At 44.0% G+C, this 288,358-nt stretch overlaps 4 protein-coding genes and 1 long non-coding RNA gene across 7 annotated transcripts in view; 3 read left to right on the top strand and 2 right to left on the bottom strand.

The window, feature by feature from the left end:
* The window catches only part of JMJD1C (jumonji domain containing 1C), a 198,287-nt gene extending 162,619 nt beyond the window's left edge, over positions 1–35,668 (bottom strand). Inside the window, exon 1 of one of the 2 annotated variants that reach the window (XM_072129490.1) lies at positions 35,196–35,668. In XM_072129490.1, the coding sequence (XP_071985591.1) occupies positions 35,196–35,369 (174 nt within the window). In that variant the 5' untranslated portion in view covers positions 35,370–35,668. The remainder of the gene's footprint in view (positions 1–35,195) is intronic. The other variant, XM_072129489.1, reaches the window with a different exon arrangement.
* Positions 35,669–81,350: 45,682 nt separating this feature from the next.
* REEP3 (receptor accessory protein 3) lies at positions 81,351–199,403 on the top strand. The gene is made up of 8 exons (XM_072130850.1): positions 81,351–81,597; positions 126,000–126,072; positions 161,534–161,610; positions 166,159–166,279; positions 168,711–168,824; positions 178,586–178,733; positions 191,894–192,042; positions 193,744–199,403. The coding sequence occupies exons 1-8, from the start codon at positions 81,566–81,568 to the stop codon at positions 193,798–193,800; spliced, it is 771 nt and encodes a 256-aa protein (XP_071986951.1). The 5' UTR covers positions 81,351–81,565; the 3' UTR covers positions 193,801–199,403.
* LOC140106409 (uncharacterized) lies at positions 165,888–263,570 on the bottom strand. The gene is made up of 3 exons (XR_011850781.1): positions 263,307–263,570; positions 218,130–218,252; positions 165,888–166,265 (listed from the first exon to the last, which is right to left on the bottom strand). It is a non-coding gene; the product is annotated as an uncharacterized lncRNA (long non-coding RNA).
* On the top strand, positions 221,608–231,366 carry LOC140106416 (uncharacterized). Its single transcript, XM_072130855.1, has 5 exons — positions 221,608–221,668; positions 221,851–222,075; positions 224,040–224,258; positions 228,805–229,032; positions 230,219–231,366. Exons 1-5 carry the CDS (start codon positions 221,608–221,610, stop codon positions 231,364–231,366), a joined length of 1,881 nt encoding a protein of 626 aa, XP_071986956.1.
* Positions 263,571–274,536: 10,966 nt separating the features above from the next.
* LOC140105780 (C-type lectin domain family 2 member B-like) overlaps positions 274,537–288,358 on the top strand; it is a 15,677-nt gene continuing 1,855 nt past the window's right edge. For both annotated transcript variants that reach the window (XM_072129869.1, XM_072129868.1), the window contains exons 1-5: positions 274,537–274,663; positions 280,123–280,206; positions 282,151–282,261; positions 282,347–282,498; positions 284,799–284,908. In XM_072129869.1, the coding sequence (XP_071985970.1) occupies positions 274,639–274,663; positions 280,123–280,206; positions 282,151–282,261; positions 282,347–282,498; positions 284,799–284,908 (482 nt within the window). In that variant the 5' untranslated portion in view covers positions 274,537–274,638. The remainder of the gene's footprint in view (positions 274,664–280,122; positions 280,207–282,150; positions 282,262–282,346; positions 282,499–284,798; positions 284,909–288,358) is intronic.

Here is a 288,358-nt window from a genome sequence, read left to right as displayed (position 1 = left end):
GCAGAGGACACTAAACTATGACAAGTTTTTCTCCAACTTTTACTACCCCCTTTTGATCTAAAGCCTCCACAACCCAGGAGACTTATGGCATCATTATGACCAGTGATTCAATGTGGTCAGGAAACCGGGGGCGGCCGGCGTAGCCTGAGAAACTCACCGCAGCCGATTTATCACAGCTACACATTGCCTGGTACAACCTCCTCTATGGATTTGCCTTGGAGCCAAAATATGCAGGGATACACTTATTCTCAGGCGTTTCCCAGATGCCTCCACTGTTCTCCCTTCTGATGTGAGTTAGCCACAAGCATTTCTCAGACGGTACACAGCCCCCAGCTACAACAACATGTTCCAGCCACAGAGATTCCAGCGAGACTCGCAGCATGTGCGTGCCCTCAAGGCAGGCCGTCCAAAAATAACCACTTCACCTCTTCTCAGCTCAGCACGCCAGAAAGTTATTAATAGGGTTCAGGAATTCCATACCAAACAAAGAGTCAATAATATTATTTACATGGCTACTGCTCCGGAGCCCCTGAAATACTCATTAAAGAGGAACCAAAGTGATATCCATCATCCCTAGTCATTGGGGCAGATTCACCAGACAGGGGTATCCCCCAGCTTCTCCACGCTATCCCTTCCAATCACTGACTTCATTGTCTGCCACTATCAGTAAAACATTCCTCAGCAATGTTAATCGCCCCATATAACAAACCACAAATTAGGAAGAGCTCCAGAAAACTGCAAACACTGACTCTGAAACGCCTGAGGCCCTCACCAAAATCACATCGCTCAACTACACGCAACCCAAGGAGGGGAGAATGGGAGGAATTGTGAGTCATGGGTTACAGGGCGATAGAAAGCAACAAATAACATCATCTACCTCAAAACTATAACAATTATAATGAGGTACTAAAGGTCTGCCACAGAACAGAAAACAGTAAACATTTTGTTTGGGGGGAAAAAAAGATTCCCACTAACCCAGGCCTCATGTAGGATAGGGGGACATCCAACCTACCTGCTCTCCATTCTGCTGGCTACCAGGATTTGGAGATCAGCTTTATACATGTTGCAGGGAATCCCTTTGAATCTTCTTGTCATTCCAACACTTCCACACCTATGCTTCCTACCAGCCTCTGTTTACTTGGTAATGATGAACCATTCATCGCATCTGCAGTTAAAAGCCGCTGCAGAGACCGGAGAGCCCCTCCCCCCCTCTCTCTCTCTCCGGTACAGAGACCGGAGAGCCCCTCCCCCCCCTCTCTCTCTCTCCGGTACAGAGACCGGAGAGCCCCTCCCCCCCCTCTCTCTCTCTCCGGTACAGAGACCGGAGAGCCCCTCCCCCCCCTCTCTCTCTCTCCGGTACAGAGACCGGAGAGCCCCTCCCCCCCCTCTCTCTCTCCGGTACAGAGACCGGAGAGCCCCTCCCCCCCCTCTCTCTACGCTGCAGAGACCGGAGAGCCCCTCCCCCCCCTCGCTCCGGTACAGAGACCGGAGAGCCCCCCCCCCCCCTCTCTCTCTCTCCGGTACAGAGACCGGAGAGCCCCTCCCCCCCCCCTCTCTCTACGCTGCAGAGACCGGAGAGCCCCTCCCCCCCTCTCTCTCTCCGGTACAGAGACCGGAGAGCCCCCCCCCCCCCTCTCTCTCTCCGGTACAGAGACCGGAGAGCCCCTCCCCCCCCTCTCTCTCTCCGGTACAGAGACCGGAGAGCCCCTCCCCCCCTCTCTCTCTCTCCGGTACAGAGACCGGAGAGCCCCTCCCCCCCTCTCTCTCTCTCCGGTACAGAGACCGGAGAGCCCCTCCCCCCCTCTCTCTTTCTCCGGTACAGAGACCGGAGAGCCCCTCCCCCCCTCTCTCTTTCTCCGGTACAGAGACCGGAGAGCCCCTCCCCCCCTCTCTCTCTCTCCGGTACAGAGACCGGAGAGCCCCTCCCCCCCTCTCTCTCTCCGGTACAGAGACCGGAGAGCCCCTCCCCCCCTCTCTCTCTCCGGTACAGAGACCGGAGAGCCCCTCCCCCCCTCCCTCTCTCCGGTACAGAGACCGGAGAGCCCCTCCCCCCCTCTCTCCGGTACAGAGACCGGAGAGCCCCTCCCCCTCTCTCTCCGGTACAGAGACCGGAGAGCCCCTCTCTCTCCGGTACAGAGATCGGAGAGCCCCTCCCCCCCTCTCTCCGGTACAGAGATCGGAGAGCACCTCCCCCTCTCTTTCCGGTACAGAGACCGGAGAGCCCCTCCCCCTCTCTCTCTCTCCGGTACAGAGACCGGAGAGCCCCTCCCCCCCTCTCTCCGGTACAGAGACCGGAGAGCCCCTCCCCCTCTCTCTCTCTCCGGTACAGAGACCGGAGAGCCCCTCCCCCTCTCTCTCTCTCCGGTACAGAGACCGGAGAGCCCCTCCCCCCTCTACAGCACAAAGATGGGAAAGCCCCTTCACCCTCTCCGGCACAGAGACAGAACAGCCCCTTCTCTCCGGTACAGAGATGGGCGACTTCCTTTCCTCTCTCCTGTACAGAGGCGAAAGATCTCCTTTGCTCTTTGGTATGCAGACATCTCCAGTACAAAGTGGAGATCTCCTTTAGTCTCTGGTATAGAGCAGAGTTCTCATTTTTCCTCCACTATAGAGCGTTGTCCTCTTTTGTCTATGTATGGCCACGAGAAAGACATTGTTTAGAGTGTAAGACAAGAACAAGTATCACCGGGCAATGAAGAAAATGAAATCCAGGACTGTAAATATTGATATAGCCCAGAGGGACACCGAGTGCTAACTCCGTAGCGTGACAGCCACTGCTTCCATCTACAGCCGCCAATGAAACTGCGGGTATTTTAAGGTCATAATCAGTCTAAAAGAAGCGTGACGTATGCAGAGACTGTTCTCATGCCATGCATCCGCAACACAGGCCTCGGGAGACATGTCACATCCTGGGCTTCCTCTAAACCAATCCATGGGATATCATCATCATACATGTTAAAGGGGTATTCCAGTTTTATATGAACAAAGACTTATGTTTTGTTTTTAGCAGGACAAAATACACTTAAGCAGATGTATTGAGCTCACAGAGCATTGCCTAGACTGAAAACAGGAACAACTTCTGCGCGGTAACACCGCCATGTGCTAGGATATACAACTGGAAACTGTTTTAAGGACATGAAAGAGCACAGTACACCCAGGCTTTAGGGAGTTCTCCTCCTGTATGTACAGAGGAATGTAAACATATTAATCTTGTGTCAGCTGTACCATTGTTCTGTCCGCCACCTTAGAAACAGAATGTACTTGTGAGGATCAGCAAGTTTACCAGCAGCTGTAAGACTCCTGCACCGAGCTAACTGGAAAGTGCACTTCGGGGCACGAGAATAACTTTCCCTTACTGTAACCTCGCAGCAAGGTAAGGGGTTTGCTTTGTGCCACAGAATTGCTCTGCACAAACCGATTTATGGGAAGTCACTGCAGTTTAAATACTCATTTTAGTGGCGAACATATAGCATGACAAGCAAAAGTATTAAAGGGAACCTGTCACCCGGGACCTCATTTTCCCTAAAGACAGGTTGCAGAAGCTTATTACACCTGCAGTGCAAATATACCCTTCTGGCTTCTCTAAGCATTTGCATTACAATATAACTGTGAGTTATAACTTACCTTGCACCCTGATAAAATCCTGGGGTAGTCACAGGGGCTGGACTTTGATTTGGACGCATTTCAAAAAACAACATGTGACTTGTCTATGTTACTCCCTCCTCAGAGCTTGGCCCCCACCTTTGTGCTCCTGTACAGCTCCACCTCCTGCTCCTTCTTAAAGGTCTCAGCCTGACATCAGTGGGGGAGGGACAAGCTGTACAGGAGCACAAAGATGGAGGCAGTCAAGTCACATGTTTTTTTAAATGCATCCAAGCCAAAACCCAGCCCCTGTGACTACCCCAGGATTTTGTCAGGATGCAAGAGTAAGTTATAACACACAATTTTATTGTAATACAAATACTTAGAAAAGGCAGAGAGGCAGATGTGCACTGCAGGTGTCATGGGCTTTTACAATCTGTCTTTAGTGGAAAATGAGGTCCCTGGTGACAGGTTCCCTTTAAGAAAATAGGTTTCCTAAAGAAAGAAAAAATAAAACTATAAGTCAAGGGTGTCACTGTATACACGTTCAGTGACCATCACCTACCCAGTCATATTTGCAATTTTTGTAGATTAATAATTTTCGCTCACGACAAGGTAAACCAGCTACAGACGCCTCAAAGTACAGGTGACAAAGATGACATTGTGCACAACCAGATATTCGAGATTTCCAAGCTAAGGATTGTATCAGAGGGTTACCGGGGGTTCATTTGGGAACATGTGTGATTGGACTCGGCATTCTGTTAGGAATCCAAAAAATGTGCCTCATCACGACATCGTCTAATAAATCTGCACTCTCCTTCCTCCGCTGATCTCCCTAATTAACACGCGCTCTGTCATTTCCACTGGCAAGTATAGCCCGGCGTATTATCATTAAATGTATTCAGAAGTGAGGGAGATTGAAAATTGCAGAATCCTACTGGGATCAGAAGAGTAATTATGTGTGTCCCAGGATATGGACAGCCATTTGCATTGTAATATTCATTCAGTATTTATGATGAGCTTCCTGAGTAGGATTCAATTAGTGCAGGGAGTTAAAAGAGAAAATATCACATTTAACCCATGCCATGCCGGTGACTTGGAAGGGCACCGGCTCTGCAAGGCAAACAAATGTCAAAATCCCCCAAAAAATCTGGCGCCTCTGCGAGTGGAAGCACGGGATGTTCCCAATATGGAACATAAAGTGACGAGCGACAAAAACATAATATGTTTTTGGTTATCAAACTGGCAGTAAAGATTTGTGAAAAAAACCTGGATTTGCTTGTAAATTGCCTAAATCGAAGAGAAAGCAGAAGAGAAGAAATTAATACTGTCCAATTATAACAGTGGTCATGAACGTTGCCTGACAGGTCTTCATATACCGGACTTCGATTTCTTATACTTTGTTTACATAAGAAAAGGCAAAACCCTGTTCCAACCCAAAAATATATACAGTTTATTAGCAAATAATTGACACACTACAGCCGGAGGGAACCTTTGGGACCACCACCAGCCGTGGAGTATAAAGGGTCACTATAGCACTACATATTTTACCATAATAATAATAATAATAATAATAATAATTCTTTATTTATATAGCGCACACAGATTACGCAGCGCTGTATAAAGCATGTCAGATTGGTCCCTGTCCCCATGGGGCTCACAATCTAAACAACCTACCAGTATGTTTTGGAGTGTGGGAGGAAACCGGAGGACCCGGAGGAAACCCACGCAAACACGTAGAGAACATATAAACTCTTTGCAGATGTTGACCTGGGTGGGATTCGAACCCAGGACCCCAGTGCTGCAAGGCAGAAGTGCTACTCACTCAGCCACCGTGCCGCATAAATTAAATGCATCGCCCCTAAGGCTGTGTACTGTACACTGTATAGCACTAACAGGTACCCTATAAAATCATCAATTGATGATATATATACCCTAACAATATACCTTCAGTTTACAAAAAAAAAGCCAATATCCCTTTAAGAAAACAATCATTATACCACGATTAAAAAAAAAATAAAAAGCTGCCTAGTTTCCCATAATGTATCTGCATTAACCACGTGTTCTCGGGTGACCCACAGGTGTTGGGAGAGAAGAAGGTGTCATACAGAGGTAGGAGTAAAACCCAGAACCCTTTAGTAGGATTTAAGGTGCTTTCTAAATTGTATTGTACAGTTAAAAAAAAAAATGCAATGCAAACTTGCGTTGTAGTTTATGATGGTAAAATCCAATGGGACCTCGAACCAAAAATCAACATTTTTTTTTTTTTTTGGGTGGGGGTGTGAAATCGGTCATGCCATGGGAGGTTGTCAAGTCAAAGGGATGGACAATTTGTCCTTGTATATTTTAAGAGACAACATGGCGGATGAGGTGGCGTGCTGGAGGGCCACAGGCACTGGAGTGCAATACAGCGACCAGACGAGACAGGCCCGGCACTTATGGAGGATTATAGCACACTCTAATGGCTGTTAGAATCCGCTTACGGCCACAATACTCGCTTCTAGTCTTGCAGCAATCTGATAATTGTCTGCTGCTTCAGAGTCTATAAATAGCTGGGGAGATATATGTATGTCACACTGCCGCAGCAGACGGCGATATAGAAGATGTGCAATGTACTGACTGCTTCAGAGACCGTGCACAAAACGGTAATAGGTTGAAAAATTATTTTTTAGTGGCCGGGTAACAATGGCACTAATATCAATAACCTGGTGCTACAGAGCAGCCCAATGTGGGAGAAACACCAGACACCAGCACCACCAACACCATCCAGTCTACACTTCCTTGTACCGTATTTTTCGGACTATAAGGCGCACTTAAAATCCTTTGATTTTCTCAGAAATCAAAGGTGCGCCTTATAGTCAAGTGCGCCTTATATATGAACCGTACTTACAGACACCAGCTGCCTTGAACTGTGCACAGGTCTGCCACCTGCTGGTCATTCATCCTTGTAATCAGGTGCGCCTTATAGTCCGGTGCGCCAAATATATGAACCTAGACGTTTTAGCAAGCATTTTTTGATGGTGCGCCTTATAATCCGCCTTATAGTCCGAAAAATACGGTAGGTTTATACAGACAGGAAACGATCGCTCAGCCAAATCACTGACTTGCGCAGATCATCCTGGAGATCAGTGATTTTATTTCCTGTTTATCATGAGGGACCTGGTAAGGATGGGGATAGATTCAGAATGGGAGCAATGAGGGATCAGGGAATTTAAAATTTATTTATTTAACACTTTTTGACCCTTTTGGGGAAAAAAAAACCCTGTTTGATGATTTAGCCTTCCGAGCCTTTGGGTACCATATGTTGCTTTCAAAAAAGGATGGCATAAAATCTTAGAAAGATCCAAAATCCCTCACTGATCATACTGGGCCCTTTAATAGAAGAAAAAACATAACATTGGGGCCACAAACCAATAAAGTCATGCAGAAATCTTTATATCAATATGCAGATCAGCAACTGAGGTGACCTCTTAAGATACGGATTCACCTCTTTAACCAATCTGACACTTTCAAAGCACAGCAGCTCAAGTCAAGACATCAGAGTTTTGGGTTGTCTCAACTACCATCAAAATCCAGCATGACACTCATAGATCCAGGCACCGTGACTGTGGTAATCTTCTAACAGGTGTTATCTATGGCCCCCCTTCTTTTAAAATTAACTTTTTTAATTATTCTCTATTGGCATGCTTGAGGTCGATATAGTGGAATATGAACAAATCATTAATAAGTGGATTACATAACACAAAAAATGAAAGAATAAGTTGGACACAGTATCAGTATTTCTCAGCAATGTACAGCCACACTACCACTACACGAGGGAGATATATATATATATATATATATATACGCTAAAGAACATGTTTCCAATTAAGTACCATGGGAATATATACACGTTCTTAAGGAAACCCATTAACAGTCAGACAAAATTTTCCTGGGTTTCCCCTTTATACGACGCAGCTTAATTTATAAGCCGAGCTACGTTTTCCTTTTTCCCACATTGGTGACATGCTGAAAAGCAATTAGAAATCCCTAAAGAAAATCAGCACCTGCAGGGAAATTTATTTATTTTTTTTAAATTAAAAAGTTTGTCTGGTAACTGTGAGTATTGTCAGCGTCTTCCTCACAATCCTCCAAAACATGCGCCTTCCCCCCCTTCCTGTAGCCTGCCTGGTGCGCTGCGAAAACAGAGATCTCTGTGTTCCCATTAAACCCCCACAATTCGGCAGCTGAATCTTCTACATTCTTCCCCTGCCGTCATTATACCAGAGAGGCTGAAATGAAATCACACGACATCCAGATGCGCCGGTGTCTTCAGGATAATATCATTCCTCGCTGTTCCAGTCCAGATGATCAACACCGGCCTGCGCCTCCACTGCACCGGGGAAGACGTCATTACAGGCCTCGCACCTCGTTATACAACTTGTAACAGGAAAATGAAATTGAAATGTTATGGTTTTCGTTACTTTTTGTGTAATCTGTATTAAAAATTTGCAAAAAAAAGCGAGGAGGGGGAGCTCCATGGCGGTTTTGTCATCCGAGTGTAAACAATAGAGGACACGAACAGCACATAGGCTTCTAGTTTCCACAAGAAGGCAAGTCACTACTTTAATTCAACCAATGACATGTGAAAGCTATATGCAAATTAGCTCTCCTCTAAAAGGAAGAAAATTGTCTTCTATTTGCACATACTGCACAAGAACAGGGTACTTGGGTGGCTGAATTAAAGGGGTTGTTCACTTTAAGCACATTCCAGCAAATGAATATTGTTTGTGTAATGAAAAGTTATAACATTTTCCAATATACTTCCCGTTTCCATTCTTCAAGGTTTACTAGATCTCTGCTTGCTGCCATGCAACGGGAAGCTTACTTCCTGTAGATAAACACCGGTCCATGGTCATGAGATGTCATACAGGAGCACGGATCATTAGCTCTGATTACACTGTGTGACATCACATGACCATGGACCGATGTTTATCTACAGGATGTAAACAATGAAGCTCCCTGTTGCATGACAGCAAGCAGAGATCTAGACAACAGTGAGGTATTGATACAGCAAATATATTGGAAAATTGTTTAAGTTTTCATTAGACAAACAATATCAATTATTTGTTAGAATGGACTAAAGTGGAGCACCCCTTTAAGTACTTCGGATATAGCTCAGGGTGGCTGGGGGAATGGTGTATTTCAAGTTTTCACTGTGCTCAGTGTATCAATTATATATTTTCAAAACAGGCCACTCATCAACATCGCACTCCCACAATAGCTGCAAACTATAGCGGCTGTGTGTGTAATGTATATAAAGCCAAAGACCAGCGATGGCAGGAGCTGCCATGCTAAATGAGGGTGTCCTTTTTATACCCCCAACCACATATCCAAATAAAACCAAAAATTTCAAGGACAACCCCTTTAAACCTGTCACCATATTTTTCACAAATAAAGCTAGTGACAGGTTATTGATACCCTTATTTTAGCTATAAAATTGTTTCCCTTACACCCCCATAAGACCAACTTTATGTTATATTACCTGGTATCAGAGGGGGCGTGTCCACCTCGACTGGCCTTTCCCATCCACTCCTCCCCATCCAATATGCCTCCTCACCTTTCAATACTTCATGTCATGTGATCAGATACATACATGAGGTAGATTCTGAAAATGTTACTGGGCAAAAAAGATGACATTACCCTGGTCGCATAACATGAAGTGTGCTCTATGATGTGCAAGGCACGGTCTAAAACATTTGACACACATTTTACTACCCCTAATAAACCGAGCTGTATATGTCAGTAGCTAAATATTGTCAGACAGTCCTTACGTACTAGTTACACACAGCAGCATGTCCTAGCAGTGAGACCTGCCAATCAGAAACCAGGCTGCAGAGCACTGCAAGTACAATTTAATATGAAACACCCCATTCATATCATTGGACTCATACAAGTTCACAAACAACGTTATTAACAGTGCAGCCATGAATAGGAACCATTTAGGGAGGAGGTCTATGTTGTAGTTTTTTTGGTGGGTAAATTTAAATGGCAAGTTCCCTTTAATGCGAAAAAAATAAAACTACTATCCAAATAACTCAATACCGTCTACAGAAAATCAATAGACGCCACCCCATTGATGAGACGCATAGGTGCAGCGCGGGACCATGGATGGTGTCTCCACACGACCAAGTATTTTACCCTAGTATTTTTCCCCAGATATATACAGGCAGTCCCCGGGTTACATACAAGATAGGGTCCAGAGGTTTGTTCTTAAGTTGAATTTGTATGTAAGTCGAAACTGTATATTTTATAATTGCAGATCCAGACAAAAAAAAATTTGGCCCCAGTGACAATTGGAGTTTAAACATTTTTTGCTGTAATGGGACCAATGATTATCAATAAAGCTTCATTACAGACACCTTACAGCTGGGTATTACAGCCTGGGACTATAGTAGCATCCAGAGAGCTTCACCAGAGGTCAGAGGGGTCTGTCTGTAACTATGGGTTGTCTGTAAGTCGGGTGTCCTTAAGTAGGGGACCGCCTGTATGCAGTTATATACCTGCATACAGCTCAGACTTCAAATCTGACCATGAACATCTGGACGAGGCCTTGTATGTTGCATGGATTTCCTCCACCAACCATATCCATGGTAAGTGGTTTTATAATTATGGGGTTAATAAAGCGCATGCATTACATTACATAACAATAGTTAAGTCCTGATAACCACAAGCAGCCTCCGCTCTGTATTTTCAGAATATATTATATAAAAACTCCCAATATCTAGAGAAGTCGGTTCCCTGTGAACACAAGAATCTGTCTGCTCCGCTGATCTCCCCGCACGCTGGCAGCCTCTCAAACATCTGTTAAAGGTCAGATTTCCCCTGCATGGAACCAATCAATAGCGCTATACAACTCGACAAGAACCAAGACAAGCCTCAAACAAAGACCACTGTTTCACATCGAAGAAGGAATTTTAACAAAAAAGTTCAACACGACATCCTTTTTCCACTAACCCTGCCCCCCCACAAAGAGATTTTAAGGAGAGTTAAACACACAACACATACATACATACACAAAAACTGCACCTTCCTCCCCCAGCCGCTGCCACATACCGCCAGGGTCACTAGTATTTCTGGGTGCCTTCCTCCAACTTCTGGATCATACACCGACCCCCTGTGTACCATCCACTGAAAAAGCCACTTGCTTCTACATGTAAGAGACAAGTCCTGCCATACAGAAGTAGCAATGTCTATAAACAGGGCCCCCAAAATACACTGCACCCACTAGCTATTGGATAGATCATTATTGGAGTCAAACACCCAGCACCCAATAATGGTACTGATGTACAATAACAATTACAGCCCTGTACTTTGAGCAGTGGCTATCCATGGTATTGCAAATCTTCCATTCATATTATAGGCCATCATAAGGACAATCATATTATGGAGCGGTGCCCATCCAGGACCTCTGTTGGGACATGCATTACAGATATTGTCCCATCAGAGGCACCTCGGCTCATTTTGAGGGTCATGTTCTTCGAGCAACCCATAACATAATTGGGCTGAGGTGCAATAATAATAATAATAATAATAATCTTTATTTATACTGCGCCATCATATTCTGTAGCACTTTACAAATCACGGTGGAAATTTACAAATACAATAAGACATTACAGAGTAATGTAGTGAGGGCCTTGCTCGCAAGAGCTTACAGTCAATTTATAGACCAGGGTAGCACACTTTCCAAAAGAAGAACAGCCACGATTTTCCAATCCGGGACAATCCCTCCAAATCCCTTGCTTTTCTATATTAACGTACCAAAGCTTCATTATTTAGCCCTAAACAAGTGCTTTACATTGTACCCAAACCTCAAAAGCAGGATTTGATATTGACCTGCTCATCCCAGTGAAAGCCTGAACGATCCGTTCATATCCACTAAAACTATCTGGGCTATCGGACAACGCTGCGTAATTTCTATGTCAAGGATAATTACGAAATGCGATTGAAGCGTACATCAATACCGGCGCCGCAGGGGAAAAGTTACCGCACAAAACTATGGATACTTTATTCTTCACAAATAGAGAAAATAGAAAACCACAAAGAGTTAAAAAGTTCAGCAAGAAACTGGACCACAAAAAGTCATATCCTCCTGTAAAATTCCTCGGGTTTTCAAGATCTGTGCTTGCAGGCAGCGAATAGAAGCCTTGAGTGAACAAACACGTTCTCTGCTTCTTATGTCGCATGGTCTGCGTGATCTATGTGATTATCGGGTGAATAGGACAATGGTAGTAAGCAAGCAGAGGTTTTACAAAACGGATTTCTATTAACCCATTCAGTACTAATGGGCAATGCAAAAGATTAGGGAACACGCTGTAAATGCTCCCGGCAGAATATATGTAAAATGAACAGTCCCTGTAGAGTAAGTATACAGATATACCATCCCAGTGCGTTTTACAGCCTATCCACAGCAATGAATGATTTACTCGTCCCGTCTTGACATTGATCCTGTGACCTTCCAGTATTTTTCCCACTGAATTCATTGCGGCTGCACACGGCTTTCTTCGTTTCAATAGCCACAAAAGTGAAGTCTTCAATTTATATTCTCTCCGCTTTCATATATAATAAATAATATATTTTAGTCTTGGCCTATACTGCTCCCCACGGGTCACTGCAATGCATCATGGGCCCAGAGCTCAATCCACTTTTATGAAATTAAATGGGAGAGACATGAATGGGAGCAGCTTTCCACTAATATCCTTTCAGGGATGGAAAAGTTGGAATGAGTTCATTCCCTTATGTCCTTGAAGCAGTCACATGCTCTCAGTCACATAGTACAAGCCATATATTAAAGATGACATCAGTCCAAACGCCGGCGGAGGAAAATGGTGGCTGATGGATTAAAATGCAACACACTAATACAGCTACAGCCAAACCCTCATGAGAAAGTACAACTCTACCTTATCGCCAATAATCAAGAAAAAGTGGGGGAAAAAACTATTCCTAGTAATGTTACTAGTAGGCTCCCTGTCCAAGTGAAATTTGCTACCTTGGTACAGCCCCTTTAAGCTATATTTTGCAAAAACTGGACGCCACAAAATGACGTTCAAAAAGTTAAAAGGAACAAATCATAGGGCGTTACTTTTCATTGTAATCCTACTTGATGACAGGACTCCTGAAAGGTAATCTCTACAGAACAGGAAGTATCCGTCTATTGTGAGGCTTAGTCGCTAGAGTGAAAGCTACAAGTCTCCAATATAGAAATTTAGATCGCAACAAAAACACCATTATATATTATAATTTAAAAAAAAGGACATTGTCTGTTATTTACCGATTGGTCGACAAAAGGAAAATTAACAAATACATTACACTAAACACATTTGCTTTCTTGACTCTACAAGGAATTCCAGACGTGTGCATAGAACACAAGGGATCTTCCTATCTGCCTTATTATCTTTATTGCCCCAGGACATCTCAGCGTTATCTTAGTCACGTCCCTCAATTACGTCAACCCTTTAGGAAAACTACAAAATTTGACATATCATAGGAATATATTGGGTTGTTGGGGCCTGTTCTAATCTCTGACGTTTTTTTTTCCCCAAAGGTTGAAAAAAAAAAACAAAAAAAAACACAGGATTCTGAGTTGTTTATGTCAAATGTCATTTAAGGGAAGACCGTCCCATAAAGGAAGGCTCTGTTTAGTCTCGGCTCTGCCCTTATCAGCTATCTAAGGAATCCAGGCTCTTACAACAAGCTACAACTGAAAAGCTTCACCTATAGTAACCACAGGAAGAAAACACCACAGATACCTGCCCCACGCAGCTGCTGTCACACCGGTAACAGATTCAGCACCAGGACACTATAGTTCAGTGATGGCGAACCTTTTAGAGACCAAGTGCCCAAACTACAACCAAGACCCACTAATTTATCGCAAAGTGCCAACACAGAAATGTAATAAGTGACTTATACTCCCTGCTCTGTCACATCTTTCATTCATACCAGCACCCTGAGGACACCAATAAAGCAGAAAATACAAGAAATTTGGATGATCATTGTAGCTTCCCTCCAGGGTCCCATAAACAGGACGAATTGTCAGGGCCGGAGCAGGAGCTACAATGATAATCCAGATCTGTCCACACCTTCCCACTCCTCCAGTAGTCCCAGGTAGCACTGTCACTTTAACATAGCTCTGTGCACAGCAAGTCCCGGGCTGTCTGGGACTGCAGGAAGATACCTGGAGTCCTCTCTGGTGATGGCCTGAGTGCCCATAGAAAGGGTTCTGAGTGCCGCCTCTGGCACCCGTGCCATAGGTTCGCCACCACTGCTATAGTTAGTGCTTTGTATCATCCCTCTCCAACACTCTGCACTTACAACACTAAACTTATCCTCACCACATACAATGAAATGAAACAAATATTATAGTAAAAATATGTTCATCAGTGTCCAACCATAGCAGACTGCTGCCCCCAGATTTTAAAAAAATATAAAAGAGAAAAAGTCCATCTCCATCACTCCATTCCAGCACAGCGATAACCGGGCCTCTGTTTGTATACAGAGCTTCAGCGGTGACATCCCACTGATTGTCGCTATAGCCAGAACCGCAAAGAGCTGTTAATGTATCATCATGTATCACAACATTCCAACTAGTCTCCAACCATTTTCATTAGGTAGACTTCCCCTTTTAATCTCTCTGGATAGATAATTAGATAGATCTACATGGCGGCCTTAATTATCAGTCTCCGTAAAGGAGAACTCTTACTTCCCGACCCTAGTCACAAGCCGCTCACTCCAGCCAAACCAGTTCCCTACACTGTGCTGAAGAGACACAACCAAGTCAAAACAGCGCTGTCTACAGTTGGGAATCGGTGCCTTCTGGAATAGATAGACTGGTTTGGTTTTAATCCTGCATCATGTTATAAGGCTTCCTGAAGGTCATGCTTAATGTCAAGGGAGCTGCCTTACAAGGTAGATAAAAGAGGCGTGGTTTTCCTTATCCCATCCTGGAAAACTGGCGGCACGGTGGCTGAGTGGGTAGCACTTCTGCCTTGCAGCACTCGAGTCCTGGCTTCGAATCCCACCCAGGTCAACATCTGCAAAGAGTTTGTATGTTCTCTCTGTGTTTGCGTGGGTTTCCTCCGGGTACTCAGGTTTCCTCCCACACTTCAAAACATACATAAATACTGTTAGGTTGTTTAGATTGTGAGCCCCATTGGGGACAGGGATCAATTTGACATGCTTTGTGCAGCGCTGCGTAATCTGTGTGCGCTATATAAATAATTATTATTATTATTAAACTTTGCATAATTTCCATGTACAAGGTTGACACAGAATTGATACTAGAAAGCTCTTGCTTTGTTGGCAGTATGGCAGGACTGTAAGTGTCACCTCTCATGTGACCTCTGAAGTCTTCTCAGTGGAGGGCTACCCATGGGAGAGGGCAAACTGAGCAAAGCAAAAACCCTCTTTTTTTCCTTAAGCCCAGTTGCTGAAGAGTTTTCTATTAGGAGATGCATATACACACACAGTCTCTCTCTCTCTCCAGCTTACATGGAATGTTATGAGGTCTTGGGATCAGACATCGGATCTCCCATCACATGGATACAATTGCTGGGCTTGCATGATCTCAGCGTACTACACGTCATCATAAAACAAGGTCACCCATTCATTATCTATTACAATCAGGCTGTATGCTGGGCTACAGGAATCAGCATAGAGAAACAAGACACATGTCAGGCTAAGAGGCCTGATGTTCATTCCCAGTCTCTGACCATTACTGCACACATGATTAAAGCCACAAACCCACAAAAAAAAAAAAAAAAAAAAAAAAACCTTCTGGAAAAGCAAGAGCGTGTTGTGCAACCCTCCCCAAACGTGAGAGCAAACGCTCAGGTCTTCATTTTTTCCATGAAAGATTATGGCCTGGGTTGAATTGCCGTGTTACAGGGCTCTGTTCCTCGTTTTCATCTCTGCTGGAGCCGGTCCAGGAAGTTTCCAGTGAACTATATAAAGCAAACCATATGTGAGAAATCACTGAGCTCAGCAGCGGCGGGGTCATCCTTGCATTTGCCTGTGACAATAGCTGCAGATCACTTTTTACCATGTAAGCAGGTTTCATATTAGGGGGAAGAGAAACACACAGCGGGCAGAGCAAGGAACCTGCTCCCTACACAACAGTATAGGGAGCCGTTTCAGCTCTTCAAATTTTTTTTTATGATTGCTTCATTCCTAAACAAAATAAAAAAATCCCCAATCATTTCCTCTGTATTAGATCATTGCTGTAAATGTGTTGGAGGGCTCAGCTTAAAAAAAAAAATTAAAACATTTAAAAAAATAAAAAAAAATAAATAAATAAAAAAAAAAACACACACAAGGATTTTCAACCTGTGAAACCATAGCTCACATATCGTAGTATTACAGTCTTCACATCATTTATATTCATTAGGAAGCGGCTGTATGATACCCCTGGCATCTGGCAGTGATGGCATGAGTTGGCTCTCCTGTAATAGCATGGATGGCATAGTCTTAGATTGGGATATCAATGACAGAACAGAAGAGGTACAAAGCTGACCCGCTGTGGTTGGACCCCTACCCTATAGTACCGATATAGTATTCTTTAAATAGAAATCCTTTGTCAAACCCAACTTGGAATTCCTGCAAGCTCCATGTTTCACAAGCTGCACTTCATTTATACATTCAGGCACCTTAAAGGGTTGTTCAAATGATGCAAGTTTTCCCTAAATAAGCTGTTAAGTGAAGGTTTGACCCCTTCCAATCACAAGAACTGGACCCGGAGATCCCATCTGACTCATTGGTGCAGTGGTGCAGTGTCATGTCATGTGAGCATGTAGTATAGGAGTGTCAAAAAATTGCCGACCACATCGCTCAGCCATCTCCAGCACTCCTGCTATGAGAGTGCTGGAGATAGCCGAGTGATGTCCTTTGAAATTCCCGACGCTCCCATACTACTGAATGGAACGGCAGGACACATGCTCAACTTGCCACTCCACCCATTAGTGAGAAAAGGACCCCCGCCACCAGGAAGGTTGAACAGGGGGCATCCCAGCACACAGATTGTTCTCTACCATGTGGATGGGGGATAACTTGCAATGTTGGTACAACTCCTTTAATAGTTTACATGTCCCCTTTGGCCATCTCTGATTTGCCAACATCCTATAATGCTTAGGCACAGCATCCCATGACCAACCAGAGACAGAACAGCATCTTATCTGAGGGTGTACCACGATTTCCCACTCCATCTTTATTCTCCTACATAACCAGGGACACCATAAATCCACAGTCAGGGAGGCTGAGCCATTAGCTCCCTAGCTATAACTGTGTGACTGGAACCTGTCTGATTATTATTAGTGACTGTTACTAGTTTACACCCCGTGTGAACAGTCTGTAAGGATCTCTATAGACTCCAGCATCGAAAACGTGAAATTCCAACGGGAAATACGGACAAAGTATCAGCAAGAACATGGAATACCATAACGTAGCACGTGGAACCTTTCACTTTAGCTCGTAGTCTCCCCAAGACATCTCACGATAAATGACTTTACAATTACAAATCGCAACTTGACTGTAACCTTCTTGCCCTTCCTATATTTTCGCACTGGAATGGGTAAGAATCTCAATGTTAACTCAAAGCATTACGTGCATCAGCCCAGCCTTCCATTCCCTATGGACAATCCAGCCATGGCGAGCTTACGGGATTATCACAGAGAAGAATAGCACCGCACGCTGTGCCCTTGAGCTTCTGGCATTCCAGCTATTCTTCTGTCTGACAGACAATGCGCCAACGTGTGCCAATCACTAGATTGTTAGTACAGTATTTTGCAGAACATGTTGCACATTACGAGGGAGAATGGGGTCGTCAGGAGTTAGATTTTAGATATTTTAGCTTTGTTTTTAAAGGAAATTCACCATCAAAATCAAGTATAATAAACCAGCGACACTCATAGATCCAGGCACTGTAACTGTGGTAATCTTCATATATTTGTTATCCATGGCCTACTTACTTCCAAAAATCTACATTTAAATTTATTCTAATGAGCCAGAAGGTCTCTGGGTGTGTAACCAGAGACACTATGTGCTGTAGATTCACAGGCTGTTACACAGTCCAGGAGCACATCCCCCTCCCACGTGGGATAAAAAACTCATCTTCTGCAATGACATTACATCAGGCAGAGAGAGAGAGGGAAGTGCCGAGAGAGCAGGCGGAGTGGGGAGTATACCAGGCGCTAAAGCTACAGCAAAGAGGGTCTCTGGTAACGCCCTTGCTTCTCATTAGCAGAATTGTAATAGTTCATTTTAGAAGGAGAGAGGCCATGGAAAACAAATATAAAAAGATTACCACAGTAAAACTGCCTGGATCTATGAGTAAGTTTATCCATGCTTGACTGCGATGGTAGATTTCCTTTGAAATCGCCTTCCTATTTTGCTGTACAGCACTATGTATACCACACCAGTGCCCCCCCCCCCATCCCCTCCAATACAATGTCACCCATTCACTTCACCCATCAGACAGTGCGTGGCGTGCACATGCTCTCCTTTATCTGCCTGTCGTAGCTTGTCTACATAGAGTCTCATGTTCCAGTGAAAGGCATAAGACATTTTACATGTCTGAGAAAACAAATAAGCCCTTCAGAAAATTGGATTATGTTCACACACACGCCAAGAAAAAGTTCTCATTTTACATCTCCCTGCATTCACAACAGTGTAAAAAGAGCACCTGTCATGTAGAGTACAAGGGGAGGCCAGTACACCCCCCCAAACCTCCCCCCACCCCTCCCCGATGTCACCAGGAGGCAGGTTCAGCATATCCATAGTATTACTAGTTTCTAAGAAAAGTCTTCAATAGCTTCTCTAGTGGCTAATACAGGGCGGCCCATTAATATGAATTCTAAATAAGTCACAGTAGAAAAACTACTAAGCAGTGCACCCAATTTAGCCATCAGAGACCGTGTGGCCACTAAGGTCCTCCACAAGTCTTCTTCTATGGCCAATTGTTTAAAAGGCGATCCACTTCAATCCAAACCTCCAAATCTCTCCTAAAACACCATCTTTATAGATAAATACATGCATGTCAAATATTGACAACTAATTATCCAATATATTTTTTAAAGGAAGTTGTACATGAGCCCTATCTGTAGGAATCCGAGTATAGAGCGGCAGGAACTGAACAGATTAATGTACAGGTATTTGGGGAAAAAATCTTCGCACTATTTAATATACGGTAAGTTGAATTGGTCCTATTGACATTGATGTCTGAATGTAAATGTATATATAGATGGGTGTCATACAACAAATAAGACCACCCACTAAACGAAAGTAGAGAGCAATGATTTCCAAGAATAAAAGTTATACATGCCACCTGCAGATAGGACACTATATACAATCTGCTCAGCTCCTCCTGCTCTATAACATGCTTCCTGCAGATAGGACACTATGTACAATCTTCTCAGCTCCTCCTGCTCTATTACAGAGCAATGCACCATCTGCCTAGCAAATCCTGCTCTATAGCATGCTGCTTGCAGATAGGACGCCATGTACAATCTGTTCAGCTCCTCCTGCTCTATAGCATGCTGCTTGCAGATAGGACGCCATGTACAATCTGCTCAGCTCCTCCTGCTCTATAGCATGCTGCTTGCAGATAGGACGCCATGTACAATCTGCTCAGCTCCTCCTGCTCTATAGCATGCTGCTTGCAGATAGGACTCTATGTACAATCTGTTCAGCTCCTCCTGCTCTATAACGTGCTGCCTACAGATAATAGAGCACATACATAACCACTTTCTATACCATGAATAACCATGTCAGCAGCCTTTACATGACGGCTTGACGGAATAACACTGTCCCTCTTCCTGTCGAAACAGGTGGGCAAGAGACCCGCTCTCATGGTGGTTCTGTCTGGAGGTGAAATGGAAAATGAACAGTTGTTTTCATGATTGTAAGTGTCCTCTGCTGGCGGAGTCACGATTATGACTTGGAACGTATCACTCCAGAGTGTAGACTGTACATTACAACCCAGGGGTTTGGCAGAAATCGTAGTCTTGGTGCATTTTCCATCCACGTTTCCAATAATTGCTCCACCCTAATGTTAGGAAGGAGCGCAGTCCAACACATTTAACACTTTGCTCCGTTCTTCAGATATTTGCACGGGTACCACAAGCAATATATTTAGGCGATCATCTCCTCATGACAAAATCCTGTCCTAAATGTCATATGTATAAGTCACAAAGAGGAGTTTCTGACTCAGGAACTCTCCCCTCTATCATGCAGTCTACCATCACTCCATGTAGTAATATATGTTAATATGCTGCATGTAATTCCACATATGCCCTGTAGTGGCCACTGCAGAGAATATTCTCAGCTGAAGGTAGATCTGATATTGATGATCTATCCTACCGATCAATAGAATTAAACACGAAAATCCCTTGAAGGGTTTGTCTAATGACCACAAGCCACAGCCATATTGAACCATTAAATCACACTGACAATAAGAGTAGCTTTCCTGCAGAATGGAGAGATTTGCCACCTATATGATGTCAATATCTGACCCACTACAGAAATAAACTTGCACCTTGAGATATTAGCCCAGCTAATACAGACGTGTCATACGAGGCATGTGGATCCAACATGTGTATTATCACATGTGGGAGATGCACTCTTCTGCGTTTTTCTGTTATTTTGCACCGAATGTGTGAAATGTGAATATAACAATACAGTCCAGTTCTCAAACAATAAACATTAAAGGGAACCTATCAGAAACGGAACAAATAAACCAGTGGTGTAACTAGGAGAGTCAGGGCCCCATACCAGGCTTTCTTTCCCACTTAAAAAAATATACTGATTTCTATACTCACTCTTGCGAGTTACAATCACACATTTATGCACTCACATATCCAGCATATACACACACACACATACATACATACATACAGTGCCATATACAAAGGTATAGCATATACACATATATACATACAGTGCCATATACAAAGGTACAACATATACACACACATACATACAGTGCCATATACAAAGGTATAGCATATACACACATACATACAGTGCCATATACAAAGGTATAGCATATACACATATACATACAGTGCCATATACAAAGGTACAGCATATACACACACATACATACAGTGCCATATAAAAAGGTACAGCATATACACACATACATACAGTGCCATATACATAAGGTACAGCATATACACACATACATACATACATACAGTGCCATATACAAAAGGTACAGCATATACACACATACATACATACAGTGCCATATACAAAAGGTACAGCATATACACACATACATACAGTGCCATATACAAAAGGTACAGCATATACACACATACATACAATGCCATATACAAAAGGTACAGCATATACACACATACATACAGTGCCATATACAAAAGGTACAGCATATACACACATACATACAGTGCCATATACAAAGGTACAGCATATACACACATACATACAGTGCCATATACAAAGGTACAGCATATACACACACATACATACAGTGCCATATACAACAGGTACAGCATGTAGACATAAATACAGTCCCATATACAAACGCTACAACATATATATCTACACCATGCCATATACAAAAGGTACAGCATATACACACATACATACAGTGTCATATACAACAGGTACAGCATACACACACCATACAGCATATACACATCACAAATACAGCAAATATACATCACTTATAAGTTATATATAAGACAAGTTCTCTTTAAAATAAAAGCAGGAAAACATTACATTAAAACAATATATTTCAGCAATAACAAGTTCTACTACAAGATCACAAGGGGTTTGACAGATGTGACCTCACAACATACTAGATGAACCATGTAGAAATTTAACATAACCTTACAAGGGCAACACAACAGACTACAACAGGTTGAGGCTAGATATACTGTATAGTTACAAGCTATGACTAAGGTAAATCCAGTATGATTCTAGTAAAAGAAGGAGGGATGAGAAGAGAGGGGGGGGGGGTTGGAGACTGGTTAACATAACAAGAATGGATTTACTTAAAGGAAATGTAGCCGAAGGAGCACAGGTCTCCCGTATACAATATTTACACACTGACGTTATATACATACATTGAATTGGTAAAATCCCAATACTACCATTATATCCTAATATTACAGAAGACCGTGGTACTTGGAATTATTGGAAATTTCCTGACACACCATTCTTGTGACTCCAAAAAGTTTTGGGAAAAAGTAGGAGCAGACATGTTTGCTGTAACTCCCCCATCACTCGGCTCAGTTTTACCCTTTGTATGCATTGGTGGTGACAGCTGCTCTGGATTTCATGTCTCACTCCGCACACATGTTACCACATGTTCCTACACACAATCCTACAAACTGTAAGGGCCTCTCTGTTGCCATCATCACAAATAACACGCTCAAATGAAGCGTTATATGTCCCTTTCAGCTCACTGGTAAACCTCCTTGTAAAGGCATTTGCAGTCCATGTGTCGCCTGAAATTAACTAAAGGACATTGTGTGTTCGGATAAGCAAATACGGCCGACATAGGACAGTCTCAGTAGACCACGGTTGGTCCAAGAATCAGAAACGGTGCAGCGTCCGGATTCAAGGACAGACAACACTACAGTGATATATGGATCCAGTCCGGCGAAGAAATAGGGGCTCCTTCCATCACGTCTGATGCTTGGAGTCCCGTTCTCAACACTGTGACTGGTCCCAGAGACAGAACCCTTCATGGTCCGTTACGTGAAACTTCTCGTACAGAGCAAACACAACGCCTGGCAGCACAAATAGTGTCAAATTGGCCCAAATCACAGAATTTACATTAAATTTCTTAGATTTTGTTGTAGCATAGACGCAAGGCAGCCTATTGCATCACAGCCCTGTACAAGACAAACCTAGAAAACCCATGTGTACATAACACATTGTATCCATAAGAGGGAAATAATCCTTCTAGTCCAAGTCTAAAACGCCAGCATAAGTAAATCAAAACCTCCGAGGAGACACACCGAGGGGCAACGTGGCTCATTTTCAAATATAAAACCTACTAAAAACTAAAATCTTTAACATAAGCACCAAGACATCTCCCCCACCTCCTTATCCAGCGGCCCCTTGGTTACTACAACTTTCTAATAGGATCAGCGCTATTAATCATCTCCTGCCCCTCTCAAGAGATGAACGAAGAATTGAGCCATTGCCCCGAAGGAACCAAAACTAACCCAAACACACCAGAAAAACCTGCAAAAGATTAGGACCACATGTTCGGCCATCCTTTGTTTCTACAAATTCCGGTTGGAACTGCTAGAAGTATTATAAAAGCTGCATTGTCATGGAAACTGGGACTTGTCAGTCTTGGTATCCAATCGCTTTCCAAATGTTAGGAGTGGGGCAACATCCACAAGTTCTCAATGCGACTCTATAGAGTGACAAACTGAAAATGTACAGCTACACAGTGCAGCTAAAAGAAAGACCCCACATTGTACCGTTTGCCACACCATCTAGTAATCCTTTGTAGGAGAGAAGTCACATTGATGCCTGTAAAAACGTCATAGTACAGTTTTACTCAAAAAAGACCCATGCGGATAAATGGCATGAGACTTTTCTCCCATCTCCATGGTTGTGAGCTGAAGCAGGTTATCGGGAGGTACTCACTGTAGGCCGCTGAAGCTCCAGTCAAATGACTACTTGGGGTCGCAAGCTCCAGCAGAGGAACCCCGACTGTCTAAAGTGTCCACACGACACTGTGAGCACGTGCAGACACGTCGGCAGAATCAGGCCCCCAGAAATAGCCCTCATAAACCATGCTGATCATTTCATTTCCTGTAGAAGTGATATCCTTGCATAAATAGTCATCTATTAACAATATATATCGGCTAAAAATACCCCTCAAAGTGGAAAGAGGAGTATTTTTACTTTTGAAAAAAATTTAAACTTCATCTAGCAACCTTTAATATTAGTATGATCTGTTTTGATATATATTTGCTCCTTGTCTTCTTGTGATCTAACTAGTCTGCTAGAGCGCGCCAGGATCCTAAACAATTTTGCAGGGGGCAGACAGCTTAGCAGAAATTTTATTTCCCAGAATGCAAAGCACAAGTAGGTGGAACTTCAAGTCCTTCCTCATCGAGGACCGACATCGATTACCGTGTCTGGTACGTTCCAACATAGATTGGGGTGCTAGAGATTGTACGGAAACGCTGTAACCACTGTATCAAGTTACATTCTAGAACACACTCACTTTAACTAGTAGCAGGCACACTACATTCTTGGTTTTGGAAACATCCCTTTAATGAGAATCTATACGTGGAGTGAAATTAAGGAAAGGGAGTGTAATAAATCTGACGCCCTCCACCCAGACACTTCATCGAAAGCGTAACCTGCAGGGAATAGCCGCGCACAATAATGAAGCGTTGCCTGTGCGCTGCTCAGAGCCATTTCCCAATGACTGATGTCACATCGCCGGCCGTTCTGCTGACTCACATGTTTGTCCAGGATCCTGCACATCTGTATTTCACATCACACGCTCTTATTCCAAAACGTGACAAAGCCTCGTTCTGCAGAATGGCTCGCTAGCATTCGCAACGCCTGCAGCTCACCTCGTACTGATTTATTACGCCCCGAAAGAGATTTCTCCGTTAACCCCTTCTTGACCACCCCTCTACATCCCTCTAATAGTGATTGTATCGGCCCTATATTGCATTATTTCTATAAATGATTTATATAATTTGTCGTTCTGTTGGTGCGATTTATATGCAATTTATACTAATGGATTTTTGAACCGAAAATTCTACCCAGTTTCAACAAGAATGTACTATATGCGAGGTGGCTAGACACACAGGCTGTATGTATCCACAGAGTATACTGGCACGTGAGGGTAATCCTTTTTGCCTCTATCTGCAGTATACATCACATTGAGCAGAAAACTAGGACTTTCGATCCTGCTCCCTACTGCTGAGCAATGTACATTCTAGGTGGAGGTCATTGGAGGCTAAGGGGGACGGATGCAACTGTACTGCATCCATCCCTAGCCTCCGCTAAGGGTATGCTCTGGGAGGTCCCCAATCACTGGCTCCTTCTCTCACTTTCAGAGGTCAGGGGGAGGAACAGGACTAAGTTTCTCACTGTACGAGCACACAGCGGGGTACGTCCTAGCCCTACCTTGAAAGGATACATCTGGAGTCCAGCCAACGTATGCTTACAACTAAGGTCTAAAGCATACGCATAACATAGCATAAGTAGGTGTTCTTTTCATTCCTCATCTCTACTCCATACTCATGCAAAACCCCTTTAATGCAGCAATAATAAAGAGATATCACCACAGACACGGCACATAAAGATAGTTTGCGGCTTGGTCTTGAGAAAATTAGAAATGCAGTTACATAATTACAGCGGCACTTACATCCCTAATATAAATGAAAAGTGTATGTGAAATCTATTACCTCTTTTGGCCCTCTGTGTAGGAGGGTCTCACATGTAGTGGATTCATTACTCTAACAAACGTTATAGACATTCCTGTATTCACCTCCACCGTATGCAGTGGGGTCACATTTAATATCACACTGGGGGTCATTGCTGCACTTCCTGACAAGCCAAGAATGTTTCATCCTTTTCCCCGCAGCCTATTTGTACATATTCGTGTCCCTTCTACTAAGCGGTTAAAACAAAAGATTACATCTATGCCAAGACTTTTTCCTTTCTCTTTTTTTTCTTATTTTGATGAGCTGGCGGCTGCCAACAAGAAATGCAGGAAGCCACCGCGGGGGGAGCTGCATCCTGCTCCAAGACACAGGGGTCCTCAGTGATAGGGAACAAAATAAACAAGCCCGAGGAATTACAAAATGCGAGCCAGATGTCAGATCCCGAGCAATGCCGCCCAGTTACATCCTTCTAAGTCTTAATGAGGGAGAGCACAAAGTGGAGATGTTCTGAAGAGGGCAACTAAAGTGCACGTCCGGTCATCCGTGTCAGTATCCTTTACAGATGCGGCTTTGATACGATCCTCATCATAATCAAATCATAGGGTTTAAGGAAAAATTCAGTAGAATCATGTATTATACTAAATAAAATAGCACCTCTGTGTTTGGGAGTCCAGCGGGTGGGCTTATTCAGTGTCGGGAAATCTCTGCTATTGATTAATAGCCCTAATGAGCCTCTACATCTGCATCACTGATATTTTCTATGGGGAGGGGGGGGGGGGACACTGCCGTTTTAATCAGGGAATAGTACCGCCCATTGGACTCCTAAGCATAAGAAAACAGATGACAAATCAAAGTGGCGAATAGATGCCCGAATACAGAGCTCCATTAGTCTCACAGAAGTAGAAAGAGTGCAGGTGGTGCATTTACTTACAAGTGGAGAAAGATTCACATGTCGGCTTGGGGGAAGGGGAAGTGTTTGGACCCCAGAATTCAAAGTATTTTTTTATTGTAGTAATTTCAAACTATTATTTGTACTTATTTCCTTTAGCTTGGCTTAAAAAATTGTCTTAAAAGTAGCAGTCAGTTGATAATTCAGTAATTTACTTCCCTCTGTGTATACAAGGAGACCTTCTCCTCTGGTGCAGATTTACACCTTGGTGCAATTTGGAAAACCAATAGCATTAATCACACAGGACTGTCAGTAAGGCCTCATACACAGGCAACCCCCAGGTTACATACAAGAAACATTCTATAGGTTTGTTCTTAAGTTAAATTTGTATGCAAGTAGGAACGGGTACAGTCAGTGCAACTGTGGTCCCTGTGACAATTTGATTTAGAAAATTTTGGGTTGATAAATGAACAAGGATTAACAATAAAGCTTCATTTCAGACACTTTACAGTATATCACTGCACCCTGGGGTTAAAGTTTAGTAAATTACTGGCATCCAGAGAGGTCACAGTGGTTCGTTTGTAACTAGGGGTCATCTCTAAGTTGGGGGTTTTTAAGTCGGGGACCGGCTGTACATGGTTTTCACGGCCTTATGTATGAGCTGCCCTGAGGTCTGATGACACACAGGCCTCAAAAAATGGGCCGCAGGCCTCCATGTTTGTGGTCCAATACTGAACTTTATCCAGAGTGGTTTCTGGCAGGGAAACAGAAGAGAACAGAACCTCCCGGGCCGCACTATTCTTATTCCAGATCACTGCTGCTGATAACGGGAACAATATCAGGGAACTGCTGCATTTATTTAAAATGACGCCACCTCTTGGCCGGTATAAAGCGAAAAGGACAAAGAACTTCCACATCACAGGTTGTTGGGTTACCTTACACATAGCACACCAGCCACATCATAATGCACTGTACAATAGGCACCACGGCCTTATTCTACAGCCCTATATTAGGTGTCTCGGCAATGTAGACCTCGTCTCATCACAGATTATCCACTACACTAACAACTGTGATCAAGGATAAAATCAAGAATTTGGAATCCCCTGTGCGGTCACCCCTTAGGGGCTTCAGGGCCCTAGGGCTGTCCATACACCCTCCCTGACACACTTAGGGATAGGCTATATCAAAATCCAATATGTCTGACCTTTCTCTACCTCCTACAGCGGCCAGAGCTCGCACAGCGTCAGACATATTAGATGGTGAGGAATGTCCCTTGAGAACCAGTGTCATTTATCTTATGCGTATGGACAGCTTTAGAGCTGCCAATACGACAATGACGCAAGACGCAATGTAATAGCGTGCGGTGGTACATATTGCGCATTGATGCACCAACTAGCCACACAAAAATAGCTTACAAAATATACAATTTCTGACGCATAAAGGAAGGCCCAGAACAGTCACATCTATGAAAAATAAAAAGTCATTGCTGCGGAAACAAAGGGAAAAAAAACTAAAACTTGATGTGTATAAATCCAAGCATGAATATGAACAAAGCGAGAGTCTCTTTACAGCTCGGCAATGATGTGAATTTATGGCCATACGGGGACTACTGACTACACATTGTGTGCGCCACTACAGGTCATGCATCACATAACACAAGCGAGATACAAGCAACCTGGCAAAATAAATAGCTGCCCTTGATGCAATCACCCTAGACAAGTGTGAGTGTTTCCTCATCCCTAGAGGTAATCCGGTCTACCATGAAAGCAGGGAAGTGCAGCCCTGACAGCCGCCCGCACGCATCCCCCATCCCCATAATGCTCTCTGCAGCTGCATCTGTCAGTGACAACCTCTCCCGGGAGGAAAGGCACAAGGAACAGGAGCCGGGAAGACCTGCAATGGCTCCATTGTGCACAATGAAAAGGCTCAAACTTATGCAAAATTACCAAGTATAAGGAGAAAGCACAGAAGCCTCGCTGTTCATCATATCAGGGCAAAGAGTCCATTGCTTCATCCATATCCCTTGTCCTAGTATATGCACACCTTTCCTAACACACCGAAGGTAAATAAGACCCCAGACACTATTATTGCAGATTGTGCATTTGGACTAAAAGTGAACGGGTCCACTAAATCACCTGAACACTTGGGCCAATTCATGCCACAGAGAAAAATCAGCCACGTTTCAGCATCTTTAGCCTACAATACTACAGTATGGACTTGCCATAGTGCATAATTATTGGATTCACCGCTTCTACAGCGAGTCGGACAATGAACCAGAACATTTTACACTGAAAACAATGCCACCTCTGCTCCGTCACAATACAATAGGCACGCAACCGCAGCACCGAGTTACCTTCATATTGCAGCTAATTCGCTGTCTGAGCACGTAAGTCTAAGGCGTAAGGGCCAAAACTACAGCCGCTACCATCGCCATGGCAACTGCCAATGTCGGATCTTCGAGAAGGCTGCCACGTTCAAAGCCACAAATTATTTTAATGTACAATTATGAGTCGCTGCGATTAAAAATGTGCTTTGTGTATGCGGATGACGCAGGTGGGTTACCAACACTCCTGCACCAGATATATCCCACTTTACAAACTCATTGCTGCTTTACTAGTGTATTATAATGCATTCGGATTAGGAATTTTTGCAATATGATAATAATTGCAAGTCAATGACAGAGGATTGTAAGGAGGACGCAGCGAGGATCAAAATAACATATGAAACCGGCCAAGGAATGAAGCAAAAATCCCTCAATTAGTTTTCCCCGGAACGAATCAGGGCTGTTTATGGAGGCACAAAGACAGGAGAGGTCATCCAGTAATTTACTACTACACACAATCTCAAGTTGAGACATTAAATTTGGCAATAGCCCGGAGCTCAGAGGAGAATGGGTGCGCGCAGCTAAGAGATGCCAGCTGTACAGAATTTCCTTCCAGCTGTTTGGCCTCTCTCCATACCAAGACGGAGAGAGAGCTGCTGGCAGAGGCTGAATGACGACAGAGAATATACAGAACAGCTTCAGAGACAACAAAAGCCTAGCAGACCCCTGCACCTAAACCGTCATCATAATCCCATCTTACATCCAGTATAATAAGGAAGAATCAATGTACGTTTCATTTAAAGGGCACTTCCACACTATATATCCAGTAGCTAGGTATATATTAGACAACATACAGTGTGTTTACCCAGATATTGCAGGGGTCCAGGAGCAGTAAAAGATGGATAAACAGGTTATTGTGTGTGATATGTAGTCAAGCCCCAATACACATCGACAAGCATGGCCCTGGGTCTGGAAGAGAAAGGTCGTGCAACCCCCTACATGCGCAGGAATGTTGCTTACCGTAATTAATAATAATAATTCCTTTTATTTATATAGCGCAGACAGATTACACCGCGCAGCAAATCAGTCCCTGCCCCCAATGGGGCTCACAATCTAATCAACCTACCAGTATGTTTTGGAGTGTGGGAGGAAAGAGGAGGACCTGGAGGAAGCCCATGCAAACACATACAAACTCTTTGCAGATGTTGACCCTGGGAGTTTTACCCAATTCCTCAGCGCTGCATGTCCATTTCCTTTAGCTGATGGCTATGGGAAAGTGAAAAATACGGACGCCACATGCGTTTCATCCGAGTCGTTAAGGAAAAAAATCATGTGACCCATTAAAGGGTTGGGACAAGCTATGGACATAATTTGCAGCTGTGATGGATGACATACAGCCCGTTAACAGATGACAAACTGGCTAAACGTGGACCACAAAAACATACCAGGGATCCGCAGCCTGTGGCCACGTTCATGAGCCTTATTACGTGGTATATGTTAGTATGCAACAATGTATCCCGCTGAATAGGTAGAATTCACTTTAAAAGAAGATTAAGTAATCGAAAAAGAAAACTTTGTAAACAACGATCCTATAGCACAAACTAGAGTATACAAACAAAGTAACCTAAAACAAAAAAAAACAAACACACACATAAGGAGTCCCCATCAGTAACAAAGACAGAAGATTGATCTATGCATACAATAGGCGTAAATGAAGGCACTTCCTAACCATGACGGTAACATAGTCTTACCACAGCTCCTAACTTCTTACACTAACTTTATTCACTTCATTTAAAGGGGGCAAAAAAAAAACATATCACAGCTTTCCTTCACAGACAGTGCCACTCTTACCTGTGGCCTTGACTGGTATCGCAGTTCACTAAGGAGATGTAATAGCAGGCGTAGACCACATTTGCAAGAAATCTGTCACGTTTTTCTTGTCTTAAACGTTCCCCTTGATATGTGATGCAGAAGAACATTCCAGCACGAAAAGAGTTAAACCCATCATCCCCCCCCCCCCACCCCCCCACCTTCCATATAGCTAGGGATTCCTGGTAAAGCTCTGTATCCCAGAGAGCACAGTGCTACATGTGAAGGAAGTCTGCTGACCTCAATGAACCTGAGCGAGTGCTGGGGGATGGGAGAGATGTCTTGGGTGCATACTGTAGCCTATACTACAAGTGAAAGGGGGCCATCTGCCATATACACGGAGCTGTAGTGGTCCCCCCCACTCTCCGTCGGCCGCTGCACATTCCTACACCCCTTATAATAACATCCCAAGCAGCCCCAGCTCCAGGGGAACATACACGGCCGCTGTCTGCAGCTTTTTCCATTCTCTCCCCTTCCAGTGCTGTAAGACCCCCCTAGAGAGATGGAGATGTAAAGCAATGGACAAGCAGAAACTACAGTAAATCACATGGAAATGGATGGGGGGAGGGAGGGCAGCACATCTGTAGCTATGCATGGCACTCCTCAGATTGTTTCTATTAGGCTGGAGGGGGTGGGGGTAATATATCACAACTGGGGCTACTTCTGGGGCCTTCTGGAATTGAAAAGGAGGCCGTTTTATGATCAAACATGCTGACATTTAACCCCATCCCTTCTCTCTCTATCCCAGAAGCCGATGCAATGCAGGAAATTTCCTATACTGTTACACAAAAGGAAAGCGGAGGGGGGGGGGGGGGGCGGGCAGGGCGACAGGAAACGAAAATCTCTGTTGTGTCTAGTACACAACAAACATGGATTTGGAAAATGATCTGATCCATCACTTTATTCTATTAAGTATCTGCTTTTAGGGAAAAGACAACCCCCAAAGTGAACCCCAACTAAGTGTTTAGGTGCATTAGATGTGAACCAAAATTGCACTGACTGACCCCAAAGTAAGAGCTTAGATCTTGTGCACTTTAACAACACCCCAAATACAGAGCCTCATGCAAACATTATCCAGGACCCCCAAATCAGATGGTACATGGATCCAGTTTCTAATCTCCTCTCCTCGCACTCCATGGCGCTTCCCTCAGAGGATGAGCAGTTCGGACACAGAGCCGGGGACACGCGCTTTTACTAGACGAGGAGGAAAAACTGGATTCAGGACGTAAACAAAACTTGGTGACTGCAATGTAAGGAATCGCCAGGCGTAGAGTGAATCTCCAAAATGTAATCCGAGAATATGAGGGATAAACAAGACCCTTGAGAAGCGAGACAACAGCAGGGGAACCTTACAGATGGATCCCTCCACAACAGAGGGACCCCAAAAGTCATCAACTGGGGAATCGTAAAGGAACACACAGCAGGAGTAATAATAATAGTAATCAGTGCACAGAGGGGGCAACACTGGCATCAGAGCTGGTGCTGGAGCTCAGTTCTCATATGTAGGATCATCTATAGGGTCGATTCCCCCCCCCCCCATCACCTACATACCCCATCAATGTATTAAAGGTACAGTACCGGGCAGTGCTCCATTCAGCTGTACAAGCGCGATGCCAGAAATGTGCCATGTGCCATGTGACCTAGTAAGCGGCCAACGGTGGTGCCCCCCCACACAGTAATAAGTAGGCATGGTGCCCCCCCACACAGTAATAAGTAGGCATGGTGCCCCCCCACACAGTAATAAGTAGGCATGGTGCCCCCCCACACAGTAATAAGTAGGCATGGTGCCCCCCCACACAGTAATAAGTAGGCATGGTGCCCCCCCACACAGTAATAAGTAGGCATGGTGCCCCCCCACACAGTAATAAGTAGGCATGGTGCCCCCCCACACAGTAATAAGTAGGCATGGTGCCCCCCCACACAGTAATAAGTAGGCATGGTGCCCCCCCACACAGTAATAAGTAGGCATGGTGCCCCCCCACACAGTAATAAGTAGGCATGGTGCCCCCCCACACAGTAATAAGTAGGCATGGTGCCCCCCCACACAGTAATAAGTAGGCATGGTGCCCCCCCACACAGTAATAAGTAGGCATGGTGCCCCCCCACACAGTAATAAGTAGGCATGGTGCCCCCCCACACAGTAATAAGTAGGCATGGTGCCCCCCCACACAGTAATAAGTAGGCATGGTGCCCCCCCACACAGTAATAAGTAGGCATGGTGCCCCCCCACACAGTAATAAGTAGGCATGGTGCCCCCCCACACAGTAATAAGTAGGCATGGTGCCCCCCCACACAGTAATAAGTAGGCATGGTGCCCCCCCACACAGTAATAAGTAGGCATGGTGCCCCCCCACACAGTAATAAGTAGGCATGGTGCCCCCCCACACAGTAATAAGTAGGCATGGTGCCCCCCCACACAGTAATAAGTAGGCATGGTGCCCCCCCACACAGTAATAAGTAGGCATGGTGCCCCCCCACACAGTAATAAGTAGGCATGGTGCCCCCCCACACAGTAATAAGTAGGCATGGTGCCCCCCCACACAGTAATAAGTAGGCATGGTGCCCCCCCACACAGTAATAAGTAGGCATGGTGCCCCCCCACACAGTAATAAGTAGGCATGGTGCCCCCCCACACAGTAATAAGTAGGCATGGTGCCCCCCCACACAGTAATAAGTAGGCATGGTGCCCCCCCACACAGTAATAAGTAGGCATGGTGCCCCCCCACACAGTAATAAGTAGGCATGGTGCCCCCCCACACAGTAATAAGTAGGCATGGTGCCCCCCCACACAGTAATAAGTAGGCATGGTGCCCCCCCACACAGTAATAAGTAGGCATGGTGCCCCCCCACACAGTAATAAGTAGGCATGGTGCCCCCCCACACAGTAATAAGTAGGCATGGTGCCCCCCCACACAGTAATAAGTAGGCATGGTGCCCCCCCACACAGTAATAAGTAGGCATGGTGCCCCCCCACACAGTAATAAGTAGGCATGGTGCCCCCCCCACACAGTAATAAGTAGGCATGGTGCCCCCCCACACAGTAATAAGTAGGCAGGGTGCCCCCCCACACAGTAATAAGTAGGCAGGGTGCCCCCCACAGTAAGTAGGCAGGGTGCCCCCCACAGTAAGTAGGCAGGGTGCCCCCCACAGTAAGTAGGCAGGGTGCCCCCCACAGTAAGTAGGCAGGGTGCCCCCCACAGTAAGTAGGCAGGGTGCCCCCCACAGTAAGTAGGCAGGGTGCCCCCCACAGTAAGTAGGCAGGGTGCCCCCCACAGTAAGTAGGCAGGGTGCCCCCCACAGTAAGTAGGCAGGGTGCCCCCCACAGTAAGTAGGCAGGGTGCCCCCCACAGTAAGTAGGCAGGGTGCCCCCCACAGTAAGTAGGCAGGGTGCCCCCCACAGTAAGTAGGCAGGGTGCCCCCCACAGTAAGTAGGCAGGGTGCCCCCCACAGTAAGTAGGCAGGGTGCCCCCCACAGTAAGTAGGCAGGGTGCCCCCCACAGTAAGTAGGCATGGTGCCCCCCATAGTAAGTAGGCAGGGTGCCCCCCACAGTAAGTAGGCATGGTGCCCCCCACAGTAAGTAGGCAGGGTGCCCCCCACAGTAAGTAGGCAGGGTGCCCCCCACACAGTAATAAGTAGGCAGGGTGCCCCCCACAGTAAGTAGGCATGGTGCCCCCCATAGTAAGTAGGCATGGTGCCCCCTATAGTAAGTAGGCATGGTGCCCCCACAAAGTAATAAGTAGGCATGGTGCCCCCCATAGTAAGTAGGCATGGTGCCCCCCATAGTAAGTAGGCATGGTGCCCCCCATAGTAAGTAGGCATGGTGCCCCCCATAGTAAGTAGGCATGGTGCCCCCCATAGTAAGTAGGCATGGTGCCCCCCATAGTAAGTAGGCATGGTGCCCCCCACAGTAAGTAGGCATGGTGCCCCCCACAGTAAGTAGGCATGGTGCCCCCCACAGTAAGTAGGCATGGTGCCCCCCACAGTAAGTAGGCAGGGTGCCCCCCACAGTAAGTAGGCAGGGTGCCCCCCCACAGTAAGTAGGCAGGGTGCCCCCCACAGTAAGTAGGCAGGGTGCCCCCTATAGTAAGTAGGCAGGGTGCCCCCCACAGTAAGTAGGCAGGGTGCCCCCTATAGTAAGTAGGCATGGTGCCCCCCACACAGTAATAAGTAGGCATGGTGCCCCCCATAGTAAGTAGGCATGGTGCCCCCCACAGTAAGTAGGCATGGTGCCCCCCACAGTAAGTAGGCATGGTGCCCCCCACACAGTAATAAGTAGGCATGGTGCCCCCCACACAGTAATAAGTAGGCATGGTGCCCCCCACACAGTAATAAGTAGGCATGGTGAACCCATAGTAAGTAGGCATGGTGCCCCCCATAGTAAGTAGGCATGGTGCCCCCCATAGTAAGTAGGCATGGTGCCCCCACACAGTAATAAGTAGGCATGGTGCCCCCCATAGTAAGTAGGCATGGTGCCCCCCATAGTAAGTAGGCATGGTGCCCCCACACAGTAATAAGTAGGCATGGTGCCCCCCATAGTAAGTAGGCATGGTGCCCCCACACAGTAATAAGTAGGCATGGTGCCCCCCATAGTAAGTAGGCATGGTGCCCCCCATAGTAAGTAGGCATGGTGCCCCCCATAGTAAGTAGGCATGGTGCCCCCCATAGTAAGTAGGCATGGTGCCCCCACACAGTAATAAGTAGGCATGGTGCCCCCCATAGTAAGTAGGCATGGTGCCCCCACACAGTAATAAGTAGGCATGGTGCCCCCCATAGTAAGTAGGCATGGTGCCCCCCATAGTAAGTAGGCATGGTGCCCCCACACAGTAATAAGTAGGCATGGTGCCCCCCATAGTAAGTAGGCATGGTGCCCCCACACAGTAATAAGTAGGCATGGTGCCCCCCATAGTAAGTAGGCATGGTGCCCCCCATAGTAAGTAGGCATGGTGCCCCCCATAGTAAGTAGGCATGGTGCCCCCCATAGTAAGTAGGCATGGTGCCCCCCATAGTAAGTAGGCATGGTGCCCCCCATAGTAAGTAGGCATGGTGCCCCCCATAGTAAGTAGGCATGGTGCCCCAGTGGTGCCCTCACTCTGCTCCTCTTACCGCTAGTTCTGGGTTGTTGTTGTCCCGGTGAGACACGGCTCGTATGACCCCGGCTCTCCAACCCCATCGGCCGATCAGCCCAATCTCCCCGAGCTCCGGCGGTTCCTCTCCTCCTGCTCGGACCACACACACGAATCGCTTCCCAACCAGCTCCGGCCGCGCTCCCAGCGCCATGGCCTCCAGTCCCGGGATCCAGTGACAGCTCTATCCTATAAGCAGCGGTGGCGGCGCATAGTGACCCCGCGCCCCGGCTCTCCGGAGACAGGAGCGGAGCTGCTCAAGTGAACTCTGTGCCGGCTCCAGCCGCCGCCGCGTCCCCCTCACAGCCCGAGGCAGCCTGACACTGAGCGCCGGCTGCTCCACACACACACGCGTACCGCTCCGCCCGTGTCAGATGCTACGAGACTCACGGCGCAGACTGTGTCCTTCCGCCAGACTCCACTATGGCTTTCAAAAGAGTACCCCGAAATTCTCCCCGGTCACCTGACAGAGAAGCCCCGCACTACCGCGTCTGTGTCACGTCAGCCCCTACCCAATCATCAGCTGTATTACCACAGCGGCCAATGGCGGGAGAGCGGTGTGGGAAATATTCATTACTTTCCCTTGAAAGACCTCAGTTACCCCGAGTGAGGTGAAGGCAGCTCCAGTCTGTGGCTGCTGCGGGCGATCAGATTGTCACTACATCGGAGATAACATCACATCGGGCAGATTTGTGACAGAAAAACAACATCTAATACAATGAGCAGATATTTGCTCATTTCTGCCATAAAATCGCCAGTGTATGGACAGAAACACGGGAATGCAATTATATTTATGGGGAATTATTGCTTTTTTTTCCATTTTCTCCACGAATTTAGTATCAAAAGTGCCAAATTTAAGCAATTCACATTAACAGAGTGATTATTTGAGTTTATTGACACCCAGGGGTGAACCTAAACTCTCTGCAATCTCTGCATTATTTTTAAGTGCTTTGTAGCAGGTGGTGCTGCCTGAGGCAAGCGGCTCAACTCACCTCCTGGCTGGCGCACCCCTCCTGAGACCCCCACATATGTGGATATGTTCGGACATGCACCCATTGTAATGCAGCAGTCACGTCATACAGGTGCTTCGTGCCCCTATGTACCCCACTATCTCCAGCAGTCCCAGTATATAGGAGGGGGCTTTCATAGACGAGACCCCCTTCCATTGGGACCCATTATATTCTGGATAGGGGATAAGGTGTCACATTGGTACAATCTAAGGACAAAGCTTGACCATTTCTAACTTTTACTCATTCTCTGTTTAGGAGTCCAGAGGGCGGATCTACTCAAGATGACATATTACATGATGAAAAGTTACCCGGATTGCTCATTAAGCTCACATTTTAGTTCCTAGTGACTTTCAAGCTCTCTGTTTGCTGCAGGTGTATAAACACATTTTTATTCTCATAAATTAGTATCATAGTATCATAGTTTACACAATTGAAAAAAGACACTTGTCCATCAAGTTCAACCAAGGAAGGGAAGGGATTGGATGAGGAAAGGATTTAGGGGAAAAAATTCTATATAACAGAACCATCAATGCTATTTAGGTGTAAAAAGGCATCTAGACCCTTCTTGAAGCTCTCTGCTGTCCCTGCTGTGACCAGCGCCTGAGCTCAGCTATTCCACAGATTGACAGTTCTCATAGTAAAAAAGCCCTGTCGCCTCCGGTGATTAAACCTTGTTTTCTCCAGACGGAGACAGTGCCCCCTCGTCTTTTGATATGATTTAATCTGAAACAAGTTACCACCATATTTTTTGTATGGACCATTCATATACAGGCAGTCCCCGGGTTACGTACAAGATAGGGTCCGGAGGTTTGTTCTTAAGTTGAATTTGTATGTAAGCCGAAACTGTATATTTTATAATTGTAGATCCAGACAAGAAAAAAATTTGGCCCCAGTGACAATTGGAGTTTAAACATATTTTGCTGTAATGGGACCAAGGATTATCAATAAAGCTTCATTACAAACACTTTACAGCTGATCAGTGCAGCCTGGGACTATAGTAACATCCAGAGAGGTCACCAGAGGTCAGAGGGGTCTGTCTGTAACTATGGGTTGTCTGTAAGTCGGGTGTCCTTAAGTAGGGGACCGCCTGTATTTACATAAATTAATCATGTCCCCTCGTAGTCGTCTCTTTTCCAGCATTGTAAGTAGATATGAACAGACCTGAACTTCCCATTTGGGTTCAGGGTTCTGGTGCCCCTCGCACAACCTCGACATATTGCCAGATGAAAACCCCTAGCTACAAGCCATGGCTTTGATTGGCCAAGGGGACACCGCTGGCCAATCAAAGCCATGGCTAGGGGCGTTAATATGCCGTTTTGGCTGTGTGCACCGGGTCAGCTCATCTCTACTTGTACATTCTTCTAGAGAACATCTGAACATGTTATTGCCTTATTTTATTTGTATATGTACCCCATGACATGTACCTTATGTGTAAAGCGCTGCAGAAATAAAGATGTATTATTATTATTCACATTTAATTCACTAATACTAATACACTCTTATAGGTGTTTACACCTTATTGATGACTTATCCATAGTTCAGAACCAGTGGTGTAACTAGAAGCTGATGGGCCCCAGTGCAAAGTCTGTGCCAGGCCTGGACTATAATGTATGGTGTATAGTACTAGTCTTCTCATATGGGAAAGTGACACCATAAGGGCCCCCTAAACCACTTGGGCCCTGGTGCGACCTCAACCTCTGCACCCCCTCAAGTTATACCCCTGTTCAGGACATTAATATTAAAGCAGTGGGTATTCGACCCATCATCTATCAGCTGGTTTCGAATACCCACTGGAGTCAGAAAACAGCTCCACTCTCTGTTTACAGGCCAAGTCGATGAAGATCAGTCACCATACAGGTGAATGGGTAGCTGTTGTGACAGCTACATTAGTATATGGAGCTCTGAACTCCTGGTTAGCCCAGCAACTACAGAGCTTATCATGGCGTGCCTGATTCCAATTAATTGGATAATGATGAGCAATTCTAAGCATAGATTATTAATATTAAAATTTAGAAACCTTCCCCCTCCTTATTAAAAATTAAATGGGTCTTCATTGAAAAAATAGCTCCTCAACATAAGACAGGTAGGGGTAACATTTCCAGCACCCCCACAGATAAGCTGCTCAAGACAAAAAATAGAACAGGAAGAACTCAGCGCCGTACTCAATGTAGTGGCCAGAGCAGGGAATCAGCCCCCATTCATTTGAAAGTGTAATTAAACCTTTAAATCATTTTTTTTTGTTTTATTTAATTATTGAATTTGTTTGATTGAAATGAATAGAGCAAGTGATAATAATAAACTTTGTAATATACTTTATTAATGAAAACAACTTATCTGTTCCTTCTTTTTTCTCCTGTAGTGAGCAGTGTATCCAAAAGCCTTCTGAAATCATTACACAGATAGATAAAGAGATTAAGTTAATGATTAACTATATACATACCTAGAACATATTTTTCTTGTTTATTTCACTCTATAAGGAGATAGGCCATTAGACACTTTATCAGCTTCTCCTCATCTCTGAGCTGTCCATGAAGGACATGCTGAGGTTTGAACCCCCAGCAATCTGATATTGAGGACCTTTTATATGACTACTTTATCAATTTAGCATTAACATTAGCCTGGGTAATTCTATATATAGTTTACTGAACGTGCTGAATAATATTTAGAAATTCAAAGCAATTATCTTAATTAACTTCATATCCTGCCATTGGTGAGTCCTCAGATGACGCGTCTACATCATTCAGCAGCAACACAACACAGCTGCATCTTTGTAAAGAGGGCTCCAGCGGGGTACATCAGGTGCAGATAGCTTGAGAGATTTTGTGATTACAGAAGAACTTTTCTCATAAAATCTATGTCAGAGATAGAACGTGGTTTAGCGGTAAGCGACCTGGAAACAGACACAGATGTTCCAGATCAAATGTTTCTTCATTTTCAGTGACAAACCAAACATTTCTAAACAACATAAGAGGATTCACGACTGATGCCAGGCCCACACAGACACTCAATGAATCTCAGTCCACCCTTGTTCCATGAAGGATTCCAGTTTTCTCTGGGACAATCACAAAAGATAGAAAATACTAATGATACTTATATATAAGTTGTATATATAAGATGTGTATCTAGTGCAGGAAGGTTATAAAGTGCTCTTAGGCCAAATTCACTCGACCGCAATGGGGGCCGTGATCTGGCTGCACAAATTGCGTCTAGATCATGACCCCCATTGAGGTCTAGGGCATCTGGTCGCAATGCAATAAGCATACAGTGTTTCAGCACACCGGAATTGAACCTGGTTCTATATTTGGGCACATTTGTGGCGGAGAAGCTCGTCTTTTAATGAAAGCACACGGTCCCATGAATGTAGCCGTTGTTGTTTTTCCCCAGATATATTAGTTACATTTTGAACAAATTGCATAACTTCCTCACTTTGTTTCAGAGAGACCCCATGCTAAAGGGTGCAGCATCACATGGCATTAGCTGTCATTGCAAAACCATGCCAGACGAGACCTAAAAAAGGTACAGTCATGGGGCCCCTAGACTCCAGGACTGTCTCTAATACGAGTTAAAATTGGAAACTCTTATATAGCGCCATCATATTCCGTAGCGCTTTACAAATCATACGGGACATATACAAATAGAATACTACATTACAGAGTACAAACAGTCATATGGAAAAATAGGACTGAGGGCCCTGATCACAAGAGCTTACAGACTATGAGCATTGACAGGATACAGAAAATAACATGATGGAGCAGATAGCTATAGATAATAATTCTTTATTTATATAGCGCACACAGATTACACAGCATGACAAATTGGTCCCTGTCCCCATGGGGCTCACAATATAAACAATCTAACAGTATGTTATGGAGTGTGGGAGGGAACTGGAGGACCCAGAGGAAACCCACGCAAACACGGAGAGAATATACAAACTCTGTTGACCTGGGTGGGGTTCAAACCCAGGACCTTAGCGCTGCAAGGCAGAAGAGCTACTCACTCAGCCACCGTGCCGCCCTAGGTCTTCTGACTTATCTGACCTTTAATCTGCAGGCTGTTTTAGACCTACAGTCTACAATGATGTCACTGTAAGGAGCCTTGGGAAAACACATAAGGCTACATTCACACGAACGTATGGGGGACATATATACGGCCGACGTATATACGTCCCCCATACACTGCAATGTCCCTATGTTACTCTATGGAAAGGGGGAATGAGCGGCGCTCTCCTCCTCCTCCTCACCCCGGCGCCGATGTATGCCCACCATACTACGGTACAGCGGTCATACATCGAGTGAATGTAGCCTATGTGTGTAAAAAAGATGTTTGTGTTATAAACTTTAAGACAGAAACTTGCCACGGCTGGAAGAAGTCATCATGGTGGTCTGGGCTGGATGGAAGAGATAGAAAATGCATTCTGACACAGAAACATTGATTAGAAAAAACTGGATGTGCAACTACCCGAGCTATTGAAGGGATCATTGAAGTAAAAAAAAAAACTCCTGATGAGGTTATTCTTCTTGTAAAAGATGATGGAAGCCTGATCATTTCTAAATCTATGGGGACATATTTAACCCTACCCCTTCTCACTCCTCTCGCCTACTCTATCTCCTTCCTGCCCTTGCACATAATAATTTGCCATCATATAACTCTCACATCTGTGGCATCCCTCGCAATACAAAGGATGAAAACTGATCCTGCATCTCAAATACTGATGTTCTTCTAAGTATATAACACTATACCACTATGGTTACAAATCATCATAATACCGGCACATCAACAATACAGACAATGGGCTGCCACTGCATTGTGTCTGAACTATTCCCTGTGAAAGAGATTATATTGAGACATAGACAGAATGTTCTAAGACTGGAGACGTACAACAGAAAAAAAAATGTACTTATTAAGAAAGTAGTGGGTGATCCGATTCAGGACAAGGTTAAATCTTTGTGTCTTTAAGAACAGAGGATAAGATCAATGACCTATCACTTGTCCTATGGTAGTTGATTAGTGGTTAGTTGATGGATAGTTGGTTATATTCTGGGTACATTTATCAATGTGCAGAGTGTGCCAGATTATTGGAGACCCACACGTGGCTCGCAATAACCTGTCTCACCCTACACACCAAATGCTATTAAACTGAGTGCACCAGTTTTTTAATGGAAGTGCGCCACAATTATGTTCCAACATAAATGTGGCGACTAGACCCTTAAGGTGCACCGTTTTGTGTCATGGGGGTCACAGTGTAGCCGCAACACAAAACTGGTACAAACACTACATAAATACAAGTGCAAGCAGTTTGTGCATTTATGTGCAAAGTGCCCCAGAAAAGTGGCGCAGCCGGTTTAATAAATCTGGGCCTATGTTGTTTCACAGACATGTCTCATCCGTATTTTCTACAGAAGTCTCACGTTTCTATGTTATTCAATGCAGTTATGCTCACTGCTGTTTTTTTTCGTCTAAATGCAGCCTAACGTCCATATAGGACGTTAAAACCAGGACGCAAGCAACCGTTCCTTTGTTTTCAGCCCATATTAATCTACGTTCAGTGTCCATGTAAGCTAAGGGTCCCCTAAAATCCACCCATGACTTCAATCTTTAGAACCCGAGCCAAAACTTTGTCTTTTCCCTCTCTTAATATTCAACATAATAATGGCATATTAATACTTTTAGTCTAATAAGCGGGGGCTACATGAACGGAGCATTGTACGATCTTGCGGCAAAACTTTCTGTAGCGTGCCCACAAGCCAAATAAGCATCAATATTCAGAATACGAGAATAAATGAAAAATGAGGCCGCCTGGCAGAACACAATAAATGTCACCATAATTCTTCCACCTGCCACATGGAGCTACACTCATTTCTTTTGCATGTTAAAAGACCATGGACTGGATTCTGGAAAGAAAAGTCAAGTCTTCACTGTTTAGTTCAATTCGGCTTGCCGTGTCTTGGTCATAATGTGCCAGATCCCTAAAGGATTGTGGGTACTGGCAAGTATTTTAGTTTCCAGGGCAAATGTCCAGAATCTTTCCTGTTACAGTAATAGTAAAAAGCTGTGTTCTCATACAAACCTTATATAACTCATCTGTTACTCACAGTTCTGCATGTGCTGCTCTCCTAAAGCTAACAGAAAGATGTTATCATTGTGATGTGTGTGTCCTGGACATACACATTTCCAGATAGCAACAAATCTAATATGCCATGTGGATGCCAAGAGTGGCATCTGGATCCTTTGCATATTTCTGTGGCAGCTGTTGGCAGCTCTGGAACTGGATACAATGCTGTCATGGGGCAAAGCCGCAGATGGTCTGTCTTTTTGCTTTGGAGCTTTTGATTGAAATTCTTTGCAAATTAAATTTGGGTGATCCTATGTACTGCCCCCCACCCCACTGACTTTTATTACATTTTCTATGACATTGCACATTTCTATGATTTTGCACATATCTTGATATTGCACATATAAATAATAATGCTTTATTCATCCCTTTCGGGGAATTTTGTGTTACCTACATCAAGTTAATATGACAACAATAAATAATAATAATTATTATTTATATAGCACACACACAGGGGCGTAGCTACAGTGGTAGCAGCCATAGCAGCCGCTATGGGGCCCACAGTGTCAGGGGCCCCGTCATCCGACCTGACACTAAAGAATGAAGAATGTGCACCATTATATACATATTACGCGGCACATTGTGGTATATATATTTTTTATGTGTGTGTATCTGTGATGTGTATATGCTGTATGGTGTGTATAAATACAGTACGTTATGTGTGTATGTAAACTGTATGCCTGTATATGGCACGGTATGTGTGTATTTGTGATGTGTATATGCTCTATATGCGTGTAACAGTGTATAAATGTGTATGTATGAGTGATGAACTGTATGTTTATGTATATAGGAATGTAATATATGTATATTTTTAAGCCGGCAGGGGGTCCCCCTCAGAAGTCTGCTAAGGGGCCCTGCCTCTCCTAGTTACGCCACTGCACACACAGAAGCGCGGTTACTGGTCCTGATTTTTTACCCTACGCCTGCTTCTGCTTAGACTGACTGACTCTGCAGGACCAGGTGTTCCTGCCCACGAGGAGGATTGGTTATAGAGAATAAATATGTTAACTCTTTCCCTCCCAGGCAGTGGATCCAGCTGCAGTTACAAAGTTCCCCACTTTTGGAGACCACGGAGAGAGATAATCAGTCACCCTATACAGCTCCTAACATGGAGAGGGCGCTATTCTCAACAACTACCTACCCTATGCATTGGCAGGGTTGTTGCACATGCATCTGGATAACAGTGGCTGATCCTGACATTTTATTGAGGACGCATCATGAAACCTGCTATCAACATGGATTGTAGTAAGGGCTGTTTCACATTGGTGTTGTTTTTTACGTCCGTGGTTCAGTGATTTCCATGGACTTCTCAAAAAGCCATTGATTTCTATGGGTGTTTCGTTATCCATGGAAAAAATGATAAAACACGTCCTATTTCTTTCACAGATGCGGATCACGGAAGGCAACAGAAGTCTATGGGTCCTCAAAAAAACTGAAGAATAATTTGAAGGCACCCCAAACACCCAACAACCCCCCGGTTTGTGTTGCATGAAAGCCGGCGCCGATGCGACACAATCCGATCGCGTGCGCCAAAAACCCAGGGCAATTCAGGGCAAAACGGAAAAGAATCGCAAAACCCAACGAAAATGCAGCGTTCGGACCCGTAGTAAATGTGCCCCAATGGAAGCACAACTGAAGCTGAGCCCTAAGGACAACACATCATCATCATGTCATCACTTATCCCATAGAGACATCCTTAGGTTATCATTTATCTCACATAGGCCTTCCTTTAACACACACCTCCCCCACAAAAACTTTTTAAAGAAATGATCTAGTACAAAACCTGAACTTTCTGCAGTCAGTATGCCTTTAATGCGCTATGCAAATTTTGTGAATTTACTTGGTCAGAATAATAAAGTTGATGCTTCTCGCTAGTAACATGCAGGTGATATAAATAAGATATAAATAAGTCATATAGTCTAAACATAGTGTAACAAACACCTACTCTAAATAATGGTGCCAGGTAGGGGAGCAGTTCTGGAGAGGCACAGCAGCCCCACCTACTGGACAGAACAACACTGAAGCATTTAGGACTCTCCAAATTATTTATACTCTGCTATTGCCATTGTTTCCTAACAGTCACATAATGTTCTACTTTTGGAGCCCCTGTAAGCATTATAATAAAATTTTTGTTATCATATATTAAATGAGTTGCACAGGATTAAAAACAGCACTACACTGTCCATGCATTGCATCTGGTACTGCAGCTTAGCTCCACTGCAGTGAATTGGACTGAACTCCTTTAATTATCTGAAACTGCAACATATTAATGGAACGTTTGATCATAAAAAATGTTTATTTTTTTAAATTATATCACTAGAAAGTGAAAGTGAAAGTCACTCAGCACCTCTTGTGTCATCCTTTTCTTCCTCATGGATTGTAAGGGGGCGAATTCACACAAACGTGTGCCCGCCATACCATAGCACGGTGGGCACACTTCGGAGCATTGGGGAGTAGCAGCGCCCCTCTCTACAGAGATATATGGCGCATGGCGCCGTAATATAGGAAAAGATAGGACCTGTCCTATCTTTTCCCCGGAACGGTACGGTGCCGCACATGTGTGGCACCGTACTGCTCCGTACCGTGCCGTGCAGCCATTGCCGGCCTATGGGGGACGTATATACAGCAGCCGTATACACATCCCCCAACGGTCGTGTGAATTCAGCCTAAGTTTGTTTGTAAGATCTTGTGATTATCTTGTGATCTGGTGATTATTTTTCCCCGTAATATCTTATTATATGTATATGTACCCTGTGATGTATAACAAGCTGCAGAACATGTTGGCGCTATCTATAAATAATGAATTAGTAACCATAGAAGGGTGAGTATTCCTTTTTTATATTTTTATTTTTTCTATTCTGGCTTAGAAAAAAAAATAAGTACGAGAAAGCGGAGGTCTGCCCTTTGTATTTTTTATCAGTATTTTCCTCTGTATCCTCCTGTCATTTGCAGTTGTCTCAGAGCTGGTAGATGTAGACCTAGCTGCTGTGACTCAGCACAATTTTAAAAGTTGATTTTAGCTGGAAGGATATCATGGATAACACCCGTGGCGTAACTAGAAGCTGATGGGCCCCAGTGCAAAGGTTGTGCCGACTATAATGTATGATTTATAGTACTAGTCTTCTCATATGGGAAAGTGACACGATTAGGGCTCCCTAAACCTCTTGGGCCCTGGAGAGACCGCAACCTCTGCACCCCCTCAAGTTACTTCCCTTGATAACACATAGTAGAAGATTACCACAGGTTTTCCCACGGAACAAGTTAGGCCCTATCTCAGTGATGAGACCTCCACAGATCACGAGGGGTCCAATGGGGTTCCAGTTACCTCCGCTGTACCCCTCATAACCCCCCGAGATTAATTAAACAGAATGGTCATGGGGTCCGACGGAGGTATCTGGGACCCCATTGGACCTCGCCTTCTCATGATCTCACTGAGACCCCCAGTGATGAGCAAGTTAGGCCCTATCCTGTGGGAAAACCCCTTTAATAAGATTATTACAATGTCCTACTCTGTAGGCAATGTTTTTCCAAGACAGAGCTTTACTGTAAGCTTTGTACACAGAGAATTCTAAGTGTTAATCCATCTGGGGTTTGTAAAAGGTTGTAAGCAGATATGTCTACGTAAATAAATCATGCTAATGTATCTACTTCATGTTAAGGAAGTAAATACTCAGCACATAAAAATAAAGCAGTACTGTACCTTCTGTAAAATGCATTTCAATGATGGTTGTTGTGTGTCTTCAAATTACATAACCCTAAATAAAAAGAAATCAAAGAAGCCAGATAACCCCCATTATAACTGGAAGGAGGTGAGGAATTATCTGATTGCTAAAGGTTCCTCTTATACCTATAAACAGATGCTTCCTATATGAAACAACTCTTATTACCAAGTGGAAATTAAATAAATTTTTTAATGTCATTATCACAAATTTTTAAGACAATTTCTACATTTGATTGTTTTTACACTATGAATTATTTTTATTACTATTAGTATTACCATATTATTATATTTGAAAAGAGACACATAGGGGCTTATTTACTAAGGTCCCGCAGCCGCATTTCCATCGGGGATCGAGCCGGGAATCGCAATTGGATTTTGGCACATCGGCGCTGGCTTTCACGTGACGGGGGTCGGGCTGACGGACGATCCGACGGATTCGGACAACGCGGGGGATTTAACATGTCAAATTGTGTCGCAAGACATGCACTCACATACACCGGGAAGAAGAAGGTGAACTCCGGCTGACCTCAGCGGGGAAGCGACGTATGCAAGATATCGGGCGCACGATCTTGGTGAATTGCGCCAGACTTCATCCTCGTCGGACAGTCCGGATCATTGATCGCGACTGGACTGGGTAAGTGTCAGGCTTGCGGGATGTGGATCCGCTGGACCACTGCAGACGATGACTCAAGCCACTACCTGGGACCGGGGTCTAAGTGGTACCCGGTTTTCACCAGAGCCCGCCGCAAAGCGGGTTAGACAAGCTGCGGCGTGGTACCACCAGGTCGTTCCTCAGGCGTGACTTGTCTGCAGTGGCGGCCAAGGTTGAGGTACAGAAACAGCAGTCAAGCTCGGGGTCACAGTCCAGGCACAGGGTCAGGGCAGGCGGCAGAGATGCAACGTCAGAATCCAAACCGGGGTCAGCAACAGGAGGTCCAAGCAGAAGGGTACGGGAACACAGAACTACGACAGCAATACGGAGGGACACTGGAACACGGGAACACGGAGGTAGTCAGGAAACGCAGGAACACAGAGGGAGTCAGGCACGCAGGAGACACTAGAACGCAGGAGACACTGGAACGCAGGCAAATCGCAACAGAGCTTTCTCTAAGGCTGTGGGGCACAAAGATCCGGCAGGGCTTGCAGGAAGAGGCAGGCTTAAATAGATTTGGGCAATGTGGCCAGCGCCAATTAATGGCGCGCTGGCCCTTTAAATTTCCTAGAAGTGTCGCGCGCGCGCCCTGAGGCGCGGGACCGCGCGCACACGGAGCGAGGCCGGGACTCGGGAGCGGGGAGAGGTGAGATGCGCTGGCGCGGCGCCTGCGGGGAGCGAGAGGCACGGGTGAGCCCGCGACCCGCGATGTGGGTCGCGGGTCCACCCGTGACAGTAGCCCCCCCCCTTCGGCCTCCCTCTCTTCTTGGGTAGAAGAAATCTCTGCAGAAGATCACGGTCCAGAATATTGTCCTCCGGCTCCCAAGACCTCTCTTCTGGACCGAACCCCTTCCAATCGACTAAGAAGAACCGCTTCCCCCTTACTGTCTTCATATCGAGGATGTCTTTTACCTCATAGGTGTCGGTGGAGTCAGCCACAGGGGTAGGAGGAGGTACTTGCCGGGAGAAGCGGTTCAGGATGACAGGCTTGAGCAGGGAGACATGGAAGGAGTTCGGGATGCGCATGGTGGGAGGGAGGCGCAACTTGTAGGATACAGGATTGATACGGGTCAGGACCTCGAAAGGACCCAAGAAACAAGGACCGAGCTTGTAACCAGGTATCTTCAGCCGGATGTACCTGGAAGATAACCAGACCTTGTCCCCAGGAGAGAAGACGGGAGGAGATCTGCGTTTCTTGTCGGCCTGGATTTTAGTGCGAGCAGACGCCCGAAGTAGAGACAGACGAGTCTGTCTCCATACGGAGCTGAGGTCCTGCACCAATTCTTCCACCGCAGGAACATCCGAGGGAACTGAGAGAGGGAGTGGAGGGCGTGGAATTCTTCCATAGACAACAAAGAATGGAGCAGCCCCAGCAGACTCAGAATCCAGAGAGTTGTAGGAGAACTCTGCCCAGGGCAACAAAGTGGACCAGTCGTCCTGACGGGCAGAGACAAAATGACGCAGATAGCAGCCCAGACTCTGGTTGACTCTCTCCACTTGACCATTGGACTGAGGGTGGTAGGCTGAAGAAAAGTCCAACTTCACCTGCAGTTGGCCGCAGAGTGAGCGGCAGAAGCGGGAGACAAATTGAACTCCACGATCAGAGACAATGTGCAGAGGAAGCCCATGTAGCCGGAATATATGTTGAAAGAAGAGACTGGCAAGACGTGGGGCAGACGGTAGACCTGGAAGAGGAACGAAATGAGACATCTTCGAAAACCGGTCTGTTACCACCCAGATGACAGTATTGCCCGAAGAAGATGGAAGGTCCGTGACAAAGTCCATAGCCACGTGAGACCACGGGCGACTGGGTATCGGCAACGGAAGCAAGAGACCAGCCGGTTTTAGACGAGAAGGCTTATTTCGAGCACAGGAGGTGCAGGATCCCACAAAGTCCTGAACATCTTTGACCAAGTCAGGCCACCAGTAGTAGCGGGAGATGAGGGCCACGGAGCGTTGCACCCCAGGGTGCCCAGCCAAGCGGGAAGAATGTCCCCAAAACAAAATCCTCTTCCGCAGAGCAGGTCGGACATACGTCTTGCCAGGGGGAAGCTGCCGAAGATCCACAGGAGCGGCTGCAACCAACTGTTCCGGAGAGATGATATACTGAGGAACCGGCTCCTCTCCAACAACATCTGAGGCACGGGACAGGGCATCTGCCTTGATATTCTTCTCTGCTGGCCGGAAGTGGATCATCACATTGAAGCGGGAGAAGAATAGTGACCAACGGGCTTGTCTGGGATTAAGACGTTGGGCAGTCTGGAGGTACGAAAGGTTCTTATGATCCGTATAAACGCAGACTGGATAGCGAGCACCCTCCAAAAGATAACGCCATTCTTCCAGGGCAAGTTTGATTGCCAAAAGTTCCTTGTCACCAATAGAGTAGTTCTTCTCTGCAGGAGAAAAAGTTTTAGAAAAGAAACCGCACGTAAGAGTTCGGCCCCTGGGTCCTTTCTGGGTAAGCACAGCCCCTGCACCGACAGAAGAGGCGTCCACTTCCAAGATAAAAGGCTTCTCAGTATCAGGTCTAGAAAGGATCGGAGCTTTAGCAAAGGTGGACTTTAACTTTGGAAAGGCCTCTTCAGCCGCTGGAGGCCAAAGGCGTGGATTAGCGCCCTTCCTGGTGAGTGCCACGATGGGGGCAACAAGAGTAGAGAAATGAGGAATGAACTGACGGTAGTAGTTTGCGAAGCCCAGGAATCTCTGAATGGCGCGAAGACCCTCTGGACGAGGCCACTGAAGAACGGCAGACAGCTTGGTAGGATCCATCTGGAGACCCCTGTCGGAGATGATGTAACCAAGAAAAGGTAGACTCCGTTGATGGAAGAGACATTTCTCGAGCTTAGCGTAGAGACAATTGGCTCGAAGGCGGCCTAGGACTTGCTGTACGTGAGATTGATGAGTCTTGAGATCTGGAGAGAACACCAAGATGTCATCCAGGTAGACCACTACACACGTATACAGAAGGTCCCTGAAGATGTCATTGACAAACTCTTGGAAGACAGCTGGAGCATTGCATAATCCAAAAGGCATCACAAGGTATTCGAAGTGACCATCTCGGGTGTTAAATGCTGTCTTCCATTCGTCGCCCTTGCGGATACGAATAAGGTTGTAGGCCCCGCGAAGATCCAACTTAGAGAAAATCTTGGAACCGCGCAGGCGATCAAACAGTTCAGTGATGAGTGGCAGAGGGTAGCGGTTTTTAACCGTGATCTTATTAAGTCCACGATAATCAATACAAGGACGCAAGGAGCCGTCTTTCTTAGTAACAAAGAAGAATCCTGCACCCGCAGGAGAGGAGGACTTCCGTATGAAACCTCTTTGCAAGTTCTCCTGGATATACTCTGACATAGCTGTGGTTTCAGGAACGGAAAGTGGATACACTCGACCTCTGGGAGGAGAAGTGCCCGGCAATAACTCAATAGGGCAATCGTAGGATCGATGCGGTGGCAAAGTCTCAGCCTGCTTTTTAGAGAAGACGTCAGAGAAGTCCTGGTAGCACGTGGGTAAACCCTCCAAAGGCTTCTTAGACAGAGAGGAGGCCAATACAGGTACAGGCAGGGAAGCTCCCATACAGCGGGACCGGCACTCAGGACCCCAATGAAGTATCTCCCCTGTCATCCAATTGAGAACTGGAGCATGGAGCTGCAGCCACGGAAGACCCAACAGGATAGAGGACGTGGAGCGAGGTAGCACGTAAAAGGACAGTCTCTCCTTGTGTAACACTCCGACTTGCAAGGACAGAGGCTCGGTGCGGTACAAGACCGGGTCAAAGAGGATCTGGCCACTTACGGATGAGATGACCAACGGCTTCTCAAGGCGAACCACTGGGATGTGATGCCGGGAGACCAGAGCGGCATCCACGAAATTCCCTGCAGAGCCGGAGTCCAGGAATGCAGAGACTTGGATCTGGGGACTGGCGCCAACGCTGAGAAGCACCGGAATCAACAGACGTGGAGAAGCTTGGCAGACACCTAGGGACGCTTCTCCCAAGAACCCTAGGTGCTGGCGTTTCCCGGACGGTGAGGACGGATAGGACAGGACCCGATGAAGTGCTCCGGACTAGCACAATAAAGACAAAGGTTACCCTGGCGCCTTCTGATGCGTTCCTGGGAGGAGAGTCTAGCTCTGTCCACCTCCATAGGCTCCTCTGCGGATGGTAAGACCTGAGGCTGGAGTGGTCTTTGGAAGACCGGGGCCAGGCGGGGAAGGCGTCGTGGACGGACTTGAGGTTGCTCGAAGCGTGATTCCTCCGCACGCTCTCTAAATCGCACGTCTATCCGAGTGGCCAAGGTGATGAGACCACTCAGAGAAGACGGAAGATCACGAGCGGCCAGAGCGTCCTTCACATGAGAGGCGAGACCCTTCTTGAAAGCGGCAGACAAGGCGGCGTCATTCCAGGCAAGTTCAGACGCCAAAGTACGGAACTGGACCACATACTCTCCCACGGAGGAATTCCCCTGGCGCAAGTTCAATAAGGCAGACTCGGCGGAGGAGGCCCGAGCTGGTTCCTCAAACACGGCCCTAAATTCGGACACAAAGGCTGAGAGAGAGGCCGTAATCGGGTCGCTTCTGTCCCACAGGGGTGTAGCCCAGGCCAGGGCTTTCCCAGAGAGTAGGCTGATTAAAAACGCCACCTTAGATCGTTCCGAAAAAAACTGGGTCGGCATAAGTTCAGTATGCAGGGAGCACTGAGTTAAAAAACTTCTGCACATCTTAGGATCACCATCATATTTGCTGGGCATGGACAAGCGCATCCTGGGTTCAACAGCAGGGAGAGGTGTCGGAGCTGTAGAAGTCGCTTGAGCAGCTTCCTGAACCTGTTGCGGTTGTTGGTTGGCCAATAGTTGCTGCAACATGGCAGTGACCTGCTCCAGCTGATCACGCTGCGCAGCAATCTGCCGGGATTGGTGGATCACAATAGTAGCGAGGTCAGGCTTGCTAGGAGACGGAACCTCGGCGGGATCCATGGCCGGATCTTACTGTCAGGCTTGCGGTATGTGGATCCGCTGGACCACTGCAGACGATGACTCAAGCCACTACCTGGGACCGGGGTCTAAGTGGTACCCGGTTTTCACCAGAGCCCGCCGCAAAGCGGGTTAGACAAGCTGCGGCGTGGTACCACCAGGTCGTTCCTCAGGCGTGACTTGTCTGCAGTGGCGGCCAAGGTTGAGGTACAGAAACAGCAGTCAAGCTCGGGGTCACAGTCCAGGCACAGGGTCAGGGCAGGCGGCAGAGATGCAACGTCAGAATCCAAACCGGGGTCAGCAACAGGAGGTCCAAGCAGAAGGGTACGGGAACACAGAACTACGACAGCAATACGGAGGGACACTGGAACACGGGAACACGGAGGTAGTCAGGAAACGCAGGAACACAGAGGGAGTCAGGCACGCAGGAGACACTAGAACGCAGGAGACACTGGAACGCAGGCAAATCGCAACAGAGCTTTCTCTAAGGCTGTGGGGCACAAAGATCCGGCAGGGCTTGCAGGAAGAGGCAGGCTTAAATAGATTTGGGCAATGTGGCCAGCGCCAATTAATGGCGCGCTGGCTCTTTAAATTTCCTAGAAGTGTCGCGCGCGCCCTGAGGCGCGGGACCGCGCGCACACGGAGCGAGGCCGGGACTCGGGAGCGGGGAGAGGTGAGATGCGCTGGCGCGGCGCCTGCGGGGAGCGAGAGGCACGGGTGAGCCCGCGATGTGGGTCGCGGGTCCACCCGTGACAGTACCCCCCCCCCCTTCGGCCTCCCTCTCTTCTTGGGTAGAAGAAATCTATGCAGAAGATCACGGTCCAGAATATTGTCCTCCGGCACATCGCGGGTCGCGGGTCCACCCGTGACAGTAAGTAAATGTGCCCCATAGAGATCTTGCAAAAAAAAAATATATACCATACAAGGGCAAATTATCCTAAATTGTGTATGTAAATGGTTATTTATGTAAAATAGAAGTTTCAGCTTCTTTAACTCCTTCCTTAAAGGAGTTGTACCCAGTTTGCAAGTTATTCCAAATTCACAGTAGTGTGGATATCAAGCTGATTTGTAGGGGTCCGACTGCTGGGACCCGCACTGCTCAGGAGTATGTGACCCCTAGCAATACGGAGAACCAGGGCCTCATTCTCACTAATGGGTGGAGTGACAGGACGAGCATGCATCCTGTGACTCCTATGTAACCTAGTCTGTGGATAAGGGACAACTTGTATACTTGGTAAACCCCTTTAAGTCTTTCATTTCTTTTATCTGGCAGTAATGGGTTAATGACTGCATTTAGTTTGACCATTCTTTGATAAATCAATGATCTACAGTATGTCCCTGAGATTTTTTCTAAATTTATATTATATTATAGATATAGATTATTCTTATTGGAACAAATAGAGATTTGTTTTATATACATCATAATACATTAAAACTAGTGCAATCAGTGGCGTAACTTGAAGCTGAAAAATAAGTATGAGAAAGCGGAGGTCTGTTCTTCGTATTTTTTAGCAGTATTTTCCCTGTCATTTGCAGTTGTCTCAGATCTGGTAGATGTAGACCTAGCTGCTGTGACGCAGCACAATTTTAAAAGTAGATTTTTGCCAGAAGGATATCATGGATAACACCAGTGGCGTAACTTGAAGCTGATGGGCCCCAGTGCAAAGTCTGTGCCGGGCCCCCGACTATAATGTATGGTTCATATTAATAGTCTTCTCATATGGGAAAGTGACACCATAAGGGCCCCAAAAGCCTCTTGGGCCCGGTTGCGACCGCACCCTCTGCACCCCCTGTAGTTACGCCCCTGAGTGCAATAAGTAGTAAAACTTATGTTATGATATAGCATGTGATCAGTTTTAGTAGCTGCATTCCTTTTGCATCCACACAAGAAAGGAACCTAAATCCATCCTCCCTTGCACGTAAGTCATATTAGGGAGTTCTCCCTCTTGAGATTTGGTTCTTGATCTTGACAGAAACTTTCTGGGGGTTCAAGCAAAAGTGAGTATATGGACTGAGGAAATAATCTGGACTTTTAATTTTAGTCCTAGGGTAATAAGTAGGAAACAATAACGACATCAAAAATACAATAATGAGGAAGAATGTTACAAAGAACAAGGAAGGTTCCAAGAGCCACGTGAGTTCTGACTGTAGCAAGATGATAACATTGGGGCTCATTTACTAAGGGTCCGCGGAAGGCATTTCCGTCGGGTTTCCCAACGATTTCCAATGTGCGCTGCATTTAACAGGGGTTTTTGGCGCACGCAATCCGATTTTGGCGCATCGGTGCCGGCTTTAATTCAAGTCAGGGGGGGGCATGCCATCGGACGATCCGACGGATTTGGACTATGCGCTGCATTTAACATCGCAAATTGTTTCGCAAGACATGCACTTACATACACCGGGAGGAAGAAGGTGAACTCCAACGGACCTGAGCGGGGAAGCGACACATGCAGGATCTAGGGCGCACGATGTTGGTGAATCGCACCGGACTTCATCTTCAACGGACCGTCCGTATCGGGGATCGCGACAGGACCGGGTAAGTAAATGTGCCCCATTGTGCACTGAGCAATGCAGGTCCCCAGTGTTATCCATGTTCCTATTGGACAAGCAAGTCCAATAATGCATCAATTCCGTACCATAAACTGGATATAAGGGTGTATTTTCCAGCTCATATCTTCATTTAAATGTAAATGCCTTTCTTCACTAGGGACAGTCAGACTGTTTCCCTGACAACAGAGAAAGGGAGTAAATCAATGTCTTCTACGGCGCTGAATTCCTTTGTTTTCTGAAGTCATATTCTCTTGCCTTCAAGAACCACACTATAGGACAACCTGCATTGTCCATGTAAGATAGGTCTAGTCTTAGTCTGACACTACGGCGTTTTTGTTTGTATTTTTTTAAGACTCTTTAATAAATTACAAATTTCCGCTAAATTTGTAAATATAAAATAGTAAATTAGTGATGTATCTGTGCTCAACTTACAGATATAATTAATGATGGTTATTACATTTTTTCATCTAATGATGGTCTCTAAATTCAATGTCAACTTTTTGGTTTTGTTGGGAGTCAATTAAATTAGTACATTATAGTATAAGAGAATCTTATGCAATTTTTATGCTATAATATTTTAAGAGAGTATTGTTTTATATGGGATGGGATCATGTCAGGATTCAGGATTAGTGGATCCTCTGGACCACCGCGGGAGGTGGCACTAGCCGACACCTGAGACCAGAATCTAAGTGGCACCTGGTCTTCACCAGAGCCCACCGCAAATCGGGATGGACTTGCTGCTGCGGGGAACGACCAGGTCGTTCCACAGGTGCGCCATTTTCAAGTCTCTCTACAGATGGTCAATTGGGTTTTGGTCCGGGATCTGGCTGGGCCAGTCAGGAATGGTCACAGAGTTGTTCTGAAGCCTCTCCTTTGTTATTTTAGCTGTGTGCTTGGAGTCATTGTCTTGTTGAAAGGTGAACCTTTGGCCCAGTCGGAGGTCTAAAGCACTCTGGGAGAGGTTTTCATCCAGGATATTTGGCTACATTCATCTTTCCTTCAATTGAAACCAGTCGTCCGGTCCCTGCAGCTGAAAAACACCCTCATAGGATGATGCTGCCACCACCATGCGTCACTGTTGGGATTGTATTTGGGATGAGCAGTGCCTGGTCTTCTCCACACGTACCGCTGAGAATTAATTAAAAAAGTTACATTTTATAGGCTGGGAGTGCTTTATGTGTTTTTTTTTTGCAAACTGTATAAGGGCTTTCATATGTCTTGACTTGAGAAGAGGCTTCTGTCGGCACACATAATGCCCCGACTGGTGGAGGGTTGCAGTGATGTTGACTTTGAGGAACTTTCCTCCATCTCCTTACTGCATCTCTGGGACTCAATTACAGTGATCTGGGGCTTCCCCTTTATCTTTTTTTCCATGGTTCTTCTCCCGCCATTGCTTAGCTTGGCTGGACGGCCAAGGACTGTTCCAGGAAGAGTTGTGGTCTTCCGGAACTTCTTCTGTTTAAGGATTATTGAGGTCACTATTCTCTTAGGAACTTTGAGTGCTGCAGAAATTCTTTTGCAACCCTGGCCAGATCTGTACCTTTTGACAATTCTGTATCTGAGCTCCTTGGGCAGTTGCTTAGACCTCATGATTCTCATGTGCTCTGACATGCACTTTGAGCAATTGGTTGCAAAGAAAAAAAGAGTGAAACATTTAAAAGGGTCTGAATACTTTCCGTGCCCACTGTAACGTATTGTTTATACTATTTGTTTTCTAATATAGGAAAGATACACAATATGGGCTCCCTAAGCCTCTTAGGTTCAGTTGCTACTGTATCCTCTGCACCAACTCAAGTTACACCACTGTGCACAGCTCTCTCTATTCACAAAATACCCCAAAAGAGTAAATGACCTAAGTCAAGAGAGCAACTACTGTCCTATATCTTTTTATATCTTTTTTCCTGCTCCTTGTGCAGACTGTACTGTAAATTTGGAATATACTTTGGCTACAAAGGTAATATATGTGTATAAATAAAACTCTTCCAAAAGTTCCTTTTTTTATTCCCAAGGGACTTCATTTAATTCTACCACTATTGTCAGGAAATCACACATCCCATTTCCAGTCATGTAGTCTAGTTTGCATAGAGAATCTTAGTCTTGTGCTTTGAAAACCCCATGGCGAGGACTGAAAGATGCTGAATAACTTCTTCTCCTTCTTTGTGTCATAGCTTCTGCCATTAAAAAGGTTATTTTTTAATTGTTGGCAATAGATGGACATTAAGAACCTGTAATGGCCTAGAGAGCTAAATTGGTGATCTTTTTAATTGGTTACTTTTACATTCTAGACCATTCTCACTGACAAGGTTGTATTTAGAGATGAGCGAACATGCTCGTCCGAGCTTGATGCTCGGTCGAGCATTAGGGTACTCGAAACTGCTCGTTACTCGGACGAATACTTCGCCCGCTCGAGAAAATGGCAGCTCCCGCCGTTTTGCTTTTTGGCGGCCAGAAACAGAGCCAATCACAAGCCAGGAGACTCTGCACTCCACCCAGCATGACGTGGTACCCTTACACGTCGATAGCAGTGGTTGGCTGGCCAGATCAGGTGACCCTGGGATAGACTAGCCGCTGGCCGCGCTGCTCGGATCATTCTGTCTCTGGATGCCGCTAGGGAGAGAGCTGCTGCTGGTCAGGGACAGCGTTAGGGTGCTAGTAGATTACTGTTAGGCAGGAGTGATTCAACAAGAACCCAACAGCCCTTCTTAGGGCTACAATAACGTTCTACTTTTTTTATTTTAATTTGCATCTATTACCATTTTGTGAGGAATTAGCAGGGGGACTTGCTACCGTTGTGTTTAGCTCTTAGTGGCACACATATCCATAGCAAAGGCCGAAGTGGGAAAATTCAGTAGGGGTTGGATTTCTATTAGGCACTAACTCAGTGTCATCTCATCTGGCATAGTAGTGTGCTTCCTTTGATACTTGGCTAGAAAATAGCCATAGGAGAATACAAATAGCTTCTTGAAGCCTACAGTAGCGTTCTATATATTTGATTTCTGGTTGATCTGCTGGTGGCTTTAGTTTCTGCAGTGCATGTACTTGCCAATTCTGAGCAATTTGTAGTGAGACTTGCGACCGCTGTGTTCTGCGCTTAGTGGCGCACATATCCATAGCAAAGGCTGAAGTGGCAAAATTCAGTAGGGGTTGGATTTCTATTAGGCAATAACTCAGTGTCATCTCATCTGGCATAGTAGTGTGCTTCCTTTGATACTTGGCTAGAAAATAGCCATAGGAGAATACAAATAGCTTCTTGAAGCCTACAGTAGCGTTCTATATATTTGATTTCTGGTTGATCTGCTGGTGGCTGTAGTTTCTGCAGTGCATGTACTTGCCAATTCTGAGCAATTTGTAGTGAGACTTGCGACCGCTGTGTTCTGCGCTTAGTGGCGCACATATCCATAGCAAAGGCTGAAGTGGGAAAATTCAGTAGGGGTTGGATTTCTATTAGGCACTAACTCAGTGTCATCTCATCTGGCATAGTAGTGTGCTTCCTTTGATACTTGGCTAGAAAATAGCCATAGGAGAATACAAATAGCTTCTTGAAGCCTACAGTAGCGTTCTATATATTTGATTTCTGGTTGATCTGCTGGTGGCTGTAGTTTCTGCAGTGCATGTACTTGCCAATTCTGAGCAATTTGTAGTGAGACTTGCGACCGCTGTGTTCTGCGCTTAGTGGCGCACATATCCATAGCAAAGGCCGAAGTGGGAAAATTCAGTAGGGGTTGGATTTCTATTAGGCACTAACTCAGTGTCATCTCATCTGGCATAGTAGTGTGCTTCCTTTGATACTTGGCTAGAAAATAGCCATAGGAGAATACAAATAGCTTCTTGAAGCCTACAGTAGCGTTCTATATATTTGATTTCTGGTTGATCTGCTGGTGGCTGTAGTTTCTGCAGTGCATGTACTTGCCAATTCTGAGCAATTTGTAGTGAGACTTGCGACCGCTGTGTTCTGCGCTTAGTGGCGCACATATCCATAGCAAAGGCCGAAGTGGGAAAATTCAGTAGGGGTTGGATTTCTATTAGGCACTAACTCAGTGTCATCTCATCTGGCATAGTAGTGTGCTTCCTTTGATACTTGGCTAGAAAATAGCCATAGGAGAATACAAATAGCTTCTTGAAGCCTACAGTAGCGTTCTATATATTTGATTTCTGGTTGATCTGCTGGTGGCTGTAGTTTCTGCAGTGCATGTACTTGCCAATTCTGAGCAATTTGTAGTGAGACTTGCGACCGCTGTGTTCTGCGCTTAGTGGCGCACATATCCATAGCAAAGGCTGAAGTGGGAAAATTCAGTAGGGGTTGGATTTCTATTAGGCACTAACTCAGTGTCATCTCATCTGGCATAGTAGTGTGCTTCCTTTGATACTTGGCTAGAAAATAGCCATAGCAATAGGATAGGATTGTTTGGTTCTAAAAACTCAAAAAAAAACAAAAAACACAAAAAAAAACAAAAAACACAAAAAAACACAAAAAAAAACAAAAAAAAGTAAAAAAAAAAAAAAAGTTATAACTCTCATTTTAAAAATGTTTAACCCCAGGGCTAGGGGTAGAGGACGAGGGCGGGGACGTGGGCGTCCAACTACTGCAGGGGTCAGAGGCCGTGGTCCTGGGCGGGATGAGACACCACCTGCTGATGAGGGAGCAGGGGAACGCCGCAGAGCTACACTCCCTAGGTTCATGTCTGAAGTTACTGGGACTCGTGGTAGAGCACTGTTGAGGCCAGAACAGTGCGAACAGGTGATGTCGTGGATTGCTGACAATGCTTCGAGCAATTTGTCCACCACCAGTCAGTCTTCCACGCAGTCCACCCATGTCACCGAAATCCCCACTCCTCCAGCTCCTGCACCTCAGCCTCCTCCCCCCCAGTCTGCCCCCTCCCAGGAAAATTTGCCATTTGAACCGGCATACTCTGAGGAACTGTTTTCTGGACCCTTCCCACAGTCACAAACCACTTGTCCGGTTGCTGCTGAGCAATTTTCCGATGCCCAGGTTTTCCACCAGTCACAGTCTGTGGGTGATGATGACCTTCTTGACGTAGTGGAAGTGTGTAAAGAGGTGTCCGACGATGAGGAGACACGGTTGTCAGACAGTGGGGAAGTTGTTGTCAGGGCAGGAAGTCCGAGGGGGGAGCAGACTGAGGGATCGGAGGATGATGAGGTGACAGACCCAAGCTGGGTTGAGAGGCCGGGTGAACACAGTGCTTCTGAGACGGAGGAGAGTCCTCGACCTGAACAGGTTGGAAGAGGCAGTGGTGGGGCCAGACGGAGAGGCAGGGCCAGAGCTGGTGCATCAGCGCCACTGTCAACTAGTGAAGCTCCCGTGGTGAGGGCTCTTGCGGCGAGGGCTAGATCTTCAGAAGTGTGGAGTTTCTTTAAGGAAACACCGGATGACCGACGGACTGTGGTGTGCAACATTTGCCAAACCAGGCTCAGCAGGGGTTCCACCACTACTAGCTTAACTACCACCAGTATGCGCAGGCATATGAATGCTAAGCACCCCACTCAGTGGCAACAAGCCCGTTCACCTCCGGCCGTGCACACCACTGCTCCTTCCCCTGTGTCAGCTGCTAGTCAGCCCCCTGCCCAGGACCCTGGCACAAAAACCCCATCGTCGCCTCCACGATCCTCCACAGCATCCACCAGCGTTCAGCTCTCCATACCCCAGACGCTGGAGCGGAAACGCAAATATAGTGCAACCCACCCGCACGCCCAAGCCCTTAATGTGCACATCTCCAGATTGCTTAGCCTGGAGATGCTGCCCTATAGGCTAGTAGAGACCGAGGCCTTTCGCCACCTCATGGCGGCGGCCGCCCCTCGGTATTCGGTCCCCAGCCGCCACTACTTTTCCCGATGTGCCGTCCCAGCCCTGCACCAGCACGTGTCAGACAACATCATCCGTGCCCTGACCAACGCCGTTTCTGACAAGGTCCACCTGACCACGGACACGTGGACGAGTGCTGCCGGGCAGGGCCACTATGTATCGCTGACGGCACATTGGGTTAACTTGGTGGAGGCTGGGACCGAGTCTGACCCTGGGGCTGCTCATATACTGCCGACGCCGAGGATTGCGGGGCCTACCTCGGTCCAGGTGTTTCAGGCCTACTATGCCTCCTCCTCCTCCCACCCCTCCTCCACCTCCTCCTCCGAACTACCATCCGTGGGCACGGCGCCATCAGTCGGTAGCTCTAGGCACAGCAGCAGTGCCGTCGCTAAGCGACAGCAGGCGGTGCTCAAACTGCTGAGCCTAGGCGACAAAAGGCACACCGCCCAAGAGCTATTACAGGGCATCACGGCGCAGACTGATCTGTGGCTGGCACCGCTGAACCTCAAGCCGGGAATGGTTGTGTGTGACAACGGCCGTAACCTGGTGGCGGCTCTGCAACTCGGCAGACTGACACATGTGCCATGCCTGGCCCATGTGTTAAATCTGATAGTGCAGCGTTTCCTCAAGACATACCCCAATCTGTCTGATTTGCTCACGAAGGTGCGCCGCATCTGTGCGCATTTCAGGAAGTCCAGCCCAGATGCTGCCACTCTCAGGGCAGCGCAGCGCCGCCTCCAACTGCCCGCTCACCGACTGTTGTGCGACGTGCCCACGAGGTGGAATTCAACACTGACCATGTTATCCAGAGTTTACCAGCAGCGCAGAGCGATTGTAGACTGCCAGATGTCAACTTCCACCAGAACTGGTAGTCAGGTCAGTCAGCTTCCTCAAGTCTACAATGAGGAGTGGACGTGGATGTCTGATATCTGTCAGGTGCTGAGTAACTTTGAGGAGTCAACACAGATGGTCAGTGGCGATGCCGCCATCATCAGCCTCACCATCCCGCTGCTTGGCCTGTTCAAAAACTCTCTGGTCAGCATGAAGTCGGAAGCTTTGCACTCGTCACAAGAGACGGGGGAAGAATATTCCCTTGTTGATAGCCAAAGCACCCTGAGGTCTGTTTCTCAGCGCATATCGGAGGAGGTGGAGGTGGAGGAGGATGAGGAGGAAGAGGAGGAGAATGTTGGCGAGACACAAGAGGGGACCATTGTTGAGTCCTTCACTGTTCAGCGTGTATGGGCAGAAGAAGAGGAGTTGGAGGAGTTGGAGGAGGAGGAAATGGACAGTCAGGCCAGTGAGGGGAGTGAATTCTTACGCGTTGGTACTCTGGCGCATATGGCAGATTTCATGCTAGGCTGCCTATCCCGTGACCCTCGCGTTCAAAGAATTTATTCCAGCACCGATTACTGGGTGTTCACTCTCCTGGACCCACGGTACAAGCAAAATCTTTCCACTCTCATCCCTGCAGAGGAAAGGAGTGTGAGAATGCATGAATACCAGCAGGCCCTGGTGCACAAGCTGAAACAGTATTTCCCTTCTGACAGCGCTAGCGGCAGAGTGCGTAGTTCTGCGGGACAAGTAGCGAGGGAGAGTAGGCGAGCAGGCAGCTTGTCCAGCACTGGCAAGGGTACGCTTTACAAGGCTTTTGCCAGCTTTATGTCACCCCAGCAAGACACTGTCACCTGTCCCCAGTCTCGGCAGAGTAGGGCTGATCTTTACAGAAAGATGGTGAGGGAGTACGTAGCTGACCATACCATCGTCCTAAATGATCACACAGCTCCCTACAACTACTGGGTTTCAAAGCTGGACATGTGGCACGAACTGGCGCTGTACGCCTTGGAGGTTCTTGCCTGCCCTGCCGCTAGCGTCTTGTCCGAGCGGGTTTTCAGTGCAGCTGGTGGCATCATCACCGATAAGCGTACACGCCTGTCGACTGACAGCGCTGACAGGCTGACGCTTATTAAAATGAATAAAGGCTGGATTTCTCAGAATTTCCAATCTCCACCAGGTGAAGGAAGCTCAACCTGAATAATTGATCCACTCCTCCTCCTCCTCCTCATTTTCCTCCTTCTCCTCCTCTTTGTACAGTAAAGCAGAGGAAAATGGCTATTTTTTGACAGGGCCCACTGGCTCTTGCTATAGTACTTCATGCATTTAATTTTTCTGGAGGGCCACCTACCCGGTCCTCTGTTTGAAACAATTTTTGTGAGTGCCACATACAGGCACTCAATCTATTCCATTTTTCTGGAGGGCCACCTACCCGGTCCTCTGTTTTAAAAAATTTTTGGGACTGCCACATACAGGCACTCAATCTATTCCATTTTACTGGAGGGCCACCTACCTGCTCCTCTGGTTTGAAGAATTTTTGGGACTGCCACATACAGGCACTCAATCTATTCCATTTTACTGGAGGGCCACCTACCTGCTCCTCTGGTTTGAAACATTTTTGGGACTGCCACATACAGGCACTCAATCTATTCCATTTTACTGGAGGGCCACCTACCTGCTCCTCTGGTTTGAAACATTTTTGGGACTGCCACATACAGGCACTCAATCTATTCCATTTTACTGCAGGGCCACCTACCTGCTCCTCTGGTTTGAACAATTTTTGGGACTGCCACATACAGGCACTCAATCTATTCCATTTTACTGGAGGGCCACCTACCTGCTCCTCTGGTTTGAAACATTTTTGGGACTGCCACATACAGGCACTCAATCTATTCCATTTTACTGCAGGGCCACCTACCTGCTCCTCTGGTTTGAAGAATTTTTGGGACTGCCACATACAGGCACTCAATCTATTCCATTTTACTGGAGGGCCACCTACCTGCTCCTCTGGTTTGAAGAATTTTTGGGACTGCCACATACAGGCACTCAATCTATTCCATTTTACTGGAGGGCCACCTACCTGCTCCTCTGGTTTGAAACATTTTTGGGACTGCCACATACAGGCACTCAATCTATTCCATTTTACTGGAGGGCCACCTACCTGCTCCTCTGGTTTGAAACATTTTTGGGACTGCCTCATACAGGCACTCAATCTATTCCATTTTACTGCAGGGCCACCTACCTGCTCCTCTGGTTTGAACAATTTTTGGGACTGCCACATACAGGCACTCAATCTATTCCATTTTACTGGAGGGCCACCTACCTGCTCCTCTGGTTTGAAACATTTTTGGGACTGCCACATACAGGCACTCAATCTATTCCATTTTACTGCAGGGCCACCTACCTGCTCCTCTGGTTTGAACAATTTTTGGGACTGCCACATACAGGCACTCAATCTATTCCATTTTACTGGAGGGCCACCTACCTGCTCCTCTGGTTTGAAACATTTTTGGGACTGCCACATACAGGCACTCAATCTATTCCATTTTACTGCAGGGCCACCTACCTGCTCCTCTGGTTTGAAGAATTTTTGGGACTGCCACATACAGGCACTCAATCTATTCCATTTTACTGGAGGGCCACCTACATGCTCCTCTGGTTTGAAACATTTTTGGGACTGCCACATACAGGCACTCAATCTATTCCATTTTACTGGAGGGCCACCTACCTGCTCCTCTGGTTTGAAAAATGTTTGGGACTGCCACATACAGGCACTATCCAAATTAAATTGTCTCCATAGCAGCCTCCACACGTTGTCTCCATTGCTACCTCCAAAAGTCGTCCATATAGCTGCCTCCATACATCGTCCCTTTATCAAACGAGGTGTGTCAGGCAGAAATTTGGGTTGTTTTCATGGATTCCACATCAAAGTTGTTAACTTTGTCGCCACCCTGCTGTGTTATCCACAAAATATACTGGCAAACTTTTATCATGTACCGATATTATTTGAGCGCTTCTTGCTCACCTCCTTTGGTTCCTCTCTGCCACCCATTGGTTTGAAGCCTGAGTCCATTTAGGGTATGTCGCCATGCCACTCTCTAGCCTGCCGCTGCTGCCGCTGCCTCTGCATGCCGTCCCCTATAGTGTCAGGGTCAATTATTAGATGTTTTAGATGCTATCTAGCTTCATTCTGTCACTCTGTCATGGCCATGCTGTTGCCCATAATTTTGGCATAATGGTGCGATTAAGCAGCCTCAGAGGCATCCATGCATGCTGCCCCTGCTGTTTCCTGTCCATTTCCGTGGTGTTTCCATCCTTTTCTGAGGTTCCCAGGTGTTTGGCCAAGCTTCCCTGTGCAGAGCCTTGGTCCCCTTGAAAAATGCTCGAGTCTCCCATTGACTTCAATGGGGTTCGTTATTCGAGACGAGCACTCGAGCATCGGGAAAAGTTCGTCTCGAATAACGAGTACCCGAGCATTTTAGTGTTCGCTCATCTCTAGTTGTATTCAATCAATTCCAAAAAGGGAGGAAATGTACACATTCTGTAGAATGAATAATTGAAATACATAAACATGACTTGTTAGAGAGATCTAAGAAGGGGAAGATCCGAAGTGTGTAATCTGAAGGATGTAGTATTCCTTCGTTGGATAATTGATACACAAATGGAATCTAAATTGAATTTTCAACATTCCTTGTAAATTCTCATGCCATAAAGTGTAGCAGACCCCTGTCACCTAGAAAACAGGTAATATATTTTTTTCCTGAGCAGAAATAATTCATTTTTCACCCAACCAATGAAATCAAAGCCTATTTTTCAAAGGTCAGCCGGCTAGAGAAAATCTGCCTTGGTATTGCTTGGCAACAGAAGGAGTAGTGAATTACAAAATACTGGATGTGCTGAAAATGCTATTATTACTTTTCAATGACTGGAAACTGAAATCACTAGCAAATAGAAATGCAGTGTTTATATTGTGTAGCTGCAGTATTAACTATATGCATATGTAAAATTGGTAAAGAAGTTACAGTATATACATACTAGACTATGCTCCTACACTTTGCTTTTTTGCGTCATATAACATGTCATATCAAAATCTAGAAATAAGCCATTAGAAAAATTTTACTATAGGTGGTGTGAGGTCAGGGGAACACCTGTAGCTGCACCTGGCTCTGAGCCCAATGTCCAGTAAATGCCTATTAATGGTTTGGGTTTGATGCCCCAGGCTTGGATATTAACTTGCATGTCCTTTAGCATCCAATAGAAGGGTGCGTTTTATTCCCCAGTTTGGAACGCTGAAAAATGGCACTAGCTCCCTTGTGTTAGCGTGATGAAAAAACTTTTTATTTTTATAAAACAATCATATTCAATAAAACAATTAGAATAACGCGCTTCGCGCTTGTACCAAGCGCTTTATCAGATGGTACAATGGTACAAGCGCGAAACGCGTTATTCTATTTTTTTTAAAGACCGTTTTATTGAATATGATTGTTTTATATAAAAATAAAAAAGTTTTTTATCACTCTAACACGAGGAAGCCAGCGCCATCTTTCAGCGTTCTAAACTGGGGAATAAAACGCACCCTTCTATTGGATGCTAAAGGACACGCCTTTGGGAACTGCATCTCCATCAGGATGGAGGAAGCAGGGGAACGCAGCAGCGGCACCAAACCTTCAGACAAGCTATACGGGGAGTTCTGCCCCTAATGCGCAACCCCATCAGGTGAGTGTATCACTACACCATCATAATTAATATTTATACCAAGGGTATTACACCATAGGAGAGCTTTCTCTTCTTTTTGTCTCCCCATCTATTCTTCATATCTGGATATTAACTTGCAGTGCAGTATGGATCACTGTGCACCAGTTTCCTAATCTGATTATACATCTGTGTACATATTGCTGTCATTCAATTTCATCACTGTTCTACCAAACAGCTGGGACTATAAGTGTCTGAATGTAATAATATATATAAATTTTTCTCAGTTGAAGGATTGTGGGGGTCTTTCCGCTTAATTTGGCTTCTTGAGGCATTGTAATATGGCGCAAAACTTTGCAACTATTGATGAGCAGACCCACACCACAATTTAATCGCTAGTGGCGATTGCACGGTGCCACTTTGGCATTGAATTTGTCGCTCCACGTGCCAGCAGCGATTTGTACCAACACTGATCGCGGGTGTTAACGGTGGGTGAATAGTCCTGGACAGATGTAGGTGATATAAAGGCATGGGTACCTTAAGACTTTTATGCTACTTAAAAAAATAAAGTCACAAAAAATCTAACTCAAATGCAAACTATATCACCCTCTAAGCTAAATTAAGCAAGCCCGACACCCAAAACTTCTTCTGCCTGTGCTGACAAGCCCTGGAGTCCATCTGATAAACAAATCTACCGTCTCACTAGAGGGGAGGGGCTGCTGTTCCCTGCTCACGGAGGAGGTCATGTGACAGAGCACCCTGTGTATGTAGAAGAGCTGAGTGTGTACAGGATTGTGGATACAGAAGTCTCCTACAAAGAATAGTGAGGTACAAGATCTCCCCTGTTCCCTATCAGTTACTCCATCCCAGCCTGTGATTCTACAGAAGTTTCTCTGTCTTTCTCTACACCATATGCGGCTGCCCTTCCCCCACCTTGTACTCGGCACTTTGTGCTCTGTGCAGAGAAGCTATCAGCCTTTATTGGTCACACAGCACATGCTATACACCTTATGTAACTGTTATACTTATGATTTCTTCCACTTATTACATGTTTCCTGCTCCATGTGATGGAAGCTGCCAGGCTAGTCACCATATACACTCACCGGCCACTTTATTAGGTACACCATGCTAGTAACGGGTTGGACCCCCTTTTGCCTTCAGAACTGCCTCAATTCTTCGTGGCATAGATACAACAAGGTGCTGGAAGCTCCTCGGAGATTTTGGTCCATATTCACATGATGGCATCACACAGTTGCTGCAGATTTGTCGGCTGCACATCCATGATGCGAATGTCCCGTTCCACCACATCCCAAAGATGCTCTATTGGATTGAGATCTGGTGACTGTGGAGGCCATTTGAGTCCAGTGACCTCATTGTCATGTTCAAGAAACCAGTCTGAGATGATTCCAGCTTTATGACATGACGCATTATCCTGCTGAAAGTAGCCATCAGATGTTACAGGGTACATTGTGCTCATAAAGGGATGGACATGGTCAGCAACAATACTCAGGTAGGCTGTTGGTGTTGCAACGATGCTCAATTGGTACCAAGGGGCCCAAAGAGTGCCAAGAAAATATTCCCCACACCATGACGCCAAATTCTGACCCTACCATCCGAATGACGCAGCAGAAATTGAGACTCATCAGACCAGGCAACGTTTTTCCAATCTTCTACTGTCCAATTTCGATGAGCTTGTGCAAATTGTAGCCTCAGTTTCCTGTTCTTAGCTGAAAGGAGTGCTACCTGGTGTGGTCTTCTGCTGCTGTAGCCCATCTGCCTCAAAGTTCGACGTACTGTGCGTTCAGAGATGCTCTTCTGCCTACCTTGGTTGTAACGGGTGCCCATTCTCAAACCAGTCTGCCCATTCTCCTCTGACCTCTGGCATCAACAAGGCATTTCCGCCCACAGAACTGCCGCTCACTGGATGTTTTTTCTTTTTCAGACCATTCTCTGTAAACCCTAGAGATGGTTGTGCGTGAAAATCCCAGTAGATCAGCAGTTTCTGAAATACTCAGACCAGCCCTTCTGGCACCAACAACCATGCCACGTTCAAAGGCACTCAAATCACCTTTCTTCCCCATACTGATGCTCGGTTTGAACTGCAGGAGATTGTGTTGACCATGTCTACATGCCTAAATGCACTGAGTTGCCGCCATGTGATTGGCTGATTAGAAATTAAGTGTTAACGAGCAGTTGGACAGCTGTACCTAATAAAGTGGCCGGTGAGTGTACATCCTATATGTGCACTGTGCGGTGTACAGTGGATTTACTTGTGGGAAACGAAATTCATTTAATGCTTAATTACTTTGAGAGAGCACACAAGGCATCATGAGATCTGTGGGCAGATTAAATTGGGCTCAACTTCAGGGCAAGTACAGGAAGACGTTAATCTTTGCCCACTTCACCACTAGTGATTTTTGTCAAACATTTTCAGAACAGAAAATGCCATTACTATGGAAAGGAAAGGGCGAGCAGCACAATATTGGCATCATTCTGGGAATATAAGAATATATAAGAAATATAAAAGAATTTGGTAAAATCATTATAACTTTAACTAAACTACCATTCCATGTCCAAATATTACCACCATACAATTCATACTATTACCAAAAGAAAGACCTTCCTGTATAGTGTGCATATGACAAAGTGAAATCGGGATAAAGAAAGGACTTTAGTTAAGCTTGGAATTTGTTATTTTATCTATATTTGTGTATTGATAAAGATCATCTCTAAATGTAGACAAGTTCTGAAAAGATCAGACAAAATGTCAGCACTTGGGTGATAGATAAGAGGATGACTTAACCAGTTCTCATTGGTGCAGATTATATTATCAAACTTTATACCAGCACTTGTTACACTATTATAAGAGGAACACTGTCTGTTTATAGTAGAATGTAATATTCTCCATGTATCCTTTAATGGAATGGAATAGACAGAATGGCAGATTATAACCCAGAATGATGCGCCAATTGAAACCACTGTTGCTGTTTTAGTGTTGCATTCAGCTGATAACAAAAGGGTAGGTTACCCCTAAATGTTTCCCTCTCGAGAGAGGGCAGAATTGCATTTGACATGAATCAGAACTTTGCTCAGGCAATCAGCTTTGAACAATGAGGACCTATTGAATGACCATCAAAGTGCAAGAACCTTTGTGTGTGGATTTCAGAGATCATGCTCCTGTGATTCCTGGCACATTAAACACATTCCACTCAGGTTTCAAAGTCTGCCTCACTGAGCATATACTCCAAATTCATTCCAATCCAGTGCATCGGACACATGGTCCATGTTCACATGCTTACCAGGAATGATGAAAATCCATAGGCAGTGTAAAAGTGACTAATCAGACTCTTCCATCTTGCTGGTTGTTTATTGCATTTTATTGCTTATAGCTGTAGTGCCAACATATTGGGGCTTATTTTCGGGATTTGCACGGCTTTGACAGGTATATAGCACGGGTTTGCGCTGGTATTGTGTTGCGAGCATTTTGAATGTGGAACAGCTGCGCTGCTTTCATGCAACAGAAATCGGGGGGCGTGCCGTCGGACGATCCGACTGATTTAGACTGAGCTCGCGATTTAACATTTAAATTATGTCGCAAGACCAAGCTCTTACATGCACGAGGAAGAAGAAGGTGAACTCCGGTGGACCTGAGCGGGGGAAGTGACACATACAGAATATCGGGCGCACGATCTTAGTGAATCTCGGCACAGTGCATTATCGCCGGACAATGCACTTCCTGTGAACTCCGCAGGACCAGGTAAGTAAATGTGCCCCATTATGCAGCATTGTATAATGCTTCTCAACATATTCATCATACTACCAGTGGGTCTCACATTATAGTTTCTGTTTCTTAAAAGGAACCTGACAGCAGAAAATGCCATAATAAACCACTACCAGTATATTATCAAGCAGATGAATACCTTCTAGTTCATGGGGCATACTGGATGCGTCATCCAGGAAACCTACTATCAAGTGAGATGTAAATTAGAAGTATAAAGTAGTAGAAAATCAACTTTGAAGTGAGTTGTAAATTAGTTGTATAAAGTCACAGAGACGGAGAGTTTCATACTGAAGTCAAGCTTCCCCCGCCTCAGAACAATTCCTCCATTACTTCACCAGACTCCTGGATAGCCAGTAAGTGATGTTCCTTGGCATAGTACCATCAATTACACTGAAGGAAGCTTTTGGAGAAGGGAGAGCTTGACTTCAGTGTTAAAGGGAGAGCTTGACTTCAGTGTTAAACACTCCACCACCTAGTGGATTTTACACAACCAATTTACATCTCACTTCAACGTTGGTTTTCTCAGTGTTGCTACTACACAGGGTCATGAAAGAAACGTGATCTAGATGGTATTTAGCCATTTGACAGCATACTTGTAGTGATTTATGAGGTCAGTTTTCATGACAGGATCCCTTTCAAGAGGTTGGCCACATCTAAGAAAGTTTATACAATACCATAATATGGTACTTCACCTGGCTAGGTTTCCTCTTCTATCCGGAGGAGCGACTGCCTGTGATGTTTTGTGTCCTGTGGACTTACAGAGGGTTCCAGGGGCAGTGTGTTCACTACTGAATGGATGTCCTTGGTATAAAATGAGTAAAAAGAACACAATCCGGACCTAATGGAAGTTACCCAGGACACCACACAAAGTCCCGAAAGCAGCTGCTGGCTCTTTGCAGAAAGGGAAAATTTACCAGGGTTAGTACAATATGGATGATCCTATTAGGGTATTATACTTACCCTGGTAAATTTTTTCATAAGTGGCCAACCCCTTTAAATAAAATACATATACAAACAGGTGAATTTAATAGAAAGCTGATTAACCTGTTAAAATATTTCAAAGTACAGGCGGAGCCCTACTTAAGAACACCCGACTTACAGACGACCCCTAGTTACAAATGGACCTCTGGATTTTGGTCATTTACTGTACTTTAGTCCTAGGCTAAAATAAACAGATATAACAGTTATCACAGGTGTCTGCAATGAAGTTTTATTGTTAATCTTGATTCTTATGACAACCCAAACATTTTTAAAACCTAATAGTCAGAGACCAAAAAAATTTTTGCCTGTGGTTACAATCATAAAGTATACAGTTCCGACTTACATACAAATTCAAATTAAGAACAAACCTGCAGAACCTACCCTGTACGCAACCCGGGGACTGCCTGTAAATATAAAAGCAGACGGCGCAATGGAGATGTTTTAAATAATTTTACATAATCAACTTTAAAGTTGATACTATAGTTAGTAATTTTCTAAGGTTATATTATTTCTGGTCTTATAGAAGATGTTTAATCACTTCCACCAAAACCCAAATCACCAAATAGCAATGTTGCTGCACAATATCTATTTGTGGACCGCGCATGAAATAAGCCTCTCTAAGGTCAGGTGGATGGTCCTGGGATGAAGTCAACGGCTGGTCGTCACTCTTAATTGAAACGTTGCAATATTTTTATTATTAAGGAACTATATTTGTGATGTTAAAGGGAACCTGTCACCAGGAGACCCATTTTTAGCACAGTCCCCACAGAGCATAGTACATACACTGCCAAAGTGTTTTTGTATAAAAAATTGGTTTTACAGAAAAAAAGATATGTTATATTGTACCTTTCATTAGCATCTGCTGTGTGACTAGGCACTCGTCCCCTGGGAGGGGCTGGAAAGGAGCAGTCCCCCCCCACCCTTGGGAAACATGTGACCTTTTCAAATATATGAATAACTCCCCTCACTCGGGATTGGCTGTAGAGGAGCAGGGGGCGTCGTAAGCCAAGTGATGGGTGTTTTCATATATTTGAAAAGGTCACATGGAGGAGCAGTTTCCCAAGAGTGGGGGGGAACTGCTCCTTTCCAGCCCCTCCCATTTGGCAACTGCCTAGTCACACAGCACATGCTAATGAAAGGTACAATATAACATATCTTTTTTTCTGTAAAACCAATTTTTAATACACAAACACTTTGGCAGTGTATGTACTATGCTCTGTGGGGACTGGGGGAGTGCTAAAAATGGGTCTCCTGGTGACAGGTTCCCTTTAAAGCCATGGTCACTTTATTGTCTACAAGTCTTAAGTGTTGGAAAAAAATAATTTCAACTGCATTGAGTTCATCCTCATTCTGTGCAATGCACACTTTCATCAAAATATCAGTGCATGAAAAACAGTAACGTAACTTTTCTTATGTAAAGCCATGTCTATAGAAAAATGAATACTGGAGAAAAGAAAATCCCATTGCCTTGCAGTAATGGTGCGCATACGGTTCAGATGACTTTATGGGCACCATTCCTGTAGTCATAACCCGTCGGTAATTACTTAGACCAGTATTCAGGATGTGGCTAGAATCCTTTATTTCCTTAAGTGAAAGGTGTCCTTTTTATATTATTTTCTGAAGAATGCTATCTGTAATATTCCATGTTATCTTTCAGGAGATAAGAGATTAGCTGTAAAATGAGCTCTAACTTGCAATTTCCATTGATAGCTTATCTCCTTTAGATAATGTGCATTGGCAGTTCTCCCGTTGTATGGATGTGTCTTGAGAATTATGGTTAAAACTCAAGGGATTCAGGTATCTGAATCTAAATTTATAATGTAACAAAATGCAAGGTTATTTTTTTCTTTTTATTAAAGAGCTCACAGCTGAAATGGCTTGGGCAGCTGTACAAATACTGGGGTATCCGAAACCAATGATGCTAGATGGAGAACAGTTACTGCGGCAAACAATATCTGAAAAACAATGGTTATGTAGGTGGCACTATGATCTGATCTAAGTAAATGTTTATGAACGATGAATGATAGCAGCCATCATAGAAAACAGCTGATCACTATAGGTCTGGCTCATTGCACTCCTGTCAGGATTCGGGATCAGTGGATCCTCTGGACCTTCGCGGGAGGTGGTACTAGCTGACACCTGGGACCGGAATCTAAGTGGCACCTGGTCTTCACCAGAGCCCGCCGCAAAGCGGGATGGTCTTGCTGCGGCAGGGTAGCACCAGGTCGTTCCACAGGTGAGACTAGCCTGCGGTGGCAGGAGACAGTCTCGTGGTCAAGTTCAGGCTGCAGAGATGCAAGGTCAAGTCCAATCCGGGATCATGCTCTATTCTCCCACACACATGGATAGCAGTTGTATCTCTCACAATCACACAGGCTCCAGGGGGCGTTGCAGCCAGAACCAGGAGTGTCTCACCATTAACAGGGGGCGTTGCTAAGAAAGTTATGGGTGTTTTCATATATTTGAAAAGGACACATGGAGGAGCTGTTTCCCAAGGGTGGGGTGGGGGGGAAACTGCTCCTTTCCAGCCCCACCCATTGGGCAACTGCCTAGTCACACAGCAGATGCTAATGAAAGGTACAATATAACATATCTCGTTTTTCTGTAAAACCAATTTTTTATGCAAAAATACTTTGCCAGTGTATGTACTATGCTCTGTGGGGACTGGGGGAGTGCTAAAAATGGGTCTCCTGGTGACAGGTTCCCTTTAACTACAGTGGTGAAGAAAGGAGCCGTAGCTCCCCGCATCTTCACTGAAATTCTCCACTTGTTGCATGTAGGAGATGTGATGTGATTATGTCATGACACATAACTATAGGAAAGCTACCAAAGGGGGCATAAGGCAGGGGAGCCTACAGAAAGGGGAACAATTTAAGAAGCATTATTTGTCGGGGGCTACTGGGAGAGAGCATTATATGAGAGTGATTAAGGAAGTGGGAAATTGGATTATTTGGGGTCCTCTAAAATGAATTTTAAATGAGGGGTTATTGTATATTGCAGGGTCCAATCATTTCTAGTTACGCTCCCTGGGCAAACTAACTGTCCACTAAGAGTCCACTGTGGCAGAGACTTTTTACTTAACTTCCTAGGAGTGAATGTGCTTTCTATAACCTTGTGAGGTTAGGGATTTATAAAATAGAACTGTAGGGCATGTAATATGTAGGTAATACTTTGGGGCTCCATGGCCACCTGTATAAGAGAGTCAATTTAAGACAATCCAAAATTTGGAACTGTAGGCAACTTTTCCCTTTAGCCCTGGGTTTTGTGTTTTGCTGCCTTTAACAGGGGTAGTATATTGAAAGATAAACTTCATGGTCTCATAAAATGTTCTTACTTTTAGTAACTTCTGTTACTAAATGAGGGGAAATGCATAAAAAACCAAATACTATACCACCTCTATACTCCACACATGGACTCAATGGGCCATTTATTAGGTAAATTGCAGAAGGTTTGCTTTTGTTTCCACTGCATCATTATATATTCCAGGAATTACCTTTACTGGAGTCTGTAAGGAAATACAATATGTACTGATTTCAAAGTATATTTCTGTAAAATATCCATTTAGCTTCTGTGCTTGCCAAGAAATCAAAGCAAGCCCAAAACTTATCCGACTGGTAATTTACTCTACACTGTGGGAATTCAAGGACCTAAGTAGAATTGACTAAAGTTTATAATGCCCCCTCTGAACCCTTATTGAGAGCGTAACTGCTCTTTAATAATGTATGGAATCAAATTAAAGCATTTTATTAAAACCCAGATCACCAAATAAGTGCACACACTCGAAACGAGGAGGACATGAATACATCGTCTTCACATCTTCAAAGTTAAATGGAACAAAACAAGTTCTTCAGATGTACAAGATGCTAATTTGTGAATCCTTGGAGCTGCATGGAGTTTCTGAGAGGTGCACAATTTCATTGTAGTACAACGCACTATAGAAACAATATGCCCTGAGAGGCTATAAAACGGAGAGACTGAGGAGATATGACGCTTTTGTGCCGTGCAATGTTTTGTGTTTAATATTCATACAAAAAACTTTTAAACTATAGTTAACTGAGGAGGAGCTTAGTAGGTTGTACATAGTGGGGCACATTTACTAAGGGTCCGTCGGACGCATTTCCGTCGGGTTTCTTGAATATTTCAGATTTGCCCTGAATTGCACAGGGGTTTTTGGTGCACGCGAAAGGATTGTGTCGTGCCGCCTTGCATGCGACACAAATCGGGGGGGGGGGGGGGCAGGGGGTGTGTGTGGCTGTCGCACAACACAAAAAATTCAAATTGTGTCGCAAGATCAGCACTCACATACACCTGGAAGAAGAAGGTGAACTCTGTCAGACCTGAGCGGGGAAGCGACACATGCAGGAAATCAGGCACACGCTGTAAGTGAATCACGGCAGCTCCGAATCCTCGGCGGACATTCTGGATCGGCGGACGCAACGGGAAGGGTAAGTAAATGTGCCCCAGTGTCCTATCTACAGGCAGCAGGTTATAGAGCAGGAGGAGCTGAGCAGATTGTACGCAGTGTCCTATCTGCAGGCAGCAGGTTATAGGGCAGGAGGAGCTGAGCAGATTGTACATAGTGTCCTATCTGCAGGCAGCATGTTATAGAGCAGGAGGAGCTGAACAGATTGTACATAGTGTCCTATCTGCAGGCAGCATGTTATAGAGCAGGAGGAGCTGAGCAGATTGTACATAGTGTCCTATCTGCAGGCAGCAGGTTATAGAGCAAGTGTAGCTGAGCAGATTGTACATAGTGTCCTATCTGCAGGCAGCATGTTATAGAGCAGGAGGAGCTGAGCAGATTGTACATAGTGTCCTATCTGCAGGCAGCATGTTATAGAGCAGGAGGAGCTGAGCAGATTGTACATAGTGTCCTATCTGCAGGCAGCAGGTTATAGAGCAGGAGGAGCTGAGCAGATTGTACATAGTGTCCTATCTGCAGGCAGCAGGTTATAGAGCAGGAGAAGCTAAACAGATATAAATACAATTTTGTAACAATTTACAGGGAGACAAAAAGCGGCATTCCATCAATTAGGCTGGCACAATAAATCTGCAACACAACTAATTTAAATAATCATCAAAATGCTGCAAAATCACTTAAAACACTACTTGTCAATGCAAACCTATCTTGCCGAGTTTTTTCTTATTCGTTATCTAATGATGTTTATACATACAGGAATCTTCCCTGGTAACACAATCTAATGTGACTATACAGACACAATGTACAGTATGTCTTTTGCGGTTGTCTCTCCTGCCAAGGGATATACAGAAATTGTCAGACATGTAAAGAACTTGTCCTTATGCTGAACCTATTTGCTTGTACATGAGTGCTCTAGACAACCTAGTGCTCAGGACTTTCCTCTAAACTACTTAAATACAAAGACATATGGTGATCATAAAATGTGTGTGGTCTTACAAGAAAAAGCAAATGTCAGAGAGCGCTGACTGGTTACTATGTCTGCTAAAACCTCTACTGAGGGATAACAGTGACCAAAATAAGTCTGGTCATAGAGATAATTGTTTGTCTTAAAGTAACCTTACGCTTTAAAGGAAACCTACCATTAAAAATCTACCTATTAAGATAGACTTGATTTTAGGTGGCTAGTAACTAATCTAAGGCCTAATCTATCGTCAACTAATCCTATAATACGTTGTAAATTAAGCTACCCTATATCTACCTTATAGCAGAGCAGAGGCTACTGGGGCATGGAGTAGCCTCTCCTCCAGTAGCCTCTGTACCATATACATACATACCGCATATATACATATATACAATACCATAGCATATACAGACATACAGCTTATACACACATTTATATACCTATATATATACAGCATAAAACCACAGTGTACATACATACACCATACATATAGTATATAAACACCATATATACATACATACAGCATATAAACACATGAATATAGTACCATATACACCCATGCCGAGTATACACAGATATACAGCATATACACATCACATATACACACATACAGCAAATACACACATATATACCATACCATATACACATATACAGCATATACACACCCAATGCATAGCCAATGCACAAGGTGCCGGGCCCCCTGACACAGCGGGCCCCATAGCAGCTGTTATGGCTGCTACCCCTGTAGTTACGCCTCTGGAGGGGTGGACGCCAGCAACTGTACACAGCAGAATGTGAATACCTATATACTGGGGGTGGCAGTTTGCTGGATACCTATATACTGGGGGCGGTGTGCTGGGCTACCTATATTCTGAGGGGGCAATGTTCTGAATACCTATATACTTTGGGGGCAGTGCGTCGGATATCTATGATTTTGGGGGCAGTGTCCTGGATACCTTTATACTGGGGGCAGTGTCCTGGATACCTATATACTGGGAGCAGTGTGCTAGATTAGGGTGAGCAGCGTACTTGTCAATCTCCCTCCATTCCTGACTGTCTGGTCCAGTCATCACGGGATACGTTCTTGTGGTCTGTGGGGGTCCCATCACTGAGAACCCCCACCAATCACCAAGTTAGGCCCTATCCTGTGGAAAAGACGTAACTCGCTTTGTGGGACAACCCCTTAAGTACGTAGATTTCTGATGGTAGGTTTCCTTTAAGTGAGTGCTGTCCAAAATACTTCTTCAGTTGACAGCTATTCCTCCCATCTCCCTCATACACATGCTTGATGGGTTTGGCCAAGCATGAATGTGTTTTCATAAGGTAGAATGGAGTGAGCCACAAATGGATTATGTATATTATTTTAATGTGAATAGATTCATTCAGTAATTATATGCGCAGGTTAATAATAGACAAGGTGCGATCATACATGGTGTTTATGGGTGCCATTTCACATGTCAATTAGCATCAGGGAAAACAAATAGGTATTGGATTTTAGCCGTCTGAAATGCTGTTTGCTGAAATACCGATTTATAAGTAATTAGATGTAATGGATGGACAGTGACATCTATCAACAGGGCCGCATCTGCCATGAGGCGGGATGAAAATCCCGCCTCAGGCGGCAGATGAAGGAAGCGGCATAATTGCCATTCATAATGTGGGTGATTCGGGCAGCTGCCCGAATCGCTCACCTGAGTAATAGAGCTGCCGCTGGAACGTCTATGGCATCTGTGTATACAGAGTGGCGCAGAGAGACAGATTGATGCTGCGCCGCTCTGCATACACAGATGCCATAGACGTTCCAGCGGCAGCTCTATAACTCAGGTGAGCTCTATTCCCGTGGAGGATCCAGGCGGCGTGTGATGACGTCATCACATGCAGCCTGTGTTCCTGCACGGAGCCGGGACCTGTCAGAAAACAACAGTGTCGGCGTGGGAAACACAGGTGAGTATTAGTTTCTTTTTTTCCTTCTGCTGGCCATGTTCAACATGTTTAGGGTTGTGCATAATGAAACTAGGGAGGGAGAAAGCTGCATTTGGAGTCCGGGTTTTAATTAAACTGGGGGAGTAGAAGGGATGTTTATAGGGTACAGTGTGTGACTAAACTGGGTAAGGGGCTGTATATGTGGCCATATCTGAATTAAACTGGTGGTTATGGGGTACTGTATGTAATTACACTGGGGGGCGGAATCTGTCTATAGGGACAGAACTTAAACTAGGGTTATCTGAATATAGGGGGCTCTATACAATTATACTGAGTGGAACAGGTGCCAAAATATAATTTAACTGGGGAGTGAGTGGATATGGGGTGCTATATATTAATGTTTAAGGTGGCACTCTTTAATTATAGCATAGTATATGTTTGTAAATTAGAGAGGGCTATATATATATATAGATTAATTATGCTGGCGCTTTATATAAATTCATTAGGGAGCTTTATGTAAATAAATAACAATGGATGTATATTAATAAAATGACAATATATTATTGAGGTTGCGTTCACATATATTAGTACTGTTTTTGACACTTATGCATCTTATAAGTAAAAGCATGTGTTTTGCTTTGTTAATGTTTAATACTAATGTAAAAAGGGGACACAAATGCTATTGCTTATAAACAACATATTTTTTTAGATTTCAAAACACAATGCAAATGTATTATGGGAATGAAACCTTAGGGGGCTATATATTAATTAAGGGTTCTGTAAATGATGTATATGTAATAATTTATCAGGAGGTGCTATATCTAATCAGTTTAGGGGAACCCTGTATATATAATAGCAGGGGGTGCTGTAAATACAGGGCTTTATGTTGGAAAATTAATTTATTACAATATTTATTTAATTTATTTAGGGGGAATCTAGTATACAAACGGTCCCCTACTTAAGAACACTCGACTTACATACGACCCCTAGTTACAGACGGACCTCTGGATGTTGGTAATTACTGTACTTTAGCCTTAGGCTACAATAATCAGCTATAACAGTTATCACAGGTGTCTGTAATAGAGATTTATTGTTACTCCTGGTACTTATGACAGTCCAACATTATTAAAATCCAATTGTCACAGAGACCAAAAAAAATGTGTCTGGGATTACAATGATAAAATATACAATTTAGACTAACATAAAAAAATCAACTTAAGAACAAACCTACAGACCCCATCTTGTACGTAACCCTGGGGACTGACTGTATGCAATAATACTTTAGGAGGGCCACACACAGTGTATGTTCTATATATGGGGGGCAGTGTGGTCAGTTGTGATGTGAGGGGTATACATATTTTAGAAGCACTGTTATCCAGGTGACAAACTGTAAGTGACTGTGGTATTTTATAGGCACAGTGTGGAGATGTGCTGCACAGAGCTGAATACATCTGGTTGTGATTTCAACAGTGATAAACCATGGTTGGGAGAAGTTGTATGGAAGTCCTTCAACATAATCACTTATAAGGTACTAAATGCCACTAATTGTTATCAATTGTTAGTAATGTTGACAGCGTTTTTCTGATCAGATAGTAGTAGCCAAAAGTAATAGGAGACCAGGGGTTAGGCTTTTTTTTTTTTGGGGGGGGGGGGGGGGGGCGTAATTTCATTTTCCGCCTCAGGCAGCAAATAGGCCAGAATCGGCCCTGTCTATCAATACCACATAGCCAGGTTAATTGTAAGTCAGGGGCGTAACTTGAGGGGGTGCAGAGGTTGCGGTTGCACCCGGGCCCAAGAGGTTTAGGGGGCCCTTATGGTGTCACTTTCCCATATGAGAAGACTATTACTATAAACCATCCATTATAGTCGGGGGCCCGGCACAGACTTTGCACTGGGGTCCATCAGCTTCTAGTTACGCCACTGATATAAGGATATCTACAAACACGGAAGCGGGTATAGCGGTCTATTTCCTTCTGTCCTTTTCAATCACCAGGAGAAGGTGACTGCAGAAATATACTGAGATGCATTTTTCCAATACCATGAACATCTCCAACCTTCTCCTAGACAGCTGCCAGCTTTCCTACCCTTAGGCTCTCTGCACATGTCGCAGATTGTCGTGTGGAAAATCTGCATCCAATACACACGTTTTTTAGTTGCATTTTTTTTTAGCTTTATGACGCAGATTTTCTGCATGCTTTTTTCCACTTTTTTCTCATCCCTCAAGGCAGAGGTTATTCTGCATGAAAACAGGACGTTGACGCAGATTTTCACCCTCCCATGCACCTTAATACATGCAAGCAAAAAAATCTGGTAGTCAGTAATTGGGATTATTTCCCCATTGCGCCATCTCCACACCAAGGGGGCGTGGCTGGTGTCGGAGAGGACCGGCATGGGGTGTCAATGACAGGAGCCTGCTCACTAGTGTAATTAGGTAAATCACCTCTCCTAAGCTGTTGTAATACATTTAAACGCAATGAAAACGGAGGCCATTACGCAACGTGTGAACGCGCCCTCAAAGTTTGCAGGCTGCAGCACTATTCTACATGAGGCAGTGTCTGGCATAGAACTGACTGCCAGTGCAGCTGACCACGAGGTGTATCAAGAAGCTGGAGCCTCCTTATGTACCCACCGGTGCTCTCACTCCGGGTCTCTCCGGCACGCCCCTTAGGCCGGCGCCACACAGGGCGCTTTGTCTGCGCTTGCGCTTTCTGAAAAACGGGCAAAAACGGATGCGTTTTCAAAAAACGCATGCGTTTTTAAAAAACGGATGCGTTTTTTAACGCATGCGTTTTTAACGATCTGAAAACGCACTTAGTAAAAACGGCCCAAAAACGCCATGTGTGTCTTCACCCTTAGTCACGTGTCCCACTGAGCGGCCCGGCGCGGGCTGTGTTCGGGCTAGTGACATTTCCCTCTTCTGCAGCGCGCGCCGGGCCGCTCAGCCTGCGCGCTACACGGAATAATTGCCATGCGTAACTTTACGCATGGCGATTATTTTGGGGGGTAATGGCGCCTCATCACGCGTCTATGACGCGTGGTGAGGCGTTAATGCAACCTCTGGCCCCAAGGAACTGCATCATTTGACAGAAAAGAGTGGAGATTATATATAAAAATGATGTTTAGATACGACTAATGTGAAATGGGGCACACTGGGAGAAAGAGGCCCCCTCAGCTAAAATCAAATTAATTCATTGCCACAAGAAAGAGTATTGAGTGACTGAAGTAGAAGTGATTATAGGATATTATTATGATTAGCTATGACTGATCTAGTCTGAGGCATGCTGGGAGTTGTAGTCCCCTCTGCTAAACTACAATAAATTGCCACAAGAAATAGTATAGAGTAATAGTATAGAAATAGTATAGAATGACTGGAGTAGAAGTGATTACAGGATATTATTATGATTAGATATGACTAATCTAGTCTGAGGCATGCTGGGAATTGTAGTCCCCTCTGCTAAACTACAATAAAAGCATTGCCACAAGAAAGAGTATAGAGTGACTAAAGTAGAGGTGATGATATGATATTATCATGATTAGATATGACTGTTCTAGCCTGAGGCATGCTGGGAGTTGTAGTCCCCTCAGCGGTGGCGCTCCAGGTAGCAGGGCGGGAACACGCGCCCGCACGCCCCGCCCCCTCCCTCCATACTCTGCGCTACTGGGCAGCCGGCCAGGAATTCGTTCAGCAGCCAATCAGCGCGCAGAGAAGGGCGCAGAGGGGCGGGGCTTATCTGCTTCCCGTTTTTTTTTTTTTTTACCCTTCTTCTTTCAAGCCCGAGAATTCGGGAGCGGGGCGGTGACGTAGTGGAGTTTCACGGGATCGGGACCTGCAGCAGCAACAACACCAACACACCGGGATAGTGGCCCGATCCGCCCGCTGCTGTGTGGAGCATCCGTGCCAGGTTAGATCCCGGGCGGTGCCAGCAAGATGGTGTCGTGGATCATCTCTAAGGCCGTGGTGTAAGTCATCCCAGTGATTACATCTCTCTGTATGTTCCATGTCATGTATACAACATCCAAGGATTCCAAATTCCTGACGATTCCACATTGTGTCGTTTATTACTTGTCTTCATCCTGGTCAGGATCATTCACACTGCACCAGGAATGGGCCTCCATGATGTAGCAGGAGATTTTGGTTCTGCACCTACTACATTGTAGCCATCCGGGGATGCTGGGGGTTGTAGTTGTGGTTACTGACCTCCTGGGCACAAACACTGATAACTTCTATGGGGGCGATGTCACCTGAATGAATTAACCACCAAATCTCAGCATCTTCTTCAGGGCCAGGAATAAAATATGACTTCCAGTGAAGGACAACGTGACATCACATGGCTCAGGCTCACTGTTTTGGCTTTGGACTTATATGTTCGGCTTCTTTTTGGGGGTCCCATAGTAATGAATGGAGCAGTGTTATAGGGGGGGCATTCAAATGGGTTCAAAAGCCTCCCCCCCCCCCCCCCCCCATCCCCATGATCACCAACAGCTATCTGATGCTTAGAACTTGTCATACCCATATAATAATAATAATTCTTTATTTATATAGCGCACACAGATTACACAGCCCTGCACAAAGCATGTCCAATCGGTCCCTGTTCCCATTGGGCTGACAATCTAAACAACCTATATGTTTTGGAGTGTGGGAGGAAACCGGAGGACCCGGAGGAAACCCACGCAAAACACTTAAACAAACACTACAACTCCCAGCACGGGCCTATAGTTAGACAAGTTGTATCATATGACGTTGCGGTTCTGATGTGAGGATGTGACATCCTACATGATGGTTATTTCTGTCTCTATAAGTTTATCTGGGACGTTTACCTTAAGTTTTGGGGGGGGGGGGTTTTCGTAAAGGTTTTGTGCTTGCCTGATTTATTTTGGTGGACGATAAATGAGAAGTGTAAGTCTGTTGTTTTTTTGAGACTCCTGTCAAAAAAGTTGCACAAAAGTTTAAGCAACCCCCTTTTATGATAAAGCAGACGCAGTGTTAAACTCTGGTGTGGCAAACTTTCCAAAAGGGGCATAAAAGTTGCAAATTTATGCATAATTACACACCAAAGTCACAAAAAAGATAGGAATAATAATAATAAAAAAATGATTAAAGACCCTTATTTCTTTAGTAACGCTTTGACTGTCGGTATACTACAACTCCCATTATGGACCTGTAGTTACACAAGTTGGAGCCAATGGCGGTACGGTTCTGATGGGAAGCTGTCACGTCCTCTATGATGGTTATATAATAATTATTATTTATATAGCGCACACAGATTACGCAGCGCTGCACAGAACTTGTCAAATCAGTCCCTGTCCCCATGGGGCTCACAATCTAAACAACCTAACAGTATGTTTTGGAGTGTGGGAGGAAACCCACTCAAACACGGAGAGAACATACAAAATCTTTGCAGATGTTGACCTGGGTGGGATTAGAACCCAGGACCCCAGCGCTGCAAGGGAGAAGTGCTACCCATTCAGCCACCGTGCCGCCCTACTATTTCCACTAACTACAACTCCCAGCATGGGCCCGTATTTATACATGTTGGAGCCCATGGAGGCCCAGTTCTTATCCGAAGGTGTCACTTCCCATGTGCTGGTTATTTCTGTTTCTATTTATTGGCTTTAGATGACGTCCCTGCTGTTGTGAAAACTACAACTCTCAGCATGGGCCTATACATCAGAGCTGGAGTTTTGAGCCTACAGAAATGCAGCTCTGATATGAAGGTGTCGCGTCCTATATGATGTTTATTTCTGTCTCTGTATTATTTTATTGGCTTTAGTGACGTGTCTACTGTTATGTAACTACAACTCCCAATATGGATCTTGTAGATGAGATGCTGGGCTGGGTCTGCTGCTTCCCTGTAAGGGCAGCTATTTGTGCAAGTTGTTTCTTGCTTGGCTTCTGATTTTTCTTTAGATCTTTTGTTTCTTTTTTTAATTGTCTTGTCTTATTTATTTATTTTTTTGAAGTTTGACACAATGTAACATAATCTGCTGGAAACTTTCATGTGTCTCCTACAACTCTGTGTGTGATCAATGGTCTGCTCTAAAACTGGCCCTTTTGCACCTGTGAATAGGTCAAAAGACTACATCTGCTGGAGTGTGGGAAAATAAACTTTTGATGGAAAAATTAGTAAAGTTGTTAGTTTATGACTCAGCCCAACGTCACTGTTGCCACGTTCACACGTTGCGTTTGAATAGAGCATTGAAGCGCAAACTAAGCACATCCAAAAATGCAGAACGAGCGACATATGACCCCCCTGTTAAAAGGGTTTTCCCTTGAAGCAAAGTTAGGCCCTATCCATGGCCAAACTTTCTGCTCAGTGTGCGTCTCCATGCTGAGAACCCCCACGATCGCAAGAACGGGGAGTCCATCGGACTAATGGAGCAGACTCCACGTGTGAACGCACCCTCGGGGCGCGTTCACACGTTCCGCTAGCGCCGCGTTCGTAACGCGACGCTAGCGCACAGGGGGCGGAGTTTGGGGCGATCGCATATGCGTTTCCAGAGAAACGCATGCGATCGGGGTTATTAATCACATGTGTTTCCCGGGAAACGCATATGCGATCGGCCCGAGCCCCGCCCACTGTGCGCTAGCGTCGCGTTCATAACGGATAGCGGAACGTGTGAACGCGCCCTCAATGTCATGTGTTTGTCATTCGGGAAAGTAACTTTGTGCTGTAAATAGTTTGTGACTGATTTCATGGTCATGTCCGTTCTATGACATTTGATGGATGGCTGCTTCATGTTTACCATAATTGTTGAGAGGTAAGATCACATTCCTATTGAGACAAGAAAGATTGTTGGCTCTGTGACTTCTTACAATTAAACTGTAGTTGGGAACCAGGTTTATGTTATTAGATTACCATAAAATGGAATTTCTCAATTCCTTGTGTTTTATACACACTATATATGTGTAACATCGGTTGGGGATAATATGGTACCACCCCTTTAAAGGAAATCGGGCATGAAATTGAAGCATTATAAAAAAGGGTCCTTTACTTATACAGGCAGTGTGACTGTGGTCATCTTCTTATATTTGTTATCCATGGCCTCCTTCCTTCTAAAATCAACTTGAACATTATGCTAATGAGCCAGAGTTACTCCGGGGGGGCATTACATGAGCCCTTCCATGCTAAAGTTTGTAACACGGTGTAGAAGAACTCCCTGCCCCCTCCCCATCTGCTGTAATCTCACAAAGTGGAAAGGGGGAAATGCTCCTTCACAGTATAACAACCTGTGAAGCTACGGCAAGGAAGAGCTCTGGTCACGCCCCCAGAGCACTTCTGGCTTGGTGGCATTATTAAAGTTGATTTTAGAAGGAAGGAGGGCGTGGATAACAAATATAAGAAGATTATCACAGTCCCGGTGCCTGGATCTATGAGTAATGTCCCTGGTTTATCAGGATGGATTTTGATCGTAGGTTTCCTTTTAAAGGGCATCTGCCACCAGGATGAAGGGCTGTATGCAAATGAACCTAAGGGGCTCTAGGCTTCATAGGTGTTAATGGAGCCCGGAGCCCTTCAGGCTCATTTGCATACAGTCTTTCATCCTGGTGGTAGATGTCCTTTAAAGTATTTTAGTTCAAACATTTTTTCCCTTGCAACCTTATATGTGGCCAGTTACATTTCATTTATTGGCCGTGTACCAATTTTGAGTATAATCCTGAGGCCACCAACTTAAACAAAATATTTTTTCAGGAGATAATACCTTATGTAAGCTCCAGGGTGTTACCATGTTTATGTAACTGCACGCAGTCGCTGTTTGCCTTCCACATACTGTCCTTATCTTCCCGTGTTTCCTCCCTAATGTCCTGCATGGACAATGTGATTGTAAACGCTGCACAGTTCATAGACCAGAATGAAGTGGGAAATGATTGTATAATATTATGTACCTACGTGGCGGACATGAGCAGGTGCAGCTGTAACGTAGAGCCGTTTGTCGTGGGGGTGACAGAGGGCAGTGAAATAGTTTGGATGGTGTTAGAAGTTACCAGCTTAAGAATAGATCATTGATGTATTTGGGAAGGGTTCATCACTGTAAACAAAGTGGAAGTGTCAGCAGTGTCGTTCTGTTCTTAAAAGGGTTTGTTCTATCATATAGTGATGGCTGCATAACTGTAGCCGCAAACGCCACTCCTAATGTAGGCCTTATCCACACCCATCGGGGTCAGCAGGGTGAAGCTAGAAGAAAAATAATAAATAATGATATAATAATTCCTTTATGTATATACCGCCTACAGATTACACAGCGCTACACAGAACTTGCCAAATCAGTCCCTGTCCCCAATGGGGCTCACAATCTAATCAACCTACCAGTATGTTTTGGAGTGTGGGAGGAAACCGGAGGAAACCCATGCAAACACAGAGAGAATATACAAACTCTTTGCAGGTGTTTACCTGGATGAGACTTGAACCCAGGACCCCAGCGAAGGGGAGGACCTGTGGTAATAAGGTTCTCCCAGGGGCCAAAGGTCACACTAAGGCCAGAGCCTATATTTATAGACTCATTTATCAAAACGAGTGCAAACAGCACTACCGGTATATGTAATTTTAACTCTGGAGTGTGCAAGTGTGCCAGATTACTCAAAACTGATGTGCAGTATTCATTGATCTGGTGCAGCCTGCACTGTTCTGGAAGTGTGCATCATTTTTGTTCGTGCTGTAGAATTGTGCCGCAAGTCGGTAATAAAACTGTAATAAAAAACGCCCCCTTTAGATGCACATTTTTTTCTGTTTTGTCGGGCACCGTGCAGTCGGGATACAAAACTGGCGCGGACACTCTATAAATACATGTACAAGCAGTTTGCACGTTCTTTTCAGTGCAAAGCCAGATGGGAAAACTGGCGCAAACACTTTAAATAATGTGGGAATAGGTCTCTGCCCCTGGAAGGTTCCATGGAGCTAGCCACTAAACAGCCTGACATGATGATACATGAGATTAAAATAAATGAAACGTGTTATCTGTTTATGAAAAGAACATACATACATATAGACCTACTCCTAGCCTTAAGTATGGCTCTTACATAATTCTATGCATTGCAACCTACTAAGGCTACATTCACACACATGAATGGGGGGCGTATATACGGCCGATATACGTCCCCCATACACTTCTATGGGCTCGCGGCATCGTACGGGAGCGGTATGGTGCGGCACACCGTACAGTTCCATAGCCCGTAGAAAGATAGGACATGTCCTATCTTTCTACGTGATATGGCACCGTGCTCTGTATATGCCTATGGATAGGGGCGGGGGTGAGCTGCGCTCATCCCCTGTTCCTCTCCGCAGCGCCAATGTATGCCCGCCGTACTATGGTAAGGCGGGCATACATCGTCTGAATGTAGCCTAAGAGGAATTTCTAGGGGAAAGGAACTTCAAAAAGCTGGATTACGCTCTCTAGACGTCTGGATCTCCGAGTAAGAGCCCAGTAGGGAGATCAATCCTACTTGGTCCACTCCAGCATGACTTCCAAATTTTATAGTTTCATAATTGCCCAACTCCGGGACATTACAGTACAGGCAGTCCCCGGGTTACATACAAGATAGGGTCCGGAGGTTTGTTCTTAAGTTGAATTTGTATGTAAGTCGAAACTGTATATTTTATAATTGAAGTTCTAGACAAATTTTTTTTCTTTTGTCCCAGTGACAATTGGAGGTTCAAAATTTTTGCTGTAATGAGACCAAGAATTATCCATAAAGCTTCATTACAGACACCTTACAGCTGATCATTGCAGCCGGGGACTATAGTAAAGTATCCAGAGAGGTCACCAGAGGTCAGAGTGGTCTGTCTGTAACTATGGGTTGTCTGTAAGTTGGGTGTCCTTAAGTAGGGGACTGCCTGTACCTAGCATTTTTAAGGCTGGATTTGTATGCACCAATTATTGCAAAATTTTTGAAATGGGGAAAAATAATGACATACATTTGCAGTGTATCTGTCTGTGTGGATTCCTGCTAACCCTATTGTGCAAACATTTTCAGAAGACGACTGTATAAATATACACTATAAGTTTTGTTCTGATTTTATATTCCAGGCTATCTGTCTCATGAGTGGCAGATCTTTTTTTATAAAATTTTTATACTCAAACCCCCATTTAATTCCTACTAATTAAATAAATCTGTCTGGTGGTCCATTCAGACGAATGCGGCTGGTTTTGCAGGTACAGAAATTATGTTGCGTGTGAAGGCTGCCTAAATGATGTATGGCAAGAGATCGCTGTATACATATTTTATAGGATTTAGCTCTTAGCAGAAGACAAACCCAAATCCACACCCAGCTCGTCTTCTTTTTTTCATTGACTTCTCTCCCTCACCACTTGACTCATCCTAGAAGCGTTTCCAAGCATCTGATGTCGAAAGTTCAAGTTTCCTAAGCCTTGTTGACTGGGGAATACATCTTGGTGAAGGTCACTCGCTTGTTAAATTCACAGCAAAGGGAAAATATAGTGACTGTATCTTAAGTGACAGGAGGCTTCACAAATGTATATGTACATTATTTTGTACTTTAAAAGGGGAGGGATGAGCAAGGCATTGCTTTGGATGAAACGGGAGCACTAAGCGGGGTCATATGGCTGGGGAAACAAAAGCGTGCTGTGACTACTGTGGGTATGACACTTCTGTTGGGAACACACTGAAGGAAGGAGAAGAACAAGGCACTACTAATGTGACCAAAGTGAAGAAAGGTGGGGCCACTGTTGTGACCCCAGTGAAGGTAGGAGTTGAATGAGGCACTACTGTTGTGACCCCAGTGAATGAAGCAGGTGAACAAGGTGCTACTGTTGTGACCCCAGTAAATCAAGGGGTTGAATGAGGTGTTTCTGTTGTGACCCCATTGAATGAAGGAGTTGAATGAGGTGCTACTGCTGTGACACTGTTGAATGAAGGATTTGAATGAGGTGCTACTGTTGTGACCCTGTTGAATGAAGGAGTTACATGAGGCGCTACTGTTGTGACCCCAATAAATGAAGAGGTTGAACGAGGTGCTACTGTTGTGACCCAGTTGAACGAGGTGCTACTGTTGTGACCCAGTTGAACGAGGTGCTACTGTTGTGACCCAGTTGAACGAGGTGCTACTGTTGTGACCCAGTTGAACGAGGTGCTACTGTTGTGACCCAGTTGAACGAGCTGCTACTGTTGTGACCACAGTGACTGGAACCATAATACGCTGTAGTGAAACTGGAATCGGATGTAGTGACTTGTATTGTAGCTAAGCCACATTTTATTCAGCTAAACTCTATAAGACCGGCCACAGCCCAATGAAAGGAGCGGCGTTCTCTCTGGAGAGAAACTTTCATGTTTTTCCAGTCCTTAATAACCCCATTAAAAGGCACCTGTCGCCTCTCCTGACATGTCTGTTGTAGTCACTATTGCTTTCCCATGGTATAAGGCTTCTGACCCATCTTGGGGCCGTGCATTGTGCCTGTCATCTGTTATTTCTTCTTAGATCTAGATGTAAACTACTCATTCAAATCAACGTGAATTAAAGGTGTTTTCCCATTTTCAGCAAATTAATGTTATTGTTTGTATAAAAGTTATACAACTTTCCAATATACTTTCTGTATCAATTCCTCACGGCTTTCTAGACCTCTGCTTGCTGTCATTCTATAGGAAGCTTATATGTTACTTCCAGTGGACAGAAATCTGACCATGGTCACACAGGTGCCCGGCTCGTTATATCACACAGCTCTGATTACTCTCTATGGTACTAACGAGCAGTGCACCTGTGTGACCATAGTCAGATTTCTATCCACTGGAAGTAAATATAGAAGCTTTCTATAGAAGGACAGCAAGCAGAGATCTGGAAAACCGTGAGGTATTGATACAGGAAGTATATCGGAAAGTTGTAGAACTTTTTATAATACAAACAATGACATTAATTTGTTGGAATGGGAAAACCCCTTTAAGTATTGTTCAATAATCGATGTATTGCCCAAGAGCGAGTGTGTTCCGACATTCTTACTAGTTTACTGGCCAATTCTAGAATCGATGAACTGAATTTGGAATGTTCTGTTCAGTTCCGAATTTCTAGTTTGTTTGGTAAATCCCCCAAATCCTGCTCCCACATGGGGGGAGGAGGGGGTAGTTTGTCAGAACGAACCTGATAGTGGGCAGAAGGTTTCACTTGTACTACCGGCCATAGCGCCCATCTACAGTCAGTTTTTCTGTGGCGATTGCCCTTGAGCAGGGTTACAGGGTGACTGGGTGAGTGTAGCTTTTACATTTTGTTTTGTTGGTAACTTTCTCTGCTTCCTCTGGGTTATGTAATGTTTATTCAGGAATAGTCTGTGGTATTTTTGCAAGCGCAAACCTGTGGACTGTGCACATACTGACAATAATAATCCTCCGTTCAGGCTTGTTGTCACATATCTGATAATTTCTACCAAGAGCAAGCCAGGAAGCCACATATATAGGGTCCATGGGGGAGATTTATCAGAAGTGTCTGAGGCAAAACTGTTCTAGTTGCCCATAATAACCAATAAGAGCACAGCTTTCATTTTAGAAACCGCTGTGGGAAAATGAAAGCTGAGCTTTGATAGGATCTGTTCTAGTTGCCCATAATAACCAATAAGAGCACAGCTTTCATTTTAGAAACCGCTGTAGGAAAATGAAAGCTGATCTCTGATAGGATCTGTTCTAATTGCCCATCAGAGATCAGCTTTCATTTTCCCACAGCCGTTTCTAAAATGAAAGCCAAGTTCTTATTGGTTATTATGCGCAGCTAGAGCAGTTTTACCCTAGACACTTCTGATAATCCTCCTCTATGGAGAGCTCAACATTGGCTCCCCTGTACAACAACCTGGACACTGCCTATATTTTTGGACAGACCTGCATCTATAAGTGCTAGCCTTGATTGATCATTTTTGTACAGTCCTGTTCGTGTAGTATCAATCGCTCATAGGGTGCTAGGTGTAGGACTACCTACCTAATAATTATGAAATCAATGTCCACAAAGCACCATAACTTGGATAAGTTTCCCTCTATCTTGACTTTTGTGATGCATAAGGACATCTACCACCAGGATGAAGGATTGTAAACCAAGCACAGTGACGTACTGGTGTGTGCCCCCTCTGGCAGGATCTGCTATTTTTTAAGCTTCCTATGCTTATGTTTTTAAGGAAAAAGGATTTAAAAATCATGCAAATGAGCCTGAGAGGCTCCAGGCTCCATTAATGTCTCAGGTTCATTTGCAGAATTTTAAAAGCCTTTGTAATTAAACAAGTTTTTTTTCCGTTTTGCTCCACATTTAACTGGGGTTCTTTGGCGCACGCGATCGGATTTTGGAGCAATCGCACCGACTTTCATGCGACACAAATCAGGGGGCGTGTAAGTAAATGCGTCCATTTAGCAGTTTTCTAGATCTCTGCTTGCTGTCATTTAACAGGAAGCTTCATGGTTTGCTTCCTGTAGATGGACATCTGTCCCTGGTCACACAGGTGCACGGCTCGTTATATCACACAGCTCTGATCACTCTCTGTGATTTCACGAGCCGTGCACCTGTGTGACATCACATGACTATGAACAGAGGAAGTAAACAATGAAGATTCTTGTTGAATGACGGCAAGCAGAGATCCAGAAAACCAGGAGGAATAATTTCAGAAATTATTTGGGAGAATTATATAACTTTTCATTACACAAACAATAACATTTTTATTAGCTGGAACTGGACAATCCCTTTAAGTGTTACATCACAAAGTATGGGAAAAAAAAAAAAAAAATTGATGTTTCTCTGAATTCAGAAGAGTTACTCCTATCAATTTTACATGACTTCAAGCACACATTGGGGCACATATACTTACCCGGTCCTGTCGCGATGCCCGAGGTGCGATGTCCAACGAGGATGAACTCGGGCGCGATCCACTAAGATCGTGAGCCCATTATCCTGAATGTGTCGCTTCCCCAATGAGGTCCGCCGGAGCTCACCTTCTTCTTCCTGGTGCATGTAAGTGCATTGTCTTGCGACACAATTTGAATTTTAAATCCCGCGCTTAGTCTGAATCAGTCGGGTTGTCCAATGGCCACGCCAAAAACCCCTGTTAAATGTGGCGCAAATTGGAAATAGTCGGGAAACCCGACGGAAATGCGGTCCGCGGACCCTTAGTAAATGAGCCCCAATGTCTTCCTATTCTATCCGAGTGAATGGAGTCTTCACATGTGAGCTTTAGTCTTGGCTGTGTGCTTATACTCCCTCATTTAGAAGAAGACTGTAGTCAGTGTTTGGACTCATATCCGGGGCATGTAGCAACGTATAAACTAATTCTGTAACCCCGTGTGATGAGATTTAATAACATCTTGTAAGAGAAACTCCCTTCCCTGGAATGTGTCCTTAATGCTCTGTGTTCTGCGAGCTTTTACATTATAACTCCCTCCTAAGAGAAGACTAAAGACAGCGCCGATGTGTCACTATGCTGTAATAGTCATCCTCCTGGACCAGCGCGTTATGTGCTTCCCTTGGGTTTCCTCCTCCAGAAAATCTGCATTCTGTATCACAAAGTGCTTCTAGACCCAGGGTAATCTTTCTATAAGTGATAAGTAGCAGGTGTTTTTCACCAATTCCCATATGGAAATGGAATCTGACACCGGTAATTAATGGGCCTATAAACTTCTACAAGACCGATATGTAATAAGACCAGTGGAGGTGCCAAATTATAAATAAGGCTCCGTGCACATGGTGCTGTTACAATGAATAGGATCCCAGAGCTGTTGTCAAGCACCTATAGATGTCTATGGGGCTCTTCTGTACCCTACATGGTTTCATAGAGGTTATTTTATGTAGCATTCTCACTTGCATACAAACTTACTCCATCTCAAAACATAATGTAGGTAGTATCACCAAATTATAGATCAGTGTTATCTATATAGAGGTCATTGTACAGGGAGCATAAAATAGGGTTAGAAAAACCAAGAAAAAGGCTGGCACGGCGCTATTATGGAGAGAGTCTTCTGGCAAGTTTAAATTGTTTATTCCAAAAAGTGTAAACGCGTTTCGGGTCGGAACACCCTTCTTCAAATACAAATGGAAATAGCTAATCGTTGTGCGCTGGATCCATTCAGTACTGGAGCGCCTAGGTACATGACACGTGGGGTGAGTGAACACCGCGTGTATAAAAGCTCAACTGGCGGAAGTGTCGGAGGATGAGCCGGAAGTTTGAATCTCTCGCTACAGCATCCCGTTTAACTTTTCCAGTTATCTTGGGTTTCCTAGGCAACCTGTTGCTGTAGCGAGAGATTCAAACTTCCAGCTCATCCTTCGACACTTCCGCCAGTTGAGCTTTTATACACGCGGTGTTCACTCACCCCACGTGTCATGTACCTAGGTGCTCCAGTACTGAATGGATCCAGTGCACAACGATTAGCTATTTCCATTTGTACTTGAAGAAGGGTGTTCCGACCCGAAACGCGTTTACACTTTTTGGAATAAACAATTTAAACTTGCCAGAAGACTCTCTCCATGATAGCGCCGTGCCAGCCTTTTTCTTGTTTTTCTAACCCTATTTTATGCTTGTGATACCGGTTCAGCCTCTGCATAAAGCGAATACCGGCAAGCTGTTGGGCAGCTTTTGGAGTATCTCTACGCTCGATTTAAGCTATTTAAGGTGAGCGCGATTCTCAGGGGGGGTACTGTCCATACCCTCCCTCTCTCTATACATATCCCTTGGATATTTTAATTTCAATTTAATTTACTTTTTCCCATTTATCCTACGATAATACACGAGGCACCTTCCTCTTGTTTTGCCTCTCTTTTTTCTGTTTTTGTTATAGTAATTGTACAGGGAGGGGGAGGAGATAAGCTGTGACATCATCTATTGTCAGTAGTGATGTAATGATGGGTCAGTGTTATCTATATAGAGGTCATTGTACAGGGAGGGGAAGGGGATAAGCTGTGACATCATCTATTGTCAGTAGTGATGTAATGACGGGTCAGTGTTATCTATATAGAGGTCATTGTACAGGGAGGGGGAGGGGATAAGCTGTGACATCATCTATTGTCAGTAGTAATGTAATGATGGGTCAGTGTTATCTATATAGAGGTCATTGTACAGGGAGGGGGAGGAGACAAGCAGTGACATCATCTATTGTCAGTAGTGATGTAATGATGGGTCAGTGTTATCTATATAGAGGTCATTGTACAGAGAGGGGGAGGAGATAAGCTGTGACATCATCTATTGTCAGTAGTGATGTAATGATGGGTCAGTGTTATCTATATAGAGGTCATTGTACAGGGAGGGGGAGGGGATAAGCTGTGACATCATCTATTGTCAGTAGTGATGTAATGATGGGTCAGTGTTATCTATATAGAGGTCATTGTACAGGGAGGGGGGAGGAGATAAGCTGTGACATCATCTATTGTCAGTAGTGATGTAATGATGGGTCAGTGTTATCTATATAGAGGTCATTGTACAGGGAGGGGGAGGAGATAAGCTGTGACATCATCTATTGTCAGTAGTGATGTAATGATGGGTCAGTGTTATCTATATAGAGGTCATTGTACAGGGAGGGGGAGGAGATAAGCTGTGACATCATCTATTGTCAGTAGTGATGTAATGATGGGTCAGTGTTATCTATATAGAGGTCATTGTACAGGGAGGGGGGAGGAGATAAGCTGTGACATCATCTATTGTCAGTAGTGATGTATTGCTGTATGATAAAACGGCATAGAGTATTTCTTGTGTTACTTTCCCTTCTTGATTTACATTTACAGACTTTTCTCTTATACAGACACCCATGGATGTCTGTATTTGCGCCAGTAAGCTCTGTTCGCCGTCTACATAGAAGTCTGGCCGCTCTCCCATCCATGAGCGGATGATGGATAATGTAGCTTGTACCCAGTGTCACTTTGCAGCGTGAATGGCTTTGTGTTGTGACTGCTTTTTTCCAGGCAGTTCTTCTGTCACCTTACGTTTCTCCATGAGGGATATCACATTGTGTGACCAAACTGCTGCGTATGTTTTTAGCTTGACTCATCCCTTGGCAAAGAGATTTGTTTATTTTGTCAGGGGATCACAAAAATCTCTCCAGATGTACGTGGGTGTGAACATGTGGAAACAGGAGAGGGATGTAAGCGTTTTTTCAACTCTCCTTCTAAAATACGCCATTCCTCTTTACTGCCGGGTTGTTTGAGGTGGGAGATTAGGGGCATATAAACAAGATATAAGGATGTGTCCAATTTCACCAAATAATTGATGTTGTTTGTGTATTGAAAAGTTTTACACTTTTCCAATCTACTTGCTGGAATAATTCCCTGCAGTTTTCTAGATCTCCATTTTTCTGTCATTTAACAGGAAGTTCCATTGTTTACTTCCTGTGGATACAAACGCATCCCTGGTCATGTGATGTCACACAGGTGCACGGCTCGTAATAACACAAAGCTGTAATCACTATCTGCTATTCTGCCCAAGCCATGCACCTGTGTGACATCACATGACTATGTACCAGTTAGTATCCAGAATGACGTATTGTTTCGCTTATAATCTTTTAGGTATGGCGGACTCACTTTATTAAAATTATTTCCTAAAATAGTAATGGTAGGGTTAGGGTACATTCAGACGGCCGTCTATGGGATGGTATATGTGGCCACAAAGTTGCGTCCGCATATACGTCCCCGTAGACGGGAATGGTGGCCCGGCGGCAGTACACGGGGAAAAGATAGAGCATTCTCTATACTTCCCCGTGTATGTGGCCGTGCACCGTTGTTCTCAATGGAGGCGTCGCCTTCTCCTCTCCAGCGCACAGCGGTACCCGCAGCCGGGGGGGGGGGGGGGGCATACGGCTATAAGAATGTAACCTCATAGAGGGGGTATGAAAAAATCAAGTTAAACTGCAGGATGCCCAATTCTTTGTTCTTCATAGAGATGCTGCAAGATTTTAATCTTTAACACTAAGGCTACATTCACACGACCGTATGATTTCTCCAGTCCCGTATTTACGGGCCGTATATACGTGACGTTTTTCATCCGTATGCAGCACGTATGTAACCCGTATGTAACCCGTATTTTATACGTCCCCATAGACTTCTAGGGCATACGGAACTGAAATACGGGAGAAAATAGGACATGCTCTATATTTTTATACGGCCAGTATACGGTACGGTACGGAACGGAGTTAACAACGGCAATATAAATGGTCAGACGTATTGTCCATTGAAATGAATGTGGCCGTATGTAATCCGTAAAAAAACGGTACGGTACGGTACGGATACGGCCGTTTTCATACGTCCGTGTGAATGTAGCCTAAGTGTTGGCTAAATGATTCACGGTACCATCTGTGTTGGCGTCGCCCTCTGTCCATGGAATGGTTTAAGCTTGCTGGTTGATTGACTAGCACCACACCCATCTACTCCTATATGTCCCTTACTCCTCAGCTGGACTCTGATATCACATTGGAGTCCACCCTTGTAAGACCTTCCTCTTGATTTGGGTTTCTATCTCCTGGTATCCTGACTTTTTCTTGTGCTTTGACTATTCTCTGCTATTGTGATTTTGTATTGTGTTCCGATCCTTCTCTAAAAATAAATAAGAGGATTCAGTAATGTCTTGCCCTGTCTTTTTGTTTTGCACTTTTGCACAGGGAATGTCGCCTAGTTGTCCCATATTGCTAGAGGTTGCAAGGCAATCTGGTAGAGATTAAGGCCCAGCGTCTTTGCGAACAGATGGAAACCGTAGACAGAGTGTGCATTAAGATCACCAATGCCCAGGCGTCCAGGCCTAGTTTCACAACTTATGTGACCTCTACCCAATTCTTTGGTTTTCTGAATTTGTTGGAGAGACCTGGCAAGTTTTGTTCGTTTTTTTTTCTTCCCATCTTTTCATTATAGCGAACAAGATGCTTGGATTCCTATATCCAGAACAGTGTTCGTTCCATAAAATCCTGCCCCCAAACGGTCCTAGAAGGTCAAGTCCGGTACAGTATGTTAAGTCAACCCAAAGGTTCCCCCAAATTGATACCAGAAAGGTTCTGAAAAATATAAAGTACACATGGATCATTAACAATTTATCCACAAATGATACAGTGATGAAGCAGAGCCTTGGACCACAGGGACAAAATCTACAGGAGCTCTAGTTGCCCACAAGCGTTCTGCGGCTTCTTTGATCACATTTATCTATATTTTACAATTGTTGGCAAGGAACAATACCTCAGGAGGTCCCATGCGTTTTTTTTTTTTTATCTGATCGAATAGAATAAGAAATGATGACTACTGTTCTTTATTGAAGAAATAAACATGTCCAAGGCTTCATGAGGCTCCTCTTTCCAATGAGTGTAGATCAACCACACAGCCAGGAGCACAACTTGCAGGTTGAAGTCTCAAGTGCATTGATTTTTTTTTATTCCAAAGGGCTTTCACTCCTTTCATTTATAATGTGCCCACCAGGTGTTTTAAAAAAAAAAAAAAAAAATTCTGGATTTTTTTTTTTCCCCCTGAAGGAACTATGGCCTTAGGATTTTAGAGGTTTAGTACTGACTACATCCGTTATCATTACACTTATCATTCACTTGTGGGGTAACCTGCCATATTACTGTTGTTATGGTGCCCATTTTGTTAGGTCTTCTGATTTATTTATTTATTTTATTTTTTTTAAGGTATTTTCCAGTTTTATTAATTTTGTGTCCTATCTGTAGGATGACTAATAATTGGTGGAGGCCACGATTCAGGGCATTGGAGATGCTGGAAGATGGATTTTGTAGTGGCAGAAATGTCTTACTGTAGTGTAACGCGAGTTCAGTTGAGCTGCATTTACCAGGGCCAACCACTAACTCAGAAAGCGGAGCTGTTCTTTCGCCTCCGTTCACCATGTTGATCCCAGCTTCAGAGGCTGTTGGAGTCAGCAGATTGTAGGGGATCACTAGTGCGAGACCATCGCCAATATAATATTGAAGACCTATCTTATGGATAGAAAATTGAAAAAGTGTGTGAACTTCGCTATCCTTTTAGTTCTCCTTTCTTGGATTTAATGTTTATTACCATTTTGGCTCAATGGGGCTCATTTACTAAGGGTCCGCGGAGCCCATTTTCGTCGGGCTTCCCACGATTTCCGTTGCATTTAACAGGGGATTTTGGTGCACGCGATCAGAAATGGGGGGGGGGGGGGAACAACCCGACGGATTCGGACAGTGCACAAGAGTTAACATTTAGAATTGTGTTGCAAGAAACGCACTTACAAGCACCGGGAAGAAGAAGGTGAACTCTGGCGGACCTCGGCGCAGAAGCGACGGATGCAGGAACTCGGGCGCACGATCTTCATGAATCGTCAGACTGTCCGAATCGGGGATTGCGCCAGGACCAGCTAAGTAAATTTGCCCCATTGTGTAGAGGCATACATACGCCGGCGACAACCATGTGGAGTGAGCTGTGGACTCTCTCTCCTTATGAATAGGTCATCAGTATCTTGAAGTTGGGGGAACAACTTTAATTAGGTTTTTTTCTCTACAAAGCTGAACCCATGTGGTTTTCTGGCTTCACCAATCAATTTTTTTTTACTTCTTCCCCACGTGTATTGACCTTTTCAGTTGAACAAATCCATTTTATGGTAATGTGCATCATTTCAAAGGAAATCCGAAAAATCGGTGTGAAATCCAACAAAGTGGAAAATAAAGTAAATGTCTTTACCCAAGTACAGAGAACAGTGTTACATTGTGCTGTTATGTGTTGATCCGCCATGTGACATGTCTAGACTCGGTGGACTTTGGGTGACAAATTCCATCTGTCCAGTGAAGTTACAGCCCAAGCCTGGGAAACCGAATCGGACACAGTCTTTCTCTTATTTGGTCAAAGGCAAATTTCATAATAGTTTTGTTTTCTAGCGTCCTTTAACTTCTGACTGCAGTGTGAATGCATAAGGCATTGTTCACACTTTCATGGGAGCCTTCGCATGTGATGGATCCATCGTACGGCGTAGGACCAAATCTGTCGGGGTAATTCCACTGCAGATTTTGTAACTTTAACAAAGATGGTGTCTTGTGATGGTGTCTACATGAATCTCTGGTTATAAAGTGGGGGTTTATATATGTTGTGTATTTTATTGGAGGGTTTATCCAGTTAAAAAAAAACATTCTATTCCCACGGACTCTACAGGGAGGCCAAAACATTACTTGACGCTCCTGGTCTTCTCTGCTGTTCGGGACTCTCTTAGTGGTTTCTAGGGTGTGGAGTGTAGGGAGGACTGGGAGGGATATGTAACTTTTAATTACTATACTTGGATTTTTTGTTTTTCTTTACTAGACAAATCCTTAAATACCGTATTTTTCGGGTTTTAAGGTGCACCATCAATAAATGCCAGCTTAAATGCCTAGGTTCATACATAAGGCGCACCGGATTATAAGGATGAATGACCAGCAGGTGGCAGACCTGTGCACAGTTCAAGGCAGCTGTTGTCTGTAAGTACGGTTCATATTTAAGTCGCACTGGACTATAAGGCGCATCTTTTGATTTCTGAGAAAATCCAAGGATTTTTTTATGCGCCTTATAGTCAATAAATACGGTAGTTGGTCTTCTAGATGTTGAGAATAGGTAAAGTACTGGGCATTTAGTTTTCTTAGCCATTGTTTGCACCTACTTTGGTGATGCTATCAACTACTGAAGTCACCCAGTTTCTATCCTTCAAGTAAAACCAAATAAGCCTTCATTCACCATATATGTGTGTGTGTGTATGTGTATATATATATATGTATATATATATGTATATATATATATACACTCATATACTCGTGTGGGAGCAGACTTGCCGAGCCTCAGATCAGTTGTATTCCTTCCTAAGAAGTCTTCTCTACTGTCTTTGCCACATGAGCAAACCTCCTGAGCCATAGCACGTTGTGAGCTCTTCTGTGAGCCCGGTAGTTAGTATTGACTAGAATTCTCCTTTTAGATTAGTAGATTAATTGCCCATAACGAGTTTAGATTGACAAGTGTTGTACACTGGTCAGTTGTCGGGGATGAAGAACCACACAAATAAAGGTCCATATCCTGATTGATTCTGTGGTCACACACCGTGATTGTCTTCTTGTATCTCCGGGTATCCGGACTTTTTCTTGTGTTTTTGACTATTCTTTGCTCCTGTGATTTTGTATTGTGTTTTGTCCTCATGGTTCTGATCCTTCTCTAAAAATAAATAAGAGGATTCAGTTATGTCGTGCCCTGTCTTTTTGTTTTGTACTTTGTACAAGGCTATAATCAGGGAAAAACTTTCCTAAATTCATTCATTGGGCTCATTTTTCACTCTTAAAAGACTTTATACTATCCTTTGGCTGGTCCCTTCCCCTGGAAAGAGTCGGGATGTCCCCATGCACAAGTGTTGGATAGTCGTAGTTGGTGGTTTCCGACGATGCACATGTTTACGTTCAGCTTTGGGTGGTCTCGTCAGTGTTGAACTAAAGAATTAATTTGGTAACCATCTCATTAAAAGGGGTTGTACCGAGGGAGACTTAAGTTTGCTGTTCCTTTCAAAGCCAGTGCACTTTGCTGTATAGATTCAGTATGCTGCCACTTTTTGGCCAAAAGCCATCATGATCATCATGGGATGACTAAAGTAAGGCTTCCCACTGCACCCCCCGCAATCAAACATTAATGACCCATTCAAAGGATTTGTCATCCAACCAATAGGCTGTAAACAAAGTTGTTAACTGTTTGTTGGATCATTTTGGTTACGACCCAGAGGCAGGGCTCAATGAGCTTCTCTTGTTTAAAGGGGTTGTACAAAGTTTTATTATTCTCTCCTATCCACAGGGATATGCATCCCGTTACAATAGGAACCCGACTACTGGGAACCCCAATCTGGGTCCCTTTCTCACTTACTACTTAATGGAGAGGTACTGTGGGAGTGTTGAAAATTGCAGAGCACGGTCCTGGGGAATTGAGTGTTACTCGTGATCAGTGGGTGTCCCTGTGTTGAATATTATCTTGTTTTATCTTGTGGATAACACTTGTTGCAGCCTTTTTAAGGCAGAACTGAGGTTAACTAATCGCCTAATGGCAATGGCATTGCCCAGCTCCCAAAGGCAATGTCGCCTGCCCAGCGCCCCTTAAAAATAAAACAAGTGGGGGGCAGCACGGTGGCGCAGTGGTTAGCACTAGAGCCTTGCAGTGCTGGGGTTCTGGGTTCAAGTCCCACACAGGTCAACATCTGCAAAGATTTTGTATGTTCTCTACGTGTTTACGTGGATTTCCTTCCGGGTCCTCCACTTTCTTCCCACACTCTAAAATATACTTGTAGATTGCTTGTGAGCCCCATGGGGACAGGGACTGATTTGGCAAGCTCTGTGCAGCGCTGTGTAATCAGTGTGCGCTATATAAATAATAATTATTGCACTACTGTAGTGAATGAATGGCCGTTTACTATAAACTCTAATACTATATTTCATTTCCTTGTGCTCTTTAAATATTCAGTGAAATATCTCTAATAACCTGCATAGGGAGTAACAGGTTTTTTATAAAGTGTTTTGTTGAAATGTGAAACTTTTGTTATTGTTCCTTTTTATTGGTTTGTAGATTTTTTACTTGCCTAAAACTACTGGGTTTATGATGATAATGTGCAATATCTGGAAAAGACGTGTGGCTTCTTCCGTGTGATTGTATAACGGCATTGCCACGTAGCATGTTATTTTTTTGTCTGGAATTGCAGAATTTTCTTTTGTAGTCTGTGTACAAGAGTTACATCTGATCCAATTGCTAGGAGGTTCTGTGTTGACTGCAAAAAAATATTCCCAATATGCTGGAGCCCAAAGATCTCATATTAAAGTTTTTCTAATAAACCAATTTTCTTTTTAACCTTTATCAAGCAGGAGGGACACTTTTTTGATATGACTCAATTTCATGACTTATTTCATGACTAAATAACACAAATTTTTGGACATCCTATCCGTAAAGGGGGTTTCCCTACACTATAACATCGATTTCCCATTGCAGGTCCCTTCCCACCTGCAATACCAAGCACAGCCACTGCTAAAAGTTAAGGTAATGCTTTCTGGGGCTCTGTGGCTTGATATGCAGCGGAGTCGGACCCCTGCGGATGTGATGGGTTTTGTAGAGGTGGGTAACCTCTTTAAAGGAGTTAACATATGAGGACCTATGCCTTTCCACTAAAATGTGTATGTCGTAGAAGTTGGACTTGAAAAGAATTAGCCAAATATTGGAAACCATATCTATCTAACGTGTATGGGATGAATTAAAGAATTAATACATCTATCTATAGGACAGATCATCACTATCCAAATAAGTGGATGTCAGACCCTCGGGTTCGCTACCGATCAGCTGTCATTATGAAATGCAGCTGGTATTGTTCGTTCGTTCATTCATTCAGATAGGTCATTTATTTAAAGAGATTGTGCAGAGCTTGTCTGATCGATCCAGTATGGCAGTATATGGGGATTTTCCTCCTCATATACCTCCTATCAGCACATTGTAATGAATGGGTTAAAATGGAAGACCCGAGGCTGTGATGGATCGTTGCTCCTTGATGACTTCACGGGGAGCGACGATCCGTGGCCCATGCACCGCCATCTTTTTGAAGCCGCCAGCTGAACTGCCGGCGGCGATCGTCGGGAAAACAGCCGCGCTAGCACCGATCGCGGGTGTTACCGGTAAGCCTTTGCTGCAATATGCAGCAAAGACTTACCGACTATGGAGAGGGCTCAGCCCGTGAGCCCTCTCCATGCATCGGGACCGGCGCAAGTCGAGAAGGGGTTAATGACAGGCTAATACTGGCCCAGTCACTGTGGACCTTTCCAAGCCTGTTGTCCATGATAGAGTTTGATCCCAGAAACTCGCCTCGTGTGCTTGATTTTCTGGAACTTTGAATCGCTGAACTGAACTCGGCACATCCATTCAGTTCACTGATCCAAATATATGTCTAGGAAATTCCGCAAGAATATGCAGCGGGTTTCTTGGACCTGATATACTCATGGGCAACAATATTCACCCCAGTTTTTATGTCCCTGTCGAGGACAGTCAATGACTTGCCGCAAAGAATCCCCCTCCCGTAACTGCAGCACTCGTCACTGTGGGACTGAATACAGGCAGTCCTCTACTTAAGAACACCCGACTAACAGACGACCCCTAGTTACGGAACTCTGGATGTTGTTAATTTACTGTACTTTGTCCTTAGGCTACAATAATCAGCTGTAACAGTTATTAAATTTGTCTGTAATGAAGCTTTATTGTTACTCCTGGTTCTTATGACAACCAAACATTTTTTAAAATTCAGTTGTTGCAGAGACCAAAAAAAATTAGGCTGGGATTACAATGATAAAGTATACAGTTCCGACTTGCATACAAATTCAACTTAAGAACTAACTTATCTTGTACGAAACCCAGGGTAATGATAAATTAACTCATAAAAGTAAGTAATACAGTATGAGTTCCGTTTTTACATTTAAGCAGCAATGGGGGGGATTTATCAATGTGTCCCAGCTTCCGTCAGTTTAGTGGTAGATAACCCTAGTCATTTTCTGCGCCAGATTTATCACTGTGTTAAGGAATCTGGTGCAGGATAAGACTGTCAGTTTCCAGCTTAGACCTACTTTAAAGCGGTCTAAACTCTGCGCCACAATTTTTGGCGCACGGAACATTCAAATAGACCACACCCCTTTTCTGAAGGCCACGCCCCCTCAGTCGGACAAGTCGGAAAATGGCTAAAAACAGGTCTAAAAAGCCTTGATAAATGTGGTGTAAGGCTTTTCACACTGGGGCAGATTTACTTACCCGGTGCATTCCAGATCCAGCGGCGCGTTCTCTGCGGTGGATTCGGGTCTTCCGGCGATTCACTAAGGCAGTTCCTCTGATGTCCACCAGGTGTTGCTGCTGCGCTGAGGTCCGCAGGAGTTCACGATCCGTTGCTGGGTGCGGGTAAGTGCGTGTCCAGCAACACTTTTTTTTTTTTTTCCCTAAATGCGGCGGTTTTTCCGAATCCGTCGGGTTTTCGTTCGACCGCTCCCCCCCCCGATTTCCGTCGCGTGCATGCTGTCGCAGATGCGCCACAATCTGATCGCGTGCGCCAAAAACCGGGACAATTCAGGGAAAATCGGCGCAAATCGGAAATATTCGGGTAACCCCCTGTAAAAACGCTATTCGGGCCCTTAGTAAATGACCCCCACTGTGTTTTAGGCGCAAAACCACCAAAAATGTGGCGCAAGTGCGTTAATACACCCCCCCCCCCCAATGTGTTTGTGTTCAATAACCCCTTTAATTGTACAAAATGCTGCACAAAATAACTGTAAACTTAATTTCTTTTCTACTCGATCCATTTTATGGTCAGAAGGTACCAAATATCATCTCTTCTTTTAAATATTTTATTTTCAACCCAGCGCTTTTTAATATTGGTTTTTGCGCAAAGACCAGGCTCCGTGCCTAGCCTGACAAATGAGATGAGGTCGCTGTAAAAGGGCTGCAGCTCCTCTCCGTTTCTACCTGTTGTAGTAAAAGAAGGACAACCACTTCATAACAAGTCACCCAAAATGGAATTGAATCTCTGAAGGGTTGAGATTTGCCATCTAGCAAATTCCATTTCGAGTACATAATAGCACGCAGCTTCTCTGTTTCAAGGGCTATGAATTTGTCCCCTCGTAATAACATAGGGCATAGTAGTAATCTTGCAAAAAGTAATGGTCCTGTACTTCAATAAAAGGGGAAAGTTAAAATAAATTGATTTGCTGGATCAGCACACTAAAATTTAACATTTTTGTTATTTTATTGCTTTTTACATTTGTATCCCCTCCTTGTCAGTATTACAAGCACGAAGGACTCTGGATATTTGAGCCGCATACCCCTTCCAGCTGAGTAAGACCATATCGGGGGGCTGCAGATAAGGAGACTATTACATAAAACTTTAAAATCTATGAAAAATGAAGTAATAATTAGGGTATGCTATTTATAATGATGTTCCAGAGCTCGTTGCTAAATGACCCCCAGCTCCTGGGCTGCTTATAGATGAAACACATGACCTTGTATGTAACATGCCCGGAATTATAACCCGGTCTTAATTGAGAAATTCTGTATCCTCCATGTAAATAGGTTTCCATATTTACATGTAAATTAGCATTTTGGTGCATCATGAGGTCTGTTGCACAATTTGTAGCCCAGTCGACCAAGGCCGGGTGAGAAGTATCAGTCGGTGCTAATTTGCATATAAGTATAATGAGCTTGGTGCCACAAAATGTTCCCGTTGCATTACAAAAAGATGAACAGGGTGCCCTGTATGTGCAGCCTAATTGGAAGGTGCCCATTTCTAATTTCTTTTACTACTTCCATACATGTAGGGGCTACATACCATATGACTGTCTCTCTCCTCCTTGGGTTCGGTCTAGATCACTACCTCCAGTCCCTTCCTATCCATGTCTAGGCAGATTATGGCCGGACGATGGGTTGAGGATGGCACAGAAAGCCAAGAGCAAGACCTTTGCTATCAGACGCCAAGTAAAGCCCATCCTTCTGGAATATCTTATCTCCTCTTCCCATCTGGATTTGACATCACAGGTCCCAAGACTGCAGGTGGATGGCAAATACAAAGTTACCGTTCCCTTACACCCCATGCACAATGCCGCTATATACGTATATACCCATAGATGGCACTAGACGCCGAGTGCCACAAAAATATGGTATCTGCTCCATCTTTGGCTGTAAGAACAGCCATGCGGCACTATTTTCTTTGGCAATCCCAGCCGAATACCCATACGCGTCTGTATGGAGCCTTATGGTGAGGTGACTGATTATCTGACCTCCATCCTCTGGTTACATGATGTGGGATCATTAAAGGAAACCTACCACTTCCGATGGAGGTTATAAGCTGCAAATGCCGTGCACCAGCTGAGGGTGAGCTGGTGTCGGCGCTTATTGTCGTTATGTTTTTAAACAGATGTAAAGCGTTTAAACGCTTTAGTAATCTTTATACACAAGTACCTTCACCGCACCGCGGTACACGCTCGGCGCACCGTGCGCGCGTCCACTTCCTATTCAGGCGCACAAAGTGGTCCCGTGAACGGTGCGCCGAGCGTGTACCGCTGTGCGGTGAAGCTACTTGTATATAAAGATTATTAAAGCGTTTAAACGCTTTACATCTGTTTAAAAACATAACGAAGATAAGCGCCGGCACCAGCTCACCCTCAGCTGGTGCACGGCATTTGCAGCTTATAACCTCCATCGGAAGTGGTAGGTTTCCTATAAGTTATAGCAAGTGAACATGTGATGCTCCATCCTCCATCACCAAACCGTAGACTATACGGAAGAAACCTCCAAGCAGGGAAAATGAATGTGTACAATTTACTTGTAATGGAGGAGGGGGGGGGGGGTCGTTATTGAATTTTGTGCATTAATGTTTCCCTTGATAACCCTTTGGGTAGTCTAAACTCCACCTCCTTCAATGCCTTAAGCATTACTTTCATCCTGCGTCGGTCTAGGGTTACTTTTGCATGCATTGTCATTAGAAGACAAGGTTACACTCAAGTATTCAACTAGATCGATATTGTTACGTCTGATGCTTCCCCCGATGCTATCAATTCTGAAACCTCATAACCCAATTTTGGAGAGTCCTATAGAGTTGCCGTCGTAAGCCGGTATAAATGTAAAGGCGCATCATTACATTTGCTCAGGATGAAGACTGATTGAGCCGACTGTATAATGATGGGCACAACAGCGACGACAGCAGCAGCTTCTCTCGGTATTTGCTATGGACTCTTTCCCGGGATTGATTTCTAGTCTGTTTCCATGGCACTGTTCTCAAGTAGAACACGGTGCGCAGCCAATGAGAGGCGCGGGCGCAGTTCCCAGCGGTGCCCGTGAACCTAATCTCCTTTCTACAAAGCGTCTGTTTCTATGATGCCTGTGTCACTAGTGTGTGACCTTCAGAGCCCATCCGAGACTGCACCGCACCCATCACCGCAAATGTTGTTTTCCTACTATATACGTGACAGATGCCCAGAAGTCTGTATAGCAACAGTGACCCTGGAATAAATTGTGACATCACTAATCTCTGCCTATAAGAACATGTTCGGGGTCTATTCATCTGCGTATCTCGCTCCGAGTATCGCTCTTCCGGTCTATGGACCACAAAAATCAGCTATAGATTTGCATGATCATTTTCCGTACCTCTATTGTTGCAACCCGGGTAGTGATTTGCCAGTTGTTAGTTGAACTTGCTAAACTTTGTATGGGAGTCCAATCTTTTGCCTCGTTGCTCACTGTGGAGGGCGAGACGAGTTGGGCATGATGGATTCCTACATGGCCATTTTTGTGTTATGCTGTAATCAGAGGTTGGTTTTCTTCTCCTTTTTGGCAATCTTGCACATGGGGTTTGGAAGGATTAGTTCCGCCAACTGATAGAGGTGTATTTCCATCTTAAGTTTTCAGTTTCCTTGCAGCACCTTCGCAGGTAAATGTCTGTGTTGGGCACTTAGTCATATGACCAGGATGACTTCATCTAAGGTCCTGATACATCTGCAACATCTACCTCATGTATGTATATGATCACATGAAATCACAGCATCCTCCATGGGGGATGGGGAGGTGTGGAAGTTCATGGAGGCATGCTGTGATTTCATTTGAACAGATGTATGCATGGTGTACAGTTTAGGAGGCTAAAGAACTTGTGATGTCATACTGGTCACATGACATGCCGAGAAGAGGCATGGGACATTGGGAGGAGTAGATGGGAGGGGCCGGCTGAGTAGGACAAGCCTTCTCTGATGCCAGAGAATAAAATGTGTTGTTGATTTATGGGGGAGCCAATTTTTAGATAAAAACAAGAGTGTCATTTAGTACATAGGGCTCTATAGGCAGCTGAAAATGTGGTGACGGGTTCTTTTTAAAGGTTATGCAAGAAGTCTAAGCCCTCCTTGAACGCAACTGCTGTAAACTAAACTTATAACCATAGTGTCCTGCATCATATTGCACCTCCTAAGCCGTGATTGACAGTATCCTGTATCATCTATGACACTGACCAAGAGAGGGTGCACTGGAGCTCGTGACCCCGGGCCACCACCATGGGGCACCATGAGTGCACATTTGCATATAGACAACAATTTCTCTGCATTCAGGCCATAGACTCCTAAGGCGCACGCTTATAATGAAGGATCCTTCCCCCTACAAGGTCATATGTTTAGTTTATACGTGACCCGGAGCTGACGGATTGCCTTACAATGTAGTAATATATTTGAGTGCTGCTAGAGGAGCTGTATCCTTACCCTTGTCCTCCTTTTACTCTAGTGTGCAAAGGAAATAATAACGGAAAATTCAATGTCTTGCAAGTAATTGTTTGAGCAATCCATTCCAGGGAGCTTTCAGCACAGAAATAGGCCAAACATTTCCAGCTTCATGTAAATCCTCAGCAGAAAGGAACATGTTGTGTGCAGGCTGTGAGAGCAGACTGTTTACTTAATGGTGGAAATGTATATACTGCGCCTTCTATGTCTTATCCATATTAATCCATATGTCTTCATCATTACCCTTTGTCAAAGCTCTGCTGCGGAAGAGCTGCACTGTAACAGGATTGATGTTTACATCGCCTCGCGAGTTCACCTAGTGCCACCGAAATAAAATATGTCTCCGTGTAACGTGACCTGAACACGAAGGAGACGGCGGGAAGATGTTTTCTTGAAGACATGAACATGATGTACTCGCAGATGATTCTTTTGTTATAAGAAGAAAACCATTACGGCTTTAGTGAGGTAGAACATGATGAACCGGAATTGGTGCAGGAGATATTAACCATCGGGTGATCAGTGCAAGGTCAGAAATGTTCGAAATGTTCTTCCATCTTTCGCTGTAAAATGGGTGGCTCACCTGCAATAGAAAATGCACTTTTGTTAGAAGTGTCCCCCATTACTACGTGCATCCCACTGTAAAGAGGTTTTAGGACAAAGATGGGAAAATGAAGAACTACAATGTACCAATTGGAATTGGTGAGACCTTAATGGGTCCTGCCGTACCTACAGTAGGTACAGAAAGTATTCAGACCCCTTTAAATTTTTTACTGTTTCATTGCAGCCAATTGGTAAGATCAAAAAAGTCCTTTTATTTGCTCATTAATGTGCACTCTGCACTTCATCTAGACCTAAAAATAACAAATGTTGAAAATCAACTTTGAAGTGAGATGTAAATTGGTTGTATAAAGTCAAGGAGGAGGAGAGTTTAACACTGAAGTCAAGGTAGGGAGCGCTAAACGCCTCCTCTGTCATGGACATTGTGCATCGGACTTCAGGAGATCTGGTTAGTGATGTCTCTGGATGCAGGACCATCAATCACAGTGAACGGGACTTTCTGAGGAAGAGAGAGCTTGACTTCAGTGTTAAAATCTCCCCCTCCTTGACTTTATAAAGCCAGTTTACATCTCGCTTCAAAGTAGATTTTTTGAACTATGTCACCAGTCTGGGTCATGAGAGAAACGTATAGAACAAAAAACTTTTTTTGGGGGGGAACTTTGTTCCACGGGGCTCAGCAAAGCCGAGTAGTCCAGTAGAAAATTAAAATCACGGCATTCGTAAATTTTGTCAGCTTACTTTAATTGCACCTGTGCCCCTCGTGGCATGCCAGTAACACTCGCCTGTTCCTGCTCCCGCGGGTCGCCGACTTGCGAAGATTTAAAGGGCCAGCGCACCGCTAATTGGTGCTGGTCATTCCAGGAAATGGGAAAAAGCCGCCCTCCCCCAGCATTCCCTGACGGATCTTTGTTCCATATTCCTCTGAGAAAGCTCCTATTGTTGCCCTGTGCCTGCTCTGACCCCAGACCTGTTCCCGTTTACGCTCCTCGGCTGCCAGCCCTTGCCTTCTGCTCTGCCTCTGATGTTGATTCTGTGCCGTCTGCCCTGACCTCCTGCCTGTCCCTGGCCACGAACCTGCCTTTTTGTACCTCGCCTTGGTTGCCACCGCTGACAAAGTTGCACCTGTGGAACGACCTGGTGACCAACTCACTTTGCGGCGGGCTCTGGTGAAGACCGGGTTCGACTTAGACTCCGGTCCCAGGTGTCGGCTTACGTCATCGTCCGCTGTGGTCCAGTGGGTCCACTACCCCTGGAGCCTGACATGCATAAAGACCTTATATGGCAAATCCAGCAAATAGGATGCGTTTCGGCTTGTCCTCAAGCCTTTCTGAACAATAGTTGAGAGGCTTGAGAACCAGCCGAAACGTTCCCTATTTGCTGTATAATGTCTTTGCACAATTAAAGTAAGCTGACGGAACTTACGAGGGCCAAGATTTTCAATTTCTATGAGAGAAACCTGATCAGGAAGGTGTTCAGCTTCTTGGCAGCCTAATGGAAGTGGTTTATTAGGTCAATTTCTGCTGACAGGTTCCTGCTATTGGTCCCTGCCTGGTCCCTGCTATTGGTGCTAAAACTTTGGTACCCACCTTAGCCAATCACTGTCCTTATCAGAGATCACCATTGAGTCCAGTGTTTTACTTCAGTAGTAACTTGAGTATAAACAAAGCTGCATTATCCAGAAATATTTAAAGTGTACAAGGCTGAATAGAAATTAACACCTCGTGTACACCCCAGATCCATACCGGTATCTTGAAGAAGTGAGGAGGGAGTAACACGTAGCAGATTCGCGGCATAAATTGACAATGCTGCGGATTGGAAAATGCTGCGGGCCGTGTCTCTGTTTCTGTGCTGAATAACTCCAAATAATTTAGATACTATAGATAGCCCCCCCCCTTAACTTAACACTGAAATGCGCAAATTCAAATCCGTAAAGCTATTACTTATAGAACATAAGGATTGTTCCATTTCCAGTATGTAATCCTAATCTTTCGTTGTTTTTTTTTTATGCAAATGTTCAGTTTTTCTCACGGGGAGAAATGTTCCATTCTGTTTTTTGTGTGATGTGTAACAAATAACTTTCCATTACGGCAAAATACTGACTGCTCATCTGACGGGAGGGTAAATGTTTGTGTCTGTCTGAGGCATTGCTGCTGTTGTCTTTGTTTTCATCCTTTAATTGGGCTTGTTGCCATGGTGTGATTCCGCTCTCTCATCAGCATGCCAGCAGGTTTACTCTGGCAGGGTACCACCGTGCAGGACCCACGAGGGTCTTTTCATGTCTGCAGTATGCCAGTATTGACTCAATGAAACAGAATTTCATTTAGGACTTGTTTTTAATTTGTGTTGATTAACGGCAACACAATTTAGCAAATACATCACTTATATATTAGGTTACTGATGTATCTTCACACGTAGTCCTTACCAAATATCAAACTTGGATCCTGGAAAATCTCTCCAGCCTTGGCCGAAATGATGACGGATCGCTTTACAGGGATCGCAGTGTGCCGAGAAGGTTCTGATTGCTTGGACTTGATGCTATCAAACGTAATGCAGCTTTTTCTGCTGAATCCACACAATTGCTTTACCTTATGTGCCGGGAACTCTGTAGATAACGGAGCAGACAGATTACAGGTTACATAGCAGCCTAATAATAATAATTCTTTATTTATATAGCGCACACAGATTACGCAGCGCTGCACAAAGCATGTCAAATCAGTCCCTGTCCCCAAAGGGGCTCACAATCTAATCAACCTACCAGTATGTTTTGGAGTGTGGGAGGAAACCGGAGGACCCGGAGGAAACCCACGCAAACGCGGAGAGAACATACAAACTCTTTGCAGATGTTGTCCTGGGTGCGATTCGAACCCAGGACCCCAGCGCTGCAAGGTAGAAGTGCTACTCAGTCATTTCCTATTTATATTCTCTTTTATTTCAATATTTTCTTTCCTTTCTAGAATTATTTTAATGTTTTTCTTACATAACTGGATATTATAAATCTTGTTGTTTGTTCTTCTTCTCCCAAATCTTGGTATGAGTTCTTGTCACCATATCGAGGAGCTGTCTGTAATGAGCCATTTTACATAATTATTGCCATAATAAAATGCCATAATAGCAGAATGTATGAGCCATTGTATGATGAGATCTTATGGGGGATGTGACTGCATAGAAGAGATATTACTCCATATAAACATGCCTGGATGATGCCTCTGGCATGTAGACCGCCAGTTGGACACTTCTTCTGTATAATGGGACTCCCTAGGCCTGTCCTTGGGGCTAGACGCCTGCCAGGTTTAGGATTTGGGTAATTAAGAAGTAATTAGTTGATGAACGGTTGTCCAGATCACTAAATGGTTTGTTACTATAATTCACTAGCGGTTACCAGCCATAAGGAGAGAACAAGAGAAATCCTTAGAGGATTGGAAAATCCAGGCACATCGGTATCCGCACTTTTTATACTGGGATGATTCTACATATTTATATAAAAGATCAAAGATCAGTTTTTCATCCAGTTGTTTGATAATTTTCCCATCTTTTTCACTAGTTAAAATATACCAAATGTCAGGTGACATCAGCCCCTGTGAGAAGTGGGGAGAGCACCCTATAAAACATATGAGTTCTCCCCATTTTTCCACGAGTGTCAACTATTTGGAGTTCTCATAACGAATAACCTTTGTCCTCATGGGCCATAATTCCATATATTAGGACTTTAAGATGAATTGTATCACTCTTGCAACCTAATGTCTCACACCTTTTGATGGGCGGAGCTAAATAGTTATGGGCGGGGACAAGATGGACAACATTGGTGGGAGGAGTCAGATTTATACTGCGACGTCTGCACTGCACTTTTCAACAAAGGCACAGTGGAGGAATAAGTAAGGTTTATTGTGCCCATTCTTGATGACTGGTTCCCTTTTTTTAAAGAAATTCTACCATCAAAATCTATCATGATAAACCAGGGACACTTCATCATAGATCAAGGCCCCGTGACTGTGGTCATCTTCTTATGTTTGTTATCCCTTTTGTCTTTTTATTCTAAAAATCAACTTTTATAATTATTATAATTAATAAACCAGAAGGGCTCTAGGAGGTGTTACCAGAGCCCCTCCATACTCTGGCTTCACATGCTGCTAACAACCTGTGCTGGAGCCCCCCCTCCCTCTTCTGTGTAAGATTACAGCAGGTAGAGGAAGGCGGAACTGCTTTTGCATTGTGTAAAAGCCTGTGAAGCTGCAGCAAGTAGGGGCTCTGGGAACCCCCCTCCACCCGTAAAGCCCTTCTGACTCCTTAGCATAATTTCAAAAGTTGATTTTAGAAGGAATGAGTTGGGGATAACACATATAAGAAGATTACCACAGTCATGGTGCCTGGATAAGTAATTGCCCCTGGTTTATCATGATGGATTTTGGTGGTAGATTTCCTTTCCGTGTTAAATTTCACTGGATCAATATACGTTTTGTAGAAATAATTAATTTTCATTAGCTTTACAGTCACCTTAGAGTGAGCTGGGTATTGTAATGCCTGTGGGCCACATCCGGCCCTCTAATTATTTCTGACCGGCCCGCTGGAGCTCTTTGAAACATTTGTGCTCCTCGCCCCGTTATCATCATTAAATAATATAATTGGGTCCTCCATATTTTCTGTGAATCATTGTAATGTGTCATTTACAGTTTATCTAGGGATAGGTTATATGCTGAATACTGTTAGTCAGGCCCCCTAAAAATATTCTAAATTCTCATGTGACCCCATGAGAAAATTAATTGCCCACCCCTGCCTTGGAGCGATGTTTTCTTACCTCTTTATGAAGTGAAGCAGTTGAGAAGGAAAGAAATAGGTTCTACTTTCTAAATCCTGTATGGCTCCTTGTCTGCTGCTCCGCTCCAGGATATTCTTGGAATATGGAACGTTTCTTCCTGATGAAGAACGCTGCGTTCTCTCTCTTTTTTTTGATTAAACACTAATGTTCCAGGTCTGTGTTAGTCTGCCAGGGATTTTTTTTTTTTTTTAAAGGCTCTATGTAGAAGTTGTGTAAATGGAGAGATATAAGCCTGTCTGTAAGTTGAGAGCACAAATAAATAACATTGGCTTGGACACTTGTCGGCACCATATTTACCATTCGCTTTCTGCTGACATCCAGCTCTGTGCAAGGTTTGGCAGGAGCGCGCTGATGGTTTCCAGCTGTCCAGATTCTGCTATCCTGCAGAATACGGCAAAATCCTGCATTAAATACGGCAAAATGGAAGTGCAAACGTTTCAAATGAAAAAAAGATTGAAAAGAGAAGACAAGTTGACTAATAATGTATCGATCGCGCCGTGATATGGATTAGGGTCTTGGAAAGAAATTGCTCGGCGAGAATTTATCACGTTTTAATACAACTGCTCAATCTTCAGGGATAGGCTTCTAGTTGGGATCATGATATAATTACTGGGAATATCAATCTCCCTTTCCTTACTTATAATTGTGTTATTTCTACTGTGGGATTGAAAAATATGCATCTATTGCCGGCTCGTGTCTTATCGGCCAATTATTCTCCATCTTGGCAACACCTTCTATTAATATTGCACTGCGGGATCTCCAGCCTTCCTTGGCTGACCCACATCTTGTATGACTTAATTATTGTGGCTCACCAGTATATACTGTATCTTGTTTTGGTGTCTTTTTGGCTGCCATCCCTAGCACTCCGTAATAAAAGCAAAGCTATTATGGGTTCGCCATCACTACACACACCAATGTTTGTTCAGGAAGACTATTAAATGGTTCCGTTATTTAATTTCAAAGACTTTAGCTATTCCTAAAGGTGTGTTAGAATATTAATGTTGGTAATATTGCAATTTACGTTATTTATGTTACGTTACATGTTGTTTTTGGGATACCAGGAAAGCTCCCAGCATATATGTCTAGCGTAGACATATACTTGCATCCATTTGCACAGTGTACTATGTCATTCCGTCTGGGTAACTGTGTCTTTCCATCTTGCTCCCTTCTGTTGAGCAGAGGTCTTTGGAGGCAGTGAGGCACAGATACAAACTATTGCATCCCTCTCTGGCCTCTGCTGATTGTACACTGTGTAATTGTCCATATAAGGACAGTGAATTTACTGGGGGAACACCCTGAACATCCTCATCAATCGTGTACGGTCTACTGCTACTGTTCAATCCTTCTGGGGGGTAAGTGCACACAGCTGGATATGTCCCAACCCCCCCTTCTGTAAGGCTACGCACAGCCTCATTTCATTTTCTATTACTCTCGTGACCAGCCTGATATTTGATGGGAATAGAAAAATGGAGCTTAGTAGTCAACAATAACCCCCCCTGTTCCCGGGTCTATTTAAAGTTTTATTTTTTTAGATGGTTTCATCCAGAGGCCGGGCTCAAAAGGCGTATTTTTACTCTGCCCAAAAATATTGAGTATTTTTAAGGAGTATTTTAGCAGGGGAACAATATGAAATTGTAGAGTTGGGCAGATAAAGATTGCCAATTAAGGCCACCTTAAAGGCAAGTGGAGACTTGGAGCCATAGATGCTCCACTAGGGAATTCTGGGAAGAATGCAAATATGTTTTCCAAAGTGTTAAATGGAAAACAATGCATCTGTTTGCTACCTTGAAAGGCAGTCCCCTTAACACCAAGTATGACCTACAAGAAGTCTAATAACATGGTGTAGGATTAAGCCAAAACCAGTCTATCTATTCCAGAAGGAACCGACTCCCAACTGTACACAGAGCTGTTTTGATGTGGTTGCATATCTTCAGTACAGCGTAGGGAACTGGTTTGGCTATATGAGAGGCTACTGACTAGGGTCAGACAGTAGGTGTTCTCCTTGAAGAGTGGAGCATCTATGGCTTTAAGTCTCCACATGCCTTTAAGGTGGCCTTAATTGGCAATCTCTCTTAAAGGAGATCACCTACTGTCTGACCCTAGTCAATAGCCTCTCACACAGCCAAACCTGTTCCCTACACTGTACTGAGGAGACCCAATCAGGTTGAAACCGTGCTGTCTACAGTTGGGAGTCTGTTCCTTCTGGAATAGATAGACTGGTTTGGCTTAATCCCTCATTATGTTATTAGACTTCTTGTAGGTCATACTTGATGTTAAGGGGGCTGCCTATCAAGGTAGCCAAAGGAGGCATTATTTTCCATTTAACGCCTTGGAAAACATATTTGCATTCTCCTCCATACTCCTCCAGCTCCCTCCCTCCTCCTCACTTCCTGTCCTGTGCATTGAGCAGGCAGTGGAGGGAGGGGATGGTGTGTAGTAGATGAAAAATACACGAGGAGACTGAGACACAGACACACAGGCTGCAGCTGTGGCCCATGCAACAATAAAAGAAGACTGCCTGAGCCCCTGGACCTGCTCTATAACATGCCGCTCGGGCAGAGGGCTCCTACATTGGACCATGGAACACATCCTTGTCTATGAGGCCATTAAAATGTGTGAGGCTGCTAGCAGATGAAACAATGGCTAGCCCACGGCTAAAATCAATGTTTGTGTTCATGTTGCAATTCTATGGATCTCAGCCGGCTGAAGAAGACCTAATTATAATATTCCTTCTGTATGAGGTTCGCCCGGAGGGGGTTTATACGATTGCCATGGAAACTGTACAAACCAATGGGCTCTCAGCATTTCATAATATAGGGGCTTATAGCAAACCAAAAGATTCTGTATATTCCTGCAAGGTTTATTTGCCCGGCTTTGGTGTCCAAAAAAACCTTGTAATTTCTTTTGTTTTTAATTCTTTTTTTTTTTCTAAGACTATGATTGAGATCGTGTAAGGCGAATCGCGTCGGTCTATGACACGTGTGTAGATTTTAATAGGCTCCAATAAAAAATTTAACTAAAAGACCAAAAAGACTTGCCTTTCGAAACATGCCGAATTTAACTAAGAGTCAGTAATGTGGCAAAATTTGGCTGGATGGCTATTCTGCCTCGGCAAAAATAGGTTCTGGGAGGTCCACTATATATTTTTTGTATATGTATAGAAATAGTTTTCCGTAATTTATATCCCTATTTTTCTTAAATCCATGCCTCCGCAATGTCTGGTGGTAATATGCCCCTTCTCTGTGAGGCGTCTGAGATATTGAGCAGATCCGGTATTCTGAGCTGCGGAGATAAATGACAAGTCGTGTAATGACGAGCGGCGAGAAATCTGCGCCTGTGATGCTGCTCGCATATATAATGGATCCTAATATGTGGCGCTTAGCAGATTGCGCTTTACCGTATTAAATAATTCTACTTGTAAATGTAGGTTTATTTATTAGTTAATTATTCATTAATACCAGTTTTTTTTTTTTTTTTTTTTTTTTGGTGGATCTTGGATAGCAGAGCTCTGTGGGATTTGGAGAAATTTGTTAATTTCTGTAGTCTGTGGATAATTACTTTACCTGTCACCCGAGCTGTAAAATCTTAAAGGGGTATTCTCATCTGGGCATTCACATTTTAGTTTTTAGTTAATCTGCCATATAGAAACATTTCTTCAATTAGATGTTATTAATTTTTTTTTTTTTACCTGTGTGAAGATAGTTTCTCGTAAATGTAGTGATATGGTCCCTTAGAAAACAAGACTTTGTTTCTTGGATACGACCACCTCTGCTGGGGTGATTGCACAAAGACACAAAAGGTTCTTGTATATGAAATGTCTGGGAGTTAATGCAGGTCCCGCAGCCGTCCTGTGGTAATGATCGCTGGAGCCAGGAGGTCAGGCAGGACTCAATAGCACATGTCTGGCCACAGCTGCCGAAATGTAAGGTGGTCGTATCCAAAGAAGCTATCTCGTTTCTAAGGGACAACATGGCCACATTTATGAGAAACAGTAACATTTTTTTTTAATAACATCCAATTGAAGAAATGTTTACATGTGGCAAATGAATTAAATTAAGTGTGCATGCTCAGATGGGAAAACCCCTTTAATGAAGCATCCCATAGTGTGGACTCTTGCATGTCTTTTTGGTTTCTTATGTCGAAACCTGCAGTCTGCTCATCAGGTTGTTCTTCTACAACAGTTAGGCTGCCATCATAGGTCCATCAAGAATTTCAGACTTTCTGACGGACCAGGTTGTAGTCAACAAGGTCCATGTTGATCTATTTATTCCAGCTGTGATAGATATATCCAGGCAAGTGCCAGGCCCCAGGACTGCTGGGGGGGCCCACATTAGGCTGTACATAAGGAATCCATGGAGGTGAGGTGGCTATATCTAATGAATCCATAGGGCAGTCATGGCGAACCCTTTGGAGACAGTGTATATATATATATATTCCACGTATATATGTTGCAATGTGCCAACATGACACAGAGCTGTCAGTCACAATAAAGGGGTGGGGTTCACAGAGAGAAGAGTCCAACTAGACATAAGTGGTGGCAATGGTCATTCTAATTTTCACCATTCATGTTTAAACAAACCCTTCATTGCTAGAACTAGATTTTTGGGGGGTATTTCTGTTTTAATGTTCTGTCTGAATGTGGCTTTCATCACCTATCCTACTAAATATGGATCTATCTCGCTCTCTAAACGCTTCCTTGCCAAAATGATACTTTTGGAGCACCTAGAACGGAAGGTTTTTTTTTTGTGTGCAATATATTTTCCACTAAACTTTTTTTTTTTTTTCTTTATACTGTTGCTTTTTAGCTTGTTTGAGTCTTTTTTTGTTTTGTTTTTGCTTTTATTTTTTCTCTTTTCACCTTTTTATTTCCCCATCCCCCCCACGTAGATGAAAACAGAAAGGCTGGCGTCTGGCCAACTGCAATCTCTGCGCCGCTTCCTATGGCCGTGAATTACAATCTGTTGTTGCTGTGCTATTTCTCGAGTTGCCAAAGCAACAGCAGACGAGTGAATTGAAGGCTCGGGTGGACCTTCCTCGTCTGAACCGCTGGAGAGGAAAAGAAAATAAGATTGCAAGGGCAAGAAAAAGCAAACGTGATATCGGCGCGGCGAGCCGGAATTAGGAAGTTGTGTTGTGTTTACAAACTGCGCATACGTTTTGATGGGGATAATTATGTGTTTTTGAATTTTTGTTTTGAAATTGAATTTGCTTTGGAGCGCTTCCCGATCGGAAACAATGGCTTTCGTTTTGGCACGTAGCGTTCAGTGCTGTGGCCTACCGTTGTCTCTTTCTGTAGGCTGTTATTTTCACGCGCTCCTGGAAATGAAGGCTACAAGACTAGACTGGCAATCGGGAAAGTTCATACATGGCTGGGATTAAAGGAAATCTACCATCGGGATCATGGATTATAAACCAACTACACTTACATGCTGGTGTGTGCCCCCTTTGTCAGGTTATGCTATTCTTTTAACTTCTTATGCCCTCAATTTCTAAGAAAATCTGCTTTAAAAGCTATGCAAATGAGCCTGAGGGGCTCCTGGCTCCATTAACTTCTATGGAGGCTCATTTTGAAGCCTTTTTTCATAAAAACAAAGGAATAAAAAGCTAAAAGAAGAGCGGATCCTGACAAAGGGGGCACACACCAGCATGTAAGTGTACTTGGTTTATAATCGATAATCCTGATTGTAGATGTCCTTTAAAGACCAAAAATTGCAAATTTTCTTTCATCTGACCACAATCCTCATTGTAGCTTTGCAATATGTGTACGAAATTTTCCCATAATCCGTGCTGCAGCGCCGACCTCTGTCCGAGGATCTTTTTGGCAACAGGCGCATTAACTGTATACATCTGTAATCCATTAAGCTTTATTGTGAAACTAAGTAAATACTGTAGCACGCTCAATGGAATAGCTTGTCCTAAGCTGACGGCCTGCCGTAACCTGCTAATTATGAGGGAAAGGGGACTAATGGTAATAAAGGAAATATACAAGCTCTTCTTTACTTCATCTCCTCCTTCCCTTGGTCCAGTTTCATACACAAATATACTGTATTTTTCAGACTATAAGGCGCACAAAAAATCCTTTGATTTTCTGCAGAAATCAAAGGTGCGCCTTATAGTCCAGTGTCGCCTTATATATGAACCGTACTTAGAGACAACAGCTGCCTTGTACTGTGCACAGGTCTGCCACCTGCTGGTCATTCATCCTTATAATCAGGTGCGCCTTATATATGAACCTAGATGTTTTAGCAGGCATTTATTGATGGTGCGCCTTACAGTCCAAAAAATACTGTAAAAAAATCAATAAAGACCTCTACTTCTCCTCACTGCGTTGTTTTTGGCTGCAAGACAACAGACAACCCTCTCTGTCTAGTTTGCATTAGGATAATGTTGTTAAAGGGAACCTGTCATCAGCGATTGACCTAATAAACCACTACCAGAATATTGTCAAACAGCATAACACCTTCTAGTTATTGTTTTTTTTTTTCTTTCTTGGTTCAGTGACCTCATCCATAAAATCCACTTTGAAGTGAGATGTAAATTGGTTGTATAAAGTCAAGGAGGAGGAGAGAACACTGAAGTCAAGGTGGGGAGCTTTCAGTGGCTCCTCCTTTGTGATTGACATTGTGCATCGGACTTCCGGAGATCTGGTTAGTGAGGTCTCTGAATGTAATTGACAATCATTCACAGTAAAGGGGACATTCTGTTGAAGAGAGAGCTTGACTTCAGTGTTAAAATCGCCGCCTCCTTGACTTAATACAAGCAACTTGCATCTCACGTCAAAGTAGATTTTGTCAATGATTCCACCACACAAGAAAAACACGACCTGGAAGGTGTTCCGCTGCTTGACCACATACTAGTAGTAGACAGGTTTCCTCTAAGCCCTATTCCTTCTACTGAAATCACTAGGTATAGATTTTTTTTTCACTTTTCTTGTTTTTTTTTTTTTGTTTTTTTTTTCTTATGGGTCGTATGTAAGTTGGGTGTTCTTAAGTAGGGGACTGCCTGTACATGGAACGTAGCTTGTACTAGCCACGTGGGTGGGGTGTATCTATGTAGTATGTGAAAATATAAGGATATCGCTCCCTTGGTTGACATGAGATTTTCCTAGTCACATAGACAATTCCGGGGACCATTACTTATGAATGGGTGGATGGATTTAAAAAATGATTCTTTCCTCATCCCTATGATGAGTTTACCATTTATTGGAATTCTGCCTGTACTTTTAAAATCCTTTTATATGCAACTTGGCAGCGCAGGCTACCCGGGGTGTGGAGTAGTCTCTGTGAGATCCCAAGGTTAAGGCTACTCCACAACCCAAAAAGCCTCTGCAGAGCTGCCATCAGCGCATCCATGCCACTTGTGCTCCTGGTCCCCTGTGAGGGGTTAAAAGTATTTTGGAGCACGGTGACTGGCTGACTGCAGCTCCCTATTATATATTTAATGGGGAGCTGTTCAGGGGCCAGAAGTCTAATGATCCCGGACTTCCCATCAATTTCTGCCCATGTGCAGAGTTCCTTTCTACCCAGCAGCGTAATGGGAGCCACTGTGCCTGTACAGAACTCTTAGCGTTCAGGACCAGCACCGAGGCACAAGAAGGCGGATATGCAGGGCTACTCGGGCCATGGAGGATCCTAAGCCCAGGAGCTCACAGCGGCTACTGGGGTCATGGAGGATCCTGGGCCCAGGAGCTCACAGCGGCTACTCGGGCCACGGAGGATCCTAAGCCCAGGAGCTCACAGAGGCGACTCGGGCCACGGAGGATCCTAAGCCCAGGAGCTCACAGAGGCGACTCGGGCCATGGAGGATCCTAAGCCCAGGAGCTCACAGAGGCGACTCGGACCATGGAGGATCCTAAGCCCAGGAGCTCACAGCGGCTACTTTGCTCATGGAGGATCCTAAGCCCCGGAGCTTACAGAGGCTACTCGGGTCATGGAGGATCCTAAGCCCCGGAGCTCACAGAGGCTTCTCAGGTCATGGAGGATCCAAAGCCCCGGAGCTCACAGCGGCTACTCGGGTCATGGAGGATCCTAAGCTCAGGAGCTCACAGCGGCTACTCGGGTCATGGGGAATCGTAAGCTCAGGACCTCACAGCGGCCACTCCATGACCCGAATGGTCTCTGCAGCTAATTTACATATAAATGAAATAAACCAGTAAAACATATTGGTACAAATCCAATAAATAGTAAAACCGGAGTAGGGATGAGGAAAGCACCAGGAATCTACCTCTGGAACTACTAAGAAAATTAGATTTGAGACAGTAGATTGTCGTTTGTTTGCTATCCACGATATAGTTATTGGAATTTTGGTCTTGATACATGAATCCTCAGATCTTTTTGTTCTGTAGAATTCTCTCCGTGTGAAATCCTTGTGTGCGAAATGACAAATTGTTGCCTTTGCAGCAAGGAGCACCCGGACCTGCTATGTGTCTTCTACCTGGATAATTGAGCGCATGGATTTTCTACGTTTGCCACTTGTTTTCTGGAATTTCTCTGGGTGGATCCCGGTTTCCTCTTGCATTCCGAAAAAGATTTTTGTTAATTGTTTTGCAGGGGAATTTACCTTTGTACATGTCTATAGCATAGAAGATTAGATTGGAGCCTGGTTGGGGGCAGGAATTGATGTAAGAGTTTGCTGCGCAGAATATATTATGGCGGTACTTGGATAGACCACCGGCAGTAGTTGGCGGTACCGCGGTAGTTGTCCTCTGGTCATGCTGGGACCTCCGGAACGCTTGGGTAATTGTGACACTGGTTTTGTGATGCTTGTGGTTTTGTTTTGCTGGTGTCAGCAGTTTTGCAGGAAGAGGGAACATAAAATGAAAGCCTTGTGATAAAGAAGTTGTGGTTTAATTGCGTTGTAATGTCGATGTTTATAGGGAGTTTTAAAATGATGCTTTAAATACAAGCGGAGCTGCCGGCTGATGGATTTTGTTGCTTGCAGCATTAATATTCTATGGATGTGATTTGCAATAAAAAGGGTAGACAAAATGTACGGTATATAAAATACAGGATCAGTCTGGCCTCTATTAATGGAGATGTGACTGGGGAGTTAATGGGAGACTATTGACAATGAAAATATCCACGGCTGGATTTCCATAAAGTTCACTTTGGAGCTCGTGCATTGGCAAAGATCCTATATGACATTGTATAGGACGTAGCAAATCCCTCTGTATAAATGGCCACCTGATGGCAGATCTTGATTTTGGGTTCAATGAATTTCCACTAAAAGGGAATGCACATACTACCGTATTTTTCGGACTACAAGGCGCACAAAAGATCCTTTGATTTTCTCATAAATCAAAGGTGCACCTTATAGTCCAGTGCGCCTTATATATGAACCGTACATACAGACAACAGCTGCCTTGTACTGTGCACAGGTCTGCCACCTGCTGGTCATTCATCCTTATAATCAGGTGCGCCTTATAATCAGGTGCACATTATATATGAACCAAGACGTTTTAGCCTTATAGTCCGAAAAATACGGTATATGTATAGGTGGGGGGAAGTGCTGTCAGTGGACAACCAGAAAATAAACCATACTTGTCAGTGCATTGGTGGATGTAGAGGCAGCAGAGAAAGAAAAGTCTATATCTGGGGATCACAGGAGGCTCTGCATAACTTTATTTTACGTTTTTAAAAAAATAGAAACCAAAACTTTGGATTTGTCTGTTCAGAGGCCATTGGGCATATGGTGGCATCCCTTCCGGTTAGGTGTTGCAGTAAGCGCTGCTTTTGTTTCTCCCGGTCTTCGGATATGTAAATTATTAGGTGCGTTTGCTTACGTTCTTCAAGATACTGCAGTTTCATCAAGTAGCTGATCGGCAGTGTGTCCTCCGTTCTAGGGAGGTGATAAATAACTGAAAGGGGTTAGGCTAGAATTATTTCTTCTTATTTAAATTGGGGTAAAACCAATCTGCATCAGGGAATTCTCTTGCACTTTAACGTTTCAGGAGAGCGTAATGGTAACGAAAAACGGAAGTTCCCCATTGACTTCTGTATCACTTCTGTTATTAAAAAGGGAAACGGCCGCTATTTGATAATAGATTGTGTAATTGACCCTGCAGTAGTGAGCTGAACCGTACTCTTAGGGCACATTCACATGGCCGTCTGCGGGGACGTACATGCGGCCGCATGTACGTCCCCATAGACGGCAATAGTGGCGCGGCGCAGATGCGTTGCCACACGTGTGGCACCGATCTGGCCCGCACACCGCAAAAAGATAGAGCATGCTCTATCTTTTGGCGTGTGTGCGGCCGTGCGCCGCTATTCTCTATGGAGGGAGGAGGGGCTGCCTCCTCCTCCTCTCCAGCACACGGGCATACCGCTGTGTGAATGTACCCTTAAAGGAAATCTACCATCACAATCCATCCGGATAAACCAGGGACATTACTCATAGATCCAGGCACCGTGACTGTGGAACTAATAGTCTTATATTTGTTATCCACAGCCTCCTTCCTTCTAAATCAATTTTTAAAATTATGCTAATGAACCTGAGGGAAGGACTCTGTGAGCCATTACCAGCACCCCTCCATACTTTGACTTCACTGTCTCCCCCTTTGCTCACCCAACACTTCCCCCTACTTCTGCCTGCTATAATCTCACACCCCAAATTAGCATCATTTTAAAAGTTGATTTTTAGAAGGAAGGCGGCCATGAATGACAAATCTGAGACAATTATCAAAGTCACAGTGCCTGGATCTAACTTTGCAGCGCGGGGGTCCTGGGTTTAAATCCCACCTAGGTCCACATCTGCAAAGAGTTTGTATGTTCTCTCTGTGTTCGCGTGGGTTTCCTCTGGGTCCTCCGGTTTCCTCCCACACTCCAAAACATACTGTTAGGTTGTTAAGATTGTGAGCCCCATGGGGACAGGGACCAATTTGACATGCTTTGTGCAGCGCTGCGTAATCTGTGTGCGCTATATAAAGAATTACTATTATTATTAAAATACATGCTGATTAGATGGTAAGTTTTTAGGGTATGTGCAGTTTTTCAGATGCAGTTTTTTATGTCCAAAAGAGGAGCAGTAGTACACATCTCCATGATAAGTTCTGATCCATACCTGCCTTTGGCTTCAAAAACTGCATCATAAATACTGAATGTGTGAACGCACCCCTAAAGCCTTTTTATTAAATGTTATTTACCTTTGATGAAGAAGGCGAGTAAACCTTCGTATAGCCCCCCCCCCCCCTCCTTTCCTTCTCCCGCTTCCCCCGCTTCCCCACCGAGGAGCCATCAGTACTTTTATTATTAAAAAGACAGTAAACCTGTCATTAGCATATAAGTAGTTTATGTTTACGTTGCGGGTTATTTGCATATAGAAGTGTCATAATTATATGGAAGCCCCCGGTAATTTATAAAAGTGACACTTCAGGAGCGAAATTCCCTGTACGTTTCTTTAAGAACACACTGTCAAGGTTTTTTAAGGTTAGGCTGCAGTGGAAGAACGCGACATTAATTGCTGTGCGCAGCCGGGAAACTGAAAGCAGGGCATTTTACTGGCAGACATGGCCAAGCAAGACTCGCCATAAATCTCACAGTGCGGAACAGAACGTAATAAATTAGATTCAGCTGAAACCCGCTTCCAGATTGTATTTAAAAAAAAAAATAAAAAATTCTTTTGTTCCTGTTGGTTTATAAGATCCTTGACTTATTGTCTGCAAGCAATATATATACATATTTCTCTTCTAGAACATTGGCTTGTTTCATGTGCCGGGTGTCACGGGGGGCGATGTGGTGGAGGGAAGGAATGAAAAGGGAAAAGTTTATGATTTGAGATTACAACCGTTTCCTTCCTTCCTGGTCTGGCGGCTCTGGATGAGTGTGGGTTCTGTTCCTGTTCTCTCCTGGTTCTCAGACGGCAGTAGATGGAGCTTGAAAGACAATGGGGTGAAAAAGAAAATGTATTTTACCATATTTTTCGGACTATAAGGCACACAAAAAATCCTTTGATTTTCTCAGAAATCAATGGTGCGCCTTATAGTCCAGTGCGCCTTATACATGAACCGTACTTACAGACAAGAGCTGCCTGGAACTGTGCACAGGTCTGCCACCTGCTGGTCATTCATCCTTATGATCCGGTGCACCTTATATATGAACCTAGACATTTTAGCAGGCATTTATTGGTGGTGCGCCTTATAGTCTGAAAAATACGGTATATTTTTTTAAGGTTCTCTAGGATTTTGGGGGTTTATCCTAAAGTAATGAAATTAACATGCACCAATTTGTTGGCAAGAATGGAAACTTAGGGGCCCACATTCCTGGAGGATAAAATTTGAGAATTTGAGAAATTTTGAGAGAATTTCGGTGTATTTTTATGTGACCTTATTACGCACAGCAAGGGTAGTTGGACAGGGAACTTGTCACCAGATGTAACCACGTTAAGGCTACGTTCACACTGCCGTATGGGGGACATTTATACGGCTGACGATATATGTCCCTCATAGACGGCAATGGGCGCCCTACGGGAGCGGTACGGTGCAGCACATGTGCATATTTATATAGCGCACACAGATTACGCAGCGCTGCACAAAGCTTTCCAAATTGGTCCCTGTCCCCATGGGGCTCACAATCTAACAGTATGTTTTGGAGTGTGGGAGGAAACCGGAGGACCCGGAGGAAACCCACACAAACACGGAGAGAACATACAAACTCTTTGCAGATGTTGACCTGGGTGGGAATCGATCCCAGGACCCCAGCGCTGCAAGGCTGAAGTGCTACTCACTCAACCACTGTATATATATATATATATATATATATATATATATATAAAATTTAATATTCTCTTGACTCTGCTCTAACCATACCCCCTGTGCCCCTTCCTCTGCAGGCTGGTGTTTGGTATGCTGTACCCGGCTTACAACTCCTACAAGGCTGTGAAGACGAAGAATGTGAAAGAATATGTAAGTAGCACATTATGAAATTCTGAATTGTTCCGCTCCAGGTACAATCCATATCTGTGCAGTGCAGCTTTATATACAGTGCCTGCTGTTAATGCTTCTGTGCAGATGTTTTCACTTTTAGCAGAGGTGATAGTCTGCAGGTGTATTACTTTACAGAACCTGTTCTTTTCTTGCTGGCTTAGCCATTGTGTCTGGGTTTTTCAGACACAATAGCCTGGATCTATAAGAGAAATTGTATCAGTATTGTAGCAACGGGAATAGGAGACCAGTGATGTTTTATTGTTCTAAAGCCCAGTCTCAAGTACGGAAATGTACAAATTCCACTCCAAATTTCTCGATGGTGTTTTTTTTTTTTTGTTTTTTTTTTTGTATTTTAGAGAAGGTGTTAACCATAAACTGTAGGACTGGAGCAGCTGTTCCGAAAGTCTTGTATAAACTATTTCCCGTATAGAAACTTTAAAGTTGCATCTTTTTATATATGATTTGCACACATTTTAAAGGGTGTACCGAATCCCCGAAATTCATTCAGTATTATTTCTCTCCATTGTGATGTTTCTGAGAAATTCCCGTTTTTGTGAATATGCAAATTGAGCAGTTTGTGCACTTGGACGTGTACTCAGCACACAGATCACTAATATTACTGCCTGGACTGCTACCATTTCTATTAGATAAGATGGAGGGTTGTGTTGTGAGCAGCCTGGGTGCAAGGGACACCCCCCACCCCCGTGGTGCAAAGGACACCCCCCACCCCCGTGGTGCAAGGGACACCCCCCACCCCCGTGGTGCAGGGGACACCCCCCACCCCCGTGGTGCAGGGGACACCCCCCACCCCCGTGGTGCAAGGGACACCCCCCACCCCCGTGGTGCAAGGGACACCCCCCACCCCCGTGGTGCAAGGGACACCCCCCACCCCCGTGGTGCAAGGGACACCCCCCACCCCCGTGGTGCAAGGGACACCCCCCACCCCCGTGGTGCAAGGGACACCCCCCACCCCCGTGGTGCAAGGGACACCCCCCACCCCCGTGGTGCAAGGGACACCCCCCACCCCCGTGGTGCAAGGGACACCCCCCACCCCCGTGGTGCAAGGGACACCCCCCACCCCCGTGGTGCAAGGGACACCCCCCACCCCCGTGGTGCAAGGGACACCCCCCACCCCCGTGGTGCAAGGGACACCCCCCACCCCCGTGGTGCACCAACTTTCTCATTAGCATACAGATTAAACTGGTAATATCGTGGAAATTGCATAATGGACAGAAATTATTAAGGTATGTGGTGCATTTGTTTACAACATGCTGTCAGCTGATTATAATGTTTTGGGGAGGTGGTAGATACCCTTCAATGGGGCAATCCAGGATCTTAAAAAAATAAAGTATATCAATGGTTTGAAGGAACCTAAGCGTTTTGACAACTTCTGCAGCTTCTTCAAAGTCGACAAAGTTTATTGCCTAGTGGCTGTGCTCGGAGTTGCAGATGAAGCCCAAAATGATCATGTGATATCACAGACTTGCGAATCAGAAACTGCACTTACAGGAGCGCTGACCGGTGGGGACGGCGGGGGTCAGACTGCTGCCTTTCTGATATCTATTACTTAATTGATAAAAAAAATACCCGTCTGATTATTTTTTGTCCATCTTGAGCCCAATTTTAACTTTCGACGCTTGAACTTCTCAGATCCAGCAGTCTCTGATCTGCATAACATGTGCAGGAGAACTTAAGTATCTGATTGGATGGTTATCCGTTAATTTGTTACATGGACAAGAAGCTATCCTAGTCACCCTATCTCTCAGAATTTCTTACGTCTTGGGCCTCTCTTTAAATTACTTTGATATAAAGTTGTAGATATCTAAATGCCCTCTAGCGACCAACCATGGTGGTCTTTCCTGGACCATGAGGCTGTGTACCCAAGGTCGGGGTTTGTAGAAGGAATTTGCGTTGCGGTATTTCCATATTTTGTTTGGACAGGGATTATCTTCATTAAAATCTGACGGACCAGATGCTTTTCAGTCTTTTTCTGCAATGTATAGATGAGGTGTAACACAAACTTTCATTGCATAAGTTACTGCAGATTTAGTCCTCATTTAGACATATACAATAACGTGTGAACATTGCCTTAAAAGTGTAAAGTTTAACAAAATTGCATATAGAATAGTGCAGGAGATAGGGGTAAACTTTTGTAATACAGGCAGTCCCCGGGTTACATACAAGATAGGTTCTTTAACTTTGTACTTAAGTTGAATTTGTATGTAAGTCGGAACTGTATACTTCATAATTGTAGCTCCAGGCAAAATGTTTTGGGTCTGCATGACAATTGGATTTAAAAAATGTTGGGTTGTCATAAGCACCAGGATAAACAATAAATCTGGATTACAGACGCCTGTGATAACTGTTACAGCTGATTTCTGTAGCCTAAGGCTAAAGTATAGTAAATTACCAATATCCAGAGGTCCGTTTGTAAATAGGGGTCGTCTGTAAGTCGGGTGTTCTTAAGAAGGGGACCGACTGTACTCTATACTTTAGAGCTGTGAAGATGTGAAGTGTTAACGCCGACTCGGTTGAACATGAAGACTTCCTGACTTCTGGTTCTTCTAAACAAATGAGCATACGGAATTCCCAAGGATAGGGAAGCCAGATGGTCCTGCTCTCACATGTGAATCTTGTGGCAGCAATAACATGCATACAAGAAGAAAAGATCTTGCCAATAATAATTGAGCAAAACTCCCTTTCGGGCCTCAGAGTCATAATTTTAGATCGGAATTGCTTCCCGTATCCCGTGTCTCAGTTTTTTTGGCAGAACATTTGTTGGGTCTGAAGAAAACCTGCTGTAGGATTCACAAGACTTGACAAACATGAAGTTGGCGCGTTGTGGTGTTTATCGCTGTTGTAGAAGGAAATGTTTGTGGCTTTTGTATTGTTTATTATGTTGTCCCGGTGCACTCTGTGTGATGTCGTGTATCTGTGCTTTTTTCTTTTGTATTGATGTTTTAATATTTTTAATTTATTTATTTTTGTTTCAATTTTCTTGTTGTAATGGTGTTAAATAAATTAATCTAGAGATACTCAAGTTAGGCTTCCCATTCCAAAATGGAGCTGGTCAGTCTTAGGTTTGTCCATATCGATTAACCCTGACAACTTAAGGGACTTCACGGATCAATACTTCTTAAGTAGTTTTCTGTGGCTTGATAATTTGGCTGATCATGCACTACTCCTACTATCTAAATAATAATATTAATAATTATTTATTTATATAGCGCGCACAGATTACGCAGCGCTGCACAAAGCATGACAAATCTGTCCCTGTCCCCAAGGGGCTCACAATCTAAACAACCTACCAGTATGTTTTGGAGGATGGGAGGAAACAGGAGGACCCGGAGGAAACCCACACAAACACGGAGAGAACATACAAACTCTTTGCTGATGTTGACCTGGGTGGGACTAAAACCCAGGACACCAGCGCTGCAAGGCAGAAGTGCTACCCACTCAGCCACCGTGCTGCCCTTACTATCTGATGATCATGTCATAAATGGTGGCCATTGCAAGCGATTAATTGCTTAAAATCCTTATACAATAGTTGGACAAATTGGTAATCCCTGGAATCGGCCCAGTTTACACCTCCATTTAGACCTCCTTTATTATCTTTCATCACTAAAACTTTCATAACGGAAGACTAATCTATTAATGAAAATGTCCAGTGATTTAAATGGACTTTAAATGGCCCATGTTATTTGTAAAGGGGGGGGGGGGCACAATGCTGAACTTTTCATCCAATATTCCACACAAATCTCAGATACAGAAGTATCTAATGGAAGCCATTAGTAATTTGTAAGACTTCTAATATCTTTGAACATTGGACGGAATATAATAACATAAAAATAAGGGGTATGGAGAAAGTTAAGAGAAAAGATATTTATTTAGTCTGGAAAAGAGACGACTACGAGGGAAATAATTAATTTATATAAATTTATGAATGGTCCATACAAAAATATGGTGGTAAGTTGTTCCAGGTTAAATCAAATCAAAAGACGAGGGGGCACTGTCTCCGTCTGGAGAAAACAAGGTTTAATCACCGGAGGCGACAGGGCTTATTTACTATGAGAACTGTCAATCTGTGGAATAGCCTGCCTCAGGCGCTGGTCACAGCAGGGACAGCAGAGAGCTTCAAGACGGGTCTAGATGCCTTTTTACACCTAAATAACATTGATGGTTATGTTATATAGAATTGTTTCCCTTAAATCCCTTCCTCATCCAAGCCCTTCCCTTCCTTAGGGGAACTTGATGGACAAGTGTCTTTTATTTTCAACCGTATAGACTTTGTGACTATGTAAATAACATACTAATAACTGGTGCGACCTTGGCCTTTCATCCTAACAAGACAACAGATCTATAAGATTAGCAATACATTGTAGATCAGTGGTGATCCCTTGTCCTCCCACCGTTCTAATGATCAATGGGGGTCCCAAGAGTATGATCTCCACTGCTCTACATCTTATCCCATGGATAGGGGGATATGATATATGGGTAAGTGAATGCCTTCATATAAAGAAGATCTTCAAAAGATATGGGAGGTCATAGCGGGTTACCAGCCGCGCCACATAAGAATAACAAGGTCAATGCCTAATTTTATGATTGGTGTTAGGGTCTGATGAAGGATTTTGTCCAGATATTAATAATAAAGGAATTATTATTAATATTATTATATGCTTTATTTAAAACTGGACTCTAATTAAACCAATACAGATTATTCCCCGCAGTCACTCTTACATTTAGGCCCATTGAACACAGCCGTGTGCTCACCCGGGCAATGCATGGGTGTAGGACGCTGCTGGGTCGAGAATTAGTAGTGGGGTAGTGAACGCTCCTTGCCCCTCTCCACAGGAAGCCCAATGGCCACGCCATAAATCTGTCCAAAGTATCGTGTATATTCGAGTATAAGCCCCTAATTTTATCACAAAAACCTTGGAAAACCTTTTGACTCGAGTATAAGCCGAGGGTTGGAAATGCATTGGTCACAGCCTCCCCATTATATAGCCTGCTGGACCCTGCCCCATAGTATATAACCAGCCCCGGCCCCCAAGTGTATAGCCTGCCAGCCCATATCCCGTAGTATATAGCCAGCCCCCTGCCCCAGTATATAGCCAGCAGTGGGGGAAGCCGGAAAGGTGAGTTTTGATGGTTTTTTTTTTACTCCAGTATAAGCCGAGTTTGGGTTTTCAGCACATTTTTTATTTGTGCTGAAAAACTAGGCTTATACTCGAGTATATATGGACTTATATGTTACTTTATGATGTTGTGGCCGCCCGTCTCGCCAACACCATAGTGCCCATAGAAGTGAATGTGTATTAACACGAGTAGCAAACAGCTGCTTAAAAACGTTTGTGTGCAAGGGGCCTTAGTTGTGTATTTGGTACCAGTGGACTTTTTAACTTTACTTCATCATCATTTCTTGGGCTTAACTAAATGTGAATGAGTCATGAATATTTTACTGAAGACCAAATCCCACAGTACACAGCAGCCAGAACATAAAAAAAAAAAAAAAAAGTGAATTTCCCACATCTGTCAATCAGAGAACAGGAATAGGTTAATCAGTGCGGAGATTTGTTTTTTCTAATTTCCAGCCTTGGTCTGTTTCCCATGCGTTCTGCCTTTCCATGTGTCCAATGAGAGATGCAATTTCTTGCCGTCTAGCTACGCAGATAGATCCGGGAACGCGTTGGCGCGCTGCCAGATGCAAAATCTCAAACCCTAATTTGCTTAATTAGTATAGTGGTAAAAAAACGGAGAACGGGCTTTGACTTCTTTTTTTTTTATATCCCTGTCTGCAATAATGATCAAGTCTAATATTCTAGATTCCAATAACCATTAGCCCTGAAATACAAGCCCTGTTATATACACTCTCTGTTAGAGAAGAATTAATAAGATATATTGTATGTAATTACAAAGACTAGAGCTTGGCATTCTATATAATTCGAGGCAATTTAAGGGGGTAACTACTTTAGTTTAAGTAGGGTTTAGAGATGCCTTATAGCAGTGGTGGCGAACCTATGGCACGGGTACCAGAGGCGGCACTCAGAGCCCTTTCTGTGGGCACCTGGGCCATCACCCACCACACCAGACAGGACTCAAAGAATCTTCCTGCAGTTCCGAGCAACTTAAAAGATGCTGCTTTCAGTCATATTTTGATACTTACTTTGCTACTTGGGATTTTAGGAAGAGGGAGAATGTGTAGACAGGGTCGAATTATCAGTGGAGGACCTTCTGCTGGCCCCTACAGGTCTACAGAGGGACACTGGAAGGAAGCTAAAATGATGCAAATTTTCCATCTTTCTACTGTGTTGCTGTCCTCAGGAGGCCAGTATGATTGTTGAAGAACAGTAAGTTACTGCCTTAATTTTTGGTTGGCACCTCGCGATAAATAAGGGGGGTTTCGGGTGTCTTTTTGGCACCCGGCCGCTAAAAGGTTCGCCATCACTGCCTTATAGGGATCAAATCTTTTACACTTATTTATTACATGAATGCACCAAAAAGAAGGTTTTTGGAACATGGGACATTTTTTGTGTAGCCTTTCAGTAAGGAGGTGTGACTTCAGTGTTGAATTGGGACCAAATTTTAGGCTCAAACTATGCCGCCCTGAACTTGCTATAAATTAAAGGTTTTTTTTTTTTAGGGAATGGGGCGTTGTTATTTCTACACCACCTGTGACTTCAGTCCTTTCTTCCGGTGCAGCACAGCACCCCCATCATTCATGGTCACTTACAGAGGCTCGGCGGTGACATTGCCCCCTGTGCAGCCTTCATCGTGCTGTATCGGGTTCACACTGTCGACCTGAAGTATTCCAACAGGTAGGGGCAGATTTAAATACAGACAGTATAGAATAGGTTCTGTAGGTTTGTTCTTAAGTTGAATTTGTATGTAAGTTGGAACTGTATATTTTATTATTGTAACCCCAGCCAAATTTTTTTTGGTCTCTGCAAATTGGATTTTAGAACTTTTGAGTTGCCATAAGAACCAGGATTAACAATAAATCTTCATTACAGACACCTGTGATAACTGTTACAGCTGATTATTGTAGCCTAAGGCTAAAGTACAGTAATTACCAACTTCCAGAGGTCCGTTTGTAACAAGGGGTCGTCTGTAAGTCGGGTGTTCTTAAGTAGGGGATTGCCTGTATAGGTTCTTTGTTCTTTTAACGTCGCCTAGGGACCGTAAAAGCAAGAAAATTTCTATTCGGGACAACTCCCCTCATCTACCAACAAAATCCATCATGACAAACCAGGGAAATTATAGATCCAGGCACGGCGACTGTGGTAATCTAAATATATTTGTTTTCCATGGCCTCCTGCCTTCTAAAATCTGCTTTTGATCAGCATAATTTTAAGAGTAGATTTTAGAAGGAAGGAGGCCATGGAAAACAAATATAAGAAGATTACCACGCTCGGTAATCTCTGCCTGCTCCGTTAACCTTGAGGAATGAGGAGGGGTCCGATGGAGGAGCCTGGGACCCCATCGGATCCTCATCCCTGTGATCTGTGGGGGTCTCATCAAGTTGGGCCCAATCCTGTGGATAGGGCCTAACTTGTTTTGTGGAAAAACCCCTTTAACTGCAGTCTGAGGCCGGCAGCACATGTGGCGTTTTGAACCCGTTTTTGGGCCGTTTTTAAGCAGTCCGTTAAATAATGCATGCAGTTTTTTGAAAACGCGTCCATTTTTTACCGGTTTTACCAATTATCTTGATTAAAACGGCTCAAAAACTGATGCGTTTTCAAAAAACGCATGCGTTTTTTAACTGACTGCTTAAAAACGGCCCAAAAATGGGTTCAAAACACCACATGTGCCGCCGGCCTAAACATTTGTAACGCCCATCTATCAATTGAAAGTATCAGCATTAAAAAAGCCATTGGGGGACATTTACTATGGCGTTTCCGCCAGTTTTGTGGTGCTCTCACCGCATCTTCTGCTCTCCGACCTATTTATTAGCTGGCGGCTCCAGAAAAAATGACTTTTTCCGCCAGCTCTGACTCTTCTCCGAAAAGGGGCGTGGCTTTGCCAGAGTGGAAACTTGGACACAATTAATATGTGTCGCAGCCATTTTTGGCCGCTGTAAACTGGCGGAAAGTAGACCAAAAGAAATTTGGTCTAGCAGGGACACAAAACAGTTCTATTGCCTGTTCTCCGACAGTTGGACACATTTCTGGTGCTCGGGACAGATTTTGGTCCCAGGGACAGAAAATGGTCTCTGTGCCACAAATGTATGTGCACAACTCTACAATATTACATGTGCATCTTCTTTCCAAGAGATGGTCGGTAACGAAGCCAATGCAGACACCGACACTTTTTGTAAATGCCCCGCATTGACTTTGGGGCACATTTACTTACCCAGTCCAGTCGCGATCCTGCCGCGAGTTGTCCGACGAGGATTCGGGTTCGGATTCACGAAGGTCGTGCGCCCGATATCCAGCAGGTGTCTCTGCTACGCCGAGGTCCGCCAGAGTTCACCTTCTTCTTCCCGGTGCATGTAATTGCGTGATCTTGCGACACAAATCGTTTTTTAAATTCCGTGGTTTTTCCGAATCCCTCGTTTTTTTTTTCCCGACGCCCCCCGATTTCTTTCGCGTGAAAGCCGGCGCCGATGCGCCACAATCCGAACGCGTGCGCCAAAATCCCGGGGCAATTCGGTGCAAAGCAGAAATATTCGGGAAACCCAATGAATAGGCGGCGTTCGGACCCTTAGTTAATGTGCCCCTATGTGTCTTAATTTAAAAATCTACTCTTCCTACTTCGTGTATAGAGCTCCCATGCAAACGTGTGTGTCTCTATGGTTACAGACTACAAAGAAATGGTGCATCTCTATTCTGTAGTCATAAATTGGAAGAGGCAAGCAACAGGGGCAATTACATACGACTTGTATTTGTGGAAAGGCATAACACTGCGTCACCTTATTTATCAACAAACGCAACAAAGCCTTTTATTTGTAATTCCATTGTAGCAATAAATAAAAGCTTCATGTATCCTTTAAGAAAAAAAAGCCGGTCTGTGCCTCCTCTTCCTGCGGTCATGTCGGGTAGAGCTGAAACCTATGCAGCTGGTTTTATTTTATTCCTCCTTGCTCTGACACTCACAGTTTGTTCCTTTTTGGTGGAAAACGGAGAAGTGTACATGTTGAGCCGAATGGATGTTTGGTTAAATAATTTATAGAAGCCGCATCTTGAAAAGCTTCCAGAGGACATAGGAAGCCACAAGGGCTCACATTCCTGGAGACAAATAACTTGAGAGCACACAACGGGGACATTTTTTTTTAAGTACATTCAGAAAGACTTCATTTACATATAAATAGTCTCCGAATCCAGGTCAGGAATCTGTGACAGTGGCTCTGATTGATGAGGTCTCCAGCTGTCCATATGATAAGTTTATATGTGCAGCTGGGACTCGATTACGACAATGCAATCATTGCGCTAATCTCCGTAATGCGAGGGTCCCGTTTAAATACGTTCTATAGAATCTTTCTCTCTTGTATCCAAGTTGAACAAAAAAAATAAAAATATGGATTTTTGGATGATGTCACTTTAGGCCAGACTTTGTTATTATGGATTGGTTGTTTTTGTAAAAATACAGTCCCTTTTTTTTCCTTCCTTTTTGGATGTGATTTTTCTATCCATATGTCGCTAGATTTCACATAAGGAGGTCCGTTATGGCCCAACCTGCTGGTTCGGGGTCCTCTCTACAGAAGACATGGAGAGAAATGACTGGGGTGATGTTGGAGGTCTCCCCTCTCCATAGGACTATACAGCACACCGCGCCATATCACTTAGAAAGATAGGACAATGTACGTGAGCCCATAGAAGTGTATGGGGGGATGTATATCGGCCGTATATATACGTCGGCCTTATAGTCCAGTGCGCCTTATATATGAACCGTACTTACAGACAACAGCTGCCTTGTACTGTGCACAGGTCTGACACCTGCTGGTCACTTATCCTTATAATCAGGTGCGCCTTATAATCCGGTGCGCCTTATATATGAACCTAGACATTTTAGCAGGCATTTATTGATGGTGCGCCTTATAATCCGGTGCGCCTTATAGTCCGAAAAATACAAGTCGTTAATATTTTATTGAATGGAATTCCTTCGTAAAAATATCCTTCGCAGTAGCTTAACGCGTCCTCTGTTTTCAGTGCTCCTATTACATCCGCGGTGGGTGATATAGAAAGCATACCATTCATTCAAGACATCGCCTCTAATTACGCTAAATAGATTATTATTTTTTTTTTTTTTAGACTATAGGAGGAAATGGGCAAATGAAAATTCTTTCAGAACATCTCTCCATGGAGACTGGGTATATTTTTCTCTTGTTTTGAATGATAAAATTACATTTTGCTAGGATACGGAAACTAGGCTGATGCGTCGGTTTCGGCGTTACCTTGGAAACTAGCGTAAATGAAGCTTGATGGGAAGGTGAAAATTGGCCTTCGAGCCTTGAAATAATCAATCATCAAGTAACATACATAAAGGAGAGGAGTTCTACATTGTATTTCCATCCTTTTATTTCAGAGTTTTTTATTTTTATATTTTTATTTTCTATTGTGATTTTTCTGTTTGAATTTTTTTTTCTATTTTGCACTTTATTGCATAGACTTTTATATTCAGAATTATCATTATTGAAAGTTATTTTTTCCTCTTTATAAATTAGATTTTGATGCACTTAATAGATCTTTCAAAAATTATTATTTTTTTTGCACATTGTATGTAACGTTAAGGAGTTAAAAATTTTTATTTCTTTATTTTTTTTCAAAATCATGAATCCATTACTGGTATAAGCGATTAGATCTCGGAGTCTCTCTGTGTGAGGTGACCTCTCTCCGCTAGTTGCTATGTGGGGCAGACTTTGGATACTGTTGCTAGGGATTTGGAGCCTTGGGGAGAATGAATGCAGCAGAATCTATATGTAGCTTGAGAACAAGAACTAAAAGGGCAAAATCTAGAAGTATGGGAAAAGGCAGCGCACATACATCAACACAGAACTAACATAGCATCCAATGGGGAGGCGACCACAAAGGTCAAGGTCTTAGAAGACTAGAGGGGGGGGGTGGATGCTAATGGGATTTGTAGACAATATAGAAAATTGCTGATGAAGTCAGACACAAAGGGGCACATGTGTCGGAAGCATTTCCATCGTGTTTCCCGAATTTTTCCGTTTTGCGCTGAATTGCCCCGGGTTTTTGGCGCACGCAATCGGATTGTGGCGCATTGGGGGGCGTGGCCGTCGGACAACCCGACTGATTCGGGACAAACCGCGGAATTTAAAAACCAAATTGTGTCGCAAGATCAGCACTCACATGCACCGGGAAGAAGAAGGTGAACTCCGGCGGACCTCAGCGGGGAAGCAACACATGCAGGAAATTGGATGCACGATCTTAGTGAATCGCGGCAGCTCCGAATCCTCGTCGGACAACAGATGGTCAGTTTGGAGGAATTCATCCCTAAGGGAGACACTTGGGGAAACCTGTCCATATTTGATGCCATCTCACATCTTTTCAGTGCCAGACAGGACATGGTTAGAAATGAGTGAATCATCCAAGATTTGATACCCCAAATTTTTCTAAAGGTTTAGTTCGAGTCTGAATCTATTTACTCCAAAACAACGTTGCTCAAGTTGTCCTGGAAATTTGCATAACACCTATAGTCCTCTAAAACGCAGGATTTTCATGAAAAGTTGCCATCTAATTTTTTACGATTTGTAGAAGGAAAAAAAAAATGTAATTTTTTTTATGCCCATCCCCCTCTCCCTGATTTAAGGGATGGATGAGTGAAGCAGGTAAGATTCAGTTGCACTTAAAAATTGCAGGTGCTTTTTGAATTTAAATGGAACCTGTCATCAGAAATTTGCCTAATAGACCACTAGCAGTATGTTGTCGAGCAGCTTGTAGGTGATGTTTCTTTGTGGTGGCATCATCCAGAAAATCGCATTAGAAGGGTGACATAAGTTACATGTATAAGGTCAGGTAGGCAGAGATTTTGACACTGAAGTCAAGCTCTCCCTGCCTTAGAATGCTCACTAGTAGTTGGTAGTCCTGCATCCAGGGAAATCATTGATCAGGTATCCTGAAGTCCCGTGCATGAGGAGGTGTTCAGAGGCACGGAGAGCTTGACTTCAGTGTTAAAATCTCCGCCTACCTGACTTTATACATCTACTTCAAAGTTGATTTTTTTTTTTTTACTTCAAAGTTGATTTTCTGGATGATGCCACCAAGCTGGGTCATAAAAGAGACATGATCTAGAAGCTGTTCAACTACTTGACAACATACTGGTAGTTGTTTGTTTCTCATGACAGGTTCCCTTTAAGAACAAATGTATAGATTCGCTCATCCGTAGTCTAAGCAACATCGGCCAAGGACCAGGGCATATAGGCACGGTGGAGGAGTGGGGTCACCGAGGACACGTGTAGGTTTCTTGATGGTCCATAGTTAGGTGTTGGTAGCAATTGTTTGAATTTTAGAGTCATTTCAAAAATGTTGCGTAATTCCTTTATACATCTTTTAATTATGAAAGGGGCTAGATTTCACTAATTGTAATTGTGTCAAAAAACACAGACCAATGATGTAGAGTATTTCTTTCTGTACAGTGGACTTTAAGCGGTTGATAAAAGCAATGGCATTATACTACATACCAAAACAAGCACTGACACATGCTTAGTGGAAAATCTCAAAATTCAACTTAAACTCAAAACTTTATTGTTAACCTCAAACTAGAACACTCCGCTGAAATCCAGCTTACCAGGTCTTGCTACAGGCGGTCCTCTACTTAAGAGCACTTGACTTGCAGGCAACCCCTAGTTACAGACGGACCTCTGGTAATTGGTAATTACTGTGCTTTAGCCCTGGGCTACAATGATCAGCTATAACAGTTATCACAGGTGTCTGCAGTGAAGCTTTATTGTTATTTCTGGTTCTTTTGACAACCCAACTTTTTTAAAATCGAATTGTCACAGAGACCAAAAAAACTTTGACTGGGGTTACAATAATAAAGTATACAGTTCTGACTTGCATACAAACTCAACTTAAAAACACACCTGCAGAACCTATCTTGTACGTAACCTGGGGTCTACCTGTATATTGTTCACTCATGAAGAGCGACTAACCCCGCCCTCAACAAAGCCCGAGACCGATACAATTACGACATCCTGTAAGATTATTCAGAATTCTAAACAAAACTGTAAAGAGGGGGGAAGCTTCTCGGATAACTCGGACAAGATGACTGAACAATCCTTTCAGAGCGAGTATTTATTACATAAACTACCCCCTCCCCCCCTTCCTCGCCCACAGGAGGAACCAATCCCGAGGTGTCACCAGGGGAAAGATGGAGAAGCCACCCTGGCGACAGCTCCCCACTGGCCCTTACATCTGACCAATCACAGAGCTGCAGATTATAAAATCACTTCAGCTCCCAGAGCGGCATAATTCACCTCATGAAAGTTGATAAGGTCGATAATGCCATGGTCCCCCTCCTAAGGGTGATGCCACACGTGGTGTTTTGAAGCCGTTTTTGGGCCGTTTTTAAGCTGTCTGTCCAAAAACGCATCCGTTTTTGAACAGTTTTAATTAAGATAATTGGTCAAACCTGTCAAAAACTGATGTGTTTTCAAAAATGCATGCATTTTTTAACGGACTGCTTAAAAACAGACCAAAAACGGGTTCAAAACGCCATGTGTGGCATCACCCTAAAGGTCCGTTTGACCCCATGACAATGAAATCTGCATTTCTACTTAATTCCTCTCGGCTTATACGTGTAGCTTAAGCTTTAGGTCTAAAGACATCACTGGCAAATTGGTGATACTGTCCCTAATGTAGGACCTATGTGGGAGAAATAGAATTTGTTCAGCTTCATCCCTGCCGGTTGCGGCTTGCTGCTCCATTTTCACACCTGTTCCCATGACCTGCAGAAGGACATTTTATTGTCCTGCTGGTCCACTTATAAAATTCCTCTATGTTGAGGTTTCTTTTGTACCTTGGCCATTATCATTGTGTATCTGTTCCGATCTGGTGTTCTTGTACGTTAATACAGACAGTCCCCGGGTTACGTACAAGATAGGGTCCGGAGGTTTGTTCTTAAGTTGAATTTGTATGTAAGTGGAAACTGTATATTTTATAATTGTAGATCCAGACAAAAAAAAATGTTGGCCCCAGGGACAATTGGAGTTTAAACATTTTTTGCTGTAATGGGTCCAAGGATCATCAATAAAGCTTCATTAAAGACACCTTACAGCTGATCATTACAATCTGGGACTATAGTAAAGCATTCAGAGAGCTTCACCAGAGGTCAGAGGGGGCAGAGGGGTCAGTCTGTAACTAGGGGTTGTCTGTAAGTCGAGTGTCCTTAAGTAGGGGAATGCCTGTACCGTATTTCCCGATGACACTTGATGTAGCGGTCAGGTGTACGACGACAAGGATCCGTTTTTTTTTCCTAATGTAGAACCTTCATCTTTATCTTTTAAGCTAGAAGTGAATCTTTGATCATCTTCCCAGGGTTTTTAATTAACAAAACTCTCTTGAATGATTTCTTGTAAGGACTGAGAGGCCCCCGGTACAAGATGATGGATGATCCAGTGGAGAAAGAAATAATTAAATGTAGTGTTTTTTTGATAATACCGTTTTGGTATTCAGGTTTTCCTCTATTCAAGGCGACATCATTGTGTCTGCTTTTCAATTTGCTTCCATCTGCAGGAGCCTGTGTATAATGAATTCCTGAGGACGTAACGCATGTCTGGGGGGTTTCATTGGGACTGCAAATCCGTTTCCCACTGAGCGGTTTATGTAACTTGCTTCCACATCTAGTTATTGTACACCCTCTTCCAGGAAGAATGGCGTCTGCTACGTTTTCAGGTTATGAAGAATTAATTTCAGATGGAGCGTGTAACAAGACTTGTAGTATATAGTTGGGAACAAAGAAAATGGTCAGTGAGGTTATTTGCTGTAAAGTGCAAATTTGCAATGAATGTTTTGGTGATCTACCCTGGTAAGGTACAGCCGTGGTCTCCGGTTGCATTTTTGTCATTGATTTGGAGAATAAATTGCCGTGATGGGACACATTTACTTACATGTCCCTTTGATGCCGTCGATCTGGAATGTCCGATGAGGATTCGGAGCTGCCACAATCCACTAAGACCGTGCATCCAGTTTCCTGCATGTGTCGCTTCCCCCGCAGAGTTCCGCCGGAGTTCACCTTCTTCTTCCCGGTGCATGTGAGTGCTGATCTTGCGACACACTTTGGTTTTTAAATTCCGCGGTTTGTCCGAATCAGTCGGGTTGTCCAACGGCCACGGCCCCGAATTTGTGTCACATGCAAGCCGTCGCCGATTTACCACAATCTGATCGCGTGCACCAAAAAACCCAGGGGGAATTCAGGGCAAAACGGTAAAAAGTCAGGAGACATGGCGGACCCTTAGTAAATGTGCCCCGATGTCTATTTCTTTCTTCCACAATTTGAAAAGATTGGCACATAAAAGTGTCGACTTGGTACTGGCAGGGAAAAGGTCAAGTTATTGCTTTTGTTATTTTAGTATCCGTTTTCGGGTTGGCAAAAAAAATTATAAAAAATTGTGGAAAACCTCATCAACACGATCAGTATTAAGTGCCTTATCAGTTGTGATCGACCCCCGCACAAGAATAGGGTCTTGTGTCCCCCGTATAAATGGAACATGTGCCTAAAACCTTATGTGGTGGTCTACTTAAGGAAGTCTTGTGGACCACTGGTAATTTGAGTTTACCATAAATTGGGCAGAGGAGTTAGTGCTCCACCGATCAGTCACATATTATCTGAAGAACCTCATGAAACAAGATAGTAGAATGTATGAAGATATTTTATGGAATTACTTGGCATCAAATGTTGGACCCTAACAGTTTTTCCCCAAGGTTAGCACTCTGTTTGGTGGCACGTCTTTCATTGACGGTTGCCTGATCAGATCAGTATTCCTGGCAAGTATCACTAATCGATATGATTAAAGGCCAACAATGGACAAAAATCTTCTGGGCAGGTGAGGTCCCCCACCTTCATCAGTGGTCAGGTGTAGGCAGAAGGTGTTGCGGAGTATAAGCTTGTCTCCCCGCAGCACCTTCCAGGGGATGACCATGAATAATAAAGTCCTTGTTATACATTTGTTCAATTTTTCGGTTTCTAAGTCACATTCTCCACCTGATGTGTAACAGAGACTTGTTGAGCATTTGGCTTGTTATAATTCAGCGATGTGTTAAAATTCTCAGCTATAAATTGCCTGCCTCCCCCTCCCCCATGCATGTAGTTGGTATCCCTTTGATAGAGAGTAGGATTAGTAGGGATTGCATGAAGCCGCCTGCTTGCTGTTGTCTGCCACCTACTGACTCAATATATTTTGTTCCTGTGTTATTATACTATGGGTTTAGGCTTTCAGATCAGCGGATGTTTTTGATGGCAAGCGTTCGCGGGAACCGGCGCGTTAAATTCTTGAATTAAGGGGAATTGTGTATATTTTTTAAGTATTTTTTGTGTAAGTTTTATATATAGTAAGTTCCAGGAAACACCTTTATAATTTGCTATAATGGATAATAATGGTAAAATCAGTTTTTAGCTTTGTCCATCTTACCGTTTTTCCTATAATGAAATCCCACAGCTCCCCATCAAACCCTATAATTGGTTATGTCAGGTTCTGGTTCTGGAGGTATTCATTATATATTCATTGGATTCAGTTGTATTAATATAAGAGACTCCTATAAGATTGCACTGGGCCAGTAAATGTATTTGTTGGCTGATTAAGGGCAGAGTTGCATAGAGCCATCGGGGAACATCTATCCGTTTTTTTTTTTTTAGCTGAAATAATTGCAATTACTTGTGAACCGCCGCACTTGCGCACTCACTATGGCCTGAGTACATTCACCATTGCCAGAATGTGAAGCTACCCCCTGATGTATCTGGCATGGTGGAGAAGGGGCGGGGGCGGGTCACTGATGCATCATAAATCCCCCTCCTTGATCCATAAATATTAGGCTACATTCACACTACCGCAAGGGGGACGTATATACAGCCGATATACGTCCCCCATAGACGGCAATGGGCGCGCTGCCCACCAGGAGACCCATTTTTAACACTCCCCCAGTCCCCACAGAGCATAGCACATACACTGCCAAAGTTTTTTTGTATAAAAAATTGGTTTTACAGAAAAAAAGATATGTTATATTGTACCTTTCATTAGCATCTGCTGTGTGACTAGGCAGTTGTCCACCCGGGAGTGGACCTTTTCAAATAAATGAATAACTCCCCTCACTCGGGATTGGCTGTAGAGGAGCAGGGGGCGTTGCTAAGAAAGTGATGGGTGTTTTCATATATTTGAAAAGGACACATGGAGGAGTGGTTTCCCAAGGGTGGGGGGAACTGCTCCTTTCCAGCCACTCCCAGTGGACAACTGCCTATTCATACAGCAGGTGCTAATGAAAGGTTCTATATAACATATCTTTTTTTCTGTAAAACCTATTTTTTATACAAAAACACTTTGGCAGTGTATGTACTATGCTCTGTGGGGACTGGGGGAGTGCTAAAAATGGGTCTCCTGGTGACAGGTTCCCTTTAAGGTAAGAGGAAAAGCGCCGGGGCAGCTACAGGAGCGACACAGCCTCATTATTATATGTTTTTGCATCAGTGTCGCTACAGCATTCTCAAGGTATGTTTGGTTTATAATGCATTAAAACAAGTGGTAGATTTCCTTTAATAATTGAGAATAAAGTCACTGGATTAGTGAAGAGCACAGGATAGTTATACAATTTGAAACTTTTCTGTGCGATGTGTTTAGCTGTCTGAGATGTACATTGATAAACTTGATAGTTATGTTTTAGATTACAGTATTTTTCTTACTATAAAGCACACAAAAAATCCTTGGATTTTCTCAGAAATCAAAAGGTGCGCCTTATAGTCCAGTGCGCCTTATATATGAACCGTACTTACAGACAACAGCTGCCTTGTACTGTGCACAGGTCTGCCACCTGCTGGTCATTCATCCTTATAATCAGGTGCGCCTTACATATGAACCTAGACGTTTTAGCAGGCATTTATTGATGGCACAATAATGACATTTTCATGCATTAGTTATATTCTTTAAAGCCGCCCATCATAGAGCCGCCTGGATGATTTTGTGGTGATTTTTCACTGTCCAGTTTGCTGATCCCAGAACACATGGAAAACCACTTACACGGCATAATCCATAAATGTGCATTCATGTAGCCACATGGGAACTGAGACGCTGATGTATTATTTTGTTTTAAACAAAAAGTTCAAGTTTATGACCCACTATGCATAATTCATATAATATATGGATTTTTTTGGTTGAATATTTAAAGGGCCTTTTTTTTAGACTGTATAAATGCGAGTCAGCCAAAGTACCCCGAGCATATAAAAATAACTATGAAGCCTTAAAGGGGTTCACCAGTGACATTACCTGTGGATAGGGTCTAGCTGATCTGTGGGGGTCTCGGCGATCGCGATCAGATCAAGAGCGTGGGCGACCAGTTGCTTTTGTCTAGTACAGTGCTCGCTATCTTCATCAGCGCCATAGAGATGAGTGCAGCAGCCGGAGCATGCATGACTGGTTGCTCTCTTCATCTTGGTGGGTTTGGCAGATTCGTGTTATTGTGATCCATTGGGGTTCCATCACTGAGACCCCCGCTGATCAGCAATTTGGCCCCTATTCTGCGGATAGGGGCTAACTTGTATGTCAGTGCAGAACCCCTTTTAAAGGGCATCTACCACCAGGATGAAGGACTGAGGGGGTTAATGGAGCCTGGAGCCCCTGAGGCTCATTTGCATACAGTCCTTCATCCTAGATGTCCTTTAAGTGCAAAACTCTAGCCAAGCAAATTTACATCCATTCATTTAAAAAAAGAGGCTCCTCACTCATTAAGATGACCATACTTGTGTAAGAGGTGTCTAGCAGCAGTTTACGTCCCCCCCCCCCATTGAAAACTCCAACATACTTTCCCAAAAATGTCATTAATTGGCATTCAGGTAACCGTTGTTTAAGGGCTTGCAAGTTGATTATTGAGGGTCCTCCTGCTTGGACCCCGTGGTGATGTTCTTGGGATTCTCCAGTGCCCCCGTACTTATAACTAGGGCGACCCGATGGAGGCTTAACTTGCCGGTCCACCCATCAGTAAGAATAGGACCCTTATTCTCCCGATCCAAGCACTGCTTCTCTTGTGTGGATAGGGGATAACATGTAAACTTGCTACACCCCGTTAAGGGTTTTAAAGACTTCTAGCTTTTTGGGGTGCTGCATTCCGGACATGGCTTCCTAAATGTTGCCTAAATGCTTAGGAGTCTTCACTTTGAGCACCATGGTCGTGTAGTCTGGTAACCCTTTCTCGCTCAGCTTAAGCATTCGGTATCTCTCTAAGCTTTTATTGACCACGCCCTTTACTCTCGGCAAGGGGGCGTGCACCAATATGCTGATTTGCATATACATAAAAAGTATGATTTTTGTGCATTCAGGTCACAGATTTTTCCTTCGAGATGCTTATGATGTAGGAGACCCACAAGAACATATGTGTAGTGTATGTATGCGACCCGGAAGGACACATCCCCTTTAAGAGTTTATAAGTAGATCCTGTATTACACATCGCTTACATTGTTGCCTGTGCTTTTTATATTAATGCAGACAATAGACAGCGGTGGGAGATGGTGGAGCAGACAGAACCGGCTCGGACTGGGTTTTTTTTTTTGTAATTTTATTGTAATGCAGTTTTGTATCTGGGCCAAAGAAAAGGAGATCAGACGGCAAAACAACGCGCACAAGTTTAGCTTGGCTCAAAGAAAAGCTGCTTTCACTAATCACGGAGGCCGCTTAGGTTTATCAAAATCTAAACATCGAGTTTGTATTCCCATAATTTCTGCAATCCGGGAGAATATATAATATGTGTTTAAACAGATTGGCTGCAAAAATAATGTGCTGCCTTCTAGAATGTCCAGCATATGCTTTCTGGACGGTTCTGAAGATGATGTGATGTGAATTTTGTGAGTGTTACTTGGGGCTCATTCACTTTAGCCTAATATACAGGCTGTGATGTCTTGGGGTGTACAGCAATCTCCGTCAGCTCTATAGAGATCAATGGGGCAGCGAGGACATGCACGGCCAATGAGAGGTCAGACGGAGCGACCTCTGACCCCATTGGAACCCCCGTTCTTGTAATCAGTGGGGGTCTTATCACCGATCAGCAAGTTAGGCCCTATCCTATGGATAGGGCCTACCTTGTTTCGTGGGAAAACCCCTTTAATTTTTATATAAGGTGTCCAGTTGTGTTGTTGATGTTGCTCCAGTTTCGGTAGTCCACCGCCAATATAAGATACTATACAAAAGACATGAAAGACGTGGCGCTCAGACCTAGTGTAGCATTGAATCGCACTGATTGGACGAGTAAATACGGACTGATTGGACGACTCCTTCGGGAAGGTAAAAGATAAACAATAATGCTAATGTCTATAGGTCTCCGATCTTCACTGACAAAATGAAGTATTTTGGCAGAGCCGGAGAAGATCGGAGACCTATCGACCTCAGCATTATTGGCATCTGGACCTGACAAAGGAAATGGTACGTTCCCTAAGCGCATCATCCAATCTGTCCGATTATTTTTTTTTTTTCCTATTTAAATTTTATTAAGTTTTTAATAGCAAAACACAACATCACGAATGGGAAGGGTGAGGGGAGAAGGTCGGGAAGAAAAGCCCAAAGTCCTAATTGGGCGCCGGCATGCACCCATTGTGGGGGGATATGGGGAGGGGCAGAGGGCGGGTTATTTGTAGACCAGTTTCAAATACATAGTGTAAAATATACAACAACAGGAATACAATATACTGTTATAAACCTACATAAGATCAGGCAGAGGGAAGGGGAAGTGCTGAGGGAGCACAGGAGAAGGGTGAGACAGTATAACAGCCTGTAAAGCCAGATTACAGAGGGACTAGGGTAGCCCCTCAGGCTCATTTGCATAAGTTGATGGTAGAAGGAAAGTGGTAACAAATATAAGACCGTCGCGGTGCTTGGCTCTATCAGTCAGTGTCCCTGGTTTATCCTGATGGATTTTCTTAATGCTAGATTTCCTTTTATGTAAGACCACCCCTCCTGGATAAACCCACCCACTGGACCAGAATGTGCAGGGATTTACTATAGACAAAAGAATAACAAATTCTACAAAGTCTTTTCCCATAAAACTATATATAATATACTCTGTATAATCTAATGTTGGCAGATCACATTGGATCCCCACATTTTATTTAATCATAACCCATAAGTTAGTTGCACATTTGATCTTCCTTTCCAATATTTTCTTTTCTGAAGTTTGCAAGTAAATTCTACGAAGCATTGGTTGTGTCGTAACTGTCCTGTCCTGTCCTGATTTGGAAATTTGGAGTTATGTCAGTGTGTACTGAACCTTCTCCAAATCTTAGATACTTGTACCTGTCTATGCCACAACCCTTCTAGCGGTAAGGGGTAACATAGCATTCTGGAAATAGAGTGGTATAATAATAATATAATAATTCATTTATTTATATAGCACCTACAGATTACGCAGCGCTGCACAGAGTTTGCCAAATTGGTTCCTGTCCCCATGGGGCTCACAATGTAATCAACTTAACAGTATGTTTTGGAGTGTGGGAGGAAACCAGAGGACCTGGAGGAAACCCACGCAAACACGGAGAGAACATACAAACTCTTTGCAGATGTTGACCTGGGTGGGACCTGAACCCAGGTCCACAGCGCTGAAAGGCTGTAGTACTAACCACTGAGCTGCCCCTATCCTGATGAAGCCCGTTAGAATAGGCTCACATTTTGCGGAGAGCCCGTAGACGCCAGGTGCACTATAACCCATTATTCAGAATGATGTTGGTTTTCAGTGATGCCAGTAATTCTGTTTAATACTAAATAAGTAAATGTGCAGGTTTTTGGTATCAAGGCAGTTTTAAAAATGTCAACTTTTCCCCGAAATGTTAAAAAAGGCTGACTATATAGTAATGCATGCTTACTCCCCGCAGCACAAATAACCGGCCCCGGACTGCCTACTAGGAGCCGCCGCGTCTGCTACGCAATGACTGTAATTTTATCGCAGCAGCTGTGCCGTTCCAATCTCCAGAGCCTCGTTCTATGACCCGTCTCTGACCCGGGCTCGGAGTACGGCTTTTCTGCAGAGATGGGCTGGAGGATCTGCTGCTGCTTTGTTTGCACACAGATGTAAATACACGGATTCACTGCAATCCTTTAATTATCCAAGGACAAAGGAAAAAATGTCAGATGAGAAAATAGCAGCTTTAGCAAAGGCCTATCCTAGAAAAAAAAAAGAAAAAAAGGCACCGCTGCTGTAAAACCTGGGTTTCCTCTGTCCATCGTATTTGTTATTGGGGTCGTCACGGATAGACCTTTTGCAGCAGCTTCTTGGCATTGAGCGGACTGATGGACAGCACTGTGTGTGGTCCCAAAATTATTACATCAATATGGTGGAAAGACAAAACTGGAAGTGCAGATGGATGTGTGAAGACATTTTTTAAAAATTTTTTTTTTAAATTTATATCCTTGCCGTCTATGTTGTGGCCTAAGAAGGTTTAAATAGAACCTACCCAAACCATAGCCTTGAATGTCCTCTTATGTGCATCAGAAGATATTTTTTATTTTTTTGGAGTTTTATATATTTACATTTTTGTATTCATATTCTAAATTCTACCAGTGATAAGGTGACAAGACCATATGATGTATAGATGTGGGGTATAAGGGTAGCGTTCACATTGATTGGTTGCACGGTTTTTGCATATTTTGTTTTCTTTTTATGGGCGGGGCTTCCATCGTATGCTGGCGCACAAACAATCTTCCCCTTGGTCTGAAAATTGTGTAACTTTTCCTTATACAACCAATAATATTTATTTGCTGAAATGGGAATACCTGGAATAAACAGGCAGTCCCCTACTTAAGGACACCCGACTTACAGACAACCCATAGTTACAGACGGACCCCTCTGCCCCCTGTGACCTCTGGGGAAGCTCTCTGGATGTTACTATAGCCCCAGATTGCAATGACCAGCTGTAAGGTGTCTGTAATGAAGCTTTATTGATAATCCTTGGTCCCATTACAGCAAAAATTTTGAAACTCCAATTGTCACTGGGGCCAAAAATTTTTTTTTTGGTCTGGATCTACAATTATAAAATATACAGTTTCGACTTGCATACAAATTCAACTTAAGAACAAGCCTCCGGACCCTATCTTGTACGTAACCCTGCCTGTAAATGCATTTTTCACAGTCCTGCTGCTACTGACAACAAACACAAATCTATGGTTACACATCTCTCCAGGGCCTCAATCTCAAGCTGATCCAGGATCTAACACGGTCTGCAGCTTTGTATGGTCAAAACTGCTGACAAATTCCCCTTTTTAAAAGAGAATTTATATTTATGTTTATATTCGGTTGTCACCTTCAATTAATCGTGAATTTTGTGCCTGGGACAGAACATCGTTTTAATAAAACATTTTAAAATAATATTCTACCATTTTTCTTTGATTTCACATCCGTAAAAGTTGGCGATTTTATAATTCAAAGAAAAACTCCAAAATGTGGTGGGTTTGCATATTTTTTTGGTGGAGTTGCCCTACAATAATTATGGTAGAAAGCCGGAGCGTTTTCATTGTACAGAAGCGTTCAGCTGCCTATACTTTCTATAGATTATATGGTAATTCAATCCTCTAACCACAGCCTTGCGCTTTCATTAAACTGCATCAAAAAGTGAAACTGGGCTAAAAATATTTTAAAACGGGCGCATGGAGGGTGTAATTTTCTTCTGCTGAATTTGGTACTTTTAGAAGTTATATATATATTTTCCCTGTCCCTTTATCTGTAATTGTAGTTTTAATGTTAATGGGATAAGATTTCTTAAAAGCAATTAAATTACTACAGGCGGTGCCTTACTTAAGAACACCTGACTTACAGACGACCCCTAGTTATAAACGGACCTCTGGATGTTGGTCATTTGCTGTACTTTAGCCTTAGACTACAATAATCAGCTGTAACAGTTATCACAGGTGTCTGTAATGAAGCTTTATTGTTAATCCTGGTTCTTATGGCGCAGCTCCTCTTCTTTTTTCTGTCTTCTTTTTTAAGTCCTGGGGGGGCTGGCTGTATACTACTAGGTGCAGGCTGGCTGTATACTACATGTGAGTTGGCTGGCTGTATACTACTAGTGGGTTGGCTGGCTGTATACTACTAGTGGGTTGGCTGGCTGTATACTACTAGTGGGCTGGCTGGCTGTATACTACTAGTGGGCTGGCTGTATACTACTAGTGGGCTGGCTGTATACTACTAGTGGGCTGGCTGGCTGTATACTACTAGTGGGCTGGCTGGCTGTATACTACTAGGTGCAGGCTGGCTGTATACTACTAGGTGCAGGCTGGCTGTATACTACTAGGTGCAGGCTGGCTGTATACTACTAGGTGCAGGCTGGCTGTATACTACTAGTGGGCTGGCTGGCTGTATACTACTAGTGGGCTGGCTGGCTGTATACTACTAGTGGGCTGGCTGGCTGTATACTACTAGTGGGCTGGCTGGCTGTATACTACTAGTGGGCTGGCTGGCTGTATACTACTAGTGGGCTGGCTGGCTGTATACTACTAGTGGGCTGGCTGGCTGTATACTACTAGTGGGCTGGCTGTATACTACTGGGGGGGGGGGGCTGTGACCAATGCATTTCTCACCCTCAGCTTATACTCAAATCGTTTTCCCAGTTTTTTTTTGGTGGTAAAATCAGTTGTCTCGGCTTATACTCGAGTATATACGGTATGTAAAATTATTTGGCTATGAAATGGGGACTGCCACTGTCCATAACCCATGGACCAGGCAATAGCTTCATGATTTCTTGGGTCCAAGTGGTGGAATCCCTACTGATTTGGGAGAATCGGAGCCTGTTGTACCCCAAATAAATGGAGAGGTTGGTAGGAATGCACATTGCCACTCCATTTGCTGTTCGAGGCAATGACTGGAGTAACCGTGCCCAGCTACCTCACTCCGTGCCAGCGAGATACTTGTAAATAGGGCAGCACGCGTCACCAGCTGCCATATTCATTTTGGGTACAACCGTCCCCTGTTCTCATGAATCTTGGAAAAGAAATCCATCAACGCGTTCTGGATGGTACCCGGTTTGCAAGGACTTTATTTTACTACTCATGACGCAGAAAAATAACTTTGAATGCTATATCCGAGTTCCTGTATGGAGTCATAGGGGCGGAGCTAATCCCCAGAGAAGTCCTGCTGCCTGGTTCCCTCTCCTGGCTTGATTTACATTAACGCTACAGGTTCCCTTTAATTGCTGTGTTCTGTATGGATTACAGAGTGGAACTGGAATATCGTCAATCAATAGTCATAATTGACAGTGGGATGTCTGAGCTGTCAATTTCCCCCCCGTACTTTAAGCTTACCTTGAAATGCACTTGAACGTCTACATCTTAGCAACCTGGGACGCCATTATGAGATCGAAGAAGCTCTTAGCGTTGTAAATGAGGCCACAAACATAGACTTGTAGAAGGTAGGCCATATAGACCAATAAAGTGGCATCCATCTCTAGAATCTGCTGACGTGGCACATAGACTAGTGATGCAGTCTGCTGGATTATAACTCCGAATATCAGAATCCGATGTTCCCTTCGGCTATCCTTGTATGACCTTTACACGAGTTGTAGGGCAGGCAGCAGGCGTTCAGATGGAGGCTTTATCATTGTGATCAGCATCCTTGGCTTTCTTTATCCCGCTGTGAGGATTTGTCAGATTTCTTGTAGCTTATTTTCTAAATCTGACCACTGTTGTGACCGAAAATGGAACTAGATACCCTATAATTACTGTATTGTTGGCATCCCATAAGCCTCAATGCCAAATCCACAACACCCCCTATAATTTTACTACTTATCTAATCACAGAGTGTGAGAGGGTCAGCCCTAAATTTTCAGGGTTCTGGTTTTATCCTTGTACTTGAAAAGGACAATGGTCTACCCAAACAGTAGGGGATAAGCTTAGACCCTTGGGATCACGTCACCTTTTTAGCTGTCCGATATATCGTATCCTTACCAAGAATGGCCATATACCATTTTGTGCTGTATACAGTGGGATAGGTTATCCTGTTTCTCCCCCTGAAAGCGGTAGAAACCGTGATCAGCAGCCAGTGATTGGGTTCTATCGATGATAGGAGTGACGTACCGTATATACTCGAGTGTAAGCCGACCCGAGTATAAGCCAAGACCCCTAATTTTACCACCAAAACTGGGAAAACCTATTGACTCGAGTATAAGCCGAGGATGGGAAATGCATTGGTCACAGACCCAGCCAAGTATACAGCCAGCCTGCCCCCATGTAGTATACAGCCAGCCTGCCCCCATGTAGTATACAGCCAGCCTGCCCCCATGTAGTATACAGCCAGCCTGCCCCCATGTAGTATACAGCCAGCCTGCCCCCATGTAGTATACAGCCAGCCTGCCCCCATGTAGTATACAGTCGCGTCCATGCGATCTGCCCGCGGGCGCACACTATGATGTGGCGGTGTCGCCACTGATGACATCATTAGCAGCGACACAGCCGCATCATAGTTTGCGCCCGCCGTTGGATCGCATGGACGCGACTCTGCCGGCTACAGAAGAGAGAAGAGGAGCCGTCGGGAACCGCGGAAAGACGTTGCTTAGTGCCTCTTTCCATTCCATGTGTCTCATAGTATATAATGTATTCTAGTCATACCGAGGCAAAAATGAATACCTCCCTCTGACAGTAAGTATATGGATACACTTGGCGTATACCCCGGGAGCTTCACTGGCTTATATGCTGATTGTATTAAGAAAAATTGTTGGGAATGTAGTTTTACCCACTGGATATTGAGTGACCATTCTGTGTTTCAGTACCCTCAATTTTTGACGTTCTGTTATGCGCTTCTTTAAATGATGATATCTTTCGATAAGCTTTACACATTACATTTTTTTACTATTCTTTTCATGACCTGTGATACTTTAACGTGATAGAATAGTTTTATTAATTATGGTTTTGTTTTTTTTTTTTTGTTTTTTTAAATAATCAGTAACTTTTTACCAAACTATGGTATGTTACAAATATGTACAGTATTATTCCATCACCCTTTCCCAGGTTGAGCTACAGATGCAGAGGGTGCATGTGCAAAGTGAAAGTCTTGCAGCTCCTTCTATATTCTTACTTCAAACGCCTATATCACCTGAACCCTCGCACCGAGAAACACAATTCTGGTGTCATGATAATCAAGAGAGTCTGATTAATGTGATATAAAGATTGTGTAGGGATGCTCCACTCTCAAATTTACACATTTTATTTGCTATATTACCTACTCTTCAAATTTATGTTCAGGGCTATTTTTTCTATTTCTAACAAAAACATTTACATTACCATAGCAACCTTCTCGAATATTGTAGACCAAGGGATAACGCTACATTGCCAATTGACTACCGCGTATACTCGAGTACAAGCAGAGTTTTTGACCACAAAATGTGCCGAAAAACCCTAAATCAGTTTATGCTTGAGTCTATGGAAAAAAAAAAAAAAACGCCAGACCCAGTACTCACCTTTCCGACGCCCCTCGCAGGTCTTCAGCTCCGTCTTCGGGTCCCTGTGTGCTGCGTCGCGTACCCCATGACGTCAGCCGCTTGGCAACATCATAGCGTGTGTGCCGCCATCGGCACATACTATGAGGTAAGCAAGTGGCTGACATCGGGGTGTTTACGACGGGACCACCCGGGGAGCCGAAGACCGAGCCAGAGCTTCAGAAGAGGACCTGCGGGGGGCGTCGGAAAGGTGAGTACAGAAATTTTGTTGTTTTTTTTAAACTATGCATAGGAGGCAGGCTATATACTAGGGGGCTGCTGGCGATCTACTTGGGAGGCTGTGACCAAAGCATTTCCCACTCTAGGCTTATACTCGAGTCAATAGGTTTTCACAGTTTTTTGTGTTAAATTAGCGACCTCTGCTTATACACGAGTATATACGGTATGTGGAAAATATGAAAGTAGGATTGGATTGATATGCTTTTCACAGAAACACAATTCCCATTATTTTGATACCAGGTCCCGCTGTGCCGTCAGTGCCCACATGCAGAGAGTGCTTTCAGAAGGACCTGACATTTATTACATACACATTTGTCTGTATGTGTCATTCCCCCCCCCCCCCCCGTTTTCAGATTATTTCTTTTTCCGTCTGGTTGTAGTGGTCAATATTTTACGGACAGTCCGTTCCATCTAGCATGCACCGGCTTATGAGCGCTCCTCCAATTACCCACGGACTTGTACGGCGCTAATGAGTCTGCGGGTCACGATGACTTTGTTCAAGGTTTACGGCAACTGAAAGACAAGAGCGCAGTCAGATCTGGTTTTATAAAATCTCAAGCTGAACGTAATGTGCGGAGTATACATTAGATTGAATATTTAGCTTTTGATTATTTGTCTACGTTAATGTATGTTTTATGCTAAATTAAGTATGATCTGTAGCTCCTGTTTCAAGCTTAAAGGACACCACACACCAGGATGAAGGATTGTAAACCAAGCACACTGATATGCTGGTGTGTGCCCCCTCTGGCAGGATTTGCTCTTCTTTTAGAAAATGCATTTAAAATTGTGCAAATGTGCCTGCAGGGCTCCAGGCTCCATAGATGTTAATGGAGTTTGTAGCCCCTCAGGCTCATTTTCATAATTTTTTTAAAACACTTTTTCTTACGGATAAGGGCATAGGAAGCTTAAAGACAAGCAAATTCTGCCAGAGTGAGCACACACCAGTATGTCAGGGTGCTTGGTTTACAATCCTTCATCCTGGTGGTAGATTTCCTTTTAAGGTGGTTTTGCTAAAATGTTAAAAAAAAAACTATTATAAAATTCAGGCTGGATTACATGCTGCTTGCAGTACATAAACACATTACACGGAGCGGTCTACAATTTCCAGACAGGACTAATCAACCTGAGCTGGATGACTCATACACAGCAGCTGGGGGATGGTGCAGCAATTGATTACTCCTGCCTCTCAGGGAAAACACTTATTACATCACCCTCTGGTGCAGTGCATAACTAACGTGAGAGGAAAAGAGCCGGAGCCAGGCAAAGGAGCAACAGAGCTTCATTATCATAATCTTATAATTGTTTTTTTTTTTTCAGAAAAACCACTTAGCACAGGGAATAAACAAGATATGCTTCTGCATCAGTTGTAGCTACAGCATTCTCAAGGATGGAATGTCTGAAGTGATACATTTGCATCTGCTTAGCTACTTTGTGGTATAACCTGATGGCTAATAAGTGATTAAAGACATTTCTGTATAATCCCTTGACATATCCACTGACTGTAAAATATATGGCAAAGCAACTTTTGGTGGTGAAAGGGTTAAGCGTCGGCGCGTACTAATATCACGTCACATCAGATTTGCTCTGACATTGCAGTTAATTCATTTTATACCTGACCCGTCGGCAATCAGTCTGAAGATGTCTACCACGCGATACAAGGTTGGAGGGCGACTGCTTTAGCAAGAAACCCATGACATGAGTGACAGGGCATTTAAATATAAATGGGATTCCTAAGATCGAGGAAGTGTTATCGACCAACATGTCGTGCTTCTGTCTGAATTATTATGGCAGTGAAATTGCTGGTTGTAAGCCCCGTGCCAGGGTAATGTCTTTTCATCATCTTGGGTGCAAGATGAACTCGTACGTTCTCCCCTGTCGTTTAATTTTTCAGTGACCGAGAGGATTGGATTGATTGCTTAAATCTGGAACTTATATGGTTAATCCTTTGGTATCCTGATCTGTGGTGTTGTATTATTTAGTCAACCGGATCTTGGTGAAGTAGGGTCTTCCTTGTCCCTGGTGAAATTTGGGGATATCTCATGTATTTTATGCCAAAAATCCTCCAAAAAAATTGACAAATTTATTTGACACCAATTCAAAATTCTTTTAGTGACACACAAGCACAACACGCCCACTCGGCTCTGCTACCACCATTCTCTCGTGCACAGCTCTGCTACCACCACTCTCTCGCACACTGCCCTGCTACCACCATTCACTCGTGCGCTGCTCTGCTGCCACCACTCTCTTGCGCACTGCCCTGCTACCACCATTCACTCGCGCGCTGCTCTGCTGCCACCACTCTCTCTCGCGCGCTGCTCTGCTGCCACCACTCTCTCGCGCGCTGCTCTGCTGCCACCACTCTCTCGCGCGCTGCTCTGCTGCCACCACTCTCTCGCGCGCTGCTCTGCTGCCACCACTCTCTCGCGCGCTGCTCTGCTGCCACCATTCACTCGCGCGCTGCTCTGCTGCCACCATTCACTCGCACACTGCTCTGCTACCACCATTCACTCGCGCACTGCTCTGCTTCCACCATTCACACAGCTCTGCTTCCACTATTCACACTGCTCTGCTGCCACCACTTGCAAGGACCTTGCAGGTGATCAGTCACATGCTTCTGATCTCACTCTAGGTCCTGCAGTAATAGTCGTGCCAGGGGCAGGCAAGGGAGGGAGCTGTGCAGGGGCTCTGCTCTCACGGAGATCGTATGATGCGCTTTTTCAGCACTTCACCCGATCTCGAGGACAGTTGATGGGGGAGGGGGGGGGGTCTGGTAGTGCTGGATCCGCCTAATATTCAGACTGTAAGATGCAGATACTATGTAGCTAGATTTTTCCTCTGAAATAAATAATCCTCTCCTCCACGTATTGAATTGGAGTGTAGAGACTGTGGTCTGCAACTTTAGGTCAAACTGTACTCCAGGAGAATAATTTTGTTGGTTCTTTACACGATAAGGTAGTGCTGGCTGTCAGTTTTTAATTTTAATTTTTTACCCATTTAATTCACTATTTATGAATACGACGTATGCAAACGAGAAAATTCATCCATTAATATTTTATGGCTGGCTACAAAATGTGGGAAACTTGTTCTTTTTAACAGTGCGAGGTAATAGATGTCTAAATAATTCAAGAAGCAATCAAAGCACGAAACTGGCACCGCCTGGTGTCCCCTTGTCTTTTCTCATTTGAGATGAGCATTTCAATATTTTAATTGTTCCCCTTGTATTTTTTTTTTTGTTTTTTCTTAAGACTTTAAAGGAAATCTGCCATCAAAATCCATCATGATAAACCAGAGACACTCATAGATCCAGGCACCGGGACTGTTGTAACCTTCTTATATTTGTTATCCATCTTCCATAATATGCTAATTAGCCAGAGGGGCTCTAGGTGGGTGTTGCCAGAGCCCCTACATGCTGTAACTTCAAAAGCTGTTCCACTGTATTAGATTACACCGAGGGGCTCTGGTGAAAGTTCATTTTGGAAGGAAGGAGGCCATGAACGACATGTATAATTAGATTGCCACAGTCACGGTGTCTGGATCTATGAGTAAGTGTCTCATGCTGGATTCTAATGGTAGATTTCCTCCCACTTACTGACATGTGACATAGTATTACGTCACATGCCGGCTGCAGGGTATGGAGAGGGCTCATGGGTTTGTGTTTGCTGCCTGTTGCAGCGAATACCCACTGGTAACACCTGCAGTCGGTGTTGGGACCGATTGGGGGTGTTAACCCTGTAAAGCGCCGCCATCTTTGCTACGATCAACACCCCCAAGGCTGTCTGGTTTTAACCCATTCATTACAATTTGCACATTGTAATGAATGATGAGGTAAATCCCTATATACTGACATACTGTAGTATGGCAGTATATGGTAGGATCAATCAGACAACCTAGGGTTAAAATACCCTAGGGTTCTGAAAAATAGTAAAAAAATTAAATACTTTCAACTTTTTTTTATTAAAAAAAACTAAAAATGAAAATCACCCCCCTTTCCCTAGAACTGATATAAAGAAACAGTAAAAATCATGAACATGTTATGTATCACCGCGTCCCAAAATGTCCAATCTATCAAAATATAATAACGATTATTCTCAACGTTTAACCCTGTAACTGAAAATAGTGCTAAAAAGACTTTTGCCATTTTTGAAAAATCTATTAAAACTATTAAAAGGCCATACAGTGCTAAAAATGGTAGCGTTGAAAACATCATCAAAAGATGCAAACAACGACAACACCCTCAGCTCTGTACACTGAAGTATAAAAAAAGTTATTAGCACCAGAAGATGTCAAAATGAAGACTTTTTTTTTTTTTTTTTTTTTGTACTTGAGGTTGTAATTTTTGTAAATGTATGAAAACATTATAAAACCTATACAAATTTGGTATCCCCGTGATTGTACCGACCCAAAGAATGAAGTAGACATGTTATTTGGTGGTGCACAGTTAAAGACTTAAAATCCAAGCCGACAAGAAACCGGCGCAAATGCGTTTTTTTTTCACCATTTTCACTGCATTTGGAAATTTTTTTCCTGCTTCCTAGTACAGGGCATGGAAAATGACATATGTCACTAAAAAGTGCAATTTGTTAAGCAGGAAACAAGACGTCACACAGCTGTTTACGTTGAAAAATTAAAAAAGTTAGATTCATGAAGGTGGGGAGTAGAACGTGGAAACGCAAAAACGGAAAAGGGCCTGGGTGGGAAGGGGTTAAATAAGATATTTTTTAGGAGAGCAGAATAGTTTGTTGCATGTGTTCTCTGGAATCTGCTGAGATCTGCAGAGTGTAATGGATTTAGAAACGACACATTTTGAAGACCCGTAAGTTTTACTTGTAAAATATGAGATTATAAAATCGAGAATCCAATTGTATCCGGGGAGGGGGAGGGGGAGGGGGGGGACACACACGTTTTCTGGGCCTCAATCACAGTTCTGACTCTACAGAATGTTTGAGCTTGAAGCAATTAAATTGCAGGGATTTTATTCAGCGATGTGTAAAATCTTATTCACGACTGGGAGGCGATGACAATGTTACACTCAAATATTATGATGTATATCAGACTATCGCGGGAGCAATAGCTGCGTGGAATTTTTTTTTTTTTTTTTTTACTATAATTTAAATATTTAAAACCTACTATGTTATAGTAGGTAGCTGCATGAATGGGAACCTGTCAGGTCTAACATGTGGTTTAGTTAGTGATTATTATTATAAATTTTTTAATTTTTTATGGGTAAAAATATATAAAAAAAAACAAACCTGCTTACATCCAGTTGCACAAGGAGAGGCAGGACCCCATAGCAGACGCTAGCATAGTGGGGCCCCCTATCCCTTCAGCAAATAAGCACATCCTCCATTCTTTAGTGTGTCAGGTCGGATGAAGGGGCCCCATGACACTGCAGGCCCCATAGCAGCTGCTATCACTATAGTTACATCCTGTGTCTTCGTATCCCTTGTCAAACAAGCAACTTGCAGAATGATAGATCGACACTCACTATCCGGTTCAAAATCTGGTAAAGCTTTATTCATCCAATGAAGGACAGCACAGGCTCAATACAGTCATAAAGAATTGGACGCCATGTGACGCGTGGAGACTCCTCATTCATTGGATGCATAAAACTTAACCAGATTTTTAACCGGATAAAGTCAGAGCCAATCTTTCTTTCCATAAGTTACCAGGAAAGGATTCGTATCCCTGATCTATAACAGATTAATATATATGCCTGCCCGTTCTCTGCTTAGGAGTCATGTGGGCAGGTCTTAACCAGTGACTGAATATAAAGATCATTGTCAATCATATGGAGGTCACTAAATAGGACTGCCTACTAGACTCCTTATCCCAGAATGGGCGAAAATGTATAAAATGGATTAGGATGATTTGTTTTTACTTAGTTACATATTGATCTACTCCTGGACACTGGAAGAAGGGGAAATTTATAGCGTACGGGCATGAAACTGTTGCGATCCATGGCAAACTATGCTCCAGCTCTTGATAAATTGCTAACACTATGTACACTCTCCTCAGCTCCTCCTGCTCTATAACATTCTGCCTGCAGATAGGACACTATGCATAATCTGCTCATTTCCTCCTGCTCTATAACATGCCCCCTGCAGATAGGACACTATGTATAATCTGCTCAGCTCCTCTTGCTCTATAACATGCTGCCTGCAGATAGGACACTATGTACAATCTGCTCAGCTCCTCCTGCTCTATAACATGCTGCCTGCCGATAGGACACTATGTACAATCTGCTCAGCTCCTCCTGCTCTATAACATTCTGCCTGCAGATAGGACACTATGTACACTCTGCTCAGCTCCTCTTGCTCTATAACATGCCCCCTGCAGATAGAGCAGGAGGAGCTGAGCAGATTGTACATAGTGTCCTATCTGCAGGGGGCATGTTATAGAGCAAGAGGAGCTGAGCAGAGTGTACATAGTGTCCTATCTGCAGGCAGAATGTTATAGAGCAGGAGGAGCTGAGCAGATTGTACATAGTGTCCTATAACATTCTGCCTGTAGATAGGACACTATGTATAATCTCCTCGGCTCCTCCTGCTTTATAACATGCTGCCTGCAGATAGGACACTTTGTACAATCTGCTCAGCTCCTCTTGCTCTATACCATGCTGCCTGCAGATAGGACACTATGTACAACCTACTAAGCTCCTCCTGCTCTATAACATGCTACCTGCAGATAGGACACTATGTATAATCTGCTCAGCTCCTCCTGCTGTATAAAGGCAGAACAAATAGTGCTTACAGCTCTAATGTACTATATATACACACTTTGTGACACTTCCTATAAAATTGGAGGAAATAAATGACCCAAATAGTCCATATGGCGACCGAGGTACTTATGAGTTTATACTACTGTGCCCATAGATGACTATGACTATGAGTCCCATAGAAACCCCATAATGCAGTACTGTATTTGGGTCCATAATCTATACCTATGGGTCTGTGTTTATTACATAGGACCTTACATCTGTTGCTACAAATTGGTTTGAGATATAGAATTTTGTCTTTTTTTTTTTACTTCTGTTCATTTGCAGATTATAGGCTGCTATAAGAACAAGCAGCATCCAGTTTGCTTCAAGTGCCATAAAATTTCATTTTCGGCCCTGTACAGACTGTCCCCTGTTTAAGAACACATGACTTGCAGACGACCCCTAGTTTACAAACTGACCTCCTGGTAATTGTAATAAGGTAACTGTACTTTAGCCTTAGGCTACAATAATCAGCTGTAACAGTTATCACAGGCGTCTGTAATGAAGCTTTAGTGTTCATCCTGGTTCTTATGACAATCCAACATTTTTAAAATCCAATTGTCCTAAAAAAATTTGTCTGGAGCTACAATTATAAAATAAATGGTTCCGACTTGCATACAAATTCAACTTAAGAACAAACCTACAGAACCTTGTACGTAACCCGGAGACTGGCTGTATTCTGATTTGTTAATCTGTGTCCTTCCCACTATTCTGTGCATTCCTCTAGTCGGGCAGCGGTGACCTTACATAATGTTACGTGTTATATGAGAACATTTTGGCTCCATTGCTTAGGATTCAGTGCGGCGGAGAGACGTGACATTTGTCTGTTTCCTTGTTTTCTAGGTCCGCTGGATGATGTATTGGATTGTTTTTGCCCTTTACACTGTGACAGAAACATTAGCAGATTTAACGATATCCTGGTAAGTTCCCATAATTACTTTACCAACGGGATTTTGGACACCGGCGCATGGCATTAGTGCCGAGGGGACATATTCTGCATACTAAGGAGTCCTTATAAGTCATGTAAGGCTATACAACACCTAGATTGGGAGAGATGCCCTAGGCACATCAGATCAGGGGCGGGTATTACCCATAGGGCTACATGAGAACTTGGAATGGTTTTAGAAGGCCGGACTAATATACTTAAAGGGGTTGTCCAATTTCTGAAAGTTATTAAAATTGTTTTGTAATGAGAAATTGTACAACTTTCCATAATACTTTCTGTATCAATTCATCACGGTTTTCTCAATCTCGGCTTGCTGTCCTTCTATGGGAAGCTTCATTGTTTACTTGACTATAAGGCGCACAAAAAATCCTTTGATTTTCTCAGAAATCAAAGGTGCGCCTTATAGTCCAGTGCGCCTTATATATGAACTGTACTTACAGGCAACAGCTGCCTTAAACTGTGCACAGCTCTGCCACCTGCTGGTCATTCATCCTTATAATCAGGTGCGCCTTATAGACCGGTGCACCTTATATATGAACCTAGACGTTTTAGCAGGCATTTATTGATGGTGCGCCTTATAATCTGGTGCACCTTATAGTCCAAAAAATACGGTACTGTTGATAAAACCAGAACACGGCTGGTTATAAGCCGGATCATGTGATGAGCTATGACCACGGACAAGTGTCCTGTTGAATGACTGCAAGCAGAGTTTTAGAAAAATGTGAGGAATTGATACAAAGAGTATATTGGAAAATTGTAGAACTTTTCTTTAAGGAAACAATAAATTATCTACGAATCCTTTATCTCCTACAGAATTTAAAGCAAAGACCTAAGGTAGAATAGGACCTGTGTTTAACAGGGCATTTGGCCTATTTCTTTTCATATGTTAAAGGAACCTGTCAGGCATATCTTGGCTCCTCCTTTTGGTAATTTATGCATGGCTCCCGGACTGGCTGGCTCCACTCACACAGTGGTCAGAAAGCCGGTGTGACGTTACCAGCTCCCCCTCTGCAGTACTTGCGCTATGCACGATCATAGAGTGTATATATGTAACGCTATGATCGTGCTGCGTAGGGGGAGCCGGTGACGTCACACTGGCTTTCTGACCACTGTGTGAGTGGAGCCAGCCAGGCGGGAAGCCATGCATAATTACTAAAAGGAGGAGCCTAGAGGCTCAGGCTAATTTGCACATTTTCAAAACCCTTATTTGTCGGAAACACTACACCCGTTATACATACTAAAAGATGGTTACTGCACATGACGGGATGGCGAGTCTTCTGGTATTCTGATGGTAGATGTCCTTTAAAGGGAACCAGTCACCAGGCACCTCATTTTCACTAAAGACAGGTTTCAGAAGCCCATCATACCTGCATTGATATGTCTTTCTGTTTCTTGCCTCTGACAGAGTCCTCTGTGTAGTCTCAGGGGTTGGGCTTTGGTTTGTATGCATTTCAAAAAACAATATGTGACTCCTCAGATCTCAGCCTGTACAGGAGCACAAAGGTGGGGACTGAGAGCTGAGGAGTCTGCAGACAAGTCACATGTTTTTTTTTAAATGCATCCAAACCAAAGCCCAACCCTTGAGACTACACAGAGGACTCTGTCAGGGTGCAAGGTAAGTTATAACACACAATTATATTATATTACAAATGCTCAGAGAAAGCAGAAAGACATATTTGCACTGCAGCTGTGATGGGCTTCTGAAGCTTGTCTTTCATGAAAATGAGGTCCCTGGTGACAGGTTCTCTTTAAGACTATGGTGTTTGAACCTACATTTACCAGATTTTGTTATTTTTCTTATTTTGTGGGGAAAATAATAGTCCATGCAATGTAAATTATTGGGGGCTCATAAGTTGCCAGTGTAACGAAAAAAATAAAAAATATAAAGATGATTTTTAAAAATTTGCGGTTTACCTGAAAATCTATCCTTTGGCATGCCACTGAATATGAGAAATTCTGAGTTCCTTACACATACGGTACTAGGACTTGCTATGAAGCCCTGTTTACCCATGGGGGGGCACTATATTTTATAGAACAGGATGGAACTTTTTGCACTTTTTTTTTCTCTAACCGTTAAAAGAAAATATTTTTCCGAAGGTGGGTCTGGCTGCTCCTCGTCTTGCTTCCCGATCCTCTTTCCCATACAGAGAGGGATTGTACTCCCTTCTAGAACACGTAGAAATTCTATCCAGCGTTTGTTTCTATAAGTACAGGACATATAACACACCCTGCCGGCTCTTCCGGGGGGCGGCATCATACATGGAAAACAGACTTGGCCGTGGCCCCCGATACATAATTGATTTCATGTGTTCTGGCTCCGGCCCGAGCCGTGTTTCACAATGTTGTGTAAGGAGCCAGGATACACTGAGAGCTCCCAATGTTTTATTATATCTATATAGGAGCTTACATTTCCATTTATGCAGCGATCCTTGACCCGGGATGTTTCGCACTGGTTTTGCTGCAGATGAAGTTCTCCGTGTGGTTATATTTTGGCTTGTTTGCAGTATACATTATATATTAATGGCAAAACGCAGACACTGAATAAACTGCCTAAGCCTGCAATACACTGCGGATAACCATATGAATCCTGTCCAGCATCCATACACATCCACAAAGTCACAGCACTAGATGCCAATGTGTTCTAAACAATGGATTGGGAATGTTAAAATATTATATATATATATATTTATATACAATATATACTGTATTTTTCGGACTAAGGTGCACAAAAAATCCTTTGATTTTCTCAGAAAGAAGGTTTGCCTTATAATTTGGTGCGCCTTATATATGAACTGTACTTACAGACAACAGCTGCCTTGAACTGTGCACAGCTCTGCCACCTGCTGGTCATTCATCCTAATAATCAGGTGCGCCTTATAATCTGGTGCACCTTATATATGAACCGTACTTAGACAACAGCTGCCTTGAACTCTGCACAGGTCTGCCACCTGCTGGTCATTCAGTCATATTCTTGTGCGCCGTATAATCCAGTGCGCCTTATATATGAACCGTACTTACAGACAACAGCTGCCTTGTACTGTGCACAGGTCTGCCACCTGCTGGTCATTCATCCTTATAATCAGTTGCGCCTTATATATGAACCTAGACGTTTTAGCAGGCATTTATTGATGGTGCGCTTATAGTCTGAAAAATATGGTACTTGATGGCCGAGGTCATGGAGAGAAGGACCAATCAGTTGATATTTATAATATAGATATATATAGATCGGTCCTTCACTCCATGACCTCGGCCGTCGAGTACAGTTGGAAGTCCCCCATACACATTCAATGGTTGGCCCGTCTACTTATCAATTTGATGGGAATGGCCTTTTTTTTGTAGTGGGAGACATGATATCTACCCAGGTGTTATTTCATTTAGTCTGACGTTGGCACAAGTATTTTGAGGCCCATAGTAAAGGTAGAGGTTAAAGTCCTAACAAGCCAACGACAATACAATATTAGTGCTAAAATAATAGTCCTAGTCTCATATGGGGAAGTGATACTTTATGGGCCGCCCCTTAAATTACACCCCTGAGGTCTCGTGTTTTGTAGAAACTAGAATGCCAGATTTAGTGACTGATTACCTATGACTGATTGGCTGTATTAAGTGTGCTTCTCTGCTAGTAATGCTGGCACCACCCCGTTACAAATGTATCCCTATTATTTTATTTTTGTATCCTTATCTTGATACCTTCAAGGGGTTCTCCCAAGGCTAAAAAACATGGCTGCTTTCTTCTAAAAACAGCGCCACCCTTGACCATGGTTTGTGCAGGTATTGCAGCTCATCTGTATAGAAATGAATGCAGCTTAGTTGCAATACCTGCACAAACCATAGTCAGGTGTGGCGCTGTTTTTGGAAGAAAGCAGCCATGTTTTTTTAACCCCTTTAATGACTGCCAATAGTTCACTTTTGCAGATATTCACTCGGTCGCAATCATTTTTTTGTTTCTCTACCTTATTATGTGTATTCGCCTCCATCAAATGTGATGGAGTTTTTATTTTATGGTCTGTTCCGCTATAACAAAGCTGCACAGAACGTCCCCGCATTCACATGAGACCAGAAACAAGAGATGAAGGGAAGAATTTGAAAGTATGACAAGTTCGGAGAACGGGCACATCTCTCCAGGCTGCCTGGGAGACAAGGTCGTGGAGTGTGCCATATATAATTGGATGGCGTTCTCTGTGTCTCAAACTCATCAAAATGCGTCCATACGCGACATAGTGCACATTTCCTGCATGCGCCCCCCCCCCCCCCCCCCAACGTATCCTGAAATGACCTCACATTACTGGATACTTTCAGAACCAGACACTGAACAGCGATGCAGATCGGCACAGATTTCATCTATTTTTGCTCCTTGTGTAAACCATTCGGTATTTTCATTCCTCTTTGTTTGTTTATATGGCACGTTTTCTTTTTGGCTTACGTGATTGTGCGTTATAGGATCTAGATAGCATTGTCCAATCCTGTAATAATCTCCCGCTATCTTAGATTATTCCACATTCCGTTCTCTTATTGCTTGTAGGTTTCCTTTGTATTACGAGGTGAAGATTGGTTTTGTAATCTGGTTATTATCTCCTTATACACGAGGCGCCAGCTTGTTGTACCGCAAGTTCCTGCATCCTCTTCTTTCTAAAAAAGAAAAGGTAAGTTGTGATTGGTTAGATATAGAAAGTGCGGGGCAGATACATTGTAGCCCATAGAACATTAACCCTATTTGTTGTTTGGGCCTGTACTGAACTTATTCACTTATAATTAAGCCTAAGGCTACATGCACACTGCCGCTGCCCGCCGGGGCGCGGGGAGAGGAGAAGGAGGAGGTGAGCGCTGCTCACCCCCACCCCTCTTCATAGGGATATATGGCGCATGGCGCCGTATGCCATGAAAAGATAGGACATGTCCTATCTTCTCACGGGGTACGGAGCGGTATGGTGCCGCAGGTGTGCTGCACAGTGTGCCCATTTCCGTCTGTGGGGGACGTATATCGGCCGTATATATGTCCCCCATACGGCAGTGTGAATGAGGCCTTAAAGGTCATCTGCCACCAGGATAAAGCACTGTACGCAAATGAGCCTCAGGAGCTCCAGAGGTGTTAATAGAGCCGGAAGCCCGTCAGACTCGTTTGCATACAGCATTTCATTGTCCTTTAACTTTTTAAAGGGGTATTGCAGGATTTATTTATTTTAAGGATAAGCAATAAGTATCAGTTTGGCTGGTGTTTGGCACATGGTACCTCCCTTAAGGAAGAGACCGCAGCATTGTGACATTTCACACTCTACCAGGCACAGCGCCCTTCCATGTATAGTGGCTGTGCTTGGGATCGCAGCTCAGCCCCATTCTCTTGAATGGGATGAAATTACATTACTGGCACGCGTCTGAGACAAAAATGACACTTGCTGGGCAGTGACCACATTAACCAATGATTGGTGGGGGTACCAGGTGTTACACCCACCGAATTTTGATATTGATTACTTATCCTGAAGGTAAAGAAAAACCATTACCAGACCTATCAAAATGGGTAGTCTTCAAATTTCTACTGGATAAACATAGTGGAAAAACACAAGAGTAGCTGGTTTGGAGATTGTACATGGGAATGCAGCCTCCAAGTGTATAGATTTTAGGATATTTTAGTTTTTATCAGATAACATCATAGTTTCAGATTCATACTCAAAAACAACAAAACCAAATTCGGAAGAGTAGAGTAGCACGTGTAAATTTAGGCAGTTCTAGTAAACACATCATTGAATCTCCAGTCACCTAACATGGCAAAAGCAATGAATTTGTGAGTCCCAATTTCTCCCACACGTTTGTTTTCTTCTACAGTCTGAGATCAGTTAAGTCTGATTAATACTACCTAAAAATTGTAGCAGATGTAGTCTTCTCTTAGAGTTGCCACACCAAGACAAATCATTGGGACTTATAAGGTCCTGTGGCTGCATTTCCGTCGGGTTTCCCGTCATTTTCGGGGATCGCGCCGCACGCAATTGGATTGTGTCGCAATCACACCGGCTTTTATGTGACACAAATCGGGTGGCGAGCCGGCGGACGATCCGACGGATTGGGACAACGCACAGGATTTTATTCACAGATGTGGGTGAAAAACCAGGTATGATGTTTTCAAAGCAATATTAAAGGAAACCTACCATTTGATTTGATGCATTATGAACCAAACATACCTTGAGAATACTGAAGCATAATCATATCTTGGTTAATGCCAGAGTTGAGAGGTTTTGCTGAAAAAACAATGACATTCAGGACCTTGGGAAAGCTGGGTGAAGCTGGCTGGCTACATAAATACTTTACACACACAGCTTAGTCAAGACAGGACTATTCAACCTGAGCTGGATCACTCATACACAGCAGCTGGGGGATGGTGCAGCAATTGATTATTCTGCCTGGCAGGGAGAACAGTGATTACATCATCCTCTGGTGCAGTGTATAACTAATGTGCTAGGAAAAGCGCCACAGAAGTGACAGAGCTTTATTATCATAATTTTCTAATAGTTTTATCAGCAAAACCACTCAGCACAGAGATTAACCAAGATATGATCCTGCATCAGTGTAACTACAGCATTCTCAAGGTATGTTTGCTTCATAATGCATCAAATCAAATGGTAGGTTTCCTTTAAACCTTAATTTTTATTTTTGCGGACATGGAGACAAAATTGATGCATCACGGAGACAAAAGACAACGGATGCGCAACTGAAGCCAAACATCAACGACAATGTGGAAGAGCCCTTAGAAATGGGTGGTCATGGGCTGGAATTGGCAGCTTGGCACCGCCCATTTGACAGAGAGCCATATTAGCATATTGAATACAACTTATTTGTTTGTGAAAAATAAAAAAATTCCAAAATCCGTTAAGAGTCACCTATGGACTGTTGGAATTTTCGGAGGGGACGGAAATGTTTGTGTAATTCATTATAGAATTCTAAAAGTTCTAATAATTATAACCAAATCAACAACATGTTTGTTATTATTGTCAGAAGTGAAGCTTTGCCGCATTTCTTGATCCTGCGTTTGATACATTGTATATTCAGTCGTCATGAGTTACATGTTCTGTGTTCTCTGAACAGGAGATTGATGAGTACATTGTTCAAGCCAAAGAGAAGGGCTATGAAACCATGGTGAACTTTGGCAAGCAAGGCTTAAATCTTGCTGCTACCGCTGCTGTGACCGCTGCTGTGAAGGTGAGAGTCCCACTTTATTACTCGTTAGCACACAGTTCTAATTATTTTTCCTTGTAAAATCCAGAATAGATCATTACTTAATTGCAAAAGTCTTCTAGTCTACGGAGCGGCTCTGTGCCTTCTTATTAGACCTGGGCTGCTATGTGCAGATGGGGCAGCAAGACTGATTTAAAGGAGTTAGAAAAAAAAAAAACAAAGTTAGATATTTACTGTACAGGCAGTTCCCCACTTAAGAACACCCTCCCAGTTACAGACGAACCTCTCCAGCCACGGTGATCTCTGGGAAAGCTTTCTGAACTTTACAGCCTGGGACTAATCAACAGTAAAAGTTATCATAGGTGTATACAATGAGGCTTTCTTATTAATCAGTTCCAAATTACGTGCAAATTCAACTTTAAAGAAAATCCATCATCATCAGGGTTGTAACTTGAGGGGTGCAGAGGTTGCGGTTGCACCAGGGCCCAAGAGGTTTAGGGGTCCCTTATGGTGTCACTTTCCCATATGAGAAGACTATTACTATAACCATACATTATAGTCGGGGGCCCGGCACAGACTTTGCACTGGGGCCCATCAGCTTCTAGTTACACCACTGATCATCAAAGTCAACCATGATAAACCAGGGGCACTTACTCATAGGTCCAGGCATCTAGACTATGGTAATCTTCTTATATATATTTTTTTTTATCCATAGTCTCCTTCCTTGTAAAATACACTTTTAAAATGATGCTAATGAGCCTGAATGGCTCTTAGTGGGGTGTTACCAGAGCCCCTCAGTGCTGCACATAGGCAGGGTCTCTACAAGAAGCAGAACATCTCTCTTTCTCCTCCCTTTTCCTGTGTAATCTAGAAGCAGCAGGAAGTGCAGGGGAGACCTGCTCTGCTCATTGTAACAGCCTGTGAATCAGCAGCACTGAGGGGCTCTGGAAACACCTGAGCCCTTCAGGCACATTGGCATAATTGCAAAAGTTGATTTTAGAAGGAATGAGGCCATCAATAACAAATAAGAATATTACCGCAGTCACGGTGCCTGGATCTATAAGTGTCCCTGGTTTATCATGATGGATTTTGATTCCAAATTTCCTTTAAAAGGAAATTTTTCGGGATGCTGCACGTAGTTTTTATGTATTCACACTTGCATGCCAGTGGTATGATTCTGCAATAGGATGTTATCTTCAATAACGCTAAAAATAATCAAATCTGGAGAGAATAGATTTACAAAAATGTGTAAATTGGGCTCGGGCGCGTCTGTGAGCATCATCCAAGCAGCTCTGCGCTCCATTGGCTTATAATTATTCACTCCCTATGCTGGCGCTTATTCCCTCCTTCTCCTCCTCCCTCTCATTATCTTGCCCGATACCCGGTGACGTCACGGAGGAGGAGGGAATAAGCGCCAGCAGGAGGATTGCATTATTGTAAGCGGACAGAGCAGCGAGCAGCTTGGATGATGCTCACAGATGCGCCCAAACCTAACTTACAAAATTTCATTAAAGTATTTTCTGCGGATTTGATCATTTTTAGCATTACTGAAGATAAGATCCTGTTTCATGCCGCCGGCGTGTAAGTGTGATTTACGTAAAACCTACCTGGGTCGAGTACTAGATTTCCTTTAAGAACCAACCTAAAGAACCCATCTTTGTAGTGTGCCTCTAGTTCATGGTGTCAGACTAAAAGTTCCCTGTTTATAATAGACACCAACAGATTATCGGAGCCCTTAAATAACGCTATATGTAATATACACAAGGTCACAGAACCTGTATTTGTGCTATTCAAAAGGAAGTCACTGGGGGGGGGGGGGGATTTATCACTGATTCTTAGCCAGAAATTTTTGTGCAATCTAATAATTTGCACCACCTCCACGCACACATAGGGCGTACAGGGGTGATGGCCAGTAGAATCTGCAGATTTTATGCTATCAAATTCCCCAATGGGCGGGTGACATGCCCTAATGTCGGTTGTATCCTACTTGCTTAGGCTAAATTTACACAACCGTTTGGGGGATCGTATATACGCTGTATATGGGCGCACAGTGCCGTACGGTGCAGCACTGTACCATCCCATACACATGTCCTATCTTTCCCCAGAATACGGTGCCATGCGCCATACATCGCTATTGAGAGGCGCTCATCCCCTCCTCCTCTCCCCGGCGCCAATGTGTAAAAACGCATGCGTTATCTACCAAGCTGCGTATACATGTGTATGGGGGAGTCAGGAGGAACCGCTGCTCTTTAACCACTTTCAAAGATGGCCAGTTCTTCCCAAATCAGATCATCATCAGGCATCTCAGATTAAAGACCCCATATTGTAAATTTACAAAAACACATTTATCTAGGAAGCAATACTGTCAGATTTCAGCTTAAGCCTAGAGAATTGAAAATAAAAACCGCTTGTTGCCCATTTTTTTTCATTCACTCATGGCACATGGCCATCACCTTTTGGTTTGGTCATCACAATGGATGTGTCTAAAAACTATATATGGTCTGAAAACTATGGTCTCGAAATTGGGTTACACTGGAGAAAAACAGCCCTAATTCCTAAAACCTCATTACCCAAGTCTTTGTTTCCGGTGTCTAATTGGAGAGTTCAATAATGGTAAACCATGGAAGACTCCGACAGATATTTCCATCGGTGATCTCGGAAGGTTGTAGGAGGAAATGTTTGTCCCTTATTAAATGACCTTTCTCTCTCTCTCTTTTCTCATTTTGCTGTCCTTGGCCAATATTCATTCAGCAATCTATCCACTGTCCTCCTTCAATCAAGTGAAGGTAAATAGTCACCAATTCTGAGCATGAACCATCCGCTTATACCGGTCTCCCACTACATAACTCACTAGCGGCAGCTTACTAAAATACAAATGACTGTACATGTGATGCTTACATTAGAATATTCGGATACATGACTATTGCGTTATTAATACATAGTAAATAATTTGACCTCTGCTTCTCTTGTAATCATTTTGCTTTTACTTTTTGTATTTGAAGTTTGTTATTGAAAAGTCCATTAATTACTGCTAATTGTCATCACAACATAACCAGTCTGGGGCGATTATTAGAGTCTCCTCATTAGGGTCGTATTTAAATGCAACCATGGGATGATTCCTGGTAATGGACGGGTGCCAAAAAATATCTTCCTCTACGCCGGCACAGCAACTACAACCCCCAATGCTGCAGATAACAGGTCCGGGGGTCCTTTCTCTGAAGGGAATGTTTTTGGAGGTTTTAAAGGGAACCGGTCACCAGAAGAGCCATTTTAGCACTCCCCCAGTCCCCACAGAGCATAGTACATACACTGCCAAAGTTTTTTTGTATTAAAAATTGGTTTTACAGAAAAAAAGATGTTATATTGTACCTTTCATTAGCATCTGCTGTGTGACTAGGCAGTTGCCCACCCTTGGGGAACAGCTCCTCCATGTGACCTTTTCAAATATATGAAAACGCCCATCACTTGGCTTAGCGACGCCCCCTGCTCCTCTACAGCCAATCCTGAGTGAGGGGAGTTATTCATATATTTGAAAAGGTCACATGTTTCCCAAGGGTGGGGGGGGGGAACTGCTCCTTTCCAGCCCCTCCCATTGTGCAACTGCCTAGTCACACAGCAGATGCTAATGAAAGGTACAATATAACATATCTTTTATTTTGTAAAACCAATTTTTTATACAAAAACACTTTGGCAGTGTATGTACTATGCTCTGTGGGGACTGGGGGAGTGCTAAAAATGGGTCTCCTGGTGACAAGTTATATAGTTCTTAAAGGGAACCTAATTGTGATAAGTCACAATTCACCTTAGAAATAAGGGTATGGGCACACATGGCTGCTCCCAAACTAAGTATTCAATATGGTTACATATATTTCATAGTCTAGTACCCAGAAGGAAAGCGGCGTCCTCATGCATTGTATCACATGCACAACACAGACACCTTGTAATTGGAAATGACTCATTTGTTTGCAAATTGCAGAAATTGGACTCTAAATGTCAGGTGGCAGCCTGTTATTTTCTACCTCGCTCACTGAGGCTTCATTAATTGAATATAATCACCAGGCTGAGTGTAAATAGAAATGGTGTGTGCTGTATTCTAGGGAACGGCTTCTGTCTCCTGCCCAGGGGTTGTATCTGCTTTTGAGCCGTAGCCTGCACTAAGATTAGCAATTTTCTAATTATTTGTTCTACATCAGAAATGGAAGTAAAGCATCGGACAAATTCTACCCACTGTGCTTCAAGTCCTTTTTGGTTTTGCTTATTTGAGGTTTGAGATCTAGAATGAAACCGCCAATAAACTATAGTAAAAGTAAAGGAGACTACCAATATGGCTGCCTTCATTACTATGTAAAACAAAATCGGCCTAAGGGGTCATTCACGCAGCCGTGTCTGCAAAAACCACATCTGTTTTCAGGGCTTTTCGTGCCAAAAAAAAAAAGATGATGGTTTACAAAAATTACATGGCAAAACTCCTGGTTCCCCACCAGCATGCGAGGAAAAGAACTGCTGCACATTAAGGTCATCGGTTTATTTTGCCGACCCATTGACTTTGCACATTGTCCGTTGTCTGCAAAAATAGGATATGCTCCAATTTTTTTTTCCAACTGAAAACAAACACGTAGAGTAAAAATGGCCACTATGCTATTATTGGAAATTTTAGATGGCGTAGTGAGAAACTGAGGTGTGAATAAGCCTTTAGCGTCCAGAGATTGGGGACATAATTGGTTAAAGGAAATCAACCTCCAGAACAGCCCTTTAAAAGTGTAGACAATTACATTGCGGGGCAGTCATTTTTACTAAAATAAGGATTACAAAGTATGCAAATGAACCTTAGGGGCTTAGCGTTGCATTATCAGAGCCCCTTCTCTGCTGATGTCAGCCGCTTTCAGGACTTCCCGCATATGCGTGCTATTATCCCCCATTGTGCAGTCGATCCACTGGCTGGAGAAAGGAGGGTGTAGGCAGAGAGTAAGCAGAAGAGTAGTGTGTATAAATAAAAGATGGTGGAGCGCGGAGGGGCTCTGATGATGCAATGCTGAGCCCTTCAGGCTCATTTGCAGATTTGTTAAACCCGATGGTACATTTCCTTTAAAGAGAACCCGTCACCAGCGGGATGCCTGTTAAACCCTTAAACATACCTTATAGGGTGTAGTAAGTGTTGTCCAAGCATGTCCTTATAACGATGGTGTGCTAGCCGCATGCCGAAATTACTTATATTCCAAGTCCGCTACCAGTCAGGGGGGCAGGCTTCGGGGTCGAGAAGTCAAGCGTGCGCCCAGCCTTCGGCCAGCTGAGTCATCAAAACTCCGCCTTAATTTCTCTTTTCAGCCGACAGCGAGGTGCGCATCTTGCCGTGCATGCAAGGTGCACGTTTCTCCCTCCAGATACACGCAGGGCTGGAGTTGCGATACTAAACACACTGCAAGTGTCAGAGATTTCGGATGAGATCGCAGAGGACGGGGAGACGCTGGAGGCAGGGCAGGAATCGGCTGAAAAGAGAATTGTAGGCAGAGTTTTGATGACGCACCTGGCTGGAGTCTGGGTGCATGCTTGACTACTCAACCCCAAAGCCCAACCCCCCGACTGGTAGCCGACTTGGAACATAAGTTGTTATTTCAGCTTGCGGCCTGCACACCATCGTTATAAGGACCTACATGGACAACATTTACTACACCCTATAACAGTGATGACGAACCTTTTGGAGACTTAGTGCCCAAGCTACAACCAGAACCCACTTATATTTCGCAAAGTGCCAACATGACAATTTAAGCAGTAACTTATTGATCCCTGCTGTATCACAGGTTTTAATCGTATTGGTGTCCTAAGTTCACCAAAACAATAGAAAGATGGAGAAATATGGATTGTAGCTTCCCTCAAGGGTCCCCTGAAAAGGAAGAATCAGGGGACCTAGAGCCAGGCACTTAAATGACAATCCATCTCTATCCACACCTTCTCACTCCACCTGTAGTCCTGACAGCCAAGGATGTCATTTTAAAATAGCACTGGGCATGCCAAGTTATGGGCTATATTGGACTACAGGAGAAAGCCTTGAGTCAATCTTGCAAACTCTGTGTTGGGGTGAAGCCCTGGGTGCCCACAGAAAGGGCTCCGAGTGCCACCTCTGGCACCCGTACCATAGGTTCGCCACCACTGCCCTATAAGTTATCTTTAGGGGTTTAACAGGTGTCCCGCTGGTGACAGGTTCCCTTTAAGGTCCCTTTTACAGGATTGGTATAAAAAACCGGTCAAAGCCAAAAGTAGAATCTATGCAGAAAGTGTAATGGAAACTTTGCATCTCTTCCCTGGTCCCCATTCTTTTTGTCTACAAAAATGTGTGCCAAATAATTAGCTACAATTTCACTATTGTGGTCATTAGTTCCTGAAACCAAACTTGTACGTCCAAGCCTCAAAATAGCGATATTCATTTTTTTGCCTTTACTGAACACATAGCAAAAACAGCCATATGCATGTTGCCCTATAGGTGGGGATGGTTTATTAGTTATCGGCTAGTTTTTTTTTTAGGTTTTTATTATAAGACTGAGTTTTTCCTTTCTAAAATGACTTGTGGCTTTGTAACAGGTCCCGGTGCTCGCACAGATAATTTACTGTAATTTGCATTCCATATTACACTGGAGGGCTCATAGCTGAATGCACAGACTGGAGTCACACAAATTATTCTTTAAGTAAACATGAAAGCGAACGAAACACAAAGCATCTGCCCTCAATGGCGCCGTTAATATTCTGTACAGTTTTGTGAAAACCAAGCATCAACTATTCCGTCTCAACATCCCTTAATTGTATTACAGGTTATTTTTCACCCCCATACTACATCTACAGCTGTCACTGTATGTTATTGGGCTCTGAATGCAAATTAATAATTAAGCTTAAATTTGTTTGTGTTCTGGGTCCGCTATTATCTATAATCTCGCTCGTTTAAGGACATTAAGGCAAAAGCAAAAGACTTTGAAAGTAGTAAACATGGCAACCAGGTCTTGTCATATATTATAGTGTTATAAAAGAGATCCGCCAGATCTACTGTAATTCACTCATTTATAGGGAAATTGTGTAAAAGCAAAGCCAGAGATGCTGAAATGTATTGACTGTATCCGGCCACGGGGTCCGCCACTAATGTCACCCACCTGTAGAAGACAAACATCATGTGAGGTGTTCAGAAGATACATAGATGCTTCTAGTACATACAATGGGGGGCGGGGGGAGTATTTAGTCAGCCACCGATTGTGCAAGTGCTCCCACGTAATAGGATGAGAGGCCTGGACTTGACATCATAGGTAGATCTCGACTATGAGGGACAAAATGTGAAAACAAATTCGGAAAATCACATTGTCTGTCTGATTTTTAAAGAATTTATTTGCAAATTATGGTGGAAGATAATTGGTCATTTGGTAGGTTGATTAAATTCGGAGCCCCAAGGGGACAGGGAACGATTTGGCAAGGTCTGTGCAGCGCTGCGGAATCTGTTGGCGCTTTATAAATAAGTTATTTTTATTATTTGGTCAATAACAAAAGTTCAATTCTATACCTTGTTACATATCTTTTGTTGGCAATGACCAAGGTCGAACATTTTCTGTAAGTCTTCACAAGGTTGGGGTTGTTGGCCCATTCCTCCATGCAGATCTCCTCTAGAGGAGTGATACTTTGGGGCCGTTGCTGGGCAACACAGACTTTCAATTCCTTCCAAAGGTTTTCTATGGGGTTGAGATATGGGGACTGGCTAGGCCACGTAGCCCCCCCGCCCATGCATCACCGTTGATATGGTGGACTTTGCATGCAGCTCCTCATTCACTCTCCTCCAAACACGACGAATTGTGTTTCTACCTAATAGTTCTACTTTTGTTTCATCTGACTATATGACATTCTCCCAATAGTCCTCTGGGAACATCCATATGCTCTCTAGCAAACTTTAAATGGGCCCGGATATGTACCGGCTTAAGCAGGGGGACACGTCTGGCACTGCAGGATCTGAGTCCCTGGTGGTGTAGTGGGTTACTGACTGTAGCGTTTGTTACGTTGGTCCCAGCTTTCTGCAGGTCAGTATTTAGTTTCCCCTGTTTGGTTCTTAGATTTTTGCTCACCATTCATGATGATTTTGAAGCCACGTGGTGAGATCTTGTGTGGAGCTCCTGATCGAGGGAGATTATCAGTAGGTCTTCCATTTTCTAATTATTGCTCCCACATTGGGTTCTTCACACCAAGCTGCTTTAATATTGCATATTGCAGTCCTCGTAGCCTGGTGTAGGTCTACAATTTGGTTTCCAGTGTCCTTCGACAGCTCTTTGGTCTTCACAATAGTGGAGTTTGGAGTGTGACTGTTTGAACGTATCAGTATAAAAGACACTTGTCCACAACCACAAATCGGTTTACCACGTACATTGTTACTGTTAATGTGAGGAGGACAGAGGAGCCTCTTACAGAAGAAGTTACAGGTCTGTGAGAGCCACAAATCTTGTTGGTTTCTAGGTGACAAAATACTTATTTTCCACCATAGTTGAGGTCTTCCTATCATGTCAATTCCAGGCATCTCCCATCTGTCTAAGTGGAAGAACTTGCACAATTGGTGGCTGACTAAATACTTTTCCCAACTGTAAAATGAGCACTTTTTGTTTAAGAACTTACTTGAAGAGTTTTTGGTAAGTGAATGTTTAGGATATGGTTACAGTATGTTCAGTGGCTTTCTTAAACTTTTGCTCTTTTTTGTCTTCCTTTTTATTGTGGTGTGATAAACCACAATGGTGTTTCAGGTGTGAAACAGAGCACAAGATACTGACTGTTCACATAGTGACAGTACCATATACGTTTTCCACACAATAGTCCATAAGAGGAATCTTGTGTAGGAATTATCTAGGCTACTAAAGATGCAGAACTTCTTACATTGTTTAACTTGAGTCTGTCTGTCATGATAATGCATCATGATAAACCAGGGACACTTAAATTACATTCACACAAAATGTAGGCCGGGCATACGTTCGGCGAACTGGAGAGCAGGGGTGGTGACCCCTCCGGTTTCCATAGGGATGCATGGTGCCGTAACACGGGGAAAGATGGGACATGTCTGTCGCCTTTTACACGGCGGTACAGTGCCGGACGTGTGCTCCACCATATCACTCCACACGCCCATTGCCGTCTATGGGGGACGTATGTATGGCCGCCAGCTTGCCCCCGACATTGTGTGAATGTAGTGTAACTCGTAGATCCAGGCACCGTGACTGTGGTAATTTTTTTATGTGTTATCCATGGCCTCCTTCCTTCTAAAACACAAGCTCCACAGGCTGTTACTCTATCTCGCCCTCTTTTTCTGCCGACCGTTTTCCCATAGCAGCACACAGTGAGAGGGGGAAGTGCACAGAGGGGGCTCTGGTAGAGTCCTTACGGCTCATTTGCATAATTTTCTATGTTGATTTTTTTAGAAAGGAGGCGGCCATGGATAACAAATATATAAGAAGATTACTACAGTCATAGTGCCTGGATCTATGCGTTAGTGTCCCTGTTTTATCAATTTGGATTTTTAAGTGAGTTCTTACTGTTATTATTCATGACTATGAATCCTCATTTCCGCAAACTTCACCTCAACTGAAACCGCGACACTGTTCTCCACACAGAACGGCAGGGGAGGGGTCACATCTACCAAAGTACGAATCTCTCCACCAATTCAGACACACGGATTGCCTATACTTGTTTTTCTCGTTGCCTTTTGTATGCTGCTCCATACAGATACGTTGGGTAATGGCTGCACAATGTCTGACGTGTACCTTGTCTGTGTCCTTGCTCAGGGCCAAGGGGCCATAACAGAACGGCTGAGAAGTTTCAGTATGCATGACCTGACTGCAATACAAGGCGACGAGACCGCCGGCAGCAGACTCTATCCATCTCTACCCGATGCACAGAAGAAACCCAAAAATGCCGGAGGTGACGGATCTGGTAAGTTGCTTTTTATGATCCAATTCTTTTTTCTTCAAATGTCATGCCATACGCTTCATAGTGGCAGTGCAAGGTATTGCAGGTTTAATGGAAATTGGTGGGTTTTTTGGAAAGGGTGTATTTTGCCAATTGTGTCCTCTGTGCATACACTGGTTTTGTGGTTGTTTGGTTAATTCTTTAGTGTTACGCTTCTTGTTTTTGTAGTGGTTGTCTTGTATGTCGTCTCGGTATTTCAGTTTTGTGTAACTGCTCAGATTTTTTTGGATATACTGTATTTTACAGCAATTTTTAGATCTGCGTCGAAAAATATACTTCCATCTTTACATACTACATTCATATACCGCATTTATTGTGGGCTAGGACATGTTAAATACTTTTTAACACAATCTATGTTATGTTGGATTTTCAGTTTGCAGCATTTTGCTTTGGAAAAAGTGCTGCATTGTGTGATATTATTATACACTAATGAGTAGAAGCAAAAAAATAGAGCAATAAATCATTATAAAAGTCCATAGGATTCTGTCATTTCAAAGGGTTTTGACTTAATGGGGCACATTTACTTACCCGTCCCGTCGCGACCCTTCGAGGTGCGTTGTCCAACGAGGATTCTGTGCTGCCACGAGTCACTAAGATCGTGCGTCCAATTTCCTGCATGAGTCGCTTCCCCGCTCAGGTCCTCCGAAGTTCACCTTCTTCTTCCCGGTGCATGTGAGTGCTTGGTCTTGCGACACAATTTTGAAAGTTAAATTCCGTGGTATGTCCACTTAGTCTGAATCAGTCGGGTTGTCCGACGGCCACACCTCCCGATTTGTATCGCATGAAAGTCGTTGCAATTGCGCCAAAATCCGATTGCGTGCGCCAAAAACCCCAGTTAAATGCGATGCAAAACGGAAAAAGTCGGGAAACCCGACGAAAATTTGATCCGCGGACCCTTAGTAAATGTGCCCCAATGTCATTGCTCTGCCCATTGGTTGCATTTACAGAGAAATGTTGTTTATGGGCTGGAGGCAGAAGGCTGAAGGGGACCGTGTAACTTTTACCTTGGTTATCTCCATATACAAGCTTTAGGAGGGTTAAGCTATAACAGATTTGGGGCCATATCTATATAACACTGTCGGTCTAGTGATCCAAAATTTTGCTCCCACAATGGATCCGAAAAAATGGGATTGTTTTGAAGCGTTTTTTTGGTGCACAATCCCCGAAATTATTGCAATCACTGGCAAACCAACAATTGCGGTGGAGTTGTCTGGCCACTGTGTACTCCGCTATAACTTGCTAATGTTTATCGTTTAACGTTTTTGCCCAAATCTATGCCAGACACGGTCTAAGCCTCTGGATGTGGGGTGGGGCTTCCATCGGCATATGATAAATTCCCCCCAATGTTTTATGGATTCAGTCTATATTTTGTTGCAGAAGATACTATACAGATATTGAGGATTAAATTGTAACCTCTTGTGAAATGACTCTTTGCAGGACACTAATGGTATATGGAGAAGACCCTTATATTATGTATTGGATCAGAGCATAATCTGTACAGCTCAAGATCCATTAATAATTGTTAGAGAAAATCTACCATCAATATCCATCATGATAAACCAGGGACATTACTCATAGATCCAGACACTGTGACTGTGATAATCTTCTTATATTCGTTATCCATGGCCTCCTACCTTTAACTTATTAAATTATACGAAATAGCTTTTGTGGGTCTTAACAGAGCCCCTCAGTGCTGCAGATTCGTAGGCTGTTACAATGAGCAGAACACGTCTCTCCCAACCCCCTGCTCTCTCCCTTCCAGCAACTGGGAGACGTGAGTAAAGCTCTGCTCATTGTAACAGCCTAAGAAGCTGCAGCAGGGAGGGGGCTCTTGAAACACCCACCAAAACCCTTCAGTCTCATTTAGAATAATTATAAAAATGTGATTTTTAGACGGAAGGAGGTCATAGATAACAAATCTAAGAACATTGCATTACCACAGTGCCTGGATCTATGAGGAAGTGTCCCTGGTTTATCCATGATGGATTTTGATGGTAAATTTCATGGTTAAAAAGGAAAATCTATCATCTCTGGCCAGTCCATACAATGTTACAGACGGTAGTAAGGGGTTGTAGGGTGGCATTGGCATTGTTGTGGCTGCACAGATTGCACCACTGGTATGTTTCCCCCCTGATCCCTGGTATGTCATCTCCTAATTTTTTGGATGGTTTATAAATTCTATATAAAGTGTTTCCTAGGGGTACGGTTATTGTTCAATAATTCTTCCCTTAAAAGGGCACCTACCACCCCGATTCTACCTATAAAGGTAGAAGGGGTGGTAGGTGGATGAATGGGACATGAGGATAGCCCTTTTTGGGCTAATCCTCACGTCCCGGGTGTCTTTTAGAAAATTTATTGCAGGCATATGCAAATTTTTTTATGCGGCTACTGGGGCGTGGAGTAGCCGGACATGAGGCTACTAGTCGCGGCTACTCCAGGCCCCAGTAGCCACGTTACTCCGCCTACCATTTAATCTTCGTCGCGCGGCCGCGGCTCCGGGGCTTGCACAGAAGGCCACAGATGCCGGGGGACTCGGTAGCTGCGCGCCGAAGATTAAATGGTAGGCGGAGTAACGTGGCTACTGGGGCCTGGAGTAGCCGCGACTAGTAGCCTCATGTCCGGCTACTCCACGCCCCAGTAGCCGCATAAAAAAATTTGCATATGCCTGCAATAAACTTTTCTAAAAGACACCCGGGATGTAAGGATTAGCCCAAAAAGGGCTATCCTCATGTCCCATTCATCCACCTACCACCCGTTCTACCTTTTATAGGTAGAATCGGGGTGGTAGGTGGCCACTAATGATACAATTACCATAAAAAGATGGTATGCCCCATTTCCGTGGCACGCGTGACCGTGGCCTCAGCCAAGCACCTGGCTGCTAACTTTTACCGCAGCAAGAAAACAAAGTCCTCCTTTATAATATATAATCACACAGCGTGTTAATCTCAACATAATTTGCAGAATGTCTGCCTGATATATTGCGATTTTATCCCCCAGACACTTGAGTATCTAGCAAGCTTCACGGTGATAGAATACAATGTAGAAGATGTGAATTCATAAGCAAGGAGAGAGAAAAAAAAAGAAGATAAAAAGATTTCAGAGAAGCAAGTCTGGAAATCGTTCAGCGCGGGGCAGACATGACTACAATACACAATGTGCCGCTAGTCTACCAGGAATTATAATAGTACACGCCGAGCGCCTCATCCCTGCAAAATGGGAAATCTGAGGCTTCCATAAAATTAAAACAGATTTTTTTTTATTTTTCCAGTTAGTCACCATAGACGATATTACCAGTAAATAGCTATGCGTTAGTAATGGAAAAAAAAAATCGTACGTTCACCGCAGGGACGGTGGTTTCATCAAGTTGAAACGATTCATATGGGTATTGTAATCCAAATAATTTCGGACGTTTCATAATAATCCGTGTGTTCATAGATGTGATGTCGAACGGTTTGTTTTGAAAAGAGACAGGAAGTAGGAAATAATATAATCCAGATGTCTGCGTTATCCGAGGATTGCAGCGCGCCAATGTAGGACGCTTGTGCCACCTAATGGCTGGTGATGGAATATCCTCCTAATACGGACGGGATACGAGCATTCTAAGAATAGCCCTGCATTCCATAACTTTATGGTGGGGATTCTAATCTTCATTCATGGCCTTCCCTTTTATTTTAGCTGCTGTTCTTCCTCATAAGAGATTTATTTTTGCAAGGTGACCCTGAGACAACACTGAACACCAGAGAACATGTACGAGTAATTATTTGAAGGCATGTCTGATTTTAACAATCCATTTAGTTCGGACCACCCAAAATGAGTCTTTGTAATTCCCCTCTTGTACCACCAAAGAGGATAATTAAAAGAGAACCCGTCAGGCAAATTAACCCCCTCAACTAAATATATTTTCATAAACTGCCATTAGAAAGCATTGCATCTATCCCTTGTAAATGACCTGTGAGATGTCCAATGAGTCATTAGCATATTCAAGCTGTCCAGCTTATTCATGAGAGGGAGGTGCAGCCACACCCCCAGTGCTTGACTGACAGTCTGTATAATGATGTGAGATGTAATGGCTTTTCCATGTGCTTCCTGGTGCTGGTGCCCCCTGCAGCCTGTATGTGTATGAGATACTCCTATACACATGACTGACAGCCTGTATAATGGTGTGAGGTCTAATGGTGTAATGGCTCCTCCATGTGCTTCCTGGTGCTGGCACCCCCTGCAGCCTGTATGTGAATGAGATAATCCTATACACATGACTGACAGCCTGTATAATGGTGTTATCTCTCCTCCATATACTTCCTGGTGCTGGAGCCCCCTACAGCCTGTGTGTGTAGAGGAGAGATCCAACAGCTCCAGGCTGCAGCCATGTTATAGCAGGACATGTCAGGTACTTGTGTAGCTGATGTCTGTTCACACTTGTGTATAGCAGAACACAGCATGTCAGCAGATAAAGCACAGACACCAGCAATGCTTTACTATACATTACACACAGACATGAGCAGGGGGAGGAGAGGGGAGGGGTAACAAGGGTGACATCACTGCCTCTGTCCATGTGACCAGCCTCATTTACATAATAAAGAAAATATGATTTTATAATGAATAATGTATGAAATAACTAGATAAAGGCTGGGATGGGATACTTGTGAGCTGCTCTAACAGGTAGTAGTGACAGGACAAGTGACACAGACCTGATGACAGGTGTCCTTTAAGCCACACCAACAAGGTGACATCTGTGTAATGCACATAACATGTCACTTCCTCCAGACCAAGGGGAAACCATCAGTGCTTCTGTCCTAAGCTGGGGACCTGCATCCACTAACTCACAATTCTTTGGTTTAATGAGCTCTTAAGCAAAACTTCCCAAAATGTGTATTCAATCTTTGTATTATAATGTCTGGAAGGTTCCGCAGAAAGTTTTTTAGGGAAACGGTCATTATTTGTAACCATATAAAACTGCAGATGGTGTTAAGTAGCAGCCTTGGGAATGTGTTTGCGTGTAGTAGCAGCAGCAGCACTTTGAAAAATGCATGAAGATCCCAGACTTGTAGCTGGACTCAAAGCAATCTAGGGCACTGCTGTGTGAGATCTAGTCATTGTACCGCTTTAGCAGCCCCGCTCTCCTCTGGGCCCTAGCAGCCCCGCTCTCCTCTGGGCCCTAGCAGCCCCGCTCTCCTCTGGGCCCTAGCAGCCCCGCTCTCCTCTGGGCCCTAGCAGCCCCGCTCTCCTCTGGGCCCTAGCAGCCCCGCTCTCCTCTGGGCCCTAGCAGCCCCTGTTTGAATACAGTTAATTAGGAGGGAGGACAATGCAGAAGTACAGAATAGATCTCGCACCCCAAATCTCTTCTGCTTGTACTGTACATCACAAGGTGCTAACCCCAGTGGCCATCCTACTGAAAGTACACAGTACCTACCCATGAGGGCCCAATGTAAGTGGTGCAGGGGGCTGGCTGGCTATATACCAGAGGGGAATGGGCTGTCTGACTAGCTATATACTAGAGGGGCATGGGCTGGCTATATACTAGAGGGGCATGGGCTGGCTATATACCAGAGGGGAATGGGCTGTCTGACTAGCTATATACTAGAGGGGCATGGGCTGACTGGCTATATACTAGAGGGGCATGGACCTGCTCGCTATCTACTAGAGGGGCATGGGCTGGCTATATACTAGAGGGGCATGGGCTGTCTGACTAGCTATATACTAGAGGGGCATGGGCTGACTGGCTATATACTAGAGGGGCATGGACCTGCTCGCTATCTACTAGAGGGGCATGGGCTGGCTATATACCAGAGGGGCATGGGCTGACTGGCTAGCTATATACTAGAGGGGCATGGGCTGACTGGCTATATACTAGAGGGGCATGGGCTGACTGGCTATATACTAGAGGGGCATGGGCTGACTGGCTATATACTAGAGGGGCATGGGTTGACTGGCTATATACTAGAGGGGCATGGGCTGACTGGCTATATACTAGAGGAGCATGAACCTGCTCGCTATCTACTAGAGGGGCATGGGCTGGCTGGCTATATACTGGGTGGAGTCTGTGACCAATGCATTTTCCACCCTCGGCTTATACTTGAGTCAATAAGTTTTTCCATTTTTTTGGTGTTAAAATTAGGTGCCTTGGCTTATACTCTGGTTGGCTTATACTTGAGTATTTACTGTATATTATACCCATGTACCAGGGATTTATTCTCATTAAAAAACAGCGTCTCTTCAGTCAGATAGCAGATGCATATCCCCAGCTGGATCGGGAGCAGTAGCAGTGTTGCCCGGGAAGGTGATGACACAAGTGACACAATAAATCTGTGTTGCTCAAAGCAAACCTTCATAATTGGGTGCAGTAGGGTGGGAGGTAGATTTCTGTGGATATTTATATGGCAGTATTATGGACGCATGGCGAGGACGTGTAATCAGCAATCCTCCGGCTATAGTACTGGATGTGCTCGCTTCTTCTAAGCAGATTAATGCTGTAATGATTGGAGCGTGAAGAGCCCTTGTTCTCTCTGTTCTCCTGAGAAACCTCCAGTGAGAAGGAAACTTTTAGTATTCTGGCTCTGAATAATCATGAGATTGACTTAAAAAATGAGAAATTGTCACACAATCGTTAATGGTAGAGAGGAAGAATCCTTTCATGTTCCTTCTAGACGTACATTCACACTATGCAGTAATGATGCAGTAATTCAAGCCTCACAATACAGGGCAGCCCATTGTCTTACCACTGCTTGTAAATGCATGTCCCCAATGTGCACCCTCATATAAGAAGTGCAGAAAACCTAAGCCAGGCCGGGGGGGGGGGGGGGGTAGAACTACCTCTTAGCCTTAGAAAGGTGTACAAGTTTCCAAAAACATCATATAAGCTGCTAAAAATACAAGGTTCTAGAACAGGTCCAACATCGCTACAACTTGGGAACCTAATCTAGAGAACAGGAATCCTACTTCAACACTACATAGTATATGTAGCTCGTTATTGACGGATAAACCGAGCCATTCCGGTTCAATGATACATATTTTAACACCACACATTAAAAGGAACATTGAATTCCATGTGCAGAGTCTGTAGGGAGGAGCATGACTCTCTAGGAATACAATGAATATGACTCATGCCCCTCCCTTCTGGCCCCGCACCATGTATTATTCAGTGAATTAGATTCGCCGGGAGTGTTCCTTATATTTGTTATCCATGGCCTCCTCCTTTCCAAAATCGTTGATTAAAATTATGCAAATAAGCCTAAAGGGCTCTAGGGGTTTTTTCGAAAGCCCCTACGTGCTGTAGCTTCAACAGCTGTTAAACTGTGTCGCTGAATTATCATCGTTCATTTTGATGGTAGATATCCTGTAAAGTAGCAGAACTTCAATGGTTAATTTCCGCTTTCTACCACACTTGAAGAAGTGTTTAAACCATAGATTCATCTTACTATCCCCCGGCTTCTGTTAGTCTTGGCTTTCGTAAATGTTTTATCTTCCCTTTAGAAAGTTTCACTCTTCCAAGTACAACAAGGCAATGGCCTGTGAAAAATCTGTTTATCCAAGACAGACCAAAGAGCTGTCCGGCTGTATGTGTCTCATTCCAGCGCGTCTAGTCTCTTGTACGGAGGATATCCAAATACAGCATACCATCGCCTCCTATAAAGAATATCTCCGAGGCGCTTCCAAGCCATGCATATACATATATGGAGTGAGGGAGTCTGTTTAACTCCACTGTCCTCACCCTGTGACTAGTTCCAGATTTTACTTTCCTTATTAATGTAAATTATAGTACACGGCTGCCAAGTGTCCCCGACGTCCACACATTGAGCTGTATTTTTTTTTCAACCTTGTCCCCAAAAACAATGGGGCACATTTACTTACCCGTCCCGTCGCGATCCTCAAGGTGCGTTGTCCAACGAGGATTCGGAGCTGCCGTGATTCACTAAGAGCGTGCGTCCAATTTCCTGCATGTGTCACTTCCCCGCTGAGGTCCGCCGGAGTTCACCTTCTTCTTCCCGGTGCATGTAAGTGCATTGTCTTGCAACACAATTTTGAATGTTAAATCCCGCGCGTTGTCCGAATCCGTCAGATCGTCAGACGCGCCCCCCCCCCCGATTTGTGTCGCCTGAAAGCCTGTGCCGATGCGCCAAAATCTGATCACGTGCAACAAAAAGCCCTTCAAAATGCGGCGCACATTGGAAATCATTGGATATTCCGACGATAGTGCGGTCCGTGGACCCTTAGTAAATGTGCCCCATTGTGTTTAGCAGTCTATTATCAGCGGCCATCATTAACCCTGTCTGATGAAACCTAGAGCCGAGTCTGTGATGTGGAAAGTTATGTTTTCTTATTCCATTGCTACTTATAATAAACCAAATTATTCTTAAAGGGACAGAAAACGGCTAGTGACAAGAAGTGCCGGGCAGACTGCCATAGTATTACAGAGATGGTGCCCAGAAAAATAAATCTACCCGCAGAATATGGGCTTTAACTTAGGCTGCATTCACGTTGTGATTTTTGAATACGTTTATCCTGACGTATACAATGAACCTGTCCACAGACTGAGGCCTCTCTTTGTCGTCTCCATCTGCACAAGAAACTGGAAACAGACTAAAAAGCGCAGCAAGCTACTTCTTTCCATCCTGCTTAGAGATGTATATGCTAAGCAGTGAACATTATGGCCTATGGGAGATGGATGCAACTGTATGGCATCCATCCCTGGCCTTCGCTGAGCGTACACGGAGAATTTCCACAGTGATGTAACTGTCCATATAGGAACAATTACAACACCCTTAACATAGGCGGCTGCTTCAGATGTTCACTTCTCCTCCCGCTTTCAGGGGAGAGGGGTGGAGGACTTATCCCCCTGTATGTGCATACAGTGGGATACATTGTAGCCCGACCTATGCTTACAAAGTCAGGCTCAATGCTGAGGATGAACCTAGCCATGCTATGAGCTGCCTCATGCCTCCATAAGAGTTTATGTACATTCAAGCATAAATGTGTGTTGTGATTGGTTTTTTGGATAGATCGCTCAATACTTCAATACTTGATTAATTATTTTAATTGGTTAATGGGGGCCAGAACCACATACCCCAGGTGAGAATCTTTCCAATAAACCTTATATCTGTGTAGTCACCTCTCATGGATTTTGCTAAACAATAACTGAGGAAAGAATTGAGATGGGAACTGGCACTTGATACTTTAATTTAGAAAGTTGACCATCAGCTGCCAAGTGTTGTCCTCTTCTTAATTCCTATCAGCACCCAGCGAAGCTAAGTAAATCTTTAGTGTTCTTTTAGACAAAATTCAGCAAACGTGTCCAACCCGTGTTGGATTATTAAAAACCTGTGCAACACAATAAATAAACAATGGAAAAAACCCAATTCCAGTGCCATTGTTCTGGTCCCCCTACCAGGCTTTGTGTGTTTACTTGGCAGCAACAGTGATGGATCAGATACCATGGGGACCGCGGACTGCGTTTCTGTTGGGTTTCCCGTATATTTCCTTTTTGCTGCGAATTTCCCCGGATTTTTGGCGCACGCGATCGGATTGTAGCGCATCGGCGGCGGTTTGCAAGCGACACAAATCGTGGCCGTCGGACAACCCGACTGATTTGGACAAACCGCAGAATTTAAAAAACGAAATTGTGTCGCAAGATCAAGCACTTACAGCATCGGGAAGAAGAACGTGAACTCCGGCGGGCTTCAGTGGGGAGCGACACATGACGGAAATTGGACGCACGATCTTAGGGAATCGCAGCAGACCCGAATTCTCGTCGGACAACACACCCCGGGGATTGCGACAAGACCGGGTAAGTAAATCTGCCCCCATATGTCACTGCTTCAGCCAATCGCTGGTCTTTTAGAGTCTGAGACCACAGAGATTTGCTAAGAGGTGTGAAGTATAGCATATTCCATGTGACGATAACATCTATCGATTCTTGAATAATCTGTATTTGTTTAACATTTACACATAAAACCAAAATGTTAATGCCGCTTGGCAAAAACTAGAGTACTGCTAGTCTCCAAAAGCGATATAAAAAAACAACAACAATGACATCATCAAAAAGGATGTGAATCCAACACTGCCCAATTTTTTTTTTTTTAGCAAAACTACTACTAGATTTTGTCCCTGAATAAAATCTGTGTTGTATTTTTGAACAACGAGATGGAACATTTTCAGATGAGTGGTTTAGTTGCCATTGTGTTAGCGGGGATTTGGATGACTCTTTACCACCCACACCAGTGTGCACGCTTTATTAGAGGACACATCGAAAACTCTGGTGCCTTTGACATTTTTGGTCTATATTTCGGAGATCCTGAGCAATCAGTGGGCTGGCATGGAACCACCCACATGACACTGAAGAACCATATTAGCATACTGGGCTAATCTAAATGCCAGTGGCTAGAAAAAAAATGCAATTAAATGAATAGCTCCTATAAACGCTTGCTAAAAAGGAGGAGTTGGTGGAGATGGTAAAAAGGTCCTTCAAACCATCTACAGAGATGAAGAGATTTACAAAAAACTTTTTTTTTTACTAGAAAACAAAAGAATTTTACAGAGATCCCAGTTCTTTCTCACCTATATGAACATGGGCGGACAAGGCTTATTGATGCCAGTGTTGCTGCAGACTACCCCTGCTTTTTAGAACAGATTTGACTCGGTCTTAACAAGTCAAACCTGGTGGAAAGCTAGAGAGCCATTAGACTGCCTTCTCAGAGGCCATGAATACCGATTAGCCAGAATCGCTAATGAGGTGCAGGGCCTGCAATATTTTTCAACAATATTTCCCTACAAACAGACAAACCCAATTGGGGGAGATGTTTTAAGACTTGCTTTTTAGATACCAGCCTTGGTTGTATCACATCCCAGATTTACCAAGAGGGTCTGGCCTCTTAGGCTACATTCACACTAACGTATGGGGGACGTATATACGGCCGATATACGTCCCCCATACACTTCTATGGGCGCACGGCACCCTACGGGAGCGGTACGGTGCCGCACACGTGCGGCACCGTACCGTTCCGTACCCGGGAAAAAGATAGGACCTGTCCTATATTTCTCCGTAGTACGGCGCCGTGCGCCATAGGTTGCTATGGAGAGGGGTGGGGGTGAGCTGCGCTCTCCTCTCCCCCCCCCCCCCCCCCCCCCCCGTACACTGCCGTTGCCCGCTACGGTACGGTACGGGCGGGCAACGGCAGTGTGAATATGTAGGTAAATATTACTATGTAACATGTACATGCCACAGCTAGTAAAATGCAGGATAATTCTATTACAAAGTACAAGTGCTGAACTAAGTATTGGAAAGTACACAAATAATACAATGACTGTATCAAACAAAAGGGACAAGTGCCTAGTGCAAAAATAATTGATATGAAATAAAATATTAAGCGAGTTTGGACAATCCTGATGCATATACAAACTATCCTGCATTTTACTAGCTGTGACATGTATATTTGAGATTGCACTAGCATTTATAATCATTGGAGCAGAGATGTTCTGCGGTGTTCATCATGTGTTGTATTTATGGGTTGTTTTTATGTCCTAGTGATGATACATGTGTTATTTTGTGCATATAATTGAATTAAGTTTACATTCTTGATAAATCAAGTGGTGATTTATTGCTTCATATTCTAGAGACTTGGTGCATAGTCTGTTTGTAGGTAAATATTACTAAGACGCCAGACCCTCTTAGTAAATCTGGGGTGCGATACAACCAAGGCGGGTATCTAAAAAGCAAGTCTTAGAACATCTACCCCATTGAGTTTGAGAAAAGTGGTATTTTTCTGTCACTCCAGTACAGGGTAGCTTACAGCAGGCTGGAAATGTAGTACTCCTAGCAGGGCCGGCATTAGGAGCGGAAAACTGGGCGATTTCCTAGGGCCCCCTGTCCAAAAGGGGGCCTCTGTAGATAGACTTTTGTGGGCAGAGGATGTATTGCTCTTTTAATATCCCTTGGTTGAATGCTTATCATCTGTCTAGAACATCTCCCCCATTGAGTTTGCGATAAGTGGTATTTTTAGGTCACTCCAGTAAATACCGTATATACTCGAGTATAAGCCGACCCGAGTATAAGCCGAGACCCCTAATTTCAACACAAAAAACTGGGAAATCCTATTGACTCCAGTATAAGCCGAGGGTGGGAAATGCATGGGTTACAGCCTCCCAGTATATAGTCTGCCAGCCCCTGTAGCATACAGCCTGCCCAACCCCTGTAGTAGGAAAAAAAATAACACTGTACTCATCTTTCCGACGTCCCCGATAGGTCCTCTTCTGTCTCAGACAGAAGAGGACCTATGGGTGATGTCAGAAAGGTGAGTTTTGTCTTTGTTTTTAGTTGACTCGAGTATAAGCCGAGTTAGGGTTTTTGAGCACAAATTTTGTGCTGAAAAACTAGGCTTATACTCGAGTATATAAGGTAAGTGTGATTTTTTTTTTTTCCCATAAGCCTCATTGAAGGGGTTTTCTAGGCTCAACTATAAAAATGTGCCCACCCTTCCCTGTCTCCATATTCTAGCACCATGTCCCTCATTATTATCAAGGTCAGACCAGAAATGCTAGATATCACATGGTCAGATATCACTGACCTCAAGAGAAGTGCTCAGCAGCTACCAGCACAACTGGACCGCTATAAGATTAGGGTCCCATCCACACTAGGGAGTGTGATGCACCCAACTCGCAGCATGTGCTGGTTGGAACATCCGGCCCAAACACTGAGCAACGGGAACTGAACTCAGTTCTGTTCTGGTTGTCCGCTTTCGGGCAGGAGGTTGTAGTCAGCGCATGCTAGTGTGTAAATGGCATTGGAATGGGAATCTGGGTATTTCCCCCTTGCCACCAATTCCTGCCCTGGACTCTTAAGGGTTTCCAGTTTGGCCTGAGGACACCCCCTAATGTTTGGATATGGAAGCAGCACAGATGGTTGAGTAGTAAGTCCTCCTGATTCCTACGATTTTACCTTCATCATGTTGTCTTCTCCAGTCACATCCCAAAAAAAAGTAGACCTCCTTTCCTGAATATCTGTAGATGTAAACCACTAAAATAACGTCAAAAGGGGGAAGGAGACTCTAATTTGTTCATTATTTTCGGTCCCAGCTATAGCTCAGTCTTATTATTCCGCTTCATATTTCACCGTTTTCCTTTGATTTTTGTAGGATTCGGCTCATTAAGAAAAGATTCCGGAGATGACAAATCTGATGAAGAAACAGAAGGGGCGCTCTCGGAAGATGAAACGTACGCACACAAGGGGCTCCGGAGATCACAGAGCATGAGATCTGTAAAGGTCGTCAAAGGCCGTAAAGAGGTATTCGCTGTGGTTTTTTTTTACATTTTATTTTTTTAAAATTTTTTTTTAAGTATACATTAATAAACAGAGCAAGTTTATTTTGGCAGTGGCTCATACTGAAGAGCACAGTACAGCTCCAGAGTCTGCATGTGTTTTATTAAACTCTAGCTGAACCGTGCATTGCCCCCTCTGCATAGGTTCTCAGCCAATAGCGTTCCCTGCCAGATAGCCGAGGCAGTAATGATTCCCAGCCATACAGATACAACACACTGTTATATCAGGTTAGCACTAGCCTTTCCCTTTCTGTCGAGCCTTCTGGCAAGCTCCAAAGCTATAAATATGCAATTTATTTTATACATTTTTATTTTTTCACCAAACTTTAAAAAATTGAATGTGTTCCAAATACTGGGTTCACATCTATGTAATTATTTAATTTTAAAACACATTAAGGCTACAGTCACACAAATGTATGGGGGGGCGTATGCATGTCCCCCTAGACCCCCATATTCTCAATTCTCATATTGGGGCACATTTACTTACCCAGTCCTGTGGAGGATTCGGGTTTTCCGGCGACTCACTAAGGTAGTACGCCCGATGTCCACAAGGTGTCACTGCTGCGCTGTAGTCCGTCGGAGTTCACTATCCGTTGCTGGGTGCAGGTAAGCGCATGTCAAGCGACACTTTTTTTTTTAAATACAGTGGTTTTTCCGAATACGTCGGGTTTTCTGACGGCCATGCCCACAGATTTCAGTTGCGTGCATACCGGCGCCGATGCAATCACGTGAGCCAAAAATGCGGGGCAATACAGGGAAAATAGCCACAAAACGATAATATCCGGGTAACCCGATGGAAAAACACGATTCGGGCCCTTATTAAATGACCCCCATTGTCTTAAATCTCCTTCTCCTCATCCCATAATGGAAGCATAACTGACTTTCTCCAATTATTAGAGAGAGCCCTGAGAGATCTCTAAATTCTGCAATGACCTTAATAAGTTCTGGAATCAACGTTGTCGAATTTCGTAAATGTAAATAACACATCATCTGTGTACAGGGATATCTCATCTCTCTTCCCTGACACTCCCGCCCCCCCACAAATCCCTACCAAATTCCTTTACCACAATGGCAAACGGTTCAATGAAGATGGCGGAGAGTCGCAAGGAGAGGGGGCATCCGTGCCGCGTCCCTCTCATTAATGAGGAGGTCTCCAAGGAACTTTCATCCACTTAGACTCTGGCTCTAGAGTTTTGGTTAAATGCCTTTTACGCTTTTAATAAAACCTGCACCAAAGCCCAATCACACTGGGCAGCATGGTGGATTAGTGGTTAGCATTACAGCCTTGCAGCGCTGGGGACCTGAGTTCAAGTCCCAGGATCAACATCTGCAAAGAGTTTGTATGTTCTCTCTGTGTTTCCTCCGGGTCCTCTGGTTTCCTCCCACACTCCAAAACATACTGGTAGGTTGATTAGATTGTGAGCCCCATTGGGGACAGGGACCGATTTGGCAAACTCTGTGCAGCGCTGCGTAATCTGTGTGCGCTATATAAAGGAATTATTATTATACTCCAGAGGAGCTGCCACACCACAAATTTAATTTATAAATTCACTGTAAAAAAAATTATTAATACTGAAAGACAATTTGCCGCTGCGGTGTGCGCCAGCTCCATAGACCATTGATAGCGGTCTTATACGAACTTCACATTTTCCCATGTGTTTTGCAGGTGCGGTATGGATCACTAAAGTACAAAGTGAAGAAGAGACCCCAAGTTTACTTCTGAAGCACCGGAACTACTGTACTGCAATAGTTTTCTACTCTCTGCGACGTACGAAGATATTGTACATTTCAGAATCCGCGTTTGAACAACTTTCGTGATCACTATTTATTGTTGTACTTTTATATGTTCTCTTATGTGAAACTTTATCGGATTCAGTGCAACAAAGTGGCTTATTTTTTAAAACTTCAAGAACGGATCTAATTTTTACCGGTTGGGAGAGGGGAGGATCGTTATCTAGAAGACTGGACCATTTTTTAGTTTTTTTTTTAATACTACAGTTTTATGCAGTTTATGGTAGTGCAGGTTTTTGTTCTCTAAGCCGCCTTATATCATTCTGAAAATTCTAGAATCAGAAGCTGCTTCCTTTCGAAATTGTAGAGTTTACAGTATAATCAGTTTGTTACTTAAGGATTAGTATTATTACTCATGAACTAGAAAAAGTTCACCTTCACCAAAAGATACATTTTTAATAAAAAAAAAACTTTTTGGAGTCTTAAAAAGAATCAGTCTATTTAGTGCATAAGCCTATTTCCCCAAATATTACAATTGGAGCATTCCAAGATGCTCTTAATAACAGACCTGCAAGGATAGATAACAGGTTCTCAAAGCATAACCAAAAGTTTTAAAAATGTTTTTCTTATTGCTGAATTGAATAGAGCCGGTAATAATAGTAAACTTTGTAATATACTTCATTAAAGGGAACCTTCTTCTTTGTTACATTAAAGGAAACCTATCACCAGGAGACCCATTTTCAGCACTCCCCCAGTCCCCACAGAGCATAGCACATACACTGCCAAAGTGTTTTTGTATTAAAAATTGGTTTTACAGGAAAAAAGATATGTTATATTGTACCTTTCATTAGCATCTGCTGTATGACTAGGCAGTTGCCAATTGGGAGGGTCTGGAAAGGAGCAGTTCCCCCACCCCCACCCTTGGGGAACAGCTACTCCATGTGACCTCTACAGCCAATCCCGAGCGTTGGGAGTTATTCATATATTTGAAAAGGTCACATGTTTCCCAAGGGTGGGGGGAGATTGCACTAAGCTTCCAGCACTCCCCCCTCCTCCTCCTCCGGGCCGGCCCCTCCCCATGTGTGAGCTGTGCCTAGTGTCTCCAGTCAGCACAGGTATCAGCATGGGGCACAGCAGGAGAGGTGACCCGGCCATACACCCAGGAGGCTCCTCTGCAGCTCCTGATAGTTGTGGTGGGGGGAAGATGGCAGCACAGTCAGAGGCCACATCACTGCTGCCTGGTGTGATGTCCCAGCAGCTGCCACCTCTACACTGACCATCTCCACAGCAGGGGCCAGGGAGGACAACCACTCTCATCATATAGTAAGTAAGGTCAGTGCACGGTATGATAGTTTTGTGATGTACAAGCCCTGAAATAATCGCAACGCCTTGCAAATTGCCAGACATTGCAAATCTTTTGCTCCTCACACCTTCTCCATGCCAAGAGGGAGATGCAGACAGCGGCGCCTGCGCCCTCGCTATAACCTGTGAACTTTCATGACAGAAAGTTCACAGGTCACTAAGCATTTCCACACCTGTCTGATTGTAACCAATCTATTACAATGTGCGATTTGCACATAGTATTAGATGATTGGGAAAATCCCCATATACTGCCATACTGTAGTATGGCAGCACATGGTAGGATCAATCAGGCAACCTACGGTTAAAGTACCCTAGAAGTTAAATAGTATACATATTTGTTAGTTAAACTATAAATATCACAAAATTCTGTTTTTTTGTCAAGGTGACACACCACCCGAGTTATGCTTGGTTTTTTGGCGAATTTTGACACACCAAGCTCAAAAGGTTGCCCATCACTGTACTATGCTCTGTGGGGACTGGGGGAGTGCTAAAAATCCACTTTGTAAGGCTTTTAGACTATCTGGAGATTGTTTTTAAAGAGTTAAGTTGTTGGAAACTAACATCTTTAATTAAAGGAAGAAAGGCAAGGGAAAAAGAAGGACACAGGAACAGATTTTCTTGAATTAAGTAGGTTACAAAGTTTACGGTTATCATCTGCACTAGTCATTTCTGCAGTTATCTCTAAATTTAGTTACACAGCAGACTTTTTACTAGTGCAATTTATTTCTTGGCTATTTGAATGGTTTTTATTCCTTATATTTTTATATTTGATCTTTTTTTTTTTATCTGCTGTACATGTCCAACCATTGAACTCTCTTTCAAATGGAATATTGTCCTTTGATGCCTGTACTACCACTGCTGGCGGTGGACTGTGCCGCAGGGTGGAAGGCCTGGCAGAGAAAATCCCTACTTCCTACGTTTTTTTCTGCATTTGTTTACGAAGTCATTCGAATTTTAATACTTTACTTTCTAACACCTATTTTTTTTTTTATCTCCGTTTCCATAATCCTTTTTGGTCATCAGGTTTTTTTTTTTTCCCCCGATCTTTGTATAGCAAGGCTTTATTTGATTGCATTGCATGTTATGTGGCGTGTTATATATTTTATTATTTTCCTCTGAGGTCCAGAGAGTCTCTTAATTTCATAGCCGTTACACATTGGTTGGTTTACATGAGTACTTGTGCTTGCAGTTGTGCTGTATCGGGAGTGGGAATCTAATTTAATTATTTTGTGTGTTTAGTTTGAAATGATGTTTTATGTATATGATGTAGCGTTTACTTTATGTTTTGTATCTTTGTTTTGTCTTGGCTACGTGTGCATATAGTCTGTGGCAATAATGGTTTAGAACCAAGTGATGCTGGTGCACACTTCTACTATGCTTTAAGCGATGGAAGCCATTTTGAATTACTAGTATTAGTAATAACTAATGTTACTTTTACATTACCACTACAACATCAGTGATCCCCTAAGGTAATAAGCAAGTGGACCTTGCAGGATAAGGACATAGTCTGGTCCAGAGACTCTAATGAGGTGGCATTGATATCCATATATTGTATATGGATTATATATATCCATGTATTACAGATTAAATAGATAAAATTTGAGTAAAAATTGTTGAAAAATATCTGTTTTTAAATATTTCAGTTTTTCGAGAATACAAAGTGCCTAAAAAGTTGTGCAGGAAATTTTAAGAAACTATACAGGCGTTCCCCGGGGGGTGGGGGTGGGGGCAGGGGTATACGTACAAGATAGGTTTGTTCTTAAATAGAGTTTGTATCTAAGTCGGAATTCTATACCTCTATGGTCTCTATGACTATTGGATTTTAAAAAATGTTGGATTGCCATAATAACCAGGATTAACAGCAAATCTTAATTACAGACTCCTGTGATAACTGTTATAGCTGTTTTTTTTACAGTAAGCTACCAAAATCCAGAGGTCCGTTTGTAACTAGGGGTCGTCTGTAAGTCGGGTGTTCTTAAGTAGGGGACTGCTTTATTTGTATCCCAGGCAATTTTTGAGTTTCTGTTGGGTTATCAATTATATATTTGTAGACGGGGACAGTATATATATATATATATGTAAAATTTGGATAGGATTTTTATGTTAGGGGGGTGTTCCTACTGGAATTATGAAAACATTTACTGTATGAAATGCACATGTTGGAAGACCTGCTGACTAGCTTGACTTATGCAGCCCCCTATTCTGTAATTTAGGACCATTACGTCTCCTCTGTACAGTTCTGGTACAGATAATTTATTACGTGGATCCTTCTTGAGGGCGCTAACTTGTTGTTCACATGTTGCTGTATAGATTTCTATTTGACCCGTTTTGGTGTACTTTATATAAAAAGGTACCTAATCCAACCATAAATCATTACACATCACATCACACACATTATTATGCAGTATTTACATGTAGGAAACAGAGCGTAGCCAAGGGCTTTTTGTCCTTCTACAGACAGGGAGGTTCCTGCCACAGCCGGTTGTCTTACAACTCGTCTCTGAGTAGGGAAGAGTTGAAGGAGGGGCATGACTGTGCCCTTCTAAAACTTAAAGTCTCTGTATATGTGTGTGTGTTTGTGTATAACATGTATCTATACACACACGCCCACACACCCCACGCCCACACACCCCACGCCCACACACCCGTCACTCGGTGTTAACTGTAACATAAGAGACAATACGACTAACGCAAAAGAAAAAAGGGGAAGAGAAAGTTGTATTTGGGTTCAATACTAAAAAGAAAAACCAAAAAAAACAGCCTTGCAGAACTTCAATATTCAGTCAAGCTTCCACTTTATGCAAATTTAAGTATTAAATACTGTCCATTCATTTACTTTCCTAACAAACACTAAAACGGGGCCCGGGGCCCTTTCTAGGGTGCCACCCATTGGACCTACACTACTTTGTACAGAGCTTTATTGATTTAGGACACCAACGTTGACACCCATAAGGTTGGGAACAATAATACATTGACTATGTGGGATCCATCTGGGTTATGCACATTATATTGAAGCAATAACTTCTGAGAAGGGGATTTTCTTTGATGCTTGTTACAGTATATGCAAGGGGGTTACCATATTTCAAGTATTTTGCACTAACTTTGTATGTTACTGATATAGACTACTTGAGATTCTGTCAATGCTCTTAAAACTAACAGAGGAAGAGATGGTGTAAGGAGATTTGCTTAGTGTCGTGTTCCATCAGGCTTCATTATGGGGTGTATGCGTAATGACGACATATAGGGCTTTTTCCAGGCCAAAACTATTAATGCCCAATGTTACAAATTACACTAAGGACAGAGTATCATCTTATGGTTACGTCCTGTGAATATAACCCCCACTGCTCTCAGCCGATCTTGGATAAGTAAGTAGCTTAAAGGGGTTGTTGAATTGTTTTTTAAAATTTAGGAGCCGGGCTGGGGAGGGATTTAAAAAAAAAACAAACAAAAAACCTATACTCACCTACTCTGTCGCTCCCGGTGTCCCGCGCCATCTCTCACGGGTCCATCCCCCTGTTTGTTTACAAGGGCACGGAAGCCTTGCTGAGTTCAGCTCCCAGCCGACTACGGCCACCCGTCCCCATATTCCAGGGTCTGATACAACGCTGGGAATAGGGGCGTGACCGTCCGGAAGCCAAACTCATCGGAGCTTCAGGAACAGACCGGCAAGACGGCAGCACGGGACACCAGGAGCAACGGAGGAGGCAAGTACAGGTTTGTTTGTTTTTTAAATCCCTACCAAGCTCGGCTTTATAATTTTAAAAACAAAATTGGACAACCCCTTTAAAAGCCCAATTCTAAATAGCTGGAAGGGATTTTCTGGGTTCGGTCACATACCATGAGGTTTTGTTTTGTTATATGTATCCATAAGAAACCCAATGACCACTTTTTATATTCTTTCTGTTGGTTTGGGAACCCAACAACATGATTTTCCTTCCACTGCAATAATTAACAATGTGGAAAACCCTTCCTTACCCAAGAAACAATTGTTTGTACCCATAGTCCTCCATTCACACCATCTCTTCCGAAACACCCTAGTATTATTCTTTGATTAAATGTAACAGCAGAATCGATTGCGCTAATATGTGAGAGAATGCAAGAATTGTGTAATAGGCCGGAACCCTGGATGCTGCGTGTTAAGCACAAAAAAAAAAAAAAAATGCAAATATGCTGGAATTTTTTGCAATTGAATTTAATAAAAATTAAAAAAAAAAAAATTCTTAAATACAAAAAGCTGCTCTTTTTTATTTTGTGGCCGATTTGTAAGGTTTAATCTCTGCTACTCTTAATGTGCTCCTCAATTGTTGTGTTATTTTGCATGGAAATATGCATGTCTATAGCTTCCTTGGATACAACCACCCCACACTCAGGCAGTGGTAGCCAGGCATGCGCTATTGAGCCCTGCCGGACCACCAGGATTCAGCAATCATTACCAGAGGACGGATGTAGGACCTGTAGTAACTCCCGGACATTTCATACAAAAACCTTTTGTATCTTTGTGCAATCCCTCCAGCAGTGGTGGTCGTATCTGAGGAAGCCATCTCGTTTCTAAGGGACTATATCACTACATTTATGAGAAATTATCTTCACACAGGAACATTTTTTTTAATAACATCTAATTGAAGAAATGTTTATATATGGCAGATTTATCAAACTGAATGTGAATGCCCAGACGAGAATAGCCCTTTAATGTAGAAATGCTATTAGATGCATTAGACATACAATGTATGTCATCTGTGGTTACACATAGATCAGACAGTAATACAGTCTACATGTTCCATAGGATTTGGGAGTAAATAAAGTCATAGGTGGGTACTTATCGTGACTGGGAGAATAGTGCGCTAGTCATGGCATCCCACACCGGCGCATAAGTCGCCCAATATACTCCGGACTCTTACTATATCAGGTACAGAAGCTTCTGTGTTATCCTGTTGCAAGCTATAGAAAGTTTTCCAGGCCATGGCATGACCACCCTGGCCCACTGCCACCTATTCGGCATGCGCAGGGCACGGGGGGATAAGAAGTCACATACAAGCCATGATAAATTCCCCCTATAAAATCCAACAATTTTAAGGATCAGTGGATCCTCTGGAGCACCGCGGGAGGTGGTACCAGCCGACACCTGGGACCGGAATCAAAGTGGCACTTGGTCTTCACCAGAGCCCGCCGCAAAGCAGGATGGACTTGCTGCGGCATGGTACCAGCAGGTCGTTCCACAGGTGAGACTAGCCCGGGGTGGCCACCGAGGTTGAGGTACCTTACCAGGAGACAGTCTCGTGGTCAGGTCCAGGCACAGGGCAGCTGGCAAAGATGCAAGGTCAAGTCCAATCCGGGGTCAGCAACAGGAGGTCCAGGCAGATGGGAACGGGAACACAGGAGCAGGAACACACAGGAACATCGCTTGGAAGCTTTCTCTTAGGCTGAGGCACAAAGATCCGGCAGAGCAGGAAGGGAGGTGCCGGATTATAAAGTGGAGGTTTTCAGCCAGCGCACCAATCAGCGGTGCACTGGCCCTTTAACTTTTCGACAGGGGACGTGCACGCACGGCAGTTCGGAGAATAGCAGGAGCCAGGACATGTGAGCCCGGCGCAGGGGCTTCAGCGGGGGCACACGGAGGACCACGGGTGCGTCCGAAATTCAAGACAGGGATCATGGGAGCACCCATGACAAAAATTTTATTAAAAGTCATTTAAAGACCAGATTCGGCTGCCCATCAACAGAATAGTAGACCGACCTGATGTATCGAACTGTGATTTTAAGACGATAATTCACGTCCATAGTTTAAGGACAAGAGTACTGTATTAGAAGATTTTAAAAAATGCCTGTATGTACGTGTGAGGGGAAGTGATGTAGACTATAAGTATTGGCTACATACACAATGACCCTTACACAGCGAGCGGAATGATACCCACAGGGGAAGAATAGAAAGTAAAAGCACAGTGTAAGAATAGTCAGGGATGGGGATTAGTGGGGATAACCAGTGACGAGCATTTACAGCAATGACTGCAGTGAAAAAGTGGGGCAAGAAATAAATATTACTGATTACAGGTCATAAATCCATCTACTACAGGAATGTGTGACAGACACGGCCACTTATGTTGAGATCAATGGATACAACTTTTAGTTGGGAATTAAAGCACCGGAATTTCTATCGTGACAAAGTTTGTACATTTCAGTCAAATTCTAGTTTGACCAAAACTACTGCCTCTGTTCATTTCTCTCTTGTTCTAGGAAACAAAATTAAATCTAAAAAGAAACAGCCTAAAAGAAATCTAGATCAAAATCCATCCTGATAAACCAGGGACATTACTCTTAGATCCAGGCACCGGGACTGTGATAATCTTCTTATATTTGTTGTCCATGGCCTTCCTCCATCTAAAAAATTTATGCTAATGAGCCAGAAGGGCTCTGGTGGGTGTTACCAGAGCACCTCTGTGCTGTAGCTTCAAAGGCTCCTACATTGTGCAGGTGCACATCCCCCCCCCCCCCGATCCCTTAGCAATTCTCCTTTCCTCTTCCTGGGAGGTGTGACATACTCCTGCACAGTGTAACAGCCTGTAAATCCAGAGCATGAAGGGGCTCTACCACTCTCCTGACTCCCTCAGTACTCCCCCCCCCCCTCCCCTTTTCCTGCTTTACTCTAAGCAGCAGAGGTAGTTTCCGCACACAATAGGGAGGGGAAAGTGCTCCCGCACAGTGTAACAGCCTGTGATGCAACAACACTGAAGGGCTCTGGTTACACTTAGCAGGAGCCCGTCTGGTTCATTAGGATAATTTTAGAAGGAAGGAGGCCTTGGGTAACAAATATAAGAGGATTACCACAGTCCCGGTGCCTGGATCTATGAGTAAGTGTCCCTGGTTTTTTAGGATGGATTTTACTGGTAGATTTCCTTTCATGCCTTATTTCATTATTTCATAACAGACCGTCACCCCTCCATTCCCCTCCAGGTCTAACATATATGGAGAATTATAGCAGCTATATAATCTATATAAATCTACGCAATGCACAGGACCGGTAAATGGACCACATACAGTGATATAAAAAGTGGGGTTTTTTAACCCCATGTTTGCCACCTTTATGCCCTTTAAAACGCCACGACTGTTATATCAATAGAAAATTATTGATATTCATGAGCTTAAAAGCCATACAAAAGACATGAATATGAATATCTGCCCGATTTATCCTTTTCTGTCAGTTTGTACTGCAGGTTGTTCCTGCCAGGATCGGAATATGCAGCCAAAAATCGCAGGTGGTCCAGTGTACAGCAGGAAAAGAGGACCTGTCAGCTCTCCAAATATCTGTATTTACCTATATGCCCGATGAAATAAATCCAATTTGCATAGTGGAAACGTTTTTTTTTAGCCAGGTTGGGATTTGAACCTAGAACCTGCACAGTCCATGTGTCGCAGTGTAACAGTAGCTGTTAACAGCTCTTAGTTACCAAAAATCCTCAGCTAAATAATCACTAAGCTTAGTGGATAGAGGCTCTGTCTCCATGGCAGTTGGACTGCAGAGGGTCTGGGTTCGAATCCCGGGCTGGGCAAAAATGTATTTAATTGAACCTTGTATTTGGGGGAACCCTAGGAGATGTGGAGACCATATATGGACAGATGGTGATCTGAACCTGATGACGTGGTCCCTGCTCTCCGCTAACCCGACACTGAAATCTCTGAAAAGGATTCCCTCCCCGATGTCTGCTCTGGGGAACCCTAGGAGATGTAGTGACCATATATGGACAGATGATATCTCTCCATGATGACGTGGTCGCTACTCTCCGCTAACCCGACACATCTCTTAAAAGGATTCCCTGCCCAATGTCTGTAGAAGCCATTCAATACTATGAGTTCTGGCTTTGAAAGTGTTTACTCGGCTGGGACACAGAGCCGGGACAACCTCAGCCAGTGCGGGACCTGGAGGGAATATCCGGAACAATCTGCCATCTTTCCGTGACTGCGGGGCAGAGGTAAAAGAAAAAAAAAAAAAAAGCGGGACTGTCCCGGCCAATCTGGGACGGTTGGGAGCTATGCTTTAAGGTTGTCATACTGGAACATACAATACATTCCCTTTAAGAGGGCACACATCGAATAAAGGGAAGGAACCAAATGTACCCAACACGAGGGATGCATCACAGTGGGCAGCACATCTTACTTGTGACAAGTCTAGTTTTGCTGTATTTTTAATGTACATCTGAATATTTCCTATTAATTACTTGTCACTAATCACAGCTAATTAGAGCAGCTCGATTTCTCCGTGGTTCAGTTTTATTATTATTATTCTGAGATGTAAGAAGGCGAGGCAGGGGCTGCTTAATGAGCGGACTTATCCGCCGCCTTTAACTAGAACATCTCCAATAAAAGTCATTAGAGAAGGTTTGATTACAAAACGTGTAAAAGGAAAATCTGACAATAACATAATTAACGTTGGGTGCGAGGGGTAAAAATATGAGAGAATTAATGATACATCACGTTAGCTTGTTATGTTCAAAAAAAACGGTTACACATTAACAAGACTTTGGAGATATGTTAAGAGTAACATTACACATACCAGTTGTATCCTTATGGCGTTTTGAACCCGTTTTTGGTCCGTTTTTAAGCAGTCCGTTAAAAAACGCATCGGTTTTTTGAAAACTCATCCATTTTTGACAGGTTTTACCAATTATCTTAATTAAAATTGCTCAAAAAAGGATGGGTTTTTTTAACGCATGCCTTTTTGGATGGACTGCTTAAAAACTGACCAAAAACAGGTTCAAAACGCCACGGGTGGCATCACCCTAAATATGGGACAAACCAGGAGCACAGTTCACTACTCTTTAGGACACACACACACACACACGCTCACACACACACACTGCTCACACACACACACTGCTCACACACACACTGCTCACACACACACACTGCTCACACACACACACTGCTCTCACACACACACTGCTCACACACACACACACACTGCTCACACACACACACACACACACACACACACACACACACACACACACACACACACACACACACACACACACACACAATGGGGAAAGATGGAGCATACTCTAGCTTTTCTACGTCTACAGCGCGGAACCGCCGCCGGACCACCATTGCAGTCTATGGGAATGTATATGGGGCAACATATACGTCCCCCAAGTCCATCATGTGAATTTCCACGGATGCCTCACAAAGTCATTGGGGCAGATTTACTTAGCCGGTCCATTCGCGATCCTGCAGTGGATTCGGGTCTTCCGGCGATTCACTAAGGCAGTTCTTCCGACGTCCACCAGGTGGCGCTGCTGCCCTGAAGTCCGCCGAGGCCCGCGATCCTATTCTTGGTTAAGGTAAGCGACACTTTTTTTTAAAAATGCGGATGTTTCTTCGAATCCGTCGGCTTTTCATTCGGCCAACCCCCCCCCCCCCCGATTTCCGTCGCGTGCATGGCGGCGGCAATGCGCCACAACCCAATCGCGTGCGCCAAAAACTCGGGGCAATTCAGTTAAAATCGGCGCAAATCTGAAATATTCAGGTAACACTTTGGGAAAACGCGCATCGGACCCTTAGTAAATGACCCCCATTGTTTTTAAGGGGTGTTTTCACATTGACTTATTTTTTTCACAGATACATCATCCATGGAAAAAAAAAATTGAAAAGTCACTGATGTTTTTTTCACTGATGAGGCCGAAAAACTGGGTGTGATCTTTTCAAAGCAATGGTAAATTTTCAGTTGTCACAGAGACCACGTAGAAGCAGAACGGAGACAAAACGCAATGGATGTGCAACAAAAACGCAGCACCCATGCCAATGTGTAACTAGCCTCAGAATCATGTAATTGGAGGTGGTGCGCCGGTGTGTGATGAAACCCCCACCCCTCCGACACCGCCAGTGCAGGAGGTTTAGGGTCTCTGGATAAATTCGGAAGACGGCTGAGATTGCATAGGGACAGGCATTGTATTGCACTCTTAACAGCTCTCAGACAATAGCAAGTGCTACGTGCCGCCGACCACGTAATGGTTAAAATAACGCCATAACAAATGAGGCATTGCGATTATTTCAGTGCTTGGACACCGGGCGTACAAACCCTGATAATTACCCGCTGATCAAGGGCATAACTACAGTGGTAGCAGACACAATGGGGCCCACAGAGTGAGGGCGACCCGGCATCTGGGGTATTTGGTGACAAATATACCGTGTTTTTCAGACTATAAGGCACACCAGATTATACGGCGCACCATCAATAAATGCCTGCTAAAACATCTAGGTTCATATTTAAGGCGCACCGGATTAAAAGGCGCACCTGATTATAAGGATGAATGACCAGCAGGTGGCAGACCTGTGCACAGTACAAGGCAGCTGTTGTCTGTAAGTACGGTTCATATATAAGGCACACCTTTGATTCCTGAGAAAATCAAAGGAATTTTTGTGCGCCTTATAGTCCGAAAAATATGGTAATGATATTTTTAAAATCATAGTGCATTTCTCTACAACATGTTGCCAGTAGATTATGCCCAGGGAGACTGTAAGAAAAGCTCACAGAAAATAGCAGCTGTACAGGCGGTCCCCTACTTAAGAACACCCGACTTACAGACAACCCATAGTTACAGACAGACCCCTCTGACCTCTGGTGAAGTCTCTGGATGTTACTATAGTCCCAGGCTGCACTGATCAGCTGTAAGGTGTCTGTAATGAAGCTTTATTGACAATCCTTGGTCCCATTACAGCAAAAAATGTTTAAACTCCAATTGTCACTGAGGGCAATTTTTTTTTGTCTTCAATTATAAAATATACAGTTTCGACTTACATACAAATTCAACTTAAGAACAAACCTCCGGACCCTATCTTGTACGTAACCCGGGGACTGCCTGTACCTCTGGCTCCATTCTTGGTGTTGATACTTGCATGGAAAACAGTGGTGGAACCAATTGGATATTGACAGATAAAGGATCGGTCACCTGGATGATCCCTGTGGTTTGAACATTTATATAAAAATCATTTAAATCCTACATTAAATAACAAAACTAAAACACACTCCAAACACTTATTATTATAGATTATATTTTGGCATGGACTCCTCATATCCGGGTAGATTGTGCCTAGAAGGCCCGTGCTGTACTTTCATGATGTCGCTCATAGTATGAACTCTTCTGTTACATATGTAATGCATTAGATCTGAAACAAGTCTGATCTACACAGGACAACAACACTGTAATAGCAGGCTTCAACAGGTCATAATATAGACCCTTTAAAGTGGATATGTAGAGTTTGCACATCTACAGCTGTTCTATGGGACCAGTCTCAGAAGGTCTAACTTTCACTCCTCACAGGCATCAGGAGAACTCTTACTTCCTGATCCTAGTCACAAGCCTCTCACTCGGCCAAACCAGTTCCCTACACTGTGCTGAAGAGACTCAACCAGGTCGAAACAGCGCTGTCTACAGTTGGGAGTCTGGTTTGGCTTAAACCCACATTATGTTATTAGACTTCTTGTAGGTCATACTTGTTAAGGGGGCTGCCTTTCAAGGTAGCAAAAGGAGGCAATGTTTTCCATTTCCCACCTTGGAAAACATATTTGCATATTTCCCACATGTATTGGTAAGCCTCGGGAATGCATGATCCTGGTCCTCTGGTTGACTATGTTTGCACACCTCCCTAGAATCCTGTAAATGAGTGGGAGAGACCAAGTTTAACACACTGGTCAGTAGAGTCCTCTGTGCCCCAAGCAATATTTATAACGGGGCCCCAACCATTTACAATAGACATGCATGCATGAAAGGTTACCATTGCCATATACATACACTCACCGGCCACTTTATTAGGTACACCATGCTAGTAATGGGTTGGACCCCCTTTTGCCTTCAGAACTACCTCAATTCTTCGTGGCATAGATACAACAAGGTGCTGGAAGCTCCTCAGAGATTTTGCTCCATAGTGACATGATGGCATCACACAGTTGCCACAGATTTGTCGGCTGCACATCCATGATGCGAATCTCCCGTTCCACCACATCCCAAAGATGCTCTATTGGATTGAGATCTGGTGACTGTGGAGGCCATTTGAGTCCAGTGACCTCATTGTCATGTTCAAGAAACCAGTCTGAGATGATTCCAGCTTTATGACATGGCGCATTATCCTGCTGAAAGTAGCCATGAGATGTTACAGGGTACATTGTGCTCATAAAGGGATGGACATGGTCAGCAACAATACTCAGGTAGGATGTGGCGTTGTACCAAGGGGCCCAAAGAGTGCCAAGAAAATATTCCCCACACCATGACACCACCAGCACCAGCCTGACCCGCTGATACAAGGCAGGATGGATCCATGCTTTCATGTTGTTGACGCCAAATTCTGACCCTACCATCCGAATGTCGCAGCAGAAATCGAGACTCATCAGATCAGGCAACGTTTTTCCAATCTTCTACTGTCCAATTTCGATGAGCTTGTGCAAATTGTAGCCTCAGTTTCCTGTTCTTAGCTGAAAGGAGTGGCACCCGGTGTGGTCTTCTGCTGCTGTAGCCCATCTGCCTCAAAGGTCGACGTACTGTGCGTTCAGAGATGCTCTTCTGCCTACCTTGGTGTAACGGGTGGCGATTTGAGTCACTGTTGCCTTTCTATCAGCTCGAACCAGTCTGCCCATTCTCCTCTGGCCTCTGGCATCAACAAGGCATTTCCGCCCAAAGAACTGCCACTCACTGGATGTTTTTTCTTTTTTGGACCATTCTCTGTAAACCCTAGAGATGGTTGTGCGTGAAAATCCCAGTAGATCAGCAGTTTCTGAAATACTCAGACCAGCCCTTCTGGCACCAACAACCATGCCACGTTCAAAGGCCTCAAATCACCTTTCTTCCCCATACTGATGCTCAGGAGAACTGCAGGAGATTGTCTTGACCATGTCTCCATGCCTAAGTTGCCGCCATGTGATTGGCTGATTAGAAATTAAGTGTTAACGAGCAGTTGGACAGGTGTACCTAATAAAGTGGCCGGTGAGTGTATATACCATATACCTCTGCTATAATATAAAACCATCATGAAGCAGTCAGTGTTATCAGTGGCAAAAGAGATGGTTATGGGGGTCATTAGACCATGTGGATCGCTGCTGGGGGTTTTGGCCTGTGTGTCGTCTGTCTTTAAAATAATTACAACAAGTTACTTTGGAAAGAATAGTAATTTTTTTAAAAAAATTTCATTTATATTACCAAATTGGGTGAACAGAATTATCGAGTACTTTGGTGTGTATTTTTCCCACAATGAGAGTTCACATGAATATTTTAGTGTCTAGCTCCATTTCCTTCCCTCACAGATGTGTTCTACGAGGTTAATGAAAAGCAGAAGTAACATGTTTGGTGCTGGACACATTTTCCCATCCTTGTCACTTTCCAACCTCCCTCATCTGGAGTCCATCAGAAAACCCTCCTGTGTGGTTCAATCATTCCCACATCCCTCCAAAAAACTTTTCACATTATAGAGGAAGACATACAGCTCAGGCCAGAATGGTGACCATTCATTTCTTTAAGTTCATGCCTCTGCTAATAAGAATTTTTCGTGTGTCTGATCATCTCCGTCATCATAAACAGAATTTCTTTGTCTACAGGAGTCCATGACCCTTCCCGTAACGACAATTACTAAAATACAATACCGAGAACACAACGAACACTGAAGGAACCTGGTCAGTAGACCTTCTAAATAAAGGTCCTTAGCGGAAATGTAAAGGACCATCTCATAGTCATCCTGATAGCTTAGAAGCGTTTAGCAGGTAATAGATGACCGGGCAGGGGTGGGGGTGGGGTGGGGGGTAACAATGGGTACCTCCGCCAATAAGATTTACCATATGGACAAAGCCAAAAGTAGACATCTGTCAGTGCAGGTGACACTTTCATCGCAGTGATTGTAAGCATCGTCTTCCATGCTGCTAATGTAAATCACCAATTAGAGGAGTTGTACGAAGTTCTACAACAATGTGATCAAGGGAATCCAATCGATGGGTTTCATTCTCACTAAAGAATGGTGCAGCATTCACTGGAGTCCAATTTATTATGTACCTTCGTATTGAATGTAGTGGCCAGACACACACTCAGAGGGAGTAACTTGAGGGGGTGCAGAGGTTGCGATCGCAACTGGGTCCAAGAGGTTTAGGGGGCCCTTATGGTGTCACTTTCCCATATGAGAAGACCAGTACTATAGACTATACTTTACAGTCAGGGGTCTGGCACAGACTTTGCACTGGGGCCCATCAACTTCTAGTTACACCACTGTACACACTCAACCTGCTGCTCCATCAGTTAATCAGAATGTGGAAGCCCTCTCCTCGTGATTGGTGGGCATCTCACTTGTTACATCCCCCACCAATAAGATTAGTACCCCCATCCTGTGATTTGTGGAGCACAATATACCTTTAATGGCCTATCCTAAGGATAAGTCACAGTTTTTAGCTGGAGAAAAAAAACTTAGCTGCCACTGCATTAGCCCTACAAATATTCCCTTTATCCAACATCTGTATACATAGAAGCTTTTCATCTGTCCGTCTTTTTAACCCCTGAACGCTCTGCGCCGTAGCTCTACGGCGCAGAGGTATAGGGAATGTATGAAGAGGGCTCACGGGCTCAGTCCTCTTCATATAGAGGTGGGGGTTGTTGCATATTGCAGCAAACCCCCACCGGCTATTAACCCTTCTGGTGCCGCTGGCAAAGTCGCCGGCGGCATTTAAAAGACGGTTGCCTCGTCGGACCCGAGGCTGAATGGTTTCTGCAGATTCGTTACAATGAGCCAGTGGCTCATAAAAACACAACTATGACAAAAAAAATAATTTTTGTATTCATCAAAAGTAGATGCCTTTAGTTTTCTCCCCCCATTAATTCTACATTGGAATACTGTACATTTGAAGGGAAAATTATTACAGAAGTTGTTCAAACCCCCTACAAAAGCAAAGGGGGGGGGGAGGGTTTGTCTGATAATTGATAAAGAAAGGGTTAACAGTCTGCCTTCTGTTTTTTTGTGTATTTTGTAGGTCTTGCCTCTCACACATCTAAAGCAAGCAACTTTTGCCAGCTTTCGTGCAGTTTTGAGTCTTCATTAGGTTTCGATCATTTTCAGTTATTGAAAAACTTTGGCAACTCCACATATTTGTAGTTCATTATTATGGGCAAAAAAACTTTTTACAAGCAATTTTATAAAGCTTTTTTTTTTTTTTTACATTTTAAGTCCTGTTTTAGCCTTTCCTGGTTTTCACTGGTCAAGGGAGTGAATATTTTTTTCAGCTCTTAGAAATAAATGAAAGAAATAACCAGGTTGCAGTTCTGTACAAATAAATATCGCTGCAGTCCTGTGCCTGCGGCAAATGCAGATGGTCTATTGGACAAATAGAGTGACTGTCCAAAAATAACACCAATGAGGTGTGTGTGTTACAGCTGGGTTGTTCTTAGTGATGTATTCATGTTCATGCCCCCCCCCCCCCCCCAAAAAAAAAATGTCATTGGAATGAAGCTAATTTTTATAGTTATGGTACAGAAGTTCTAAGCTACTTGAAATCTGCATGGAGAAGGAGAAAGGATGAGAATTTAAGTCTAATGGGTGGAGATTTATTGTGCACCTGTGCATGATGGAAGCCCCACATCGGCGCAGTCTTTCACAAGACGGGGGTGTGGCCGTCGGACGATCTGACGGATTCGGACAACGCGCGGGATTTAACATTCAAAATTGTGTCACAAGCCAAGCACTTACATGGACCAGGAAGAAGAAGATGATCTCCGGGGACCTGAGCAGGGAAGTGACACATGCAGGAAATTGGGCGCACGATCTTAGTGAATCGCAGCAGCTCCGAATCCTCGCCGGACAAAGCACCTCGGGGATCGCAACAGGACAGGTAAGTAAATGTGCCCCATTGACTTTAATGCAAGTCTATGGTCCAAAGGAACAAATGGAGTGCGTCCATATTGTTTTTTCTCCACGGTCGATTAGGGAAAAAGAAGCTCAAAACAAAAATCTTAGAAGAAAATCTACAGTCAGGAATCCAATTAATTAGTAGATTTAGACAGTAGATTCCCCAAATCAAACTTATCCCAATCACCTTTGTTTATCTTCTAAAAATGAAACTACTGTATATGTTTTTATGCTTGATCTTATTTCTATGGTAATTGTCAGAGCTGACTGGAGCTTGGAGTAGCTTCTGTGAGCTCCTGGGGTGAGGCTACTTCATGGTGCAAGTAGCCTCAACAGAGCTGCCACGTGAAGCGACACGTCGGGAGCCACTACCCCTGCACGGGCCACGCTGCGGTGTCACAGGTCACATGGACGCATAGGGGGTGGCTCTGAAGAGGCTACTAGGGTTTGAAGTAGCCTTAGCCCCAGAGCTTACAGAGGCTACTCCACACCCCCGTAGCCTTTGAAGGCAATTACCAAAAAAAAAAAAAAATATATATATATATATTATAAAAACTTGTAGTTTACGTTTTAGAAGATAATACAAAGGTGATTAATTTGAATTGGGGAATCTACCATTAGGATCTACTAAATAAGTAGAGTAGATTCCAGATGGTAGATTTCTTTAACAACAGGAAATCAAAATACACAAAAAAAAAAGTTCATGGGGAAATCTAACATGCTTTGTCTGACAGTTTTTTAGTGGGCAACGGATGTACAAACACTTTTGCTGTGACGCGGCGTTAACACTGGAAAAACGGCAGTGACTACAGTACAGACCAGTAATTTGGACACACCTTCTCATTTAAAGAGTTTTCTGTATTTTCATGACTATAAAAATTGTAGATTCACACTGAAGGCATCAAAACTATGAATTAACACATGTGGAATTATATATATCGAAAAAGTGTGAAAACAACTGAAAACATGTCTTATATTCTAGGTCCTTTTTCTGTGATTACTGCTTTGCACAGTCTTGGCATTCTCTCGATGAGCTTCAAGAGGTAGTCACCTGAAATGATTTTCACATCACAGGTGCCCGGTCAGGTTTAAAAAGTGGGAGTTCTTGCATTATAAATGGGGTTGGGAGCATCTGTTGTGCTGTGCAGAGGTCAGGTGGATACACGTCTGATAGTCCTACTGAATAGAATTTGTATTATGGCTAGATAAAGCAGCTAAATAAAGAAACAATTAGTGGCCATCATAACTTTAAGAAAAAAAGGTCCGTCAGTGCAAAAAATTGGGAAAACTTTGAAATTGTCCCCAAGTGCTGTTGAAAAAACCATCAAGCGACACAAAGAAACTGGCTGCCATGAGGAATGCCCTAGGAAAGGAAGACCAAGAGTCACCTCTGCTGCGGAGGATAAGTTCATCAGAGTAACCTGCCTTAGAAATCACAGGTTACCAGCTGCTCAGATTAGAGATCAGGTCAAAGCCACACAGAGGTCTAGCAGCAGACACATCTCTACAACAACTGGTAAGAGGAGACTGTGCAGCAGCCTCCATGATAACATAGCTGCTAGGAAACCACTGCTAAGGACAGGCCACAAGCAGAAGAGACTTGTTTGGGCTAAAGAACACAAGGAATGGACATGGCCAGTGGAAATCTGTCCTTTGGTCTGAGGAGTCCAAATTTGGAAAGGTTTGGTTCCAACCACCGTGTCTTTTTGCGAGGCAGAAAGGGTGAACAAATGGACTCTACATGCCTGGTTCCCACCATGAAGCATGGAGAAGGTGGTGTGATAGTGTGGGGGGACTTTGCTGGTGACACTGTTGGGGATTATACTGGACCAGCATGGTGACCACAGCATCATGCAGCGGCTGCTTTTCCATCCGGTTTGTGTTTAGTTGGACCATCATTTATTTTTCAACACAACAATGACCCCAAACACACCTCCAGGCTGTGTAAGGGCTTTAAGACCAAGAAGGAGAGTGATGGGTGCTATGCCAGATGACCCGGCCTCCACAGTCACCAGACCTGAACCCAATCGAGATGGTTTGGGGTGAGCTGGACCGCAGAGTGAAGGCAAAAGGGCCAACAAGTTCTTAGTATCTCTGAGAACTCCTTCAAGACTGTTGAAAGACCGTTTCAGGTTACTACCTCTTGAAGCTCAGTAAGAGAATGCCAAGAGTGTGCAAAGCAGTAATCAAAGCAAAAAGGTGGCTACTTTGAAGAACCTAGAATATAAGACATATTGTCAGTTGTTGCACACGTTTTTGTTAAGTATATAATTCTACATGTGTCAATTCATAGTTTTGATGCCTTCAGTGAGAATCTACAATTTTTATAGTCAAGAAAATACAGAAAACGTGTGTGTCCAAACGTTTGGTCTGTACTGTATGACTTTAGATCTCATCATTTCCACTCTGTAATTCTCATTCAAACGATCTGATTTGCTGTTTGTTATCAATAAACAGAATTATTAAAAAAAAATAATTGGTGAACACATAGCTGTTTCCGTGCAATAATAATAATAAAAAAATTCGGATAAATCTTTTTACTGACCAGTAACATGATGAGAAAAATGTTGGGATCGATGCCATAAAACTAACTGAACGACACTGAATAAAACATAACAAGGATAAAGCTGTAAACCTCATATAGTGTGTGTCAAATGTTACGTTATACTACAGTACTGGGGTCAGTGGCATGTAATAAGTGTATTCAGCACAGCGGGTAGGAATTGGCCTTAGAAAGGAAGAAAATCTTGGATCTTTCTCGATGGCTTTAGTAGTTCCAGATTTCCTCTAGTCTGAGAAGGAAAACTTGCAATTATATTATGTAATCTGGGGCCTGCAATAGAGTTGTAGATATAAATGGTGTTAACAAATATTTTGTGTGCACTGGAATCACTTAAATGTATATACAGATCATTAGTAAATGTAACCTAAAAGGGGTTGTCCAGGGAAAAAAAAAAAAATAGTAATACATGGCTGGGAGTGGGAGGCCTTAAAAATAATAAACTACATATACTTACATCCTCTCGCACAGCCGTTCTCTCTCTGCGCTGCCCGTCGCGGGATGCCTGTGTACGTTTAGAGAGGTTCACGGTTAGGTCTCAATCACAGGCGCGTTCCTGCTACAACGCTGGCCAACAAACTGAGATTTAAAGGGAGAAGCGACACTGTGGGAGAATGGGAGCACCAGAAGAGGCGAGTGTAAAAGTGTTTGTTGTTTATTTTAAGACGCCCCATGGACATATAGAAATTTAACATTACTAATCCAAGGGTACTCAAATCAATCCAATAAAAAAATGCACAGTTAAATTTCACTTAAAGGAATTCTACCACCAGGATCAAAGGTTGTAAACCAAGCACACTGACATACTGGTGTATGTCCCCTCTGACAGGATATGCTCTACTTTTAGCTACTTGTACCCTTGTTTTTAATCAAAAAAGGCTTTAAAATTATGCAAATGAGCTTGAGGGGCTTCAGGCTCCATTAACACCTATGGAGTCTGAAGCCCCACAGGCTCATTTGCAAAATTTTAAAAGCCTTTTTTTGTAAAAACAAGGGAATAAGAAGCTAAAAGAAGTGCAGATCTTACCAGAGGGAACACACACCAGTATGTCAGTGTGCTTGGTTTACAACCTTTGATCCTGGTGGTAGAATTCCTTTAAATATGAGGCATTGAGCAGCACATAAAAACTTCTTTACATGGTGTAGAGTACCAAAGGCAAACGATGATTCTTCCTAGATGTCATAGCGTTCCACAGATGTATTTCTTCACTTTCTACAAGCTGGACTACTAATCTGACCATTCCATGGGAGATGTTGGGGGTCCAAGTAGCTATAGTTATGAAAGTGTACACAAAACAGGTTCAAGACAGCCCAACGGACCACCAGTAGAAAAGATTGTTTTATCCGCCAAAAACTTAGCTTTGTTGACCATCATCCAGACAATCATACAGTGTTGGCGTGACCAATCAGAGTACCGGACGACCCTCCGGTGGGCTCAAGCTAGATCCAAATACTGGACCCCAGAGATACAGCAAGGGACAACCTAATTTGGAGACTTCTAGAGCTTGAAGGGTGGGTCCACAGAATAATCATGTGTGGCGGGCCCATAAAATGCAGTCCAAAACTGAACCTGTGGTACTTTTGTTGCACACTACTATCTCTGGGTCATTTTTTTAGGTTCCTAACAAAAGATATTTGGTTTAACTCAGCAGTTTCTGCAATTGACATACAATTTCAACTGCTGGTGTGATGATCTGGGGAGACCAGAAAAATTGGTCACACCTAATATTTATAAGTGGGACACATGTTGCCTCCATCTCACATTTCTCAGTAGAGTAATGTTCAGGGGTGTAACTACAGCGGTAGCAGCCATAGCAGCTGCTATGGGCCCCACAGTGTAAAGGGGGCCCCGGTATCTGACCTGACACATTAAAGAATGGAGGATGTGCACCATTATATACATATTATGTTGCACATTGAGCAGCATATTTTTCAGTGCATAAATGTGTGTGTGTATGTATGTATGCAAGAGTGTATAAATGTGTGAGCATACAAATATGTATATTTTCTGAGGGTGTAGGGGGCCCAATTCAGACATCTGCTAAGGGGCCCTGCCTCGCCAAGTTACGCCCCTGGTAATGTTCATTTACACAGATCAAGAAATATCTCCACCAACACTGCTCTGGCCTGCCCAATCCCCAGACGTATGGATAACGTGCCCAATCCCCAGACGTATGGATAACGTGCCCAATCCCCAGACGTATGGATAACGTGCCCAATCCCCAGACGTATGGATAACGTGCCCAATCCCCAGACGTATGGATAACGTGCCCAATCCCCAGACGTATGGATAACGTGCCCAATCCCCAGACGTATGGATAACGTGCCCAATCCCCAGACGTATGGATAACGTGCCCAATCCCCAGACGTATGGATAACGTGCCCAATCCCCAGACGTTATTTCCAGTAACTGATTTGAACTAAAAAAAATAAAAAAATTCTTAAAGTTTGAATTTTCCCTGGTATCAAGTCCCGGGCGGTAGAGAGATCAAAACCCCTTTTTGATTACTTTGTTTAACATTTAAGTGTGAATTAAATTGGTGGTTTGGGTAAAACTTTTTTTTTTTTAATTGTAAAAGTTGTATTACCGTATTTTTTGGACTATAAGGCGCACAAAAAATCCATTGATTTTCTCAGAAATCAAAGGTGCGCCTTATAATCCAGTGCGCCTTATATATGAACCGTACTTACAGACAACAGCTGCCTTGTACTTTGCACAGGTCTGCCCCCTGCTGGTCATTCATCCTTATAATCAGGTGCGCCTTATATATGAACCTAGACATTTAAGCAGGCATTTACTGATGGTGTGCCTTATACTCCGGTGCGCCTTCTAGTCCCAAAAATACTGTAGGTTAGAACATATTTTTGTAATTAGATGTTATGTTTTATTGGGATTCTCAAGTCTTATATTTGCAAAAATATATAAAAGAGTTTACAGAGCAATTCACCCATCAAGATCATCCGTTGTCTTTCTTAAGGAATTGTAAGTAAACGAGCCTCCACTAGATGGCAGCGCTGTACAACATTCAAATCAAGTTTCCAATTTTGCATTCTACATAAGCTCATGTATAATATTGGAAGAAATCATCTCAGTCTGGTTACCTCAATTGTAAAACTCAGTAAGAACTAATCTAATATTCATTGTTTTTGAATTATAATATAATTTGCAGCCATGTGTGGATAACCAAAAAAAAAAAAATCTGTTCTGAAAGAAAATAAGGAGTGAAAAACACCAGCACAAACCAAAACTAAATAAAGAAAAATAAACTGGATAAACTGTTTTTCCTTGCAAAAAATATTTGCATCTTTTTGTTTGTTTTGCACAATATAATCGCCATTTTCAAAAAATAAATTCCTTTCTGTGTTGTTGTATTGTAATCTCCCCGTCAATAGGGCTAACAGCAAAAATGTGTGGCAGTGCCAGGCACAAACCACTAAATAAAGGAGTATATAAATGTTAACAAGGATCCTGTCACCAGCCGTGAACTCCACACTGTAGTTTATAGCTAGCTGTATATGTCCAAAAAAAAAAAAATTAACTTTTATGTACCCCTCTGATATGGAGTCATGGAGGTAGGGGAGCTCCAGTATAAAGTCAAGCTACCCCATCTCCTCTCCTCCTCCGAGACTCCAAACCCATCCCAAGATGGGTAGCGGGCACAGGTTAGCTCAGCAGCTAGCCTGCCGTGATCATTCCCCATGTGCACCTGGCTATCCGATGACCGCTCTCGCCAAGCCAAGCAGGGTCAGCACTAAGCGCACATGTAACCTGCTCATGTATGAGAACTCAGCATAAGAATAACATTAGTAGGACCAAGATTACTACATAGATATGTTATCAAAATCAAGATTACTACATAGATACATGACCGTAATCAGGATTACTACAGGCAGTCCCCTACTTAAGAACACCCGACTTACACATGACCCCTAGTTACAAACAGACCTCTGGTAATTGCTAATTTACTGTACTTTAGTCCCAACCTACAATAATCAGCTATAACAGTTATCAAAGGCGTCTGCAATTAAGATTTATTGTTAATCCTGGTTCTTATGACAACCCAACATTTTTTTAAATCCAATTGTCACAGACATCAAAAAAAAAAAATTGTGTGGAGTTACAGTTATAAAATATAAATTTCCGACTTACATACAAATTCAACTTAAGAACAAACCTACAGAGCCCATCTTATATGTAACCCGGGGACTGCCTGTATATAGATAACATTCTGAAAACCAAGATTACTATATACATACATGAGAGAACCAAGCTTACTAGATAGATACATGACCAGAACCAAGATTACTAAAAGATACATAAGGGAACCAAGCTTACCACATAGATACATGACCAGAACCAGGGTTGGAACCAAAGATTTAGACAGCCTTATACTGCACCAGAGTTATCTCAGTGTCTGATGCTGGATGATAAATCTGACACAGTATACGGTAAGATGGTGGCCTCTTTCTTAGAAGAGGAGAACCAATTGTCACTGCACTGGGAACATGCTGCAGAATTGTAAGGTAATACGACTTACTGTAAATCTGGTGACTGACAGATTACATCTTTACATCTCGTACATCTTTGATCATTGGAGTGTATTTCATGCTTTTTCTTCTACCTGGCCGCAATGTCAGCTTCTTCCATCCGTGACTCATCTCTGCAGAATTAGCAACACAAAAATTTAAGGTTCATCATCATCATTGTCTAATCCACCTTCTTATCACAAATTTAATACAGTTCTCTTGCTCCCCTAGAGATTACTATTACTGCACAACAGTAGCCAATATAGTCACAGGAGCCCCACAGTAGCTAATATAGTCACAGGAGCACCAGGGTAGCCAATATAGTCACAGGATCCCCACAGTAGCTAATATAGTCACATGACCCCAGGGTAGCCAATATAGTCACAGGAGCCCCAGGGTAGCCAATATAGTCACAGGAGCCCCAGGGTAGCCAATATAGTCACAGGAGCCCCAGGGTAGCCAATATAGTCACAGGAGCCCCACAGTAGCTAATATAGTCACAGGAGCCCCAGGGTAGCCAATATAGTCACAGAAGCCCCATAGTAGCCAGTATAGTCACATGGGACCCACAGTAGCCAGTATACCCACAGGGGCCCCTCGGTAGGCAATATATTCACAGGGGGTCCACAGTAGCCAATATACTCACATGGGATCCACAGTAGCCAAAATAGTCACAGGTCATACAGACACAGATGTGATTGAATACTATTCCTGGAGCTGAGTACTTCTTACTGGCAGGGTCTTCTGATGGAGATAATGCAAATTGTCAAGGCCCACTGGTGTCTTCACCACTATAGGAATATATAGATATATAAATATGTGCTGCAACAATCTTCCAGAAAAGACTAGGATTTGTAGTTTCTCATTAACAAGGCAACATCCGATATAAAACATTCTAAAAGTTAATCTGATAAATCCAATCTTCGCTTACATCTCACAGCCAGCTTAACTACACAAAGCATTATATAATATACCACAGTATAAAAATGTTACGAAAATATCACCGACAAGAACTAAGGCCGGCCACAATATAGGATTTCATGAGGGAATTAGAATTGACATTTGACATGTTCCATCATGTTCATTAAAAACAACAAAAAAAAACAAACACTTCTCGTTATGTTTGGTTACAGGTTCAGAGAATCCATGTACGCTTAAAACCTACATCCTAATAATAGTTTTTTTAAAATAAGCCCTTCTCAACAAAATAAAACGGTGCAATACCCTCCTAATACCTTGTATAAAACACATAGGAGGAAATTTATTAATTCCAGCGTTAATTCAACTGACAGTCGTAAAATCGCCCCCGCTGGCTCCAGCCTCTTAGTAGATGAGGATGCAATGTCGCTGGGTCAGACCTGCTTACATGAGGTCTTATCTTGGGTGTGGGGCAGGAAACTCACTAAAATAGCGGAGAAGGAGAAATTTTTATGTAATCTCCGACAGAAAACTGACAGAAGCCAAAGTAAATCTCCCCCATAATCCCCACAATTTACCTACATCTCCCTATGCCCTAAGCAAATACACTGATGGTAGAACCAATTTTCCTCTAGGTGTAGTGGATGCCCCCTGTCTATGGTGATGGTAGAACCTCCTCTCCTCTAGGTGTAGAGGATGCCCCCTGTCTATGGTGATGGTAGAACCACCTCTCCTCTAGGTGTAGAGGATGCCCCCTGTCTATGGTGATGGTAGAACCTCCTCTCCTCTAGGTGTAGAGGATGCCCCTGTCTATGGTGATGGTAGAACCTCCTCTCCTCTAGGTGTAGAGGATGCCCCCTGTCTATGGTGATGGTAGAACCTCCTCTCCTCTAGGTGTAGAGGATGCCTCCTGTCTATGGTGATGGTAGAACCTCCTCTCCTCTAGGTGTAGAGGATGCCTCCTGTCTATGGTGATGGTAGAACCTTCTCTCCTCTAGGTGTAGAGGATGCCCCCTGTCTATGGTGATGGTAGAACCTCCTCTCCTCTAGGTGTAGAGGATGCCCCATGTCTATGGTGATGGTAGAACCTCCTCTCCTCTAGGTGTAGAGGATGCCCCCTGTCTATGGTGATGGTAGAACCTCCTCTCCTCTAGGTGTAGAGGATGCCCCCTGTCTATGGTGATGGTAGAACCGCCTCTCCTCTAGGTGTAGAGGATGCCCCCCGTCTATGGTGATGGTAGAACCGCCTCTCCTCTAGGTGTAGAGGATGCCCCCTGTCTATGGTGATGGTAGAACCTCCTCTCCTCTAGGTGTAGAGGATGCCCCCTGTCTATGGTGATGGTAGAACCGCCTCTCCTCTAGGTGTAGAGGATGCCCCCCGTCTATGGTGATGGTAGAACCGCCTTTCCTCTAGGTGTAGAGGATGTCCCCTGTCTATGGTGATGATAGAACCTCCTCTCCTCTAGGTGTAGAGGATGCCCCCTGTCTATGGTGATGGTAGAACCGCCTCTCCTCTAGGTGTAGAGGATGCCCCCTGTCTATGGTGATGGTAGAACCTCCTCTCCTCTAGGTGTAGAGGATGCCTCCTGTCTATGGTGATGGTAGAACCTCCTCTCCTCTAGGTGTAGAGGATGTCCCCTGTCTATGGTGATGGTAGAACCTTCTCTCCTCTAGGTGTAGAGGATGCCCCCTGTCTATGGTGATGGTAGAACCTACTCTCCTCTAGGTGTAGAGGATGCCCCCTGTCTATGGTGATGGTAGAACCTACTCTCCTCTAGGTGTAGAGGATGCCCCCTGTCTATGGTGCTGGTAGAACCTCCTCTCCTCTAGGTGTAGACGATGCCCCCTGTCTATGGTGATGGTAGAACCTCCTCTCCTCTAGGTGTAGAGGATGCCCCCTGTCTATGGTGATGGTAGAACCACCTCTCCTCTAGGTGTAGAGGATGTCCCCTGTCTATGGTGATGGTAGAACCTACTCTCCTCTAGGTGTAGAGGATGCCCCCTGTCTATGGTGATGGTAGAACCTACTCTCCTCTAGGTGTAGAGGATGCCCCCTGTCTATGGTGATGGTAGAACCTCCTCTCCTCTAGGTGTAGAGGATGCCCCCTGTCTATGGTGATGGTAGAACCTCCTCTCCTCTAGGTGTAGAGGATGCCCCCTGTCTATGGTGATGGTAGAACCTCCTCTCCTCTAGGTGTAGAGGATGCCCCCTGTCTATGGTGATGGTAGAACCGCCTCTCCTCTAGGTGTAGTTTTAATTTTAAGATTAACCAATTTTGTCCAAAACTCCTACAAATTTTAGTACACAGGTCATCCTAGATAGGATGTGGACAACCATGTAAGGGAGTCCTTATTGTCCCCTAAACACGCTCACAACTTTACAAGGTTCGGAAGTGAGATTACTGCTAGAAAAGAAAGTGAAAAGCTAAGAAATCACAAAGATCTTTGAAGGAGGAGTGGAAGATTTCCCGAGTAGGGGTGTACTGTACCTGTGCCAGTTTAGGATTGTATATAAGACCAAGACTAACCTCACATCAGACTAGAGGAGGACTATCACCGTCTCCCGGCAAAATGAGAGCCAGAGGTGTGACATTTCTATTTGGCCTGGCATTGATTCACATCTCTTTGGCAGGTAAGAATTTATGAATAAAAAAAAATCTATCCATATACCTTTGTTCTCAGCTCACATGACGTCTAGGGAATAATTGTAGAATGTTGTTCTACAATCTAATTACAGGGCAAAATGTATTGTCATTTAGGTAAACTGCAAACCTCTTTACTAGGTAACTGCAAGAAATACATTTATTATTCCAGAACAGTCTACAAACGAAGAGGAGGAACCGGCAACAGAATTTCCGGATGGGACAGCGTTTAAAGATGGAAATGTGTTTGACGACGATATATTGTTTGCTAAAAGAGCCGATACCCTATTAATATTGTCTGCTCAGATTGGGAAAGAATTGCCCAGTGACGAGAGCCACCTTTTAACAAAATGTCAAAGAAAGGGCAATTACGAAATTTGCATAGATATAAAGATAAGTAAGTATCAACCCCCTTTCCAGTCTCTTGCCAATGGTGTAATTCTATGATAATTTTATCTGAGGCACTGCTTAAATTTGGTGGTGGGGGTGGGACATTTTGGGAGCTTTGCAATGGTTTCCTTCTTAAAAGGAAATCTACCACCAAAATTAATCATGGTAAACCAGGGACACTTAGGCTACATGCAGATGTGTGCCGTGAGCCGCAAGACTGGAGAAGAGAGGAAGCTGAGCAGCTGCGCTGAAAATCAGGGCAGGGATAGGACCTACTCTCCATGCGGCCGCATGGCTCAGATACAATGTGCTCACCGCATGGTGTGTACGGTGGCTGTGAGCTAGCCATGTGAATGTGGCCTTACTTATAGATCCAGACTGTGGTGATCTTCTTATATTTGTTATCGATGACCTCTTTACTTCTAATATCAACATTTAAAATTATGCTAATGAGCCCAAGGGGTTATCCAGAGTTCCTCCATGCTGTAGCTTCAAAAGATGTTACAATGAGCAGAGCAGACCTCTCCTCCCCCTGCACTTTCTATTGCTGCTAGATTACAAACGTAGACGGAGGAGGCAGAGAGCAGGTGGTTAGGCAAGACCTGTGAATCTGCAGCACTTAAGGGCTCTGGTAACACCCACCAGAGACCCTTAGGCTCATTAGCATGATTTTAAAGTTGCTTATAGAGGGGAGGTGGCCATGGATAACACATAGAAGATTACCAGTGTCACGGTCCCGGGATCTGGTAACACCCACAGAGCCCCTCGGGTTAATTAGCATAATTCTAAAAATTGATTTTAGAAGGAAGGTGGCTATGGATATGGAAATATAATAAGATTGGCACAGTCACAGTGACTAAATCTACGAGTGAGTGTCCCTGGTTTATCATGATGGATTTTGATGGTAGATTTTCTTTAAAAGCTAGAAGGTCTCTCATTATGGATCATCAAAAGAGACGCTAGGTGCCCATATATAATGCAGCACCGATTAACCTGCTTGGCCAGACCCCATTTACTGCTTAGTCCCTTAGTGTAAGTGGCTGAGCTTGCACTCCAGCACTGCTTCACATATGGGCACCAATGGGGTCCTATTGGCATGATTACTGGGAGTCAGACTGAGTGGCCTGAAGATTGCTCATATGCTGGAGACAATGCAATAAAGACTAAATAAAGGTCCTAAATATGTGCAGGAATAGGACCTGCTCAGAGTTTTGTCTTGTCAATGAGCCCATAGAAATACATTTGTCTATCGGAGTTCTATTTGTTAAGTTAACAGGAAGCACATGGACAACAACAAGGTTCTTGTGCATGAGCAAATATTGCTGGACACAACCCCAAACACCTACTAAAACATTACTTATGGATCCCTACTTCCCATATTAGGAGTGTTGCTCCAGCTCCTTCAGCATTTCAATGCCAGGGAATCCCCCAAAACTCCACAATGGGGGACGTGTATCACTCCTATTGCATTCTCTTTTGTAGCCCAAATGTTTGTTCAACTTATGAGACTTTTGGGCTCTGAAATTGTCCCATTCTGGCACCTAAAACAGAGCGTGCTGGACCCAGACTTTCTTCCGCAACTATTATTTGGGACTATAAAGTTGCACACCAAAAAAAGTTGCAAAAGTGATACTAAACAGGTAACTCATCCCATGTATCACACAGGGAAAAAAACTTACGATACATTGCAATGATTAAGTAGCCAACTTCAGGAAACTGGAAAAAGTGGCAGCCGAAAAACTATGATACATGTGCCCCAATGAGAGGCTTCTCCACCAATCACTGGCTGAGAAGGGTCGCTGCTCCAACCACTGATTGGTTAGGAGTTCTCTCTCCGAGTGTTTCACGTGAAGTCCTAAGACACAGGACGTAGTATTCAGCATAGAGCAGCAGCAGCAGTACTGGAGGGAATATTCTATTATTACTTATTGGCCAACCTCTTTAATTTGTTGTGTTGATGTGTCATTTTAGTCGACTCAAAAGACCTTGCAGAAGAATACGTACAACCCTTTGTTCCAAAATTTGATTCGGATTATGTGATTAATCTGGACGGATTGTTTTCTACAAAACTCGACTTATTGTTGGAATACAGTTATGCAGTTATGATGGATTGCACTGGCGATAATTGCCATTATTACAAATATTGCGTTAAACTGGGTGACGACATTGTTTGCATGACGGTACGCCTCGGTAGGTAACATTTTCATACATTTTTTTCTTGTTCTTTATGTGTAAATGATTATCTTGATCCATATGATATGAGACTGTGTGACCAGTCATCTCCCCAATAGAGAATAACTAATGTCATCTCTTATTTGATACAGAAGTATCCAGTGTCGGAATGGGTTTCCTTAGGCCCACCAGAGAAAATCAGTTTGGGTGCCCACTCTTCATTATCCCCCAGGAAATATACTCTAGCAGCCTCCATATTGTGTTGTTTTCTGATGGACCTCTGGGGTTCCGTATTGGGTTGAGCCAGGGCCCACCGGAGGATCCTCTGGTACTCTGGTGGGCCAGTCCGACACTGGAAGTATCACAGGAAAAGAATATATTAAACCTCACACAAGTTTCCTGGATAATACACAATGGGACAGATTTATCAAGCTCTCTAAAAGTCAGAACATTCCTAGATGCCCATGGCAACCAATCACAGCTCCCCTTTAAAATATTCATGAGCACTGGTAAAATAAAAGCTGTGCTGTAATTGGTTGCAATGGGCAACTAGGAATATTCTGACTTTCAGACAGCTTGATAAATCTGCCCCAATATTTTTTTTTACGGGCAGTTCCTGGAATACACGATAGGCAGGGGACAGGGGTGTAATGTGGTCAGACACCTTGACTGGGCCCAGAGTTGGAAGGGCTCGCATTTGCAAGGGGTCTTTAAGACACACCTACAATTGACTATAGGGGAGGTGCGGACAGAAACAGGTCTGTGCACTCTGCATGTGCCGTATCACCTGCGTCTTATACAGGAAGAAACTGCTAGAGCCACGGAAGAGACTGGAGCCACAGCAATGCAGGAGGTAAGTAAAGTGTTTATTTTTTTTTTAATGGGGCCCTCCTGAACTCTGCATTAAAGGATACCTACCATGAGGGATCTACTATCAGAAATAGATCGGATGGTAGATTCCTCCTGCCTTCCTCTGCCCTAATCTGTAATTTAATTGTCCTGGAACCAAGCCCAACTTGTAAACAACTTTATTTTAGTACAGGCAGTCCCCAGGTTACATACAGGATAGGGTCTGTAGGTTTGTTCTTAAGTTGAATTTGTATGTAAGTCGGAACTGTATATTTTATCATTGTAATCCCAGCCACAACTTTTTTGGTCTCTGTGACAATTGGATTTTAAAAATGTTGGGTTGTCATAAGAGCCAGGATTAACACTAAAGCCTCATTACAGACACCTGTGATAACTGTTACAGCTGATCATTGTAGCCTAGGACTAAAGTACAATAAATTACCAATATCCAGAGGTCTGTTTGTAACTAGGGGTCGTATGTAAGTCGAGTGTTCTTAAGTAGGGGACCGCCTGTAATATGTAAATTAACTGCAGAGGCTACTGGGGCGTGTACTAGCCTTAGCTCTCAGTGCCAGGCCAGGCTAGGTTCAAGGATTATTAAATTACAGATTAGGGCAGAGGGAGGCAGGAGGAATATGCCATCAGATCTACTTCTGATAATGGAAACCTACCATGAGGAATCTACTAAGTAATTATGGGGATAGGAGGTACTAAGTAATCAGGGGTGCAGGGGGCTGCTGCTGAACACTGTACTCTGCTATGATTATTAAGGAGGAGCTGCTGAACACTGTACTCTGCTTTGATTATTGAGGAGGAGTTGCGGAACTTAGCAATTGAGAGGGTGCTGTTGAACTTTGAGTTAATTGGAGGACCGATAAACTCATGATTAAGTAATAAGGAGCCCCTCATGAACTTATATAAATGGGGGGCTGCTGAAATCACCATTAATTAATAAGGGGGCTGCATATTAATTTCTGGTGTGTCCATGTTAAAATAATTTCATTTTAAATCAATGTAAGATGCTGTGCTACATATTGAAAAATATGTAGCATGTGTGAACAATTATGTAATGATGTGGTGCTACACATTAATGGAGTACTGCTGTGCTACATACTAATGAGGGGGTGCTGGCACTATATAGGAATTACTGTGGTACATTCACTGTTGGTATTTATGTGTTATATTTAATTGCTTGTATATTATCAGTGTTATACAGGTATGTGTGTATTGCATTGTAGTGCATATAAAGTATGTGTTAATGAGTGTAGCATGTACAGGCGGTCCCCTACTTAAGGACACCCGACTTACAGACAACCCATAGTTACAGACGAACCCCTCTGCCCCCTGTGACCTCTGGTGAAGCTCTCTGGATGTTACTATAGTCCCAGACTGCAATGATCAGCTATAAGGTGTCTGTAATGAAGCTTTATGGATAATCCTTAGTCCAATTTCAGCAAATATTTTGAAACTCCAATTGTCACTGGGGCAAACGAAAAAAATTTGTCTAGAACTTCAATTAAAAACTATACAGTATTGACTTACATACAAATTCAACTTCAGAACAAACCTCCGGACCCTATTTTGTACGTAACCCGGGGACTGCCTGTATATGGTTTGTTTGTGTGTAGCATATAAAATGGTGTCTATGTATACAAGGTGTAACAAAAAAGGTTGAGATGGCGGAATATGTCACAAAATACACACTGGATAGAAAAACTAAAACTAAAAATATAGGTGTCAAAATATTTTAAAAAATCTAACCTAGGATACCAGACTCCTCCCCTATCCCTGGGGGTGGGGCATCTTTAATGAAAATCCCCATTTTTTATGTCAATTCAGATTCCTTAGGAAAAATTTCGATAATTTGACAGTTTTGGTTAAAGATGATGCTAAAAATCGAAATGTGTGGAGATATTTTGAAAAATACAGATCCAAAATCTGAAATCTGATGTGCGCAGTATTTTTCTAAAAGCTATGTTACCAAATTCAACACGTCATCTACTCCTATACAGGTGCAGGTGTGGTGAAGGACAGTAACAGTTCGATAATTTTTAGGGTATTGTCAGACAGTAGGTGTTCTCCTTAAGGAGACAATGCCAATTAAGGCCACCTTAAAGGCATGTGGAGACTTAAAGCCATAGATGCTCCACTAGGGAATTCTGGGAAGAATGCAAATAAGTTTTCCAAGGTGTTAAATAGAAAACAATGGCTCCTTTTGCTATCTTGAAAGGCAGCCCCCTTAACACCAAGTATGACCTACAAGAAGTCTAATAACATGATGTGGGATTAAGCCAAACCAGTATATTTATTCCAGAAGGAACAGACTCCCAACTGTACACAGCGCTGTTTTGACCTGGTTGGGTCTCCTCAGTACAGTGTAGGGAACTGGTTCGGCTGTGTGAGAGGCTATTGACTAGGGTCAGACAGTAGATGGTCTCCTTAAGGAGACAATGCCAATTAAGGCCACCTTAAAGGCGTGTGGAGAGTTAAAGCCATAGTAGGGTATTGTCAGACTCAACTAGGTGCAAAGTTCGAGCACGGAATGTAGAGAATTCGAAATTCAAAAACTCTGTAGGCAACAAAAAATAAAAAAAATAAAATAAAACGACTTGAATTGTCGATTGCATCAATGTAATTTTTCCTGGGGAATCTGAAACTGCAATAAAAAAAAAAGGGAATTCCTATTTAGGGTCCCCATATATTTTTGGTTTTTCGATCCAATGTGTATTTCGCATTGATATTCCACCTTCCCGTTCTTTTTGGTATTCCCTGTATATATGTGTATATGTGTGTATATGTCTAAGTAGCATTTATTATTATATATATTATTATATATGTGTAGGATGGGGCCAGTAATTTAGGTACTGGGGCCTTGGACAATAGCTTCTGTAGGTTTGTCTTTAAATGGTTTGGCCTCTCTTTTTTACATAAATTGTCCATGTGCCTTTACTGCCTTAATAATAAAATCATCAATTTATTCATCATCCCTGATATTTTAGTGTTGTCTGGTAAACTCTCTGTGGATCTTTGTTTACATGTCTTTACGCTGGTGAATAGGAGGAGCTGCAGCAGGAGATTATGACTCATCCTACTCCCCCCTTCCCTTTCCCTGTGTCCATCAGTGTGACAGTGGGAGGAGCCATAAGGAAGGCCTAGAGCAGTGAGTGGGAGAGGAAGCTGTGTATATATGCGGAGGGCAGCATGGTGAGAACAGGGAAAGGCTTTAGCTTTGAAAGGAGGCAAAGGTACAGGTACATATACATGTAGAGATATGTCTAATGAAGCTCATTTATTAAAAAAAAAAAACCTTTAAAATGAAATTGTCTGCAAGTCAGATCAGCTATATTTTGTAGCGCAGAAGGAAGAATTTCAACACCTACATTTCCAGAATTAATTAAAAAAAAAAAAAAAAACTCACATGTTGTATAGAATGACAAGGCACAAAGGAGTAGCTGTACGAGCAGTGGCGTAACTAGAAGCTGATGGGCCCCAGTGCAAAGTCTGTGCCAGGCCCCGCCTATAAATGTATGGTTTATAGTACTAGTCTTCTCATATGGGAAAGTGACACCATAAGGGCCCCCTAACCCTCCTGGGCCCTGGTGCGATCGCAACCTCTGCACCCCCTCAAGTTACGCCCCTGCGTGCGAGGCATTTTGGCTGTGACGTCTTGATCAGATATCACTCTACCATTCATTTTCTATTAACTTAATTCCAGATAAACCTGCCAACCAAACTGATGAGGAGAAAGTAAACCCAGAAGAAAAGGAACTATATTATAAATCTGGGTATATATTCGACGACGACAATATTTTTGCTGAAAAAAGTGACGTATTGATAAGATACAGTGCGGAGATCATGAAGTGGTGCACCACGGAGCCCTGCCGCTCCTACGTGCTTTGCTATAGAATGGGCGACAACAATATCTGCATGGCTGTATGGTTTAGTAAGTATAAACTTCCTCAACCATTTATGTACTATTCCTAAAGAACATTAACATTGCGCGGCTCACATTATACAGGATATACAAGATCCGAAGCGGACTGGCCTTTCTCTTAAAAATCTGATAGTACTGCGTGTGAGCTCGCTGATGGAAGCAAAAACTGGAAGTTTTCCCTTATGCAAAACTCTCAAAAGAAACTTGATGTAGGCCACTATATGAGTGTATAGTAGGTGGGTCTTCGGATCCCATGGGACAGGTGCAATGTCCAAGCTTAGCAAAATGGACTGTAGTCATCGGAGGGAGTGCAGAACACTGCAATTGGAACTTTTTTTTCAGCCTTCAAGTACATTGCATAGAATATTAAACGGCAGACCTAAAAAGTTGCGCAGATAACTAGCCATAACACACCTCTAAAGTAAAAAAAAAAAAAAAAAAAAGTTACACTTTTGGAATCAGGGCAGGAAAAAACAAAACACAAAAATGAAAAAGGGCCAAGTCTTGTAAGGGTTAAGCTTAGAAGTGTACCTGGGCAAGTGCTGGGCCCGGAGCTGCTGGGGGTCCCACATAAGGCTGTACATAAGGAATCCATAGTAGTGTGGGGGGGGGCTGAAACGAATGAATGAATAGAGTGTCAGAGGGGCTTATATAAAAAAAAAAAAACATAACCATGAGGGGGCTGTTTGGGATGATAAACTCTGGAATATTTTAGGGAACGGGGGACTGTTTTAGTTTTCGAATTTTTAATGCCGCCACGTGAGTTCACTGCAAAGGGGCCCAGTGAGGCTCTGTCACGCAGGGGCCTACTGAAACCTGGATCCGAACCTGGTTATTCTGTAAAACCCCTTTAATTTCCGTGCTGTATAAAATACACACACATCCTTTATTAGTCTGCAAGTGAAGACTGTTCTGCACACAACAGTCATCCAGCAGTGGCACGAGCTACGCTGCATGTAACCCCAAAAGTTTGGTTTTAAACTAAATTTACAGCATTTGGCTGCAATTTCACTTTCAGAGACCTATGATGACCTATGTATAGTACTAGGTCTTACAATTTCATATTAGGGCACCTGTATAGATATGTGGCTTCTCTTGTTCTTTCATGTGCCTTTCATTTTTCACCAGCAACTCTTCTGACCGGTAATATTTCACTGTCATTTTCTTTTATGATTTAATGGTATTTCTTTTGCAGCAAACAGCAAAGATGAATTTTTCAACACGATACTTCATCATGATAATTTTCATGATCCAAGCCATGATGAAGAGGAACTTGTTCTTAATGGAGAGCAGGGAAACTACAATTCAGCTATAGACAGCAGAGATGAGCCATCAGAAGCTACAGACGACAAGGGCGAGCCATCGGAAGCTACAGACGACAAGGGCGAGCCATCGGAAGCTACAGACGACAAGGGCGAGCCATCGGAAGCTACAGACAACAACGGCGAGCCATCGGAAGCTACAGACAAGGACGAGCCATCGGAAGCTACAGACAAGGACGAGCCATCGGAAGCTACAGACAAGGACGAGCCATCGGAAGCTACAGACAAGGGCGAGCCATCGGCAGCTACAGACGACAAGGGCGAGCCATCGGCAGCTACAGACGACAAGGGCGAGCCATCGGCAGCTACAGACGACAAGGGCGAGCCATCGGCAGCTACAGACGACAAGGGCGAGCCATCGGAAACTACAGACGACAAGGGCGAGCCATCGGAAACTACAGACAACAACGGCGAGCCATCGGAAACTACAGACAACAACGGCGAGCCATCGGAAGCTACAGACAAGGACGAGCCATCGGAAGCTACAGACAAGGATGAGCCATCGGAAGCTACCGACAAGGGCGAGCCATCGGAAGCTACCGACAAGGGCGAGCCATCAGAAGCTACCGACAAGGATGAGCCATCAGAAGCTACCGACAAGGGCGAGCCATCAGAAGCTACCGACAAGGGCGAGCCATCAGAAGCTACCGACAAGGGCGAGCCATCAGAAGCTACCGACAAGGGCGAGCCATCAGAAGCTACAGACAAGGGCGAGCCATCAGAAGCTACAGACAAGGGCGAGCCATCAGAAGCTACAGACAAGGGCGAGCCATCAGAAGCTACAGACAAGGGCGAGCCATCAGAAGCTACAGACAAGGGCGAGCCATCAGAAGCTACAGACAAGGGCGAGCCATCAGAAGCTACAGACAAGGGCGAGCCATCAGAAGCTACAGACAAGGGCGAGCCATCAGAAGCTACAGACAAGGGCGAGCCATCAGAAGCTACAGACAAGGGCGAGCCATCAGAAGCTACAGACAACAACGCCAAGCCATCAGAAGTAGAAGATGGTCCGCGTGACTAAAATGAATGATGATATTTAGGTGGTCTCATGCCACCAATGTTCCATATTTAGTTGACACAGTAGCAAGTACTAGAGCTAGAACTGCCAAGCAGAAATATACAAAATATGGTCCAAACTATTTCAGAAATTTAGCGGAGGTCCTTTAGACGTGATTACATAGTCCTTTAGTTTTGGTGGATGTGTAGAGTATACTTAGTGGTCTAGGATATATACGGTACTTAGCGATTCCAGGATTATTTAGTATTGGCTTTTTATTGAAAAATTATTTAACAAACTGTTTAGTTACAAGTTTAAAATGTAAAATGTGACCTTATTGTACAATCTGCATAATATGTAGGATTCAGAAAAAAAATATTCAGTAAAACAAGTTAAACTGCTCAGACTGCAAGGAATGGTTTCATTTGTACAGTATCTGCTATGTATAGTGGGAAGAGAAATTTATATTTGTAGTTGGCATATTGGATTTTCCATGTTAAGGGAGTCTACCGGCGCCCAACTCCCCCCTCTACCATTAAACGTATCACTGTATGGGGGTCCTTTCCAAATTTTTTCAAATATAATTTTAGAATTTCCTTGTGATCTGCCAATTGAGAGAAAATAAAAGAAGAGGGTTTGGCACAACCTAGGGATACCCCAAGAAGCTTATGTGCAAAAATATGAAATTCCCACATCAATGGAGTAGCCCAAGTTGAGATCCCCAACATTTTTCCATTTGAGAAATCGAACATTGCGCACTATACTGCTCTTCCAAATTTTCCGGCACAAACAGCAGCTACCTAAGGCACAGTTCACACCTGCTTTTGGGCTCTTCCATTCACCATTGACTTTAATGTTTCTTCCATTACCCATATGTCATTAATAGCGGAAAGAAAGACTATGCAGGCTGCTGCGCTACTTTTTACATTATTAGTAACAAAATGTGTGACGGAACCTGTTAAACGCAAGTGTTAATGTAGCCCAACTTCCCCAGGAGTCATAGCAGATCTTCATTATTTTAATAGTGACCTCAAGGTGAATCAAAGGTGGTTTGCGGATGTAGGACCCAATTTAAATCAATGGGGACCAAATGGCTCTATGAATTCGTATCCGTAAATATGCATCCATATGTACATCACATGACTGTAGCGATCACAGAGACTAATGGCATCTCCGTTTTGTCCTTTATTTTTAACACACCCATTCATTTTAATGGAAGTGGTTGGTCAATAAAGGGGATGCCCCCATGATTTTTTAGTAGACCCACGGTCCATACAAAACCAAGAAAACTGAACACACCGATAAAAGAAAATGGACTGAATTTTTCACATTTGATAAAAGCCGATGTTTGGACCTAACAGTAAGGTCCTCTGCAGGGACTAGCTTTTCACGGGTCTCCCTCTGCATCAGGAGTCTAATTTTAGTTATTAAACTAAACGTAATTTTAATTATTCCAGCACATTTTCTTTTTTTAACAAATATTTAATTACATTTTTCGGAAAGAAAACCAAAATTTTTTTTTTCACATTAACAATAGAAGATGTGTTGAGATGATACCCGGCTTACGGGCACCACCTCCGATAAAGCTTCAGTATACATATGTGTTACATATTAGCAATACAGTACAAGAGAACACGTAGTAACTTAACAGTAACTCAAGAACAATGAGGGGGTGGGGGGTGGGTCAGAAGTGTGGAGTGGGAGGGGTAAAAATGGCATACTTTTTACACACAATGGGGGCATTTACATAAAGTGTCGGTGTCTGCATTGGCTTTGTTACCGACCTGCTCTCTGAAAGAAAATGCACATGTAATATTGTAGAGCTGTGCAGATACATTTCTGGTGCCGAGACCATTTTCTGTCCCTGGGACCAAAATCTGTCCCGAGCACCAGAAATGTGTCCAACAGTTGGAGAACAGGCAATAGCACTAAATATGATTCGCAATAAAGGACTGCTGCCTTTGGATACAAAAGGTTTTGTTCCTCCTAAAGTCTCAAAATTCAAATGAAGCAAAAACTGCCTGTGATAGGAACATTTAAAAATGTAAATCTTTATTCATTACCAATATAAAAACCCGCGCCCATAGCCAAAAAATCCTTGCATTTTTTACATGCATCAACAGGCTTGGGTACCTCACCTAGGACCAGGACATCTATCAATCTTATGTCTAGAGGGTCGGAGGGTATACAATTAATTGTCCCCTCTTTATTGAATCACCCTCGTTATGAAACAAGAAGCTAGAATGTCACTCGGTCTCATTTGTTGTGGGGTGTGAACCTCTTAGAGGACCCACTAGCGTGCTTGGGTGAAAGGTCACGGATAGGGTAGTTGCTCCCCAAGTATAGACCTATGGCTTTCACCCAATGATAAATCGAACAGGCAATAGCACTGTCCCGAGCACCAGAACTGTGTCCAACAGTCGGAGAACAGGGAATCGTGCAATAGAACCGTTTTGTGTCCCTTCTAGACCAAATTTCTTTTGGTCTACTTTCTGCCAGTTTACAGCACCCAAAAATGGCTGTGACACATTAACTGTGTCTGAGTTTCCACTTTACCAAAAACACGCCCATTTCGGAAAGAGTCGGAGCAGGCGGAAAAGGTAATTTTTTCTGGCGCTTCCAGCTAATAAGTAGGTCAAAGAGCAGAACATGGAGTGAGAGCGCCACAAAACTGGCGGAAACACCATAGTAAATGTCCCCCAATATGTTCGCACACTCAGTAAAGTATTCTGTACAGATATTTGTCCACCCTTGATAGAACAGTAAATTAAGAACTGAGTGGGAGGAGAGGATAAGGAATTGTACTCTGGGATTGTAAGGGGCATAAAATCTAGCCACCTGCCCCACGTATTTTTGAACACAAGTGTAGAGCCAGTTCTTCTGGCAATAAGGTGCTCGAAAATACAGTTACGGTCTTTCTCCCTAGTGATCATGCTATAAGGTGGGATCTTAAATGATTTCCAGAGCCTGGTTATTTTAGTTCTTGCAACAGTAGGTGCAAGGAATATGAAGGCTCGCTCAACTCTTGGTAAGTTTTTTAAACCTACTGTTAAAGTGCAACATCCCGCACCAGGGCCTAACCTTTTCTTGGTGGACTGGAGGCAGCCGAGGCCCAGAATTACGGAGTGGCTGGCTAGTGTGGCCTGGGGCACACTGTGGTCACGGTGCTTGGTATGGGGATCGGAGGGCTTACCTAAAGCCTGGTGCAACACCCTCGCCGATGCAATGGCGAAGGAGTGCTTGCGAATAAGCCCCACAGCATGTCACATCACACAGGGGACATTGCAGTGGTTAATCCTGCCTGGCAAGGCAGAAGTTAATCTGTGTATGATGTAAAAGTCTAGTATCCAATGATCTGTGTTACATCCTGTCTCTGTGAGCTGAGAGGTAATTGGAGGAGCAGCCACCACCTGACCAAGGGGAGATAATAAAACCCCTGGCCAAGAATATTCTAGAGAGCAGTTAGCTGAGCAGTAGCTCAGAAGGAGACTGGAGTCTCTCCAGTACAGACTCTTCGGAGTCTGTACAGCTAGCACACCAGACCAGAGCAGGAAGAGCCTAGCCCCTGCCTGAAGTGGAGCTAATAGCTAGTTAGAGAGGAAAGGGGTATCATCCTACCTTCAAGGGTGATACCTGAAGATATCCAGGATAAAGCTGAAGCATCCTTCCAGGACACAGCTACCTCCCAGCCTGCCATTGCATCCAGGCTGGTGATCTACATCCTGTGGCTCCCTCCAAATACCTCTCCAGTACTGCACCATCTTGTTAAAGGCACGTTGCTGATGTTCCTGTCGGTTCCAATAAAGAACTGTAAGTGTTTCTGTTCAACCTCTGCCTCCATCTGGTCCCTGCTACTCCGGCTGTCACCATCACGGGCACCCTGTCCACCACACAGAGACTCATACTCTAGACACCAAAGGGTTGCCCCAGGGAGATCCGCTATAGCAGCCTCTGCCTCATCATTTCTTGCCAACACCACCCTGCTGGAGACCTGCCAGGCTGTAGGACAGCCCTCCGGTTCCCCATACCAAGCACCGTGACACAAGCGTGCTTAGGCCGCAACCGCCAGCCACTCAGGTACTGCGGGCCCCGGCTGACTCCAGGCCCCAAGAAAAGGCTAGGCCCCGGTGGGGGATGTTGCACTGGCAAGCAGGGTCGGGCACACGGGGCCCCCCCCCACTTAGCCCTTAAAGGGGCCCCCACCAAATTTGGGCGAATCGCCTAGAGTGGGTTCAGGTTCCCCAGGAGTTCCTTCCAGATGTGCTCAGACTTCAGTCTATTGCAGAGCTCTGCCATAGACAATTGTCAGAGGTATACAAAGATGGTGGCGCCCTGCTGCTGGAGCCATCTTGGTACACCTTCGATGTACACACACTGACTGATGACTCGAGGGAAGGGAAGGAGTTTGGTCCGATGGAAGACGAGTACAATTTTATTATTTTACCTAGGACTGTATATAGTTATTGTAGAGGGGCTGTATATAGTGGTTTCTGGGGGAGCTGTTTACAGTGGTGGCTGGAGGAGGCAACTTTGTGCAAATCAACTTACAGTTCTTTATTAAACAGCAGGCAACGGCCAAATCGATAACAGCAGATTCTTAAGCTGGAAGAGTCATGGAGAGCTGGTCCACAGGAAGGTTACACACAGCCTGATTGTAGGGTGAGCTGGTGCCGGCGCTTATCTTCGTTATATTATTAATAAAGTGTTAAAACACTTTAAAACAGTTTAAAGTTTATATCCTTACTGGCTTCCCCGCACCGAGGTCCGTGCTCAGAGCACCATGCACGCGACCATGCGTGCGCCTGAATATGAAGTGGTGGGCCGAGCACAGACCTCGGTGCGGGGAAGCTAGTAAGGATATAAACATTAATAAAGTGTTAAAACACTTTAAAACAGTTAAAAAACATAACGAAGATAATTCCCGGCACCAGCTCACCCTGAGCTGGTGCACGGCATGTCCTGCTTATAAGCCCTATCCAAAGTGGTAGGTTTCCTTTAACCCCTTAACGACTTGGCCTTTTTTAGTTTTTTCACTTCCATTTTTCACTCACCAACTTCAAAAATCTATAACTTTTTTATTTTTCCACATAAAGAGCTGTGTTGTGGCTTATTTTCTGCGTAACAAATTGCACTTCATAGCGACGGTATTTAATATTCCATGGCGTGTACTAGGAAGCGGGAAAAAAATTCCAAATGCAGTTAAAATGGTGAAAAACCACATTTGCGAATTTTCTTGTGGGCTTGGATTTTACAGCTTTCACTCTGCGTCCCAAATGACAGATCTACTTTATTCTTTGGGTCGGTGCGATCACGTGGATACCAAATTTGTATAGGTTTTATAATGTTTTCATACATTTAAAAAAATTAAAAACCTCCTGTACAAATTTTTTTATTTTTATTTTGCCATCTTCTGGCACTAATAGCTTGCTTCTTCATACTTTGGTGTATGGAGCTGTGGGTAGTGTCATTTTTTGTGAATTTTGAGGTCGTTTTCATTGCTATAATTTTTGGGACTGTGCAACCTTTTGATCACTTTTTAATTTTTGTTTTTCAAAATGGCAAAAAAATGCCATTTTTTTGACTTTGGACGCTATTTTCCGTTACGGGGTTAAACGCAGTGAAAAACAGTTATTATATTTTGATAGATCGGGCATTATCCGACGCGGCGATACCTAATGTGTTTGTGATTTTTACTGTTTATTTATATTTATATCAGTTCTAGGGAAAGGGGGGTGATTTGAATTGTTAGGTTTTTTTATTATATATTTTTTTTAAACTTTTTTTATTTTTACTTTTCATATTCTTCAGACTCCCTAGGGTACTCTAACCCTAGGTAGTCTGATTCATCCTATCATATACTGTCATACTACTGTATGGCAGTATATGTGGATTTTACTCCCTATTCATTACAATGTGCAATTAGCACATTGTAATGCATGGGTTAAAACGAAGTAGCCTTGGGTATTCGGAACACTGGGATTCGCTCCCAGTGACGTCATGCGCCGCCATGTTCTTAAAGCACCCGCTTCAGTGCTAGCACCGATCGCAGGTGTTACCGGTAAGCCTTTGCTGCAATATGCAGCAAAGACTTACCGACTATGGAGAGGGCTCAGCCCGCGACCTCCATGCACCGGGACCCGGCGCACGCCGTACTAGTACGGTGCGCGTCGGAAAGAGTTAATCCTGGTAGTGGAGCTCAGTTCTGGGCTTAAGTCTCCGGACTTGCCCTGGGTGCTAGGCTGGAGGCCTGAGGCACTTGAGGTTCCTGGAATTAGGACAGAGGCTGTGGCAGACAGACCATGAGGTCTGGTTCTGCTTGCAGACTCTTATGCTCTGAACAGAGAGCTAGGACAGACCATGTGCTTCCGCCCAGTAGGGGTTTATATACTCCCCTGGTCAGGTAGTAGCTACAGCTTCAATTACACAATAGCCCAAGTAAGTGGCGTAACTAGGCGAAGCTGAGCACCATGAAAACTTCTGCATGGGGTCCCCCTTCCCAAAATAAAAATACTAAAAAATAATAGAAATAATAATAAAAAAAATGGAAATATAGGCATTTGAAATGTGCCCCCCTCCAGCCTGTCAGCTGAAGTCAGAATATAGAAGAAGCTGCAGGAGACTTTCACTTTGCATCTAGGCATCTAGACCCTTCTTGAAGCTCTCTGCTGTCCCTGCTGTGACCAGCGCCTGAGCTCAGGTATTCCACAGATTGACAGTTCTGGTGATTAAACCTCGATTCCTCCAGACTGAGACAGTGCCTTTTGATTTGATATTTTGGTAAAAGTTACTGCTTATTTATAAAAAAACTTGAATTGGAAAAACGACAAAAAAAGTTATTTTGTACATTTGTAGGCAATCCTATATCCGAAATCACATAGCAGACCCAATCCTGGACATACCACTATCATGCACTGGTAGCATGTACTGGTGGCATACATACATAATGTACTGGGGAGAGTCTAAGTGGTGAATAAAATATAACTTTTTTGCTTCTCTCAAGCAAAATGGATCTTCAGGCTCAAGACAGTGACACCACAAGGCCTTAATGAGCAATTAAGTTTTGCCTGTTTCCTCTGATCCCCTTACTTCAATACTCAGCCATAACCCCTTCTTGACCCGGTTTCGATTCTTTTTTTCGGTCCTCTGACTTCGCCTACTCTGACAGCCCTTTTAGGCCCAATCACCAGCCAAAATCTCTCATACTACTTGGTATCCGTATACCTTTTGCTTATGTGTTATTTATCTCTAACACCAAGTATTCGGTTCCCTTTTTTTCTGCACTATCTAGACAGAGTATCCTCTGGCGTAGGGATTGGCGATATTTCCAAGAATCCCACCCCCAGGCCCGCCCGGCCTATTTACCTACAATAGGGAACGGATTTAGCAGGTACGACTAATATTCACATATCACATCTGCATCCGTCAACCCTAGCGCCCAGTATCTGCCAGCTGGACACGCGCGACACTTTATTACGCGCACGCGCGACAGATGTCTCTGAACATCGCGAGATCAGGCATCTCCTCCAGGCATGCGCACTTGACAGATCGACGCGCCGGCACCTGGAGGAAGCAGTGCACATACACATGGGCGGGCCTTGAAGGTAAGCGCCTTCCGGTTTATTCCCTTAAATACTCCAACACATAATCACTCCTGAGCAGGGCCGGATTAAGGTTGGTGGGGGCCCCTGGGCGCAAAATCTGGTGGAGGCCCCCACTGATTGTAGCGTGCACACACGTCCTCCTGCTCACTATCCACTATCCCCGCAGTAACACCGCTACATACAGCCGCCTCACCCCCAGTAACACAGCTACATACAGCCGCCTCACCCCCAGTAACACAGCTACATACAGCCGCCTCACCCCCAGTAACACAGCTACATACAGCCGCCTCACCCCCAGTAACACAGCTACATACAGCTGCCTCACCCCCAGTAACACAGCTACATACAGCTGCCTCACCCCCAGTAACACAGCTACATACAGCTGCCTCACCCCCAGTAACACAGCTACATACAGCCCTCCCGCCCCCAGTAACACAGCTACATACAGCCGCCTCATCCCCAGTAACACCGCTACATACAGCCACCTCATCCCCAGTAACACAGCTACATACAGCCGCCTCACCCCCAGTAACACAGCTACATACAGCTGCCTCACCCCCAGTAACACAGCTACATACAGCTGCCTCATCCCCAGTAACACAGCTACATACAGCCGCCTCATCCCCAGTAACACAGCCACATACAGCCGCCTCATCCCCCAGTAACACAGCTACATACAGCCGCCTCATCCCCCAGTAACACAGCTACATACAGCCGCCTCATCCCCAGTAAAACAGCTACATATAGCCGCCTCATCCCCAGTAACACAGCTACATACAGCCGCCTCATCCCCAGTAACACAGCTACTTACAGCCGCCTCGCCCCCAGTAACACCGCTACATACAGTCATCTCGCCCCCAGTAACACAGCTACATACAGCCGCCTCGCCCCAGTAACACAGCTACATACAGCCGCCTCGCCCCAGTAACACAGCTACATATAGCCGCCTCATCCCCAGTAACACAGCTACATACAGCCGCCTCACCCCCAGTAACACAGCTACATACAGCCACCTCATCCCCAGTAACACAGCTACATACAGCTGCCTCATCCCCAGTAACACAGCTACATACAGCCGCCTCATCCCCAGTAACACAGCTACATACAGCCACCTCATCCCCAGTAACACAGCTACATACAGCTGCCTCACCCCCAGTAACACAGCTAAATACAGCCGCCTCGCCCCCAGTAACACAGCTACATACAGCCGCCTCATCCCCAGTAACACAGCTACTTACAGCCGCCTCGCCCCCCTGTAACACATCTTTATATCTACCTTCACTGCTACCAGATATGCAGTCCCATGTAACATACACCTCAGCCCGCACAGCAACACACACACACACACACACACACACACACACACACACATTCACTATATATAGCATATACATAGCATATATAAAAACACACATCATATATACATATATTTAAAGGTGCACCTATATATGTGCATATAAATTTATGCGTGTATAAATACAGTACAGACGGTCCCCTACTTAAGAACACTCGACTTACATACGACTCCTAGTTACAAACGGACCTCTGGATATTGGTAATTTATTGTACTTTAGTCCTAGGCTACAATGATCAGCTGTAACAGTTATCACAGGTGTCTGTAATGAAGCTTTATTGTTAATCCTGGTTCTTATGACAACCCAACATTTTTAAAATACAATTGTCACAGATTCCAAAAAAGTTCTGGCTGGGATTACAATGATAAAGTATACAGTTCCGACTTACATACAAACTCAACTTAAGAACAAACCTACAGACCCTATCTTGTATGTAACCCGGGGACTGCCTGTATATGCATCTATGCATATATCCACAGCATATACATATATGCACAGTAGATGCATATATACACAGTAGATGCATATATACACAGTAGATGCATATATACACAGTAGATGCATATATACACAGTATATACATATTTAGGGCTCATTCACACGGCCGTCTGGGGGGACGTACATGCGGCCGCAAATTTGCGGCCTCATATACGTCCCCATAGAGGGCAATGGCGGCCCGGCAGCGGTACAGTGCCACACATGTGTGGCACCAATCCGTGCCATACATTGCAGAAAGATAGAGCATGCTCTATCTTTTTGCGTGTGTGCGGCCGCTCAACGCTGTTTTCTATGAAGAGAGGAGGGATCACCTCCTCCTCCTCTCCAGCACATGGCGGTGCCCGCATGTTGGGCATACCTCGTGTGAATGTACCCATACACAGTAGATACACAGTATATACACATTTACACAGTATATACAGTAGATGCATACATACAAATACACACGCATTTACACAGTATATACACGTATATATAGTCGATGCATGCATACACATATACACACATTTACACAGTATATACACGTATATACAGTCGATGCATACATACACATATACACACATTTACACAGTATATACACGTATATACAGTCGATGCATACATACACATATACACACATTTACACAGTATATACACGTATATACAGTCGATGCATGCATACACATATACACACATTTACACATTATACACGTATATACAGTCGATGCATGCATACACATATACACACATTTACACATTTTACACGTATATACAGTCGATGCATACATACACATATACACACATTTACACATTATACACGTATATACAGTCGATGCATACATACACATATACACACATTTACACATTATACACGTATATACAGTCGATGCATACATACACATATACACACATTTACACATTATACACGTATATACAGTCGATGCATACATATACACACATTTACACAGTATATACACTTATATACAGTCGATGCATACATACACATATACACACATTTACACAGTATATACAGTAGATGCATATGTACCCAGTATATACACATATATATAGTAGATGCATATATACACAGTATATACACATATATTCAGTAGATGCATATATACACAGTATATACACATATATACAGTAGATGCATATGTACCCAGTATATACACATATATACAGTAGATGCATATATACACATTATATACACATATATACAGTAGATGCATATATACACATTATATACACATATATACAGTAGATGCATATATACACATAATATACATATATACAGTAAATGCATATATACACATAATATACATTATATATACACACAAATACATATTTATATACTTACCTTTAAGGGTTACTGGCCACAGCGTCAGGCGGGTGTTCGAGCCGGTGGGGGGTCTTGCAGGTGCTTGTTTGGCCGGGGGGGGGGGGGGGGGGGGGGCGCGGGTGCATTTTTCAGACGGGGGAAGCTGGGGAGGGCGGGTGCTCTTTCGGGCGAGGGGCGGCAGGGTTGCTTGTTCGGCGGAGGTGGGGCGGCAGTGTTCGCGCCGGTGCTTTTTCCAGCCGGGGGGGGGATGGGCGGACGGAGAGAATTGCGGAGGGCAGGTGCTTTTTCCAGCGGGGGGGGGGGGGGGGGGTTGGGGTTGTGACGGAGGGAGTTGCGGAGGGCGGGCGTTTTTTCCAGCGGGGGGGGGGGAAGGGGGTTGTGACGGAGGGAGTTGCGGAGGGCGTTTTTTGGGCGCGGGGCGGCGGGAGTACTAACATTGTAGCGCAGGTGGATGGGCAGGCGTGTTGGCGGTCGACTGTGCAGTGGGCGTGCAGCTCGGCCTTGCAGGGGGATGGACGGGGGGCGGTAGGCTCGGACATGGAGGCGGGTGGGGAGGAGGTGACCTATGCCGTGGAGGCGGGCAGTTGGAAGTCACCTGTGGCGGGGGGGCAGCCGGGCTTCAGGGAGGTGGCGGCAGAGGAGTTGAGCCGCGGGGGTGCAAACTGGTGGAGGCCCCCTGGGGGGGCAAGATGGTGGGGGCCCCGGGGCTAGAGCCCCGTGAGCCCCGTGAGCCCCGCCTATAATCCGGCCCTGCTCCTGAGGGACCCACTGGTTCACTCAAGACAGCGGATGCTCCTCACTGAAAGCACCGCCAACAGGATACACTCCCTCGGGATAAATACCTATTTCCCGGAAAGGAGACATCTTCTCACACAGCACCCTTGTTATTGTTCAAGGTAGGAGAAACTCTGCTTACTTTACACTTATGTTGATTGTCATATTGACTTATTGACATATTGACATATGTTCCTATAGAAAGTAATCTTACCCCCATTTCTGGTTTCTTTTAATTTTTTGTCAGGTGGCTGCGTTATACATGTCCCCTGATGAGCCTCAAGTAAGGCGAAACATGACATGTTGGGATTTCCACCTGATAACTCCATGAAATACACTTGTACATACCTTCCCTTAGACGTCTAGGCTTTTAACAGGGCCAGATTTACCAGGGATAGGTTCCTGTCGGGGTGGCAGCTTCATAGGGCTGCGGCTCCGAGGTTAGGTTGCACAGGGAATAATAGCTATCTGTCTCATCAGGGAATAATAGGGTCAGTACTGTACGATATCCGTATCTGTTCTTCTCTCTTGACAGTTGTATCCTTGTGCATACTCTATAACCTGCACTGTTCCTCCGTGACTTCGTTTGGACCACCGATTGGATTATCTACACCAACTCCAACCTGCATAGACAACACGAAAAGGTCTGGACGATGGTGCCCCACTTTTGGTCCTAGCACTACTTCTGGTGAGTCCGCACCGTTTAGAGATCAGTTCTACTTATGTAAAAATTACTGATAGACTGCTAACGGTTAGAAAGGACACCGGAAACTTAGACACATGACTTTTTAGGCAGTCATTTTTGTTATAGGAGTAACCGTAACTTATACCTTTGCACTATTTTTATTCATTTTTTTAGCATTGCTACATTAAAAGTTATATTTTATTCACCACTTAGACTCTCCCTTATACATAAAGGTGAAATTACGCAACAATATTTGACGATACTTTATAAATCTCACATAATGTACTGGTTGCATACGCAAATGAATGGAGGCATTTTAACAATTATGACATCTTTCTGTCAAGAGTTAGAGTTTAATAAACTCTCAGTGAGTGAGAGAGAGAAAACCCACTCAGCTTAAATGGATAGGCTTGTTAGTCTTTTGGGGATGCAATTTTCATCTGTAAGGGTTGCCTGACACATGGCACATATAACTCTACTATTCCATTAGTAGGGCTTATTCTTTTTCGCCTTTTTTTATTTGTATATAAATATATTCCTTTTTTTTCATATTTTTTATCTAACAATAGTTTTTAGTGTTTGCACTGCACGTTTCTGTATAAAATTTTTAAAATCTTTATAGTCTCCATTTTGAAAAGCATCGGGTGAAAACTTCCCCTCTAAGCCGTTCCCCCAGTTACAGAAGGCATCTGCAAAATGTTGTGAATTCAAAAGCAATACTGTGGATTCTTTTAGTGGACATAAATACTCTCAGCTTTATATTTTAGATATATGAAATCTGTTGCTGCAGGAGAATAGACAGTGTAAGACAACTGGCTTGAAGGATGAGCCTATTTACTGTTTATTGTGGGACAATAAGATAATAAGGAGATAGTAAGGAACCGCTCTATTTATTGCAATATTTACATAGAATGTGTCAGGAGACTGAAAGAACCTGATCTCCCGTTTACTAATATAGCATTCATTTCTAGGTTGAAGAAGGAAACCAATGCTGGGATAATTTATATTTGTGTCTTTCTTCTATGAAATTAAACAGTCTGGTGGGTCCATGCATCTCATGAATATCCAGTTACTATTGTTTGACTGGTGGCTTTGTTCTGCCACAATTTTCTTTCCTAAAGAGTGGAATCTATGTAGATTTGAGTGCTGCTAATATTTTGTATACTTGTATTCATTCTAATGTTAAATACATCTGTTGCAGGGTGAGCAAATTATGGAATTGCACATTGACATACAGGCTGAGCTTCTATTATATATAAAAGCATGTGCCGGCATAATATTCCAATAAATACTAGGATTTGTAGTTCACCAACATCAAGGCAACTAATCTAATTTAAAAAAGAATTCTAAAAGTTAATCCAACCTTCCCTTACATTTCAAAGCCAGCTTAACTAGACAAAGCATTGGATAATATACCACAGTAGATAATGTTATGAAAATATCACCGACAATGACTAAGGCCGATCACAATATAGGATTTCAAGGATATAATTAGGGAATTAGAGATGACATTTAGCATGTTTTTTTAATTTTTATTCAGGCTTTCTGGAAAACAAATATGTTCATAAAAAGAAAACCTCTGTGTTTATGTGGTTGTGGTGTAATGATTCAGCTTCCACCATTCAGTGTTTTGTGAGCAATAGCTAAAAATTTTACAAAACTTTTTTTGCATAGTTCCTAACCATCCAGGATTCAGCAGGACAGTCCCAGTCTCGCCATCCCGGGTGATTGGGAAATTGTCCCGCCTGTTCCTGGTCCTATACAGACATCTGCAGAGCAACCGAGGCATCAAGACTGAGAAGAGGTGGGATCAGCCTCCTGCTACCTCCATACATATCTGCTTCTATTTAGCAAATGTGAGTGAAGGTATGCCCTCCTCGTCATCTCAGAGCTGGAAGAGGAAGCAGGGCTGATGCGGTGGAAGGAGGAAAAGGTAAGTAAAGATTTTTTTTTGTTTAATACAGTTACATGGAGAGAGGACAGGGGCCACAATGCACGGGGGAGGGAGGACAGGGGGCCACAACGTGACAGGGATGGAGTTGACACCAATATTAACGGGGATGGAGGACAGGTGGCCAAAATATGAGGGGAGTAGAGGACAGAGAGCCACAATATGATGGGGGATGGAGGACAGAGAGCCACAATATGAGTGGGGATGAAGGGCAAAAGGCCAAAATATGAGGGGCATTGAGGAAAGAAGACCACAATATGGGGGGGGGGGGTGGAGGACAGAAGGCCACAATATGAGAGATGGATGGGGGACAGAGAGCTACAATATGAGGGTGGAATGGAGGACAGAAGTCCACAATATGAGGGTGGGATGGAGAACAGAAAGCTATGGCAATAGAAGTGTGTGGGGTCACAAAGGAGGGATAAAATAAAGAGGGGATATTATATGGGTCCATGGGGGGGTTGGCCACAAGAAGGGGGCTTATACTTAGCCATTAAGGTTATTGGTATACTATTCTTAAGGGTAGGACAGTAGACATGCAATGGGCGTGGTCTATGGAACAATGCCACGCATGCAGACCTTTTTCTCCACCAAAAGTTGGGAGGCATGCATTTGTCATTTTACTGTACATGGAAATATTTAGTAATTAAAAAGTCTGAGGACTTTAAGAAACTGGTTTCCCACATCATATTCGGGACTAGGTATCATTTCTGAGCATAGAATTTTGTGTAGGGTCCAAATATGTTGACAACTGAGTCTCCGGTAAATCAGGTAAAATAATGGACACCCCACCTAACCCCATTATGCTTCAATTCAACTTAGTGCAAGCTATAGCAAAAACATCCACCCAGCCCACATACTGGCACTCTAAGGATAAAAAGATTGAAAATTTTTCTTAATTTGAAAACGGGTGTCCAAGCCATGATGGATGCCCTCCATAGAATTTTTGAAGTGCTGATTAGGATTCTAATTTCGAGTGGTTTGAAACAGAATTGAAGATCTAAAACTAGAGTTTTTCTTCTTCTTTCCAACTAGATGGAGTTCTGACTGGCTTAAAATATACGGTACATTTTTTGGTGCAGAATTTGAAAGCAGATTTTTAAAATCTTCACTCGTGGGAGTTTTGGCACAAATATGCTTGAAAAAAGGTCACGAAGCAGAATAATCCAATAAAAAAAGTCCAATTGTATTTAGCTAGGATGCAGAATTACTGGTTGACGTGCTACCCATTGGTCGGATGCATGACGTTCAGCTCACTGACTTGGTCCTACCTGCTGGGTTTTCTTTTCGACATTGAAAAGCATAGCCCTATTTATCCAATAAATGGCTTTACCATTTCAACTTATCCACTGTATCTCATACATCCAACCAAAAGGTAGCAGGTCTACCTGGAGCCCTGTTTTTTTCTTTACCATTTCTAATTGAATTACAGGCGGTCCCCTACTTAAGGACACCCAACTTACAGACGACACCTAGTTAAAGATGGACCCCTCTGCCCACTGTGTTCTCTGGGGAGGCTCTCTGGATGCTTTACTTTAGTCCCAGACTGCAATGATCAGCTGTAAGATGTTTTTTATCAATTACAGCAAAAAATGTTCAAACTAAAATTGTCACTGGGGCAAAAAAAATTTTGTCTGGATCTACAATTATAAAATATACAGTTTCAACTTACATACAAATTCAACTTAAGAACCTATCTTGTATGTAACCTGGGGAGTGCCTGTAGTAGGAAGATCTCCAACCCAGGGCCAGACACTGCAACCATCCAACCAAGGCCGGCAGCAGTACTTGTTATACCCAGGCAAGTGCCAGGGTCCAGGGCTGCTGCGGGGGCCCACATAAGGCTGTTCATAAGGAATCCATGGGGGAGAGAGGGTCTGTATCTAATGAATCCATAGGGGGTCAGGGGGGCTTTATATTTAAAAAAAAACATCAGTGGGCTGTTTGGGATAATAAACTAGGGAACGGGAGACTGTTTTAATTTCTTAATTTTGAATGCTACCACATGAGTTCACTGCAAAGGGGCCAACTGAGGCTCTGTCGCCCAGGGGCCATATGAAACCTGGTCCCCGACCCTACATCCATCCATTCTTTATATACCTAATACCTCACAGCCACTCATTTGGGTCATCACTAGAGATGAGCGAACATACCTGTCCGAGCTTGATGCTCGTTCGAGCATTAGCGTACTCGAAACTGCTCGTTGCTCGGACGAATACTTCGCCCGCTCGAGAAAATGGCAGCTCCCGCCGTTTTGCTTTTTGGCGGCCAGAAACAGAGCCAATCACAAGCCAGGAGACTCTGCACTCCACCCAGCATGACGTGGTACCCTTACACGTCGATAGCAGTGGTTGGCTGGCCAGATCAGGTGACCCTGGGATAGACTAGCCGCTGCCCGCGCTGCTCGGATCATTCTGTGTCTGGATGCCGCTAGGGAGAGAGCTGCTGCTGGTCAGGGAAAGCGTTAGGGTGTTCTATTAGAATAGTGTTAGGCAGGAGTGATTCTACAAGAACCCAACAGCCCTTCTTAGGGCTACAATAACGTTATACTTTTTTTTTTTTTTGTTTGCTTGTGGCTGGGCTTGCTGGCACTAGTAGTGCAGCTAGTACCATATTGTGAGGAATTTGCAGGGGGACTTGCTACCGTTGTGTTTAGCTCTTAGTGACACACATATCCACCTCAAACACCAAAGTGGGAAAATTTATTAGGGGTTGGATTTCAATTAGGCACAGTCTGCCAGTTTCTTTTTATTTTACGTTTATTTTTTCATAACTTAGCGTCATCTCATCAGTGTGCTTTCATACTTGGCTAGAAAATAGCCAAAGGAGAATCCAAACGGCTTACTTACGCCTACAATAGCGTTATATATATTTTATTTCTGGTTGATCTGCTGGTGGCTGTCCTTGCTGCAGTGCATATACTAGCCAATTGTGAGGAATTTGGAGTGAGACTTGCGACCGCTGTGTTTAGCGCTTAGTGACGCACATATCCATCGCAAAGACCGAAGTGGGATAATTTATTAGGGGTTGGATTTCAATTAGGCACAGTCTGCCATTTCCTTTTTATTTTACGTTTATTTTTTCATAACTCAGCGTCATCTCATCTGGCATAGCAGTGTGCTTTCATACTTGGCTAGAAAATAGCCATAGCAATAGGATAGCATTGTTTGGTTTTTAAAACTAAAAAACACAAAAAAAAGTTAAAAAAAAAATTAAAGTTATATAACTTTCATTTTCAAAATGTTTAACCCGAGGGCTAGGGGTAGAGGACGAGGACGAGGGCGGGGACCTGGGCGTCCATCTACTGCAGGGGTCAGAGGCCGTGGTCCTGGGTGGGGTGAGACACCACCTGCTGATGAGGGAGCAGGGGAACGCCGCAGAGCTACACTCCCTAGATTCATCATGTCTCAAGTTACTGGGACTCGTGGTAGAGCACTGTTGAGGCCAGAACAGTGCGAACAGGTGATGTCGTGGATTGCCGACAATGCTTCGAGCAATTTGTCCACCAGTCAGTCTTCCACGCAGTCCACCCATGTCACCGAAATCGGCACTCCTCCAGCTCCTGCACCTCAGCCTCCTCCCCCCCCAGTCTGCCCCCTCCCAGGAAAATTTGGCATTTGAACCGGCATACTCTGAGGAACTGTTTTCTGGACCCTTCCCACAGTCACAAACCACTTGTCCGGTTGCTGCTGAGCAATTTTCCGATGCCCAGGTTTTCCACCAGTCGCAGTCTGTGGGTGATGATGACCTTCTTGACGTAGTGGAAGAAGTGTGTAAAGAGGTGTCCGACGATGAGGAGACACGGTTGTCAGACAGTGGTGAAGTTGTTGTCAGGGCAGGAAGTCCGAGGGGGGAGCAGACTGAGGGATCGGAGGATGATGAGGTGACAGACCAGAGCTGGGTTGATAGGCCGGGTGAACACAGTGCTTCTGAGACGGAGGAGAGTCCTATAGCAGAACAGGTTGGAAGAGGCAGTGGTGGGGCCAGACGGAGAGGCAGGGCCAGAGCAGGTGCATCAGCGCCAAATGTGTCACGTAGTGAAGCTCCCGTGGCGCGGGCTCGATTTTCAGAAGTCTGGAGGTTCTTTAAGGAAACACCGGATGACCGACGGACTGTGGTGTGCAACCTTTGCCAAACCAGGATCAGCAGGGGTTCCACCACTACTAGCTTAACTACCACCAGTATGCGCAGGCATATGAATGCTAAACACCCGAATCAGTGGCACCAAGCCCGTTCACCTCCGGCCGTGCACACCACTGCTCCTTCCCCTGTGTCAGCTGATAGTCAGCCCCCTGCCCAGGACCCTGGCACAAAAACCCCATCGTCGCCTCCACGATCCTCCACAGCATCCACCAGCGTTCAGCTCTCCATACCCCAGACGCTGGAGCGGAAAAGAAAATATAGTGCAACCCACCCGCACGCCCAAGCCCTTAATGTCCACATCTCCAGATTGCTTAGCCTGGAGATGCTGCCCTATAGGCTAGTAGAGACCGAGGCCTTTCGCAACCTCATGGCGGCGGTCGCCCCTCGGTATTCGGTCCCCAGCCGCCACTACTTTTCCCGATGTGCCGTCCCAGCCCTGCACCAGCACGTGTCAGACAACATCATCCGTGCCCTGACCAACGCCGTTTCTGACAAGGTCCACCTGACCACGGACACGTAGACGAGTGCTGCCGGGCAGGGCCACTATGTATCGCTGACGGCACATTGGGTTAACTTGGTGGAGGCTGGGACCGAGTCTGACCCTGGGGCTGGTCATATACTGCCGACGCCGAGGATTGCGGGGCCTACCTCGGTCCAGGTCTCAAAGGCCTACTATACCTCCTCCTCCTCCCACCCCTCCTCCACCTCCTCCTCCTCCGAATTACCATCCGTGGCCATGGCGCCATCAGTCGGTAGCTCTAGGCACAGCAGCAGTGCCGTCGCTAAGCGACAGCAGGCGGTGCTCAAACTGCTGAGCCTAGGCGATAAAAGGCACATCGCCCAAGAGCTATTACAGGGCATTCCACATCAAACTTTTTAACTTTGTCGCCACCCTGCTGTGTAATCCACAAAATATACTGGCAAACTTTTATCATTTACCGATATTATTTCAGCGCTTCTTGCGCATCTGTTTACATTCCCCTCACCCGCCATATCCTAAACTTATAAGAACGCTACTACACTTGATCTTATACAAAAGGTTCTTAGAAGTGCTGTTTGGGGAGTAGCCTAGAGACAGGGGCTTGGATTGGCGAAAGCTCGCCTGGCAGCGGAGCGCCAGCTCCATGCCAAGATCCAACTAACATAGTTTTAACTGCAGCACCTTTAATCTACTACTAGTTCACTGCCTCCATACATGGTCCCCTTATCAAACGAGCTGTGTCAGGCAGAATTTTGGGTTGTTTTCATGGCTTCCATGTTAACTTTGTCGCCACCCTGCTGTGTAATCCACAAAATATACTGGCAAACTTTTATCATGTACCGATATTATTTGAGCGCTTCTTGCTCACCTCCTTTGGTTCCTCTCTGCCACCCATTGGTTTGAAGCCTGAGTCCATTTAGGGTATGTCGCCATGCCACTCTCTAGCCTGCTGCCGCTGCCTCTGCATGCCGTCCCCTATAGTGTCAGGGTCAATTATTGGATGTTTTAGATGCTATCTAGCTTCATTCTGTCACTCTGTCATGGCCATGCTGTTGCCCATAATTTTGGCATAATGGTGCGATTAAGCAGCCTCAGAGGCATCCATGCATGCTGCCCCTGCTGTTTCCTGTCCATTTCCGTGGTGTTTCCATCCTTTTCTGAGGTTCCCAGGTGTTTGGCCAAGCTTCCCTGTGCAGAGCCTTGGTCCCCTTGAAAAATGCTCGAGTCTCCCATTGACTTCAATGGGGCTCGTTATTCGAGACGAGCACTCGAGCATCGGGAAAAGTTCGTCTCGAATAACGAGTACCCGAGCATTTTAGTGCTCGCTCATCTCTAGTCATCACTCCCACAGATTTAGTGGAAAGGTCATCGGTTTTGTGTATTTGGCAGCTCAAGTGTATCTCAAATATAACCTACAAAGGAAACTGGAAATCTTCTGTTTCTGGGATACTGTCCTTAAACTAGTTCTTTATTTCTGTATCTACTGGCAGGGAGAGAACTAGAGAATAAACCAATAGACTAAAATAAAATTCTTCCAAGAACGATCATGTAACACAGTACAAGCACAAGTCAGCAGGCAGTGTTCTGGCAGCGTTACACCCAGATCATGGAATCTAAGATTCTAGAAATCTTACAAGGAGGAGTGGCAGATTTCTCAGGTAGGGGTGTACTCCACCTGTGCCAATTAAGGATTATATATAAAGACCAAGACTAACCTCACGCCAAACTAGAGGAGGACCATCTGCTGGCACCGTCTACCAGCAACATGATTGCAAGAGGTGCAACATTTCTATTTGGTCTGGCATGGATACACGTCTCTTTAGCAGGTAAGACTTTATAAATGCTATTCATATAATTTTCTTTGCATTAATTTGTTAAAGTCTAGGAAACAATTGCGAAAATAAAATGGAGAGTGTATTATGGCTTGGCCAGGGGAAAGTGCAGACTTATGAAGTATGAGGTACCTTACAGTTTGTTTGTCGTCTTCATAACCCTTTACAAAAATAGATATCGAACTTACTTTGGATCACCAGTAGGGGCTGTAACTATAGGGGTAGTAGCCATAACAACTGCTGGGGGGCCTGTAGTATCAGGGGGCCCGGCCACCTGACCTGTCAAAAAAAAAAGGAGAATATGCACCATTATATACATTGGGGCACATTTACTTACCCCGTCCTGTGCGTTCGCAATCCAGAGTGTCCGACGCTCATGCACTGTGCCGCGATTCACTTACATTGTTTGCCCGATATCCTGCATGTGTTGCTTCCCTGTTCAGGTCCACAGGAGTTCACCAACTTCTTCCCGGTGCATGTAAGTGCTTGCGGCACAATTTTAAAGTTAAATTCTGTGCTCAGTCGGATTGTCCGACGGCCTGCCCCCCCAATTTCTGTTGCTTGAAAGCCGGCACCAATATCCGATTGGGTGCGACACAATCCCTGTCCCAGCGGCATGATCCTCGAAAATGTTGGAAAACCCGACAAAAATGCGGCCGTGGGACCCTTAGTAAATAAGCCCCATCATGCTGAACATTGTACAGTATAATACATATATAACAGTGCACACATTACTCAGACGAGTCAGCCAGCAGCTACTGGGCTGCATTAACTCAGATCTGGGGCCTCCGACAACCTGCTAGAATAAGACAACTGCCTGACAGTTACTACATATATGTGTGTGTATGAGTGTATAAATGTATGTGTGGTTGGGTGTGTATATATGCTTTATATGTTTATATATACTGTATCTATGAATATATAAAATGTATATACTTGTATGGACTCCTATATACAAGTACCTGTGTGTACATAACTATATAAATGTGTGTGATTGTAAATGTGTGTGTACAAATGTATATATTTTTTTTTAAGGGGAAGGGGACCCCATAGCAGACCTCGGCAGTCTTTCTTAGTAAATGCCCTGATCATCAGCCCCTTTTAAAGGAAACCTACCACCATGGGTCTACCTATTAAGGAAGATCGGGTGGTAGGTGCCTCTTAAGGGCTAGTCCTCACGTCCCCTGTATCTTTTTAAAACCTCTATTGTATTAATATGCAAATTTTCTAATGAGGCTACTGGGGCGTGGAGTAGCCGGAGCTGAGGGTACACAGCGCACACACTCCACGGTCCAGTAGCCTCAGGCAGCACCACTTGCAGCAAGATAGAGGGCAGCATCAGGAGCACAGACCTGAATCTTAAAAATATCTCTTCTAATTCAACATCCGCATGGGCGCGAGACACTACATGGAGAACTTACTAAAAAAAAAATAACCTAATATATTACTACTGGACGGGGAAGAGCCATTCTATACCTCGCCTCAAGCAGAAGAGTTTGTTTGGGTTCACCACTAGGTGGGCGTACTAGTGGGCCCCTGAGCTGTGTGGGCCCGAAGCCTCTGCTTGAGCAGTGCATAGCAGAAACCTGTAACTGTATGGGCACGTATTGGTATATAATGAATCTCTAGACCGCACTCACAACCTATTGGACGGACCCCCAGTGGGAAGTGTGCTCTGGTAATACCGTGTGCACACGTGTGCAAGGGGCACACGGTATTACCAGAGCACACTTCCCACTGGGGGTCCGTCCAATAGGTTGTGAGTGCGGTCTAGAGATTCATTATATACCAATACGTGCCCATACAGTTACAAGTTTCCTGCCATGCACTGCTCAAGCAGAGGCTTCGGGCCCACACAGCTCAGGGGCCCACTAGTACGCCCACCTAGTGGTGAACCCAAACAAACTCTTCTGCTTGAGGCGAGGTATAGAATGGCTCTTCCTTGGTAAATATAAAAGAACTAGATAAAAATGTGTACCATGCACTACTTAATGTTTTTACTCATCATGTGTTTATTGCATAAAATATCACTAACAATTATTCTGCATATCATAAAATGAATTATAAAATTGAACATAAAATCATATTGTTATGTGTGATATTAGTGGGACATCACCATAGATAGTATTGGGTAAGTAATATGAGATCTTGCTTTGTATTGTTATAGTATTGGAGTCAAATGGCACCTTTGGCAGAGTGCCTGGTTACAACCTGCGCCGCTACTATTGCAGCGTGTAAACACTAGTCTTAAGCAGACTGCTTAAAAACGGCCCAAAAACGGGTTCAAGACGCCACGTGTGCCGCCGGCCTGAGCATTCACCGAGTGCCATCTCTTGATAAATCTGCCCCTCTGTACGTATTGCTGTATTCTTTGCCCTGAGATATTACTGTACCGTTTACTTACTATCCCAAACATTTTCTTTCTACCAATTTTATATTCCAGAAAAATCGACTTATGAACCAGAAGCCGTTAAACAACCTTTTTTCAAGTCTGGATATATATTTGATAATGACGTTATTTTTACTGAAAAAAGTAAAGATTTGTTAAAATACAGTGCGGAGATAATGAAACCGTGCACCGCAAAGTCCTGCCGTTACTATACGCTTTGCCATGGAGTAAACCACAAGATCGTTTGCTTGTCTCTATGGCTTTGTAAGTATAAGTTTCCTTCATCACTTATGTTAAGATTCTTGAGAAATAAAACATTTTTAACCTCATTCCTGAAAAAGGTTTAATAGTAAAACTTTGCCTATTGCAAACTGAGGGCAACTGTCTTGAGCTTTCTGTTAGTGACCATAGGTTACATTCACACATTGTGATTTGTTTGCGTTTAAGGCCGGCGGCACACGTGGCGTTTTGAACCTGTTTTTGAGCAGTTTTTAAGTAGTCCGTTTTTTGAAAACGCATCCATTTTTTACTGGTTTTACCAATTATCTTATTTAAACGGGTCAAAAATGCATGCGTTTTTAACAGACTGCTTAAAAATGGCCCAAAACGCCACATGTGCCATCGGCCTAACGCATACATTTTTCTAACAGCAGAGGAGATTTGCCTAATAATATGGTTGTCAACATTGTTTACAAATGCATGTATTACCGTGATGTTAAGGCAATAGGTGGGACAATAGATGATGTCACAGCTTATCTCCTCCCCTTCCCTGTACAATGACCTCTATATAGATAACACTGACCCATCATTACATCACTACTGACAATAGATGATGTCACAGCTTATCTCCTCCCCCTCCCTGTACAATGACCTCTATATAGATAACACTGACCCATCATTACATCACTACTGACAATAGATGATGTCACAGCTTATCTTCTCCTCCTCCCTGTACAATGACCTCTATATAAATAACACTGACCCGTCATTACATCACTACTGACAATAGATGATGTCACAGCTTATCGCCTCCCCCTCCCTGTACAATGACCTCTATATAGATAACACTGACCCATCATTACATCACTACTGACAATAGATGATGTCACAGCTTATCTCCTTCTCCTCCCTGTACAATGACCTCTATATAGATAACACTGACCCATCATTACATCACTACTGACAATAGATGATGTCACAGCTTATCCCCTCCTCCCTGTACAATGACCTCTATATAGATAACACTGACCCATCATTACATCACTACTGACAATAGATGATGTCATAGCTAATATACCCCACCGTGAACAGAATTCAGGAAATATACAAAACCTGTTTGTGTCTAAGCCCCTGAGGCTGCTGTAAAGCACAGAATTTAATGCCGCTTACATGGCACATTCAGGATGGCTACCTGCATACTCATGAACAGAAAAAAAAAATGTGTATTTGGTTTTTGTATAGTTAATAAGAAAATGTTATAGATGATTGCAGTCACCTGTATCTACCTCCAGGAGGAGCACACTACAAGTTTTTATTTATTAAGCTCCCATGACCCCCAGGTGTAGATCAGTGTAATCTAGGATTTTGCACACACCTGTCCACAAAAAGTATGATTTTTTTTTTTTTTTTGGCAAATATGACGAGCAAAGATAATGTAGAGAGGACGGCACTCACCAAAATCCAGTAAAAAGGATCATTCTTCTTTATTGAACATACAAGGATACTCACAAAATATAGGACAGGCAAGGGAGGGAGTGAGGAGTGATGCTACAAAAAGGCAACGGCCGTTTCGCGCAGTCTGCGCTTCTTCCGGCCTCCGTGCATAGTGACTATACATTCACGAGGGGTATAAATATTATGTCAAACAACCAAATTATTCAAGACACCTGCGGTTCAAGAGGCGTATCTTACCTCACATTACATATTCCACCAATAGCACATCTCTAAAGGCTAAAACTCACCCAAGTGCGTGGGACTCAGCCAATCCTGTGGTGCAGTCATTCCCGTGTAGCGGCGCGCTTGGCGAGGCATCTCGTGCCTCCATCCGGAAGCTAGGCTGCCGTACCGCCCCTAGCACGCTCAGCTGTTTGGGATGCATCACGTGACTCCCTCTCCGCCCGCCGCGCCTCCCGATCACATGACGCGTTACCATAGATACAGGTGCGGCGTCATCACATCTATGGATTAGCGGTGAGAGCAGAGGGGGAGGAAGGCGAGCTAATACCACTGACCAGTAGGGTGATACGAAGCCTGTATAAGAACATTCTTGTTGGCATGGAAAGAGTGGACACAATTACAGGTGGTAAACTCAAGGCTGTGACCTATGCATACCCCATAATAATTAAAAACAAAAAGGTGATGAAAGCAATCGGTCATACACCTAAATAAGTCACTAAAATCACACAGTGTATCATTGTCTTATCATTTGGGAATATTATTACAGATATTATAAGAAGACTCCAAAGTCAATTTTGTCGTTGAGACCCACCGGTCCCATAGCGTTCGAGCGCAGAATCCACCTGCTTTCCGCTTGTAGCAGGAGGCGCTGTCTATCCCCTCCCTTGGCCGGGTTTTTAACCGCTTCTATGCCTGCGAACTTGAGCGTTCTAATGTCCCCTCCATGTTCTTCTCTAATATGTTGTATGAGACGTGGGGCCCCTATACCAGTTTCGATTGATCTGAGGTGTTCTTTCACTCTTAAATATAAATTCCTGATCGTCTTCCCGACATAGTATCTCTGGCAAGTACATTTCAAAACATATACCACGAAGGTGGTTTTACAGTTAATAAAACTTCTCACTCTGACTTTCAGACCTCCAAAATCTACCGTTTTTTCTCCTGAGTTATATGGGCAACACTTGCATCTTCCACATCTAAAATTCCCCGCTATTGGGTTTCTCTCCAACCATGAATTACTCTGTACCGATCTATAGGCACTACTGACCAATTCTGATCTGATAGTCCTTCCCCTTCTGAAACTCACCACTGGACCGCCTTCTGCTATTTTGGCTAGGTCCCTATCATTTTCTATCACGTGCCAGTTGTCTCTGAATGCTTTCTTTATAAAGTCGGCCATGGGGGAGAACTCAAAAGTAAAGGAAAATTTGTTCGGTTTCCTTTTTTTCCCCCTATCACTTTTTTTGGTGTTTCTCAATAGGTCCTGTTGTCTTTTCTCTCTAACTTTCTGATAGGCTTCATCCACCAATTTGGCAGGGTATCTCCTTCTGACAAATCTCTCCTTTAGCTCCCCTGCCTGTCTTACAAATCCCTCCTCGGTGTTGTTAATACGCCTAAGTCTGAGGAACTGCCCATACGGAATAGCCCGTTTAACATGCATAGGGTGATAACTGTCAAAGTGAAGGAGGGCGTTCGTAGCTGTCTTTTTCCTGTGTACTGAGGTGGTAATCCTCCCATCTTGTATTTCAACCAGTACGTCCAAGAACTCTAATGCTTTGTCACTTATTGTGTGTGTAAAGAGCATATTCATGTTATTCTCTTCATTGAGGGAGTCCACCATCTCCCTGAATTTATCTTTCGTGCCAGACCACAATATAAAGACATCATCCACGTACCTTCGATACATCTGGATGAACTTGGCATATGGGTTCTTTTCGCTATATATGTAGATGTTCTCAAAAACTGCAAGGAATATATTTGCGTATGTGCAGGAGACGGGAGTGCCCATCGCAGTCCCGTCCCTCTGCACAAACCAGTCTCCATCAAAAACAAATGCGTTGTGGGATAAGATGAAATATAAAGCCCCACAGACAAAGTTTGTGTAATCCTCTCCTTTCTCTGCTTTCTGGACCACATCTCAGACTGCCTGTACTCCTTCTTTGTGTGGTATTCTTGTGTATAAGCTTTCTACATCAATAGATGCTAAAAGCCACGTATCTTGCCAGGTTTGCTCACTCAGGGCGGACAGGAAATCGTTTGTGTCCTTAAGATACGAGGGGATGTCTTTCAGTATCGGTCTCAACAACCAATCGATATACTGTGACAGCGGCTCGGTAACCGAGCCAATGCCCGCCACAATCGGTCGGCCGGGGGGTCTCTCTAAGCTTTTATGGACTTTGGGCAAGAAATACCAATCTGGCTTCTTAGGGTACAGGGGTAACAATCTCTCCGCCGTTTTTTTGGATAAAATACCCTTTTCTACCTGTGTTCTCAGGAACGTTTTCAATTGTTCCCTATATTTGTATGTGGGGTCCCCATCTAGTTTACGGTATGTCCTTTCGTCGCCCAGTAATCTATTGGCTTCCATCCTATAATATGTACTGTCCATAATCACTATGTTGCCCCCTTTATCCGCTGGTTTTATTGTCAGCCCCTCGTTCTTCTTTAAGTCTTCTAATGCCCTACGCTCTTGTTCTGTCATATTCTGGCTCTCTTTTTTGTATATTAACGCATCTATGTCTTTCATTACTAGTTTCCGGAAGATGTCGATGGTGCCCCCTTGTTGCAGCTGAGGGTTGAACCTGGATCGATTGCCCCCCTTAAAGGGTTCTATTTCCCCCTCTGGTCTCATCTCCTCCTCATTAGCTAGAAATAATATACATTCTTTTTCCACCTCAGAAAGTTCCCCTGTCACAAAGAAGCCCAGTGGTCCTATCTCTAATGGGACTTCTGCCTCCTTGGTCTCCCCATCCTTGTCTCTTTTCTCTTTCTGGGCAAAATATTTTTTGAGATTCATTTTCCTCAACCCCTTAAATAAATCTATTTGAAATTCCACTTTATCAAAATGTTTAGAAAGACAAAAACTCAAACCCTTTTGTAATGCTGTAAGACAAACTTTATCCAAAACTGTATCAGTCAAGTTTATGACTTTAGTCATCTTTAGTCAACAATTGAAAACGTTCCTGAGAACACAGGTAGAAAAGGGTATTTTATCCAAAAAAACGGCGGAGAGATTGTTACCCCTGTACCCTAAGAAGCCAGATTGGTATTTCTTGCCCAAAGTCCATAAAAGCTTAGAGAGACCCCCCGGCCGACCGATTGTGGCGGGCATTGGCTCGGTTACCGAGCCGCTGTCACAGTATATCGATTGGTTGTTGAGACCGATACTGAAAGACATCCCCTCGTATCTTAAGGACACGAACGATTTCCTGTCCGCCCTGAGTGAGCAAACCTGGCAAGATACGTGGCTTTTAGCATCTATTGATGTAGAAAGCTTATACACAAGAATACCACACAAAGAAGGAGTACAGGCAGTCCGAGATGTGGTCCAGAAAGCAGAGAAAGGAGAGGATTACACAAACTTTGTCTGTGGGGCTTTATATTTCATCTTATCCCACAACGCATTTGTTTTTGATGGAGACTGGTTTGTGCAGAGGGACGGGACTGCGATGGGCACTCCCGTCTCCTGCACATACGCAAATATATTCCTTGCAGTTTTTGAGAACATCTACATATATAGCGAAAAGAACCCATATGCCAAGTTCATCCAGATGTATCGAAGGTACGTGGATGATGTCTTTATATTGTGGTCTGGCACGAAAGATAAATTCAGGGAGATGGTGGACTCCCTCAATGAAGAGAATAACATGAATATGCTCTTTACACACACAATAAGTGACAAAGCATTAGAGTTCTTGGACGTACTGGTTGAAATACAAGATGGGAGGATTACCACCTCAGTACACAGGAAAAAGACAGCTACGAACGCCCTCCTTCACTTTGACAGTTATCACCCTATGCATGTTAAACGGGCTATTCCGTATGGGCAGTTCCTCAGACTTAGGCGTATTAACAACACCGAGGAGGGATTTGTAAGACAGGCAGGGGAGCTAAAGGAGAGATTTGTCAGAAGGAGATACCCTGCCAAATTGGTGGATGAAGCCTATCAGAAAGTTAGAGAGAAAAGACAACAGGACCTATTGAGAAACACCAAAAAAAGTGATAGGGGGAAAAAAAGGAAACCGAACAAATTTTCCTTTACTTTTGAGTTCTCCCCCATGGCCGACTTTATAAAGAAAGCATTCAGAGACAACTGGCACGTGATAGAAAATGATAGGGACCTAGCCAAAATAGCAGAAGGCGGTCCAGTGGTGAGTTTCAGAAGGGGAAGGACTATCAGATCAGAATTGGTCAGTAGTGCCTATAGATCGGTACAGAGTAATTCATGGTTGGAGAGAAACCCAATAGCGGGGAATTTTAGATGTGGAAGATGCAAGTGTTGCCCATATAACTCAGGAGAAAAAACGGTAGATTTTGGAGGTCTGAAAGTCAGAGTGAGAAGTTTTATTAACTGTAAAACCACCTTCGTGGTATATGTTTTGAAATGTACTTGCCAGAGATACTATGTCGGGAAGACGATCAGGAATTTATATTTAAGAGTGAAAGAACACCTCAGATCAATCGAAACTGGTATAGGGGCCCCACGTCTCATACAACATATTAGAGAAGAACATGGAGGGGACATTAGAACGCTCAAGTTCGCAGGCATAGAAGCGGTTAAAAACCCGGCCAAGGGAGGGGATAGACAGCGCCTCCTGCTACAAGCGGAAAGCAGGTGGATTCTGCGCTCGAACGCTATGGGACCGGTGGGTCTCAACGACAAAATTGACTTTGGAGTCTTCTTATAATATCTGTAATAATATTCCCAAATGATAAGACAATGATACACTGTGTGATTTTAGTGACTTATTTAGGTGTATGACCGATTGCTTTCATCACCTTTTTGTTTTTAATTATTATGGGGTATGCATAGGTCACAGCCTTGAGTTTACCACCTGTAATTGTGTCCACTCTTTCCATGCCAACAAGAATGTTCTTATACAGGCTTCGTATCACCCTACTGGTCAGTGGTATTAGCTCGCCTTCCTCCCCCTCTGCTCTCACCGCTAATCCATAGATGTGATGACGCCGCACCTGTATCTATGGTAACGCGTCATGTGATCGGGAGGCGCGGCGGGCGGAGAGGGAGTCACGTGATGCATCCCAAACAGCTGAGCGTGCTAGGGGCGGTACGGCAGCCTAGCTTCCGGATGGAGGCACGAGATGCCTCGCCAAGCGCGCCGCTACACGGGAATGACTGCACCACAGGATTGGCTGAGTCCCACGCACTTGGGTGAGTTTTAGCCTTTAGAGATGTGCTATTGGTGGAATATGTAATGTGAGGTAAGATACGCCTCTTGAACCGCAGGTGTCTTGAATAATTTGGTTGTTTGACATAATATTTATACCCCTCGTGAATGTATAGTCACTATGCACGGAGGCCGGAAGAAGCGCAGACTGCGCGAAACGGCCGTTGCCTTTTTGTAGCATCACTCCTCACTCCCTCCCTTGCCTGTCCTATATTTTGTGAGTATCCTTGTATGTTCAATAAAGAAGAATGATCCTTTTTACTGGATTTTGGTGAGTGCCGTCCTCTCTACATTATCTTTGCTCGTCATATTTGCCAATACACGCCTATAGGATATAGAGCACCACTGCTTCATTGGGACTCACAGTGCCTGATTCAGACTCCTGTTCCTGCAATATACTATGTGGATATGTCAAATTGCTGATTAGTGTGTGGTAGTGCCGTGATCATTTTTTCCTGCCTTTCGTTTTTGTGGCTTTTTTTTTTTTTTGTTTCTTTTAACAATTTTGAGTTTTAGTAAATACTTTTAACTTTTCTTATAACAATTCATTGTGCAGTTCTCAGTTAGGCTACATTCACATGATGTACCGTAGTACGGCGGGCATATATTGGCGCTGTGGAGAGGAGCAGGGGATGAGCCCCTCTCCATAGGAATATACAGCGCACGTGTGCTGCACCGTACCGCTCCCGTACAGGGCTGTGAGCCCATAGAAGTGTATGGGGGACGTATATACGCCGAATATACGTCGGCCCTATATACACTCCCCATACGTTTGTGTGAATGTAGCCTTACATGACCAGCTAGGTGTTAGGCCGGCGCCACACAGGGCGCTTTGTCTGCGCTTGCAAACGCAAACAAAGTCGCGCCCACCGGGGCGGGCCTCGGCTCGATCGCATCGGCGTTTCTATGGAAACGCCTGCGATCGGGAACGAGCCGCCGGTGTTTTGGGTGAATTTAACGCGAAACACCGGCGGCTCGTTCACGATCGCAGGCGTTTCCATAGAAACGCCGATGCGATCGGGCCGACTTTGTCTGCGTTTGCAAGCGCAGATAAAGCGCCCTGTGTGGCGCCGGCCTTAGGCCGCGCTCACACGTACCGCTAGGTGTCCGTTCATAACCCGACGCTAGTGCACAGGGGGAGGTCCTTGGCCCGAACACACATGCGTTTCCAGAGAAACGCATGCGATCGGCTTATCCATCGCATGCGTTTCCCTGCAAACGCATGTGCATTTGAGCTGAGGACCTCCCACTGTGCGCGTTATGAACGGACACCTAGCAGTACGTGTGACCGCGGCCTTACTAGACAGGACTCACTGCGTATACCTGCGATGCCAGACTATGTAGTGACATCACACTATGGCAGGGGACATGGTGACACATTGGGGGACATTTACTTACAGTGTCGGTGTCTGCATTGGCTTTGTTACCGACCTGCTCTCGGTAAGAAGACACACATTTAGTATTGTAGAGCTGTGCAGAGACATTTCTGGCGCCGAGACTATTTTCTGTCCCTGGGACAAAATCTGTCCCGAGCACCAGAAATGTGTCCAACAGTCCCTGCTAGACCAGTTTTCTTTTGGTCTACTTTCCGTCAGTTTACACCGCCCAAAAAGTGCTGCGACACATAGTAATTGTGTCTGAGTCTCCACTCCGCCAAAGCCACGCCCCTTTTCGGAGAAGAGTCGGAGCAGACGGAAAAAGGCATTTTTTCTGTCCCCGACAGCTAATAAATAGGTCGGAGAGCAGAACATGTGGTGAGAGCGCCACAAAACTGGCGGAAATGCCATAGTAAATGTCCCCCAATATATAACAGAGGAACAGCACTTTCTGGAGAGGAGATGAAACTTACCTGGATAGAGGGTCTTCTGAGTAGCCACGTGGTGGTCCGTGACTCTGGTGTGGACTCCATGGGCAAGTAGAGACCAGTTCATGGCAGCAAGATAAGAAATTAATAGTCAATAGGACAAGGAAGTCGGATCTGATCAGAACCAAGTTGAAAGGATCCAAGGAAAATGGAAGAAGTTTGTAATCCAAGAGAGGTCCAACACAGAATACTAACTCTAAAACTACCAGGCCGAATGATCAGACAAGAAGCAGTGTGGGGGAGGGGTCCTTAATTACCTTGGTGCTTAGGACGTAAAGAGTTAAGGGCTGTAATCAGGAAATACATTGGGCCAGATTTTTCAAAAGTGCAGTTTGCCTTCCAGAGGATACCCAAATATCCAAAAACATCACTTAGATATCCGCCCTCAGGGCGCATTCACACGATGCGTTGTGTTTTTTGATGCATTTGACGCATTCCAAAGGCTTCAGCCGTGATTACATGCTACGGTTACATTGTGTTTTAGCAGATGCAGTGGAAACGCAATGTAACCTTAGCATGCGATCAAGGCTGAAGCCTTTGGAAAAAAAACCTATTGTGTGAATGCGCCCTCAGAATACATGTTACTATACATTTTGCTGCTTTAAGGGCGCTGTCCCACGTTGCGTTCGCAAACGCAGACGCATTCAAAACCGCGCCCACCGGGGCGGTCCGCGGTCCGATCGCATCGGCGTTTCTATGGAAACGCCTGCGATCGGGAACGCAAAACACCGGCGGCTCGTACCCGATCGCAGGCGTTTCCATAGAAACGCCGATGCGATCGGACCGCGGACCGCCCCGGTGGGCGCGGTTTTGAATGCGCCTGCGTTTGCGAACGCAACGTGGGACAGCGCCCTCAGGGCGCTGTCACACAGGACGTTTTGACTGTGTTCGCAAACGCAGACCAAACGGCACCCATCGGGGCGGGCCGAATCAGCGGCTCATTCCCGATCGAAGGCGTTTCCATAGAAACACGGATGCCATCGGGCCTTGGCCCGTCCCGGTGCAGTTTGATCTTCATTTGCAAAACGCAATGTGGGACAGTGCCCTAAGGCTGGTGCCACATGTACCACTTTGTCTGCGTTTGCAAATGCAGACAAAGCCGCGCCCACCAAGGCGGGCCACGGCCCGATCGCATCAGCGTTTCTATGGGAACGCCTGCGATCGGGAACGAGCCATCGGTGTTTTGCATTAAATTAACCCAAAACACCGGCGGCTCATTCCCGATTGCAGGCTTTACCATAGAAACGCCAATGCGATCGGTCTGCGGCCCGCCCCAGTGGGTGCGCCTTTGTCTCCGTTTGCGTTTTCAAACGCAGACAAAACGTCACGTGTGACACCAGCTTAAGGGTGATACCACACATGGCGTTTTGAACTCATTTTTGGTCCGTTTTTAAGCAGTCCGTTAAAAAAAGCATGCATTAAAAAACGCTTCCGTTTTTTAAAAACGCATCCATTTTTTTAAACATTTTTAATTAAGATAATTGGTGAAACCTGTCAAAAACGGATGCGTTTTCAAAAAATGCATGCGTTTTTAAAAAAACGCATGCATTTTTAACACATACGTTTTTTAACGGACTGCTTATAAAGGACCAAAAAAGGGTTCAAAACGCCATGTATGTCATCACCCTTAGGGCGCGTTCACACTTTGCGTTTTGGTTGCGTTTTCATAGTATTTTGTAACGCTGAGGGCGCGTTCACACGTTGCGTTTTGGTCGCGTTTTCATTGCGTTTGAAACGCATATACAACAGCTGATGTGAGGTAATTTGCCTAATTACATTACCGTTTACGTTTGTAAACGCAATGTTAACGTATGCGTTAACATCGCGTTTATGATACGTTTTGTAAACGGAAATGTTAACAGTGATGTAATTAGGCAAATCAACCCTCCTCAGCTGTTGTATATGCGTTTCAAACGCAATGAAAACGCAGGTCAAAACGCAACGTGTGAACGTGCCCTGAGGAGAGGTGATTTGCCTAATTACATTACTGTTAACATTTCTGTTTACAAAACGTTTGTTAATGTGATGTTAACACATGTGTTGAACAAACACATATGTTAACACATTGTTAATGCATGTGTTCACATTTGGGTTTACAAAACGCATAGTAAACGCAATGTTAACATGTAATTAGGCAAATTACCTCTCCTCAGCTGTTGCAATGCGTTTCAAAACGCAATGAAAACACAATCAAAACACGACGTGTGAATGTGGCTTTAGGGCGCGGTCCCACATTCCATTTTTGCCTGCATTTTCATTGCGTTTTAAACGCATTACAACAGCTGAGGAGAGGTGATTTCCCTAATTACATTGCTGTTTACATTTGTTAACAAAAACACATGCGTTAACATTGCATTTACGATGCATTTTGTAAACAGAAACCTTAATAGTAATGTAATTAGGTAAATCACCTCTCCTCAGCTGTTGGAAGAGTTTCAAACGCAATTAAAACGCAACAAAATTGCAACGTGTGAACACATCCTAAGGCTACCTACACAGAGTGCAAACAAGAGTCCTGATGAGCATTGAAAATTATAGCCCGAGATGCAAATACGAACAGGAGTAGGATCTGCTCTATCTTTTGAGTCTCGGGCAGTCGTCTGTGAAATCCATAGTCATGTGCATAAGCCTATAGAATCACATCAAATGTCAATGCCTCGTCCTGTGCAGGCAGTCTGAGGCTGTATTATCCTTTCATATTGGTTGTCCGGTTTTCTTCCATCAGCGCCACACCCATCCGCAGGTCGTGCATGGTATTGCAGCTCTCTTGTATTCTTATTGGAGCTGAGCGGCAGTACCCATACTCACGGAAGGAGTGGCTCTGTTCTAGGAAGAAAGCCGTCATGTTTTCTTAATCCTGGAAAAACCCCTTTAATTTTGGGCCTTAATTGGAAGCAAGGAAAAGAAATAAAGAATAAAATGAATAAATATATATAACAGGATGCTATGTGGTCTTTTTCTGGAAGGAAACAGTGACAGGTTTCTAACCCTGGACAACCCGCAATTACACAATCCTTTTCTTTCGATTGATGTTTTTCTCAGTGAATCATTTTTAATGTATTTTATTTTGCTTTTTTTTTTGTTTTTAGCAAAGAGCAAAGCTGAATTCATTAGAGATCTTGATAGTTATGCTCATTGTAATGATCAAGTGTATAATGATCAAGAGGTGAAATTTCTCGATAGGGAACGGGAAGACTCCAGTGACATCTTGGAAGGAACGGACAGTAATGCCGAGTTATTGGAAGGTACAGGCAGCAACGCCGAACAGTTGGAAAGAACAGAAAGCACCGATGCGCTATCAGAAGGAAATGATAGCAATGATGAACTATCCAAAGAAAGAGCCAGTAACGATGAACTATCCAAAGAAAGACCCAGTAACGATGAACTATCCAAAGAAAGACCCAGTAACGATGAACTATCCAAAAAAAGACCCAGTAATGATGAACTATCCAAAAAAAGACCCAGTAATGATGAACTATCCAAAGAAAGACCCAGTAACGATGAACTATCCAAAGAAAGACCCAGTAATGATGAACTATCCAAAGAAAGACCTAGCGATGATGAACTATCCAAAAAAAGACCTAGCAATGATGATGTATCCAAAGAACGACCTAGAAATGATGACGTATCCAAAAAAAGACCTAGCAATGTTGAACTATCCAAAGAACGACCTAGAAATGATGCCATATCCAAAGAACGACCTAGCAATGTTGAACTATCCAAAAAAAGACCTAGCAATGATGAATTATCCAAAAAAAGACCTAGCAATGTTGAACTATCCAAAAGAAGACCTAGCAATGATGATGTATCCAAAGAACGACCTAGCAATGATGATGTATCCAAAGAACGACCTAGAAATGTTGAACTATCCAAAAGAAAACCTAGCAATGTTGAACTATCCAAAGAACGACCTAGCAATGATGATGTATCCAAAGAACGACCTAGAAATGATGACGTATCCAAAAAAAGACCTAGCAATGTTGAACTATCCAAAAAAAGACCTAGCCATGTTGAACTATCCAAAAGAAGACCTAGCAATGTTGAAATATCCAAAGAACGACCTAGAAATGATGACGTATCCAAAAAAAGACCTAGCAATGTTGAACTATCCAAAGAACAACCTAGAAATGATGCCCTTTCCAAAGAACGACGTAGCAATGATGAACTATCCAAAAAAAGACCTAGCAATGTTGAACTATCCAAAAAAAGACCTAGCAATGATGACGTATCTAAAGAACAACCTAGCAATGACGTATCTAAAGAACGACCTAGCAATTATGACGTATCCAAAGAACGACATAGCAATGATGACTTATCCAAAAAAAGACCTAGCAATGTTGAACTATCCAAAGAAAGACCTAGCAATGATGACGTATCCAAAGAACGACCCAGCAATGATGACGTATCCAAAGAACGACCCAGCAATGATGACGTATCCAAAGAACGACCCAGCAATGATGATGTATCCAAAGAACGACCCAGCAATGATGATGTATCCAAAGAAAAACATAGTAGCGATGAACAATCAGAAGAAAATGACAGCAATGAAGATCATTCAGATGAAAACGACAGTAGTGAAAGAGGAAATGATAGAGATTCAAAGGGAAGATCTGGCAGAGGACACAGTAGAAGATGCTCAGACTAAATTGAATGTGCCGAATCCTAGTTGATAGCTTCTTTCTAGCAGGACCATGCATTATAATTTGCTGATGATGTGTAGGTGGCCTCATACCACTAGAGTTCTATGTGCAGTTTAAACAATTTCTTACACATGGTCCAAACTATTTCAGACTTTTAGTTGAGGTCATTTAGTAAAATTTAGCATCCAAGTCCCTGTGCTTACATAGTTGTTTCAGTGGAGGTGTACAGTATACTGCGTGATCTAACAAATTCCAAAAATGTTTTGACTATTAGGATATGTATTGGATTTTCTAACCAAAAAGGTTTTACTCATCAGTTAAGTTTGTGTAAAATTTGACCTTATAGTAAGATGGAAAATAAAGCTTGGTAAAAGCTGCAGAAAAACAATATACAGTAAAACAAGTTAAATGCTCAGACTGTGTGCAATGGATTTATTTCTCCAGTATCTGCTATGGACTGTCCCAAATAATATTAATTTTCAATGCGTTGGTGAAGGGAAGAAAAACGTTGTATAAAAAGAAAGTTTTATAGTAGATAAGAATGGATAAGATCAGAGATGGGAGAATTTTCAGGGAATCAGGGAGTCACAAATCTGAAAATTACGGTGATCCGTGGGAAGTCTTTTTTTCTCCTTTATTACCAAAATGGGCGCGAGCACAACGGGGCTCAAGGGTCCATCAGGTTTCCCAACAATTTCCGATTTGCACCGCATTAAGAAGGCTTTTTTGGCGCACGCGATCGGATTTTAGCGCAATCGTGCTCACTTTCATGCGACGCAAATCGGAGGGGGGTGGCCGTCGGACAACACGACGGATTCAGACTACGGACTAAAATTCAAATTGTATCGCAAGACATGCACTTACAAGCACCGGGAAGAAGATGGTGAACTCCAGCGGACCTCAGAGGGGAAGCAACACATGCAGGATATCGGGTGCACAATGTACTTCATCGCACCGTACTTCATCTTCATCTTCGTCGGACCGTCCGGATCAGGGATCGCGTCAGGACCGGGTAAGTAAATTTGCCCCAACGTGTTACATGGGGCAGAAAACTCTGGGAAGGAGAAAGAACACCCTCAATCACATGTGCAGACCTGTAAGCCAATCACCGAGCTGCAGGCTAATGTGATGTCACACAGCCTTATAAAAACAGGCAGCCATTATCGGCACTTCACACTGCATGTACTGCCTGTAGCGTCCAGCTGCTTGTACTATACTGTGCTGTAGTGATTTCTGCTCCAATCCCAGGGTGTCCGTTTTAGGGGATCTGTATACCCCAAATAGAAGTTCTATTTTGTTGCTGAAGTGAATAGGAAGAAATCAGTGTAATATCCACATACTTTCTGTAGTGATTTCTGCTTCAATCCCAGGGTGTGCGTTTTGGGGGATCTGTATACCCCAAATTGCAATTCTATTTTGTTGCTTAAGTGAATAGGAAGAAATCAGTGTAAAATCCACATATTTTCTGTAGTGATTTATGCTCCAATCCCAGGGTGTGCGTTTTGGGGGATCTGTATGCCCCAAATTGCAATTTTTTTTGTTGCTGAAGTGAATAGGAAGAAATCTGTGTAAAATCCACATCGTTTCTGGAGTGATTTCTGCTCCTATCCCAGGGTGTCCGTTTTGGGGGATCTGTATACCCCAAATTGCAATTCTTTTTTGTTGCTGAAGTGAAGAGGAAGAAATCAGTCTACAATCCACATACTTTCTGTAGTGATTTCTGCTCCAATCCCAGGATGTCCATTTTAAGGGGATCTGTATACCCCAAATAGCAGTTCTTTTTTGTTTCTGAAGTGAATAGGAAGAAATCAGTGTAAAATCCACATACTCTCTGTAGTGATTTTTGCTCCAATCCCAGGGTGTCAGTTCTTGTGCTTCTGTATACCACAAATTTCAATTTGTTTTGTTAAATAAAGTAGAGTCAGACAGAGAGGTGGCAGGTGGAGCAGGCACAGGGAGCAGCACAGTTAGGGGACGTCACGGCAGAGGTGGGTCTGTGAGGCCAGAACTGCAGTTGTCATCTAGCGGCAGTGTGTTGATAAACAACCCAAAGGTTGTCGATTGGTTGACTAAGTCGTCCACTTCCTCCACGATCTGCCAACCCCAGCCCAGAGTCCGTTGCCAACCCTTAGTTGGCATGGCCCAGGAGCAGGTCAGCGGCTCTCACCTGTCCTCAACCAGTCTCTGTCCTGTTCCTTTCCCGCAGCCAGAGGGCTACTAGGTGGTCTATATAGCGAGGATTAATTCTTTGAGGACAGTCATCAGCTGCTTGGCAGTGCAGAGGTGGGGCAGACATCCACTGCTTTGTGCAATAGGCGGGAAAGTAGAGATGTGGAGAGTGGCACGGGAAGTTATGTGCATACTGAGACTGTTGAGGAGGATAGCAGTGACAGGGAAACACAAATCGATGATGATGTAGCTGATCGCAGGGTGGCAGCAGTGTGAGAACGGGAGCCAAATGGCCGCGGGGTACAAACCCGGCTTTGGAGGTCCAAGTAAGCAGGGGCTCAGTGAGGCAGCGGCGTTAGTAGTCACTCAGTGCAGAGTGTTGGCAGTAAAATCACCACCTCGGCGGTGTGGCAGTTTTTTGGCAGTGTGACACCAGAGGAGCCGAGTGTGTGTATATGTAGAATCTGCGGGCAGAAAGGGAAGGGTGGCCAGGGAGCTAACGTTGGCACCACAGCCCTGCGTCAACACTAGCAGCGTCACCATCCAATGGCCTGGGAGAAACGTGGAACAGATTTGGAGGTCCATCCTGCCACCGCAGCAACAGCAGCAGCACCTAGTGGCACACATGCCAGTTCAGCCAGTCAAGGCTTCAGCAGCTCTGCCGAAGGGAGCTGTTTGTCTTTGACATCATCTCCCGTTCCAGATCGTGGTCGTGGACTCTGAACCCTTCAGAGAACTAATGGGTCATGCTGAAGCGAGGTGGAGAGTTCCAAGCCGCAATTTTTTTCCAAAAAGGCAGTGCCAGCCCTTCGCAAATTTGTAGAACAGAAGGTGGGCCATCGGTTTCTTCCAAGGTGCATGGCAGCGCAGACGTGTGGAGCTGTAACTACGGTCAGGGCCAGTACATGTCCTTTACGTCCCACTGGGTGAATATACTTCCCGCCTAGCCACACCAACAACTTGAACAAGAGATGCCGCTTTCTCCTCCACGTTGTCAAACTGCTGCTCCTGCGCCAGTGTCCACCTCCTCCTTCTCCACCACCACTTCAGCCTCCACAAGTGCTGCTCCATCATACCACATGTGCAGGGCACAGCGGTGTCACGCAGTTCTACACCTGGTTTGCCTGGGAGAACAAAGTCACACAGGGGAGGAACTGCTCCGTGTAATGCAAGAAGAAAACAATGTGTGGCTTTCTCCACGACAATTGAAAATCAACTGAGAACCATGGTGACAGACAATGGGAGGAACATGGTGTCCGCGCTACACCGAGGAGGGATGGCCCGTGCGCCCTGCATAGTGCACATTTTTAATCTGGTTGTCAACAGATTCCTCAAGTATTCCACCCATCTGCAATACATTCTAAAAAGGGCAAGGAAACTGTGCACACACTTCAGCAATTCTTACAAAGCCAAGCACACCCTCCCCGAGTTGCAGCGTCAGAACGGCCTAATTCAACATAGTCTGATATGCAATGTTTCCACCCGTTGGAATTTCAACCTCCATATGTTACACCGCCTGTATGAACAGAGAAAAGCCATTAATGATTTTTTGATGATGCAAGCGGAATGGAGTACTCCCCTGTGTAACTTTGATGTCAGCCACTGGCAGCTCATGCGTGACACCTGCCGTTTGCTCAGGCCCTTTGAAGAAGCCACGTTATTTGTCAGTCTCCAGGACTGCAGGATGAATAATGTCATTCTACTGCTTCATGTCCTGCAACTCATGCTGCAAAATCTGTTTGGTCAGGACACTGGAGAAGTGGAGACTACATCTCATGGCCACATGAGTCCGGTGGGGGCTGAACTGGAGGAGGAGGAGAACATTGGAGCACAAGCAGAGTCTGGTGAAATCAGTGTTTTTTCCACTCATGTGATAAGAGAGGAGGAGCAGGAGCATCCAGAGGAGGTAGAAGATAAGGCAGATGGCCCAGTAGCACCATGGCAGTATACAGTGTACAGTCACTTGCGCAGATGTCCCACAGCATGCTGCTTTGCCTGAATAGTGACAGCTAAATAATCAACATCCGGCATAGGGTTGTGTTTTGGCTCTCCACCCTCTTGGTCCCTCGCTACCGGTCCAAAATGGGTGATTTTTTTCCAGCGAGAGGGAGGAACAACTGGCGTACTATAGAGAAATACTGAAAAGACAGTTGGCTGCTGCCTATGTGCGCCATTGTCCATCCTCTGTCAGGTCTGACCGGGGGATTCCTGGCAGTCATCGCTCAAATACTCCTGCCACAAAAATAGAAAGAGACACAGGCGACGCCCCTAGTGCAATAGGTAACTTGAGGATGTGGTAAGATAACTAGGATATCTGCTCACCTGAAGACATCTTGTGTCTTGTGCATTTAGAGCAGATATCAGAGGTTCCGTCTGTTCTTCAGTAGTCGTCAGTAGGGTATGCTGCGTCCTTCCTGGAGTCCGGTACACGGTTGTGCCGGATAGGGAATCACATGGATATAGAGTTAGAAAAGCCCGGGTAGGTATAAGACGCGCTGCCCGAATTAGGCTAGGTCCGACACAGATTGTAAGGGTCAAGGTTTTTTTTATTTGTATGGTAAAAGGACTAAGGTGGTCTACCCCCTTCATCAGGTCCGTAACAGGTACTTAAGCGCAGAGATGATGAAAATAGGCAGGGTGTAAAACTCAGAGCAGGCACAGGACGGCTATTGGAGGGTAAAAGAGAGATCTGAATATATGTACCATAACACACCAATGCCTTCTGCATCAGATTAGATCAGCCATGATGCATCCCCCAAACATTGAGAAATGAGTCTGAATTTTAACTACCTGCCTCAGCCACTATTCTGATGCTGCCACCCGCCTAATGCCACACATCTGCTGCCAGTTGCTCAATCTGCCTCCCACCATCTTTACAAGAGACTGGAATTGTCACACACCTGCACACTCTGTCATTGTGCCATTCTATGGCCTACCATGTTGCTGCCAGCTAAAGAATTTGTAATTGTGCCACTCTCTGACCTCTTGCTGCTGCCTCAAGCTGAACACTCTATCATTGTGCCACTCTGTGGCTTACCATGTTGCTGCCACCTCCACTTTGTCATCGTGCCACTCTGTGGCCTACCATGTTGCTGCCAGCTAAAGAATTTGTCATTGTGCCACTCTCTGTCCTCCTGCTACTGCTGCTGCCACCTCCACACTCTATCATTATGTCACTCTGTGGCATACCATTTTGCTGCCACCTCCACACTGTGTCATTGTGCCACTCTATGGCCTACCATGTTGCCGCCAGCTCCACACTCTGTCATTGTGCTACTCTCTGACCTCCTGCTGCTGCCGCCACCTCCACACTCTATCATTGTGCCACTCTGTGGCTTAGCATGTTGCTGCCACCTCCACACTGTATCATTGTACCACAATGTGGCCTCCCATGTTGCTGCCAGCTCCAGAATTTGTCATTGTGCCACTCTCTGACCTCATGCTGCTGCTGGTGCCAGCTTGCAGTTCTTTTTTGGCAAAGACATGATATTTTCAGGAAAACTGTAATGAAGAATGCATGTGGCGTCTCAAATCTTCAGATTAACATTTAAATGGAAAATTTCAACTTCAAATTAATTTCACACTTCGTCATTGTGCCTCAATGTGGCCTCCCCTGCTGTGGGCTCCTGCTGCTGCCGCCACCTCCACTCTCTATCATTGTGCCACTCTGTGCCTTTCCATGTTGCTGCCACCAGTGGGCTCCTGCTGCTGCCGCCACCTCCACTCTCTATCATTGTGCCACTCTGTGCCTTTCCATGTTGCTGCCACCGGTGGGCTCCTGCTGCTGCCGCCACCTCCACTCTCTATCATTGTGCCACTCTGTGCCTTTCCATGTTGCTGCCACCGATGGGCTCCTGCTGCTGCCGCCACCTCCACTCTCTATCATTGTGCCACTCTGTGCCTTTCCATGTTGCTGCCACCTGTGGGCTGCTACTTCTGCTGACGCCACCTCCGCCCATCTCGAGTAAGAAGCCATAAGGAGGGTATTTTGTCTTCTTCTGTATCAACAGTGTAGGAGAATAGATTAGACTTGATGGACTTATATAGCAGTCTTATATAGTAGTCTTTTTGGTGAGATTTGTTTAACAACAATTTGCTGGTGATTAATATTTGGCCCTGGTATAATATGGATGGGAAGTACCTAGATATCCTAATAAGGTGTTGTGGGTGAGGGTTGGGGGAGTACGCTATGTTCTGGGGAGGTGGTAGGTTAAGACGTACATAAATAAGTTGCTCGTACAGGTCTCTGCATGAGTGTGGATAATATGTGTTCATTTCTGGGGAACTGGGTCTGTGGCTAAACAACCAAGTGACCTAATTTCATCACCACCTACATACAGTTTAGCATTTTGTTAACTGAACGATGTCACATATCTGTTGTTTATGGTTTAGAATCACATCTTGGTCATCCCCCCTCCCCTCTGACATCCTGTCTGACAGATATTAGCGTACCAGGGCTTAGTCTTACACAGAGCTCATTTATTCATACAAATCTTTCTTCTGGCAGAATGAGAAGAGTTCAGAAACCAAAAGGTAATAATGTCAGAAATATTTGTTAGGGTGTAGTAAAGTACAGGTGGTCCCCGGGTTACGTACAAGATAGGTTCTGTAGGTTTGTTCTTAAGTTGAATTTGTATGTAAGTCGGAACTGTATACTTTATAATTGTAACCACAGCAAAAAATTTTCTGGTCTCTGTGACAATTGGATTTTAAAAATGTTGAGTTGTCATAAGAACCAGGATTAACAATAAAGCTTCATTACAGACGCCTGTGATAACTGTTACAGCTGATTATTGTAGCCTAGGGCGAAAGTACAATAAATTAACAACATCCAGAGGTCCGTTTGTAACTAGGGGTCGTCTGTAAGTCGGATGTTCTTAAGTAGGGGACCGCGTGTACTTGAATACTGATATGTAATGTTGTCTGCTTACTGTTAGCATCAGGATATCACAACTTTTATCAAATGATATTGTAAATACATATACAGGCAGTCCCCGTGTTACGTACAAGATAGGGTCCGGAAGTTTGTTCTTAAGTTGAATTTGTATGCAAGTCGAAACTGCATATTTTATAATTAAAGTTCTAGACGATTTTTTATTTTTACCCCAGTGACAATTGGAGTTTCAAAAATTTTTTGAATTATCAATAAAGCTTCATTACAGACACCTTACAGCTGATCATTGCAATCTGGGACTATAGTAACATCCAGAGAGCTTCACCAGAGGTCACAGGAGGCAGAGGGGTCCGTCTGTAACTAGGGGTCGTCTGTAAGTCGGGTGTCCTTAAGTAGGGGACTGCCTGTATAATAAGAGTTTATGCTGTGGTTGCAATGTATATTTGGCGTATAAACTTGTGCACATGCTCAGTGTATCCATATATACTGCATACAGGAGTGTATCAGACTGTTTAACACAGGAATTTGGTCATGTAAAAATATATGGGAGTCATTACCAGTATATATGACTATACAGGTACTAAGTCTAATGATATCACTAAAATACTATCAGGACCGGTTTTAGACAAAGCGGGAGGCCCCAAAATAAAACTATTTAATGAACAGTCAAATTCAATAAGATGCACAATAATAACATTTTGTAGTGACACACAGTAGTATGGTAAGGCAGTCTGTAATATGGGACTGCAGGAGAATGTATAGAAGATAGATAAATAATAGATAGATGGATGATAGAAGATAAATATGAAAGATGATATAGATTTATAGATAGATGATAGATTGATAGATGCAGAATTATAAAGTAGATTATATATAGATAGAAAGGTAGATATGGGAGATAGAAGATCAATTGATAGATGGTGTTGAGATAAAAATATAAAAAATTAGCTAAAAATCTCTAACAATGGCTACATAATAAATAAAGCATATAAAAAAAAGGAAGAAAAAAGTACAGGCAGTCCCCGGGTTACATACAGGATAGGGTCTGTAGGTTTGTTCTTAAGTTGAATTTGTATGTAAGTCGGATCTGTATATTTTATCATTGTAATCCCAGCCAGAACTTTTTTGGTCTCTGTGACAATTGGATTTTAAAAATGTTGGGTTGTCATAAGAATCAGGATTAACACTAAAGCTTCATTACAGACGCCTGTGATAACTGTTACAGCTGATTATTGTAACCTAGGACTAAAGTACAATAAATTATCAATATCCAGAGGTCCGTTTGTAACTAGGGGTCGTATGTAAGTCGAGTGTTCTTAAGTAGGGGACCGCCTGTAACTGGTGCTCACCCCGCAGTATGCATGTACTCCAAAATGATGCAGCCGTGCTGGAAATAGATGGCGCTTGGTCCGGATCGAAGGGTATGCAAGATGGACAAAATTTAGTATGTGTCCTTAATCATACCTATGATAAGGACACGCCCATGATAGGACACATTCTAAAATTTGTCCGAAACGCGTCACCTTTTTCTCTTTTGTTTGTTTGTAATGACGTCATTTTTTAACCTCTATGGATTGAAATAAATATTTTTTCTTCACTTCGTTAATCCTCTTTTTTTTGCCAATGCGGATTTTCATCCTAGATAATAGATAGGTGATACATAGGTAGATAGAATATATATAGCTAGATAAATACAAAGGGGGTCATTTACTAAGGGCCCGATTCGCGTTTTCCCGACGTGTTACCCGAATATTTCCGATTTGCGCCAATTGTACCTGAATTGGCCCGGGATTTTGGCGCACGCGATCGGATTGTGGCGCATCGGCGCCGGCATGCGCGCGACGGAAATCGGGAACGAAAACCTGACGGATTCGGAAAACCTGCCGCATTTAAGAACGGAAAATGTGTTGCTCGGGACGCGCTTACTTGCACTCAGCCGGCCTCAGTGAATTCCGGCGCGTTCAGATGCTTTTCAGCGCAGCAGCGCCACCTGGTGGACGGCGGAGGAACTATCTTATTAAATCCCGGCCGGACCGGAATCCAGCGCAGAGAACGCGCCGCTGGATCGCGAATGGACTGGGTAAGTAAATCTGCCCCAAAGTGTGATAGATAAATGCTGCCTCATTTTGCTTGGAAATAGATAAATGGATAGATAGACAGATACAGGCAGTCCCCGGGTTACGTACAAGATAGGGTCCAGAGGTTTGTTCTTAAGTTGAATTTGTGTGCAAGTCGAAACTGTATATTTTATAATTGTAGATCCAAACAAAAAAAAATTTTGGCCCCAGCGACAATTGGAGTTTAACCCCTTAAGGACGCAGGGTTTTTCCGCTCATTTCTCGCTCACCAACTTCAAAAATCCATAACTTTTTCATTTTTACGTGTACAGACCTGTGTGAGGGCTTATTTTGTGCGTAACAAATTTTACTTTCCCGTAATGTTATTTATTTTAACATGCCGTGTACTGCGAAGCTGAAAAAAATTCCAAATGTGGAAAAAAAAAAAAAAAAACGCACGTGCGTCACGTTCTTGTGGGCTCATTTTTTCCGACTTTGACTGTGCACTCAAAATAACATGCCTACTTTATTCTTTGGTTCGGTGCGATCGCGGTGATACCAAATTTATATAGGTTTTATTGTGTTTTAATACATTTTCAAAAATTAAACGAATGTGTGCAAAAAAGAAAAAAAAATTTTGCCATCTTCTGACGCTAATAACTTTTTCATACTTTGGCGCACGGAGATGTGTGAGGTGTCATCTTTTGCGAAATGAGGCGACGTTTTCATTGCTACCATTTTGAGGTTTGTGCGACATTTTGATAATTTTTTATGTAATGTAAAAAGGTGTAAAAGTCGCATTTCGGACATTTGGGCGCCATTTCCCGCCTCGGAGGCCACCGCTGGCCGTAACCGTTTTTATATTTTGATAGATCGGGCATTTTGGGACGCGGCGATACCTAATATGTTTGTGATTTTTACTGTTTATTATGTTTTATATCAGTTCTAGGGAAAGGGGGGTGATTTGAATTTTTAATATTTTATTAGTTTTTTTTTTATTTTTTAAACTTTTTTTTTTCTTTTTTTCCCCACTATTTCTTAGACCATCTAGGGTACATTAACCCTAGATGGTCAGATCACTCCTACCATATACTGCAATACTTAAGTTAAGGGGTTAAGGGGTTAAACATTTTTTGCTGTGATGGGACCAATGATTATCCATAAAGCTTCATTACAGACACCTTACAGCTGATCATTGCAGTCTGGGACTATAGTAACATCCAGAGAGCTTCACCAGAGGTCAGAGGGGTCTGTCTGTAACTATGGGTTGTCTGTAAGTCGGGTGTCCTTAAGTTGGGGACCGCCTGTATATAAATAGGCAAAAGACAAATTATAGACAGATAGATGATAGATATATAGACAGGAGATAGATGATAAGCAGCTTCATCTGGGCATTCAACCAATGGGTATTAAAGGAGCAATACATCCTCTGCCCACAAAAGTCCACAAGCAGGGGGCCCCTTTAGGACAGGGGGCCCTGGGCAAATACCCAATTTGCAGCCAAGAATACTATATATATATATCTATGATGACCTGCATACATGTTATATAGTAAGTTACTAATAGAAGTTGATAGTAAGTTTGGTAGTGGCCTCAAGTGGTATAATTCTGTGAATGGGTATCATTCTGCATTTAAATTACCTTTTCAAGTCACCCCCCCCCCTCCACTTTTCACATCAGAACATTTTAGGAGATTTGTTTGAGTTGCCCATAGAAACCAATCAAATCAAATCAAAGCTTAAATTTAATAAACAGCTGTGGGAATACGAAAGCTGAGCTCTGATTGGTTGCCATAGTTCTGCTCCAAGACACTTTTGCTAAATCTTCCCCGTTCTCCTGATTTATTATGTCAGTGTAGATATAGTAGACAGATTTCAGAATATAGATGCAAATTCACACCAGTCCCTGAGCAATGCAGGAAAAAACGGTTGCAGCTTTGTAGTCAACAATCTCTAAATCCACTCGAAATATTTTGTGCCAAAATAAAACCAAATTTTTTTAAGTTGCCTAAACCTCTATAGTAACTCTGAAGTGCAAAAGAGGCTCCTTACCCACTCCAAAAAATAGCTGATTACTGATAAATCTGCCCCAGCATGTCACCCCTATTTTACAGCAGACATTGGGGCACATTTACTTACCTGTCCCGTCGCGATCCCCGCTGTGCGTTGTCCGATGAGGATTCGGAGCTGCCACGCTTTAGTAAGATTGTGTGTCCAATTTCCTGCATGTGACACTTCCCCCGCTGAGGTCCGCCGGAGTTCACCTTCTTCTTCCCGGTGCATGTGAGTGCTGATCTTGTGACACAATTCGGTTTTTAAATTTTAGTTTTAAAAGTTTTAAAAAGGTTGAAAAAGAAAAACTGTCTTTGTTACCAAAAGCAACCAATCATATAACAGATGTATTTTAAATGGTGCTGCAAGAAATGAAATTTGTGAACAAACACAATTTTTTTAAGACCCTCCTAAATGTACAAGCTGTAAAAATTGGTGGTGGAATATAGACATAAAGAGGCACATTTACTAAGGGTCCGCGGGCCACATTTCTGTCGGGTTTCCCAACTATTTTTGCCGCATTTAACAGGGGTTTTTGGCGCATGCGACCGGATTTTGGCACAATCGCGACGATTTTCATGCGACAAAATTGGGGGCGTGGCCGTCGAACAACCCGACTGATTCGGACTAAGCGCGGGATTTAAAATTCAAATTGTGTCGCAAGACAATGCACTTACATACACCGGGAAGAAGAAGGTGAACTCCGATCTTAGTGAATTGCGCCGGGCTTCATCTTCGTCGGACAATGCACCTAGGGGATCGCGACAGGACCGGGTAAGTAAATGTGCCCCAAAAATCACTTTGATAGCTAACAAAATAGTAAACTGTCACTTCTGTGGCTCCTGTGGCAGTGGAGATGCGCTCCCTGCAGATGCTACCCAGAGGATATATAAGATATATGACATATGCTAAAGTGAAGATAAGTTTGGCTTAAAGTTTGTAAATGTACTCACTGTTATTATACTCTTAACTCCTTCTTTTGTCCTCTAGCTAAAAAACAATCTCTTCATGTGGTTTTGGTGATTGTAGCTGTTGTTCTTAAAGTGGCGGAAATATCAGCACTAATAGTTATAGGTAATGTACCTTATTTATTTATTTACTTCATAAATTTGTTTTTTTTATTAAAATAATGGCATCATATTCAGCCGAGGTTTACAGATCATTGGGGACATATCCAAACAAAATAAGACCTCACAGAGCAATAACCTAGACATATTGTAAGTGTTTGCAACATATTCAAAAAGCTTTATTACTCACTCCACACTGCAACCGCAAAAGTACCCAAGTCATTTACATATATGTCACCTGGATAACAACACTGTGCTCCTAAATAACTAATTGTAATTCAAATCTGGCCCCTATTGATAGAACCTCCCATTTTAATTCTATACAGTACACCATAACATCCCTCTCCATAAATACCCCCTTCTTAATTAAGATCTGGTCCCCATCTACAATTCTCCCCCAGACCCAGTTTAGCTATACAGTCCCCTGTCAGCCAACCCCCCAGTTTAGTTAATATCTGGCCCAATATCCAGATCCATCCCCCATTTTAATTATATTAGAAACCCCAAAAAACATCCGCATTGTCACAGGTTTTCCCGCGACCCATATCTCGGGTCACAGGCTCCCCCATGCCTCTCTCTCCCCGCTAGCGTGCCGCCCACGCGCTTACCTGTCCACGTTCCTGTCTCAGCTCCGGCGGCCATGCGCTTCCGTTTCCGGGTCCTAGGGTGCACGCACTTGTTTGCGATGATTTAAAGGGCCAGCGCACCGCTGAGTGGTGCTGGTTCCTCCTAGAATCTCTTATATGCTAGCCTCCTCCTACACACCCCTCCGGATCTTCGTGCCTAGTGCCGTTGAAAGAGCTTGTTCCCTGATGCGCTCCGATCTTAGTGTGATTTCCTGTTGTGACCCCGATTTGGTATTTAACTTTGATCCTGTTCCGTCTGCCCTGACCTGTTGCTACGTCCCCGACTCTGATTCCGCGCTGCCCGTCCTGACCTCCTGCCTGTCCCCAACTACGATTCTGCCTAACATCTATGTACCTCGCCTTGGCTGCCACTAAAGACAAAGTGGCACCTGTGGAACAGATCTAGTGGTACCACCCCGCAGCAAGTCCAACCCACTTTGCAACGGGCTCTGGTGAAAACTGGGTACTACTTAGATTCTGGTCCCAGGTGTTGGCTTACGTCGTTGTCCGAGGTGGTCCAGTGGGTCCACTACCCCTGGAGCCTGACACGCATCCACTTCAGTTTCGTAACATAGAATACAGTTTAGGTATATAGAGAACTTGATAACCCTCTTCCCTTCATTTTAATTCTGGGCACCATATTCAGCTCTTCTCACCCCCAGTTTGATGATATACAGAGCCCTATAACCTCCCAAGTTAGGTAACAACACATTAAAAATAACAAAACATTTACTCACTTCCTCCCGGGCGGCTGTCGTCTCCTTATTCCATCTCTTCTGCCGGGTTGTGGCTATGTGCAGGGATGCTGTCAGTATAATGTTATCGCACACCACATGTGTCTTCATAGCAAGGCAGGAAAACATGGCTGTGCTGCATTGTACCACTCTACCACCTGCATCTGTATCTTAAAGACACAGATACGTGTGATATTACTTGGACAGTATGGACTTGTCAGGGTCAGGTTTGTACTTCTAGTGGATGATTCGGGCGGCTGCCTAGATCACCCATTTCAGCAACCGCTCTTCTGCCGCCCCCCCTCAGGGCTCTGCATTGTCCGCCAAAGGAAGAATTTTCATATCGCCTCATGGCAGATAAAAACAAAAACTTCATATACATCAGCTTTTGCTATTCAAAATATCCAAAATGCTCAAAAATGTGCAGAATATTAACATGTGAAAAGCCAAAAATATCAATAAAGTAACATACAGGTGTGGACGTGTTTGAAATCTTTAAAGCACATCATTTGGTGTCAAATTTTAGCTGTTGTATCTTGATGTACTATTTATATTTTACTCTACTGTCTCACACCTTGTATCTCTTCATAGTAAGAAAAATTCCATGTAACGCCACTACAGAGGATTTCATTGAAGACTTAAATATCCCCAAAAAATACTTGCATGCATATTATGCCATGACCGACTTATGTGCCGCCACAGGTTAGACATTTGCTTTTCTAAACTTCTTGTTAAAGTATCACATACAGCGAAATTAAAAGGAATGTTTTGTTTCTCCTAAATACAGGAAAAGTATGTGAGCTCTGCCCATTGAATTGGGATTCATACAATGGCAAATGTTACTTCTTTTCAGAAGACAGAAGCAATTGGACTGTGGGTAAAATTAACTGTGAACTGCGAAAAGCACAACTTATCTCCATTGAAAATCTGAATGAACAGGTCTGGTTTATGTAATCTCTCTCTCTCTCTCATATATATATATATATATATATATATATATATATATATATATTTACAGCTGGAAATGCTGTGGTAAAGGGTTAATGGGTACACAGCTCTGTAATAAAACAGTTAAAACTGCCTGACACTTTTATCACTAAAAGCTTTCTACATCTGAGCTTATCTCTTGGTATTTATGCTCATAGCTCATAGGGCAGTGGTGGCTAACCTATGGCACGGGTGCCAGAGGTGGCACTCAGAGCCCTTTCTGTGGGCACTCAGGCCATCACCAGAGATGACTCCAGGTATCTTCCTGCAGTCCCAGACAGCCCAGGACTTGCTATGCACAGAGATATTTTATAGTGACAGTGCTACCTGAGACTACTGGAGGAGTGGGAAGGTGTGGACAGATCTGGATTATCATTGTAGCTCCTGCTCCGGCCCTGACAATTCGTCCTGTTTATGGGACCCTGGAGGGAAGCTACAATGATCATCCAAATTTCTTGTATTTTCTGCTTTATTGGTGTCCTCAGGTGCTGGTATGAATGAAAGCTGTGACAGAGCAGGGAGTATAAGTCACTTATTACATTTCTGTGTTGGCACTTTGCGATAAATTAGTGGGTCTTGGTTGTAGTTTGGGCACTCGGTCTCTAAAAGGTTCGCCATCACTGTCATAGGGGATAACTTGCTGATCATGATTGTGGCGGTCCAAGTAGTGAACCCATCAGTTAGTAGTGCCCCCATCAATCAGCATGTTATCCCCTATGCTGTTTTGCAATTTTATGCAACCTATTGGGGCAAATTTACTTACCTGGTCCTGACGCGATCACCGATTCGGACGGTCTGACAAAGATGAAGTCCAGCACGATTCACGTAGCTCGTGCGCCCGAGTTCCTGCATCCGTCCTTTCCCCGCTGAGGTCCGCCGGAGTTCACCTTCTTCCTCCCGGTGTATGTGAGTGCGTGTCTTGCGACACAATTCGAAATGTTAAATCTGGCGCATAGTCCAAATCCGTCGTGTTGTCCGATGGCCCGCCCACCCAATTACTGTTGCGTGCAAGCCAGCGCTGATGCGCTAAAATCCGATCGCGTGGGCCCAAATCCCCTGTTAAATGCGGCGCAAAACGGGAGAACGAAAATGCGTTCTGCGAACCCTTAGTAAATGAGCCCCATTGAAGAATATATATATATATATATATATATATATATATAGTCCACAATATCATACCTTGCAACCTGTGACCTTGGGTACTTGTATGGATGCTATGGGCTTCCCCTATTACAATTCATATTTTCTCCCAATTACAATCCATACAGTTCCTCTCCTAATGCAATCCATTAAGTGCCCCTTCCTATAATTCATATAGTAACCATTTTGGGGAAACTTCCATTGAAATTCATTTAGTGCCCCCATTTGATGAGATTTACTGAGGGACCTGCCCCCACCCAGATTTAATGATACAGTTAATGGACTGATAAGAAAGCAACCCTTGTGATCCTTGCTGCCATCAGCAGCTTCCTCCAGTAGTGACAAAGTTGGCGCAGGTATTGGTGCAAGATGAATTATGCATGGGCAGTGCAGCTTGTCCAGGGCCCCTTCTGCTACAGGCCCCAAAGCAACAGCCACTGATGCCAAAGATCATCATTGTAAACCTGTCACTGTCTTGGATACCAGAGTGATGGCAGCAGAGGAATAACTTAAAGGTTGTTGAACCCAATGCAAGGTGTAGCTTTTTGTTCATAAATACCAGGATCAGTAAATACCATAGATTCCTCTACATGAAAATAGAGCCACAAAAAATCTTGATTTAATTCAGAGTTGGTTGGTTATACTTACTATATACTAAATGTTGATTTACTTTTTTGTTCAACAATAAATCTGAGTATTTTTTTGTGGAAAAATAAGACATCCCCTGAAAATAAGACCTAGAGCATCTTTAGGAGCAAAAATTTGTCAAAAATTTGTCAAAAATGCTCGGCATTGTTCCGGAAGTGCGCACCAACTTTTTTTGGTGCACCTTGAACATAGAGCGTGCGGCACAATTCTGTCCAGATGCAATAATAAACGAGGTGAATGGTCCAACTCGCCCCTGCACCAAAACGCCCCTTTATGTGCTGAATTTGGTGGAGCAGCGGACACAGTGCAGCAGCGATACAAAACTGGTGCAGACACTTTATAAATACATGTGTAAGCAGTTTGTACAGACAGAAAAATGGCGCAAACACTTAAATAAATGTGCGCCTCTGTGTTCTTTTTAGGGAAACACGGTACTAAAGTACTATTTTTTTGTTATTTCTTAGGATTACATTTTGAAACATGTTTCTTTGAAGAATGGGCATTTCTGGATTGGACTTGCCAGAAATGGTTTACATTGGTATTGGGAGACAGGGGAAGAGTATCAGGGAGACATGTAAGTAAATGTTACATACAGGGGGACATGTATCACTTCTATTGCTTCCTTTTTCTTTTTTTTTGTTCGACTTTTTGGGCGACTTTTTTCAGTTTAAGACTTTTTAGCTGCAGAATCAAGCTACATACCAAAGTTAGCAGCCTCAAGGATTAAATTGCAGGGCGCCATATTTATCTTTATAGCCAGGGCAGGGTTAATGTTGGTGTGGGCCACTGGGCGCAAAATCTGGTGGGGGCCCCCACTGAATGTAGTCCAGACAGGGAACAGCAATTGCTCTATAATGCTCCTCAGTGATAACTTTATACAGTGCCCAGTATTCACTATACACAGCACCAAGCAAACACTTTATACAGCACCCCAGCAATTACTATATACAGCTCCCCCAGCAACCACTATATACATCTTAATCTTAATCTATTCTTCAATAGGTTTGATCACACACCTGCCCCTCCCACCTCACAGGCTTCCCTCCTGAGACAACATGAGTCCATGTCATCAGGAAACCATTCTATTGTCTCCTCCACACTCAATGTCTCCCCCACTAGATCCCCTGCTGTTAGCCCTCATCCCCAGATCAGTCACACCAGCTGTCAGTCATCAGGCTACAATTTGATCCTTACAAGTGCCCAGATGAGAAAAGAGCTGAAAAGACTCAAAGTGGGCAAGGCTACAGGACCAGGTGGTATCAGTGCAAGATTAATCAAGACCTGTGGTGATCAGCTTTGTGGTATCATTGCACATATGTTCAACATGAGCCTGGAGTTGGGAAGGGTACCACAACTGTGGAAAACATCTTGTGTGGTACCAGTTCCAAAAACAGTTCACCCATCGGACCTCAACAGCTACAGACCGGTGGCATTAACATCCCATTTGATGAAGGTCTTCGAGAGGTTGGTTCTCGCACATCTCCGCCCTGTAGTGAGCTCATCTATGGACGCCCTACAGTTTGCTTTTCGGCCAGGCATTGGTGTAGATGATGCCATCATCCACCTACTACATCGAACTCTTTCTCACTTGGAGAAACCTGGGAACACTGTGAGAATAATGTTCTTTGATTTCTCCAGTGCTTTCAATACCATACAGTCAGGGCTACTAAGGGACAAACTGGATCTGGCTGGAGTGGACCACCATCTCTCTAGTTGGATCCTAGATTACCTCACAAACCGACCTCAGTATGTGAGAGCCCAGGACTGTGTGTCGGATACTGTGATGAGTAGTACAGGTGCACCTCAAGGTACAGTTCTGGCTCCCTTCCTCTTCACATTGTACACAGCAGACTTCAGGTACAATTCATGTAGCTGCCACCTCCAGAAGTTCTCTGATGACTCTGCAATAGTAGGCCTCATTACAGGTGAGAACGACAGGGAGTACAAAGAACTGATACGGAAATTTGTGGACTGGTGCCAGCGAAACCACCTTAGGATTAATGCTGGGAAGACCAAGGAGATGGTGGTGGACTTTCGTAAGCACAGTCCTCCTTTTCAACCGGTGGTTATCCATGGGACAGACATTGAGGCAGTGAAGTCCTATAAGTACTTGGGTGTCCTCCTCAACAATAAACTGGAGTGGGCAGAGAACATAAACGCACTTCACAGGAGGGGTCAGAGCCGGCTACACCTGCTGAGGAGGCTGAGGACATAGACGCACTTCACAGGAGGGGTCAGAGCCGGCTACACCTGCTGAGGAGGCTGAGGGCATTCGGAGTGCGGGGGGCTCTTCTTAAGACCTTCTTCAACTCTGTAGTGGCACCAGCCTTCTTCTTTGGTGTAGTCTGTTGGGGAAGCAGCATCTCAGCGAGGGAGAGGAGCAGACTGGACAAACTGATTAGGAAAGCCAGTTCTGTCCTGGGGGGTCCTCTTGACACAGTGCAGGTGGTAGCTGAGAGGAGGACATTGTGTAAGTTGAAGTCTATTCTGGAGAATAGCTCCCATCCCTTGCATGAGACTGTGGTGGCATTGGGGAGCACCTTCAGTGACCGACTGCTTCACCCCAAGTGTGAGAGGGAACGTTATCGTAAGTCATTCCTCCCCGCTGCCATCAGGCTGTTCAACAAACAAGGCCCAAACAGAAGTAACCTGCGCCCCCCACCTAACCAGTCCCTGCAAGTCCCATCCGCAGACTAAACATCAAACTGCCGATCATTGCTTGTCTCTTTTTTGTCTTTTTATCCCCCTTTTCTTTTTGTTCATTTATCCCTAATATTATTGTTGTCATAGTTTGCACTTCACTCTCTGTACCCTCTCTGCTGCTGTGACGCTGTGAATTTCCCCACTGTGGGACTAATAAAGGATTATCTTATCCCCCAGCAATCACTATATACAGCTCCCCCAGCAATCACTATATACAGCCCCCAATAATCACTATATACAGCTCCCCCAGCAACCACTATATACAGCCCCCAATAATCACTATATACAGCTCCCCCCAGCAACCACTATATAGAGCTCCACCAGCAATCACCAAATAAATCTCTCCCTCAGCAATCACTATATACAGCTCCCAGTAATCACTATATACATCCCCCAGTAATCACTATATGTAGCTCCTAGTAATCACTTTATACAGCCTCCCAGCAATCACTATATACAGCTTCCCAGCAATAACTATATACAGCTCCCAGTAATCACTATTACAGCTCCCCAGGAATCACTATATACAGCTCCCCAGCAATCACTATATACAGCTCCCCCAGTAATCACTATTTACAGCCCCCCCCGCAATCACTATATACAGCTCCCCCAGCAAACACTATATACAGCTCCCAGTAATCACTATTACAGCTCCCAGTAATCACTATTACAGCTCCCCAGCAATCACTATATACAGCTCCCCCAAAATCACTATATACAGCTCCCCAGCAATCACTATATACAGCTCCCCCAGTAATCACTATTTACAGCCCCCCCCGCAATCACTATATACAGCCCCCCAGCAATCACAATATACAGCTCCCCCAGCAACCACTGTATACAGCTCCCCCAGCAACCACTATATACAGCTCCCCCAGTAATCACTATATACAGCTCCCCCAGCAATCACTATATACAGCCCCCGGTAATCACTATATACAGCCCCCGAGCAATCACTATATACAGCACCCCAGTAATCACTACATACAGCTCCCTAGCAACCACTATTTACAACGACCCAACAATCACTATATACAGCTCCCCCAGCAATCACTATATACAGCTCCAAGTAATCACTGCATACAGCTCCCCCAGCAATCACTATATACAGCTCCCAGTAATCACTATATACATCCCCCAGTAATCACTATATGCAGCTCCTAGTAATCACTATATACAACTCCCCCAGCAATCACTATATAGGATCATAGGAGCAATTTTGATGGAATAAAGGATCCACTTTTTCTTCATCCATGCCTGTGGGAGTGCTGTTTTTTTCCATTTTTATATATAGGATCATAGAGATTACTATATACAGCCT

This window comes from Engystomops pustulosus, chromosome 11, assembly GCF_040894005.1.
Source record: "Engystomops pustulosus chromosome 11, aEngPut4.maternal, whole genome shotgun sequence".
NCBI classification, from domain to species: domain Eukaryota; kingdom Metazoa; phylum Chordata; class Amphibia; order Anura; family Leptodactylidae; genus Engystomops; species Engystomops pustulosus.
The sequence above is the reverse complement of the archived record's forward strand: the minus strand, read 5'-3'. Positions and strand labels throughout refer to the sequence as shown.

What these genes read in the sequence shown, in the direction of transcription:
- REEP3 (XM_072130850.1), top strand. Translation starts at nt 81,566, where the DNA reads ATGGTGTCGTGGATCATCTCTAAGGCCGTGGT. An exon ending in CGAAGAATGTGAAAGAATAT is followed by an intron (nt 126,073 to 161,533) that starts GTAAGTAGCACA and finishes CTTGTTTTCTAG; the next exon opens with GTCCGCTGGATGATGTATTG. An exon ending in TTCTTTCTAAAAAAGAAAAG is followed by an intron (nt 166,280 to 168,710) that starts GTAAGTTGTGAT and finishes TTCTCTGAACAG; the next exon opens with GAGATTGATGAGTACATTGT.
- LOC140106416 (XM_072130855.1), top strand. Translation starts at nt 221,608, where the DNA reads ATGAGAGCCAGAGGTGTGACATTTCTATTTGGCCTGGCATTGATTCAC. An exon ending in TTGCATAGATATAAAGATAA is followed by an intron (nt 222,076 to 224,039) that starts GTAAGTATCAAC and finishes GTGTCATTTTAG; the next exon opens with TCGACTCAAAAGACCTTGCA. An exon ending in TTGCATGACGGTACGCCTCG is followed by an intron (nt 224,259 to 228,804) that starts GTAGGTAACATT and finishes ACTTAATTCCAG; the next exon opens with ATAAACCTGCCAACCAAACT.